This window comes from Giraffa tippelskirchi, chromosome 3 (genome assembly GCF_054371585.1).
Source record: "Giraffa tippelskirchi isolate mGirTip1 chromosome 3, T2T-mGirTip1v1.2.pri, whole genome shotgun sequence".
Classification (NCBI taxonomy): Eukaryota; Metazoa; Chordata; class Mammalia; order Artiodactyla; family Giraffidae; genus Giraffa; species Giraffa tippelskirchi.
In genome coordinates this window covers 22,985,130-23,210,339 of record NC_137277.1, presented here as the reverse complement: position 1 = coordinate 23,210,339, position 225,210 = coordinate 22,985,130, and the positions used below count along the sequence as shown (strand labels likewise).

The 225,210-nt window shown below is 44.1% G+C and overlaps 7 protein-coding genes, 2 long non-coding RNA genes, 6 other non-coding genes and 1 pseudogene across 29 annotated transcripts; 4 read left to right on the top strand and 12 right to left on the bottom strand.

The window, feature by feature from the left end:
• Positions 1-891: 891 nt before the first annotated feature.
• Positions 892-965, bottom strand: TRNAN-GUU (transfer RNA asparagine (anticodon GUU)). Its single transcript has one exon. It is a non-coding gene; the product is annotated as a tRNA-Asn (tRNA).
• Positions 966-1,806: 841 nt separating this feature from the next.
• PSMB3 (proteasome 20S subunit beta 3) lies at positions 1,807-11,530 on the top strand. The gene is made up of 6 exons (XM_081582284.1): positions 1,807-1,894; positions 2,225-2,409; positions 5,147-5,254; positions 8,610-8,787; positions 10,422-10,516; positions 11,425-11,530. Exons 1-6 carry the CDS (start codon positions 1,892-1,894, stop codon positions 11,471-11,473), a joined length of 618 nt encoding a protein of 205 aa, XP_081438410.1. The 5' UTR covers positions 1,807-1,891; the 3' UTR covers positions 11,474-11,530.
• Positions 11,531-12,942: 1,412 nt separating this feature from the next.
• PIP4K2B (phosphatidylinositol-5-phosphate 4-kinase type 2 beta) lies at positions 12,943-41,860 on the bottom strand. Of its 8 annotated transcripts, none has more exons than XM_081582280.1 (10): positions 41,446-41,860; positions 29,562-29,659; positions 26,424-26,520; positions 23,860-24,012; positions 22,784-22,930; positions 21,694-21,732; positions 21,027-21,140; positions 18,175-18,433; positions 17,585-17,688; positions 12,943-17,063 (listed from the first exon to the last, which is right to left on the bottom strand). In XM_081582280.1, exons 2-10 carry the CDS (start codon positions 29,624-29,626, stop codon positions 16,983-16,985), a joined length of 1,059 nt encoding a protein of 352 aa, XP_081438406.1. In that variant the 5' UTR covers positions 29,627-29,659; positions 41,446-41,860; the 3' UTR covers positions 12,943-16,982. The 8 variants fall into 8 exon arrangements, with proteins under 8 accessions (XP_081438406.1, XP_081438405.1, XP_081438400.1 ...); XM_081582279.1 differs by lacking the exon at positions 41,446-41,860 and adding an exon at positions 39,943-39,987; XM_081582274.1 differs by lacking the exon at positions 41,446-41,860 and adding an exon at positions 39,294-39,558 and having other exon boundaries at positions 23,860-24,005; positions 26,417-26,520.
• Positions 41,774-82,843, bottom strand: CWC25 (CWC25 spliceosome associated protein). 4 transcript variants are annotated; one of them, XM_081582272.1, is made up of 12 exons: positions 82,727-82,843; positions 65,870-66,162; positions 62,506-62,554; positions 59,440-59,612; positions 51,800-52,036; positions 49,573-49,642; positions 48,629-48,756; positions 47,771-47,834; positions 46,485-46,696; positions 46,010-46,108; positions 42,447-42,608; positions 41,774-41,965 (listed from the first exon to the last, which is right to left on the bottom strand). In XM_081582272.1, the coding sequence occupies exons 3-12, from the start codon at positions 62,521-62,523 to the stop codon at positions 41,851-41,853; spliced, it is 1,278 nt and encodes a 425-aa protein (XP_081438398.1). In that variant the 5' UTR covers positions 62,524-62,554; positions 65,870-66,162; positions 82,727-82,843; the 3' UTR covers positions 41,774-41,850. The 4 variants fall into 4 exon arrangements, with proteins under 4 accessions (XP_081438398.1, XP_081438397.1, XP_081438395.1 ...); XM_081582271.1 differs by lacking the exon at positions 82,727-82,843 and adding an exon at positions 76,433-76,507; XM_081582269.1 differs by lacking the exons at positions 65,870-66,162; positions 82,727-82,843 and adding an exon at positions 62,819-64,434.
• A 2,523-nt stretch (positions 82,844-85,366) lies between these two features.
• TRNAC-GCA (transfer RNA cysteine (anticodon GCA)) lies at positions 85,367-85,438 on the bottom strand. The gene has a single exon. It is a non-coding gene; the product is annotated as a tRNA-Cys (tRNA).
• A 688-nt stretch (positions 85,439-86,126) lies between these two features.
• Positions 86,127-89,292, bottom strand: SPMAP1 (sperm microtubule associated protein 1). 2 transcript variants are annotated; one of them, XM_081582288.1, is made up of 3 exons: positions 89,055-89,292; positions 87,319-87,552; positions 86,127-86,384 (listed from the first exon to the last, which is right to left on the bottom strand). In XM_081582288.1, the coding sequence occupies exons 1-3, from the start codon at positions 89,259-89,261 to the stop codon at positions 86,364-86,366; spliced, it is 462 nt and encodes a 153-aa protein (XP_081438414.1). In that variant the 5' UTR covers positions 89,262-89,292; the 3' UTR covers positions 86,127-86,363. The 2 variants fall into 2 exon arrangements, with proteins under 2 accessions (XP_081438414.1, XP_081438413.1); XM_081582287.1 differs by having other exon boundaries at positions 87,453-87,552.
• A 73-nt stretch (positions 89,293-89,365) lies between these two features.
• Positions 89,366-97,098, top strand: LOC145542769 (uncharacterized). The gene is made up of 3 exons (XR_014080121.1): positions 89,366-89,686; positions 92,451-92,563; positions 94,069-97,098. It is a non-coding gene; the product is annotated as an uncharacterized LOC145542769 (long non-coding RNA).
• RPL23 (ribosomal protein L23) lies at positions 91,486-95,731 on the bottom strand. Its single transcript, XM_081582286.1, has 5 exons — positions 95,699-95,731; positions 95,028-95,111; positions 94,609-94,737; positions 91,724-91,837; positions 91,486-91,612 (listed from the first exon to the last, which is right to left on the bottom strand). Exons 1-5 carry the CDS (start codon positions 95,709-95,711, stop codon positions 91,530-91,532), a joined length of 423 nt encoding a protein of 140 aa, XP_081438412.1. The 5' UTR covers positions 95,712-95,731; the 3' UTR covers positions 91,486-91,529.
• Positions 94,861-94,996, bottom strand: LOC145543999 (small nucleolar RNA SNORA21). Its single transcript, XR_014081225.1, has one exon. It is a non-coding gene; the product is annotated as a small nucleolar RNA SNORA21 (small nucleolar RNA).
• A 3,898-nt stretch (positions 97,099-100,996) lies between the features above and the next one.
• On the bottom strand, positions 100,997-101,068 carry TRNAC-GCA (transfer RNA cysteine (anticodon GCA)). The gene has a single exon. It is a non-coding gene; the product is annotated as a tRNA-Cys (tRNA).
• A 3,622-nt stretch (positions 101,069-104,690) lies between these two features.
• Positions 104,691-104,762, top strand: TRNAC-GCA (transfer RNA cysteine (anticodon GCA)). Its single transcript has one exon. It is a non-coding gene; the product is annotated as a tRNA-Cys (tRNA).
• A 1,844-nt stretch (positions 104,763-106,606) lies between these two features.
• On the bottom strand, positions 106,607-106,678 carry TRNAC-GCA (transfer RNA cysteine (anticodon GCA)). The gene has a single exon. It is a non-coding gene; the product is annotated as a tRNA-Cys (tRNA).
• A 739-nt stretch (positions 106,679-107,417) lies between these two features.
• Positions 107,418-147,701, top strand: LASP1 (LIM and SH3 protein 1). Of its 2 annotated transcripts, none has more exons than XM_081582282.1 (7): positions 107,418-107,620; positions 114,464-114,558; positions 123,744-123,828; positions 130,915-131,022; positions 140,992-141,139; positions 141,792-141,895; positions 144,634-147,701. In XM_081582282.1, exons 1-7 carry the CDS (start codon positions 107,552-107,554, stop codon positions 144,805-144,807), a joined length of 783 nt encoding a protein of 260 aa, XP_081438408.1. In that variant the 5' UTR covers positions 107,418-107,551; the 3' UTR covers positions 144,808-147,701. The 2 variants fall into 2 exon arrangements, with proteins under 2 accessions (XP_081438408.1, XP_081438409.1); XM_081582283.1 differs by lacking the exon at positions 107,418-107,620 and adding an exon at positions 111,214-111,572.
• LOC145542770 (uncharacterized) lies at positions 112,029-121,506 on the bottom strand. Of its 2 annotated transcripts, XR_014080123.1 has the most exons (4): positions 121,432-121,506; positions 121,045-121,313; positions 120,374-120,476; positions 112,029-112,863 (listed from the first exon to the last, which is right to left on the bottom strand). It is a non-coding gene; the product is annotated as an uncharacterized LOC145542770 (long non-coding RNA). The 2 variants fall into 2 exon arrangements; XR_014080122.1 differs by lacking the exon at positions 112,029-112,863 and having other exon boundaries at positions 119,098-120,476.
• An 8,223-nt stretch (positions 147,702-155,924) lies between the features above and the next one.
• Positions 155,925-183,823, bottom strand: FBXO47 (F-box protein 47). Of its 2 annotated transcripts, none has more exons than XM_081582266.1 (11): positions 183,630-183,823; positions 180,917-181,123; positions 180,226-180,393; positions 174,947-175,023; positions 173,603-173,680; positions 170,520-170,628; positions 164,570-164,746; positions 163,268-163,414; positions 162,451-162,593; positions 160,070-160,229; positions 155,925-159,411 (listed from the first exon to the last, which is right to left on the bottom strand). In XM_081582266.1, the coding sequence occupies exons 2-11, from the start codon at positions 181,095-181,097 to the stop codon at positions 159,299-159,301; spliced, it is 1,353 nt and encodes a 450-aa protein (XP_081438392.1). In that variant the 5' UTR covers positions 181,098-181,123; positions 183,630-183,823; the 3' UTR covers positions 155,925-159,298. The 2 variants fall into 2 exon arrangements, with proteins under 2 accessions (XP_081438392.1, XP_081438394.1); XM_081582268.1 differs by having other exon boundaries at positions 180,226-180,315.
• LOC145542762 (cytochrome c oxidase subunit 7A2, mitochondrial pseudogene) lies at positions 176,963-177,369 on the bottom strand (annotated as a pseudogene).
• Positions 183,824-225,210: the final 41,387 nt, after the last annotated feature.

Here is a 225,210-nt window from a genome sequence, read left to right as displayed (position 1 = left end):
ATTGTAGTATCTCAGGAGGTCACCTAGCTGACAGACTCTTCATCAGAAGAGTAGCTGTCTGTCATAGACCAAAAGCTTCCAGAGGGCAGGAACTCGGGAATCTAGGTAATTATTTCCAGCACATATACTAAGAGATACTGTGAGGATAAGATCTCCTGGAAGAGGATGACAATGTTAGGAGAGAGCAGCTCCTCTAGAAGTTTTATGACTATCTTTACCTCTGTGCTCTTTAACTCCTCTCTCCCGAAAACAATGTCCTTAGATTCTTCTATTTCCCCATCTTCTTCCCCACATCTGTATTTCTAGAAAAAGAACCTGTTTTGTTGTTGTCCATCTCCTTTTTCTCATGCTTCTCATTTTAAGAGTCTCTTTTTCCTCTTTCCATTTTCTCCAGGTCTTCCTTCCACAACACCTATTTGTTATGTCTCCTCTTTCTCTCTCCGTATATCACAGCTGTGTTCTCCCTTTCTCACCTTTCTCTTCATCCCTCAATTTGTCGCTGCCTTTGTCTCTCGCGCTATTTTCTTCCTTTCTAAATGTAACATTTCGAGATCGTAACATCAGTAGAGGCAGACAGTGGAAAACTGACCGATCTCTACTGCAAATTCATTCTTAATCTTACGAAAAATGCAACCTGAAACGTATTGCACGGTGAGACAAAAACCTGTCTTTTCCGGCAATCCAATTTGGGGGCGGGGTTGGAGGTAGGTGGCGGAGGGAAGTGCTGGAGAAATCCTGTCATTAAACAACAACGAATTTTCAATCACAATGACCCTCTGATTACCTATAGAAAAAGCGTTGTCTCTGCTATTTCAATACAAAATCTGGCTTTACAGCGATTGAGTGAATAATGCCTTTAGATTTTCCCTTTTTATCGTGGGAAAAAGCAAACGTCCCTGGGTGGGCTCGAACCACCAACCTTTCGGTTAACAGCCGAACGCGCTAACCGATTGCGCCACAGAGACTATGACAACTACTGCGGTGGCGGTGAGCCGAGTCAATGGGAGTGAGCCTGCGACAGCGGAAGACTCAGAATAAATTCCATAACGGGACGAAAGAAGTCAGACCCAAGGGAGAAAGGGAAGAGTCTCGATCTAGGGATGGGAGCAGGCGGGACGTGCAAGCCTCCCTTGCATTGGCTCGGGGGTGGCTGGGGCTGGCGAAATTGTCTCCTGCTTCCTCTGGATCTTAGACTTGGGGAAGTCCGGAACGTTCTTCTTTAGGGTGATCTGATACTGAGGCTACGTGAAGTCGACCTGCAGCTTCCAAATGTCCCCTTTCCAGCCCAACCCCTGCAGCCGTAGAATAACTGCGACGCCCTCCCAGCGCCCCTCTCCCTCTTAACAGTAAATGGGCACTTTACGGGCGCCTCCCAAATGCCGGACGCTGTTCTAGTCCAGTGCATGTCCAGAGCCTAACATGGTGCCTGGCATACAACAGATGTAAGGATTTCTGGAATGAATAAATGAAACAAGCTTCATGAGTAGTATCCCCGACCGCACAGCGTGCCCTTAACCAACCCGGTGGCCCTTCACTGGAGCCAAAGCCCTTTATTTCGGGTTTCACTAGCCCACGTGGACGGAGGTTCCGGCCGGCGTCTCTGGCTTCCAGAGACTGAGTCCACCGCTATCCCAGCTTGCACCGCGACGCCGAGCTCTTCCGCACTCACAGTGACTTTTCACTTTGCGCTTTCCTTACCTAGGTTTTGGCTTCTCAACCAAACTCCTGTACTAATGACTGACAAAGATGCAGAGCCAATAGAAAATCAAAATGTTCCGGAAGGGTCGGCCTCTCAGCCAATAGAGAGAAAGCAGCGAGGGTGGTTGCGTAGTGAGGCCCTTAGCAGGTTTGCTGGAATTGTGGCGATTGGAGGTCCTAACACACCGCAATCATGGTGAGACACGGAGCAAAGAAAAGGGACGTGGGGTAGGGATAGAGGAATCGGGAGGGGAGGTCATGGGAAGTTTGGGAGGTCGAGAGGCCTGGTGGTCGATTGAAGGAAGCCACTTCAGTTTGAAGGGGGAGCGAACCTTGGTGAGGACCGCGGCGGGGAATGGGGCTCCTCTCAGCCGCACAGCGCTAATCTCAGAGCTGGAGTTCAGGGTATCCAGACGCCTCCAGAGTGGAGGACGGTGCGTACAGGAGCCTGCGAATCAGGGGCTGGGCCGAGTGCTATGGCCTCCTTTGCCCCTCGCCCTGAGCCCCTCCGCTCTGTTTGCTTCAGTCTATTATGTCCTATAACGGAGGGGCCGTCATGGCCATGAAGGGGAAGAACTGTGTGGCCATCGCTGCTGACAGGCGCTTCGGGATCCAGGCCCAGATGGTGACCACGGACTTCCAGAAGATCTTTCCCATGGGCGACCGACTGTACATCGGCCTGGCGGGTCTTGCCACCGACGTCCAGACAGTGTAAGTGTCGGGGGTCCCCACCCACACCCACGCTTCTTGGACCAGCCTTGCCTAGCGGGATGAGTAGCCTGGGTATCAGTCTTCTACTGAACAACACCAGTGAATCTGAGACTTGGTCGAACACTGTAAACGATAGAGTGGATCCTAACCAGCTTAGCATATACTCTGAGCCAGATACTGTGGGCGGAGAAGGCAATGGCAACCCACTCCAGTACTCTTGCCTGGAAAATCCCATGGACGGAGGAGCCTTGTAGGCTGCAGTCCATGGGGTCGCTAGGAGTTGCACACAACTGAGCGACTTCACTTTCACTTTTCACTCTCATGTATTGGAGAAGGAAATGGCAACCCACTCCAGTATTCTTGCCTGGAGAATCCCAGGGATGGGGGAGCCTGGTGGCCTGCCGACTATGGGGTCGCACCGAGTCGGACACGACTGAAGCGACTTAGCAGCAGCAGCAGCAGATACTGTGGGAAAGCACCTTATCTTCATGGACTTTGATCCTCTTAAGCACATCATCATGTTGCTCTCCCATTTTGCAGATGAGGAAACAGGATATCAGAGAGTCTTACTGCTCAAGTTGTAAGCTAATGAATGACTCCCAGGATCCCAATCTCTGAGGCCAAAGCTCATGCTCAGTCCCTAAAGAACTACAAGTGGTGTAGTTGGGAGACAAGGCAGGAACATAGATAACTAATCCATAATAAGCTGGTGCATATTAGCTGCTAGAGTAGCTATTTAGTTGACAGTGGTTTTGTGAGAGAAGGGAGAATTGGGGAGATGAATTAAGTGATTCTGTGAGGTGTGAGGGTTGTGGTCATAATGGGGTGGTGTGGCGCGAAAGGAAAAGAAGGCATTTCTGAGAGTTGTTGCTGACTTACCTCAGTGTCTACTTGGATATTGTGAGGCCAAAGAATTGTGTGTTGAGGTTGGGGTTCATGTATTTTTTATCTGTTATTAGTGTCTATTTTAGTACTTGACATGTAGGCAGTTCAGAAATGTTTTAAGGATGATTTCTGTTTCGAGCATGTTGACTGAAATTGAGAAGACTAGTTTTAGGGGAAAGGTGATGACTTTGAATTTGATACCAATAGAAACATTCTGTGAGCACTTGAGGTCTTGAGATTGTATCTCAGGGCTGGATAGGCATTGGTGATCTGTTAAATCTATGGGAACAGATTACAGAGAGATAAAAGGAATAGAGGGATAAGTGACAACTCAAAAGCTGAACTGTGTATTCAGTAGTGGGGTAAGAAGAGAGACAAGAGGAAAAGAGTCAGGGTCAACGTTTCAAAAGGGAAGATGTGGTTACAGGTGGCCTAAGAAGCAGCACTTCTTGGACATAGTTCTTAGAAGACTGATAGTTCCTTATGTCATATTTTTGAGTTGTGGTGCTAGAGAAGAGTCTTTAGAGTTCCTTGGACTTCAAGGAGATCAAACCAGTCGATCCTAAAGGAAATCAACCCTGAATATTCATTGGAAGGATTGATACTAAAGCTGAAGCTCCAGTACTTTGGCCACCTGATGCGAAGGGCTGACTCATTAGAGAAGACCGTGATGCTGGGAAAGATTGAAGGCAAAAGGAGAGGAGGGCAGCAGAGGATGAGATGGTTAGATAGCATCACTGACTCTACAGACATGAATCTGAGCAAACTCCAGGGGATAGTGAAGGACAGGGAAGCCTGGCGTGCTGCAGTCCATGGGGTCACAAAGAGTTGAACACAACTTAGCGACTGAACAACAACAACTAATGTGGATGGGAGCTTGTCAGGAATTTTTTTCTCTCATTTCCTTTAAACCTTCCTAAAGTCTCAAGAATATATATAACTTGGATATTCTTCCTGAGATCTGCACCAAGCAGCCCTTTTATCCCAGTGCTGGTGGAATCAGAGAATGACGGCTTAGTGTTCCTGTTACTGTGAAGGCCCCCAGTAGTCTTCCTGTCTCCAATCACAGCTGTTCCCCTCACACTATTTTCTTTTCTTCATGAGGCTCCTCTTACCAAGTTTGCATGTTTGTGGGCAGTCATTGCTAATTTTGCTGGGCCTCATTTTCCTCACTGTGTGATAAAGCTTAGGGCTGTGTCTTTCTTCTGGTGTCCTGTGACTCGGTGCTCCACTTCCAGCAGTCTTGTCACTGGTCTGCTCCCTGCAGGGCCGTCCCTGGGCTCTGAGAGGGCACTGGAGGAGGCATGGCCTATTTTCTTAGGTGTCTTTCAGTCCATTAGTGCGGCTGCTGCTGTTTATTAACATACATTATCTCACTGCCAAATGACTTATTTTGTCCCCATCTTAGGAATGGAAAAATTAAGCAGGAAGAGGAAGACTTAGCCCAAGTCAGCTCTCTCAGTTTACTGCTCTTTCTACTATTAGCTGCCATCACATGTCTGCATTCAGGCTCCTGTCCAGAGTGTGCTGTATAAACTATTCCTCAAAAAAGTGTGTGTGTGGGAGGGGGGGCGGGGTGGGAATCCACTTCTTTACTCCCCTTTTCTCACCTCAAAAAAAATATGAGGAAAAAGGTTAGCAGAGTGGCATGTTTACAGGTAGAAGTGTTGGACAAAACCTCAAAGTGGGCATGAGGCTGGACTTCTGGTAAGAAAATCACTGGGAGATGAGGAGGAGTCTCTTGGCAGGTTTGGGATTGTGTGTCTCCTTAGGCACCTCCTGACCTCCGTGAGGTGGACACCAGGGGACATTCAGTAATTACTTGCTAACACACTTTCTCCTTCTACCACAGTGCCCAGCGCCTCAAGTTCCGGCTGAACCTGTATGAGCTGAAGGAAGGCCGGCAGATCAAACCTTACACCCTCATGAGCATGGTGGCCAACCTCTTGTACGAGAAACGGTGAGTAGAAATGTAGCCTGGGACTTGGGGACCGTACCTAGGAAGGAGATTCCCCCTGGCTGACTCATGTCTTATTTGTAGGCCAGTATCATTATTTTGGGGGGTATGTTTTCTCTGGGCCTAACAATCAAATAAGAAAGAAAAAGGGCTACTTCAGAAGACAGGGAATGCAAACAGCAAATAAACTTGCTCCCAGGCAACAAAATTAATGCTACCAAAGTGTGCCCAGGAGTCTCCCAGCCAGGAGCCACCCTTACGCCAGAGTTCATTCTGTCATGATCATTAGATTCTCTGGAATACATGGAATCTGGGAGTTGGGTATGTTGATTTTTGACATTTGAGAACTTTATGGTGAGACAAGAAGGGGCCCCTAATTGTAGAATTCAGTCCAGAAGTTGTGATGAAATCGAAGGGAGAAGCCTGTAGATACTTTCCCCATCCATCTCTGGGCAAAACTGGGTGGTAAGAAGACGAGTTGAGCTCTTTTTTCTTTCCTTATTTATTTTTTTAAACTTTTTATTTTGAAATAATTTTTGACTTTATAGAAAAGTTACAAAAGTACTCTTGAGCTTTAAAACTAAATGTTTGCCGTTTCCATATGTGGAGCAATATTGTTGCTTTTTTACTATTGAAAAATAAAGAGTTACTGTTTTTTGGTTTATGTTAATATTCTTAGCTATAAATTGTCTGACATATGTAATAACCATGTTTATCAAAATCCCAAATTGAGAAAGGCTTAACAAAAGATTTTTTAAAAAACTATTTTATGGGGGTAGGGGGGGAGAGGTGTTTCTTTTGTTTTGTTTTTTAAATTTAATTGAGGTGTAATTGATTTACAATGTTGTGTTAGTTTCAGATATGGGGGGAAATCTTACAGAGTTGTACGGATTACCTCACATTTAGGTATATGTTTAATGGCTCATGTTTACTCATAATAAAAATACAAGACATTGAGGCTGACCTGGAAAATTCTAGATTCTTAGCTACTGTAACCAGGCTTTCTGTACAAGTCCAACTGAAGTCATTGATTCTTCAGCAGGATAAGCAAATGCAATGATTTGCAAAATTGAGCCATGTACAGACCCTTTTTAAAGTAAAAAACTTCTCATGGATCCCAGAGAATCCATTCAGGCACCTCTGTGAAACACTGCCAGTAAAAAGTAAACACTAACCTTCAGGTGGTACTTTGGCATCAACATGACAGAAAGTATAAACACAGGCCCTGAGTTGTTGTGTTGTATTTAGTTTTAAGGTTGTTCCCCAGATAATACAGGACATTCTTATTTAACTTTATTTTCAGTTTATTGAGAGGAAAATACAAAATTAATTTCTTAGAAAAATTTGATATCTAGGGATCTGTTTGAGAAATACCAGATCAAAGTGCGCTACTCCAACCTCTTCCTCTACCCTACAATTATTTTTCATTTAGAATTATTTTTTACAAAGTTGTACCTTAAGATCATGCCCGTGGATATTACTGAGAACTGATATAAGACATGAATAATGTCTGTTTACTTACTGTTTCTATTGAGGATAGTGGCCATTACTTTCTGAGTATTTCCTATATAAAGATCCCTATGATGACCCAGGACCCTATGACATCCCTGTTCAGTCTAAAGAAGCTGGAGCGGTCATCACCCCTTTCCCCAGTGACCTGAGTCCCCGTGGCCTGAGATGGGGATAGATAGTCAGTTAGTCACAAGCAGGGTGTTAAGGGGATTGTGGAGCCCTATACCAAGGTCATCTCTGGAACTGATTAAGCCCCATAAAAGCTGTTGCCTTGAGACCCCCTGACCTAAACTAGCCAACTCCCTGACTCCATATTAGGTAAAATACCCACTCTATAGCACCCTAACCAATCATCTAATGCCACCCTTCTGGCAGGAAGTTTCTTTGTCTTTGAGACTATAAAAATTGGCTACTAGCCCACGAAAGGGGTCAGCTCTCCCTTGAGCTGGCCCGGTGTTCTAACAGCGTCTCCTGCCTAATCAACTGTTTTCCTCTCAAAATAAATAAATAAATGAAGATCTCTTAAGATTGATTCTTCTCAGATCTCAAGGTCTAGAACAAGTTTCTGATGAGCTGTTATTTCCTGGTGGCAGAAAATGACAATAACCCACCTCACTGAGTATCTTTTTTTGCTTTGCCTGCTGGGAGACTCAGAACAAAACTTTGTGTTTAGTTTGAGTGTCTTGTATTCTGTTTGGAGGGCCTTTTTTTGGTTGGTGGTGGTGCATAGGAAGACCTTTTTTTAATGAACTGATTTACAATGTTGTGTTAGTTTCTAGTAGCACAAAGTGATTTAGTTTTTTATATATATATATGCATATTCTTTTCCAATATGTTTTGTTTTTTTTTTATAAGGGCTACCCTGATAGCTCAGTTGGTAAAGAATCCGTCTGCAATGCAGGAGACCCCGGTTTGATTCCTGGGTCGGAAAGATCTGCTGGAGAAGGGATAGGCTACCCACTCCAGTATTCTTGGGCTTCCCTTGTGTCTCAGCTGGTAAAGAATCCACCTACAATGCAGGAGACCTAGGTTCGATCCCTGGGTTGGGAAAATCCCCTGGAGAAGGGAAAGGCTACCCACTCCAGTATTCTGGCCTGGAGAAGTCCATGGACTGTGTAGTGCATGGGGTCACAAAGAGTCGGAGACGACTAAACAACTTTCACTTCACTTCACGTGTTTTACAGGATATTGAATAACCATAAGATATTGAATGTAATGCTGTACAGTAGGACCGTGTTTAACTATTTCATATATAGTAGTTTGTATCTGCTAATCCCAAACTCTTAATTTATCCCTCCCCACTCCCTTTCCCCTTTGGTAACTGTAAGTTTGTTTTCTGTCTATGAGTCTGTTTCTGTTTAATAAATAAGTTTGTGTCATATTTTAGATTCCACATAAGTGATACCATATAGTATTTCTTACTTCACTTAGTATGATAATCTCTAGGTCCATCCATGTTATTTCAAATGGCTTATGTTTTAGTGGCTCAGTTTTATTTTCAGTGTTTTTCTACAAACTGCTTGAAGTCTTTTTTTGAAAGGAGTAAAAGTATAGGTGTATAAATAGAAGATTGAATGGTGATAGGACCTGGATGAGGATAGGGAAGAGTAGGTAAAAACCAACAAAACAGAATTCCCAAAGAAAGAAAGAGGAAGAGAGGGTCAGTGGTGAAGGAATATAAAGGTAAGAGTCAGAGAAAAAAAGAAAAAGTCTTAGAGCATTTATAGATGCCAGGAGAGGAAGGGAAAGGGGATTTGGATCTGGGCCAGGGCCTTGTCTAGATAGACTCAACAGGAAAGGAAATGTTCTTGAGTGCCACTTTCTCTCTCTGCTCCTGGTCCCACAGGTTTGGGCCCTACTACACGGAGCCGGTCATTGCTGGATTGGACCCGAAGACCTTTAAGCCTTTCATTTGCTCTCTAGACCTTATTGGCTGCCCCATGGTGACCGATGACTTTGTAGTCAGTGGTACCTGCACTGAACAAATGTACGGGATGTGCGAGTCCCTCTGGGAGCCCAACATGGTGAGTTGTTGGCATGGAGTGGGCCTGAGTTCTGAGGTGCCCACTCCTTGACCATCAGGGGAAAATGTGTTTACCTGGCTGGTAATGAGGAGAGTCCCTGGAGAAGGAAATGGTAACCCACTCTAGTATTCTTGCCTTTGAAATCCCCTGGACAGATAAGCCTGACAGGCTACAGTCCATGGGGTCACAAAAGAGTCAGACATGACTTAGCAAGTAAACAGCAACTATGGGGAGAATGGTGTGGGTAGGAGAGAAAGCCACAGCTATTGAGCCTTGGAAGAATGTCCAGAAACTTTATCTGCCAGAGCCTTGGCTCCTAGAGAGAGCACCTTCTGTGAGGAGACCTCAGTCAGATATTTGCTACAGTGACAAATAATTCCTCATGTGGGGTTTACGGGGTTCTCACATCCATTCATTGAATAAACATTTAACAGGGTGTAGGATTATTTAGAGGCAGCTCAGCAGAATGGGCTGTGGAGCCAGGTTGTCTGGCTCCAGATCCACCTACCATCTAAATTAGTCATGTTCTTGGGTAAGTCCCTTTACTTCTCTATGCCTCCACTTCCTCAGCTGTAAAGCAGGGATAATAGAACCTGTCTTACGAGTGGTGATGAGAGGAAATGGCCTGGAAAGATTGGAACAGTGCCTGACAGGGAGGCTTAACTGGTGTGCCAGTTCTGCCAGGCTCCAGGGAAACCAGGTAGTCCATCCTCAAGGGCCCATTGCAGCCAGTGAAGCCAGTCAGACACCCAGTTATCTGTTAAAATGAAGTTGACTGGGAAGAGGAGGAAAGAAAGGGCCTGGTTGGCAAAAGGAACAGCCTGTGCAAAGGTCAGAGGTTCAGGAGGGGCCTGAGGAGTTGAGTGACTGGAGAGAGCTTGCTGGAGTGTGGGCAGAATGTGGGCTAGAGAAAGGCAGAGCCTGAGGTCAGAATGAGACTTGCAAATGCCTTGGATGCCATGCCAAGGAATTGGCACTTTTTTCTTTTGACATGGTGTCTAAGGTAGTAAGAGACCCTAGGAACCGGAGGCCTGCAAGTTGGTGCGGTGGGCTGTTGTCACCTGCAGGAGGTGCTGAGGTCCTGAGCAAAGAAAGTGGCATTGCGGGAGCAGGGCAGCCAGACTCTAGAGGACTTGGTCCCTTAAAACAGAAGTGAGACTAGTGGAGATGCTGAGGATACTTGAGTTTTCTGGCTAAGCCAACCAAGATAGAGGATGTAGAGGATGGAAGAGGTTTGGTGCAAGTGGTTCCACGGTTGGACAGGCTAGGTTCTGCGACACTTCTGAGCCATGTGGGAGGAGAGATCATCAGACAGCTGGTGAGGCACAGAGGAGTGGCGGGGACTGTTCTCCCCATTTTACAGAAGAGGGATTGAGGCTTTGTGAAGGGACAGACTTGCTCAAGGTCATACTGCTGGTTAACGGAGGAGGTTCAGGGCCTCAACTTTATCTTACATAACCCTGGCTTCCTTCTGGAAGGAGCTGAGGGGGCTTTTCGCACCCAGGGAACTATCCCTCCAGACACAGGAGGTGCCAGAGCTGGGCACCTTGAGCCTAGAGAAAAGAGAATTAAGGAGCCAGACCAAGTGAAGGTCTGAGGTTCTGGGGATTGAAAGGCTGCTACTCTGTTGGCAGGATCCAGAACACCTGTTTGAAACCATCTCACAAGCGATGCTGAATGCTGTGGACAGGGATGCAGTGTCAGGCATGGGAGTCATTGTCCACATCATGTGAGTATGCGTTGGGAGAAGTCTAGGAGCTTTGCAGACACGTGCCTCTCCCCTCCTGCACAAATAGCCCATCTTCCCAGCCCCCAAGTCAGGTGTGAAATAAGAAAGGTTCTTGCAGCAGGCACCAGATAGCAGAAATCCATGCTTCCTAAGGGTGGCAGCTGGGAGCCTACCTGGATTCCCCCAACCTCTGTCCAGTGAGGCTTCCTGGCCCCAAGTCGCCTCCTCTTGCTCACAGTAGACGTTTCTTTCCTTCCTGAACAATGTTCCCAAAATCTCAGGGATCTGTGCAGAGCTCCTGCAGATTGATCAGAATAAATCCTGGGTCCCTCCTCTCCTCTCCCAGGTCACACCAGCATGGAAGCCACACCTGTGTGGTGTACTGAGCTCTGTGAACACCTTCCAACCCCCTAGCAAGATTCCTGACTGCCACCCTTTCCCTCTTGTTTGGGGCTGTCACCAGGAATCTGACTGGCTAAAGTCAAAGGTACCCTCTAGACAGCTTTCCTTGGAAACTGTCCCAGAATAAGGGTCCCATTTGGACCCTTTTGTTACAGGATGACCTGCTTAATTACCGTGAAAAAACAGACTGGGGCTGATACTGAGAATTTAGTCACTGAAGTGAAACACCTCATACCCCTTTCCTCAATTCCTTGTTCTCTAGGCCTGGGCGGCTCTCGCCCTGCTCTGGAGTGCTTCACACTCCAGCCTTGAGTCATCCCAGCTCTTGATGGCTTCACCTATAGAAACTTCTCCATTTTTCCCTTCCTCACCACAGGCCAGGGAAACAAGCTGACATTAGTGTAACATGGGCAAAACAGTTAACCCCAGAGCTAGGACAGCTGTTTATTGTAGTTTGTTCTGCAGTCTCATGGATTTAGATGTTCTATGATTTTCTCCCCCTGTAGCGAGAAGGACAAAATCACCACGAGGACACTGAAGGCCCGCATGGACTAACTCTGTTCTCAGAGCCCACTTTTTTTTTTTTTTTTTTTAATAAAAGATTTTCTTTCACTCCTGCTTCTTTGAGCGTTTTACCACAGATCTCTGTCCCCAGCTGGACAGTTACAAATAGCTACTTGGGGTACAGCTCAGCCCTCACGTTTTCTTGACTTGCAGCGTGCTCTACTGGTCCACCAGTGGGAATGGTATCTACAGATCACTTGTGGGGCACCTGCTATGTGCTGGACCCTGCACAAGGTGCTTTATATGTTCTAGAATTTAATCATATTGATTCAAGGTAATATACGTTTTTTTCCTTGTTTAATGACAGTTAAGTAACTTGCCCAAGGCCACTTTGTGGTGGAGCAAAGGTGTAAGCCCATGTTCCACTTGATTCCAAAGCCTAGAGTCTTCTATACTCAACTCTTGGAAAACCCTTAAATATTCTTTGTTTCAGGTAGAAATTTGGCCAAGTATCCATAAATAATATCCTTACACATTAGTGTTTCTTAATCTTGGCTACACTTTAGTCACCTAGGGTGCTTCCAAAACACAGGTATTTTGATCCCTGATTTATTTGGCCTCTTAAAGGGGCCTGGACACCTCTTTTTCCCAAAAGTTCCCCAAATGATTCCAGCTTGCAACCTGTTGCAGATCCCCTAATAAGCAAGTAGTTCCTAAACTCTAGTGTTAGTCACTCAGTCGTGCCCGACTCTGCGACCCCATAGACTACAGCCCACCAGGCTCCTCTGTCCGTCAGATTTTCCAGGCAAGGATACTAAACTCTAGCCTCCATTATAATCATTGGGAGGGCTTGATAAAGCAGTTTCTAGTCCTAAGCTGCAGAGGGCCCTGAAGATTTATAAGTTCCTAGGTGTGGTCCTGGACCACACTCTTGAGAACCACTAGATTTTAAGCTGAAAGTCTAGGTGGAGAACTAGAGGCACGTAGAAGTGACTTGTTAAAAGTCAACAACATAGTTAGTCAAGGGAGAGCTGGGACAGATGTGTGGCTTCCATCAAGTGCTGGTTCTACGCACTGGGGAAGTGTGGGCACTTTGTCCATTCCTCTGAGAGGGCAAGGGTGAGGGTAAAGGTGGTTGACAGGTGGACCCTCCGAGGTCTGTGCCCCCTGCATGTGTACATGCTAAGTCGCTTCAGTCATGTCTGACTCTTTGTGACCCTATGGACCGTAGCCCGCCTGGAAGCTCTGTCCATGGGATTCTCCAGGCAAGGATACTGAAGTGTTGCCATTACCACCTCCAGGGGATCTTGCAAACCAACAGACTGAACCCATGTCTCTTAAGCACCACCTTAGCCATTGCTTATTAACTGCATCTGAAAGCGAGTGACCAAAGGACCTGACTCTTACTCAAACTCAAGCCCAGATTTAGCCCAAGCAGCCCCTGAAACTGAGACCAAAACCTTCCAATTAGGAAAAAGATAAAAGGCTTATTTCCAAAGGACTCACATATAACAGCTGTGTACACAAAGCTTTTTTGAGTTTTATTTTTTTCCTCGGGTTGGAGATTCATCTTTTAACATGCATGCATCTTAAAACAGTAACAGGGTCTCGAATTGTTCCGAGCAGACATTAGACAAGCACAGGGGTTTGAAAATTCCTATTTAAAAAAAAGGAAATTGCAATGGGAAATTGAGAAGTCACACACATGTGGTGGGGTGGTAGTTTATCCTGCTCCCCCAAAAGCTGAATCTAAACTTCACATTTTTTTACTACAATGACCTGACCTGATACTTGGGTGTGCTGAGTGGCACCAGGCCTTACCCCCAAAGGCTGTTGGTTCCCACTTCCTCCCAAAATGGCTCTGAGCAAGAAGGGACTCCTCCAGAAGTTTCCTCCCCCAGCCTCCAAAGGATCGCCAGGGACAGCCAAATCTCCTCTTCCCTTTGGAGACACTCTTCATAAGTGTCACATTTCAGAAGAAAGCCAGGGCTGTGTCACAGAGCCCCTGGAGATGGCTGGTAGATTTGGGGGCAGTTTGAATGTGTTTTCCCTTTGATTCCTGTGCTCAGGTTCGAGCCCCCTCCCCACATTTCTGCCAGAAAGAAGTGGGGTCCCTGGAACTAAGGGAGCCACAGGTCTAAGGCCAGAGCCTTCTAAAGGTGGTTTTAAACACACCGTCCCTTCTGGCCCCTAACATTTGAGTAGCTCAAATGCTGGGGATTGCTGAAATTTTCTCTCTTCAACTTGATAAAAAGACAATTAGAGGAGGGTGGGATTGGCTACTGAGAAAAGTCCTGGGTTTTTGGTCCACCTCTCTGGGCAGACCCGGGCAGACTGTGAAGAGAAGAAAGTCAGTAGGGCAGGAGCATGTAGTCCCAAGCCCTGAGCACTACCAGGGATCCTGTGTGAGGCCTAAAACCCAGGCAAGAGAAACAGAAGTAGGAAGAGGGAGCAGGGAGGATAAGCTGCCTGTAGTGGGGACCTAGGGAGTGCCACTCAGCCACAGGGGCAACTTGTAGCACATGCCACAGACCAGTAACCCCTGAGCTAAATAAGGAGACATCGAGCACTGCCTCGGGCTGTGCCCCTGGAACTGCTGGCTTCCTAGCCTGCCCCGTAGCCCCCACGCTGGAAGGCACAGGGAAGGAGCTCGTACTGGGGGATGAAGACTCAGTGGTTCATTAACAGGAACAAGAGGGCTTCTTCTAGTGGTTGAGGTGGAGTTTTCAGGGGAACTCTCGCTTTGGTGGGGAGACCTGGGAGATGAGAGTTTTCTCAGCACAGACTTTCAGAACAAGAGGGGCAGGATGGGAAGGGCTGTGACTGGTTAAGTGGTAGAGGGAGAGAATGGAGAGGAATCCTCCCTTATCCCCATCCAGGCCTCATCCAGTCAGCCGTGTCCTATTCTTATGGCTGTGTTCTTGGGAGACCCCAAATTATTCTGGGATGCCATAAGACCATTCAGCTTTTCTTCTTGGCTCCAGAGTGATAGTGAGGGTAGTCACTTGCCCCTGGACGCCTTCTACTGCCCAGATAAGGCATGGTGGGACTGCGAGAAAAGCGGGGACAGACAAAAATTTGGGGATCACTTCACTTTCTCTACATTCAAACTTCAAACCAAATTTAACATCTTCATCCTTACAAAAAGAAGAGAAAAACCTTGTATAAACCAAGATAAATAGCTTTTAAACATTTGAATGCCAAAGGAATTAAAGGACCAAACCCAAGGTTTTGAAGATAGCACAGAGAATGACCTTTAAAAAAAAATTTAAAATCCACCAAACCACAGCTTAAATGTTTTGACCCAGTCAACAATACTGTCAGAAAAACAAACAAAGCATTTAAAACAGAATGCTACCTCTCAAAATGTAAACAATATACAAAAAAAAAAAAAAAACCACACTCCACAAAAACTCAATGTTAAAGAAGTTAGATATCTGGTAGCTCACCTTTAACTGGGAACAATTGGTTACACTTTTCATACACATTACGGGGGACATGATCAGCAGACCAAATGGCAGGAAGCTGGAAAGAGCCCAGGGCTGTGGAGGCCCCAAGAGGACAGCCTGCCAAGCTCGGGAGTTGCTAGGCCCAACCAGGAGAAGATTCAAATTTTCATTCTTGATTAGAAGGTGGGGAAATCAAGTCCAAACATTATTCCTACTAATCCCTCCCTAAGAAGTCAAATCTGTTTTCTCCATGAGCCACTTGGTATAAATTCTTCCCCAAGTCACTTCGCGGTCTTGCTGCTGACATCCAAAGATACCTACAGTCCCTTTCGGGGCCCAGGGCAGTTGTCTGGCCCCCGTTTGCCTCTCCTGAAGGGTTCCGACAGCACAGTAGAGTCCAAGAATGTGGTCTCCATTCCTCCCTGACCTAAATGCTGTGCTTCGGGCACAGAGATGTTGCTGGTTCCTGCCTCAGAAGCTGAGCTTGGCCAGGTTGAAGAAAGCCAAAGAAACCAATCCATTTGTTCAAAATGGTTCCACAAACTTTCTTTCCATTTGCAGAGCTATCTACAAGTTTTACCACATCTCATCCCAAGTCCCCAGTTCCTGGTGAGGAGGTGAGAAGACTCAGGAATGTACCTCCCCCAGCACAGGGTTGTTTTCTCTCCTGACCAGGCCAGACTCCTCTGATGGCCTCACAAAAGGACGCAGTTCTGAGGCCTCAGTTGCAGGCTCAGAAGGTGGTAGAGATCCTGAAGGAAGCAGCCAGATGCCACTCCTGAGGAGGCCTGTGGTGGCAGATATGCAAAAAGTCTAGAGGGTGCATCAAGGAAAAACAGCTCCAAGGTTGGGCCAGGCTGAACTGCACATCAGGCCTCCAAATTGCATATCCCAGGTCAGATCCTCAACTGACTCAGAAGCAACCTCAGGCTTGGGTGGCACACTCCAAAGGGGAGGGCGGGGTACACCATTCCTGCTGGCCACAACCATCCAGGTGACACATTACTGCATGGAAGCCCTGGGGCTTGAAGAGGTATCTCTGTAAGGAGCGCCCCAGGCACGTGGAGATCTGCCCCCAGCTAAAAGCTCACCTACAAACAAGAATGCCTGGGAGAAGATCTGAAGGAAGTAAATGGATGGTGGGCACAAGACCTCATTTGATACTCATCAGCTTTTCTGGAGTTTTCTCAAGGGGAAATAACCCTGTAAGCATGAGGGTCCTGTTATATCCAGAGGTGCTTTCTAGTTCCTCTTGACTCAGTGGGAGACAGGCTTCATTCACAGAGATGATGTTTGCACTCCAGGGGCTGCGAAAAGCCCAGGGCTTGGGTGATGATCATGGGGTTCTCTGAGAACCAGTGGTCCCCCACCCCTGACCATCCCGTGAGGATGAACTCATTCCCCTCTGAGATCTTTGATTCTGCTCCAAGATGCCTGATGTTCACCTGGGGCATGCCTTTGGGAGGGACAGCATTTAGATGGAGGAACTATGTAACATTTCACTTGGAGCCGAGGCCAAAAAGGTAGAGGAAGCTGTGCACAATACTCCATGAAATTAAAAGTTAACCAGACAAGATCAAACGCAGCAGGGCCGAGGTGTCTAACCTCTTCTCCGGCACCAGAGCATTTTGCTCTGAGAGGACCCTTCGCTGGGTCTGTGGGTGCTTCTTTAATTGAGGGAACTGAGAGCAGAGCAGGGACGGGGATGGTAGATAGGGTGATGACAGAAATCATTATAAACAGCAAATATGGAGCAATGAAATTTCAGAAACAAAACCCAAATAAACCCAGAAAATCATCTCTAGCCCCAAGGTATCTTAAAACGTTACAAGGTAACAAAAAGGAAACACCTTTTTAACCTAGGTCAAATCGGGGGAAATCAAGGGTGAGCAGATGAGGCTACATCCTGTGAGCACGCGCACGCGTGGCACATCCCCTCCCCTCCTGCTAGAGCCTCTCTCAGTGTCACAGGCTGCAGTCAAGTTGCTAAAGCCCTCCCCGACCCCCACTCTGCTCCCCGCCCTCCCATCTAGCCCAGATAACACCTTCTCTCTCTTCCAATCCCCGACCCCACATCCAGCACTCTGGCTCTGGCTGAAGGTAGAAGATAACTACGTCAGGATGTTGGACATGAACTCGTTGAAGCGCTTGGAGTACTGCTCAGGGTTCACAGTCGAGATCTCGGCCCCTGCCTGTAATACACAGAGGCCCTAATCAGGAGGTGGCACTGCCCCACCCCTAGCTGGGCAGGACACCTGGAGAAATCATCCCCATGTTTCAGAAGTGCCTTGGCCCTGCTTCGCTGATTCACAATCCCAGGGCTGCACCCACTGAAGCAGGAACAAGGCAGTGGGGAGGTGGCAGAGAGGCTCCAGAGCTCTGTCGGGGCCGGTTTGGAGAACAGTAGCTTGAAGCCCATGGGGAAACAGGCCTCTGGGGAGCAGCATGGCATGTAAACAAAGCTATTACTGGCAGTCAACAAGATGCACGGCATGCCCAGCAGCCCTGGGGAAGGGAGCCAGAGAACTTGGGGAAAAACAAGTTGGGCATTTCAGCCAGCTGCAGTGGGGGGACGGGGTGTAGATGGCAAAGAGAGAACACAAGGCAACTGGGCAGGGACAAGGGGGCAAGGAGAGTGTCTCCTCTGAGCAGGAGCCCCCCTGGGGCTCTGAGGGAGACCCCCTGGGCCTAGATGGAGACAGGGAGAACTCACCCCATGTTTCACTGTTTTGGCAGCGTGTGCAGCTTTCTTCTTAGCATCATATGGCGTGAGGATATCAATGATGGCCATGAAATACACCTCCTTCTTGGGGGCACCTGAAGGGGAAGAGGAAGCAGGAAAGGAGGAAGAGGCAGGGACAAGGGCAAAAAGCAGCTGGGTCTTAACCCTTCAGATATGACATCCAGATTCATCCCTGTCATTTTGAATCTGAGAAAAGAAATGACCCATGGAGTCCTTCTTAGAAGCTTTCATAGCTCTTATTTGATCCTCACAGCTACCCTGTGGGGTTGATGTGACACTATTTAGGAGGTTCTGTCCCTCCCATGAACCTAAGCCAAACCAGGCCTCAGCTATCCAGGACATACAAAGAGGTAAAGAAAGGCCTGACAGAGAAGGACCCCAGGGCCCCAGAAGACAGTTACTGGTGATGACCCTGGATGGCAGCCTAAGGCAAAAAGAGGCCAGAGTCAGCAGTTAATAAGGTGGAGGCCCAGGTACCCCCAGGGCATCTAAACAACAGGCCTGAAGCGGGGGGTGGGATGGGGGCTGGAGGGGGCTGGCAGGCACAGGCTCCTACTTACTTTCATGGCTCTTCATGGCATAGACATCAACAGAGGGGTCAAATTCCCCAGGTCCAAAGAACCGGGGAAAGCTGAGGAGGTTGCCCGGGCTGTCTGGAGGTGTGCCGTAGGAGCAGAGCAGGCTGCCGCCCATCCCATCGTTCTCACACTCCTCATCCTCGGCCCGCTCCTCCACCTCCATCTCCTCCTGCTCTGCCCGGTCCACATCGTGGATGCCCACCAGCAGGCTGTAGTCCATGATCTTCAGCTGGGCCAGGAACTAGGGAGGTGGGGGAAGGAAAGACAGAAGACAGAGGTTAACATGGCAGACTGGCATCTGGAAAGGGGAGAAAAGGCATTCCTTCAACTTAATTCTCCCACTCTGAAACACAGCAGAGAATAAGCCATCAGAGTCTCTGCCCTGGACAAATCCGATGTCTAATGGTGAAGACAGTCACTCCACCAGGGCGAGGAGCTGTGCGAGTCCAGCAGTGCGAAGAGGGCATCCCTGAGGAAAGGAGTTGAGGCTGATCCTAGTGAATGAAGAGAAGTCAGGCCGGCAGAGGCTGCGGGAGTAAAAGCAGAAGGAGCCCTGCACGAGGAGGGAAGAGTCAATTCCATCTGGGACGGAGAGGCAACGGTGAGCTGGAGGAAAGAAACAATGGAATGCTGCACTGCACATTCCTCATCCATACAACAAGTGTTGGGAGCAGCACTGTGCTTACGTCTCCTGAGCTAGGACTCCATAACCTGGAGAAGAACAAAGAGCATGAGGACGACAAGGATGGGAATGGTCAGCCGGCATTCCAGTTTAACTAACTTGAGGCCAGTCACTGGCCCAAATCCTCTGTGAGCAAGCCAGCAGCCACCATCAGCCATGTGCCAGGCGTTCTGCTGTGGTCACACAGCAGGAAACTGTCCAAATGACCATATGACTAGAACTAGATGGAGAATCACAACAAGACCAGAGTGGCTCTATCTAGAGGCCCACAGAGTAACCAAAAGCACAAGAAGCCCCGATGGTAGATCAGCAGAATCCTCTGAGAAGGGTGAAGGGCACCACTACAAGAACCTCTGGACAAAGCCCTCTCAAGGCCAAGGGAGAAGTGGCTAGGGTCCCAGAAGAGAGACATTGTGTGAGCCACACCCTCTCCTATCCACCTGCAAACATTTATAAAGCAACATGCCAGCGAAAACAAATGAATGTGTCAACTGTCTTAAATCCTCCTTGGAGGCAGAGTAGGGAGAAAAGTAGGAAAAGGAGGAGAAAGACTCTAGACAAACAATGTCAGAATAAAGGTATAAACACAGTAGGGGGTGGTTAAGATAAAGCTTTCTAACAAAAAGAAGTTTGTAAAACCCATATTCACAGCAGCATTATTCACAATGATGAAGTGAAGGTTAATTTTATGTGTCACTACTGGGTGCCCAGAAATGTGGTCAAATGTTATTCCGGATGTGTCTGGGATGGTGCTCATGGATGAGATTAACATCTGAATTGGTAAACTGATACACCCTTAATTAGGTGGGCCTCATTCAGTCAGTTGAAGGGCGAAAAGAACAAAAAGGCTGACTCTCCTATGAGTAAAAGGGAACTCCTCCTGCCTAACTGCCTCTGAGCTGGGCCATCAGTTTTTTTCCTGTCTTCAGACACAGACTGAAGAAACGTCAGTTCTTCCTGCGTCTCGAGCCTGTTGGCCTCTGGACTAAAACTACACCATCAGCTCTCTTGGGTCTCCAGCTGGCCAACTGCAGACAGGTCTTGGGACTTTTGTCAGCCTCCATAATCCTGTGAGCCAATTCCTTATAGTAAATATCTATCTATCTACATCCTCCTCTGCTTCTCTGGAGATTTCTAACTAGATTAACTAGTTAACCTTAACTAGAGACCAAGTGTCCATCAATGGATGAATGGGTAAATAAAATGTGGTACATACATTCAACAGAATATTATTCAGCCTCAGAAAAAAGGAAGGACATTCTGACAAAAAGCAAAAAATGGCTGATCTTTGAAGACATTATGACAAGTGAAATACGCCAAACACAAAGGACAAACACTGTATGATCCACTTACGAGAGATTCCTAGAGTAGTCAACTTCATAAACACCAAGTAGAATGGGGGCTGCCAGGGGCAAGGAAGAAGAGGGAATGGGTACAGAATTTTCACTTGGGAAGATGAAAAAGCTCTGGAGATGGATGGTGGCAACGGTTGCACAACCATGTGAATGCACTGAATGCCACTCAGAAACCGTTTAAGAGAGTAAATTTTATGTTATGCATATTTTACCACAATAAAAAAAAACATTTTCTAAAGTTTATGCAGTTTGGTTGTAATGCACAGGCTCCTGATTTATTAAAACAGGAGGCACCAAGTTATCAAGCGGTGCAGATATCACATTCATTATTTAGCACGTGTCCTCTCCAAAGAACTTCTCCACAGGAAGTCCCCTGCCAACCAGAAAGTTGCAAGGCAAGTGGAGAATCTGAGCCAGAGAAAGGCGCGGTTGGTGGGTCTTAATAGTTGGTTTCCTGTCACTCTGACACCTGGATGCCTCCTCCACTATGGGGATAACACCAGAAAGGAAGCTTGAAGAGGAGTTTGAAAAGGGGGTTATAACAGAAAAGAGAAGAAGCGAGGGAAAGCGCTTCAAACTGAGTTACACAGATTCGACCAGCACAAACTGTGTCCTCCCAAACGGAATGTATACTGGCACTCGCTTTAGATGCAAGTAACTACCCACATGGCTCAAATCACCCCTTTCCTCTTGGCCACACTCCTGGAAGTGGTGAATTCAATTTTCCTTAAGGTTAAGGAGGCTTCTGTTCTGGGGACAAGAGCTCAACCAAAGTAAAATCAAGGGTAAGTACATACCTCTACATCCCGTTTCAGTTTTTCTAGGAAGTTCTTTTTACTCTCTTCTCCTACGTGCAGCTTCTGCCCTTCGTTGAGGAAGTCATTGTCTTTGAAGGTTGGCAAGTCCTTGGCCTGGGAGAGCAATAGCAGTGTTAGGCTGGCGGCCTGCTTTGTTCACCTCCAAGGAGTCCTCTGCTGTGGGTTAATGATACAGGAGAGGAAAGGGTCCTTGGCACGAAGACGGCCAACCTGCTGATCAACAGCTCTGTCCAGGACTCTACAGTCCCAGCTTCGGACAGGCAGAGATGGCAAGTATGTGGCAGGAGTCGGACAATGAGGACTGATCAAAGGACTTCCTTCTGAGCCTGGACTACCAGGCTTGAGCTACTTTGAGCTCAGGGCTCAAGCAGCCACTCACTGATTCAGGCTCGACTGAGATGGAAGCTGCCAGCCCTCTAGGACTATGAAGAACCCAGCAAGGGCAAAGGTGAAAGGCTGGTGACCAAGGCCTAGGCTAAGGATGAGGACAGGCAGGAGCTTAGTGACAAAGTATTTCACATCCATAGACAGCATGTCTAGGAACTAGGCTGGATGGCATCTGAGGAAGGGACAACACGGCTGGGAGAAGGTGTTTCTGATTCCAAGTGACCCATTCCACAAGTGATCAGCACAGAGCCCAGCATACCTTCTCCTTGTCACTCGCTTCTCTGGCAACAGTAGAACCCTGAAAGGATAAGAGCTGTCAGGAGAAGTCCAAGCTGAGGCAAATTCCATTGAGCGAGAAAAACATGTACCAGTCTTTAGGCAGAGGCAGCAGGTGAACTCAAGTAGACTGGTTAGACTCCTAAAGGGGCCAGGAGGCAGCAACTTGTTCACTTCCTCTGTCACAGACTGTACAGAGCTCTGACTATAACCAGACCCATGCTCAGGAAATAGGGCTGACCTGAGAGACCCAGTCCCTGCCCTTAAGGAGCTCTCCTCCTAATAGGGGAGACAGGCAGTAAGCAGGAGATACACAGTTAATTAACCCATTAATTACAATAGTGTGAAGTGGTACAGGTGAGAAGGCAGGACTCTCTGAGAGCATGTAGTACGGGACCAGGGTCTAGACTAGATAGGGGTTTGGCCAAAGCCTGCTTCCTGGAATTAATGATATTTGAGCTGAGCTTGAAAGGCTAAGTAGGAAGGGATTAGGTGGAGGAAGGTAGAGGTGGAGAAGAGGGCAGGGAGGGAAACAATGGCAGGCAGCCTCTATGAAATGCTGGGGGTGTGGAGAGCATGGGCACCATGGGAGCAAAAAGGAGGCCAGTGCAGCTGTAGCAGAGAGAAGGAGAGGGGTATGAGGGACCGGGGTCAGGAAGCCAGGTTCGGGAACAACGGAGCACTGCGGTTCACAGGAAAAAGTGTGCTTTTTTACTGTGTCTAGAAATGTGCCTGTGCTGTCAGTCCGCAAGGCCTGGGCAGCTGCCAGGTATGTGTGTCAGCACAGCCTGTCCCCTCACTGCTGCCCTCGGTGTGCACATCCCCCTGACAGGAACTGAAGAACATTCACTGTACATAAATATGGGACATTTGGGGCTTGAATAACCTCCTGTCACTGTCACCTGGGCATGAGATAGCCTTTGGCTCAAGTGAGTTAGGAGTATCAACTCTAGAGCTACTTGTCCCCACCAAGACCTATGCCCTGGCTTTCCCAGCATGTGGAAGTTGGAGTTGCAGCCCCTCCAAGGCTTAGGGAGAGAGGGCCACAGAGCTGGGAAACACAGAGCCCTTACCTTGAGGTCGTACTTGCGATGTACAGTGAGCCGATGGCTGAACACGTTCCTGGTGACCACCATGTAAGTTTCCACACCATCCACGGTCAGGCGGTACATGCCCAGGAACTGTGGCAAAAGGGTATTGCCGTGACACTCCACTATGAACTAGAAAGGAAGGGAGGAAAGGAACAGGTGAAGGTGCCAGGACAGACAGGGCTCTTCCCAGGCTAACATGCCCCCTGGGATTCTAGCCTTTAGACTGGAGGTGGTTTAGTAGCTAAGTCGTGTCCGACTCTTGCGACCCCATGGACTGTAGCCTGCCAGGCTCCTCTGTCCGTGGGATTCTCCAGGCAAGAATACTGGAGTGGGTTGCCATTTCCTCCTCCAGGGAATCTTTCCAACCTAGGAATCAAACCCAGGTCTCTTGCATTGCAGGCAGATTCTTTACCGACTGAGCTACGAGGGAAGTCCAGCCTCTAGACTAGTGGCTTCCAAACCATATTCTATGAAGTCATGGGTTTCCTCAGACCTGCAAAAGGCAACAGCCACCCCTGCCCCCAATTAGCAAGGCAGACTGAGAGGCTGAGCAGGCTGTGCAGAGCCCCTTTGGTTCCATATGGTTGGAATTCCACAGGAAAATCACCGATCCAGGCTTTGCATCCTCTCCGCCAGCCTGATATGGGAAGCCAGAGGGGAGAGAGAGGCTGCAGGGGCAGGGCTGTGATGCGGCCGTGTGAGAAAACAGAATGGCTTTGTACTCACCACTCTCACTCGTGCCAGACCCCAGGGTTTTCTGCTCTAACTCCCAAAACACCAAAGGGCCCCTGCACCACCTCTCAGGTGCCCACAGAGAAGCCAGTTTTCCCAGAAGACTCAGGCAGGCTTCAGACAGGCACCCCCTGCTGTTCCCATGGACAGGTTCCAGAAGAGAGGCGAGAGGCAACAGGAAAAGCAGCAGCCCTGCTGAGCCGACAGGACCTCTTTCAGAAGAAATGAGGCAGGTGCCAGAGTGTGAAAACTCCCCAACTCTGACGAGAAACAGCTGGTCAACTGGGACTGCGTCCATAACACATCTTCATTTCGACTCACCATACCTGGTGGTATTTCTTTAAGATGTTGTGCATCTCAGCCACATCCTCACTTGAGACAGTCTTGATCACAAAGCGCCGGTCATAGGTAGTGAGGAAACGTGTGCCACACCGGCCCTGGCTGTCACTGTTGATGGGGGCGCTGCGTGTCACTGAATTCTGATGGACCAAGACAAAAGCCGGTCTTGGGAGGAGAAACAAGGACTCTGACTTTTACTCTGAGTCTTCTCTTACGGGCCAGACTGCTCTGAAGCCAACAGTACTGAGGCAGATGCCCCCTTTCTCTTGGGAAATTTACATCTCTCCCAAGTCTTCCTTAAGAGAGACATGAGTTGTTCCGCACCACCTGCTCCTAATCCTTGACTGTGATGAGAAGAGGACCGACTGTGAAATATTTCTTTTCATTCTGATCCTAGAGAGCTGCTCTAGAACCTAAAACTCAGCCTCAGATGTTAGGGGCCTGGGTTCTAACCCTGACACTCACATGTAACGTGACCGTGGGTGAGCCACTGCACTTCTCTACTCCTGAGTTTCCTCACCTGGAACACAAGGAAGCAGACTGAGATGATTTTCCCAGTCTCTTGGGGGTGATGAAGACAAAGCTTAGGAAATATTCAAGAAGTCATGCATAAAGAAGGAGTGGATAGAGTTGTCTTTATTTCCTGTTACGTACCCTCATGCTGGAAATCTCTTCCTAAGGCAGGAAGCTGGTCCTCACTGCTCTGCCCAACACCTCTCCCCTCACCTCAAACTCCTGCTTGTCTCCGCAGAGCTGGGAGGCAGATCTGGGGAGCTTTTCTGGCTTTGTCCCTGCTCCTCCCAAGGCCCCATTCCTATCAGAATCCGAAGGCAGGAGAACCCTCGAGCAGGGAGGGAGTAGGGGAAGGTGTGTATCAACCAAAGGAATGTGTTCACCAACCAGATGCCAGGAAAAGACCTCTGGTAGGTCAAAAGACAGAGGATGGACAAAAGCAGCTCTACCCGTGCCTCATTTTCAGGTGGCATCTCCTGCCTCTCTCAGTCATTAGTAGTCTCAGAGCAGAGTCCCCTCCCTGAACACCATCCTCCCTGCTCCTCTCCCAGCCTTGAGCACAATTATTTGCCCACAAGACTATTAGAGAAATAAACAGGATGTGGCTAGATGGCCAAAGGGAAGGGAAAGAGCCACTGTGGAAGGAGATACCCCAACAACCTGCTGCTGCTAAGTCGCTTCAGTCGTGTCCGACTCTGTGCGACCCCATAGACGGCAGCCCACCAAGCTCCGCCATCCCTGGGATTCTCCAGGCAAGAATACTGGAGTGGGTTGCCATTTCCTTCTCCAGTGCATGAAAGGGAAAAGTGAAAGTGAAGTCACTCAGTCGTGTCCGACTCTCAGCGACCCCATGGACTGTAGCCTACCAGGCTCCTCCGTCCATGGGATTTTCCAGGCAAGAGTACTGGAGTGGGGTGCCATTGCCTTCTCCGCCCCAACAACCTAGGGTTGCAGTAATGGCAAGAAGTTTCCAGAAAACCTCATGCTCTGATCAGGGCATGACATTTCAGGGTTTGGTCCCAACGGGAGGGGCTGGAGGGCGGCCCACCACCTCTTGGACATGACCGTTCCTGATTGCTCAAGGCCCTGGCATCCCTTCCTCCTCTCACGTCCCCTCCCCCTCCCCCTCAGGAGGCCCCCTGGAGCTGGTGGAGAGGGGAGGGGACTCTGCTTCTTGTGATCTACTCTGTGAAAGACTTCCCAAGAGCGGGGTGGGAGGAATGACAGTATTGTACAAGATGCAGGCATCCATGTTATATTTCACTAGGCTGTACATTCCTCTTTCCCCCCAACAGACAACTGAAAATCAGCTATATTTTTTTACTGCTACACAAGTGAAGTGGAAAATTCTCCCACCTTCATCGCCAGCTGTCTGCCAGGGTAAGAAGTCCAAGGAAGGTGCTAGGTGGAGAAGTAACAGAAGCCACAGATGGTGAGTCACACTAGAATGTCCCTGATACTGGGACTGATTTCTTCCAATAGGTCAAAGGCCTCTGTGACATGATCACCCCCGAAGGGGGCAGCTTCCTGCATGCCTAGCCCCCTCCCAAAGTCAGGGCAGGGGACAAGTTTAGGAGGTGGCACTCATACCTGGCAAGAAGTTACACTACCCTTAAAGTCTTCCTTTTCTAAGCTGTCTTATCTGTTTTAAGAGGCCTCATCTCCTGCTGGCAACAATTCTTTCTCTTTTAAGTCAAACTACGGAGGAGAAGGGTTCTTCAGCCTAGACTGGGAATGTCAGACTAAAATGAAGCAGCTTCCACAGACCCCTCTCCCTCCCCCTGCGCTCCCTCCGAGGGAGAGGAACCTGAACCTAGGAGGCACCATGAGAAGTACTTCTAAGGCCCTCATTCCTCCAAGAGCCCACCAGCACTGGACAAAGACTGCCCGGGTGGAATGAGACCTGACAGGAAGACACAGCAAGAGAACAGTACACACGTTTTTTTCCTCTACTTGTCTTGTGGCTTCCTGACACACACACCCCACTCCCCCGCCGCCCCCTCCCTAACTCTCCTGATTTTGCAAAGACACTCCATACCTGGTAATCCTGATCGTCAATCCCAAACCTCTCCCGGAGATTTCGGAACACCATGGGGCAGTACTCCTTAAACTTGAAGCGGCTGGGGAGGTTCTCTCTGGGGAAAAGCAGAGACATGTTTCTGTGAACTCCTTGCTCCTCTAATTCATACACCAGGGCTTCTCAAGCTGTGGTCCACGCGTCACCTGGATCGGAACAATCTGCAGTGCTTAACATGTAGCCCCCAACATTCTGGAGGTAAGCCTGGAAAACTGCATTTTAAACACACACTCCAGGTGATTCTGAGCATGTGAAAGTTTAAAAACTTCACATTCCTTGTGCACATTCCTTAATTCCTTGTAAAAATTAATCTAGCTGTATTTTTATGATTTGTGTACTTTTTCTGAGTATATGCTATCTTTCCATAAAACTTACATTGAAGTGGAAAAAAACCCTTACCTGCAGAGAAGTGGGACTGAGCGTGGGCCCTCCTTCATAAGTGCTGAACTTGCTACAGAAAGGTGGCTGCATGTGAACAGCTGCTGTGAGGTAAATGTCAGTTTGATTGCTAAAGGGAAAGGCTTTTCTCATCAAAGGACCCCTCTCCTCTGGGGAGGCTCCTATCAATGTATCCTGAAAACGGTTACACCCACGAGGTCCTGCCCTTGGCTTCCACTGGGATGGAAGGGGTGGGTGCTTTCCTAAGTCGACTGACTGGGATCCCATTTTTTTATGAAGCTTTGTTTGCTGGCTGCTGGCACCAATCTACGTCCTCCCCACTCCTCAGTCAATCCATAGACTTTCAGGAGGGAAGAGAATTACCTGAAGTGATGCCTCCTCCAAACCCTCCATCTTGACAATAGTCACCCTGCTTGGGAACTCCCTTTCAGAAATGTGTCCCTCTATTCTCACCACAAGGAAAAAAATTTTTTTCCTTTTTCCTTAATTCTATATCTATATGAGATAATGGATATTCACTGAATTTATTGTGACAATCACTTCATGAATTATATAAGCCAAATTATCATGCTGGACGCCTCAAACTTAAGACAGTGCTGTATATCAACTATATCTCAATAAAACTGAGGGGGGGGGATATGTCCCTCTGATTACTCCAGGACAGGAGACTTCAAGGAAATAAAAAGTAGTAGCTTCTCATGAAGGCGGGTCCTTGTCTCATAGTAAACAGCACTGTAGTCTAATAAACTAGCACATAAACAGCTGTTGAAAACACAAAAGGAATCAGTGAAAAGAAAAAAAAAAACAAAGATATTGGAAGTTCACTTTAGGCCAAAATGTCAATGCGGTGGTGGACACCACGGACTCCTGGTACAATGTGGTACACAGTCCACACCTGAGCCCTGACCTCTGGCACAGAACAACCCCTTTTTCTGCCTCAGAGGTTAGGGCTGCCTCTCCTTCCTTACGTGGTGTGATATTGAATATAATAACAAATACATATTTAGTCTTTGTCCCTGTTTCTGGCACAGAGTTCCTAAAATCTTTGGAATTTCCTAAGTGGTAAGCAATAAAGGTGTATTTTGTTCTTTGTAACAAACCCCCTCCAATCACACCTGAATTTATGTTGATGAGATGACTTCTGTTATCCCTCTAAGGATGGGTGCTCATGGCCAGGGGAACCAACCAGGATTAGAGGGTTGGAACTTTCAATCCCAGGCCCCTGACTTCTAGGAAGCGGAGAGGCGCTGCAAGCAGAATCAATTGCCAATGGCCAATGACTTCCTCAATCATGCTGTTATAAAAAAGTCTCCATCAAAATCCAAAATGACAGGGTTGGGGAGCTTCCAGGTTGGTGAACACATCAAGGTTTGGGGCAGGTGGTGTGCCTGGAGAGGGCCTGGAAGCTCCCTGCCCCTTCCCACATACCTTTACCCATGCCTCTCTTCCCCTGACTGTTCCAGAGTTGCATCCTTTTATAATAAGCCAGTAACCTAGTATGTAAACTGTTTTCTCGAGTTCTGTGAGCCACTCAAGCAAAGTAATCCAACCCAATGGGGAGGGTTGTGGGAACCTCCAACCTATACAGCAAATAGGTCAGAACACAAGTGACAAGCTGGACTTGAGACTGGCATCTGAAGGGGGCGGGGGGGTAGTTTACAGGACTCAGTCCTTAACCTGTGAGATTGATGCTAACTTCAGGTCTATAAGAGTCAGAACTGAACTGAATTGCAGGACACCTTGTTAGTGTCCTACAGAATTGCTTGATGTGGGGGAAACCCACACATCTGGTGTTAGAAATAAGCAGCTGTGTGAGAACAGAGGAGAAACATAGTTTTTTCTTCTATACAGGTGGCCACTTAGCAAGTAACAGCTATGAAGACAGACAGCTTCTAGAATATGATGTTATTACTTACTATGGCAGAGAGAGGCCACTAATAGATGTTTTCAAATCAAGCTTCTCTTCCGGGCTAACAGTCTGGGAATGGTGGGGTGACAGAATTCAGCTGGTGAGGTGGTGGGGACTGTGGGACAATGGAGAGTGGAACCAAGATTCAAATGCAGAAAGGAAGAGAGTGTGAACAACACATATTTCTTGGGTGACCCACAGAAGGATGAAAGAGCCTCTACAAGGCTTAGAGGAGGCCCCAAACTGTGCCAAGGGAAATGGTTGCTCCATCAAAGTCTGAGACACCAGTGTTAATCCAAGAAGCCACAATGAGCAAAATTGGGAAGAACGATTTTAGATAGCACCCCTGGGCACCACGCTCAGCCTGTTGTTCACACACTAGTTGGAAAGAAAGGCGCTTGGCTGCATCCCAGGTCAGGAACATGCCTGGCAGTTTCTTGCCTCAGACTAAGATCAAGATAAGGCCACTGCTGTCAGCCTTGTACTAGACACCTCAGCTCCTGAGCAGCTCACTGTTACCTAAACTGGCCCTAGGTGAATCACCCTGTGCCGAGCCACAAGTCCTGAGGGACACTGGACGTAGGCTGATGGAGGACCGAGATGACAGGACAGCACAAGGGGGAGAGGCACATAATGAACACGTTTTCCCAGCCAGTTTTTCAGCTCTGTGATCCAGGTGTTGCTTTCACACCATGCTAGGTGCTTGCTTGCCCCATGACGGTGAGGTTTTGGGAAGCTCTCTGCCTTGAGGGAAAGAACTGCCTACAAGACACACTCAGAAGGCCACTTACTTATTGAAGAGATGATTGTCCACCTTGATCTTGCTGTAGGCTTTGAAGTCATCTGGCATTAGCATGACAGGGACAGGGACGTTGCTCAGCTCATTGATCTGCAAAGCAAGGGGAAAATGAGGTTCTCAGCCAGGCCACCTGCCTCAGAGAGATAACATGCTACACCACGGATGCCACCATCTCACCAAAGACATGTCCGCGGATTCCCTTCTTGTCTTTATTTCTGTTCTTCTCTTCAAATATTTAATATGTTCCCAACTTCATCTCTACCTATTGTAACTCTCCCCACCTGATAAGGCCCACCTCCTCTATGAAGCTTTTCATGATTCTCCAGACTATAAATGTTCTTTCCCATCTCAGAATTCCTGAAGCTTTGTTTGTATCCCTCTTCTGGCCATCTCATAGCCTCATCTCACATTGTATTTAATGCTCATAAACCTCACAAGCCTGCTTGACTATAAGTAGGCAAGATCATATCACTGATCCTTTTAAGCAAAGATCATCCACCTGACCCTTGAAGGCTCCACACAAGCTACTTGGCCCCATGATTTGCATCTGGTGGGTACTACCTAAGTATTTATCAAATGCAAAAATAAATGGATCAGTGAATAAATATCACCCAACATACATTGAGTATTCACTGAGGCCTTTGAACATCTTCATACAAATTAAAGGTCACTCAAGAAAGCAGCCTGGGGCAAGAAAAAAGCTGGGTAGGTTTATGTGGGTGTATAACTCTTACCTCCAGAGTAAAGAATTAAATTTAAAGTGAGCAGAAGAGGTAGACATCTGGCTACTGGCTCACTCTTACTCTCCTGATTAACTGCTTTCATCAGGCCAGTTCCTAAAGCCACGTCCTGCCTTGGGTTGAAATGGGGGAGACGTAGGAGGGGTGCCTTGCCCCCACTGCAAACAAACCTTCTCATTGTCTTTCATCCTCCCTTCAGGGAGCCGGAGGCTGCACAGGGAACTGGCCTCCCACTGGTGCAGAGCTGAGAAGGCAGCTCCTGCCCTTCCCCATCCCAGTTTAGCCAATTAGTGGCCTAATTAGCCACAGATGTCCTCTCCCATCACAGCAGAGTATTTGACATTTGACCCTCAACCCAGTTGCCACTAATGCATTCAGGATTTAGAGAGGAAACCTCAGTCCTGACTTAATGGATAGGGGGCAGGGAGAGTAGAGTCTTGGGTCTCCCGGATACTTTCCTTGCAAATCCTATTATCTCAATGAGGCCCCATGCGGCAGTGAGGGAATAGCCTAGTCATTAGGACTCCTCCAGGAGCATAAATGGGGGGAAATACCATTTAATTTGCTGCCCCTTTCATGTTCCAAACCTTTTTTTATTTAGAAATGTCAGAGGATGGAGGAAGTTCACATTAATGCAGTAACTGGGCAGGGGAAACCATTCCTTCCTAGAGCTGGTGAAAAACCCAATTTAGATTTACTCCTGGGGAAACGAAGGATATGTGTATGGGGAGGGGCCATAGGGTAGTAGTGTTAAGTTGGCAGTGGTGCAAGAGCCTCAATACACTGCTGGCAAAACTGACTGGCACAGAATATAAAAGTACATCTTATATGATTCCATTTATATGAAATTCTAGAATCTATAGTGAGAGAATCCAGTAAGACATAGCCTGGGTTGGACAGTCGTGTGGTTGACTGTAAAGGGACATATGAGGTGCAAATTCTAGGTTGTTAGAAATGTTCTATGTGTTGTTTAGGGTGATGATTCCATGGGTATATACATTTGTCAAAATTGATCAAATTGTATACTTAAAATTTCCAGCATCCAGGTCTGAGACGTCCACCACTGGCTAAAACACCACAGACATACACAAAACAACTCTGCGGTTACCTTTCCAGGGAGTGCTCACAAGACAACCTGCTTGTTTAAGCGTATGCCTACAGAGGAAACCATTCCACTTCTTGTCTCCCTGCCAACAGAAACAATTCATGGTAGCTGTGCCACTTCCTTTTTCCTGGCATATTAAGTCTGGCTCTGAAATTTAAAGAAGTTCATGGCTCTTACGCAATTCTTACTTTTCTAGCTTATACCGCCATCCTAGAAAGAACTTACCACTGGCCCAAAGAGTATGATTTTATACTAAAAGGCTCCGGTATCTGCTACAGATTGAATCTGAGTTAGGTTAAAATCCAGACTCTATGCCATGGTCAGGGCTAGTTACTGGGAGAACTAGGAAAGACTAAAACACCCACTTGCGAGGGGTCAACTGCGTCTTAGCCAGGATGAATTATTCTAACAAGAGCTGTTCATTATTAATTTTCTGTGTAACTCAAAAGTGTGGCATAGTTTGAACAGTTGTAAGTTGGTCAGTTTTTACTTCTCAATTCATCTCTATTCTCGACTATACAATCCAACAGCAAGAAATTTCTAACAGATATATATTGCTGAATAATCCATACAGCTGAACTATGCAGACTCACCCTCATTTCCATCAGGCCACATGTAAATGATTCACTCTAGGGATTAGCTGTACTATTTTTTTTTTTTTCAGTTGTGCTAAATTTTATATCCCCAGAGAGTTCTATTCAATTTCAATTGAACAAGCACTTGCTGAAATACCTACTACATGCTTCATTTCATGTTAGGGAGAAGAGTGTGTGCAGCCAGGGAGCATTGTGTGCACTGCACACAGGAAAGTGGGAGGCTTATCCTCTTATTGGGGAGATGAGACAAACCCATGATGCAGTAAAACTTGAAGCCAAGGAGCATTTAAGTCAGTCAGAACACAGGGATGGCAAACGGAACAGCAGAGTTTCAGAGGAGGGTGAAAATAGTCAGTCCCAGCCCTCACACATCAGGCTAGAAAGGAACCTAATGCCCCTCCTGGTATTGCCAAGAGCACTTGACACTGGAAGAACCTACAACAAGATCACGTTACACCCTGCTTAAAAATCTTCCATGGCTCCTCACCAACCTCAGGGTAAAGTTTTAACTCCTTAGCCTGGCATTGAAGGTCTTTCTGGATCTGGCTCAGACTCAGCTAAATTTGTCTTCAGTTTACTTCTCTCAATGTAGCCTTACTATGTGCCATTACTGTCCCAGAAGCTGCAGATGCAAAAACGAAAAGATACGGTCTCTGCTTAGCTGGGAAGACAGACAACAAATAACAAATAAAATGTGATGAGTGCTATAGAGTTATGAACAAAGGGAGACGAAAAAGCAGACTAAGAAAAGATTGATTCTGGGAGTTCCCTGGTGGCCTAGTGGTTGGAATTCCGGGCTTTCATTGCCATGGCCCAGGTTCAGTTCCTGGTCAGGGAACTGAGATCCTGCAAGCAGTGTAGCATGGCCAATAAATAAATAAAATTAAAAAAAAAAAAAAAAGACTGAGTATGCCTGGGAGTGGGAGAGCTGGTTGCTAGAAGAAGCTATAGAGAAATACAAGTGAGAAAGGCCTAAGAGGTAGTTTGCCAAAAAAAAACAACAAAGCACAAAACCCGTGGAAGGGAATCCCAGATGTGGGAACTATACGCCTCAGAGGTTTAAAAGTATATTGCCCATTTTTGGTAGGGGGGAGGGCAAGGGGAAGAGTGGCAGGATAGAACAGAGATACTAAGAAGTGGAGGGAAATAGTACAGGAAAGACAGGTGAAGAGCCTCGGATATTATCAATATTAGTAAATAACAGCTGCTTCTATTTATGGCATGTCTGTAAGTGATCAGTTCTCTATATTATTATGTATCATATATCTCACATATATATATATTCTATTCTGTATTTCTAATACCTAATAGTCACATGAAATATTATTAATCTGATTTTGCCTTTTGGAAAAGACTCAAGGTACCTCGCTCAAGGTCACACAGACAATATGTGCAGAGTCAGGATTTGCTCCTAAGTCTGCTGGTGCCAAAACCTGTGCTGCTGACACTGTGCAGTGCAATCCTTTCTATGGGCAGCTACCTGGACTAAGGGAGTGTTTTCCTTTCCTTCCCTCTGTCCTAATAATTTTCAAGGTAAGTGTTATGCTCATTTTATAGAAAAGGAAAATGAAGCTCAGAGAGAAAAGTACTACTCCAAAGCTATACTAAGGCACACAGCCTGAGTTTGAACTTAGTTTGTCCACTATATAACTCGAACTTAACTGTGTAGGCAATGGGAAGACCTCTCAGGTTTAAGTCCGGGAATTCACATGATCAGATGGGTGATATAGAAAGGTAATTCTGGAATCAAGTAAGCTTTGGCAAAGGCAAAAATAAGAAACAGCAAGACCATTTATAAGGCTATTAGAATAGTTCCCAGGTGGCGCTAGTGAATCTGCCTGCAAACGCAGGAAACACAAGAGACACAAGTTTGATCCCTGGGAAGAGACGATCCCCTGGAATAGGAAATGGCAACCCACTCCAGTAATACTGCCTGGAATATCCCACGGACAGAGGAGCCTGGTGGGCTGCAGTCCATAGGGTTGCAGAGTCAGACATGACTGAACACATATATACATAGACGTAATAGTTCAGGTAATAGACTATAGCAGCAAAAACAGAAGAAGGAATCTAGCTAAGAGAATCATCCAAGATATAGCTAAATAACACTTCTTCTGTGAAAGCTTCCCTGTCTTTCCCAGGTTGAACTACTCACTTGTTCCTCTGTTCAACTTTATATCCTAACTATCACATTCACTTGGGTAATGACTTGTTTACATGTTTGATTTCTCCCACTAGAGTCTGAGCCCTGACAAAGAAGAGACTATCTTACCCATTTTTATGTCCCTAGCACAATGGCTGGCACATAGCAGTTACACAATAAATGCTGGATAGAAGGACAGATGGCTAGAAAAAAGGGGACTGAAAGATGACTAACACTAGGAAAAAGAGATGGCAAAGCTGGTGTGACCATGCCAAAGGTTCATGGTCTGGAGGATGGAAAAGAAGATTAAGGTTAGCTATTGAGGTTATGACCAGAATGTAAAGAATCTTAAAAGCCCAGGAGGGAAGAATAAACTTCACTTGGTAGACAAAGGAGAATGACAAAAAGCTTTGAAGTGTGAAAGGCTATGACTGAAGCAATATTTCAGGAAGATCTGCCTTTCTTTACTATCTAGCACACTTCTGGGCCAACCTCCTTCACCTTCAGCAGAAGTGCGCTTGCAGAATGCAAACTCGTTTGAGTAGTATGATAAAAAGAACATATTAGGGTGGTAAGTCTGTTGTATCTCACACCATGAAAGCGGTTCTGGGATTATCCACACGATCAACTCTATGAGCCATCAGCATAAATAATAAGGCTAAAACAAGCCCTATGAGAAACAACTTAGGAGCAGTGAGTTCACTCTATGCTGATCTGATTGGACATGAAAATTCAGTCGCTAGTTCTAATCTGGTGAACTTCTGATTCCAGAAGCCTCCAACTTCCCTATGTGACCTTCATAGGAATTGCTACCCAGGGAGGTTCCTGACATGTGCCAGGGTTCTGTGGGTGGCTCAGCAATGGGCTGGCCACCACTGGCAATCATTTGTTACCTGCCACCATCAGAAAACCTGACAAGTTGGGAAACGCATTCCCGAGACCAAGGAGGTCCAAGTGAGATCGAAACTCCAGGAAAAAAAGAGAAGAACAGAGAGCCACAAAGGCCAACAAATCCACCTCTGGGTTTATTCCTCCTTTTTACACCTTGGTTTTTCTGCTCCTGTTTTTGAGTGTCAGTGTTCTCTGTGAGGTGGGAAGTGTGCTGAAGGACAAATTCATCCAAAGGCTTCATAGAGCCGAAATATTTACTGAAGATTTTTAAAGTATCAGGAGAAAAGGAAAAGGCAAGGCAAGGAGGTTCTGGGTCTGCATTAAGCAAAGAAAATGTGTGGACAGAATGGGGGAAGAATGTGGGGGAGAACCGAGCAGACTTAAGAATAAATCTGTTCCTCACACCATTCACAAAAATTAACTTAAAATGGATTAGAGATCTAAATGTAAGAGTTAGAACTAAAAGAGTTTTTCTTAGAAGACTCTGAGTTTTTCTCAGAAAAAAATATAGGAGTAAATGTTCATGATCCTGGGTTAGGCAAAGCATTCTTAGATATGACACCAAAAGTACAAGTAACCAAAGAAAAATAAATTGGACTTCATCAAAACCAAAGAAAAATAGATAAACTGGACTTCATCAAAATTAAAAACTTGAGCTTCAAAAGATACCATCAAGAAAGTAAAAAAGATAACCCAAAGCATGGTATAAAACATTTGGAAATCATGTATCTGATAAGGGACTTGAATCTACAATATATAAAGAACTCTTACAAGTTACTTATAAAAAAATAAATAGCCCAATTTTAAAATGGGCAAAAAAGTAACTGGCAAAGGATCTTAATAGATATGTCTCCAGTGAAAATATACAACTGGCCAATAAGCACATGAAAAGATATTCAACATCATTAACTATCTAGGAAAGGAAAACAAAATCACAATGAGATATCACTTCAAATCTACTAAGGTGGCTGTAATAAAAAAGACAATAACAAGGGTTGACAGGATTTGGAGAAATTAGAACCCACATACACTACTGGCACAAATGTAAAATAGTACAGTCACTTTGAAGAATCAGTCTGGCAGCTTCCCAAATGGTTAAACATAATTACCATCAACCTCTCCTATTCCTTCTGATCACTGGGGTGAGACTTCATACATACCCAGTTCCTAAAATGGCCAAAAGGTTATCAAGCCATGTCTGCCTCCTCTGGTCTCTACATACTTCTCCCAGGCCATCTCGTCCCTAACCCCAGGCCCCCTGAACTGTATTTCATCCACTAAAACACTGGTTTCTCTCTCTTTACTAGTTTTCCTCTAACAGATTCAAAGTCTTCTGATCTTTTCTTCCTGTTTCCTCCATAAAGTCTAGGGGCTGCATCTCTTGTCCATGACAGGAGGTCCTGTTTCAATACTGAGTTCCAAGACCTCTTTTTCCACCCAGACGTAAATCAACCACCTCATGGGAGAATATGTAACTGACTTGTGCTATAGATAAAGATGTATCCATCCTTCATCTACCATACACCATCAGCCAGAGACCATTAATGCCTAAATGCTTAAATGGGTGAGAAACTAAAGAAACAAAAGGTGATTTCTTTTTCTAAAAACTTGGATTGCAAAAAAGTTGCAGCAGTGGGCTCTGAAGGAAGGTAACCTCCAAGAAAGGCTATCAATCCACCAAAACAAAGTGGTCCTGACTCCCTTGAGAACTGCAAGATTTTACAGTCTTCTGGGGAGATGCTCCATTTCACACGGGGACCCACAAAATCCTAGACCTTACTGCAGGTCAAGAGAAAGAAATAAAACTCTTGACTAACTGATCTTCAAAACTGGGCCTGTCAAGGACAGCAGTGCCCAGTACATTTCCCCTGAGATGCTTGCTCAGTATATCCAGAGGCTTGGGTCTTGCTTAAAGTCAATGCCTTCCCAGATAGCTCTCAAACAAACTTTCTTAAAAGTTAGCAAAGAAAGAGGGTGACTGCCTAGTCAAAGACAATCATAGATACCTCTTCATTAGTAGAGTTTCACTGCCTGCCTATGGGAAACCAAGTACCAAACACACTCAGGGAACTGGCAGGCACAGGCACACACACCTGAGCATACATTCAGGTTCTCTAACAAGACCATAATTCCCATCCTCCCAACTTGGCTGAGAGGCAGGACAAGGAACAGGAGGCAAATAAAACAAGACCTCTCATTCAAGCACATCATCAGCCAACACAGCCCATGGTGTGGACAATGAGCTGCATTTTTTGCTCTGCAAAAGACCACAGGTGAACTAATTCTCCACTCAGGGCTTTCATTTCTTCATGTATAAAATAAGGGACCCAAAGTGCCTTCCAACTAGCAGTAATATTCCTGACTCTCAGACCACTACCAGTTCTCACAGAGACAGGATGCCTTCTAGTGAGAAGCAAGCTCCACAACAAAACCAAGGATTGATTTCCAGGCAAGGACATAGGTTCACATTTTAATGACCCAGTTTCCCTTGCAATATTGTCAGATGATCCCTGAGGCAGCAAGAAGCAGACAGAACAAACTCTGCTGGACTACTGGATCAAAGCAGCTCCCAGAGAAGATCAAATTGGTCAATTCTAAAGGAAATCAACCCTGAATATTCATTGGAAGGACTGATGCTGACGCTGAAGCTCCATGTGAAGAGTTGACTCATTGGAAAAGACCCTGATGCTAGGAAATACTGAAGGCAAAAGGAGAAGGGGGCAGCAGAGGATGAGGTGATTAGATAGCATCACTGACTCAATGGACATGAATCTGAGCAAACTCTGGGAGAGAGTGGAGGACAGAGGAGCCTGGCGGGCTACAGTCTGTGAGATCGCAGAGTTGGCGACTTGGCAACTGAACAACAACAGCTCCCAGAGGTCTAGGAATAAACCTAGACCACAGAGAACCAGTGGTTCTCCCCACCCTAGCCAGGACCTTCACCTCAGTGAGATCTCTGAAAACAGTAACTTGGCCAAGACCAGGAAACCTTGTTGGTTATCTTTGTTAGACCTCACCATACTCCTGCATTTCCGTATTAGAGGTAAAACCCTGGCTGGGACTGTGGTTCATCAATCTCCAACCAGAGGCTCTTCCAGTAAAGCAAAGCAAAAAGTCCTGCTAGCCCTGCATCCCTTTGTCATCACTTGGTCTTGTGGGCAATTTCAAGTGCTCCGAGAAGTCAGGGAGCCTAAAGTACTGATTGATATCCACAGAAAACTCAAGCCATTAGCTTCATTTTCCTCATTCCAAACTTTTAGCTGGTGAAGTGGCATTTCAAGTCTTTATACTTCCTCTCCTCATTTCTGGTGTAGGGATTCAATGAAATGGTCAGAATGCAAGAAGCAAGTAGTTCGAAGAGAAAGAAGAAAGACCCCAAACAAACAGGACACAAAGCCCTCCAGCTCAAACACTGTGCAGGGTTCCAACTTCCTAACAGGAACTATTGGACAATCCCAAAGCTACCCAGGGATCCAAGGAACCTCTTATCCTAATCATCGTTACATATGATAGAAAGCATAAGACCTGAGAAGTCAAGATCTTTGACATGAACCCCACAGAATTTAGGTCCTCTACTATGAATGGTCCTCATAAGCAGGCCTCACCTCCTCTCAGATGGTTACACTCTCCCTTCCCCCTAACCCAGGAAGACCCCAGTGAAGTGTCCATGGTCCAAAGAAGCCTGTGCTTCTCCAGTGGTTACATCTTCAAGAAGAAAAAGAGGAAATCCAGGGAAGATTTCCAGTCGGTGGTAAGGAGGTCTGGAGGATGGGGAAACTCTGAGCAGCCACATCAACCAAACGACCACAAACAGAGGAATACTCAGGCAGACTAATGCCACTTGCCTCTCAACTGGACAGCGAGCTAGGCAGCCCATTACAAGGAACAAGGAGGAAAACAAATGCAACTAACGGGATGAGGTGAGAAGAGAGGAAGAGGGGATGAAAGCCCTTTCATCCCACCCAGGCCTTCTCTCTGCGCTCTGGGGGCTGCCTGAAGCCAGACGCATGAAGCTTGAGGGGCTGGAGGGAAGGGGAGGACGCGACGGCACGCCACCGTCGGTGACACCAGGCCTCGCGTGGCGCGCGGGGAGGCACACTCGGCCGGGACAGCGTGCAAGGGTGGGGTGGGCGTGCAACTGGCTTGGTTAGGGGTTGCAGGCGTCACTGGCTGGGCCTGCCGAGCGAGGGCCCTGGGGCTGCGGGGGGGCGTGAGCACGCGCGGGGCCGCGCTCGGAGGGGCTGGTTACCGTGTGGTTCACCCCCCACATCAGGACGCTGAGGATCGGCTCGCTGGCCCGGAATAGCTTCACTTTCTGGCACACGAAATGCTTCTTCTTGGTCTTGGTCTTGCTGGCGCTGAGTGGCGCCACCGCCACCGCCGTGGTGCTGGTGCAGTTGGACGACATGCCCGGGGCGGCGGCGGCGGCGGCAGCGAAAGGGGGGCGACCGAGACGGCGCACGAGCCAGCGGTCCCAGGCCTCCCCCGGACCGATCCCCACCCCCCGCTCCCTCACCGCTCCATGGTCGCGCCCGTCCCGTTACCTCCCCACCCCACCCCGGTGGTTCCGTCCGCCCCACGCTCCGCCCTTCTCGCCCCGCCCCGCCCCGCCCCGCCCCGCCCCAGGGAGCCGGGCGGCCCGCACTGTACCCCGCCCCGGGCCGTGCCGCAGCCCCTTTCCTCCCTGCCTGGGTGGTACCGCCCGTCCCGGGGAGGTAGCGGGCCGCCCAGCCTGCTCCTCCTCCCCGGGCCCGACAGGAGCCAAGCCGGTTTCCGTGCGCCTCAGAGCCCCGCGCCCTAGCCGGGAGGGGAGGAGGGCTGAGTAGGTCTCGCAGACTACTGCGGGAGCATCTCCCTGACCGGGCCCCCCAAAGCTACGGTTTGGGTCTTTCCTCAACCTGACGTGCCAAGATGGCGGCGGCACCACGGGTCCGGAGGGGAAGTGGGGCGGGAATGCGAGGAGGGTGGGACGTACCATCCCCACCCCGGGGGAGAGAGGAGGAACACAGCGAGGGCAAAAGGAAGTCCTGCCGGGAAAAGCAAGAAACGCCCCCTCGCTCCACCCATGCGTGGATCTTTCCCACTCCCCTGGGACCGGGGGCGCGCTCCACCCGCGGGACACGCCCTCTCCCCCCAGGGCCAATAAGAGGAGCCAGCCGGAAGCCTCGGGTTTTATGAATGGGTCCCGCTCTCACCCACCGGCGGCCGGCCTCCCGCCAAAGCGTCCAGTTCAGGGGCACAGGCCGGCACCTTAAGACACCGATCATACGGCAGGGAATTATAATCGTCTTACTCTCTGGCTCACTCGGTGAAATCTTTGAGTAAACTGCCCATGCTTTCTTCATAATTCCTCTCCAACTAAGGCTCTCCGTTTTGTTGGACACAAATCGTGGATCAACATTGTTCTGTGTGGGTATTCGGTACTCAGCACAGGTGGCTCTTTACACAGTTACAAAAATAAATGTAGTTTTTATTACCAAGTAATAAAATAAAAGACATAATTAACCCTAGTATAGGGAAGCAGGATAAGGTGTTAAATTGAATAACAAGTGTATGCTACTTTCTCTCTGGGGAAAGACTGGGTTTTAAGCATAACAGTGTCTGGCAGCATAAGTGCTCAAAAAATATAAATCCAAATTCGTTTAAGAATTAGGAGTTAGCAGAACAAGGAACTAGCCCAGCTAATGTGTGCATCAAGAGTGCCTAGGACTCCAGAGTCAAATGAGGGCTTCTGGTAGGAGACAGGAAAGGGGTGAAGACAGGAGACTGATCCTATGAGTTTGGATTTTTTTGTTTTTTTAATACCTGACTAAAAAATAATAGCAAACAACTCCTGAACACCTAGACTTGTAATAAGATTACTACATGATAAAAGGGAAGGCATGAAATAAACAGCTTCCACTATACTTTCTTTCAAGAGCCAGGGTGCATACTGATAGTTTGGTCCTGACTCCTAAAATGATTTGACTTCATTTCTACACTGCCCACATCAGAGACTATAAGCAGTGTAAAAAGGACAGATACGCTAGATCCTATCAGTAAACCCTGGGCCCCTCCAAAATTCGCCAGATTTGCAGAGGAAAGAAAAGCTGACCTGCCTTACTGTGTTACTGGATAACAAGATACAATGAGGTTCTATTACATAGTAAAGTCACTTACCAAACAAGATATTCTCACAAAGCTAACTTCTTTTTTTCCAAAAGCATGTAAAAATTATAATTTATACATATATACACACTATATTTTACAGTTTGATAGTCCAAATAGTTCAACAGTTCATTTAGGTTTTTTTGGGGGGGCATTGTTTTCCCTTCCAGATTCTTTGTCACTGCCTTGGCTCTGCCCTAATCTGACATCATTCTGTCACATCATCTACTAAATCAAGTTAAGTATTCATTCACCTTGGTAAGAACAATCTTCCTGGGTGATTCAGAGGAGACAGGTTTCTGAAAGGTCCAGTCTATTCTGAGGTGGTAGAGTTAAGTCTGTTCACATAGTTGGAGGGAAGAGGCATAGGGAGGCTCCCTCCAGAGCAAAATGAGTGCTCACACCTAGATGTTCCAGTGACTACCCATTGAAAAACCTACTCTGCACCCAGCAAAAGTTACCAAGGGTCCCATAGAGCAAGTCACACTGGTTCTCAAAAGAACTGAGCTGTTTCTAGAATCCATGGAGGAAAGTCACTTTGAACAGTGGTGGTTTGACATCTGTGAAAGAAGCCATTTGAACTCTTATAAAGAGAATTTTTAAGGGATCAGCAGCCTCCCTGGAAATTACAGGAAAACCAGCAAGAGAGGGGATGGCTTTCATCTTTTCATAAAGTTCTTCTCCAGAGCTACTGAGGTTCTCTGGAGAGAGTAAATATTCCGCTTCACCCGATCTTCCAAAGAGGAGGTAGATGCACTCTCTAGCTTCATGCGGCTGGAAAGAGAAGACAGGGGAAAGTTAAGCAATAAGCATTTGTCAACTGGTCAACTACCTGGCAGAATTAGAAGAAACATGTTGTTAGCCGTTAAGCAGCTGTACAAACACAAGCTCTCTTTAAGTCCACATAGATAACTTTTGAGTAACTCCATCTGGAGCTCAATTTTTTACAAATTTGTAAGGGAAAATTTATCTGTTCTAGAAACTAAGTCCAAGCCTCACTTGAAAAAGGCTTCCTGAGCCATGAATTCTTAGAAGGCCAAGAATATTCAGTAAAATACCAATTCATTTCTCCTCCCCTCAAATCAAAAACATCCCACCATTTGGCCAGAAGTTGAGAAGAGTAACAAAGGTGTCTGGGGGCTGAGCTCTGCACAGACACAGAAACAGTGGGAACACAGTGAATGAACCAGTTTTCTGACTGCCTCCTTGGGACCACTGCCACGAAAGCTGTTAGGCAGGGAAAAGATGCACTCACTGGATAAACTTCCCATCCCGGGAGTCTAGCTTCTCCAGCCTCTGCTCCCGCTCATCATCCTTGGCATGCCTCTTGAGGATGTTCAGCCTCTCTTCCTCCCGCCACTTGGCGTTTTCCATCATCTCTTGCCTTTTTCGCTCCAGCTCCTCTGATGAGAGCTTTCTGTTGAACACAAAAATCACCCTAAGGCCTACTTCTCTCCCAGCCAAAAAAATAGAAATACCACAGGAAGAGAAACCAGGTAGGACCCAGGTTCTCCAGCCCATAGCTCTCTTCCCTTGGAAATGCCCAACCCAGTGCCATACTCAGCAAGAGTTTCCTTCCTGCCTAACCACTTGATCAGGTGGTTTCACTCAAATTTCAACGACTTTTAGTGAAGGAATCCATACTTGTCATTCAATAATCTCTAGAGTAATTATTCTGAAACAATAAATACATAATAAGAACTAATCAGGAGCCTCCATCTATGGCAATTATATTCCAATTGTTTGTTTAACAACTTACAGAAGAACAGGGAACCAAGTTTATCCATGTGATGGTTGACATCTACCACCTACCCACTGGAGATGCTTAGAAATTCATGGACATAGCTTATGAGTATACCATTCAGGACTAAGCTAGAAGCAAGTTGCCTGAAGAATTTAACTTAGCCTCAGACAGTAATAGATAGGTCTTCTTTCCTAGCGTTCACTGCAAATGAAGAGTGAGAAGAGGAGGTGATGAACGAGCTCGATCATTATTTACCAATGTAAGACATCCAAATCCATTGTTTCTCAAATTGGTATGATATACAGATCCCCCTTTAAAAGGAAAAATAATTATCAGAGTCCCATAAGGGAGTGGGAGCCCAATTTTGGGAAATAAACTTAAGATACTAAAACTCTGACATTTAGTTATCTATAACGAAATGAAGGCTCCCCTTCAAAAACCCAACTAAAAAGAAAATGGAAGAGGAAATAACTCTAGATAAGACATATGTGAACAAACTGTCAGAAGATACAAGAGGATGAAGGAGTGGTAACCACTTTAACAGATTAGAGGAAACTGAATCCTAAGTGCCTGATACTGATCAGAAGCAATTCACACTGTGAAACCCAGGAGAGCTTCAGGTACTGTAGGCTCTAATACTTTGGAGTGTGGTGCACAAGGATGAAAACAAAGGGACTAATTTAAAGTCTGTATAAAGAACAATTAAGATATCCTGGGATCCTCATGCCTCACTCAGGGGAAGTCAGTGGCTGCTCTCCCAAACATCTACAGGAGACCCTCTAGAGGGTACACTCTGGTAGTTTCTAGAGAAACTGAACCACATAGGAGAACCACACCAGACAGCTACATGTAAAAGAATAAAATCAGAACATTTTCTCACATCACATACAAAAATAAACTCAAAATGGATTAAAGACCCAAATATAAAACCAGAAACCATAAAACTCCTAGAAGAAACAGGCAGAACATTCTTTGACATAAGTCATAGCAATTTTTTTTTTAATCTGTCTGCTCAGGCAAAGGAAACAAAAGCCAAAATAAACAAATGGGACCAGATTAAACTTGAAAGCTTTTGAACAGCAAAAGAAACTATCAACAAAACAAAAATTACTGAATGGGAAAAAATATATTTGCAAATAACATGACTGACAAAGAGTTAATATCCAAATTATATAAACAGCTCAAAGAACTCAATAGCAGAACACACAACCCAACTAAAAAATGAGTAGAAGACCTGAAAAGACATTTTTCCAAAGAAGATACACAGATGGTTAACATGCACATGAAAAGATGCTCAACACTGCTAAACATCAGAGAAAAACAGATCAAAACCACAACGTGATATCACCTCACACCTGAAGAATGGCTAGCATCAAAAAGACCACAAATAACAAAGGTTGGTGAAGATGTGGAGAAAAAGAAGAAGCTTCATCTTTTCAGTTGACAAGAAGGTATTTCAGATCACTAATTAAAACAAAACATTCAAAAGAGAACTCAAAAAATGTTAAATTCTTGCAGAACTCTCAGACCCTTGAAGAAATATCCAATGACTCTCAATCTGAGAAACAACATAAATACCGCTAAGAAAGGTTTTTACAGCCATAATCTTTCTTTTTCAGTACCCAAATCTTGGTTACATCTTTGGTGTTCAACTACCTGGAACACCAAACCAAAACAAAGAGATCACAAAATCCATCTTTTCAAGTTTCTGTGTTTCCATTCCTGGAAGACTGAGATCTTGAGGGCTCTAACTCACTTCTTTTTAAATTTTATTGAAATATCGGTCTATTGGTCCTATACAGTAGGAACCTGTTTATTCTAACTCGTTCTAAATCACAAAATTCAACAAAAACTCTAACAGCACTAAGAAAAGGTTGACAAAGTGAGACAAATTCAAGTGATGGCAGATGGCAAGAGACAGAAAAACAAAGCAGGATCTGAAAAAGCAGACCTTGAACTGACCAAGGGTCTTAAAATATATTAAAAAAAAAAATACACATAGTCATGAGCATCCACCCCTAAGAGGAGCATGGATTACAGCACAGCTGAAGAACTGACCCAGCGACACCAACACGAGATTAAACAACATGCAGTATACCGTCCCCCTCTGGAAGGCAGGGAAATATGTGATATTTTGGAAAGTTGTCGGTCAAAATTAAACCTTTAACTTAGGGAATCAGGCAATTAAGAGTTAAAAGGGACCTTAGAGTCTGCATCTCTTCTAACACCATAGTGATTGAAAGAGGTTGTTATGAACTCAGTGATTTTTCAGTGCTGGTTGTGTACTGAAATTACTGAGGTAATTCATGTCCATTGAGTCGCTGATCCTAACTAACCATCTCATCCAGAAATTATGTCATAGGAGCCGCCAGGGAATGGGATTTTGGGTTTTCTTTAAGCTTTTCAGGTGATTCTATATGCAGCCAACTGGGGAGGCAGTTAAAGGAAGTACACAAAAGTTGCCCAACTCTTTTTTTTTTTCTTTGCCAAATCTTAGTTCCTCCACCAGGAATTGAACCCAAGCCCTCAGCAGTGAAAGTGCAGAGTCCTAACCACTGGACCACTAGGGAAATCCCCTCATCTAATAACTTCTAAGAGCAATTGAAACCCTTTGGGACAGCCTCTCAAGGGCACAGCCAGCTCCACTCAGGTCCCGAGACTGTACATCCATGTTCTGTCAGACTCAAGCCATATCTAATTCAAATGCAGAGTTGATCTTAGGGCGTTTGCCCTCAAGGAGACCCTGCTTCCCTTTCAGCTGATGCCTCAAGAAAGAGCACTCTTAAGAAAAGCTTCCTGTGGAAATCTCTGTGAGAATAACCGTGATTTACAGATGTTGACAGAGAGTCACTTAGTGAATCGGTCATTAGTTCAATAGTTCAAAACTATTTACTTTGTCCTTTCAATGTGACTCACATGGAGTAGGGGGTAGGGTGGATGGTTAAAAGTTAACAAGTGGAATAAGAAAGGGGTAAACAAAAAAGGTGATACAGGTTATCCTCTTGCCCTGGTCTGAGCCACTCCTAGACTCAGGCCTAGGAGTCTGAAGTGAACCTCCTGGGCTCTGGACTCACCTGGTGTACCCAGGAGCATGCCGCCTTTGGTAAACTTCCTTTTTAGGAGACAGGCTCTTACTTCGGCCTCTGTCTTTTCTATTTACCTTAGAGTTGTGCCTGTAACAGATACCGAGGGCAGAGAGGAGAAAAGCTTTTTCAATATAGGGGCTTCTATCATGTCCTTCAAAAGATGGAAGAAAAGCTAACAGCTTCAGAATCATAACCCAAATTGAAGAAAATAGAGGGAAGAACTGGATGAAAAACAGTGGCATAAGGATACATAAGATTTGATATTACTCTCACTCCAGAGATTCCACACATACAAATATGTAGTTCTAGAAATTTGAGCTTTACATTAAAAACAAAAAGTAACAATAATAACAAAGCAAAGACATTTGGAAGAGTTGATGAACAGATAAGGCCAAAAGCAAACCCCAGCTGTGACCAGGCCCCCACATTCACAGGTTATTGCCCACTGAATACCCACACTCACGGTTTGCTTGGCCTTGGGGACCGAGACCTTCCGCCAGGGGATCGGGACCTCCTATCCCGGGACCCTGCTTCCCTGGTGCTCTTCTTGCTGGTATGTCTGGGAGGTGAGGAAGAGGAGCTCCTGGACCTGGAATAATTCTTCAACCCATGTGCTCCCTTTTGTTCAGCCATCAGAGAACCCTGCAGTCCCTGGCTATGGTCGGAGTTCCTGACCTGTGTCATCAAGGAAAGGAAGAAAAACTGTATGTAGGAAGATAAAGCAGCTCAGGAGAAGATGCAATGAAACAAGAAAATGAATAAACACTGAGGTCCTATAAGGGACCAACTGGGTATACCAATCCCATCATATGGTTGTCACTGAGAGCTACATACACTAAGGAAAGTCATCTTCAGAATGCTCTAAAAGGATATACCACCCAAGCACTTAAATTGGGCTGGCTCTTCTCTACAGCCTGAGGGGGAGTAGGAGGCAGAACATGGAGGACAGGACCTGAGGGGAAAAAAGGAGTCCAGAGGGATGTACATTTATCAAAAAGTCATCAACCTGTACACTTAAAATGTATGCATTTCATGTAAATTATCTGCAGGAGGAAGGGGGGAATTCCTAAATGCCCATTGGTGGTTTAGCCCCTCTACTCAGAGGGACTTCAGCTTAGTGAGAGGCTCAGGCGTAAGGAAGGGGCCTGTTCCCCAGCAATCCCAGCCTCTGCTGCCCAAACTCTCTTCTTTCTGTGTGTCTGACTGGCTGCTAAAAATGCTCTATGTCCATGCAGCAACATGGATGGACTTAGAGACTGTCATATTGAGTGCAATAAAAGTCAGACAAAGAAGGAGAAATACCATATGACATCCCTGATATGCAGAGAATCTAAAAATGATAGAAATGAAACTGTTTACAAAATAGAAACAGACTCAACAGACTTAGAGAACGAACTTATGGTTGCCAGGGGGATAGGTTTGGAGAAGGAATAGTTAGGGAGTTTGGGATGGACAGGTACACACTGCTATATTTAAAATGGATAACCAATAAGGGCCTACTGAATATAGCACTGGGAACTCTGCTCAATGTTATGTGGCAGCTTGGATGGGGGGGGAGTTTGGAGGAGAATGGACACATGTATATATATGGCTGAGTCCTTCTGCTGTATACCTGAAACTATCATAATATCAGCTATACTCCAAAATAAAATAAAAAGTTAAAAAAAAATGCTCTATATCCAAAAAGGCTGCCAGGTTGGCACATTCCATGGTCCCACAGTCACTCCCTTTGAGAAGCCATATCCTTACCTGTAAGCCATATCCAGGGACTTTGGACAAAACAGGGGGAGAATTTGCCATCTTCTTTTGAGATCTAAGAGATTAAACACATACTCGTTGAAAAAGAAGACGCCTAAGGTCCAGTTTACAGCTCTGTGTTGAAATGTGCTTCCTGTTTCAAACGTGACCTCTCCCACCTCCTGGCTCTCACGTGGGAGTGTGTTTCTCTATCTTTGCTGGAAGATGCATCAGCACAGTCATGTTTTTCCTGTGAAAAACCGTGGGCCTCACTTTTCAGCCCCAGTGCCCGAGCACATTCTCCTCTCACCTCGTGCTGCTATTCTAGGGACTCTGAGTCAGCAGCGACAGCGCTGGTGGCTCCCGCAGAGAAGACACAGAACAGGCCCAGATGGGCCCATTAATGCATTAAAAAAAAGAAAAAGCCTCCATAGAACCCACTTCAGTCTTGGTGGAATCAAGAGCTGAAATGAGGGACTGCCCTGGCAGTCCAGTGGTTAAGATTCCGAGCTTTCAATGCAAGAAGAGCAGGTCCCATCCCTCATCGAGGAACTAAGATCCCACATGCCATGCAGTGCAGCCAAAAAATCAATCAATAAATAAAAATAAAAAGAGCTGAAAGTCACATCCAGGACATCTGATTTAGGACTGACGCGGCTGCAGCCAGCCCTGCTGGGGATCTTGCCAGCACCTCTAGGAACTCTAATGCTAGCTGGCAACTCCATGGGCAGAGAGCCAGAGTATGCAAGTGCCCTCCACTAAGCCCCCAGAACCTAGCGGTTCTCGGCCCAGAGCAGGCACTCGTCCACGTCTGTGGAATGAATGAGAGTGAGTGAATCAATGGTGCAGGAGGCCGCTCAGTGCGCTCACCTCCCCCGGCTGCGCTCCTCCTCGCTGCTGCAACGATCGCTGCCTGAGCTTCTGTGCTTATGTTTCTTGTGCTTCTTTTTCTTCTCCTTCTTTTTCTTCTTCTCCTTTTTTTCCAGACTCATTTGCAACTAGAATATACCCAGAACATAACCGCATAAGATGATCCAGACCTGTCAGTCTCTCTGAGGGTCATGCGCAAACTGCCTGACTCCAGGTCTCTGGGTCTACAGAGGTTCGGGGACGTGATCAATCAGACACCCCCTGTTGACAACAGTGGAGGGTCTTGACCCTGGTTGTGCAGAAACACCCACTAGACTACTGAATGGACCTTCTGGTGGGTGGGGCTGGGAATCTGTGTTTTGAAACAGTCCTCAGAACCACTGCCTAAGAATTTTTATTATGTCAAAAGAATCCAACTCCACTGAAAGTAATTAGGGACTGCAAGATCAATTTTTAAACTTTTCTTACCAACTGATCCAAGAAACATGCACACAAAGGGAGTTTAGGGGAGAAGGGACACGTGTGTGTGTAAGGCTGAGTCCTGGTCCGCCTGACACTCTCACAACAATCACTACACTCCAAAAAAAAGCTAAAAAAAAAAAAAAGAAACAGCCACATAATATGTGAATGATGAATGGGCCCTAATGATGAATGGGATACCACCTGATCTCCTGAACACAGTGTACAATCATGCTTTCCACAGGCATATCCCAACACCCCTCTTTTTCTGGAAGAATGACATCACATGCTGCATTTCCAACCAAAAGACATAAAAGAGAAAATCAAGCATAACTAAGTTTGATATAAGATTGCATAAAATCACCAGGAGACAGTCTCTAAAAGACAAAGACATTTAAAGCCATTCTGTTTCCCTCTCACAAGAATAAATGGAGAGGAGTTCTCATGTTAAGTAGTTCTTAATGCTTACATAATGCACTACTTACCAATTCTTTGATTTTCTTCATTTTCACAGGATTATTCAATACTTCTCTTTTTTTCTCCTCCTCTTTCTTCCTAAAGAAAGAGAAGAAGTTTTAAAAATTATGATTATTTCTTCAGAAAGGGAATTATAAGTCATTCATTCTACTCTCCATAACTCTATGCAGCAATCTTTTTTCTAAATGCAGGCAGACAAGCCATATGCTGCAATCTGCATGATGGTGCAAAAGCCAGAAATCTTCCCCAAGTCTGCATGAGGGATTGTGTATTGGGTGGTAAAGTCCACACTGGCTCCCTGTTGTGCAAGAAAGTGAGTTTGGTCTGTTGCTTGTTAAGCTTCATGCTCAGGGCTTCCCAACTGGTCAAGTAAACGTATGTCACCTTGTGTATCAAACATATGCAGCATTTCAATACTACCTCCACTGTTTAGCGTGATAACACATTGAAAAGTAAAAAGAATGGATTCCTCTTTCAAGAAGTTTTATTCTCATATATTCATAGGAGGATGAACAGGTCAATTTTCCTGGAGGACAATTTGGCAACATTTATCACAGCCTGTATATATTCACAAACTCTTGAATCTTACAAATGCTTCCTCAACAATTTATTACTGAAGGGATATAATCAAGGAAGGTCACTAAAAAGTTGTTCATATTAGAACAATGAAAACCTGGAAACAAGTTAGGGATTCAATAGGAGAATATTAATAAAATAAATTATGGTATATCCGTACAATATAGATACTAAAAATGATGTTATAAAAGTGTGGTCAGCAATAAAAAAAGATGCCCCATATATGATTAGGTGGAAAAAAGGAGTTTATAAAATAATATGCATATTTGTACACCAATGTTCATAGCCACAATAGCTAAAAGGGGGAAGTAATCCAAATGAGCATGAGAGATGAATGGATTAAAAAATGTGGTATAAACATGTAACTGACTATTATTCAGCCTTAGAAAAGAAGGAAATTCTGATACAACCTGGGTGAACCTTGAAGCCGTTATACGAAGTGAAATAAGCCACTCACAAAAAAGCAAATACTGAACGATTTCACATCTATGAGGCTCAGAATAGTCCAACAATAGGAATGGAAAATACAATAGTGGTTCCCAAGGACTGCGGGGGAGGGGAAATGGAGAGTTTAATGTGGATAGATTTTCAGTTTTGTAAGATGAGGACTTTCCTGGTGGCCTAGAGGTTAGATTCCGGGCTTTCACTTCGGTGGCCTGGGCTCAACCCCTGGTCAGAGAAGACCCAGTAAGCCTTGCAAACAAAAAAAAAACAAAGAGATGAAAAACTTCTGGAGATTTTACTGCACAATAATTCAAATGCCTTACTACTGAACTGTACACATAGAGTGGTTTAAATGGGAAATTGTACATCATGTGCATTTTACCACAATTTTTAAAACAGAAATTCTGACGCATGCTATATAACATGGATAAACCTTGATGACATTATGCTGACTGAAATAGGCCAGTCACAAAAACATAAATACCATGATTCCACTTATACGAGTAATTAGAGTATACTCATAGAGACAGAAAGTAGAAGTGATTGCCAGAAACTGGGAAGAGGAGGGAATGGGGACTTATTGTTTAATGAGTATAAGGTTTCAGTTGCAAAGATGAAAAAGCTCTGGAGAAGGGTGGGTGCAGGTGATGGTTACACAACAATGTGAATGTACCTACTGCCACTGAATTGTACACTTAAAAACAGTTAAGATGGTAAATTTTATGTTATGCATATTTTACTACAAAATGGGAGAAAATATGTACATATAAAGATATATAAATAAGAAATAAACATTTTTCAATGTTCAATCTTACATCCTTGAAATAAAATGATGCAAATTAAAAAAAAACACACACACTACATGATTTCATTTAACACCCAAAATTCAGCTTTACTTTCATCTGTTATGTATTAAGATTTCAAGTAAGATTCTAAAGTTTCTTTTTAAAGGGTTCTGCTATGAAAACAAACAAACAAAGGGAGGGGGAGAGGGGAGGGGAAAAGAACTCTATACATATCCCCAAATTTCTAAGAAGCTACCAGTCTTTCTCACCTTGCTTCTACCTCTTGTTATTTAACGGCTAAGGGTAAATGGATAAATCTGGTCTGGTCTGGTACATTTACCAATCTCTTCCCAACTGTAAAGCAAGAGGCGAGATAACATCTCGGCTGAGCATCTCTAACAAAACCCCCTTCCCAGACCCTCATCAGTACCTGATGATGAAAAGAGGGTCCTCTCGGATTTTGCTGGCCATGTCCAGAAGGGAATTGGCACCTGATGGGGCAAAGATAGAGCCTGGGAGAAGTCCTGTCTCCGAAGAACAGCCTGCCTCCTTCTCCTCCATCTTTTCAAAAACGTATTTGTCAATAGGACGCCCCAGCAAGTACTCATCACGGTTCACCATCCCACCAGGACCCTGGTACATCCAGTCCAATTTTTCCTCCTTTTTCCTAGTTCAAGGGAAGAAAAAAGAAATAGTCAAAGAAAATGTAGACTCCTACAAACTAAACACAAAACCTGAACACAGTGATAGATAAGCACAGCTAGGGGAATTCCCTGGCGGTCCAGTGGTTAGGACTCCATGCTCTTACTGTCAAGGTTGTGGGTTCGATCCCTAGTCAGGGAATTAGGATCCCACAGGTTGCAAGGCACGGCCAAACATTAAAGAAAAAAAAACGTGTGGCTGGTCAGAATAGGACTCATTCTACAGGCTCTTCAGCAAAGGCTAAACACCACACTCCATGAAGCACTTGGGAAGAAATGGTACTTGCTGTCATGGAGTTTACATTTTAGCAGAGAGATCATTTCCACACAACTAAAGCAACTTGTGAGGAAAGAATGTTCCTCAGCCTGGGGCGTGGATCTTTGCTCAGGGCTTCTCAAGTCTCCTTTACGAAGTCTTTGTGTTGTGTCTTCATGTCGAGGATAATTTGAAACAGCTCATGTGAACATTCTGGATCAGCTCATCACCAAGAACAATTCCAGTGACCACATATGCAGTGGTGTTTATCACATGTTTTGGAGTTTACTGGCACATTGGCACCAGCGGTAATACTACATTCAAGGGGATAATGAGAAAAGATCAGCCACAACAAGTTATGTTTTCAAGCCAAAAGAGGGAAGCCAAATTATGTCACAGTTCAGTTCAGTCGCTCAGTCATGTCTGACTCTTTGCGACCCCATGAACCGCAGCACGCCAGGCCTCCCTGTCCATCACCAACTCCCGGAGTTTACCCAAACTCATGTCCATTGAGTCACTGATGCCATCCAACCATCTCATCCTCTGTTGTCCCCTTCTCCTCCTGCCTTCAATCTTTCCCAACATCAAGGTCTTTTCAAATGAGTCAGCTCTTCGCATCAGGTGGCCAAAATATTAAGAGTTTCAGCTTCAACATCAGTCCTTCCAATGAACACCCAGGACTGATTTTCTTTAGGATGGACTGGTTAGATCTCCTTGCAATCAAGAGACTCTCAAGAGTCTTCTCCAACACCACAGTTCAAAAGCATCAATTCTTCGGCGCCCAGCTTTCTTCACCATCCAACTCTCACATCCATACATGACTACTGGAAAAATCATAGCCGTGACTAGACGGACCTTTGTTGACAAAGTAATGTCTCTGCTTTTTAGTATGCTATCTAGGTTGGTCATAACTTTCCTTCCAAGGAGTAAGTGTCTTTTAATTTCATGGCTGCAATCACCATCTGCAGTGATTTTGGAGCCCCAAAAAATAAAGTCAGCCACTGTTTCCCCATCTATTTGCCATGAAGTGATGGGACTGGATCGCATGATCTTAGTTTTCTGAATGTTGAGCTTTAAGCCAACTTTTTCACTCTCCTCTTTCACTTTCACCAAGAGGCTCTTTAGTTCTTCTTTACTTTCTGCCATAAAGGTGGTGTCATCTGCATATCTGAGGTTATTGATATTTCTCCTGGCAATCTTGATTCCAGCTTGTGCTTCACCCAGCCCAGCGTTTCTCATGATGTACTCTGCATATAAGTTAAGTAAGCAGGTTGACAATATACAGCCTTGACGTACTCCTTTTCCTATCTGGAACCAGTCTGTTGTTCCATGTCTCATTCTAACTGTTGCTTCCTGACCTGCATATAGGTTTCTCAAGAGGCGGGTCACAGTATCATGCCAAATATTTCCCTGTGGTTCTAAGAGGAAAAGTGGTGAGAAAATTGGGTCTCCATGCAACATAAAGGTGCACTGAACTCATAAGAGTATGTATTGGGGCAACCAATATCACATTCCAATTGCAAGCAGCAAAGTAGTTTCATCAAAATAGTACTCTCTATAACATTAGTTTCAATGATTTTTGAATATGACATTTTTTGTATATTGATTTTTAAGATTATGTAACAACTATGAGCATAAATAATGTCTTTCTAGTTATATCTTTGCACATTTTTAAAAAATGTTTTGAATATATATTTTTACTTATTTTGCTGTGCCAGGTCTTAGTTGCCACACGTGGGATCTAGTTCTCTGACCAAGGAATGAACCTGGGCCCCCTGCATGGAAAGCTCGGAATCTTAGCCACTGAACCACCAGGGAAGTCCCATGTTTGCACATTTTAATAAAAATAATTTAAACCAATAATAGAGGGTCTAACCCTTTAGATACCTCTTTTCTTATTAAAATGACTGGTTTGATGGACTTCCCTGGTGGTCCAGTGGTTAAGAATCCCCCATGCAACACAGTGGGGACGTGGATTTGATCCCTGGTTGGGGAACTAAGATCCCACATCCTCGTAGCAATGAAGTCCTCGTGCCACAACTACTGAGCCCGTGAGCTCTGGAGCCCCTTGTAGCACAACTAGAGAGAAGCCTGTATACCTGCAGCAAAAGATCCTATGTGCCACAACTAAGACCTGATGCAGCCAAATGAAACAAGCATATCTTAAAATAAATAAATAAAATGAGAGGACATGTCAAAGATGACTCAAAGGATCATGCCTATACATGCCTGACATGAACATGGACTGGGAAGCGAAGACTAAAGATTCATTTTTACTCATTTGTAAACACTGACTCAGCATACTTCCTGTGTGCCAGGCAGAGGAGTAACATCGGAAAGATGACAAAGATTCAGGCAGCTGAGCTGCTGACAGGCTACCCGATAAGGCACAGAGATCAACAAATTACCAAACGGTGCTGCTGAGAGCTAAGTATGTGACGAGGTAACTGTGGGGCACTTGAAGCAGAACCACCTGAATATGCAGAGATACAAGTCTGTGTGGGATACATGTGGGAGTCATCAGCATGAAGCTGACACTGGTACCAGACGAATGAAGGCACTCTTTTTGAAAAAAAAAAAAAAAAATTATTTTATGTATTTATTTATTGGCTGTGCTGAGTCTTCACTGTGGCTTGAGGGCCTCTCTACTTGTAGCGCACGGGCTTAGTTGCCCAGTGGTATGTGGGATCTTAGTTCCCTGACCAGGGCTCGAACCCACGTCCCCCACATTGGAAGGCAGGTTCTCTACCAGTGGAAGTCTCTGAAGGCACTCTTAAGAGAATAAAGGGAGAAGAGCAGTGAGCCTTGGGGAGCAGAAGCAGTTATGATTATGAGATGAGGGAAAAGAGACTAAGTGAAAGAAAGAGAAGAGATGATATGAAAAGGTAGGAGGGCTGGGAACCTGCAGGCAAAACAGCAAAACGTATCCAGAAGAAATAAAGAAAAATGAAGACAGATACTTCTATGAAGTAGTATTTTCAGGGCTCCAGCTTGTCTTAAAAGGACTCAACTAGGGCTTCCCTGGTGGCTCAGTGGTAAAGAATCCGCCTGCCAATGCAGGAGGCATAGGTTCAATCCCTGATCTGGGAAGATTCCACATGTCACGAAGCCACCAAGCTCATGTGCCACAGCTGTTGAACCTGTGCTCTAGAGCCAGGGAGCGGTAATTACTGAGCCCTCGTGCTGCAACTACTGAAGCCTGAGCTCTAGAGACCGTGCTCAGCAATGAGAAGCCACCACAATGAGAAGCCCAAGCATCACAACTAGAGAGTAGCCCCCGCTCCCCACAACTAGAGAAAAGTCCATGGAGCAACAAATGACCCAGCACAGTTCAGTTCAGTCGCTCAGTCGTGTCTGACTCTTTGCGACCCCATGAATTGCAGCACGCCAGGCCTCCCTGTCCATCACCAACTCCCGGAGTTTACCCAAACCCATATCCATCAAGTCAGTGATGCCATCCAACCATCTCATCCTCTGTCGTCCCCTTCTCCTCCTGCCCCCAATCCTTCCCAGCATTAGGGTCTTTTCCAATGAGTCAACTCTTCGCATGAAGTGGCCAAAGTATTGGAGTTTCAGCTTCAACATCAGTCCTTCCAATGAACACCCAGGACTGATCTCCTTTAGGATGGACTGGTTGGATCTTCTTGCAGTCCAAGGGACTCTCAAGAGTCTTCTCCAACACCACAGTTCAAAAGCATCAATTCTTCAGCGCTCAGCTTTCTTCACTGTCCAACTCTCACATCCATACATGACCACTGGAAAAACCATAGCCTTGACTAGACAGACCTTTGTTGGCAAAATAATGTCTCTGCTTTTAAATATGGTATCTAGGTTGATCATAACCTTCCTTCCAAGGAGTAAGCGTTTTTTAATTTCATGGCTGCAATCACCATCAGCAGTGATTTTGAAGCCCCCAAAAATAAAGTCTGACACTGTTTCCACTGTTTTCCCATCTATTTCCCATGAAGTGATGAGACCAGACGCCATGATCTTAGTTTTCTGAATGTTGAGCTTTAAGCCAACTTTTTCACTCTCTTTCACTTTCATCAAGAGGCTCTTTAGTTCTTCTTCACTTTCTGCCATAAGGGTGCTGTCATCTGCATATCTGAGGTTATTGATATTTCTCCCAGCAATCTTGATTCCAGCTTGTGTTTCTTCCAGCCCAGTGTTTCTCATGATGTACTCTGCATATAAGTTAAATAAGCAGGGTGACAATATACAGCCTTGACGTACTCCTTTTCCTATTTGGAACCAGTCTGTTGTTCCATGTCCAGTTCTAACTGTTGCTTCCTGATCTGCATACAGGTTTCTCAAGAGACAGGTCAGATGACCCAGCACAGCCAACAATAAATCAATTAATTAATTAAATTTTTTTTTAAAAAGGACTCAACTAATATGAGTCCTCCTCAGGCCCTCTGGTAAGAAACCATGTTGTAATCACAGAGATCCAATGCCACTGGACTTGGCCTGGTTCCACCACTAACCAGCCTGGTAACCATGCAAGTTATTTCTTCACACTTCCACATCCTCACATCTAAAATGGAGCTAGTTTCCCAATACAGGGGACATGAGTTAGATCCCTGGTCCGGGCACTGAGACCCCACATGTCACGTGGCAACTAAGCCCGTGTACCACTACTACTAAGCCCACGTGCCTAGAGCCTGTGCTCCCCAACAAGAGAAGCCACTGCAATGAGAAGCCCACGCACGGCAATGACAGAAAGCCCCTGGGCAGCAATGAAGACCTAACCAAAAATAAACAGATAAATAAAATGTTTAAATAAAACGGAGCTAGTAACTGCCAACTCTCATTGTTTTTAAATGAGATCCTCTCTCTGAGTTTTTAAATGAGAAAAGATATAGGGTAAAAGTCATATAAAAATGAAATAATCTACAGATTTTTGCTGTTGCTATCACTAAGGATATAGAATAGGTTCTTGAGGCTGCCCACGAGGCTCACCCAGGGAGATTATTGTTTTTGCCATCCAAGTGGCTTGTGAGATTTTAGTTCCCTAACCAGAGACCAAACCCGAGCCCTCAGCAGTGAAAGCGAGAAGTGAAAGGTGTCCTAACCACTGGGCAGCCAGGGAATTCCCAGGGAGCTCTTAAAATTTACAGATGCCCTTGCCCCAGACAACCCCTGCTATTCTTAGGAAGTTGGCCTGAGTGGGAATCACTCCCATCTTCATTTATCTAATCTCCCAAGGACACGCTGAAGTGCAAGGGTTGAGAAATGCTGGTGTAGACCCGTGCATGGAAAACACAATTTTCTAATATCAGAGAATACTAAAGCAACACTCTACTGCAAAGAGGAATTTGGATGAAGATCAAGGATAATGTAGATATTAAGGGTTTTTTCTTTGTTCTAGGAGAGAAGCATAATAAACATATATCATCTGAACCATAGAAGTGAGCTGTTGAACAGTCAAGGGTTTTTATTGGATACATGAAAAGCACGACACTGTGCAAAGAACTACACAAGCCAGTCCGCTGGACAAGCAGATCGTCTAACTACATCTGCAAGTAAAAACCAAGAAAAGGGACCGACATGTTGACCTTTGAGTTTCACAATATTGGAGGATATGCGTGAGGGGGTTGGGGCAAAAAATCAAAAGAATATAAAATCACCTTCCTCCCATTCACAGCAGACAAGACGGCATGAGGGTCAGCAACATGGTAAACACTGGACTCCCAGCTCTGAAGCTGCTCATCTATACTCTGACCTCCTTAGACTCTGCAAAGCTCAAAATTTCTGACATATCAGGTGCATAATCTGTAACACTTGTCTGAATAAAAATTTCAAAATAATTTTTTACTTTTGGTTAGTTGGGAAGTAAACTCTTCTGACTAACAGATATTCTGTCTAAAGTTGACATTTGTTTTAAAATCAAGGGTTCACAAAATCTAAAAGGTCACATATAAGAATGTCTTATAATATGCCCAGGAATTAGTCCAAATGTGTGAAACTGGCTTACTTTAAATTATAAAGGATATAATTTATACAAAGTATGAAAAGTAAAATAATTTAATGTGTGCCTATGGTTAAAAAAAAAAGTACAGAATTTGATTCTCTTAGCTCATTTTATATATTAATGCCCTAAATATATTGTGTTGTACTTTAAAAATTCCAAAACTCCTTTTATTTTAAAATATTCCAAATATTTTAAACTCATACTTAAGTCAGAATGGCATTCTCTCAATCTATTTTTCTGAAAGAATGTAATTGTTATTCTGCCTAAATTCCATAATACCATTTCCATGAACTGAAACTAAATCTCTCTCTTGGTCTGTGTCTCCTCTCACACACACACACACACTCACACACACACAAATGTCACTAATCCTCCTGTCATGAAATTACTAAGGAAAAGCCCTATATATCCAATACAGGGGAAAGTATGTCATATGTCACCCTGGAGACTTGTCCACAAGGATACGACCAAGGAACAGTACAGACTACTCAATTTTAGTCTAGAGTTTTTACTCAATTCTGATTTAGGAATGCACTGTACATTTTATGCTTTTTATTCTTCTCAGAACACATTGACTCCCATCCCCTTTTATGGAGGCTGGTAGGGTGTATCATCTGTTACTTCTATCCGATATTATACAAGAGGAAACTGAATGAGACTGTCCACAGTCACAAAGCTTTCACTGACAGACACAATATCTATCTCCTTCCATGGGACCTCATCGGCTCCCTAAATTGAGCCTGCGGTACGTACATCAACAAAAGCAGGAATGTGGCCTCGACACACTAAGAGCAGGGTAGAGGCAGTCATCCTCAGTCACAGTTACTTGTCAATTGTCTACCATGAAGTTGGCCTACACTAAGGCCTTTTCATGTCATCTCATCTGATCCTCTAAAAGCCTTAGGAGTTGGGTACTTTCACCCCTTCTGGTTCTGCTGAGGTCACTGAGGCTCCCAAACTTGCTCCCAGTTACATAGCTGGGCTAGTCCATACAAAGTCAGCCTTAGAACCCAGTTCAGACTGACTCCAAACTCATTCTTTTATCCAGCTATTATGCAACAACTGGACGATGCACCCACAGGCCTGCAATTCCCCACACATCAAGACACCCCCAGCCCAAATGGCCCCAGCGCCTTGCTTACTTGACTGCCCCGACATCCTCCGCGTAGCGCTGCATCTCCTCCCGGGCCCTCTCCTCCCGCAGCTCACGCTGAAGCTCCTCAATCTTCTTCCGCTCAGCCTCATGCTTCTGCTCAGCCTTCCACACTTTCTCCACATTGCGGAGGGTCTGCGGGTGCCAGCTCTTCTTCAGATTCTGTGGCAAATGAAAGGAGGGAGAAAACAAGGCAGGGAGTAGGTGTGTGGTGAGTATAACTGGCCCTACTGCCTCACCCCACCCCATTCACGCCAAGGCAGCCGTGTAAGGGCAAGATGTCTCTAACAATGGCAACGTTGGCACCCAACAATCTCTCACATGTGGGGGGTGGAGGAGAGGTTGTTCAAGTACATAAAATTTCAGGATAGAACAGGCCCCTCCGAGATTCCCTTCAATTACTTCTATCTTGAAATATATGAGTCTAACTTCCACAGGCCATGCCTGAAGTGAGGGTTGGTGATGACAATAGCAGAATGAGGCAGAGAGGTGGGAAGGTATAGACTGTGAAAGGTGACAGAACTCAGGTGCCTTTGGCATTGGACACATTCTTAAGAATACAATCTTCTTTTCCTTGAGTCCACTGAATTTGCCCTGAACTTGCATGGTTTACAACCACACCTAGTACCTCTTTCAACCTTCCTTCCCAAGAATCTCCCCCTGATTCTGATCTTCCCTTTCACCCTCAAGGAGTGCTTCACTTCTCCCTTTCTCCCCATGAGTCACTGCATTGGTTCAGCTTCCCAACCAGGGAAGATTTTCTGCAGGAAGTGACATCTAAGGACAATTATAAATTATCCCAGTGATGTAGGAAGCAGGGACGAGTGAAGTAGATTTCCAAAGAGAGGTAACAGCACACACAACTGCAGGCCCGGTGGTGAGAAAGAACAGAATACAAATAATTCAGCATGGCTGGAGATAGGAGAGCAACCTGATGGGAAGGGGACTCAAGATGAAGCCAATAAAGAAAGCAACAGGTTAAGGGCCTTATAAGCCATGTTAAGGGACTGAATTTTATCCTGTTGGCAGTAGAAAATATTAAACATTCATATGCAGCTGAAATGCATGACCAGCTTAGCAAGTAAAGAATGAACTGGAGAGGATCAGGATTGGAAAGGCCTGGTGAAATTCCCTCAGTCTTGAGGTATCTCTCTTATCTGATTAAAAGCTTTCTAACAGACATAAAACACCTTGCTAAAAACTAGCAAGGGGGCACTCTGTCCCCTCCTGATGTCTATGTCAGAAGCTTTCCCTATCTCCGTTATACTTTAATAAAACTTCGGTACACAAAAAGCTCCAAGTACTCAAGCCTCATCTCTGACCCCAGTTCGAAATCCTCTCCTCCAGAGGTCACAAATTTTGGTGTAACACAAGGCTCATAGCAGCAATATTTCACTTTCCCCTCATCAGGTTATTCAACCCTTCCTCCCCCACCCTCCACCTTGTCCTAATGGTCCTTCTCTCTTGCCTTCAATACAGGTGATTTTGCGTCTCAGAGAACACTTGGGAATGTCTGTAGACACTTTTGGTTGTCACAACTCGGGGAGAAAGGTGCTACTAGCCAGAGGTCAGGGATGTTGCTAAACATCCTACATGCACAGGACTACACATACAACAAAGAATTATCCAGCCCAAAATGTCAATAGTGCTGAGGCTGAGAAACTTGGGATTTGAACTTTCCTGTCCCTAAATGCAGCTACTTGAAGACACTAAATTGGACTAACCATGATAGTATCTTGGAAGTCATTCTAATTGATAACATCTGACAAACTCTAATATAGCTACTAGACAAATGGCTAAATCGATCTATTTGCTGATTCAATTAGCTACACTTTCAGGAGATTAGCATTTTTCTGATCTTGCATCATGTTCTTATGAGTACATTTTCCCATTTGGTGGCTATACAGGTTATGAGAACTAGCCACATAACTTATAATCACTGAGGACAGTGACTGCAGCCATGAAATTAAAAGACACTTTCCCTTTGGAAGAAAAGCTATGACAAACCTAGACAACATATTAAAAAGCAGAGACATCACTTTGCTGACAAAGGTCCATATAGTCAAAGCTATGGTTTTTCCAATAGTCATGTACGGATGTGAGAGGTGGACTATAAAGAAGGTTGAACACCAAAGAACGGATGCTTTCGAGCTGTGGTGTTGGAGAAGACTCTTGAGAGTCACTTGGACTGCAAGGAGAGCAAACCAGTCAATCCTAAAGGAAATCAATCCTTTTGATTGATTGAATATTTTTGAATATTCATTGGAAGGACTGATGTTGAAGCTGAAGCTCCAATACTTTGGCCACCTGATGCAAAGAGCCGACTCACTGGGAAAGACCCTGATGCTGGGAAAGCTTGAAGGCTGGAGAAGAGGATTACAGAGGATGAGATGGTTGGATGGCATCACTGACTCAGTGGACCTGAGTTTGAGCAAACTCCGGAGACGGCGAAGGACAGCAGCCTGGCGTGCTGCAGTCCATGGGGTCACAAAGAATTGGACACGACTAAGTGACTGAACAACAATGAATTCAGAAGAAAGCTCTGCCACTACAGATCAGAATGCTGCACTAAAGGTGTGAAAGTCAGAAAGGCGAACATGAGGAAGATCTTCTGTGATACCAGAACACGGCTCAGGGATGAGAATGGGGCACAAATCACAATTACAGCGCTGAACAAGACTGAATTCCTAGTTGAGGAAAGGCGAGGTACCCCAAGACAAAATATACAAAACAAAATCTGCGTAACACGTCCTCCATACCTGCCTCCTTTCCTAGCCACGGTTCCAACCATTCCGAAGCTCCCCAGAATTTCCAGCCAGAAGGGCTTCCTGCCAACAAACACCACCTGCCATCCTTGGCGACCCACCTCACACACCTTTCCAAGTCTCCGCCCCGTCCCTCCATGGCCTCAGTGATCCGCCCCCTGTCCAGGGCTACAGCTCCCTCTCCCCGAAAGCACAGCCGCGTTATCAAGAATACTCACTGCCACACCCGTCCCCAGCCCCAGTTGGTCTCGGGCCTCAGTTCTCCTCCAGCCCTGGGCTCTCTCACTTACCAGGTCTCCGCCTCCCATGATGGTGGAGATGTTTCCTGACTCCGCGGATCTAGAAGACGCAGGAAGGATAGGAGAGAAACTTGGAGAAACAGTTCAACAAAGACCTCCCGAGATCTCGTCCCGGGGACAACCGGCTACCACTTTCACTGCCCGATCCAGAGCCCACTTCCGGGAGGGCGTCCTATTACAGAGACAGCGTCGCAGGACAGTGACGTTTAATACTAGCTGTCGCGTTGCGTGGCGGTAGCTTCGTGAGCAGTCTCACGGAGTACGGCCCATGATATCGCGGGATCTGTGATTTCCTTTCGGTCACCTTGAGTTCGCTCTTCTTCCTAGCTTTCCAAATGGTGTGTTAATAAGCTGAAGTTCTGTGGGGTTGTGCTTCCAAGGTGGCGCTAGTGGTAAAGAACACAACTGGCCAGTGAAGGAGACGTGGAGACGCGCATTCCATTTCTGAGTCAGGAAGATTCCCCTGGAAGAGGGCATGGCAACCCACTCCAGTATTCTTTCCTGTAGAATCCCATAGGCAGAGGAGCCCCGGTACTGAAGCGACTTAGAACGCACGCGCTGTTTGGGGGTTCTAATTGAGCCTGGGCCTCACCGGCGGTTCTGTTGCCATGGCAGTGCACTGTGGCGTCTTTGGGAACCCCCCTCCAGATCTCACTCCCGAGCCCCAGCGTGGACCAGCCTAGGCCACCCAGAGTGTGTAAAACGGCTTTTCAAATCAGCACTCTACAATTAAGATATATTTTCCATATATCTTAATTGTAAAGGTTATGTTATTTCTCATAAATTGTTTCATTATATAAAGAGAACTCTTTGTGCACAGTAAAAAAAAAAAATCAGCACTCTCGTCAAACCTCGACTCACAGCCACCTCCCTTTCCCCAAGCTTATTTTACGAAGTTAAACAGAATCCAGCCAACCGAAATTCCATCAGCTTCCCTGCATCAAACCTTTAGAATCTGCCAGCTTCTCCCTTATCTTTCGTTTATGGTGGAAGAGGCATCCCTCCTAATCTAAGGCATGGAGGTTCATCTGCTGGGATCCCACCCTTCACATCTGGTATTGATAAAGTAGTTGATTAAATAGTTAATGCCACTAGGGGATTGTAAGTAGAAAAAATATGGGAGACCCTTCCAAGTTAAAAGCAGGCTTCCCTTGTGGCTCAGCTGGTAAAGAATCTGCCCGCAACACAGGAGACCTGGGTTCGATCCCTGGGTTGGGAAGAACCCCTGAAGGCGGGAAAGGCTACCCACTCCAGTGTTCTGGCCTGGAGAGTTCCATGGAGTGTATAGTCCATGGGGTCGCAAAGAGTCGGAGACGACTGAGCGACTTGAAGAAAGCAGGCTTGCTTAAGCAATAAACCATGCAACAGAAGCAGGAGACATGCCCCCAAAACATAAAACAATGAATGGTGGCATGATATCCACATCCTGCCCAGTGAGCTGAATAAGCTAATGATTGCTAGGTCAGGACTCTCTGCTCATGTAAAAAATAATAATTTGTGGACCTAGCTTGATCGTATAGGAACAAGAAAACTCCCCTGCCCACCTTGGAGCAGGAACTGATGATAGAATCATGATGTCTACTGAAGAAAGACAAAGAAGGTCTTCTAGCTCTCCCCACTTTTCCTTTGATTATAAAACTGTAGCCTGGACACAGCACCACCTTGCCCTCCTGCTTGTAAGCCTCACAAGCTCCTATTCTAATAAATCACTTCTTGTGTATCAGTTTGCCTCTGGCTGAATTCTTTCTGTACTGAGACATAAAGGACTATGGTTACGAGCTCTTTGGAAAGAGACACCTGAAAGCTACACCAAACAGTTTAAGTATTACTCAATTTCTCACTCTCTCCTCTAACTCCCTACGTATTGGCTTATTATCATCATCATCATTTTAGATATACTTAGTTGATCCCTTAAAAAGAAAAAAGTTCGTGTCTTTCCCTTAGCTGCTGCAATCTCCTCTCTGTCTTTAGCAAACTTAAAACAAGTTGCCTCCACTATGGAGGCAAGATGCTTCCGCTTCAACTTTGGCTTAACCTGAACTCTCCACTCAACTATTCTTCCCATGACCTTCAATAATACGGCCCTCCTTGAATTTAAATTGAAAACCACATTTCACCCTCATCTGGACTACCTCTAACCTTTGGAATTTACTCTCTCCTTACTGAAACACTTTTCACTTAATTTCTTCCCATCACTGTCCAAATTTTCATTCTCTAGATCTTTCTCAGGGAACATTTTTGTTTCTTCCTCTTTCTGCCTCTGAAGTTCTGTCTTAAGCCTTTTCACAGTGTTCTCCTTTTGTGATCTCATCTACTCACAGGGCTTCAGTTACCATCTATTAATATATGCTAATGATCCCAAATTCATTATCTCCAGTCATAGCTCCCTTCAAGCTCCAGGGTTTTAAGCCTGGCTATTAGGCATGGCGGAGAAGGCAATGGCACCCCACTCGAGTACTCTTGCCTGGAAAATCCCATGGATGGAGGAGCCCGGTAGGCTGCAGACCAGGGGGTCGCTAAGAGTTGGAAACCACTGAGCAACTTGACTTTCACTTTTCACTTTCATGCATTGGAGAAGGAAATGGCAACCCACTCCAGTACTCTTGCCTGGAGAATCCCAGGGACGGTGGAGCCTGGTGGGCTGCCGTCTATGGGGTCGCAGAGTCGGACACGACTGAAGCGACTTAGCAGCAGCAGCATTAGGCATGGGGTCGCTAAGAGTCGGACATGACTGAGCGACTTCACTTTTACTTTTCCCTTTCATGCACTGGAGAAGGAAATGGCAACCCACTCCAGTGTTCTTGCCTGGAGAATCCCAGGGACGGCAGAGCCTGGTGGGCGGCCGTCTATGGGGTCGCACAGAGTCGGACACGACTGAAGCGACTTAGCAGCAGCAGCAGCAGCATTAGGCATTTCCAACTGGACATGTCAAAATCGAGATACTTTGCTATCTATGTGGGTGCAGGCTGTGTCTCTCTAAAACACATATAATTTTATCAATCCACTGCTTTAAAAAGTTTCACAGTTCCCCATTATTCATACTATAAAACCCACATTTTTAAAATGTCAAGTCCTGGGAATTCCCTGGTTGTCTGGTGGTTGGGACTCCACACTTTCACTGCCGAGAGCCTGGGTTCAGTTCCTGGTTGGGGAACTAAGATCTCAAAAGCCACAATGCACAGTTCTTTCATGACTTGACTCTTCTGACTTCTCCAGCCTCACAAGACTTCCTACCTCTCACTTACTACGCTAGAGCTAAACTTTTATTTCCCTAGCCAAATACTCTTAACAAAAACATTTTTTAACGAGTAATACATTGTAAATATTTTTTTTTAAGATTTATTTATTTACTTACTTTTGGCTGTGCTGGGTCTTTGTTGCTGTGTGGGCTACTCTCTAATTGTGGTGTCTGGACTTTCCATTACAATAGCTTCTCTTGTTGTGGAGCACGGGCTCTAAGGTGTATGGGCTTCAGTAGTTGTGGTACAACAGGCTCAGTAGTTGTGACTCCCAGGCTCTAGAGCAGAGTAGTTGTGGCCCATGGGCTTAGTTGCTCCAAGGCATGTGGTATCTTCTTGGCCCAGGGATCAAACCCATGTCTCCTGCATTGGTGGGAAGAGTCTTTACCACTGAGCCACCAAGGAGGCCCTGTAAATATGTTTTAAGAGATATAAAAGTCAACATGGTACAGACTTCCCTGGTGGTCCAGTGGCTAAGAATCTGTGCTCCCACTCCAGGGCCATGGGTTCTATCCCTTGTGAGGAAACTAAGATACCACATGACATATGGTGCTGTCAAAAAAAAAATCAATGCAATAAAAGTCCCCCACCATCCTTATATCCTCCTCAATCAGCATTTCATTTATCTCAAGTTTCCTTTATGTATCATTATAGTTTTGTATTAAATGTTTTAGCCTTTGGAATTTTTTAAATTGTCTTTCTGGTTGGCTACACATTCATCTCAACATCTCTACAGAATAATCTTATATTTTCCCCACTGGTGTGAAATACATGCGTATACACATATACTATATTCCCATTTGTATCTGAGTCTGTTTCTGAATTCTCTATTCCACTCCATTAATCCATCTATTCATGTGTTCTTATCAAACTGCCCTGACAGCTTTGTTTTAATGATATAGGCCCATTGCACCCTCGCTACTCTTCTTTTCCTAGAGTTTCAGGTTCTTCTTACAATTTTATTCTTCTAAATGAACTTTCAGGTCAACTTGTCCAGTTCCAGAAATGATGTTTTTAATGTTATTATTGAGAAATATATTAAATTTATAGATCACTTACTCTTACTAAAATTGCCTATATATATGTCTGCATCCATGCAAGTTCCATAATGCTAAAGACCTTTACCTTTGTATCCCTTATGCATGACACACTTTCTGGCACATAGTAGTTGCTTGCGTGTGTGTGTGTGTGTGTGTGTGCGCGCGCGCACCCAGTCGTGTCCAACTCTTTGCACGTCCCTGGACTGTAGCCCACCAGCCTCCTCTGTCCATGGAATTTTCCAGGCAAGAATAATGAAATGTGTTGCCATTTCCTGCTCCAGGGGATCTTCTCAACTCAGGGATCGAACCCAAGTCTCTTGCATCTCCTATATTGACAGGCAGATTCTTTACACTGCACCACATGGGAAGTCCTGTTTAATATTGTTAAATGAATACATGAATGGATGGATGATCCTTAAAGGCCTTGTGTTCTGAAATCACAATAGACTAAGGTGTTTTGCATAGGGCATGAATTCATAGAAATAATCGTTAATATTAACAGTTTCATGTAATAATAAGGGAGTTATATGCTTTAAAAGTTAAAAAATAATGGGGTTATATGTTTACCTCCCTCCTGAGAAACCTGTATACAGGTCAAGAGGCAACAACTAGAACCAGACATGGAACAACAGGCTGGTTCCAAATTGGGAAAAGAGTATATCAAGGCTGTATATTGTCACCTTGCGTATTTTACTTATATGCAGAGTATATCATGTGAAATGCTGGGCTGGATGGGCGGGGAGAAAAATCAATAACTTCAAATATGCAGATGACACCACACTAATGGCAGAAAGCAAAGAAAAGCTAAAGAGGCTCTTGATGAAAGTGAAAGGGGAGAGTGAAAAAACTGGCTTAAAACTCAACATTTAAGAAACTAAGATCATGGCATCTGGTCCCATCACTTCGTGGCAAATAGATGGGGAAACAATGGAAACAGTAAGAGACTTTATTTTCTTGGGCTTCAGAATCACTGTGGACAGTGACTGCAGCCATTTAAAAGACACTTGCTCCTTAGAAGAAAAGCTGTGATCAACCTAGACAGCATATTCAAAAGCATAGACATTACTTTGCCAACAAAAGTCTGTCTAGTCAAAGCTACGGTTTTTCCATAGTCAGGTATGGATGTGAGAGTTGGACCACAGAGAAGACTGAGTGCTGAAGAACTGATGCTTTTGAACTATGGTGTTGGAGAATACTCTTGAGAGTCCCTTGGGCTGCAAGGAGATCAAACCAGTCAATCCCGAATATTCACTGGAGGGGCTGATGCTGAAACTGAAGCTCCAACACTTTGGCCACCTGATGCAAAGAGCCGACTCATTGGAAGAGACCCTGATGCTGGGAAAGATAGAAGGCAGGAGAGGGGTATGACAGAGGATGAGATGGTTGGATGGCATCACTGACTCGTGGGACATGAGTTTGAGCAAACTCGGGAGTTGGTGAAGAACAGGGAAGCCTGGCGTGCTGCATGGGGTCGCCAAGAGTTGGACATGAATGAGCAACTGAACAACAACATGCTTTAAAAAGCTATGGCTTTGACTTAAATTTCAATCTCAAGTCTGTCAGGTATGTTATATAACCTTGGACAAGTTACACAACCTCTCTGAGGATTTTTCCTCATCTGTAAAATAAGAGTGATACCACCTACCCTGCAAAGTTGTAAGAATTAGAAGCAATAAAATTTGTAAAACATTTTCCATGTTATCTGTTAGGTAGTAGGTGTTTAATAAACAATTCTACTGACAAAGTTACCAATGTCCATAGTAACTTATCTTCTAGGGGGCTTATCTTCTAGGGCTGATTGATAGCAAACATTAGCAGGAAGAAAATACTTCTAAAAGACGAGGGTGCCACAGTTTTGTGGTGGAAAGTATTTGAAAACAAGACAGGGCTATTTTTGAAGTAGAAATAACTGAAATTGCAGAAACTACATGAGCCAATTTCTTTTCACCAGTGTTTCTCAAAGTGTGACCTGAGACTACCTGTAACAGAATACATAGAAGGTCTTCTTAAACATGACAGATTCCTGGACTTTACCCTTCAACCACTGAATCAGACTTTCCAGGGGTGAGATCCTCAGATTCTAGAAAGTTCTTCCTGTGATTCATGTGCACACTAGAGTTAGAAAACCACTGCTTTAGAATAAAGTTATTTTTCAAAGATAAATAAATAAATGAAGTGATCTTGTCTTAAGCCAAGAAACATAAAGGTTATGCACAAACGCTGTAATACAGCTGTTTTCTCAAGTGAGGAGAGGGGAGATATCAGAGGTGAATTAAGAAATTAATTGCCAGGACTGATCTGTGTTGTCTTTCATCTAGCTACTCATTGTTTATGAAATCATTCATTTTTCCATTCAGTGGATGTCGGACACTGGACAAATTGTACTATAGCCATAGTCTGCAAACTGATAAGTGCTCTTCCCAAGATAGAGTCAGATCTTTGCTACTCCTCAGCTACTCCAGAGATAGATACCCAAATGATGCTCCTTTGGATCTTGTGCCAGTCAGTTCTACAGTCAAATAACCACAAATAGCCCCACAGCTACTAAATCAGGTTAACAAGTATAGGCCCTGATCAAATGGTCTGCTTAGACATGAATTCTTGCAGAAAGTGGTGGAAGAGGGATCTATTGAGGTAGGGTTAAGTCAAAAAGCTTCATCCAAATTAGGGAGCATTCCTTTCTTCCTTCCTTCCTTCCTCCGCTCAGAAACTTAAGGGAAGATTATTATGGGCTAGTTCAGTTCAGTTCAGTCGCTCAGTCATGTCCGACTCTTTGCAACCCCACGCACTACAGCACGTCAGGCTTCCCTGTCCATCACCAACTCCCGGAGCTTACTCAAACTCATGTCCCTCGAGTCGGTGATGCCATCCAACCATCTCATCCTCTGTCATTCCCTTCTCCTCCCACCTTCAATCTTTCCCAGCATCAGGGTCTTTCCCAATGAGTCAGTTCTTCTCATCAGGTGGCCAAAGTATTAGAGTTTCAGCTTCAACATCAGTCCCTCCAGTGAATATTCAGGACTGATCTCCTTTAGGATGGACTGGTTGGATCTCCTTGCAGTCCAAGGGACTCTCAAGAGTCTTCTCCGGCACCACAGTTCATAAGCATCAATTCTTCAGCGCTCAGCTTTCTTTATGGTCCAACTCTCACATCCATACCTGACTACTGGAAAAACCATAGCCTTGACTAGATGGACCTTTGTTGGCAAACTAATGTCTATGCTTTTGAATATGCTGTCTAGGTTGACCACAGCTTTTCTTTCAAGGAGCAAGTGTCTTTTAATTTCATGGGTGCAGTCACCATCTGCAGTGATTCTGAAGCTCAAGAAAATAAAATCTGTCACTGTTTCCATTGTTTCCCCATCTATTTGCCATGAAGTGATAGGACCGGATGCCATGATCTTAGTTTTCTGAATGTTGAGTTTTAAGCCAATTTTTTCACTCTCCTCTTTCACTTTCATCAAGAGACTCTTTAGTTTTTCTTCACTTTCTGCCATTAGTGTGGTGACATCTGTATATCTGAGGTTATTGATATTTTTCCCCACAATCTTGATTTCGGCTTGTGCTTCATCCAGCCTGGCATTTCACTTGATGTACTCTACATATAAGTTAAATAAGCAGGGTGACAATATATAGCCTTGATGTACTCCTTTCCCAATTTGGAAACAGTCTGTTGTTCCATGTCCAGTTCTAACTGTTGCTTCTTGACCTGTATACAGATTTCTCAGGAGGCAGGTCAGGTGGTCTGATATTCCCATCTCTTTAAGAATTTTCCACAGCTTGTTGTGATCCACACATTTATTATTAATAAATTTATTTATATTTGGCTGCACTGGGTCTTCGTTGCTGCACTCTAGTGGCAGGACTTTCTAGGGCTTTCTCTAGTTGTGGTAAGTGGGGTCTACTCTTTAGCTGTGATGTGCAGGCTTCTCACCGCAGTGGCTTCTCATTGCAGAGCACAGGCTATCGGGCGTGCCAGCTTCAGTACTTGTGGTGCACAGTCATAGGTGCCCCAGAAATCTTCCTGGAGCAGGGATTCAATCTGTGTCTCCTGCATTGGGAGGTAGATTCTTAACCACTGGACCACTAGAAAAGTCCTGAATTTTGTTTTTTAACAGGAATCACAGAGCATAAAGGCCTTCGCTGATGGCTTAGCAGGTAAAGAATCCACCTGTAATGCAGGAGACATAGAAGATGTGGATTCTATTTCTGAGCTGAGAAGATCTCCTGGAGTAGGAAATGGCAACCCGGTCCAGTATTCTTGCCTGGAAAATTCCATTCCATGGATAGAGGGGCCTGACAGGCTACAGTCCAAAAGGTTGTAAAGAGTTGGACATAACCGAGTGACTAAGCTGCGGCAGCAGCACAGAACATAATAATAGTCTCCAATTCACCAATCTGCATTTTCTGTGGTGGGCCATTAGCCCATAGCATTTGGCTGGTTCTATGGTTATTAAGGAGTATTCCTGTATTTTAGAGAGACTTGAATAGTACATACTACTGGATATCACTGAAGTCATAGTCAACTCTAGGCTTAACTGGCTCATATCACTCCATTTTGGGTCTACCCTAGGTAGTAATGAGCCATCTCTGGAAATTATTTTTGTGTATGGTATGAGATTCGTCTTCTTCCATATGGATATCCAGTTATTCTGGCACCTATTTGTGAAAAGACTTTTTCTCCCCATTGAATTATTTTGGTGCCTTGGTAAAAAATCAAATGATCAAATAAGTGGGATCTATTTCTAGCCTCTCGATTCTCCACCATTGATCTATTTGTCAGTCCTTATGCCAGTACCATCTGTCTTGATTACCATGGCTTTTTATAGAGTATGGGAAGCAGGCCATATTAAGTCATTCAATTTTGCTCCTTTCTTTGAAGATAGCTTTGGCTATTCTAGGACTTTTATGTTTCCTTATAAATTTTAGAATCAGCTTGACAAATTAAAAGTGCTGCGATTTGAGTAAGATTGTGCTGAATTTATGGATTTGGAGAATTGATACCCCCTATCACTACTGAGTCTTCAACATGTGAACATGGTATATTCTTTGTTTTTTTTAACATGGTATATTCTTTTATTTATATGAGTGTTCTTTAATTTCAGCAGTACTTTGTAATTTTCAGAATAGAGATCTTACATATCTTTTGTTAAATTTATTCCTAAATTTTTATTTTTTGTGATGCTATTTTATTTTTTGGTTGTCTGGGATGTTTTTATTTCACTTATATTCTCTTTTTTTTAGAAAAAAAATATTAAAAGAATAATGAAGGAATTTCCTGGGAGCCCAGAAGTTACGAGTTGACATTGCTGGACAAACGGAAAAAAAAAAGAATCCCTTTTATCTGAATGTATAAGATGAACATGAAATTTCTCACTTTACTGCCTCAAATGTGGAGTGTAAGAGCTGGACTTCCCTGCTGTACAGGAGATGAGAATCCACCTGCTAATGCAGGGGCCATGGATTCAATCCCTGGTCCAGGAGGATTCCACGTGCCTTGGAGCAACTGGGCCCATGTGCCACATCTATTGAGCCCACATGCTGCAAACACTGAAGCTCATGCATCCTGGAACCTGTGCTCCAATACAAGAAAAGCCACCGCAGTGGGAAGCCCACACATCACATCTAGAGAGTGGTCCTGCTCTCTGCAACTGGAGAAAGCCCATGCACAGCAACAAAGACCCAGTGCAACCAGAAAAATTAATGATTTATTAAAAAAAAAAAATAGTGGGAGACTTACAGATATTGAAAGCAGACTTATGGTTACCAAAGGGGAAACATGGGGTAGGGGGAGGGATAAATCAGGAGCTTGGGAGGAACACACACACACTACCATATCTAAGACAGACAGCCAACTCTATAGCATAGGGAACTCTACTCAGTATTCGGATAACCTATATTGAGAAAAGAATCTAAAAACGAATGAATATATGTGTATGTCTGAGTCATTTTGCTGTACCCCTGAAATTAACACAACATTGTAAATCAACTATATTCCCTAAATTCCAATAAATATTTTTATAAAAAGAATAGTGGAAATGATTCATTTGTCCATTAATAGAACGGGTAAATAAACTGTGACACAGTCAGACAATAAAAGATGACCAAAAAAAAAACCAATACTGATGGAGACAACGACTTGACTATATCTCACAGATGTAATAATGAGTAAAAGAACCAGAACGTATGTACTGCTCATGTGCTGTATATTCCCATTATATATAAAGTTCATAAACATGCAAAACAAATCTATAGTGTTTGTGTCAGAACACTAGTAAGCATTAGCAGCAGAGGGACCACAAGGGTACCTGGGGAGGAATGCTGCAGGCTAGTTACCCAGGTGTGCTCAGGGTGGGACGTTCATTGAGCTGCACACTTTTAATATGTGCTGTCTTCTCTACATGTGCTTCAGTGAAAGTCACACAGAAAGAAACCATCACAATATCCACTCAGTGGGGCAAAATGTCCCACTGTGCTGGAAAAGCAGGTTTGGGGTTGTAGGTCCAAGCATGCTTCCCAAACCCAGCAAAGAACTTGAATGAGCACATTCCTGCTGCTGTCACTGAGTACTAAATGAAGTTGTTTGCCTGGGGACGCCTCTGCCTGGGTTATGCCCTGTATCATGACCTGATATTGGATTATTTATGCATTTATTTATTTTCTGTCTTTTCAACTAAGGTGTGATCTCACTGCTGGCACATAGTAAATTCACAACAAATATTTATAGGATGTATTTACCTCTATATCCTTCATTAACTGAGCAGAATTTGCCTTTTTCATGAATGCATTTTTTCACCTTTATTCTTTTTTTGCCAACATCTATCATCTGATATAGAAGCAAAATAAAAGAAAGAGGAAAATTTTCCCTGTAATGAGAACTCTAATTTACTCTCCTAAGAAGTTTCATATATAACATCTAACAGTGTTAATTATATTAATCGTGTTAAACTATCACCAGTTATGCTCACTTCACATGCCAGCAAGATTATGCTCAAAATCCTTCAAGCTAGGCTTCAACAATATATAAACCCAGAACTTTCAGATGTACAAGCTAAGTTTAGAAAAGGCAGAGAAACCAGAGATCAAATTGCTAACATTCGTTGGATCATGGAAAAAGCAAAGGAATTCCAGAAAAACATCTACTTCTGTTTCATTGACTACACTAAAGCCTTTTTGTGGATCACAACAAATTGTAGAAAATTCTTAAAGAGATGGGAGTATCAGACCACCTTACCTGTCTCCTGAGAAACCTATGCCAATCAAGAAGCAATGGTTAAAAATGGACAGGGAACAACTGACTGGTTCAAAATTTGGAAATAAGTATGACAAGGTTATATATTGTCACCCTGCTTGTTTAATTTATATGCAGAATGTGTGTGTGTGTGTGAGTCACTCAGTCACCTCTGATTCTTTACGACCCCATGGACTGTAGTTTGCCAGGCTTTTCTGTCCATGGAATTCTCCAGGCAAAAATACTGGAGTGGGTTGCCATTCTCTTCTCCAGGGGATGGTCCCAACCCAGGGATCGAACCCAGGTCTCCTGCATTGCAGGCAGATTCTTTACCATCTGAGCCAACAGGGAAGCCCTATATGCAGAATATATCATGCAAAATGCTGGGCTGGAAGAATCACAAGCTGGAATCAAGATTGTGGGGAGACATACCAACAACTTCAAATACACAGCTGATACCACTCTAATGGCAGAAAATGAAGAGGAACTAAAGAGCTTCTTGATGAAGGTGAAAGAGGAGAGTGAAAAAACTGGCTTGAAACTCATCGTTAAAAAAACGAAGATCATGGCATCCAGTCCCATCATGTCATGGCAAATAGAAGAGGAGTAAATGGAATCAGGCACAGATTTTATTTTCTTGGGCTCCACAATCACTGCAGATGGTGACTACAGGCATGAAATTAAAAAAATGCTGCTCCTGGGAAGGAAAGCTATGGCAAAACTAGACAGCATATTAAAAAGTAGAGACATCAGTTTGCCAACAAAGGTGAAGTTCGCTCAGTCATGTCCAACTCTTTATAACCCATGAACTGTAGCCTACCAGGCTCCCCTGTCCATTCCCCAGAAAAGAATGCTGGAGTGGGCAGCCATCCCCTTTTCCAGGGGATCTTCCTGACCCAGGGATCAAACTCCTGCATTGCAGGCAGATTCTTGACCATCTGAGCCACCAGGGAAGCTGATAAAGGTGCATATAGTCAACGCTAGGATTTTCCCAGTAGTCATGTATGGATGTAAGAGTTGGACCATAAAGAAGGCTGAGCACCAAAGAATCAATGCTTTTGAATTATGATGCTGGAGAAGACTCTTGAGAATCCCTTGGATGGCAAGACAATCAAACCAGCTAATTCTAAAGGAAATCAGCCCTGAATATTTATTGGAAGGACTGATGCTGAGGCTGAAACTGCAGTACACTGGCCACTTGATGCGAAGAGCCAACCCACTGGAAAAGAACCCTGATGTTGGGAAAGACTGAAGGAAAAGGAGAGTGGGGTGACAGAGGATAAGATGTTTAGATGGCATCACTGACTCAATGGACATGAATTTGAGAAAACTCCTGGCAATGGTGAGGGACAGAAGAGCCTCGTGTGCTACAGTCCATGGGGTCGGAAAGAGTCGGACATGACTAAGTGATTGAACAACCACATTACATCCCTGGTACTTGTTTATTTTATAACTGGAAGTTCATACCTTTTGATGACCTTCATCCAGTTCCCCCACCATACCTGCCACAGGCTACTTCCGGTAACCACAAATTTGATCTCTTTTTTATTAGTCTGTTTATTTGTTTGTTTTTGAAGTATAATTGACCTGTAACACTATTTAAGTTGCTGGTGCACAACATAGTGATTCAGTGGGTGGGTGTGTGCTAAGTCGCTGCAGTCGTGTCCAACTCTTTGTGACCCTATGGACTGTAGCCACCAGGCTCCTCTTTCCATGGGATTCTCCAGGCAAGAATACTGGAGTGGGTTGCCGTGCCCTCCTTCAGGGTATCTTCCTGACACAGAGATAAAACCCTTGTCTCTTACCACTAACCTGCATTGGCAGGCAAGTTCTTTACCACTAGTGCCACCTGGGAAGCCCAATATTGGTATACATTTGTGAAGGGCAGGGTGAAGATGGTGAAGGGCAGGGAAGCCTGGAGCACTGCAGTCTACGGATGGGGTCACAAAGAGTCAGACAAGACTGAGCGACTGAACAACAACAAAATTGTGATATTGTGATGTAATAAGAAATACAAATATTTGGTATTCATCTCTTGGCAGGAGCTCTTAATCCACTTCTAATTGCCTAAGGGATAAGAGCAATAAAGATGAAAGGTGCATCTTTTGTTATTCATAACAAGCCTCTTTCAATCCGCCTATTACTACAGGATAGCTGGTTGCCAGGGGAAACGACCTTGAGACTAGAGGGTTGGATATTTGAGCCCACCCACTGACTGCAGGGGAGAGGAAAAAGACTGGAGTTTTGAGTTAATCAACAGTGGACAGACCTATATAATGAAGTGTACATTTAAAATAAACTCTTAACTAAAAGGATTCCAGAGCTTCCTGGTTGGTGAGCACGTGGAGATGCTGGGAGGGCAGCCCATCAAGAAAGGTCATGGAAGCCTCGTGCTCCTTCCCACATACCTTCCTTATGCTTCTCTTCCATTTGGCTGTTTCTCAGTTGTGTCCTTTTATGTGCTTAGTTGCTCAATCATGTCTGACTCTTTGTGACACCATGGACTGTAGTCTACCAGGCTCCTCTGTCTGTGGGGATTCTCCAGGCAAGAATACTGGAGTGAGTTGCCATGCCTTCCTCCAGGGAATCTTCCCAACCCAGGGATTGAACTCAGGTCTCCCATGTTGCAGGTGTATTCTTCACCATCTGAGCCAATAATAAACTGGTAATTTAGTAAGTAAGAGGCTCCGCTGCTGGTTTAGATGATAAAAAATCTGGCTGCAATGCAGGAGACCCTGGTTCGATGTCTGGGTCAGGAAGATCCCCTGGAGAAGGGAATGGTTACCCACTCCAGTATTCTTGCCTGGAGAATCCCATGGACAGAGGAGCCTGGCGGACTACAGTCCATGGGGTCTCAAGGAACTGGACGTAAGTAAGTGACTAACACTTAGTAAGTAAACTGTTTTCCTGAGTTCTGTGAGCTGTTCTAGCAAACTGTGGTACTGAAGAAGTATGGGAGCCAATGATATATAGCTGATTGGTCCGAAGTACAGGTGACAACCTGGACTTGCATTTGGTATCTGAAGTTTCGGGAGCGGGGGGACACTCTAATGAGACTGAGTCCTTCATCCTGTGGGTTGGATGCTGACTCTAGGTAGAAAGTATCAGAACTGAACTAAATTGAATGTTGGGGACTTCCCTGGTGGTCCAGTGGTTAAGACTCCATGCTCCCAATGCAGGGGATGTGGGTTTGATCCCTGGCTACAAAACTAAAGTCCCACATGCTGTGTGGAGATATCAAAAAATAAAATAAAATAAACTACAGGGAGAAACCATGTCAGCCCCACTAGAATGGTTACAGTAAAAAAAAAGAAAAAAAATTGAATGTTGGACACCCAGTTGAGATCCACAGAGAACCAGAGAATTATTTGATGTGAGAAAAACTCTCACGGATTTGGTGGTTAGAACTGAGTCTCTGAGTAGGAGAAACTTTTTTTTCATATATAAAGACATAATTTTTGTATATTAACCTTATATTTTACAACCTTGCTAAATTCACTTATTAGTTCTCATAGCTGTAAAGGAAAATCAACCCTTTGGAAAACAGTCTAGAAGTTCCTCAAAAGGTTAAACATAGTTACCATATGACACAGCATTACACTCTTCAATATATACACATAGGTTAAATGAACACATATATCCATACAAAAAGTTATATATGAATATTCATAGCAGTGAAATAAAACTCATATTTTATAACAAGACAAGAAAAATTGGGGGACTTCTCTGGCAGTCCACTGGTTAAGACTCTGCTTGCACTGCAGGAGGTACAGCTTTGATCCTTAGTTGGGGAACTAAGATCTCACATATATATGCTGCATGCAGTGTGGCCAACAAACAACAAAGCAAGAAGACAAGAAAAATTTAAACATAAAAATTTTCTTTGTCCAGTTGGTCCTCCTCCCTCCCCTTTAGTGGGTATTGTGCATCTGCATTAACTAGACCTCCTTAGAGATAATATTCCTTCTTAATCTTATCAAGGGTCATAACTCCTCAGGAGATAACCTTCCTTCTTAATCCTATGACTCATGACTCACCCACTGCTTGCATTGTACCTGTAGACCTGGATTGTGTAAACTGTCAATAATGTTACATCCCTCAGTCTCAAAACCATATATAACTGTGCTTTGACCTCTAATAGGCAGAAGAGCCTGGAGGAGGGCATGTCAACACACTCCAGTATTCTTGCCTGGAGAATCCCATGGGCAGAGGAGCCTGGTGGGCTACAGTCCATGGTGGTGGTGGTTTAGTCGCTGTGTCTGACTCTTGTGACCCCATGGACAGTCCGTAGGGTCGCAAAGTTAGTCGGACACGACTGAAGCAACTTAGCATGTATGCACACATGTAGACAAAAAGTGGATCTGTGGTTACCTACAGATGGATAGATTGGAGGAAATGGGGAGTGATTCCTAATGGATATGGGGTTTATTTTGGGGATGAGATTGTGGTGAGGGTTGCACAACTCTGTGAATATACTAAAACCATTGAATTGTGTATGTTTGATAGGTATATTGTATCATATATGAATTATATCAATAAGACTGTCATTAAAAAAAAGAAAATCAGTACCACTTGCAATAAACAGAATGAAAAGCCAAATGCAATATTATTAAACACTAGCTAGTTATTTACATCTACTCTCATTGATTAAAAAAAGAAAGGATTCAGAAGTGACGTTTCTTTTAGGTCTCTCATTAGAGAGATGATCTCAAATACAATTTTTCACTTAAGTTACTCAGGAATGAAAAAGAATTGAAAAAAGGGATAATTTTTTCATTCTGTGGTTCAGTGGTTTTTGTGACATGTCGACTAGTTACTGTCAAACTGCCTATACCTGTAGTACCCATCCCACCCTTGGGGCAAACTGAGGGGCAAGATTCAAAGTCGAAGTACAGCACTGAGTGTGGCACCTGCTCCATCCACTGAAGCAATACTTACTAAGTGGCACAGGAAGGGACATTTAAGCATTTCGGTTATCACTCTACAAACAACCTTGTAAAAGTGATGTCAGGTGGGTTTAAGGTGTCTCTTAGAAATGGAGAGGTTTCTGTGGAAGAAAACTGAATTGAAATAGGAACCAGCTGCCTTGTGCTGAAATACTCCATCACGGAGTTCTGACCCCACCAGCATGTGGCCATCGGATAGCCAGTAAAAGGAGAGCACAAGGAGGGAAGAAGTCCCTTCTTCCACACTTGATGTTTAATTAATTAAGTCTTGTTTCAGCTGAACTTTCTCAAAAACTTCCTCAGCAACACTGGGTAGAATTGGACTCAAAGCTACCGGATTTCTTGGAAACTATTAAGAGACAAAAAAAAAGTGTAGTGATTGCATAGGGAACAGGAGGACTTGAAGCTAGACTCCTGCTGGGCAATGAAAGATTCTACTCTTGCTATAATAAGTCCAAATTCTGTTTAGTGTTGAAACACTTAATTAAAAGGGTGGCCTTTTAATTGCTAGAGTTAAAAGTTGGAGGTGGCTAGGTGTGTTGAAAGCAACTTTGATTATAGTCCTAGCATGTGTCTGTCAAAACAGAGACACAACAAAAAGGGCAGGAAACTGAAGACAGCTTTCATTCGACCCAATGTGTATGTTGGTAGAGTTATGTCTGTTGTTTGCCCAACAGTCGCCATCCTATAAGGAGCATCCATTGTGTATCTAGCATGCAGTAGGCATTCTGTATTGTGATTACATGAGCAAATGAGTGAATGTGAGAATGGAAGAGGACTCCTGGCCACTACAGGGAGCAAGCACAGTAAAGCTGTTGCTCTTAAGAAATTCCGACTCAAGAGATGGGCCACATTTATACACATTTAAAAATCAATATAGGGCTTCCCTGGTGGCTCAGTGTAAAAGAATCCACCTGCCAGTGCAGGGTTCGATCCCTGATCCAGGAAGATCCCATATGCTGCAAATCAGCTAAGCCCATGAGCCACAACTACTGAAGCCCTCACACCCTAGAGCCCATGCTTTGCAACAAGAGTAGTTCCCACTAGCCACAACTACAGAAAATCCCACGCAACAAGAGGACCCAGCACAGCCAAAAATAAATAAATAAAATCCATATAAATATAATTATTGGGATTTCCCTGGTGGTCCAGTGGTTAAGACTCCATGCTTCTGTTACAGGTGGTATGAGTTCAATCCCTGGTTAGAGAAGTAAGATCCCACTTGCCATGCAGCACAGCACCCCTCTCCAAAAACAGAATTTATCATACAGAAACAAACACGGAACATGTGTATTTAGTTTCATTCCCTCCCGAAACTCTGCCAAAACAATAGCATAAATAGCTTGACATGGAAAAAAGAGAACTGGAAAGGGAAGAGAAAAGCTGGGTCAGTTTTTGAACATGGAAAGTGGTGATGGTGGGGGCTATGATTTAGCAGAGAAGAGGAAGCTGAAACCTAAGTGTTGACTCTGGCAGTACACTACATTTTGAAAGCAAATTAAAATGACCTAAATAGTTAAAAAATATCTCTGGGTATATGGCAGTTCCTCAAAAAATTATATATAGAATTATCATATGACCCAGCAATTCCACCTCTGAGTATATACTCCAGAGAAACCAATGTAGGCACTCGAACAAATTTTTGTATATTCTGTTCATATTGTTCATAGTAGTATTATACACAGTAGCCAATAGATGAAAGCAATGCAATGCAAGTGTCCACTGATGGATGGATAAGCAAAATATATATATATATATATATATAATATAAATACACACATATATATGAATTGTATATATTGCAGGCAGACTGTTTACCATCTGAGCTACCAGGGAAGCCCCTGGACCATATCATATGTGTGTGTGTGTGTGTACACTCAGTCTCCTCAAACTCTTTGCAACCCCATGGACTGTAGCCCACTAGGCTCCTCTGTCCATAGGATTTCCAGGCAAGAATACTGTTGTGGGTTGCCATTTCATCCTCCAGGGGATCATCCTGACCCAATGATAGAACTCATGTCTCCTGCGTCTCCTGCATTGACAAGTGGGTTCTTTACTACTGAGCCACCTGGGAAGCCATATATATATATATATTTATTTATTTATTTGTTTGTATTTATATATATGTACATAGAAATTTAGCCTTAGAAAGAAATGAAATTCTTGTTGCAGGAAGGAGGACCCCTTCTAGTCTCAAAAGTGGGCTGTTGTCTAACACTCAGAAATGAACTGACCACAGAGGCACACTTGCTGACAAAGCAAGAGACTTTACTGGGATGGGATGCCCAGGCAGAGAGCAGGAGGGTAAGGGAACCCAGGAAATTGCTCTGCCGTGTGGCTCTCAGTCTCAGGTTTATGGCTAGCGGGTAAGTTTCCAGGTTGTCTCTGGCCAATCATTCTGACTCAGGGTCCTTCCATCCTGATGGCACACACATTGCTCAGCCAAGACAGATTCCAACAAGGAGGATTCTGGGAGGTTGGTAGGACATGTGGCATCTTCTTTTGACCTTTCCCAAATTTTTTCGGTTGGTGGTGGCTTGTTAGTTTCGTGTTCCTTACCGAAGTCTCCTGTTGTAGAATAACTCATGCAAATGGTTACTATGGTGCCTGACGAGGGTAGATGGTTTCAGTCAGTGTTTCTCCTAACATTATGACACCTGCTACAACATGGAGGAATCTTGAATCTTCACTTTATGCTAAGTGAAATAAGTCAGACACAAAAGACAAATATTGTTTGATTCCACTTGTATGAGGCACTAGAGTAGTCAAATCCATACAGACCGAAAGTGGAATGTGGGTTCCAAGAGGGAGAACTGTGGAGAGGAACAGAAAAGAGAACTAACTGATAGTTGAGGAACCCTGGAAAAACTAGGAACTTGGCACCACCAGGTGGGCTGCAAATACGGAATTTTGGTGAAAGTCTGTATAAGGAGCAGTTAAGATTTTCAGTCTCTGTATTTCCAGTCCCACAGGTGAAAGATTTGTTGAAGAGACTGAACCTGAGAGACTCCTCTACTTCCAGTTAGATGGCCAAGGGCTTTCAGAATCTGCGGTGGGGATTAACTGAAAGGCTGCTTATTAAAAAACAGGATCACTAATTCCCTTCCTCCTCCCTGTCCTACTCCCAAAATGATAGCATCAATGTGTTTATTCTAGGCAGGAGATCTCAGAATTTTTCTATGGAGAAACTAAATGACCTGAGGAATGTAGGGGATAGTGATCCACAGATACAGACATTTGGAAGTTCCCAAATGAAAAAGCTGGCTCAGCATTGGATTTCCCACAAGGAAGTTCACCAGTCAGCAAGCCCTAACCAAGAACACAGAGCTTCCAATGGCCTGTATCCTACGGAGTTAATTGGTGAATGCTCTCAACACAAGAACCCCAAACCAAAAGAAACAGCAGCAGAAAGGACTTTGAGGGAAAAATACACTCTTCTTGGAGAAGAAGAATACTTCAGAAACAACCATAATTTTAAAGAAACAAGAGATGAACCATATCCATAAAACTAGAACAGGATGTAATAACAAAGGACCAATTGGAACCACGAGAAAACTAAAATCAAAGAGCTAACATTGTGAGATAACATGAGTAAATCTCCTAGAAAGTATGACAAAAAGACAAATGAGTTGGGTGGGGGGCGGGGCGGGGCGGGGCGAGGGGGTGGCAAGACAAAGGAACAGTAAGAGAGAAAAGATAATTTCCCCAGTGAACAAATGAAAGAGAACAAAGTATCAAAGAAATAAAATTTGGTACTTCCCTGGTGGTCCAGCGGTTAAGACTCCAGACTCACAATGCAGGAGACCCAGGTCAGGGAACTGGATCCCACATGATGCAACTACTGTATCTTGCAATGAAGATTGAAGATCAGACCTGGCACAGCCAAATAAATGAACAAATAAAAAGAAATATTAAAAAATAAAAAATTAAAAAAATAATAATAAAATTTAAGATTAAATCTCTAGATTGAAAGGAATCACCAAGTACATTATTGAAAAACTTCAGAACATCAGGAACAAAGATTCTAAGATTTTATAGAGAGAAAGAGTTCACATATAGAAATAAGAATGCCATCAAATATACCAAGAGACGCTAGAAGACAGTGATTTGCAAACTTCTGAAAAAAAATTCTCAACAATAATTTTATTCTCAAACTATCTCTCAAGTGTTTAGGTAAAATAAAAATATTTTCAGACACACCAGGACTCGAGCTTTTTGCCTCCCATATATTCTCAGGAATATTCTTTCTCCTGGGGGTTATTTTTGACCATACAAAGAAGGAAACTAAGAAAAGAAGAACATTACCCAGGAGACAAAGAATCCAACCTAGAGGAGAAGGATTAGGAATTTCCAAGGCACCCCAAGCTGGATGGCAGATCTAAACAGCCTGAAACAGAAGGACGCAGGCTGTCAGAACTGCCTTGAAAAATTAATTTGGTAGGTTTGGCCAGGCAAGTAATTGCACCCTGAGGCTGTTGAAGTTCAAATTGTCAACAGGCACAAAGAAAAATACACAAGTGAGAAAATGAGGTAATTTTCTTCAGAAAAGTTTTCAAGAAATAAAATGCTATCACAGTATGTATAACTAATAGTCAATAGTATTTACACAATCATGATAAAATGTGAACACAATTTAATATAAAATTTTTATTTAATTAATTTTAGCAAATAGGAAATGAAGGGGTATGAGAAAGCAAACCCTCAGCTGCCAGGACTGAAATTTATAATTTTATCATGCTCTCTTCTTACAATGGTTTCTTCATGGAGGAAAAAAAAAAAGTATGGTCATGATACATTCACTTTTATACCCAAACACCCCTCCAATTCTGGGGTAATAACTCGTGTTGTCAGACTTAGTGAGACAAGACCATCTTCTCTCCTTCATTGGAGAAGGAAATGGCAACCCACTCCAATGTTCTTGCCTGGAGAATCCCACGGACAGAGGAGCCTGGTGGATCGCAAGGAGTTGGACACGACTGAACGATTAACACACACTTCTCCCATTCGTGGAGGAAAGCGACAAACCACGACAGACCACGGCTCAGCCAATCAAATGCTTCCACTTGGCATTTCAAACTTGAGGAACTGTCCTGGAGATGTAGGTGCAACTGGAACAATATCTGCAGCACAGTGATGAATGTCTAGGGTTGGTGGCACGAGGAGCAGACACTTCTAGGTACAGGACTGAGCTGGATTTCTAAATTGTATCTAGAAAAAGTGGGTAGGTCTTTTTTTATTTTATTGGAGTATAGTTGAGTTACAATGTTGTGTTAATTTCTGCTGTACAGCAAAGTGAATCAGTTGTACATTCTTTTCCCATATAGATTATTACAGAGTACTGAATAAGTTCCCTTTGTAGTGGGTCTTTTTAAAAGCTATCTCTTTCTTGAGCAATAAAGTGCTCTTGCTCTAAATGGCTATGTGCAAATGTGTGAACTTCCATTAGACTGAAAGTGAAACCACTTACCATAGATTGGGACTGGAACTCAGCCAAAATCCTGCTTGGGACTGGAACCCAGACAAAATCCCTGGTATCTGGTTTCAGGGCCTAATAAAGCTTAGGTTCTTGATGTCTCATCACAGAAAGAATTCAGTGAGAGACAAAGTGATAGGTAAGAAATGAATTTATTCAGATTCAGAGAGAAACACACTCCACTGACAGAGTGTGGGCCATCGCAGAAGGCAAGTGTGGCCATGAAATGTGGTGTAGTTGGTTTTTATAGGCTGGGTAATTTCATATGCTAATAAGTGGGAGGATTATTCCAACTATTTTTGGGAAGGTTCCAGGATTTGGGCCACTGTCCATTCCTTGGTCTTTTAACAGTGTCTTGGAACTGTCGTGGCACCTCTGGGTGTATCATTTCACTTCTGATTGAGGATCAGGGACTTGACTTGTCTGCCATCTTGGTCCCATTCGATTCTAATCAGTTTATGTTGTGTCCTTAGGCTATGTCATTCTCTCAAAAGTTGTGTCCTTCCTCCTGTTAGAAAAGTTCAGGAAAGTTGTTTGTAAAAGCTGTTATAAAAGTCCTGTTTCCCTCCTGTTACAAAAGTTCCCTGAGGACAGCCGCCCTCTTTCATCCTGTAATTCACCGCAGCCTTGTGTGTAGTAAGCCCTCAACTATATATGTTATACCAACATCTTTATCTTTATTCTGTCACACATCATATCGATAAATTGTAATCACAGCTCTCAGATCTAAGAATTTCCTCAGGGACTTTGTCTTAATTGAAGACCAGTGGAATCCTCCAGGGATTTATCCTCAGTAGTTGTTTGGAATATGGGAGTAATTAGTATATCTGGACAAGAATCCCTTGGGAATTCTTGTCTTCCTCCTCTAGTCATCCTGGGGCTGGGAGTGAAGTATTTAATGGAAGTAAAATGGTAAAGAAGGAAGGGGGCACCCGGATTTGAACCGGGGACCTCTTGATCTGCAGTCAAATGCTCTACCCCTGAGCTATACCCCCACAGCCTATTGGAAGTAACTTCCTTGTCCACTTATGGTGACTCAATACAAACAGTTTCCACCCACTGTAGAATTCCTGCAAGCTTTGTATTCTAAAGCTCCACCCCTTTGTATCTGTAATCTGCTTTGGCTTTTTTCTTGGCCACCAATAAAAGGGGTGGGGGCACTTGAAAACTGACATGCTGGAAACTAGCTGAAAAGGAAACTGACATAGCATTAGTAGAGAAAGCTTCCACAAACACCATATTACTGTGTCATGATCCTCAGCTCCAGATATCACCCTGTTCGTCCCCTGCCTTGTGATGAGTTGAGGGTGGGAAGGAGGAGGAAGAAATCAGTTCTTTTGGATGGGATGATCCAGAAAAATCAGAAACTCCTCAGGACAACCAACAATCCCTGTGGCCACGTTGCCTGCTCTGTTCTTGATGGAAACAGTAGGTAGCTTCTGACCTGGGCCCTCCTGATGCCTGGGGAAGAGTTTCTGAGGGCTTAAGTAGTGTGCTTCCTCCTTATTCAGGGGAGACTAGAGGCTTCTCCTTTCAAATCTGGCACTCTATTTGCATGGAGTTTAAGGGCACAGCCTGAGACACCCTTTCCCCTCCCACCTCCTCCACAGAACAGAGAAGCTGAGGGTGGAGAAACTAGCTTTCCCCCTCCCCCAGCCTCAGGGAAGAAACAGCACACTCAGAGGCACTTACACAAAAGTTTTAATATAAAATAACACTGAGAGTTCATATATACATCTGTCTTAGAAATTCAGGTGGAGGAGCATGAAGAGAAGAGCTGCTGTTAAGAGAGAGGGAACTGAGTGATCTCTCCAAAGACAGATGGGCAGTGGCGAAGGGCTGGGGTGTTCCGGCGATAGCCAAACCGACCATTGAACCCTTGGATTGCTTTCAGATTGGTATTATAGTGGTCATGCCCGGTCACTTGCTGGAGAGAATGCCCTTGGGGGACAAAGAGAGAGGCCTGAGCCTGTATTTAGCCCCTTCTTGTTTTCCCTCCTCCCACTGGGCTGGTATAGGAGGCTCACTCAGTTATAGTCACTGTGCTCCCATGTCCCTGCTGAACCCCAAGTCCTGAAGAGCCAAGGGTGGATGAAGTGGAGGAGACAGATGGCCTCCTGGAAACCAATCCTCATACTAGGGGATTGGTGAGCAGAGGGAGCGTGAATGATATGTGCTGGGAGAAGAAGGGCCAGAAACTTCTGGGCTTGGCTGAACTTGCCTTGCACCCTGGAGAACTGAGAAGATTTCACCCTTGTATCTGACCCATCTGGAGAAAACAGATGAGTTCAATTTGGCCAATGGTGCGAGGGATCATGTGACTAGGTGGGGTAGAAGGAGGGCTTACCCTGCCAGAAAAACAGCTCTCAACTCGCCCTTTTCATACTGCTGCTAAATTGGGCCTGGAGAGTGAGCAGGACATGGTCTGCGCTGGGAGCAATGAGAACACAGGCTTTCCTTGGAAACAGTGTAATTTCAATCTCAGCTCAGCCCTTCTTGGTGATGGTGGTGGCTTAGTTGCTAAGTCATGTCTGACTCTTGTGACCCCATAGACTATAGCCTGCCAGGCTCCTCTGTCCATGGGATTTTCCAGGCAAAAATACTGGAGTGGGTTGCCATTTCCTCCTCCAGGGGATCTTCCCAACGCAGGGATTGAACCCATGTCTCCTGTATTAGGCAAGCAGATTCTCTACCACTGAGCCACCAGGGAACTCCAACCCTTCTTAACAAATCATTTTAACTCTCTAAAACTCAATTTCCCTGGCTGTAACTTGAGGATATTTTGAGAATAAAAAGCACCTGACATACAGTGGGTGCTCAATAACTAACTATCAGGGAGCACTGTAACACCATCTGCTTATGCATGAGAAGAAACCTGGAGGATGCAGTCAGTCGCTGGGTCTCTTTCCATTCCAGGTCTCTTTAGGACCCAGTTTCTCTCACTGTGGAAGGCACACCACTCTTCCCAGGTGAGATCATGATGAGATTGGAAAGGGAGGTGGCACTTGCCTGCCCCTGCCCAGTTTCTCCTGTTGAGGTATCTTTGTCCTTGCCCAAAGATGTGGAAATAATCCACTATCCAGCCATCCCTTCCTGTACCGCCGTGATCCTGAGAGTGAGACAGAAAATGCAGAAGACTGTCAGCCATGATGCTAAAAAAAGCACAGTCCAACCCCTTCCTCCTGGCTTGTTGGGGGAGGGAGAGGTCACAGCCCAGGGGTAAAAGGGCCAGACAGATTGAATATACTTAGTGACCTATTGCCTTTCAGCGAGATGCATTGTAGCATAGTAGTTACAGGCTCAGGGTCTAATGCCAGAGAAAGTGAAAGTGTTAGTCGCTCAGTCCTATCCAACTCTTTGGGACCCCATAGCCTGTAGCCTGCCAGGCTCCTCTACTCATGAAATTCTCCAGGAAAGAGTACTGGAGGCGGGTATCCATTCCCTTTCTCCAGGGGTCTTCCCAACCCAGAGATTGAACCCTGGTCTCCCACATCACAGACAGATTCTTTACTGTCTAAACTATCAGGGAAGACTGGTTCTAATTCCAGTTCTGCCCCTAACAAGATCTTAGGTCAAAGACACGGCTTTTTTGGGGCTCAGTTTCCTCAACAGTACTTTGAGGTTGAAGTGAGACATAAACGGGCCTCAAATAAAGGGTCTGGCAAATTTCAGTTAACACGATCTTCATTTAAATGAAAATAATACCTACCACAAATGGTGGTTGTGACGATTAAAGAAAACTTACAAAATGGAACATAGAAAAGTTTCAAAAATGTGTACATCATATTATTTTTTGAGCTTTTAAGTTCTGGAGTTTCCCCCCAGATTCTGTTTTATTTATTTATTCCTTCTGTTATAAATATTACATGAGTAGCTAGCGAACACCCAAATATGGCACACACCGATGTGGGTCCGTATCCCTGTACTGAACACACATGCGCACAATCACCTGGGACCACAAAAACTCCAAGATGTGTTCACAGAATAACCCGCATTCAGTCCTCCTCTCCGCGTATCACTGATATGTATTAATAGTCACAAATACTGGACGCAAAGGTGTTGAAAAAAATTGGAGCCGTCAGCCTGTAATAACCTCAGAATCTTTGATCCCCGTAAGGGGGATGTGCAACACCCAAAAGGGAAGAGGTCTGGGTAGAAGCGAGGGCTAGGGAAGTTGGGAGGCTTCTTTCCAGGCTGTTCAAAGGTCGCATTACGTCATCGGACCGAGGGCACCTAGCCTGGCGGGCCTCTGCAATTCTCTTTGTCTTGTTCTCTGAGGGTCGGGCTTTGGGAATTTGCGGCGGGAGACCACCCCAAAGGGTGAATCCGTGACGCCAAAAAGGACAACGAACCCGATTTCTTTGGCAGAGGCTTGCAGAGATCTGAAATGAGATCATTCTCAAATTCAGGCATGGAAGGTGAGCTCAGTAAGTTCGCTCTCAACACCGATCTCCTGCCTCCAGCAACTCTGGAGTTTCATCCAGAAAGCTGAGAGGGTGCAAATCGGGCAGCCTCCGTGGTGATGAGGGCGCTAGCATGAGACGCCCGGATCTGGGAAGTCAGCCAGCCACCTGGGCCAAGCTCTGCGGACGCAGATAGCCGGGTCCTAACCTGATCAGTCTTCCGCAGGATGGGCGGAACCACGTGGCTCCGGAAGTACCGGCGGGAGTGGTAGTCCTGCTGCGCGTTGTAGGGCGGAATCGCCGACCAGAGCTTGGGCCTCAGGTGCTCGTAGGAGCGGGCCATGGTGCTCACGGCCACCCCATCCAGAATGAAGCCCTTCTCCCGCCGCAGAGGACACGGGCAAAGGTGCGCCATCCAGACCACCGCAGCCTCCGCGGGCTTTTCTGGCAGAAGCGGAGTGTCCTAGGTGGAGGCTTCCCGGCACATTGTGACGTAGAATTAAACATCACGTAGGCGTCACAGTAGGGGACACAAACCCTATTGTCCCCATCCTACGGGGTAGCCTCGCAGGGATGTGGGGGTAGTTGTTTGCATGGTCCCGAGGTGAGGGATGTCTAGGAGGGAACTATGCAAGAGGAAACAGAGATTGAAGAGAAGGGGGACGACTGAATGTGGCTGTGAGCGCAGTCGGCCCCAACTCTCCGTGCTCCTTTTAAGAGCAAGGTTCTCTGCTCCCACGTGGTTATATACATTTCCCAGACCCAGTTCCTTTGAAAAGCCTGAACCCTGAAAGGGTCAGTTCAGACAGCATCTACTTCCAACTCGCAATTTACAGAATAGTAAGTTGAAGCTCCGAAATTAGGATATTTCTTAATTCATTTAGTGGCAGATCCAGAACCAGAACTTACCTCCTGACTTCAGTATATCCACTTAAATCACTTCTCCCCTCCCTACCCACTTCTTTTCATCAGCTAATGTAACTCCTCCTGATAAATTTAAAAACCCAACAAACAGTAGGTTGACACATATTACCATACTTTTTCCCTCTGGTTAATTTTGTGTATATAATAGCATACAGCAAAACATGAACAATCATTTTCTCTAATTAAAGTGATCTTTCTTTCTAGTTTACTTCCCCAATTTCCCTTTATATAGATGATTTACAAAGGGCCTTATACAAATTCCTCTGCTCCTCATACAAACTGAGGTGCTATCATTTCACAAATGAGGAAACAAATTCAGTAATTCTTTTATGTTACTAGTTTATTGTGGTAGTTGTTTTGTCACTAAGTCATACCTGTTTTAACCCCATGATCTGTATCTTGCCAGGCTCCTCTGTCCATGGGATGCTCCAGGCAAGAATATTGGAGTGGGTTGCCATTTCCTTCTCCAGGGATCTTCCCAACCCAGGCTGGAACCTGGGTCTCCTGCATTGCAGGCAGATTTTTACCCAGTGAGCTATGAGGGAAGCCTGTTTATTTTACAAAAGCACGTGTATTAATGAGAAAAAGGTTGCATTATGACTGCTTCCCTGGTAGCTGAGTTGGTAAAAAATCAGCCTGCAGTGAAGGAAACCAGGGTTTGATCCCTGGGTCAGGAAGATCCCTTGGAGAAGGAAATGGCAACCCTCTCAAGTATTCTTGCCTGGAGAATCCCATGTAAAGGGCCTGGCAGGATACAGTCAATGGGGTCACAAGATTCGGACACGACTTCCCAACTAAACCATCATACTAGTACGTAATCACTGGTCCTGATGTATCAACTTAGCATGCTTAATCTTTTTATACCATGATAGGCAAGTCTTCTGTTAATAAATCAAATTTGAAATCACAGGAAATCTATCGTTTCTGACACTGGCATGTCTTCGCTCTTTGCAACCCCATGGACTGTAGCCCGCCAGGCTCCTCTGTCCATGTAATTTTCCAAGCAAGAATATTGGAGTAGGTTGCCATTTCCTCCTCCAAGGGCGTCTTCCTCACCCAGGTATCAAATAGATCTCCTGTATTGGCAGGCAGTTTCTTGGGAGTACCTGGGGGCTTCATGTCACATTAAAGACTTGAAATTCACCAGTCTAGAGGATGGGGTAGGGGAGAGACAGATCTATTGTATAAAATTTACTTGATACATGAACACAAATTAGTGTAAAAATCCTCTTCCAACATCTTTAGGCCAGGCTACTGATCCAAACCAGCTGAGTGCTCATTTCCCAAGCCCTGAATGTCACCTAAATCAACTCTCATGTGTATGCCGTCACAATAGTTTTGATAGCAAAAAAAAAAAAACTTGTAGATATTAACAACTTAGTCATCTTTCATGAGAACAATTACCATGTGTTAGGTTTTACAAATGTAAATGCATTCATGCACCAACTTACCCAAAGAAAACCTGTAACTGCAAAGTGCACATTATACACATTTGTACCTTGTCCCTATTCACATCATTCCTTGAAGCCCACGAGTGTCCAGGATCTGACCATATATTTTACCTTATCTCAAATACTTTTCTAATTGCAGGGCAGTTACCTGGGGTAACCTATAACCAAACAGTATATATCATCTGTAATTTAAGAACTAAAAAACTCAGATAACGATTAGGTGATATCAAGAGTAACATGTAGGAACAAACAGGAGGGCAAGCATTGGGAGCAAATAATTTTTATTTTTTTACAAATACACCAAAGAATCATGCAATGCTGCCAGCATTGGATGCAATCCTGGGCCACAAGTCTGCACATTCCTTTGCAACTGGTCCTGTGATGGCAGAACCTGCATAAAAGAATGAATGACACATAAGCTCACAGAGTCTTTTCCTTGCACATTTCTTGAGTTGAATCATTAAATCTCAAAAGCTGAACAAAGATGTGGATTCTTTCTTACCTTTCATCTCGCCTTTATTGTTTACTATGACCCCTGCATTATCTTCAAAATAAAGAAACACACCGTCTTTTCTCCGGTATGACTTTCGTTGTCGAATTACCACCGCTGGGTGTACTGAGAGGGAAAAAAAAAGAAGAAGAAAAAAAACAGCTGTCTTTAAACCTGTCAAGTACCAATGTCACCATGAGAAAGCGGTTTACACCTTGTCTAGCTTCCCAACATTCCGCATTTGGACAGAATGCATCCTCATTAGATTTTTCATTTCCTAAAATCAAGTGTGAGAGATAGAATAAATATCCATCACCCCTTAAGGAAAAACCTTACTTCTAAGTTCAAACTATAAGCATTTCCTTACAAGCATGAATCTGTACTCTGACAGATTAGCAACAAACCAACAGGAAACTGTTAAGCACTTTCTATACATTTCCCCACTTCACCCAAGAGGTAGGTACTGTTAAGATCCCAATGTCATAGAATTGGGAAACGGACCTTCCTCATACTGGAGAGGCCAAGCTAGTAACTCATTACACAATAAATATTCCATCCTCATTTCTATCAAGACCTCCAAGTATAAACTTTGATATAAAATTAGCATTTTATGCCATTCTAACTGCAAGGTACATGTTTTAATAGGCAAACTTGGAATTAACCTAAATATCTCATGGCACATGCACAGAACACAATCACTTTAAATGATTATACATTTCTGTGATTTTTTATATCCAAGATAATCATCTGTGAAGCAAGAATGAGTTATGGGAAGGAAATGGTCTTACAATGGAAAATAGGACATACAACAAAATACTGAAAATGATCATCTCTTGGAGGCCTAACAGTCAGGTAACAGAAATTTAACTTGTTATTTCTTATTGAATTAACTCTAGGTTTAACTTCTTGAGAAACTGCTTTCAAGGGTCATAAGGAACTTTTTAAAACCTACCTGCTCTCAAGTGAATACTTCTCCATATATTCAAAGCATCGACTACACTTGATAGAACTAGAGTGAGACAGACCTGAATTCAAATCTTGACTGACAGTAGTTTGGAGACCTTGAACAGGTTATGCAATCTTATGACGTTTAAGCTTTCCTCTTGCAAACTAGGGATAATAGTTAAAATTTCTATCTTTAAGATGTGGTGGTTTAGTCGCTAAGTTGTGTTCAACTCATGCGACCCTGACTGTAGCCAAACAGATTCCTCTGTCCATAGGACTTTCCAGGCAAGAATACTGGAGTGGGTTGCCATTTCCTTCTCCAAGGAATCTTCCTGACCCAGGGATCAAACCAGGGTCTCCTGCCCTGCAGGCAGATTCTTTACTGACTGAGCTACCAGGGAAGCCCTGTATTTTAAGATGAGACTGGAAATACAGGATTTTTTAAGGACAGGGATCCTGGCTATCCTTGAAGCAAGTACTGTGTTCACAGACAGTCTTTTGAGTTTTTAACAATGGGATAAACAGAATGACAGGTAATGCTGACTGAGACTCTCCTCCATTGGACCCTCATGTAGTTAACAATTCTCACAAATGAATCTAACAAATAAATAGGGTCATATGAATTCAGGATTCTGGATTTCCAGTCCTGTCCTTTCCCACATTTCTGCATGTTATAATGTGCAGTCTAAAACCGATCTGTAATTTTTAGTTGACCCTCTGTATCTGCTGATTCAACCAACCTCAAGTTGTGTGGTACAAGTAATATACATTTACTGGGAAAAAAATGTGTGTTTAAGTGCACCCGTGCAGTTCAAACCCATGCTGTTCAAGGGCTAACAGTATCATTTAGAAGAAACAAGGCCCAAAGAATAAAGTAACCGAGTTGGAAAGTCAGACCTAGTTTGACACGAAGTGTTCTCTGGTCTGTCCCACGACTGATTGAGACAGACAGCATGCCCTGCTGCCATCTCACCCACAGTGATGGACAACTGCTCTGCCCTTCCCTGACAGCTTCCCAGGCCACAGACCAGACCCAGCAAGTGTTCTAGGAGGACAGCCTGTCCAGTTGCATGCTGACCCTGATCAACACACTGTTTTATCAGTACTTAACTGCAATGGTTATTCCTTGCCTACCAAGTCCCCAAGTGCATACTGGAGGTCAACAGAGCTGGAAAGTCAAGGGCATTGATTATCAGAAGCTGTAAAGCCAGACAATTCAGCACTGTCTCAGCCCCAACCCCTAATCCATACATGCAGTGGGGAAACTTTTGGGGGTGGTCCACAATTAGGCAATGAGCAGCCTCCGGTTTCAGTTCTATCAGAAGAGATTTAGAGGTAAGCATACTCAACTTTTGTTCAGTCACAACACTGAGTTAATCTCATCTATGTATCATTACTCCCTTTCAAATTAGTTCCTGAAAAGAAACCTGCCTGGGGTGATTCAGGTCTTAAGACTGTGCTCTCACCTGGTCTGTAGCCAAGGAATCAGCAACTAACTAAAGACAATTATCTGCTCTCACAGAAGAGACAACCCTAAATGTCACATACAAAAATTACCATCTGGATTCAAGGTTATTTGGGCAAGGGGAGAGAATGGGGTAAGGAGAGGTGTCAAGAAGGAAATGAGCAAAAGACGACTAGAATTAGAATATTCCAGATAGGGAACACAGCAAGAATCTGAGGCACAAAGAAAGGAATATAAGTTGGAACAAAAAACCAAGAACTAAAAGGAGACAGCTTGGGAAGGAATCATATGGATGGACTGTAAATCCCAGGACAGGGCTCTTGTTTCTACTTAAGGTGTAGGTATGTGAGACAAGTCTGTTAATTTAACTAGATCAAGCTTTTAAGAGGCCCTGAGAATGGCAAAATTACCGTTCCATTTTTCCAATAATGAGAGAAATCTTTCAACTGCCCACAGACTAAAAGGAGAATTCGATCTCTCTACTCACCCTTCTTTCTGAGCTCTGGTTTGCCTTTCTTGACAGTGGCCATCACCATGTCACCCACACCAGCAGCAGGAAGTCTATTCAATCGTCCCTTGATCCCCTTCACAGAGATGATATACAGATTTTTGGCTCCTATAAAAGAACATAAACAAAAATGGAGACTTGTTTTGAGGGCCAATCAGGCAGTGCTGCGTTTTTCCAACACCACCTCCTCCACTCACACTCCCAAGCAGTTAGTCTCCACTAGGTGGAATACCTTGTCACACCACCGATTGAAGCAAAACAACACAACATGCTGCCGCTTCACCCAAAAGCGGTGTTTTCACTCTGCCCTTTCTTGACGGCTCAGCGGGTCATTAGCAAAAGGCCCACTGAGTGCTTTTAAAAGGGTGAGTATGGCAGGGGGCTGCCGAAGGTCTCACCTGTGTTGTCAGCACAGTTGATCACGGCTCCAACCGGAAGACCCAAGGAAATCCGGAATTTCGCACCAGAGGACCCGCCACGTCCTGTAAGTAGGAAGGGAGACAGGAGAGATCACTGCCCAGTCATGGTTCGGAGTCCCTTTCACAAGCTTAAAGTAGGAGTTCACTCGCGTACGCTTTGGGAAATGATACACTGTAGATTCGTTCTCTCTAGGAATCCGCACACTCCCTGCCCCATGTGCCACCCAGTTCTCAAGACAAATAGCCAAGTCCTCACTACCACCACATGAGATTGAGATTAACTGGCCTGGAAGACTCAATTCTCGATCCAACTTTTGCACCACGCAATTCTTCCTGCAGGGTGGGAGACTGCACAAGCCGCCCACACTGGGGCTTAAGTCAGTCCAACTCCAATCCCGTTACTGCAGCGGTGGCGCGGAGTGAACCCGCAGAGTTCGATCTAGAGTCACGACTGGGTCCTACCAACTCAACCTTCCAGCCGGCCCCGTCCCTTTCAGGGGCTCGCCCAGTGCTCTCCCAATGAGCCCCCCAAGCCCTCTCGGGCGTGGAGCAGAGGAAATCGCCCCAGCTGCCCATGGCCGCCGCTGCCGGCAAGGCCAGCAGCCACAGCGCAACAGATGGCGAAGGATCTTCCAAAGTCAAAACCTCACCTCGCTTCGACATCTTGAAGGCCGGAAAAGGACAAAAAGGAAGTAGGTACAAAGGACACTGGGATATGAACTCCGACGCCCCGCCCAATCTGGGCACGTGAACCGGAGTGTGCGCCATCCGCCTCTTTCCCCAGGGCGCTGTCTTATTACGTCATAAATGCGGGACGTCGCCTAGAGCTCGCGTTACAAAGCGAGCGGTGTAGGGGTTGAGGGCTGCAGAATGAATGATACCCAGACTACACTCAATAGGAGCTCGGAGGTAGTTGTTTGGGACACAGAAACATTGGTTTAATTGATCGGACAACCTCTTCTGAACACTATGTGCCAGGAACTTAGATGGACACTAGAGATTCAGAAATGATTAAATGGCCCCCAGAGAACGCACGGGCGCTGAGGGCGAGGGTTAAAGAGCTGGAAATGGATTCATTAGGATGTGATACAACTGAGAGGTTAGGGCTATAGGGCTGTAGGGCTACAGACAATTCCATATTGTGTGTGCTTGGTCCCAAACCCACTTGTATTTTCTATATCTTGCTATATTCATCATTCTTTTCACTGCCTCAGGCTTTCCCATTCTTCAGGTTTCTTCCTGTCGATGCATTCATTCAAATATTAAAAGACTACTGATTCCAGATTCTGTCCTGGGCATAGGCTAGACTGCATCAGAACAAAACAGATCATTCTTGCCTTTATGAAAGTTACATCCAGTCAGGTTGGTGATGAAGGTGGATATTAGATACTGAACCATAGACGTAATAATGGCAGCATATAGTATGTTAGATGGTGATAAGTACTATGAAAACAAAAGTAGAAAAAAAGAGGATCTGGAAGTGGGAAGAGGGGCAAATTGCAGTTCAAAATAGAATGGTCAGTGTGAGCTTTTGGAAGAAGTTGACATTAGGGCAAAGATTTTGAGATGAGAGAGTTAGCAATTTGATTGTCTAAGAAGAGCAGTCCAGACAGAGTCATCGACCGATGAAAGACTCTAAGGTGGAATTGTGCCTGAACAATGTGAGGACCAGCAAGGAAGCCAGGAATGACTGGACAGAGTAAGTGAAGGGAAAAGCAATAGCATGAAGGTCAGAAGTAATGGAACTGGATCATGTAGGGCTCTGTAGATCACTATGGACTTTGACATTTACAGACTGAATTGGAAATCTTAAGTCATAAGCAGAGGAGGGACAAGATCTGACTAATATGTCAGAAGGATCACTCTAATTGAGACTAGACTGTGGGAGGGAACACAAAGATGCAAGTAAGAAGACCTATTTGGGACACTCTTGAAGTAACTCAGAAGAGACATGGTGGTGGTTTGGACCAGAGTGGTAGCAGTAGAAGTACTGTGATGTGATCAGATTCTGGATATGTTTGGAGATAGAGCCAACAAAATGTGGGATGAAGAGAAAGAGAAGAAAATGTTTCCAAAACTTTAGATCTGAGCAAATTGCCATCAACTGAGATAGGGAAAGCTGTGAGAGGAACAGCTTTGGGGGTAAGAATAGCAGTTCAGTTTTGGAGATGTTGAGTTAGATGTGTGTTAGACCAAAAAAAAAAAGAGAGAGAGAGATTTCAATAGCAGGTTGGACGTATTAGCCTGGAGTTCCAGAAAGAGGGAGATAGAAATTTGGGAGTTGTCAGCTTATAAGTAAAGCCACGATAGTGGATGAGTTCAGAAAGAAGAAAGGGTAAATAAAAGAGACCATGGGCTAACCTCTGGAGCACTTCAACATTAAGAGGTCTCAAAATCGATACATTTATAAATCGTCCTTCTCACTCTTAAATCCTTCACTTGCTCCTGCCAGTTTCTCTAGCTACCAATTGTTCTCTCTCCACTTAGCCGAATTCTATGTGTTTCTGAATATATGATTTCATTATCATTTTTGCCTCTCTTGATAAATGGAACCACCATCCATCTAGATGTGCCTCTGAGATTCCTGCCCAAGTTCTTTTCAGTCTGCCTTCTCAGTGTCTCTCAAATCTATCCACTTCTCTCTATCTCCTCTACTAACACTCTGGTCCAAGCCACCTCTATCTCTTGCCTAAACTACTTCTGAAGCTCTGTAATAGGTCTCTTGGCCTCTATTTCTCCCTCGTCCATTCACTCAGTCTTCACAAAATAGCCAGAAATAATTTTTCAGAAATGTAAATATTACTATGTTACTCTCCTGAAAATCCTCTAATGGTTTCTATACTCTTAGAATCAAAGTTAAAATCCATATCGTGGCCTACTGGGCCCTGATCTAGCGTTGTCCTACCTCTTAACCTCATCTTGCACCATGCTCTCTCTTGCTCTGCAGAGTTGGCCTTTTTGACCCAGATACCATATATGCTCCTGAATAGCCGTAGGCCTCACACATGCTTGGCATACTCTACCCTGTCTACCATCATTGTGTATTTTTACACAATGTAAAGTGCTACATTTTTACATCTATTGATTTTTACAGATCTCAGCTTAAATATCTTTTTCTTAGAGAAATTTTACTCTGACTTCTCTTAAGAGGTATTTTTCCATCAAACTATTTATTTCCATTCTTAAATATGTATTTCATGACATTGCTGAATGACTTCCCACCCCCCACAGTTAGTCTATATGTTCCAGTAAAAGCTGAGTTCATTTTTTTGCTGTTGTTGTTCAGCAGTATATCCTCAGCATTCAGCATAAGGCCTGGCTCAATAAATATGTGGCAAATGATTGCTGAACAAATGAAGTCTACCTCAATGGTTTCCATATGTCAGCATCCTGGCATGAAGGAATTTTCATTCTTTTATGACAAAATTAGAAATATTTGGAAAATACTGTGTTTCTCATAAAGCTACATTTGCTCAATTTAAAGGATTATCTTCCTTCATCTTTTTTGTTGTTAAAAATGTTCCTTTAAATCCTACATCAACTTTTCACCATCTCAACACTGCCATCTCTGGGGTAGTTTCATTGGTCCATAAAAATCAGAGTTGCAAAATGATCTGTCTCTACTTCTATACTTCCTGGGTGCACACATTCCTTGAACTCCTGTAATCTAGTTTATATTTCCTCACTATATGACTGAAATTATACTAGAAAATATGTATACTGATAAATTATACTAGAAAGTTCACCGTGACCTACTCTTTCTGCAATCCAAGAACACTCCTCAGTCTTTATCTTACTTGACCTCACATTGTTGCACACTGGGACCAGTAGCATCTTCTCAACACTCTTCACTTACCGTTCATTTCCAAGATGCTAGCAATAATAGAAGCTACTATTTATGCTGCTGCTGCTGCTAAGTCACTTCAGTCGTGTCCGACTGTGCGACCCTATAGGTGGCAGCCCACCAGGCTCCTCCAACCCTGGGATTCTCCAGGCAAGAATACTGGAGTGGGTTGCCGTTTCCTTCTCCAATGCACAAAAGTGAAAAGTGAAAGTGAAGTGGCTCAATCGTGTCTGACTCTTCGAGACCCCATGGACTGCAGCCTACCAGGCTCCTCTGCCCATGGGATTTTCCAGGCAAAAGTACTAATCATTGAGTTAAGCATTTTATAGGAATTTGACTTCTTGAATCCTCCCCACAACCCTGTGACTTAGATATTATTAAACTCATTTTACAGATGAGGAAACTAGGAAATAGAAAGGTTAAGTGTTTTTGTCCAAGATCAAACAAATCATGAAAAGTAGAGATGGAATGGTATCCTGAATCTGACTGATTTCAAAGTACAGTCTCTAAGCCACTATGCTATATTGCTCTCTCCTTACTCATTGTCCCTTCTCAGTATATTTCTCTGAGTGATCACACCACCCAATACCTTCCATTACTATCAATAAGCTGATAACTCCCAATTCTGTATCTCAGCCTAAGACATTTCTGCTTAGCTCTAGCTAATATATGGAAACAGTGATAGGGACACCTCCACAGGCACTTCAGACTGACACATCCAAAATCAAAATCAATTTTTCCAGAAATTTTGCTTTTCTCCCTCTATTAGTTGTCTTGGTTGATTACTTAGAGCATTGGTTCTAAAATATTTTCATCTGAATATCCTTTACATTCTTAAATTATTGAGGACTCCAAAAAGGTTTTGTTTGTATAGTTATATCTATACACTGACAGTCACCAGATTAGAAATTTAAATTGTGAAATATTTGAGATGATCCATTACCTGTTAAAATCAGTTAAGTTCAGTCGTTCAGTCATGTCCGATTCTTTGCGGTCCCATGGACTGCAGCATGCCAGGCTTCCCTGTCCATCACCAACTCCCGGAGCCTACTCAAACTCATGTCCATTGTGTCCGTGATACCATCCAACCATCTCATCCTCTGTCATCCCCTTCTCCTCCTGCCTTCAATCTTTCCCAGCATCAGGGTCTTTTCCAATGAGTCAGGTGGCCAAAATATTTGTAGCTTCAGCTTCAGCATCAGTTCTTCCAACGAATATTCAGGACTGATTTCCTTTAGGACTGCCTGGTTGGATCTCCTTGCAGTCCAAGGGACTCTCAAGAGCCTTCTCCAACACCACAGTTCAAAAGCATCAATTCTTCAGTGCTCAGCTTTCACTGTAGTCCAACTCTCACATCCATGCATGACTACTGGAAAACCATGGCTTTGACTAGACAGACCTTTGTTGGAAAAGTAATGTGTCTGCTTTTGAATATGCTGTCTAGGTTTGTCATAGCTTTTCTTCCAAGGAGCAAGCGTCTTTTAATTTCATGGCTGCAGTCACCATCTGCAGTGATTTTGGATCCCAAGAAAATAAAGTCTGTCACTGTTTCCATTGTTTCCCCATCTATATGCCATGAAGTGGTGGGACCGGATGCCATGCTTTTCATTTTTTGAATGTTGAGAAAATACATATGCTTAAAAAGAATTATACTTAAATTTTAAAAATAATGAGAAGAACGGCTTGGTTTTACATTCTTTTAGAAATTTCTTTGATATCTGGCTAAATGAAAGACATCTGGATTTTCATTTAGATGTCTGTGACATGTGTTTCCACATTTAGTCTGTTGTGACATCATGTAGCCTCTGGAAAGCTGTATGCATGAATGGTCAAGAATGAAACAAGTAAGGAAGTGCAAAGTAAATTCTTTTTCCCTATGTGGAAAGGGTCTCACAGGCAGACATGGAAGAATTCAACTCCCAAACACAGATTGGAACTCATTGGGTGGACCAGAAATTCCTTTATTTGGAATTTCTTTTTAGAATGTGAAATCCACAGATGCCTGTAGTTGATCAATTTCTGTATTCCCAGAAAACACTGACAAATGATCAAATATTTGCTACCTATCATGTTGAGGTGGATCAGGGTTAAAAGTGAGGACTTGAGGGGGCACCCGGATTTGAACCGGGGACCTCTTGATCTGCAGTCAAATGCTCTACCCCTGAGCTATACCCCCTCTGCTGGTGAGAGGAAGATTACAGTTTATTTGTAGTGTTTATGGGACCAGATGTTGCCTTGGTGATTAACAGTAGTTTGGCATGTATGACTAACTCATTCTGGTTTCCCAGGTTGATGCTTAAGGACCAAGGGAAAAGGCAATTCGGACCCAAACGGACTCAAATGGTAGGCGGGAAGGACGGAAGAACGAAGTCCAGTCCGGCCAGGCACACTGTGCGATGGGATTTCTCTCCTCCAACAATTACAACCTCTTATACCTCTGACATCTGGGAATTCTTTAAGTCTAATTTCCATCCTCCCTGCCTGCATCCCGAGTGGTACTGAATCCCCAGCCTATGCTTTGCACACGAAAGGAAGTGCTTCCCTTGTCTTTCCCAGGGTATCTCCAGCCTTGAGTCTCTCCACTCGCTTTGCTCCTTCAAACATCAATAGGTTTCCCCTAGGTTGGAAAATCCTCCCTTTAGCTATGATCACCTGTCCAGTTTTTCTTTTTCACTACCAAATATTAAGAAAGTCTTTGACTTCATTTCTCTCATTATCAACAAGCTTTCCTCACAGTTCTGTTACTCTCTACATTTACTTTCTCGACTGTCAGGAATTTTTCCCCCTTGGCGTTTGTATCTTGTTTCCCCAATGGACTAAGCTCCTGGAGGGTAGGATCACGTTGCTTTCCTTTATGTATTCCTCACAGTAGTTGGCAGAGTGCCTGATTTTACTACAAACCCTGGTGGTACCTATCGGCCAAACCTCATTAAACTCAACTCATTCAACTCAAACTCATTCAGCTCAACTATGGCATTATACCAAGCTTGCACCCAAGTAGTACAATGTTGTTAGAGGTACGCTCAGAAGTCTGAGCCACTCCACCAACCTGAAACAGGCTCCGTGTCTATTACTCCTCCACCACTGACTGACTAGATTCACTTTCTCACTCTCTGAAATGATTATTTCACACACATTCTCCATTCTCAAACCTTCTACATCTTATCTTTCCTCCTCAGAGAATGCTGGCCTCTTCCTTTTTGGAGAACATCAGAACCAGTCAGAAGCAAGGTTGTGCTGATAAAAGGCTAATAACTGGCTCCCCAGGACCTGATTTGTAGGATTTGCCAATTCTCATAGTGTAAATATGTCCATCTGCTAATTTCTTTCTTTTTTTTAAGTATTCGTAAATTTATTGTGTTATATAATATTCTGACACCAAAAATATTTTTTGCAATTTGTACATTTATGTTGTTAATCATTGTGGTAGACAGATTAATGTCCCTCCAACTCCATCCCGAAAACATCCAAGTCCTGATCCCCAGAAACCTGTGGTTATGTTACCTTACTTGGTAAAAAACACTTTGTAGTTGAGATTAAATCAAAGATCTTGTGATGGGGAAATTATGTTGGATTATCCAGGTGGGTCCAATGCAATTATAACAGTCTTTATAAGAGAAAGAGGGAGGAAGGAGAGTCAGAGAAGGAGATGTGATGAGGGAAGCAGAGATGAGGAATAATAGACAGGGCAGGAAAAGCAAGAAAGAGATTGGAAGATGCTCTGCTGCTGGCTTTGATAATGGAGGAAGGGGCCACAAACCAAGGGATGCTGGTAGTTGCTGAAAAGGCAAGAAATGAATTTCCTTCCGCAGTGGAGCCTGCAGGAGGAATGCAGCCCTGCTGATGTCTTGAATATAGGACTTCTGAGCTCCAGAACTGGGAGATAATACATTTGTGTTGCTCTGAGCTACTAAATTTGTGCTAATTTGTTACAGCAGTTGTTGAGTTGCTCAGTCATGTCTCCATCTGCTAACTTCAAGTGAAATCAACTGGCTTTAAAACTTACGGAAAATTTAACAATTGGTTCTCACAAGCTGGTGTGAGTTGAATCTAGCACACGTCTGGGACTGATTTTTCACCACCTACCAGCTATATACTGACAACTCTTCAAATCGCATTTCCAATCCAGACATGTTTCTGAACTTCAGAAATAACTGGATCTCCAGCTGCATACTTAAAATCTCCTCTTAAATGTCTACTGGGCACCTCAGACTTAGCATATTGACCTTATACTAGAATGTGAAGTCTATGAGGCTAGGGGGCTGTACTTTATTACCTTTGTTTCAGAGTTTTAAAAAGAAACTCCTGAGGATTTTGTGTGTGTGTGTGTGTGTAAATTTACTCCTTTCTCAGTGTTCTTATCTCAGGAAATCACATGCACCCAGATAGTGAAGTCAAAAAAGAAGAGTCATTCTTTCTAAAAAATTTTTTTATTAAATTCCATGGACAGAGAAGCCTGGTCGGCTACAGTCCGTGGGGTTGCAGAGTTGGACACCACTGAGTGACTAACATGCACAAAATGCATAGTTAATTTACAATGTTGTGTTAGTTTCAGGTATACAGGAAAGTGATTCAGTTATATATATTTATATATATATTTTATAGTTTTCCATTATGGTTTATTACAGGATACTGAATATAGTTCCCTGTGCTATACAGTAGGGCTTTATTCTTTATTCATTCTATATATAATAGTCTGCATCTGCTAATCCCAAACTCACAAGCCATCCCTCCCCAGCCCCTTGGCAACCACAAGACTGTTCTCTATGTCTGTGAGTCTGTTTCTGTTTCCTGGATATATTCATTTGTGTCATATTTTAGATTCCACAAATAAGTAATATTATATGGTATTTGTCTTTCTCTTTCTGACCTTTCTTAGTATGCTAATATCTAGGTCCAGCCACAGTGTTGCAAATGGCATTATTTCATTCTTTTTTATGACTGCATAGTATTCCACTGTATATATGTACCACATCTTCTTTATCCAGTCAATGGACATTTAGGTTGTTCCCATGTCTTGGCTATTGTGAATAGTGCTGCTATGAATATAGGGGTGTGTGTATCTTTTAGAATTATAGTTTCATCCCTAAGACCAATGCAGCAGCCAATTCCTTTAACTGGAATGCCCACTCCCAACAGATGGGTAAATGGCTGTCTCTTTAATGTCTTCCACGTTTTAACTCCAAAATCACCTGTGAAGAAAACTTTTCCCTGACTATGCCTCTTGAAATACCTGCTCGTACCTCCCTAACACATATCTTGTCTTTTATTTTAGTCATTTTCCTTATTCGTTTATTCATTCATGCACTTGTTTCTATTCTGCCTCCATTTGATTTTAAAGTCAGTGAGAATGAGAACCTTTGTGTCTCTCTAATTGAAAGTATGCTCTGCACTTACAATGGGGCACATAGTAGTTGTTTCCTAAAAATAGAGAGGGACCACTAGAGAACATAGCCAGGGAAAGTCTCTCAGTGGACATATCTGTTCAGCTGGTGCTTGCATTCTTCTTAGAGAGATCAGGAGAAAGGATTCCTTACTCAGCTTTGCAAGAAGCTCTTCTCTGACTTCTTAGGGTGAAGAGATGAGTGGGATCGTGGATAAAGAATTGAACTTGGAAAAGACAAAAGTTCACATATTTTCAAAATTCCATGTTTTTACTAGGTCTTTTAATGTTGTTCCTTGTTATTACTACTCAATATCTTGTAGCAAGAAGAAACTGATTTTGGAAAAATAATTTTCAGAAAAAAAAAAAGTGTGGAATGGATGTAAAAAGAATTTACCAGAACATTGCCAGCAGAGGGGGTATAGCTCAGTGGTAGAGCATTTGACTGCAGATCAAGAGGTCCCCGGTTCAAATCCGGGTGCCCCCTTCCCTGACTTTCCATTTTTCACAGCCGCAGGTTAACACAAAGTCAGAGGTGTGTTCTGAATCCAAAACTCTCTGGAGATTCTCAGAAAATACTCTTAACCCTGAGAAGTAGAGAGAGATGCCCTAGAAGTCGCACAGGGATGACTCCACCACTTTCCCGGTGAGCGTTTTCGACTCAGTGGCAAGAAGCCCACCCCCCTGTATTCTCAGTAGGTAGAAAGAAGGCTGAGACCTTTCCAGTTTGAGATCCAAGTCGCACAGGGATGACTCCACCACTTTTCCGGTGAACGTTTTCGACTCAGTGGCAAGAAGCCCACCCCCCTGTATTCTCAGTAGGTAGAAAGAAGGCTGAGACCTTTCCAGTTTGAGATCCTTCAAGACTTACTGGTTTAACGTTAATCATAGTTTCTTTGAAGGGGAAGAAATGGAATGCCTGGGCGGGGCAATATTATTTTGCCTGGTTCAGTAATAGTGGTGAAGTCACAGCACAGATTTAAGATGAAAAGCAGACGGTTTTAGCCTTCTTTATATTAGCTCAAAGGCAGGGTTTTGGCCTGATAAACCTACAGGTGGAGTTTGAGGCCTGGTGTTCAGGAACGAGGTGAAAAATTAGCTATTTCTCACCTCTGGGCTTTGAACAGCGCAGCAGCTCTGCTTAATTGCCATGTCCAGCTTCACGACTTGTCTCACAGTAATGTACGCTCAGTTGCTCAGTCATGTCCCACTGTTTGCCACCCCAAGGATTGCTCCTCAGCCCATGGGATTTCCCAGGCAAGAAGACTGGAGTGGATTGCCACTTCCTTCTCCAGACAGTAATGGGAGCCATGGGGAAAAATATTCAAGTAGTATTCCCCTGGGGCCCTGAGGGATGACACAACCAAATTCCGAGTTTAAAATACCACAAATTCCCCCTGACTCAAGAAGCATGCCTCTCCCACTATCCTTTCTTTTTCCTTTTTTTGGGCAAAACCTAGTCGAGAGGGTCGCTCTTGCTCCCTGATCTTTTTCCTTGGACCCAACGGTGATAACTGCTAGTCACGCAGTGGACAGCTATCTGTCCCCATCTTTAGGTTATGAAACTCAATGGCCTTGTATTATTTGCTCAGTGGTTCTCAAAGTGTGGTCCAGCAGCATCAACACCCCCTGGGAATTTGTTAAGAATGCAAATTCTTGGGTCCCACTCCAGGCCAAGAGTATCAGAGACTGTTAGTTGAGGGGGTAGTGTTTTAAGGAGCTCTCTATTTAATTCTGACTCACACTCAAGTTTGAGAACCACTACATTAGTTTATATCAGTTTATATCAGGATGTAACTTTATTTTTGTAAATTAAAATGAGCTTTTGAGTCGGCATTGACCATTTCTACATTCTCAAACTGCTTCCACTGTGCTGGTGTTATGAGCAATAAGGAAAGGTGCTTAGGGCACGCGCTTGTCACCGGTAATAAAGAAAGTTGAAGTTGGAGAAAATCTGTGTCTGTGGGTTTTCTTCTCTTGACCCACCCCTACCCAAAATTAAACACCATGTTGGAGGAGTCTTGCTTCCTGAACCAGCGCCTGGAACCGCCTTACACGACTGAGGCTGCCGCCGGTGACCGCAGAAATCCCGGTACCTCCGGCGTGGGTCGTGGTGACCTGAAGTTTTTGTACCGGATTAGTGCCTGTACCCACCCCCTCCTGCTGCTGAGTACGAAGTAAAACCGAAAGCCTTCCGTTACGGTTGGAGAATGAGGAAGGAATTTTTAAATAGCTTTTCTCTATTTTCTCTAACTTAGGACCCGAGGTTAAAATATGCATCAAGAAGGAAAGAATTATACTAGACAAAAATTAGGGAAAAAAAATCTGTAGAGGGGGCACCCGGATTTGAACCAGGGACCTCTTGATCTGCAGTCAAATGCTCTACCACTGAGCTATACCCCCACGCCGCGCCGTGGCTTGGATGCGGCTCTTTTGGGTGTTAAGACACTACTACACTAAAGGTGAACAGTAAGGGTAAGTAAGGAGAAAGAAACTCAAGAGGAAAAGGGATCAAGCGCAAAGCAGAAGCTCGCTGGATTCGGAGAACTACGGGAAAGCTGCAGAGGAGCGGGGACGGAAGAACTAACCCGGTCTGCGAGGGACTGAGTCCTGGAGGGAGGGACAGGTTCCGCCCTACAAATTGTGGGAGAGGATGTTGCAGGGCATGGCTAACATCCTAGGGGCGGGGCAGGGGGGGTTCCCGTTGATCCGCAGATTTCTCGCCAGGTACCGACGAGTACAAAGGAAGTCCCCAAACCTGGCGAATATGGTTGGGTGTTCGAGTGGGTTCGAACCCCACCCTGGACGGTTGCGAGGGGCTCGCCCGCCCTGCAGCCCAGGTGCCCAGATGTGCAACCGGATCGCCCCCGCCCCGCCTCCAGCGGCGGAAGGGCCCTGGGCAAGGTCGCCTGTCCGCGCCTGGCCTCCGGGCGCATTCCAGGGCCCTTTCTGCTTGCGAGCTCACCTAGGCGCGTACCGCTGGGCCCGCAGTCTTCCCTGGAACCCGCCCCCGCGCAGTCCCACGTCGCCGGGAGAGCGCGCCTCGCCGCGCGCGCCCCTGCCCGCGCCCGCGGCGCGTCCCCGCCCCGGTACAGCCCCTCCTCCCCGCTGTGTTTATTAGGGGAAGGAGGGCGGGGGCGGAGGCCAGTTCCCTAGCTCTAGCCGCCGTCGCTGTCGCCTGTGCAGTTGCAGCCGCGGCCGTCTCCCGCCAGCTCGCTCCGGGGAAAGAGAACGCGCGCGAGCTCGGGCGTCCTCGCCCCAGCCTTTCCCGGAACCATGAATCCTAACTGCGCTCGGTGCAGCAAGATCGTGTACCCCACGGAGAAGGTGAACTGTCTGGATAAGGTGAGACTCGGGACTGGAAGACGCGTCTTTGCAATCTCCGAGCTCCAGATCGGAGGAGGAGAGCGGGGCTGGGTCTCTGCCACCCCGTTACCGCGATCCCGGGAGGAGGGAAGGAGGGTGGTGTCATGGGGTGTGAGGGACGGACTCCAGTCTGGAAACCAGGAGATCCGGGGCGAGGAAAGGAGTCCACGCGTGGCGGGCAGCCACTCCTGGAGAGGAGTGGGCTCGGTGCCCCGGGGTGGGGAAGCCGGGCCCCGGAGTGGGGGTGGGGGGAGTGAGGGAAGGTTGGGGTGCAGTCCCGCCCCCTAGGGCCGGGAGAGTGAGAGCAGACGGCCGCTCCCTCTCCCCGCCTCGCCGAGCGCCAAGTAGGCGGAAGCGCTGGGCGCTGGGGGAGGGGGCGGCCGGGGGGGGCGGGGCAGAGGTTGGGGGCCCCTGCTAAGCACTCCGCTCCGGCGGCTACTGGCCCGGCTTCCTGGCCTGGAGACTGGAGGGTGGGGGCCGTCAGCGGGCAAGTGTTGCCTCTGGTGAACTGGCGTTCAGATTAGGACCCGAGCCCCATTGCGAGAGCCCGTTTTTTGGATGACCTGCAGCCCTCTTGGTGGTTCAGCGGTTAATGGGCTAGCGGGCGTCCTCCATAGCTTCCCAGCCCCCACCTCAAATTAGAAGCCAACTCCCAGCGTTGGTCCGCCCAGCGGGACCCGGGCGGGGTCGCTTGCTGGAGTAGGGTGGGTGGGGGTTGCTTCACTGAGATCTCCTGAAATTGTGTTCAGAGGCTGAGTCCACCCTGTAGAACAAAGAGCTAACTTTTCAGAGCAGGTTTCCCCAATGGAGGGTGGGGTTGGCTGAGTTCAGGGGGAGCCAAGAAAAGGGGGGAGGTGTTGGGGGGAAGGGAAGGTGGCCTTCTGGAAATTCACTGTCCCCTGGGGGCCCTTAGGCGTCTCCCCCCCCCATCATGCTGGACTCGTTCATCTGGTTGCCATTATACTTTTTGAAGGGGGGGCGGAGAGTGGAACTGGGTATTTCCTGCAGTTTGGGGTAGGATCCGGACCTCTTTTAATCTCACTAAGATCCTAAGGCAGTCCACCTCCCCTCTCATCCCCTCCTCGGTCTGGAGGAGAGGCCTCTAGGATTTTGTCCCCTTCCTCATTGTGCCTTTCATTCACCTAAAGCTGGCCCCCTGTCCACAGATTCCCTCCTTCCTGTCGGGACTGGCCAGGGGTTGGGGCATGGGATGGAAGAGGGTGCAGGGCCGGCCCACCTGGAGTCAGGTCTTTTTTGTGGGAGGGGGGAAGGGTTGTTCCTTGGATTCTTTTGTCGTTCCTCTCCTCCTTAGGGTTGGAGTTTCCTCAGTAACCTTTGGCCTCTGAGTCAGGGTGAGGGGGTGGGGTTCCATGGTTCTGAGATCATTTTGATACTGCTCTTGGAGGAAGGGGTCATGTGGGGCTGCTGCTGTTTCAGTCTTCTCTCCTGGGCCTGGCTGGGCAGGAGGAGAGAAAGGCCGTGTTATGATGCAATGAATGTGGGTGCTGACCTTCCCAAAGACCATGCGGGAGGGCAGGACTTGAGCCTGGGGGCAGGAGCTGAAAGCTCTCCGGCCTTGCACACTGGTGTTTCTGCTCTTCCCTGGTGGGAGGGATTTTGGCCTCTGCGTCTTAAGTTCCTTGTGCTCCCCTTCTGCACAGTCATGAATTGGGAAGAGGCAATGGCCACTTTCCACCCCCATAAGGCAGAAGCAGTGTCTGACGGAAGGACTGCTAGCCTAGGTGTTGGAAGACCTGGTCCTAGTTCCAGGTCTGCTCACCACCAGCTCTAGGAATGGCTCTAGGCCTCAGTGTTCACAGTCTATCAGATGGGTATGATGATGTCATTTCCTTGAAGGTGGGGAAGTGCACTAAAGTGCCTGTCACAGCCCCTGGAAGGGGATGTGGTATAGGCTGTGCGCCCTCTCCTTTTCTGGGGTACTCTGTCCAGCCCCATACCTGGCTTTCCCTGTAAAGACCTTTGGTGTCTGAGGGGAGGGTGCAGACCCTTTAAGGCGCCCTCCCCAGCTGTTTTCTTCCCCTCTCAGGAAGAAGACTTTCAGGTGGAGGGCGCCCTGGGAAGTGAGAGTTCGCGGTTCCTCTCTCTTCTTATTAGATCTGTCCCTACAGGAGGTTTCCCTGGGGAGATGTCACCCCTGCACTGAGCAGGAGGCCTGGAGTATCCAGGTATCAAACTGGTTCCTCCCAATGCCCTCCAGGCAGTAAGGGCAGGCACTTGGAATGGGGACCTGACACCTGAGGAGGGGCGTTCAGTCCCGTAGACACAGTTGCTAACCAGCTTCCCAAGACAACCCATTTACAACAGGAGAGAGTCAAATTAGACTCACCTGTTTCACTGCAGTTTCCCTAGGACCCGACATGACCCAGAGCACAAGCTATGTCCTTGATGTTAGCCTTTCCTCCTCCCTGAGCGTTATCTCCCAAAGCTTTAGGTGAGTAAAGGCCGCATCACCTCTGATGGCCACCCTACCGTCAACCTGCATTATCCAGCGTGTCCTCGTGCTGAATAAATGTGTATGGCTGGCCACGGTGTTTGAGGTCGAGATTTGTTTCCCCAACTTATGGGATTAGAGATGGGGAAGAAACAGGGTGATGTCGCTCATTCATTCAATGAATATTGAGCACCTACTTGGTGTGGGGCCCTCTTGGGGTGCTGCAGGGCCTCTGCGGAGGGAGAGAGGCTGTGTCTCACAGTGTCCTTTGCCTTTTGAGAGACGGACTTTGGTCCTAGATCACATTGGGAGGCATTAACATGGGGACTCGCTGTGTCCCCCTGGCCTGGCTTGCTTTTGTTGAGCTCCTGAATACAGATAGGGGTATTGAGGAGGGTAGAGGATTAGTGGGCTGAATCCCCTGGACTCCCCCATTGGGAGGGCTCTCTGCCTCTGGTTGTCTGAAGTACCCTCCCCTCTCCCCCTCATCCCCCAGGTGGCAGCAAGGTAGAAGGAAACGGGGCTGGACACAGAAGAGGGGAAAAGGCCTGTAGCCCTGTTGCCTCGTTTCCTAGCTAAGAGCACCCCACAGTTGTCCCATGACCGTCCCTGCATAGACTCCTTGGAATGTGCCAGGCTCAGTCTTCCTGGGAGCCTCACAGAGCAGATGCGATGGCTCCTGTAAATTATGACCCCCGTAAGCAGAGGCCCAGACAGGTCATGCGGTTCCCTCCCCGCAGCCTGAGCTGGAATTCAGCTCTAAAGTTCTTGGTGCTCAGCTCTTCTGCCTGTTGTGTTTGCAAAAAAGTACTTTAATTTACACTCTCTCTCTAATGTTTGTAGTAGGCCCTCCCCTTCCTGACCCTGGCCTGTGGAGTGCTCGGGACCTGAGCTCTTGAACCAGGCATAATACTCCCTGGGAATCTGGGGAGGTGCAGCCATGGTCTCTGCCTTTAAGCCAGCCTCCCAGGTGGCCAGCTGAGCTAGGCTGGTGATCGGGCCAGGGTGGGGCTACTGTTGGCCCCTGGAGGAGTGAGAAATTGTAACCCTGGGTGACAGGAAGGGAGGGAGAGGTCTCATACTCTAGCCCTGAGTCATAGGGTCCCCGGGTGGAGAGGGTGGAGTGGGCAAGATCCTGGGCTGCAGGCATAGCGGCCTGAAGTTCACTGCACACCCCCACCCCCAGAGCTGTCAGCAGCTGCTCCCCCCACCTCTACCAGTGACTCCAGAGAGAGAAGACTGACCCCAGCCTCACCCAGGTGTGGGGGATCTTATTTCTGCCCCCAGCAGCCTCAGTTTGCCTTTCTGTGGAAATGGTTGCAGCTTTGGAGCTTCAGGCCAGGGAGAGTGGAGGCTGATGCTGGAGCCTGGGACATGGGCTGAGAGGCTCCTAACGGGCACCAGAGAACTGGGTTTTGGTGAACAGGGAAGCCTTGGACTTCCAGGGCAGTGGGGAGGATTCAAGTTGCATGTTTAGCGGTAAGTGCTCCCTGAGTCCCGGGAATGCTTCTCTGAAACTTTACCTGTGGCCTGTAAGAAAGAAGGGACTGCTGCTCTGCAGCAGGGCTTGTGGGGCAGGGAAAAGAGGCAGACAGAGGATCACTGTGGGGTGTTACTGGCTTGTTTCCCTGACTGTGTCCGTCAGACCTGACTGAGACAGGGATGGGTGTCTTTCTATTTGGGGTCTCCTTGGGTCTGCCTGGCCCACAGGGGCTATTGAATGACTTGCCGTTTTCTGCCCTCCATTCCCCTCGCTCTCCTGTCTCCAAAAGGACACAGTGGTGGAAGCTGCTGGATTTTCTTGAACCTTTCTTGGCGCGCTCCTCCAGAGAGGGGAGGGAAGTGAGGCTGTGTCACCTCCTCCCAGCACCTCTGTGGGACCGGGGTTTTAGTTCCACTTTACAGATGCACAGATCCGTAGTTACCCTGAAGGTGTTCAGTCCCCTCGTTTTCATTATTCTGTTCCTGGACCCCCATAAGAGAACAGATGACCACTCCCTAGCCTCTAATATGTCTAGCTAAGAGCAGGGGATGTCTGGAGGTGAGGTGGGGAAGAGCTATAGATAGAAATGGGCACTGTTCCCTTGTATGGGGCTCCCCTTCCTTCCAGTGGTAGCTGGCGGTAGGGGGTGTCTTGTAGAACCCCTGGATTGGCTGCTGGCCCTGTACCCCAGACTGGTCAGTATACTCTGAGCCCTTCCCAAGGGGCTTGGCTCCAGGGTGGGGACCTGGCTGCGAGCTAGGGTGGACGTGTCTGTGTCTCTCCCTTTGTCTCCCCCAAGTCAATCAGGGGGCACCTTTGGAGGTCCCCAGGCCCAGGACAGTGCGGATTCCTGCCTATGTGTGCGTGAAAGTGGGTCATGGTCTGGATTCCTGAGAATGTTTTTCCTGGCAGGCCCCTGCGGGGGTTGGGGGAGGCGGGGGCCCAGGCAGGGGCATGTGCGGCTAAGCAGGCAGAGGCCAGCAGACTGGGTGGTGACAGAGCTGGGGCACTCTGCCAGCGCCTCCCAGGCATTGCAGGACGGAGAGGGGCTTTCACTTTGGGGGCTGGTGGGGGGCAGGGACCACTCTGTTGTAGGTTTCCAGTGGGCTGTCTGTTTCACACTGAGAGGTGTCCGAGCTGAGCTGTGGGATCGGCCCAGGTTGGGTTGGGAGCCCAGCTTACACCAGCCTCCTCTTTGCTTCCAGACTTCCCCTGGCCTTCTTCCCAAAGAGCGGTTCTCCTGTTCCTTTGGTCACTATTCCACTCCTGAAGAGGCCTTTGGGTCTCCTTGATAGGAAAAGTACCCTATTAGAAGGTGATTACCCTCTCCCCCCTCCACACACAATTACCCTGTGGGCTCAGGTCAACATGGGCCAGGGTGAGGGAGGTGGTATCGCAACTTCTTAACCTTTTTTCCTCTCCCTTTCTCCCAAGTGGCCCAGAAGCATCTCTTGGCTGGGAAATACATTTGAAAAGCACTGCCTTGGGGGAATTTCTTGATAGATGGCCAAAAACCAGGCATTTGCTGGGTACCTAGAAAGTCTCACTGTGCCCTTCCCTGGCTTCTGGCCTCTTTCTCTGAGGAATCAGGAGGATGTCCCTTGGCTACTGGGAAAGGGGGCAGGGAAAGGCCAGCTGGGTCACCCCGGCAGTCTGGATTCTGGGGCCCTGGAAGCTGGGCTCCTGGTAGGTGCTAATCCCGGGGCCTCATACTGGGCTGCCAGGTGCCAGGGGCAAGTCTCTCATCTGCCTGGGTTTTCTTGAGCATCAACGTTTCTTGGGATGGGGTCACCTCTGTTACATCAGTTCCCCTGCCCTCGTGGTTTTTGACTCTGTTCCCCTCGCTTGGCAGCCCTGGATTGATCCTCGCTCTGTTCTGGGTCCCTGGCCTTTGCTGGGGTGTTCCTGGTCACTCAGTCTCACTCACAGGTCTTATAGCTGTGGTTGGGCACAGTAGAGCCCTGCCTGCACCCCAGCACTCACACACCTCCTGCCCAGCCCCCTCAGCTGAGGGTCACCCCTGCCGCACCCAGCACCTGACATTTGAGTACTTAGAGGTGCCAGGTGCTGTGCTGAGGGTTTTATAGGTGATTTTTCATTTAAACCTCAACAGTCCCAAGAGAGATGGGTATTAAGGTTTCCATTCTGCAGACACAGAAGTGGCTCAGAGGTATGGGTCCTGACCGAGGTCACCCAGCTAGCCAGGGTGGGGCTGTGATGCCCACTATGCAGGTGGGGGATCCACCTCCAAGCAAAGCTCTATTGCCTCTGAGGGAGACCAGCTGAGGGGTGGGAGACGGGTGAGGGGAGGGAGGGAAGTGGTGTGGGTGTGCTGGCTAGAGCCTGGGGCACTCACCCACACTCGGGGCAGGGCTCCCTCAGGAAGAGGAGGCATTGGGACTGGGGCCTTGCCCAGGCCCAGATGTGTCTGGTGTGGGATCTAGGAAGGCCTGGGTGCATGGGGGCTGGGCCCTCCTGTCGCCCTAGGCCTTGTCTAGGCTGAGGCGCTGCCCCTCAACGTTCAGCAGCAGCGGCTTCTTAGCAACGCCTGGTGCAGCTTTGCATAAGCAATGAGGCTTCTTCTGCTCAGGCAGGCAGGCCACGGGAGTGGTCTGGGGGAGGTGGAGCCAATCTTTGGGGGAGCCGGGGTGGGGGGGCTTTTCTCCACTCACTGTGGGGTCTGCCCTTCTCTCCCTGCTGACAGCACCAGTGGGACAGGGGAAGGTGTCATCAGCTGTTGGGGCCCGTGACCTGAGATGTCCTTGGCTCACTTCTGCGTGGGGGTGTCTGTTCCAGTCCAGGGAATGGAGCGCTCCTTCCTGGGGCCTGAGCCCCCTTCCTGAATCCTGCTCATCTGACGGTGTCCTCCCTCTGCCTCTGCCCCCAGTTCTGGCATAAAGCATGCTTCCACTGCGAGACCTGCAAGATGACTCTCAACATGAAGAACTACAAGGGCTACGAGAAGAAGCCCTACTGCAACGCGTGAGTCTGCCTCGGGCAGGGGCTGTTGGGCGGGCACTTAGGGCTTCCCTGGTGGCTCAGATGGTAAAGCGACTGTCTGCAATGCAGGAGACCAGGGTTCCATCCCTGGGTTGGGAAGATCCCCTGGAGAAGGAAATGGCAGCCCACTCCAGTAGTCTTGCCTGGAAAATCCCATGGACGGAGGAGCCTGGCAGGCTACAGTCCGTGGGGTCGCAAAGAGTCAGAAACGACTGAGCAACTCCACTTTCACTTTCAGAGCTTCCTTCTGTTCTAATACCCACAAGGTGGCAGGGCCCAGCACTTCCACACTCTGCTCCATACATTTAAACCATGTTGAGTCCTCCTCACCACAGCTGGATGATAGCCAGGACTGTTAATATGCCCAGTTTACAGAGCAGGAAACGTGAGGTTTGAGGAAGGGAAGGGGCTTTCCCAAGATGAATGACTAGTGAGAGGCTGGTTCAGTCCCTGTATAGCAAGCTTATTCTCTCCACTGCACCCTGCTGCAAGAGAGGGATCCACGTGGTGTTTCAAGAAAAAGTCCTGTTTCTGGCTGGTTGTGTTCTCTGCGCCACCTTCCACATTTCTCTCCATGACGGCAGCTGACTTGTCGCCTCTCCCCTGCCCTGTCTCTGCCAGAGAATCTAGGCCCTGGGCCTGGGGGTCCCCCTGATTGTCATTTCTTGAGACTGGGGAGCAGCATGAAGGGCGTGGCCTGACCCTAGGCAGAGCTCTTCCCTGCCTGCTGAGGGAGGCAGAGAACTTCGTGTCTTTTCCAGTGGAGTTTGCTCTGGCCTGCTGTGGGGAGGTGGGTTGAGGTGGGGTCTCCCATCCCAGGGAGACACCCTATCCCATCCCATGCAGTTTCAGAAAATGCAGCGCCTTCGGGTTGATCACGTGCAGGTCCGGGCTCATGTAGGACCTCACAACCTCTGCTCTGTGGGGGGCTTTGGAAGGTCAAGTCACTTAAGTAGGCCGCAAGGTCAGCACTCAAAAAAATTTAGGATCTGACTTGAGTCCCTTTATAAAAGAACTATTTATTAGTTATTTAGTTGGCTATGCTGGGTCTTAGTTGTGGCATGTAGAATCTTTGGTTGTAACATATGGGATCTAATTCCCTGGGATTGAACCCCGGGACCCCTGCATTGGGAGCACAGAGTCTTAGCCACTGGACCACCAGGGAAGTCTGAGTCCTTTTCTTTGTTTTTTTTTACCTTTTAAAATTCTCAGCCTGGAGGCTTCCATAGCTGAAGTTCACATAGGAGGGGAACTTTGGGATTTGTCTAAAAGGAGTTGGGGTCTTAAACCCCTTTGAATGGCTGTCTCCCCCTTTCAGGAGATAGTGAAGGACAAGGAAGCGGACATGACTTAGCAAGTGAACAACAACTCCCCCTTCCTGTCTTCCCCTCCCTGCTAAGCACTAGAGCCTCATCTCCTTGGCTGGAGCCTGCATCAGGCACTTACTGCCTGCTGGCTGGTAGATGCCAACCTGTGCCAGGTGCTGGGAAAACCGATAAAATCTCAAGCCCAAGAAGCACCGTGAACCTCCTCCCTTCTGGGAGGGGCTGGGACGCTGGGGAGACTGCCTGGGCTAGAGAGAGGGTCACAGCTAGGTCCTGGCTCCTCCAGCAGCTGCCCCTTCTCTATTAGCTCTCCTAGCCCTCTTTCCCCTGCCGACCCCTCCCATCCTCCCCCCAAGGGAAATGGGACATTCTTCAAATTCTTAAAGGCTAACACAAGCCCTGATTCTCTGCCACTTCCTCCCTCTGTTGGGGAGTGGGGTGGGGTGCAGCAAAGCCAGAGGCTGGGGCAGTTAACCCCTTGATTGCTGGCCCACTTCAGGCTAGTTTTTGGGCACAAGACTCCTTTGGGGGCAGCTTCTGAGCCTCTGCTCCTCAAGGCAGGAGTCTGGCTGAGCCCAGAACCCAGTGGGCAGCAGGGACTGAGGCGTCTTCCTGTCTCTTCCTAAGACTCTGGTAGCCTAGAATTCAGCGAGCTCTGGGAGTTGGAGAAAGAAATCAGAGGCTTGTCCTTGTTTTCTCTGTGTTCTCAGCCTAGTGCCAAAAAGTCCCAGCTTCCTTTTTTCACCCTCTTCTAGGATGCTGTAGTCAGTAGGGGTGGGGAGCTCCTGTAGGGCTTGGGGGGGCTCCAGGGAAGGTGGAAGATGACACACCCCTCCCAGATGCTGCTTCCCACCTGCCCAGGGTGAGATTCCCCTGCCTCTCCTGGCCTCCAGCCAGAGCAGCAGGTTGACCCCTCTCTGTTCCTCCAGCCTTTATAGCTCTTATTCTTCCCTGCCCAGCTGACCTTTGACCCAGCTGGGATGTTACCTGGGAAGGACCTGGGATGAGGGGGCCAAAGACTTGGGGAATTTGTGACCCAGCTGTGTTTTGTGAGAGCTGTAGCAGCACCTTGCCTGAGGCAGCCACACTCCCTAAGCCAGAGTCCGCTGAGCGGCTGGTCTGTGGCAGTGAGTCAGACATGGGATTCTGGGATATCTCAGATGTAGGCCCAGCTTGTTTGGGGCGCACTCTGGACTAGTCTGGGCCTCGGTTATCCCATGGTTCAAAATTCCCACCCAGGGACGCTGGAGCCTAGACCAGTTTTATTGAACAACTGTGCTGTGCCAGGCACTGTGCTGAGTGTTCACTCTCATCCCTTCCTGTTTTCTTCCTGCCTCTGACCCCATCCACCAGTGACATTCAGGTTCCCCAGTCTCGGGGTTTCTAGGCTGTAGCTGTGCCCCAATTCCCAGCCTAGCCTTGCTGGGTGACGCTCAGGCCTGGCTTTTCAGCACTTCCTGCTCAAGACCCAGAGGGGCAAGTGATCGCTCCTGGCCCGGGCCCTTTGCCAGGGAGTTGAGCCCACCCAGGGAGGGTGTATGTGAGTTGGTGTGCAGGGGGGGCCTCTGCGTTCTCTGGTTAGTCCCTGAGCCAGGATCTTGCAGGAGGGTGGGCAAGAGAAAGAACACAGTCTGTTTCTCCCTGGTGAGTTCTGAAGACTGAGATTTAAGTTCTGGAAAGTGACTGAAAGCAGCAGAAAGGCCTCTTGTATTTTGTCTTTGCACCAGACTTGTCTGGGGTGAGGCTGGGAAGAGAACACAGGCCAGACCCACAGCCGGCCTTCTGGGTGGTAGTGGACCCCCAAGGCCGTGCATTCACACACGTGCCTCTGGATATCCAGACACACGCTGCCGGCTGTGGGGCCAGGGATAAGCGCCAGGGAATCGGACTGAATAGGCCGCGTTTGTGTTCACACTTCCCAGGCCATTGGCATCCAGCACTGCTATGGCAAGGTAGAGGGAAGCATGCCTGCATTTGTATAATTCTTTCTCGAAGCATCTAGGTAGGTGGAGTGAGCCTGTTCCATTGGTTAGAGGAATATATACGCCCTCAATTTATGCCCTCGATGATTTGTTTTGTAAACTACTTTTTCTGAAAGTGGGGCAGATCTGGTCACAATTACTAACCTGGTCCTTTGTCTTGTCTCCAGGCAAATAATTGAGGAGCCTGGAGGTCGGGGTGGGGCTGGGTGGAGTGGGGCTGGGCGGGGGTGGGGAGGAATGTTCCTGTTCTTCCTCCTTGGAGCCCATGAATCAGTGGAAGCTGCCGACCTAAGGCAATTGCAGGCCTAGGGGACCAGCTTCTGGGATGTTAAGTGGGGGGGTGGACAGGGGCTGGGGAAGAAAGGGGGAATGCTCAGCTGTATCTTTCTGGGACTGTCCTTCTGTTGCCTTGAGCTGTGGGGTGAGGGGCTGAGGAGGGTGGAGGTGTCCCTGCTTCTAGGGAACAAGAGACTGTGGTCTTGCTCCTTTCCCCAGGCCTCAGGGGGTGAGGTGGGACCTGAGCTGGTGGGGCTTGAAGTATCTCTGGGGTTTAGTTAACTGGGGATGGGGCAGTGGCAGGCACATCCAGGACTGGGGCCTGGGGCTTTCCTGCCTCCCCAGAATTCTCTGCCTCTTAACTGGGAAAAGTGAGATCAGGAGAAGGGAGTAGGAAGGGGTGTGTGTGCTATGTCTGGGTGGGGGGGAGTCCAAAGGGGCACACATAGTAACCTCTAGGCAGCCCCCACCTCACTCTCACCTTCCAGCTCCTTACATTCAGATGTCAGGGCCTCAGGAAACCTCGGGGATCACTTTGTTTCCTAATAGTCCATTTTATAGATGAGGAAACTGAGACCCAGTGTTTCCATGCCTTTCCTGACTTGACATAATCATTTCTCTTTGTGTATTGCCATCCATTTTGATTTTTTTGTTTTATCTACAACCCCTGAGGGCTGGTCAGTTCTCCTTCTTGTCTAGCCTTGATCTTTTCGGCTGCTCATTGTTTTCCTCTGGTCAGACAATGCCTCCTTGTTGTTTCCTATCCCCACCATTTTGGCCCCTTAGGCCTGGGGGACTGGTGAAAAACAGGGTTAGAGGGGAGTCCTCCCTGACCATGGGCAGTGTTCCCAGCAGGGGGATCAGCAGCTCCTTCCAGAGGGAGGATGTCAGGGCTGTGGGTTTGTTTTTTTTCCCCTTTTGGCGAAACCAAAGGCTCCTTGTTGCTTTTGTTGCTGTATTTTTGTTCCTCCTTGAACAAAAAGCTGTGGTTTTTTGAAGGGATCCAAGGCTGAAAGGGGCAAGGCTGCCTGTCGAAAGTGGGTACTGGGCTTCCAGGATACTGGTCTATTCTTGTTCTGTGTCTGGAACACAGCTGATAGTGGGACTAGGGACGGGGCTTTGCCCTCCAAGCGATCCCTGTCACCAGTAAGCCCATTGCAGGAGCCCTGCAGTCCCTTCAAGCAGGAAGGTGACTCAGAGGTCCTCTGGGAGGAGCTCTGACTTCTCCAGCACCTGCGGGCCCCCCCCCCCCCCGTTACTGTCTGGACCTGCTTTAGAAATGTCAGGAGTAGGTGGCTTCAGGCTGGGGGTGGCTGAGAGACCCCAGACGGTTCTCTTAGAATAGCCACACTTGGAAACTGGTTGGCTTTAAAAGAGGAAGTTCTCCACCCACCCAACCAAGCATTTCTTTCCCCAGAACTAGGAGTAGGCTGGTGTTCACCTGGGGGAGGGAAGTCTGTCTGCCCTTAGCTGTCCGGACATGTGTGGAATGGGGGAGAGTGCATTGGGCCAGAGCTCTGTCCTTGACACTGAGTCTCAGTTTCTTTATCTGTCAAATGGGCACAGTGATAATGCCTGCCTTTTGTAGCCCAAAGCCTTGTGGCAGGTTTCAGGAGAGAATGTGCATAGGATACAATGTATCCTGAAGTAACTTTATGTGACTCTAACTTCTCCCAGAGGCCTGGGCTGCTGCCAGGTGCCTGTTTATCTTGCTCAACTCTGTTCTTGCCCTCATGAATGCTAGATCCCTTTCCCTGCACACCCCCCCCCCCCCCCCCCCCCCCGCCTTCCTGTCCTAGTGGGCTCTCTCCATGCCTCTCTTTCCCAGAGCAGCTGATACTGCCATCAGGGGTGGGGAGGGGCATCAGCAGAGGGCCTGCCACTGGGAATGATTAACAAGGGGCTGGGTGCAGGCTGGCCCACAGAAGGGACAAAGAACAGCTGTGCTCTGGACCCAGCTCCAGGCCAAGGTTGGGAGGCCCGGTTCTCCCCACCCTGGCCCCTCGTTCCCTCACTGTGGGCCCAGTCTGTTGTTGAGGCTGCGGTACCAGTGGGGTCAGTAGCTGGGGTGGGGGACCTCTCTTCTGCCCTAGTGCCTACACTGGGATACACATATATCCATTCATCTCGACTGGGATCTGAGGGTAGTAATGAGGGAGGGTGGGGGAGCTTCAATCTGAAGATAGAGAGGGAGGGAAAAGGTAGAATCCCCACCAATTAATTGTTTCTGGGAGGAGGTCACATCGGTTGTAGTCCTCTTGGAAGACAGTCGTGCTGGTGGGGGAGGGGCATAGCCCTGGCCTTCTTGTGTCCTGCCCTGAAAACAAACCCGAGGCTCATGTCTTCCTCGTCTTAACTGTCTACAAGTATCCTGCAGATGCAGCCTCCTGGTTTTGCCCTCATGGGTTCCTCTGCAGTTGAGGATACCCTGGCTGTCTGTGTCTCTTCCCCCACCCCCACAGACTCGCTCTGTCTGCCTGCTCTCAGCCTCTCTGCTGCCTGGAGCTGAGGATGAGGTTGCCATGGGAACCTGAAGCGCAGTGAGCAGGGTACTAAAGGCAGAGTTGTCTCGCCAGGGTTGAGGGCTGTGGGGAGGGATAGGGTTGACCCAGCAAGAGGAATATAGCCCGTGCTTATGTCTGTCTGCCTTTTTCTGACCTGGGGTTGGGGTTTAGGAGGCAGGGGTAAGAGATCGGCAGCTCCAGAGCCCCCCTTTAATCCATCTTAATCTGATGCTAAAAATCCCCCTCCTCCTTCCAGACTGAGCTGAGTTGACGACATCTAAGCTGGTCTCCCCTTTCCTTCTGACAGGATTAGTGTTCTGGCCCCGGGTGGGGGCACTGAGATCTTGGGGTCATGATGGCTCCCGAGAGAGAATGAAATACCTGCCAGCCCCATCCATGCAGGCACCCGCTGCATGGTTGGGGGTCTCCTGAGATCCTCCTGGTGGATTGTAGATGTGTGAACGTGGACCCGCTGGCCTTGGTGTCTGGAAGATGAGCATTGCAGAGGCCTGTCTATATATTCACCGCATGTGAGGAACAACAGAGTTGTTCTGCAGGAGCCACAGAATTGCAGAGTGGGGGCACGTCAGGTCTATGTGTCTGGCTGACCTTGGACCACTGGATCAGGCACTCCCATTTTAACCCTGTACCTTCAGGCAAATGGGAAACTGCAGGTTGGCAGACTGGCTCCTGTGCATATGTGTTTTCTGAGCCTGCCAGACACCCTTTCCCATCAAATGCTAATTACACCATCTTCTCTGAACTGACCCTTCAAGTTCTGGGCCAGAGCCACCCTGAAGGTCTTCTCCAGCCCCCTGCTTCTGGACCCGACCTCCCTCCTATGCTCATGATCCTCCACTTATAGACACTCTCCTCACGACACCACCAGCCCTTGATGCTATCATAATGGCTCTGATTTGGTGGGAGGGTCTTCTCCAAAGCCTCCCTCAGGCGACCTCAGGGCAGCCAGTCCTGCTAGAGATCTTACTTAGATCCCTTCTGCTGTTCTCCTACTGTGCTCTGGGAAGACTCCCAGTTGATCCTCCCTTCCCCTGGAACTCAGGAATTTTGAATGGAGCTTCTCCGCTGTGGGTGGCCCTGCCTTCATGGAGCGGGGCCAAACCCGGGACTGGGTCTACAGCCTTAGCCCCACCTTCATCCATGGAAGACTTCTGCTGCCGGCTGCAGGCACCTGTATTTGCTTTTTTTAGTCTCTTCTCTCACTCTTCCTTTGCTCAGGGAGCCATGGGCTGGGCTGATCTGGGAGGCAGGACTCAGGTGGGCAGTGGAAGCTAAGAGTTGGGGCATTTTACCTGGATCTGCCTGGTAAAATGGGGCACAGGTGAAATCACTTTGCTGTGATTCTAGGTCCAAGATGGTGAAACTAGCTCACAGGGGAAAAAAGATTTGCTAGAGTCACCCTGCAAGGCAGTAGCAGGGCTGGGCTCCTTCTAGCCACTGCTCCTCTCCCATTTAGTCGAGTTCTCTAGCACCCAAGTCCTGCCCTTGATGTGGGGAAGTTGTGTAATTACTGACAGCTTTGGCTCAGGATTGGGGTGGGCAGCTGGAGAACATGCCAGGCTTGGCGAAACACACGGGTATGAGGGCTGCTGGTGACCAGTTCCACAGCACATCAGCCAACCTGGGTGGCTGGAAGTGGGCGATCCATCTCTTACCTGGGGACAGCCAGTGGTCACAGTTGAGGTGAGGTGTGGTCAGCCAGGGCTGAGAATGGCCCGCCCTTGGCTACTGCTCAGAGAAGCCACCCACCAGTCCCTGACATCACTGGGGCCTCTGTGGACCCCCAGCCCTTTCGTATACCGACACCTGCACACAGACCACAGTGACTCAGGGCTGCCCCTCTAGCTAGTTTTCTAGGGGACCCAGGGGGATGGGGGATGGAGGAGACCTGAGTTCTAATCCTGGCCCAGCTTCAACAGCTAGTGTAGGACATTTGTTTATTCAACAGATATTTATTTACTGAACACCAGATTCTGTTTGGGGAGTTTGGGATAAGTCAGTGAAGAAAAAACACTGAGAACCCTCTCACCTCAGAAAACTAGTGGAGAAAAGACAGTCAACTGATGTGATAAATAATCATGAAGTCAGCTAAGTGCCCGGCACCCGCACACGATCTTTTTCTCGAGGAAATGAGGGGGTTGGACTGGATGGCCCTGGAGGTCCTGGCAGGCTTGGCTCTGAGGGCTGCCTTGGCTACAGCCACCTCCAAGCTAGGCCTCCTTCTGGGGGACAGGACCCTGGCCTGGCCTGTGTCTGGAGATTGGAGGGTTGGGTTCAGGGTGCTGGGTCCTGAGACATGGTTTGGGAACAAATCTGGATGCCCCCACTTACTAGCCCTGTGCCTTGGCCACACTGTTTAACCTTTCCAAGCTGCTGTCTTCCATCTGTCAAAGGGAGACAGTAGGGTGGTTTTAAGAATTTGGTGAACTAAGGCATGGACACCCTTAGCACAGGGAACATCAACCGTTGTTACAGTGTTGTTGTCTATCACATGGTGACTTCTCTGGTCTCAAGCTGATCTTTCATCTGCTCTCTGGTTAAGTTGGACCTTGTTTGCCTTTTGAAACACTGGTGCCTTTTTTCTCTCTCACTGCCTTTCCCAGAAAGCCCCCCTGCATATGCATGTCCCTTTCCCCTTCTGTCTCTGTCTCCCTCCCACCCTTCGTCTGCTTCATTGGTCTCCATTTCTGGTCTCAGCTGAAAGCCTTGTCCTGACCCCGTGAGCACCTTCTCCCCTCCTGAGTGCCTGGACCCCTTGACCTCCCTGTGTAGTAGACATGGGTTATTTGGGTGATTTGAAACTCTTGGAGAGTAAACTCATGGAGAGTATCTCCATGGCCTCCCGTGGAGTTCTTGGTGGCCATCATTCAGACCTGATGTACCTTCCCAGTTCAGCCCAGGCTGAGTGAGAAACACTTGCCTCCCTGCAGCCATGGGTGGTGGGCACTGTGGGCCTGATGCTGGGGCAGGGACCAGCCAAGAACAAGGGGGTGAAAAGCCCAGAAGTTCCCAGCCTCTCGCCTAGAATGAACCCTACTGTGTTGTTTTCTGTCCTGCAGACACTACCCCAAGCAGTCCTTCACCATGGTGGCTGACACCCCGGAAAACCTCCGCCTCAAGCAACAGAGTGAGCTGCAGAGTCAGGTGAGGGAGTGGGGCTAGTGCTGGGGCCTGGCCTGGGGGGCGGGGCCACCCCTGGATTTGGCAAGAGCACCTTCCTTCTGTGGTTACTCAGCAAGGTGCTGAAATCCAAGCATTTGCCTAGTCTCCCTGCCCCCACCCCTAGTTACTAAACATTTCCTGACTTGATCAGCGAAGTGGGCAAGAGTGTGCCCGGCCACCCCCTATCTAAAGTGGGTTGGAGGGGTGTGGGTTTCAGATTCTTTCTGCATCAGGAATTTTGTGAGGGGCCGCTAAAGCCCACCTCCTCCAGGAAGCTGGTCCCCTCTCCCTCCTGTCCTTTCACACCCACCCTCAAAGGAAGGTTCTTGGGATAGTGGTCCAGTGGTTAAGACTCAGCCTGTCCACTGCAGGGGATACATGTTTGATCTCTGGTCAGGGAATGACCAGGGAGAGTGAAGTTACAGAGTCTATCCTCTAGCCATGTCCCCAACCCTCTTCTACCTGTCCCAGGGCAGGCTGCTAAGGGAGCCTTGCCCCAGGGGCCTGTCCTGCCCACGTCTCCTTGGCCTGATTTTCCTGAGCCCCTCCTCAGGGGGAGCCCTGCTTGCCACTGCTATAGGGGAGGAGATGGGGTTCCTGCACCAGGGGGAGAGAGCTGGGGCTTTAGGGGTCACTGAGGAATAAGCAAAAGGCCCAGAACCTTTCGATCAGAACGACTTACCCTGACTGGGGGTCTGAGAGGGCTTCTAGGACAAGCCTGGCCCGGACTGTAGGGTGGGACAGGGCAGGGCTTTAGCAAAGACCTCTTGGGGAATGTAACCAGTGGGCAGGGTGCCCAGGGCCAGGAAAATGTCTTGGAGGATCCACCTGGGCCTCAGGGGGAATCCCTCCTGATCCCTGCAGGTGGGGCTCCTGCTGCCTAATCTTGATGTGAATTCTCTGGCTCCCTTTCTCCCAGTTGGTCACATGAAGGAGAACTAGCCCTGGAGTGGCAAAGGCTTTACACACATTCTCTCATTTAATCCTCCCAGCAACCTGCAAGGAAGGTGCTGTTTTCCCATTGTACAGATGGGGAAACTGAGGCTCAGAGACAGTAAGGGGCTTGCTGAAATCATACAAGTAGTAGTAGCAGTGATAACTGTATTAATAGCTAATGTATGGAGTGCTTGGTGTTCTGGGCGTGGTAGCGTTCACGCCTCACAATAGTTCTGTGCAGTTGGCAGGATCCCTCTCGCTTTACGGAAGAGGAAATAGGTGCTAATGACTTTGAATGCCAGTTTGTCTGAGACTTGTATTCTTTCCAGTTTTCCACCCAACTCCCTAAGGAGAACTATCTCTACTTTGATAATAAACACAATAGTTCCTCCTGTTGGTGAGAACTTTTATAGGTTAGCAAACACTTCAGTTACTTCACCTCATTTATGCTTGACTTGACTCCAGGCGTCAGAGACAGGGAACCAAGGCTCTGAGAGGCACCGGACTTTGCCTGTTGACACGCACTCTCAGTGAGCTTTCAGGATCCAGGCTCTGTTTTTTTTCCACTCCCGAGTACAGTGACCTTGACCTCGTGCAGCCCTGTGAGGCCAGGCGTTCAGGCCTCCTGTGTATCCCACCGTGATGGGGGAGCAGGTGCACGCGTGCTAAGTTGTGTCTGACTCTTTGCGACCCCATGGACTGTAGCCTGCCAGGCTCCTCTGTCCGTGGGATTTCCTAGGCAAGAATGCCAGAGTGAGTTGCCATTTCCTTCTCCAAGGGATTTTCCTGACCCCTGGGATGGAATCCACGTCTCCTGCATCTCCTGCATTGGCAGTCAGATTCTCTACCGCTGAGCCACCTGGGCGCAGGTAGGGGAAGCTAATTTGGCCCTTAGCACAGCTCACATCTACCAGCCCAGGCTTTGCCCCTGCTGTGATGTGAAAGCCGCAGTCACTGTGGGGGCTAATGTGGGTACCAGAGCCCAGCTGACTGAGGAGGGCTGGGTGGCTCAGCTGGCAGGAAGAGGGCTTGAGATGGCACTCGGGCCTGGGCCTGATTTGCACAGGGAATCCCCTGGCCAGGCCCTGACAACTGCCTTGGAAACTCCCCATCCTGTCGCAGGTAGAAGGGGCTTCATAGGGAGAGCAGGTCAGAGCATTGTGGGGTGACCTGTACTCACCCCACAGCATGAGAGGAGTGTGGGAGTGTGTGTACACACTCAGGCAGAAGCAAGGGACACACATACACCCCCACACACACACCTACTCTCAGGAGGAGAAATTCAAACCCTGCTAATTTCCTCAGCCTTTGTCAATCCCACAAAAGCTGGGCTGCAGCTCTTTTTGCCTGTGGAACTCAATCCCTGAGGGGCGGGGTCTGTAGGAGGAAGCAGCCCCTGTCCACCTCCAGACCCACCCTGTCTCCCAGGGGCCTGGCCCACTGCCTGTCCCCGGGGTTCCTGATTCTTGGGAGGGTGGGGAGGTCATGAGAAGGCCAGTCACTCTTCGTGGGTCATCACTGGGGGCCGGGCCTGACCTCATTTAGTCCTCATAACCACCTGATGACGGAGGGACTCTTGTCCCTGTGCTACAGACGGGGACACAGGTTAGAGGCCATGCAGAGCCAGCTCCCTGACAGAAGTCAGGCCCTTTGCTCTCAGCCCCTCTGCAGCCTGCTGTGGCGCCCGGCTGTGTGCACTAATGCCCAGGATGCATCGGCCACCAGGGGGGATGGTGCAGGGGATGAGGGTGGTGTTCAGAATGCAGAGTCCTCAGCCCCACCCAAGGGGGTTTTGGTTGCCACTTCTGGGCCGGGCCCAGGGAGTTGCATTTGGGCAGCCCTGGTGATTCTGATGAGGGCTTTTGGTCCTGCAGACCTGCTCTGAGCGGCTTAGAGCCAGGCTGTAGGGTAGAGAGGGAGGTGAGGAGCTGCTGTGAGGGGCCTGAGCTGAGGCTTTGCATTGAGGCCACTGCTCTAATCTCCTGCAGTTGGGCTCTTGAGGGCTGGGGCTCGGGGTTGGGATAGGCAGAGTGTGAAGAGGGGTCCTGTCCTCTTTGCAAGTCTGGTTCTGTCTCCTGCTTCCCTGGGCTGTGTGGCCTCAGTCTCACCCCTTTGCCTCTCAGTGCTCTTTTCTTTCCTGGTAAAATGGGGACAGAAAGCCCAGTTGCCTAGATGTTGAGGGCTGGGTCTGAGGCTCTGAGGCTTGGAAGGGCTGAGTGGGCCTGGCTGGGGGCGGTGGGCCGTGACAGTTCTGGTTCCTGTGGTCGCTGTGGGGACAGGGCGGGCCGGCGTGGTGGGAAGGGAAGTGGGAGCCTCCTTACCTAGCCCGCCCCACCCGCCAGGGGGTCAGCCCCCCGTCTCCTTCCAGGTCCCTTCCTGGGCCTGCGTTGGTGTCTCTGTCTCTTCTGTCTCTGGGAAGTTGCCTGTGCTATTTCAACTTTGTTTTCCTATTTCTAGATTGGTTCCCAAAATGGTACTTTCCGTGTCTGGGACACCTGGAGCCTCCCTTGTGGGGGCGGGTAACCACAGGGCTGACCAGAAATGACCCTCTGGGTGGGCCTGTCCAGGCCTGGCTGAGGCAGAGCCCTGGTGGCGAGGGCCTAGCAGCCCTCCACCCCCCTACCCTCAAAGGGCAGCTCTCCCACCCCCAGCCCCAGGACTAGTAGAGGCAGCAGCTTTGGGGTGGGGCTGAGCTGGGGCTGTCTGTGTGGCCCTCTGAGCTCAGACAAAAGTGAAAGGAAAAGGTCTCTTTAATTTTACCCTCATCATCCTTGGTGCTGTGCTTGGGAAATGCCACGGGGCACATGCCGCAGGGGACAGGAGATTGTAGCAAAGTCCTGTGCCCTGCCCTGCTGTGTGCAAAGTTCCCACTTTCTTACCTTGACTCTTATAACCTGCAGGGTAGGCAGCATCCTGTGTCACTCATACCTGAGCCAGTTGAAGGCCAAATCCTGGATCTGCCCTTAGTAGCTCAGTGACCTTGGACCAGTTATTTAACCTCTCTGAGCCTTACTGCCTTTATCTGTAAAGTACGAATTACCTCTCTCCAAAGGTTATTGTGAGGATGTTATTATATATTAGGTATTTAGAACAGTTCCTGGCATACAGTCAGCACTCAGTAAATGTTCACTATTACTATTCTCCTGGAAAGGAGTGGAGATGGAGCTTGGATATGATAAAGCTGAGGGAGTATTAGACCTTTTGATGACTGCTTCCAGAATTGACCTTTCTCATTAGCTCTTCTCCCCATCTGTGTGTGTTTACTCTTAAAACAATTTCTTTTTTTGTTAGAAGTGGGTGGGTTACATAGTATGCGGGTCTAGCACATGGTAGGTACATAATAAGTAGAAAATGTTGGTATCATATTTTTTTCAATATATATATTTTTAAGTCATGATCTTTCCTCTTACATCGGGTCAGCAAGGCAGTTGTTTTTCAACTTATGCTGCCTGTTTGGAGATTTTATTTCTGCATTCAATTCATTCATTATTTACCCAACAAACCTTTGTTTGTACCTACTATTTGCTATGGTAAGTGATGAACAAGCTAGAATCTGGGGGGAGAATTAATAAATCTATATATGAAAAGTAGAATTTCCTAGGCTCTGGTTGTTCAGGCCTGAGGGGCCTCAGGCATCGCTCCCCTCTCTACCTTGGGAGTGTCCAGGGTGGGAGGCCCAGGCAGGCAGCATTCAGACAGGACTCCTGAATTGAACCGACAAGGCAGGTTGAGTGACCTTGGACAGGTCACTCCCCTGCTCAGAGCCCCCTGTCACATCCCGGTGAGCCATCCCAGAGGAGGGCAAGGACTCCAGCTTGGATGATGAGGGAGGTTCCACGTGGGGCCCTCCCCAGACTTCTGGTTCCTTGACTTTTATCTCTTCCACCTATTCCAGATGGCCAGAGAATCTTCCCCACGTTGATTCTCCATAGTCAGGGGCAGGTGCTTAAATATGGTCAGAAACTCCAGAACCACAAGGACTTTTATTGATCAGCTGGCTGGCCACTCTCAGGAGACCCAGAAAGGGGGACCGACTTGCCCAGGCATACACAGCAAAGTAGTGCTGAGCATAGGCTTCCATCCTTTCTTGCCCCCTGCTCCTTCCAGCCCCGCCTTCTCTGGGCTGCCTGTGCCAGGAGTGAAATGAATTATCCTTCCCCAGCAGGGAGGGAGAGGCAGTTCCTGAGCCTGGGAACCAGCTGATGTCATTGTAGTGTTGCCATGACAATTATTCCCCTGGATTAGGGGCCTGACCTTCCAGAGGGCCAGGAAGTGGAGGAAGGAGTTAGGGACTGGCGTTGGTTCAGCACTTGACAAAGCACCTTTACACTTAACCCTTATCCTTGCACATTGAACCCTGCCGTGTGCTTCATATGTGTTTGTTGCTTTAAAGAAAGCCACCTGTATCTTTGATTAGAATGGGTGTGTCATGATACCCATTTCAGATGTGGACACTGAGGCCCAAGAGGTTAAATCAGTTGCCCAAGATCACTCAGCAAGTGGGAGACAGCCTGTGTTCATACCAACTCCCTCGGGCTCTTTGCTCTTGCTTGGTGGTAGGAAGCCCCCTCTCCATTATGGACAGTCCTCTTACAGGTGAGGAAATCAAGGCCAGAGGTCTTGGATCTGCGGCCTCTGGATCTGGAGCTATGCATTTTTGACTCTCAGTGCTTTACCTTTCTTGATACCCGCTTCCAGAAGGGTCTCCCCTGCCAACCCATGCCCACCACTAAGAGTTGCTGTGCTGGCCCAGGCCTTCTTGGAAGAGCTGCTGTGGGGCAGTTTTAAGCCCTTGGGGTGGATTGGTACCTGGACCCACTGTGTTAACTTCCAGTCTGAGGGGATCTAGCACATCCAGGCCTTTATTTCAGTCTGGGCCAGAACAAAGGAGGTTCTGGAACCTTTTAGGAACAAGAAACCCTTGTTGGATGGGTGAGCTGGGGCTCTGGAGACAGACAGGGACCCCGACTCCTGGAGGATGCAGAGGAACCGACAGGTGTGGGTTGTCAGTCCGGTCTCGGTGCAGCTCAGCCCTGAGGCCAGATGACTCCAAGCCTGGGAGCGGCCTGGAAATTCCCAAGCTCCTAGGCCTTGTGTCCTGGGCTGACCTGCCTCCAGGACAGTGCAGCCTGCATGGAAGAAATCCAAGCAGCTGGTGGGCTTTGGAACAGCTGCTGCCGAGGTGGACAGTAAAGACTCTGAAAACCAGAGGAATAGGTCCCTGTCCCAGGGCCATTTCCAGCCTCCATTCTGCTCTTCAAAACCCCCAGGGGAGGACAGTTTTCATATTTCAGTTCCTTTAGTGCTTGGGAAGTCCTTTCTGAATGTCTGACTTAAGTCCCTCTAGTACTCAGGTTTCCATGGAATACTCAGAAGAGAGGGGCATTGGAGGGGGTGGTAGGGGTCTTTCTTGGCACTTGGAAGCCTGAAGTGCTGTCTGTCCCCCACCCATTTCATCCCCTCCTCTGGTGCTGACCTCAAAAGCCAACCTGGCAGGCTCTGGGCAGCTGCTGGGGCCTGTCAAAGGCTCATTGATTGAGTCTTCCAAGTGGCTGTCTTACCGCCCTCCTTTCTGGGCACCAACTTTGTCCCTTGGCACAGCCCTCACTCAGAAACTCCCCCGGGCTCTCAGCGGGTAGGGCCACATCCTGGCCAGGGTGAGGGCTGGGGCAGTCCTTGGAGCTCTGGAAAGAACCTTCTTCCTCTCGCCATTAGGCAGGATGGACCATGGTGAAGGTTCAGGAGTCAGGCAGATGAAAGTTTCATCCTGTTGGCTCTGAACTTGTGCTGCTAAGCTGTGTGAGCTTGGGCAGGTGACTTTCCCTCTCTGTGGCTCAAGTTTCCTTGTCTGTAAAATGGAACTAATGATAGTCTATAGCAAGACTTAAATGACAGTTCATGTAAAGCTCTTGGCACTCAGGATACACCAAATATGAATACATATTAATATTTTATTATCATTGGTCTGATACTTTTTGGCCAAGATTTCTGTCTTGAGGTGGGAGGTGGGAGTTGATGTCACTGCAGGGGGGTTTCTGGTCAGGGTCTCTCCTGGCTGGTTGCTGCAGGCTGGAGCCCTCCCTGCTCCCCCTGCCTCGACTCTAATCCCTCTCCACCACCTTGGTCCTCCAGGTACGCTACAAGGAGGAGTTTGAGAAGAACAAGGGCAAAGGCTTCAGCGTGGTGGCAGACACGCCTGAGCTCCAGAGAATCAAGAAGACCCAGGACCAAATCAGTAACGTAAGGTCCCCTGCTCCCCGGGTACTACCCTGACCCTGGCGCTCCCTTCTCGTCTCCTCCCCACCTGCCTGGCAGTCCTGCCTGAGGCCAGTTCTATGCCGCCCCTGCTTTCCTCAGCAGGCTTGGCTGGTGCCTGCATGAGCTGAGGGAAGGGAACAGTTTGGGGTTCCCAAGATACCTTTCCTCTGTGCACCCCCAGATTGCCCCTTTGATACCCTCTGCCCACATAATATTTCCACCTTGAAAGAACTGGACTTTTTTGGGGGGTGTACAGGGAGGGCCTTTGTGCCCCATCACTCCCCTCACCCCCCACTCTCTCTGAAATTCCCCTCCTCCCTGCTGGCTATGGTGAGGGCCAGGGTCCAGACTGGCTGTTTTGTCTGAGCACAAAGGTCAGAACTGGGTGGCAGGGGTGGGGAGGGGCCGGGCTCCCCATCGACCGCCTCTGGGTGCTGACATTGCAGTCATTTCCGCCCTCCTTCAGCCTCCTCCCCCACCTCGGCTTGCTCTTCCTTCCTGTGTAAAAACCCCAGCCGGGTTTTGCTCGCTGGCTCTGCACCCCTTGGCCTGGCCCTCCCAGGTCCAGGGTAGTCACCAGTGTTTAGCCATGGCAGGGCTGGGTGTGCAGAGGGGGCAGTGGATCCACACCCCTTATGGCACCTGTGGCTCAGTTTCCTGCTTGGCGGAGCCACAGACTAGCAGCCTCTGTGGCTCTGGGCTTGTGGGGAGGCTGCTTAGGGGGCTTTGGGCAATGCGGGGGCACTGCTGTGAGCCACAAGCATGGGCATGGGCTGCAAGCCTATGTTGCACAGAGTCCTATAAAGGACTGGGCAAGCAGGTGTCTTTAGGTCTGGTTCAGGAGGGGTTGGCAGGTTGCCTGGTGTCACTCTGGGCTGAAGGACTGGGGACAGAGGCTGCAGGGGGCCTGAGTTTTGGGTGGTCTATCTGGCATCCAGCCCTCAGACCTCCTTGATCAGGCACTCCTGGAAGTGAGTTGGACCGTTGTTAGGGTCTACTTGCTGTGACTCCGGTGGATGTCAGAAGCCAGGGCCCAAGCCATCAGAAGTGGCCATGCCTGAGACCTTGGCTCTTAAACTTTGATCAGCAGCCTGCAGTATGAAATACATTTCACGTCGTGGCCCACTGAACAGGCTTGCTGATTTATTTAAGAGAAACAGAACCAAAACTTTCAGGAAAGAGTGCTCTACCACTTAAAGGGCATTTGGATATTTTCTGTTCTACTTTAGTTTGTTAAAGATGCTGGGTTTCGCAATTAGATTGTTGACCCGCAGCTTGAAATTTGTGGCTTGAGGAAATGGAGTGCTTCCCTTGGGCTAAGATGCCTCTGACAGCTGTAATTCCCCCTTCCCCTCAAACAAGCTTGTCTCAATTGCTTCTTTATAAGCCAGAGCCTGGCCTCAACCTGAGAGCTTCCCTGCAGGTTGTGCCCAGAAGAAGGTGGAAAGGTGTGGGTCTCAGCTGTCCTCACGGAAAACAGGAGGGAGGGGAAGCCTCGGGTAACAGGGAAGGAAGATACAGAAAACTGGACTCTTGGGTCTTTAGCCTCTGGCCTTTCATTGTGAAGACTGTTATCTTTCATTGTGAAGACTGTTATCTTGGACACCTGCTCCCTTCCTACAACCCCAACCCCCTAGCACATTCACTCATTGTTTCCAGCCTGTGGCTTTTAGAAGGGAGAGGCAAGCCCAGTCATCCTTGCCTGCTTTTCTGGAAGGCTTCCAGAATACTCCACACCCAGCATATTGCACCTGTACTCCCCAACCTCTCCCCCTCAGCTAGTTATTAGACGTGTTAACGTCTGAGGAGCCCTGGTAACAACTCACTCTGGCCAAGACACCCACACCTGGGCAGATACCATCTTATCAGTAGCCACAGGGCTGCAATGAGCTGATTCTCCTCTATCTGAGGTGGGGAGGTGACTGAAGCCTGACCTGGTTCTGCTTTTGCAGCTTTAGCTGGGACCTGTGACACATGAACACAAAGCTGGAAGACTCTTGGTTTTAGCAAATGCAGTTAGTCTGTCAGCTGTGGGCTTCCAAACAGCTGTACTTCAATCACTTGAAAAGGTTGATTGAAGATACAGGCTAAAAAAAAGAAAATGCAGCCTCAGAGGACTCCTCCTGGAACTGCTTGGGAGCAGAGCCCAGAAACTAGCATTAATTTTATCCCATTTTTAGGAACTAACATTTTTTTTTTTAATGTTTATTTATTTATTTGGCTATGCTTGGTCTTAGTTGTGGCATGTGGGATCTAGTTCCCTGACCAGGAATTGAACCTGAGTCCTCCGCATTGGGAATATGGTGTCTTTGCCACTGGAACACCAAGGGTCTCAGGAACTAGCATTTTATTTTTTAAATTATTCTTGTTGTTTTTTATCTTTTCTTCCATTTTTATTGAGCTATACTTGACATACTGCACTGTATACATTTAAGCCGTCCAGCATAATGATTTGATTTACCTCCATCATGAAATGATTATCACAATAAGTTGACTGAATAGCCATCACCTCATATAGATACAAAATTAAAAGTGATAGAAAATAAAATTTCTTTTTCAAGAACCAACATTTTTAATACATTCCCTGAGTTCTCTGCAGTTTGAGAATCATCACCAAGAATCTGAAAAGAGCTTCACCAAAGGTGCCAGTCCTGGCTACATCCCAGAACCCCCAGGGAACTTTAAACCACGTTATTAAATTGTCCTTCCTCCAGAGGAGTTTTGGGAAAGATGATGTCTGGAGCCACACCTTCTATTTTGTATCCAAAATAGTGTTCCTGTATGAGCTTGTCACTCACTTCCCAGGTTATCGTCAGATGCCTCATTTGTGAGGAAAATGTCAAGCACTTAATCTGAGATAAATATTGTCCATTGCTATTAATTTAAAGGTAGACTTTGCTTTCTACATTGTGGTGAAAGAAGAGACATGGACTAAAGTTTGGCTGAAAAGTTGGGCCTTTGTCTAGTACTGAAAATGCGTGGAAACTTGGCAGGCAAGGTGCTAGTCAGTTAGACCTTGTGTTGTGTAATTGACTTTTTTTTAGTTGAAGTATAGTTGGTTTACTATGTTGTGCTCGTTACTGCTGTATAGCAAAGTGATTCAGTTAGAGTGGGTTGACCAAAAAGTTCATTCGGGGTTTTCCATAGGATGTTATGGACAGAATCAAACGAACTTTTTGGCCAACCCAATATTAATCTGGCCTTTGGTCACCAGCTCTGATGGCTGTAATGGATGGGAGTCTCTTTTTTTTTTTTTGGCTGTGCTGGGTCTTAGTTGCTGCTCATGGGCTTTCTCCAGCTGCGGTGCACTGCTCTCCGGTTGCCCTGCATGGGCTTCTCGTTGCAGTGGCTTCTCCTGTTGTGGAGCAGGACCTCTAGGCATGGACTTAGTTGCCCCACAGCACTTGGGATCTTCCCAGACCAGAGATCAAACCTGTGTCCCCTGCATTGGCAGGCAGATTCTTACACTGGACCAACAAGGAAGTCCTAGATGGAAGTTTTTAATTGCTGAGTCCCTTTTACCAGGAGCCCCTGCGTTCAAGTAGGCAAGTTTTCATTTACCTACATATTTCCTCATATATAGATTTCCTGTATACAGTTTTGGGTCTTTTTAACTTTTCCTTTTTCTGTAAAGCGTAACACATAAACACCTGTGTGTGTGTTCACCATGCGAGGCAGGAAGCAGAGCATGACAGCCCCCTGTCAAAATAGAGCTTTCAAAGTGTTCAGAAAAAAGACATAATTCTCATGTAGTGAGTACCTATCATATAATTAACTTAATTATGAGGAACCAGCTGGGAGCATCTGACAGGCAGAGGTGAGGCCTAGTCTGTGAAAGAAAGCACTGGATATAATTAGATATAGAACTGGTTAGTGTTCTGCCATTAGCTGCAGAACTAGTTAATGTCCTACAGGACTGTAAAACCATAAGCTTTGGAGATATCCTTGCTACAGGCTGAAATCTTTTGCATTTCTTACAGTCAGAAATAATTAGCAGCTCATATTTCTTAAATTAGCTTCAGTCCTTATGCATGCATGCATGCATACATACATGCTAAGTCGCTTTAGTCGTGTCTGACTCTTTGTGACCCTATGGACTGTAGCCCACCAGGCTCCTCTGTCCATGGTATTCTGTAGGCAAGAATACTGAGTGGGTTGCCATGCCCTCCTCCAGGGGATCTTCCTGACCTAGGGATTGAATCCGTGTCTCTTATGTCTCCTGCATTGGTAGGTGGGTTCTTTGCCACCAGCACCACCTGGGAAACCCTTCGGTCCTTATAGTTTGGGCCCAATCAGTAGTAAATAGTAAAGTTAAAGAAAATTCTAGCCCCAGTCAGATGGCTGGAGATGGGCTTGTTGGACAACCCTGTGTGCTTTTTTTTTTAAGTATGTAATATTTTTTCTTTTTTTAAAACTGAAATATAGTTGGTTTACAATGTTGTGTTAGTTTCAGGTGTACAGAAAAGTTATTTGGTTAACTTTTTCCAGATTCTTTTCCCTTAGAGTTTATTATAAGATATTGAGTATAGTGACCTGTGCTGTAACAGTAGGTCCTTGTGGTTATCTATTTTATATTTAGTAGTGTGTATATGTATCCCAAACTCCTCTAATTTATCCCCCCTCCATAACTATGCATTTCTGAATACTATAGTTTTGTTTTCCCCAATTTTGAACATGCAGTATCTATTCTTTTGTGTCATATCCTTGGGGCAACACTGGGTTTAAAGCATCATGAAGCTGTAGTTTATTCTTTTCTGTTGTCTTGTATTCTGCTTAAACTGCTTATCCCACATTTTGTTGATTCTGGGGTTGGTGGCATTTGGATTGCTTCCGTGGCTGTGGACAGCTTCATACATGTTTCCTAGCGTTAACGTGGAGGGCAATTGTTGGAGGTTATGTTCCCTCAGCCTTGCTATTCAAGCAGTGGTATTGATTTACCCTCTCGCCAGCACTGATGAGAGTTTCCACTGCTCTGCATCCTTAGGCTTGTTTATTTTAGCCATTCTGATTGTGCGTAGTAGTATCTCATGGTTTTAACTTGGATTTCTCTGATTAGTAATGAAGTCGAGCACAGATTTACATTTGTTTTAAAAACGAAATAGTGTTAGTCTCTCATAGGGAGCACAGCATTACTTGGTGGTTGAGAACTAAGGAGCTGATGGTAAGACTCATTTATGCACCTCTTACCTACCTCCTGAGCCTTGGTTACCCTGTCTGAAAAATGGGGATGATCGTAATACATTGTTCTTGGGCTGGCTGAGAAAAGGAAATGAGTAATGCATATAAGGGCACCACAGAGGCCCACAACAAATGGAAACATTGTTAGAAAAACCAGACCTTGGCTGGTGAGTTGATTATTCCATCCAGAGCCTGATATTCCCTTCTTGGCTGTGATGTGGAATCATGTGGGAGCAAGTGTGGAGTCAGACCTTGGTTTTCCACCACAATCAGGAAGGAGAACACGGGTTCAGAAAACAGACCATCAGCTGGCAGAGAAAATGCGTTTTCCATAGCTTTGGAATGGACCCTCAATGAGTCATCCTGGAGTCCTGGCTGGCAGGGCCCTGGGTGAGTGGGGAGTGTCCTCCGGGGCCTGGACCCCTCCACCTCAGTGCACTTGGATCTCCGGGCGTCCTTCCGTGGGGTCCCAGGACAGTTTTTGGCTGGGCCTCTGCTGACATTTCTGAGCTTATGGTGACCCCTTTTCAGGGCACTTAGACGACTGGAACTTTGCTGAGCCTGGGACTGAGATCAACCAGGGCCTTGGCCTCTGATAAGTGTTTATTTCCCCTTTGGATGTGCTCACACCCTTTAAGGTGCCTCTTTGCTTCTCAAGCTATTAGGTCGATCAGCAAAGTAATAATAGTTTCCTTGTTTCCTGCGCAGGGGAGGGAGAGGAAGTTTATAGTACTGAAATTTTATCAGGTGGCCCCTGGGGCAGAAGGGAGCTGCAGCCTCACTTTTCTCAGTCCACTTCCGTTTTGTGCTGCCACTCCTGACTTCAGTGGCTGGCGCCCCTTCTCTCGAAGTTAGGGTGACCTTGTGATTATCATCCCTTTTGAAAGCGAAAGGGAGTGCTATTCATATTTATTCTAGAAGACATGAACTGGGACCAGGGGCAGACTTGGGCATGTGGTCACCCTGTCCCAGGAAAGGACCCGTCCAGCTGTGGCTTTGTCCTTGTATCACCAGCTTCAGCCCTGACTAATGAAAGTCACTTCACTTCTGTAAAATGGAAATTAAAGTGTACCTATGGGACTTTTTTTTAAGGGTTATTATTGTCAAGGCCAAGGGAGATTATATGCAGAGAACTCAATGTGAAGAGCTGAGTCAAGGTTATTACAGTGAGCAGGTGGTTCCTGTATCGGTGGTGGGAAGGGTTCTCCTGTGTTGAGGCTGCCCCTGCTCTGTCCATCTGGATCAGCTGGCCCTGTGTGGAGTGGCTTTTTAAGGAGCAAGATGGAGCCCATCAGCCACTTACGGAAACGAACACACGTCCAGACTTGCTTTCAGTTCTAGGATTTGGCTAGGTTCCTAGAGATGGTTGGAAGCCTTAGGACCACATGGGAGCAGATGGTGCCATGGCCTCTTTTTAAGATGAGGAAATTCAGGCCCAGAGGGGATAGGACTCTTCCAAGTTCACATGAGCAAGTGAATGGCTCGTGAGTCTAGGGGTGAGGTGTGGGAGGGATGTGCAGTCCTCGATGAAGGACTGAGTCTACAACATGATGGGGGATGGGACCCAGATGTGCTTCTTCCTCCAAGAGTCACCCCTTCACTAATCTAGACAGAGCCACATCCTGAGAAGTGGACTGTCAACCAGGGTAGCGTGGGCCTGCCCCATAGCCCACGTCCTGGCTCCCGCAGGGCCCCGGGCAGGCCTCTGTCCGCCTCCACATGGTCACCGGCCCCCCGGGTCAGGCCTCTTTTCATTAACAGAAAGTAAACACGGGAAGCTAACCTTTCCTACCCCCAGGACAGAAGTCAGAAGGGCAGTTGCCTTGAGAGCCTAGAGGCCTCTCCTTGCCCCCACTCCACCCCCACTCCTTGCCAGAGGAGAGGGGCTCACTGAGTGGGCTCAAGAGAGACTCTCACCTTTTGCCCTTGTCTTAGGGATCTGAGAGCAGGACACTGGCCCTTGACCTTCACCCCTGGGTGCTCTACTTCATGGGAGTTTGGGGATCTGATGGGTTTTCAGTCTGACCAGGGCCAGCTGTCCCCCCTTCAGGTACTGGCTCAGTCTATTTTGCTCTTTGGGTATGGGTCCCTGCTTGGGCATGAAGGAAAGGGGCAAGAGGAGGAGGGGGGCTCATCCTGACCCAAACCCCTAAGCAAGGCACTCCCTGCCTCCCCACCAGCCCATCCCAGGCTGTGCTGCTGCCCCACCTGTTCTCCCAGCCTGGGCTGCAGTAAGTCACCATCATTCAACAGCAGAAGAGCAGAAGGGAGATGCGGGTGGGCCCAGTCGACCACCCCTGCCGACCTGTAGCCCAGCTACTCCTGGCTGAGTGTTAGCTCTTGCCCTCCTTACAAAGTGGATGCGAGAAAGCAGCAAAGAAAGTGAGAAGAGGTGGACCACGGGAGCACCTGGGCTGGACAGCTGGATCAGCCAGGGGCTTCCAGGGCACAGAATTGCTGGTTCCTTCTGCTCCTGGAGGCAGGGCAGACTTTGCCCCCTTCTTGCCCTGTCCTCCTCACCCCACCCCCTTTTCCACTGGGAGCAGCACAGGGCAGGATCCTGGTGAACAGGAAGTGAGAACCAGCCTCCAGGCCGGTGGTGGGTCTGAGGCCTGGAGAGAATTCAGGCCTGGGTCTGCTCAGGACCAGACCAGTTTTCTGTGTCCCCGCTTCTGAGTTTCCTTGGGACGGGGTGCTCTTCTGTCACTGTCCCACTTCCTCCACCAGTCCCAGCCCAGCGCTCCCAGAGCACTAACCGTGGACCTTCCACCTCTGCTCCGTTGCTTGCTTCCTTCCCCCTACAGTTTCCTCTCTGAAAAGTCAGTAGGTCCTCAAGGTGGGGTGTGGGCGTGTTGCCACTGGGAATGCAGGCAGAAAATCCCAGAACTCCTGACTCTGGTTCTTTTTCATCCTTTGTTTTATTCATATTTGTATGTTTTACACACAAATGTGTGTAGACATTCCATGAGTGTAAAGTGGTACTTGTGTGTAATTTATACAATAGGTGCAATTCGGGAGGATTGTGCTGAAACAGATATTACCAACAGGAATATTTGGGCAAATAGGGGACAGCGGACTTTTTCTGTAGAGCTCCAGAGAGTCAATGTTTTAGGCTTTGTGGGCCGAAGGGCCTGTCAAAGCTACTCAGCTCTGTAGTGACGGCGTGAGAGCAGCCAGAGATAATACAGAGATGAATGGGTGTGACAGTTCTAGCAGAACTGTATTTCTGGACACTGAACTTTGAATTTCATAGAAATTTCAGTGTTACCAATCTTATTCCTTTTAGCTCTCCCCACAGGCTCCAAACATTACTAAACGTAGTACCTGTTCTTAGCTCACATGCAGACCATGAGCAAATGGGCTGCAGGCTCATGGACCAGAGAGTTTGCCAACCTCTGCTCCAGATCACTGGTTCTCAAACTTGAGCCTTCAAGACTCAGACTCACCTCGGGGAGCTTTTAGAAGTGCACATGTCTGTGCCTGCTAAGTTGCTTCAGTCATGTCTGACTCTTTGTGCTATGGACCGTATACCTACCCTATGGACTGTAGGCCCGCCAGGCTCCTCTGTCCATGGGATTTCTCCAGGCAAGAATACTGGAGTGAGTTGCCATGCCATCCTCCAGGGGATCTTCCCAACCCAGGGATTGAACCCATGTCTCCTGCGTTAGCAGGTGGGTTCTTTACCACTAGCGCCACCTGGGAAGCCCCTTAGAAGTGCATATTCCCTCCAAAAAAAAAAAAGAAAGAAAAAAAGAGTAAAGGTGCATATTCCAAAACCCCAGCCCTGATTTTGTAGATTCTATGGAAGGTCCTGGAACCTGCATTTAGCAGATAGTCTGAAGACCAGACTTTAAGAACACAATTCTGGGTCCTGGTGGTCCTTGGTGAAGACCTGGGGTGTGTGGCTTCTTCAGGTCTCTTTCTGCCCATTTTTTAACCCAAGGAGAGAAGGAACTCATCTTCCAGATAGTGACATACCCTCGGAGAGGGCCGGGCATTTCTTGTCCTGCAAACTGTGGTCCTCAGCGGAGCTTTATGAGGTCATGCCCACAAGAGGTAGAATTGCCTGCTGGTTAAGAGCACAGGCTCTGAAATCTCCGTGAGCATGGGTAACTCATGTTGCTTGTCAGTGCTTTAGTCTCCTTCTTGTCTGTTATGTGGGGACGATACTGTACCCCTGTATAGGTGCTGACATGGTAAAATGCGCCTGTGATGCAGAACACCTGGCATAGTGCCTGGCACCTAGCAGATGCTCTGTAAACCAGAGTCACTGCTATGGGCCAGGGTGGAAGCGGGGCAGCTCCAGCCCTGCCACAGGGACATAAAACTGACTGCTTACATTTGTCTGGTGCTTTCACTTACATTCATTCCCTTCTGAGGGGAATGGCAACCCACTCCAGTATTCTTGCTGGGAAAATCCCATGGACAGAGGAGCCTGGCAGGCTAGTCCATGGGGTTGCGAAGAGTCAGACACAATTGAGGCACTAACACTTTAGCTTACACGGCCCTTTAACATCCATCATCTCATCGCGTCCTCCAGCAACCCCTGAGGGGAGATCCTGATGCTCACCTCTGTGAGGTCGAAACGAGGCTTGGCGAGGTTAAGTGCTTGTTTGAGGGCACATCACGGTACACCCCAGATGAGACCCTGGCTCTCTTTGCCTGGAGTCCTGCAGGAGTCTCTCCCATCCCAGGATCTTGAATGGCAACGGAAAAGGGGAGCTTTGGTTGGTTTGCTGTGGGTCCTTCACCTATTGCTTTCTGTCCCTGCAGATAAAATACCATGAGGAGTTTGAGAAGAGTCGCATGGGCCCCAGTGGGGGTGAGGGTCTGGAGCCCGAGCGCCGAGATCCCCAGGAGAGCAGCTACCGGCGGCCCCAGGAGCAGCAGCAGCCTCACCACATCCCCGCCAGCGCCCCAGGTGAGTGGGAGGGCTGTGGGGACCGAGGACCTGAGGCAAGGTGGGGAGGAGGTGAGAGGGAAGCCTCAAGTACACACATACACATACACACACACACACACACAACCACCAGGTCCTACCCCTACCCAGGGCATGAACACACACACACACACACACACACACACACACACACAACCACCAGGTCCCACCCCTACCCAGGGCATGAACACACACACACACACACACACACACACACACACACACACACACACACACACACACACACACACAACCACCAGGTCCCACCCCTACCCAGGGCATGAACACACACACACACACACACAACCACCAGGTCCCACCCCTACCCAGGGCATGAACACACACACACACACACACACACACACACACACACACACACCCCAGGTCCTATCCCTACCCAGGGCATGAACACCAGGGTCAGGGCTGTGCTGGTCTCCCGCTCTGATGGGGAGGATGCAGCTGGGATGTGACAGCAGCTTGTGTGCACACAGACAGAAGCCCTTGAGAAGTGGGGGTTGAGTAAGCTTGTGGGGTTGGAAATACATGACAAGGTCTCATGGAGGAGGGGAGAGGGTTCTGGGAGGGTCTGGGTTTGGCAGGACAGGTCCTGAGCCTGTCTCCTGCTGGGTTCCAGTGTACCAGCAGCCCCAGCAGCAGCCGGCAGCCCAGTCCTATGGTGCCTACAAGGAGCCTGCAGCCCCAGTGTCCATACAGCGCAGCGCCCCAGGCGGGGGCGGGGTGAGTGGCCCTGGCAGAGGGAGAGGTGGGAGGTGGGGTGAGCCTAGGGAAAGCTTCCTGGACATCTCTGTAGAAAAGACGTCCCTTCTTGGACACCCTTTTTTTGTTTTATTGGACAACCTTTAGAAAAGAAAACTCAGGCAGGACAATTCTCAGAGAAATAAAGTAGCCTGAGATAAGAGAACTGCTGGGGCCTCAGGCTCCAGATGCACAAGTGAGGGAAGGTCAGTGGGTCTGAGAGGTCATCTGAAGGCTAAGGTTCCAGATAGACCAGCCAGTGCTTCAAATACTTACTGAGCATGTTCTGGACAGAAGGGATTTGGTCTAAGTGAAAGTTCACCTTTCTGCCCCCTCGGAACTTACATTCCAGTCAGGGAGACAAACATGAATAGATAAGTAGGTATGTGGCAAAAGATTATAGATAAGCCCTGAAGAAAAAGACTGCAGGGTGAGAAGGGGAGGGGGCAGCAAAGGGCTCAGTAAAGGAATGAGTAGTGGAGGGAGAACAGCAAGTGTGAAGGCCCTGAGGCAGGAGTATTCTAGGAGAGTTCAAAGATCAGCAGGAAAGCCAAGGTGACTGGAGAGGGATGAGGTCTGATCATACAGGGACTTGTAGGCTTCGGGCTTCCTTGGTGGCTCAGACAGTAAAGAATCTGCCTGCAATGCAGGAGACCTGGGTTCAATCCCTGGGTTGGAAAAATCCCCTGGAAGGGAATGGCTACCCACTCCAGTATTCTTGCCTGGAGAATTCCATGAACAGAGGAGCCTGGCATGCTATAGTCCATGAGGTCACAAAGAGTCGGACATGACTGAGCAACTAACACTTTGCCTTTCAGGCTGCCGGGAGGCCATCATGATTGGCAAGCTGTGCAGAGTAAGGGCTTTGACTTATGTTTTAAAAGCTGGCTTCAGCAGCTGTGTTGAGAAGCAGCAATAAAAAGTTGAGGGTGGAAGCAGGGAGATGAGTTGGGTGGTTGTTGCAGGATGCGGGCGTAGATGGTGGTGACTTGGCCCAAGAGATTAAAGGCACAGTTGGTGATAAGGACCAAGGTCACTTCAGTCATTCCATGAGGGTTGTGACCTCTTTTTTTTTGGTGGTTTCTAATATTTATGTTTCTGGTTATAAAAGTAGTACGTGAAGAGCACTGGGTTGGGAGAGGTTTTGAATCAATCCTGCAGGAATTAGACAGGTGACTTTCTCAGAACCTGTATTGCCTCATCTGGAAAGCAGGATAAGAAGCCTGGAGGGTTGTGATCTCTTATTCCATAGTCTTCAGGGCTGATGAAGCTGGTTTCTGCTCTGGGGGTAGGGGGTGGGGGGTGGGATTTGAAGTTTTGTGCTAAATAGGATAGGGGGCCTCTGAAGGGTTTAAAGCCAAGAAGTAACTTCATCAGGTTTGAATTTTGGAAAGTTCCCCCTGAGATCACAATAGATGAACAGTAGGAGGAGGCAGTGGAGAAGGCAATAGCAACCCACTCCAGTACTCTCGCCTGGAAAACCCCGTGGACGGAGGAGCCTGGTAGGCTGCAGTCCATGGGGTCGGACACAACTGACCGACTTCACTTTCACTTTTCCTTTCATGCATTGGAGAAGGAAATGGCAACTCACTCCAGTGTTCTTGCTTGGAGAATCCCAGGGATGGGGGAGCCTGGTGGGCTGCCGTCTATGGGGTTGCAGAGTCGGACACAACTGAAGTGACTTAGCAGCAGCAGCAGCAGGAGGAGGCAGACTAGGGGAATGGAAACAGAAGGTCTGAACAGGGTCTTGGAGGTGGGGTGGGGTGGTGGGGCAGATTCTGGAGATTTCTAATGGATTCATCCAGCCTTGGACCCACACGGATCCCAGAACCTGGCCTGGGGGACCCTAAAGGCTAAGCTGACTTCCAGAGACAAGTCAGTGTCAAGGGCGTTGATGGTCAGAGGACATTAGAATCTTGCCTGCTTCCAAGATCACAGTTGGATTTCATGTGTTTTTACTGGACATTTCCTAGCTGCTGCTGCTGCTAAGTTGCTTCAGTCGTGTCCGACTCTGTGCGACCCCACAGATGGCAGCCCACCAGGCTCCCCTGTCTCTGGGATTCTCCAGGCAAGAACACTGGAGTGGGTTGCCATTTCCTTCTCCAATGCATGAAAGTGAAGTTGCTCAGTCGTGTCCAACTCCTAGCAACCCCATGGACTGCAGCCTACCATGCTCCCCCATCCCTGGGATTCTCCAGGCAAGAACACTGGAGTGGGTTGCCATCGCCTTCTCTGGACATTTCCTAGAGCTGGGGTTTAAACACGAGACTGGCTGAGGTTGGAAGGGGGGACCTGACAGGTACTTTCTGGAGTTTTTTCTCCCAGGAGTTGGTCTTTATCCTGAACTTAAGAACCAGATTCATCAACAGCTTCAAAAAAAAAACAAGAAAGACTGGTGTTTTTAATAATACAGATAATAGCACACAGGGCAAGTCATATTTTTAAACTCAACCCAGCGTGGTGTCCACTGGACAGTACTGTATTCCTGTTCCAAGAGACGGGGTGGAGGTATTGTAATCTCTGTCCCTGTTTGTATCTGGCCCCTTAGGAGGTGCCAGATACAGTGTTAATAAGGTGATAACTCTCAGAAAGTGTGACACAGAGGTGAGAAAACTTGAGGCAGAGCCTAGCCTGTCCTTGTCTCCCAGCTCCAGGTCCCCTCTGCTCTGGGGTCCCAGAGAGGTAGGCACCCCTGACTGACCATGCCCCCAACCCTGCAGAAGCGGTACCGTGCTGTGTACGACTACAGTGCTGCCGACGAGGACGAGGTCTCCTTCCAAGATGGGGACACCATCGTCAACGTGCAGCAGATCGACGACGGCTGGATGTACGGGACCGTGGAGCGCACTGGTGACACGGGGATGCTGCCAGCCAACTACGTGGAGGCCATCTGAGCCCGCCGGGCACCGCCCGCCCCATCCGTCTTCAGTGCATTCCACAGCGTCGCGTCTGTCCTGGGCGTGACCTGTCCACCCGTCGGTGTCTCTGTTTTTTAAAATCTGCGACAGCTTGTTTATCCTCCCCCTCTTCCAGCTTCTTTTGCCAACCGAAGCCTTGTTCTGCCACTTTCGCGGCTCCCCTGCTGGCAGGTTTTCCCCTTGACCAACTTCTTGGTTTTCTCTCTGGATGGAACACGTGTGAACCGCTCTGTGGGAGGCCAAGGCCTGTGGGGATGGTCTGGGTGGGTGACCCGTTGGCTCCCAGGCCTCTGCCTTCTCTCTTTTCTGCCCCCTCAGCCCCTCCTACCCACCTCCTCATACATCCAAACATTCCAGGACTGTGGTGAGCCCAGACCCCCAGGACTTCCAAAGGAGACGCTCCACACATTCCCAGGAGTGGGGCCCTGCTGCCCTTGCCCTGGGATGGGGATGGGGGTGGAGAGGGTGCTGCTGTTGTGCCAGTGAGGTGGGCTCCGCCTCTGCTTCTCAGAGATGGGGCTGCCAGCCCTCCAAGAGGTCCCCTCACCACCCTCTTCCCGCTCAAGGTTGACAGAGGCGGATAAACTTCCTGCTTTGGTATTCATTAATCCTTCCCCACATGGTTCCTTTTCACACTGTGATTTCTCTCTCCTGCTCAACCGGGCCTGGTGTGGGCAAGGAGCTGGAAGCTCGGCTTGGGTCCGGATCTCACCTTTCTGCTTTAGGGACAGCTGCAGGAAAGAGGGGAATGGGGTGTTCTCTTTGCAGCCCTTTTCTCTCCCTCCCACTGAGTCTCCAGGGTCTCTGGCTTGCCTCCACCTGAAAGATGGGGCAAGGAAGCCTCAGGCCTCTCGGCCGAGGGCCCAGCCCCTGAGACCTGGTTAGACGGGCCGCTCCTCTTGGGAAGGCAGCTTGGGGCCTTCCATGGCCTCCCCGCATCCCACACCACCTGACCTGACCCCAGGGGGACTGGACTGTGCGAAGCCACAGCCCGCTCTGTATCTCTACTACTTCCTTGAGGGAGAAGGAGTGGGTTCTGCAGGTGTCTGTGACAGGCGAGTGTGAGTGTGGGAGAAGCAGGCAGGGTACAGGAGGGTGCACAGAGGGGAGGTCCTTGAGGGAGAGAAGTTCCTTATGTTTTCTTTGGAATGAGAATCCCTCCTTTCCTTCTATCCCTGAATGGAGGAAGCCCACCACCCCCCTTTCCAAAGTGCAGAAGTGAGGAGGGGGTGTGTACTTGGTGGGGGCTGATGTTGGGGGCTGTAGCTTGCTGGAGGAGGGGGGAGAGGAAAGACTTCATGATTCCAGGCAGATACTTTTCCCCCATCTCTGTGTCCTGGGCTGTAGAATAGGGAGCCAGGGGACCCTGTGCCACCTAAACTGTGTTCTACCCTCTTCCTGCTCACCGCCACCCACCCTCCCCTCCCCCAGCTCGCTCATTTACCTAAAGCCTCCTTGAAGTAAAGGGAGAGGGTCCCAGGGCTACAAAACTGGAAGCGCAGACCTGGGTTGAGGAAGGGAAAGATGGTGCTATCTCCAAGTCCCTTCTCTCACTCGTGGGTGGCTGTGACCACCCTTGCCTGATTTTACTCATCTCTGGGCTTTCCTGTCACCCTTCTGGGTCTCCCCCACCCATCTTTACCCCAAGTCCACTGACTCAGGCCCTATGGTTGACATCGTTGCATCCTTGTGCCCTGCAGGAGAAGGAGGGGTCTGCAGGCATGTTTAACATCTAGTCCTCACTGCTTGTGAGTTGATTTGGGAATATTTACCCCAGATCAGAGGCTTGAGCCCCTGCCTGACCAGTCCCTTTCCCTCCTTGGCCACAGCCACGGTGAGGGCGGGTGGAGAGTCTTATATTGGGCAGCGTGGGGGATGAGGGAGGCAGAGAAGGAACAATTTTGGGAGCCGTGGGCAGACGCTAGTCCATTCTATTTCCTCTTGATCTCAAAGCACAATGTGGATTCTGGGACCAAAGGTCAGAGAGACATATCCTGTTGGAGAACCTGTGGCTGGCAGGGAAGTGAGAGGTTGGGAGGAGGGCCTGGGGAGCAAGAAGTAGCCTGTTGTCGCTCAGCTTCATTTTTCTTCCAAAACAAGGCAAGCCAGCCACTGGAATCTTGCTGCCAGCCCTTGGTTCCTCCCATCCTAAAAATAGGGGACCTTTTCTTACACACCCCCAGAGAGAGGAGGGACTATCACACTGGTGCTGAGGGACCTAGGGGCTGCTGAGAGTCCTTATTCCTTTCCAGAATCATCCATCCCTAGCAGAGCACAGAACCTGAGGGCTGGGCTGAGTCCCTGGTCTTTTCTTACAGTTCCAGAGGGTTGTTGTTGTTTTTTTTTTAGCCAATCTAATCCCAGGAAAGAACATGCAACAAAGCTAGAATGTGAATATAACTTTAGTGGACCAATAATAAAATGCAAGAAGCCCAATGGTGAGAAACGTGAATTCTCTCAATATTGCTTCCTGTTTTCTTCCTCATGTCCCTCCAGGGAAAACTATTGCTTAATTTCTGCCTTTTCCCCCTCACATATGCACTTTTGGGCCTTTTTTTTTTTTTAAATAGCTGGAAAAAAAAAATAACCACCCCACAAACCTGTATTTAAAAAGAAATAGAAATGATCACGTGAAATTTGCCTCTGTCCAAACATTTCATCTGTGTGTGCGTGTGTGTGTGTGTGTGAAGCCGTCCATTCATCTTTTTATATGGGGTGGTTGTCTTTTCTTGGTCTGTTTTGGTCCCCTCCCTCGTGGGCTTGTGCTTGGGATCAAATCTTTCTGGCCTGTTATGATTCTGAACATTTGACTTGGACCACAAGTGAATCTTTCTCCTGGTGACTCAAATAAAAGTATAATTTTTACCTGCGGACTTGGCTTGCTCTCTCTGGTCCTGAGGTGGTGTGTGTGTGTGTGTCCTATCTCCTTGGAGGCAGTTTAAACAGACTTTTTTTTCCCCTTTGACTTTATGAACAGTCCTGTGAAAAAAGTAACTGCTTGATATCCATCTTATAGACGGGGTTCCCTGAAGCCCAGAAAGGCAGTGGTTTGGTGGGAGTCACACCAGCTAGTGGCAGGGCTGGAGGAGGTCTTAGGACCCCAATGTGATGCTTCTGGCCTCCTGCCATGACCTTGCCAGGAACCCTGCACCCACACGCTTTGCCCCTCACCTTGCAGTATCTCCCAGGCTCAGTTCTTCGCTCCAGGTGCATTGGGTCTGAACTTTGACCAGGTCAGGCAGCCCTCCTCCCCTCTTCTGCTGGATTGGGAAAAGCAGGTGGCAGAGAAGGAATCCAGATCCTTTGTCTGCATCTTGGGGCCACCAATCAGCCTTGTGGAGAGGGGTGTTCTTCACTCAGGGCACAGAATTCAGGCTTCCCCTGGCTTCAGGATAGCAGCAGGGTGGAGAGGAAAAGGGCTTTCCCCAAAGTGAGAGCCTTTGTGATCAGGAGATGACATGGCTGCTCCGAGCAGCTGAGGCAGCGCTGGGTGGGATAATTACAGACGGTACTGACATCTGCTCCCCCTCTGACACCACGGGCAGCCTAATGTGTCCCCAGTAGCAGGCAATGAGTTGGCAAATCTTGCCTCCATTGGCCTGCCCCCTGTTTGGTGCAGAGCTGTAGCCCCTTCTCCCCAGGAGGCTTCATTCATTCTAGAAGGGAACCAGTGCCAAGTCTCCACTTCCAACTCACAGGAAGCTCTTGCCCTGCCTCCCTGTGCAAACCCAGGCAAGCAGTTTCTAGACCTCCTTCTAAAGCAGCCTAAGTTCCTGAGGCTTAGCATGACGAAGGGGCTGCTGCTGCCCGATGGCTGTGCTTCTCAAAGGAGCTAGTTAGGGTGGAGCCAAGGACACTAGGCCTCAGAGGTGTCACAGGGAATTTGCTTTTTTTTTTTAATTTAATAGGAAATAAAGCAAAAGGCATAATAAAAACAACACAAGGCATAACTGACTACCCACCACCCAGCTTTAACTATGAAACATCAATTCTCCTTTCCCCTCAGAAAAAGCCTCTTGAAAAATATGAAAAAAATATATATGTACAACTGAATCACTTTGCTGTACAGCAGAAATTAACACAAAATTGTGAATCAACTCGATTTCAATTAAAAAAAAAAGTCACCTGAGTTGCATTTCTAGACAATTGCGCAAGGATGGGCCTGACGGAGAGTTCTTGAGTGCCCTCTCTGGGTATAACGCTGCAATGAGCTCTGAAGAGGATATAAGAGAGGATAAGGATGTGGGAAATGACCGCAAAGAGATAAGGAATGGTTGGAGGAGAGGCCTCTGATGCTCACATCGTAATAGGAAGGCAAGCTGAGAAGCGCGGGTGGGCCTGAGGGGATTGCAGATTAACAGGGTGGGCCGGTCCGGGGCAAGAGAAGAATGTGGATTCCGGAGTGGACAAGCCTAGTTTTGAATTGGTCTCTGGCCTTTCCAATGAAACATTAGGCAAGTTACTGATCATCTCTGAGCCTCATCTATAAAAGACCTGCAGGGAGGTTGAAATTACACCACGAGTGCAATATCTGATACAATATAGGGATCCCGTAAGTCTCAGCTCCATCCCCCTGAGATGCCGTCTGAAACTCACGTGAGACCTGTGTCCTTGTCCCTCCATAACCTGACTCTACAACGTGCCAATGGCCCACCCAGCCCCCAACCATCATTTTGAGTTCCTTTGCCAAGGATTCATGAGAGGAAAAAGGGAGAAGAAAAGCACTCAGGAGATATCATTCCTTGGGCACCTGGATACAGGTCAGATCTCTTCCCTACTTCCATAATATACAGACTCCATTTAGATACAAAGGGTAGGATTGGGTTCCTGGGGAGAAATTGAGCCTCTTCATTTATGCCTGGTCTAAATCGAGCAGTGCCTTGGTTACCCGCTCCCGAGCTTTCTGATTGGTTGGCAAAGGAGGGGGGCGCGGGGGTAGTAAGCTGCCGGTGGAGCCGCAGTATCCCTTGGTCTCAGGCACTGGGAGGGGGAGGGGGAAAGGAGGGCTAAGCTGTCGAGGGAAGGGGGAGCCATTTCTCTCCACTGGCTGCAGTCTCCGTGCTCACATTTCCCCGGAACCCAGAGGCGTCCTCGGCCAAGGACTCCACAATGCTGGATATTTTCATCCTGATGTTCTTTGCCATCATAGGCCTGGTCATTCTGTCCTACATTATCTATCTGCTCTAGGGACCCGAAACGGCGGCGTGGAGCCCACAGCTCAGGGGGGAAGGATGAAGCTGACTGGCCGAGCATCCTGCTTGCTGACGCACCGGTAGATTTTTGCTTCTGGTCATTATTTCGGGTATTGATTCAAAACAAAATTACAAGGGATCTTGTTTTCCTGTTTTTTTTTCCTCAGATGCATTGATGTAGCATTTTCCAGACCACTCTGAAAAGAATAAGAAATGCCAACTTCTTTCTTTGAGACCTAATTTAAAATAATGATTTTTAAAATGAAAATAAAGCCCGCAATCAAAGGATTTTTAGGTAGAATGGGTGGGGAGTGGTGTGCATGGTGGGAGGGACTATTATTTCCTAGTTTTTTCTTCAAGTTAGGTGCTCAAACTCCACTTTGTCCATTTTCTCCTGATAATTAAAGGTTAAAAACATCTTTATATGTCAGTAGAGTGGCTTACAATTATGCTTGCATAATTGCATTAATTAATTAACTAGTAACTCATTCTAACTTGAGGATGAGATAGCAAATGAAACTTACTTGGGAGTGGGATTTGGGGGAGATGTCAATTCTTCCCCAACTGTGGGGTTTGGCGGAGAGAGGAACTCCCAATGTCAGGAGCTGATACCTTTGTATTCCCATCTGAGCCTTGCTTTTTCTGGGTTTCCCACAGCTCCTGGATTCCAGTCCATCAAGAGGCCTCTTATCAACAGAAATCCTGCTGCCCGGCAGACCTCTTCTAAAACTTTCCGGATATGGTTAACCCCTGTCAAGCAAGGGGCTTTTTAGAGTTCAGAGGCAGAAGCACTTGGCTGGGACATCAGGAATTCATGGGCATGGCTGGCAACTGCTGCGTGCATTTAAGCTGTAGATGGAGGGTGTTTAGAAAGAGCTAAAATGTAGACTTATTAAAGTTACTGTGGAGAACTCCTCAAAAATTTATTTTGATAGCCCTCCCTTAGGTCTTAATTGCAACTTCATATTAAGCTAAATTATGTTCTTTTCTTGCTCACATGAAGGGTGTTCCCTTGTAAGTCCAAGAGCATGTTGTCTATCTTCATCTATAAAGTAGTCGCTTTATCACTCACTGTCTTTAAAGATTGCACAATCTGGGTTTGTGTGGTTTTGTGTCTCACTCTGTAGAAGGAACTTGTCATTTGAGTTTTTAAGATTTATCTTCCCCACTCCATGCCCCTTGGGCTCCGGCTTCTAATTTAAAGAGAGCAACAGTTATAGGGTCCTCATTCTTTCTGCATACCTGAATTATAAATTATTGAAACAAAATGGCTACACTTGTTATTTGGGAAAAACTTCTCTCTTACCCTCAAATAAATGTGGGTTTTTTTTGTTTGTTTGTTTCTTTTTTGTATTGCCAAATGTTCTTTTCTAAAAAAACAAAAGCAAAAAACTTTCAACATTTCTCTGTCCAAGTAGGGTTGAAGAAACCATATATTTGAGGGTCTAGAGTCGAGTTGGGTTCCAAATCTGTGGTATCTAGTTCTTTGAAAAGTCTGTCATGATTGTTCTACATTTGATTTTTTTTTTCTGGCTTATAAATAAACAAGGAGAGAGATTAGCCTAATAGTTTTATTTATAACATCATGTTCAATTTCTATGTTTTAAAAAGAAAGAAAATTGAGGAAGTACATCACAACATCTGGCCAAGAAAAAACACTGTTCTAGGAACTTGTCTAGGCAACAAATTATGTGATCTTCAGTAAGTCACTTAACCTTTGAAAGTCAAAGTCGCTCAGTGTCTGACTCTTTGCAACCCGTTGGAGTATACAGCCCAGGCCAGAATACTGGAGTGGGTAGCCGTTCCCTACTGCAGAGGATCTTCCCAACCCAGGGATTGAACCCAGGTCTCCCGAATTGCAGGCAGACTCTTTACCAGCTGAGCCACCAGGGAAGCCCATGTAACCTTTGGGCTTCAGATTATTCTGATAAAAGAAACGGTTGGACTGGAAAATTGTTTATGAGCTTTTCCATTTCAAAGTTCTATAATTCTAGGATGGAAATTCCATCTTTGTTTGAGAATAGAATTCCCACAAAACACTTTTTTTTTTAAATTTTTTTAAATTTATTTTTTACTTTACAATATTGCATTGGTTTTGCCATACATTGACATGAATCCGCCATAGGTGTACATGTGTTCCCCTTCCAGAACCCCCCTGCCACCTCCCTCCCCATCCCATCCCTCTGGGTCATCCCGGTGCACCAGCCCCGAGCACCCTGTATCATGCATCGAAACTGGACTGGCGATTCATTTCACATATGATAATTTACATGCTTCAATGCCATTCTCCCATATCCTCCCTCCCTCGCCCTCTCCCATAGAGTCCAAAATACAGTTCTATACATCTGTGTCTCTTTTGCTGTCTTGCATACAGGGTTATCTTTACCGATTTACTAAATTCCATATATATGTGTTAGTATACTGTATTGGTGTTTTTCTTTCTGGCTTACTTCACTCTGTATAATAGGCTCCAGTTTCATCCACCTCATTAGAATATTACTCAGCCATTAAAAAGAATACATTCAAAAACAAATTCTTTTATAGTTTACCAGGAGTCCGCTTTTCTGCTCTCCCCAAATGACATTTTATAATGAAAACTCACCTGCAAAACTCTTTTTGGGTACCAACAGCCACATTGTGAGGAGAAAATGAAAATATGTGTTTACCCCAAACATATCAGTGATAATTTGCCTAAGCTGTTTAAGGAATATTAACAAGTACAATATGGGGTGGTATGTACCAAAACGAGGTAAAGCTGAGAGATATACTAATGGGGGAAGCATAGCTCTGAGCATTAATATATTCAGGGATGATCTTCAGTTATCTGTGGAGTCCCTGATATAACATTTCCCACTAAAACGTTCCTCTAACTCTGGCATAACCTGTATTTCAAACTAAACTTTGTACTTCAAGAGAGCAGCTCTAGGTCCTTTCCTAGGTAAGTAGGGCAAGTGTCAATATTTTGGAGTGGTCCAAGTTACACAGTTAATTATGGTAATGTAGATCTTCATAGTATATAGTCTCTAACCAGGCTCCCTCTTAAGTCTTTTATGAGGTCAAGGCTCTTCAGTCTGTATCCATATTGTTTCAGTTGTGTCAGAATCCTTGCGACCCTATGGGCTGTAACCTGTCTTGTGGGGAATCTCCAGGCAAGAATACTGGAGTAGGTTGCCACGCCCTTCTCCAGGGGTCTTCCCAACTCAGGGATCAAACCCGCGTCTCTTATGTCTCCTGCATTGGAAGGCAGGTTCTTTATCACTAGGGCCACTTGGGAAGGCCATTCAAAGTTGATATGACTAATCAATTCAGTGAAAACAGCCAATTTCAGTTATACACCAGTGATATTGGGCACAATATAAAGACAGATCATAGTTTCAATAACTTGCAAAATATTATGGTTTTTTAAAATAAATAATTACATTTTGGAAGAAATTTTATGACTTTGTGCCCATACCCATGCTGTGTCAGTTTATAATTTGAGTTTTCCTGTGCTCATTTCGGTAAAAGTTTTCTAAATTTCACATTTAAATTATCTGTGTATTGCCATCCTAAAATAATAAAACACTGCAAAAATTACTTTTGTAATATAAAGTTTTGTTTAGATCTTATAAATCTGTGCCATAGGGCAATTATGTCCTATAAAAATGGGGTTGAAATTTTACTACATATCAATGTAATAAAAACATCTCTAAATAATGCAGGCTACTTAAAAAATTAATTGGTATAAAATTGGCATAAAATTAATTGGCTAAAAATCATTATATTAATACTTGCTTTCTTGATTAAAAAAATAGGGGTTTAGGTGGAAAATAATGTATTGTATGTTAGGAGAAAGAGAAACAGTTAAACAATGGGAAGATATTAGTAAATGTTACTAAGTTGGAACCACCTAAAACTCATTGGGTATTTTTTATAAGAAATCCAATCCAAACTTTCTGAGTTTGAAACTTGGCATGACATGATTTATTAAATCTCAGAAAATTTGTTTTCTTTTAAAAGGCTTAAAATTAGCATTGTTCAAACTTTAAAATCCCTTAAAAGTTTCACTTTAGGGGTTCCCTGGGGGCTCAGAGGTAAAGAATCTGCCTGCCAGTGCAAGAGACGTGGGTTTGATCCCTGGTCCGAGAAGATCCCACATGCCAAGGAGCAACTGGGCTTATGTGCCACAACTATTGAGCCTCTGCTCTGGAGCGTGGGAACAACAGCTACTGAGCCCACGCACTGCAACTACTGAAGCCCTTAAACAGCATAGAGCCCGTGCTCTACAACAGAGAAGCCACTGCAGTGAGAAGCCTATGCACTGCAACCAAGTGTGGCCCCTTGCTCGCTGCAACTAGAGAAAAAGCCCACTTAGGAACCAAGACCCAGCACAGCCAAAAATAAATAAATGAATTGAATTTTCAAAAAGCATCATTTTAACTTTACATTATCTTTTAGAAATGAGAATTTCCCTTAATAAAGTACTGAAGTATAAAGTGGGAAAATTGTCTTTGTAAACTATATGCTATGGCTTTATCACAGACCAAATGTTTAAGCCTAGAATGGCCTTTTCTAAGTTAGCTTTGCTTCCATCTATTTTAAGTAAAAATAAAATCAAAGTCATATATAAAGGGAGAGACAGAAAAAAAATCATTGACACAATTTCCATTATAAACTAAAAAGCAACTGCTAAGGCAGACACATTTTTTAGAAATATTTAAGAACTTCTCTGTTTTAAAAAACACTGTAAGAGTTTATCATAGGAAATTGCAGGTAATGCACAATAATCACATATTTTGTTGTTTGAAACTGGTGTTAAACTATGCAACTGCAATTGTAGTATTTTAGCAGTAATTGGAATATCAATTGCTTGGGAGTGAATTAAACAGCAAACAGTATAGAATACTGTTCTGCTTATAGATTTATTGTTCAATTTAAGTGTTGTTGCTAGTAAATGAATTTATATACTAAAATATTAAGCATAAAACACATAAATAAATATATAGTATATAGCTAATTGAAGCATTATTTTGTATTAAGACATTTAGTTTTTTGATCATGGTAGAGTTATAATTAACAGCTTAAATAAAAATAAGTTCTTCCACATGAAATAATTTAAAGGAATTACATAACAAATATTTTATAATAACTATAAATGGAGTATAGTCTTTAAAATTTGTGAATCATTATATTGTACACCTGTAATTTATATAATGTTATACATCAACTTAAAACATTTAATTTTTAAAATACAAAAAAAATTTTAAAGGCAATACATGCTCAGTGGTTTGCATAAAGACAAACTCTGAACAAGTTAGAAATGTTTCTAATTGTATTTTATTAACATTAATAAATAACAAATTAAATAGTTTAGCAAATATGTATCAAAGACAGTTCACCATAAATAAAATACTTTAACAATGAATATTTTTCAGTTTTGTGCACTTTTAAGAAAGCAGTGATCTTAGAAAATCTACAGTTATTAATGTTTTTAAATTAAAAAAATTTTCAAGGGATAAACTAAGTTTTTTTTTTAAAGTCTAGTGACTTGAGGAATTTTCTGGAGTTGTATTTGCTTTCTTGATGAAAAAAATGTGTTCTTAATCCTTTGGCACTTTTTTTTAACCTAGAAAAAATTGTCCAATACAGCTGTCTTTCAGGTCATCTTTCCTATGTTAGTGATGTCTCAGTAAGCCAAGGAGCATATGTCCATCACCTGATTTCTTACAGGTTTCAGAGCTACCTGCTAGTGGAATTGGTAAAGGAGTCATATTGCTAATATGGTATCCAATAATGAAAGAAGTTTTTGTGGGAGCATTGTGTTTTTATCCTTTACAATATTGACATGCAAATCTGTAATCATATGATTGAGTATTATTCACTTAGGCAATTAACTCTTGAGTAATCATCACACAAAGAGGCTCATGTTTGCTTTTTATTGACATAATGTGGTTTTTCCAGTTACACCTTTTACTGGGCACCTCATGCTTGCTCTAATCTCCAAAGGTAAATAATTATTCTGGCAATAAAATATTTTGTTATTAATAGAAGAACTGGAAGCACCAACTAAGCCATGAAGGGATGGATAAAGTGTAAAATCAGGTGCCAATTGTTCATGTTACGGAGAGCCACCTGATAAACAATTGCTTGAGCTTCCTGAACAGCTTCCCAAGTACAGGATGTACTACATTGTGAAGATGATAAAGTTGAGGGGTCAGCACAGCATGAGAAGGAATTATTTAAAAAAGTATTAATGATAGAAGTTCTATAGTTTCATAAGGCACAGAGTATTTCTCACAAGATATAAACTTTAGTTTCTAAGAAAATGAGTGTCATTAGATTGTCATTAGTGCTACTGTGGTGTGATGTGTGTGTTTAGAAACAATAGTAAAGATAAATATGATGATGTGTTGTTGAGTTTGTCTTCTAGTGGAAACAAAAACCATCCTATAAATCAAGCTCAAAAGAGACTGAGGAAATCATTACTAAAAGAAGGAAAAAGCTAGAAACCCAGGTTAATCTCCTAGTTTAGAAAGAGGTACAGGATAAATTATCTGACCTGTTGACAATTTACATCATTATTTTATCATGACTATTTTAGAGTGGGTTAGAAGTGGACAGTCGTCCACTGTTTTTAGGCTATTCATTTTGCAAATGCTCCCTTTTTGTGGTGATATGACTGCCTCTACCATCACTTAAGCATCAGTACTATCGGTAATAATATATACTTTTGAAAGTTAATTTCCCACCTTAAAATTTGATATCACAGTTCATTCCTGATGACAAATGTATTCAGCAAAAAAACTGCCAAGTTGAGGAAACTGCAATTTGGTCTCAAAGATTATCTATATCTATTAATAATCAAATGATGAATTTATCAGTTTACTTTTTATTAGTAACAAGATGGTATCATTTATTTACTGTACCCAAAGAATGAATCAGACTTTCTTATGTTCTAAATTTCTGGAGAGAATGAGATAATAATCTCACAATTATTAAGAATAAGGAAATAGGGCTTCCCTAGTGGCTCAGTGGTAAAGAATCCGCCTGCCAATGCAGGAGACCCGGGTTCGATCCCTGGTCTGGGAAGATCCCACATGCCACAGAGCAACTAAGCCTGTGCACCACAACTACTGAGTCCGAGTTCTAGAGCCCAGGAACCACAACTACTGAAGCCTGCACGCCCTAGAGTGCTCAGCCACAAGAGAAGTGACCGCAATGAGAGGCCCTGGCACCGCAACTCCGCTCACAACTAGAGAGAAGCCTGTGCACAACAATGAAGACTGAGTATAGCCAATAAATAAATAAATACATAGAAAAAAAAAACAAAAAGAATAAGGAAATAATGTAAGCTAAAAAAAATTTGCTGCAGCAATCATGTCAGGTGAAGTGTGTAACGCAATTCACAATCCAGATAAAAAAATGTTTTAAATTAAACCGCTATTCTTTTGTAAACATGCTGAAAATAACTGGTGTGAAGACTTGGATAATTCAAGGAATCAAAGCAATTTCACAATATTAAATTTCTTTCTCTAAGGCAATGAACTTAACATCCATTTAGGAAAACATTTAAAATATTCACTATTTATATGAAAATTTTTACTTTAAAAATTTTTTCTTTTCTCCCCCATATAATCTAATATTCTCAATTTGGAATCACCAGTGTTTTGATTAAGAAATGGATTAGGCTTTCCAAAGCATGTAGGGAAAAAAGAGTGAGAGAAGGAGGAAAAAAAGCTAATTAAAGTGTTATTTTTGTATTATGGTATCTGACAACTTTTAATCCTTATAATTTAGTTGTGGGTGAATCCTTACATTGAAAAGAAGAAAATGAAATCAGGATAAAAGAAAGAACTTTGTGCATAAATATACAAATACTAGACTCTAAAGAAAAAAATTCCTGCTACTGATGGAATTAGTTGGACAATCCATCAAAGAAAGGCAGTTAATTTCTGACCCCTCAAAATAAAGGTAAGTCTTTTTGCTATTAAAGTGTAGTAAAATCTTGTTACAATTCATATTTTCTCCACAATTTTCACTCATTCTCCACCCTATTAAATCTCTTAACCCTCTTGTCGAACTTGAGAATTTCCCACAATTTCTATCCCAATTCTGTGGGTAATTTCCATATCTTCTAGTTTTTCTTTCCTTCATCAGCTCCAGAGATGATTTAAAACATCAAGGGCTCAGGAAAAGAAAGTCAGCTTCTGAGAAGTCCATTGGGAAAGGGTGTATCTTCAGCAGAAGTAAAGTGATCAAACCCAAGGAGAAGAAAATGGGAGACCCAGGAGGGCTCCAGCATTATTTCAGCTCACTGGGCACTATTTTTTCTATTTTAATAGTAACAGTGATGGTTGCAGATACTAGTCAAACTGAAATAGTCCTGGAGCTTCTTGGAACCCATTTACTTGAGTGAAAATAAACCTCACTCTCTCATGGATTGCTGGAACCATTCATGCTTCCAGTTTCAAGTCTTATTATTTAAAATAAGGAGAAAAGCTTTAGGAGCAGAATAGCTACTTTCTCTCATTTTATATTTTACCTTACTTGAAACATTTTACTCAAATCCCCAGGAAAGAATAAAAGATGATTTGATTGTGTTAAGATAATATACACCTTCCTCTATTTATAGACTTTTTAGATTATTTGTCTTAAAGAAGGACATATATGTGTGTTTGCACATGTGTGTGTTATGTGGTATATACACACACACACACACATATGTATATATACACATACATGTATGGATCTGTATGTACACAAAAACATACTTCCTTTGGTTTTTGATCCATAAAAACATGAACCAAACACAATGTTCTCTGTAATCATATGCAAAAAGGTAGTAAAAAAAATATGATTTATATCTGAACAACCCAAAACATCATACTGTAAATCTTCACAAAACATTCTAGGCTATGACTATACAATCTAAGCAAAGTGAACATAGACACACTATTTGGGTCTGCTCTAATTATGTAACAGAATTTTCTCTTGCTTTGAGAATCCACACATACGGATTAGCTGGCCCTGGATTTTTTAACACTAATGTTCCATTTAGTTTGAGAGGCACAGCTTGTTTTCTAGAGAAATCTCAATACATTCTTGGGTTTGCCTGTAATTTTTATATTAATAATGATTTAAGCAGTTGCTTCTAGAGTTTTATGCAGCTTTTAAATTCTTAGGTTACTGAGGTGATAAAAAGTCCCATGGATGCTATTCTTTGAGTGTGGAAAAGTAACACTCTTTTAATCATTAGTTCAGTGAGGTATTCTCTAAATGCAAAGATTTCTGAGTATTTAGGAAGAGAGAACATTCATGGTCAAATACAGGACCTCTTTATGGAAGCTAGCCTGAGCCTGCACAAGATGGAACAAATTCATAAAGCTTCTGTCGTCGTCATCACCATCTCCTACGCCATACACAGGAACAGACAAAGAGAAAAGAAAATGACAGTTAAGTTTCTAAATATATGATTTATTCAAAACATACACATTATCCCTAATACTGTGTAACAGAAGACTAGTTTGTGATTTTCATTAAGTTAGATGTTAACAACTGAAATCATGGAATTATATTAAGAGCACTGAATTATAAATCAGAAAAAAATATGCTGGTCCATACTTTATTGCTCTTAACTTCATGACCTTGGGCAAGTCAGGTAATTTCTCTATGCCTTAGTTTTCTCCTTGGCAAATTAGGGTTAATTATCATGTTTGCCACCTAATAAAACTGTGAAATAATATAATGTGCAAACTATACAAATAAAGGATATTATTATGATGGTTTGAATAGGTGGTCAAGTAAGCAGGTTAAGATTTTTTGCTGTGCAGAATTATATTGGTTCCTTTCAGAGCAGACTCTTCAACTTTATGTTTTCCATTAAAACCAATAACAGATTTTAAAAGTGACAATACTAGAAACTAAATATATCTCATGAAAAAACTAACAATGACTGATTTTTCTATTCTTTGCTTAGAAATAAAAGTCTATACAGAATTATATTTGTCTTAAGGGAAGACTAGCATGCATTTTACTCACACTTGTGTACCATCTACATGTATACTCACCAGACGTAACTGACTGTAGCATTTCCATTATAGCACATGCAAATGCATTTGCCACACTCTGCAGGAAGTTACTTCTTTCCACTGGAGTGCTAAAGACTTTACAGACTTTTTGCATCATTTTAACTGCCCAATCCATGCAGTATAGTTCTTTCTCACACACCTGGTTTAGACATACAAAGCATTGTGGTAAATTTTCATGTGAAGAAAGTTGTAGAATTTGAAAATAGTATTAACAATTATTGTTTATAAATTTAACATAATTTAATAACATAATATGTTGAGTGTATAAATGGCAAATGCTCTTATATCTAATACTCCTTTGCTTTCAAATGGTACAAATTTTGTGGGGAAAAAAGCATGAAGTAAATAAAAGCCTGGTTCAAGATTATTATAGGATACTATTAATGCAAAAAAATAATATTGAAAACAATTACTGGGAATTCCCTGGTGGTCCAGTGGTTAAGACTCTGTGCTTCCACTACGGGGGGTATGAGTTCTATCCCTGGCTGGGAAACTAAGATCCCACATGCCACACGGCCAAACAAACACCAATTATTAAAGATATGAAAAAAAAAGGCTCCTGCTCATTTATTCATTCATTCAGTAAATATTTATTGAGCACATGCTAAGAGTTGGGACACTTGTGGCAAGCCATAAACACAAGGCCTCTATATTCAAGGGATCCAATGAGAGTGACAAACAAACAGGCAATTTCAATAGGCAAGAGAGCTCTATGATAATATTAACTTTCCATCTTGAGAGCTGTAAGGAATATTTCTCTCTCTTATTATTTAAAAAATAAATAAAATGAGGATTACATGTTTTTAGCTAAAACTGACTGAAAGGAAAAAGGTTGATTTACTAACATTCTAAATGGCAAATTGTTCACATAGCCAAATAACATACAGCATGAAAATAAACTATATAGCAATATAACCAAATAATGTTAATCTGACAGGAAAGATTTATTGCTACTTATTATGTATAAATCACTGTACAAGACATTGTGAAAGAAGTAAGTGACATAGTTCTGGATTTCAAAGAGTTTTCCTATTTAGGGAGACAATTACCCCACAAAGATAGTGGCTTAAGAACACCAGTGATAAGTGAAGATAAATAGAAGACAAATCTGAGGCGATTTAGAGAAAATTAATGATCAGAGTTGAGATGTTAATCAGAGAAGGCTTCTCCACCCCTAATGGCTTCCTCTCCATTCCTTTTGCTAGAGTGAGGCCAAAGTCATCTTCCAAAAAGTAAAACTGAGAGTGTCTCCCTGTTTCCTAAAACTTGTCAGCAATGTGGCTACTGTGGTTCAAGCTCCACAGAATGGTCTACAAGGTCCCTCCTTACCTGGCCTCTCCCTTCTTATCTAAACTCACCACCTCCTCCTCTTCTGCACATTTTTCCCTTCAGAAATAATACCGAACTGCTTATAGTTCCCTGAGATAGCCATGCAATTCCAATTCTCTTTTTCTGTTTTTTTTTTTTTTAGGACATTTTCTTATTAAAATAAATATTTACATTAAGAATACAGTTAATTTGGTAGCTTTCTTCACATTTTCACATCTTTTAAAAAATACTTATTTACTTATTTAGTTGTGCCAGAGCTTTGTTGCGGCACCTGGGATCTTTAGTTGCGGCATGCGAACTCTTAGTTGTGGCATGTGGGACCTAGTTCCCTGACCAGGGATTGAACCCAGGCCGTGGCAGTGACAATACTAAGTCCTAACTACTGGACTGCCAGGAAATTCCCACACTGAATTTATTTATACATACTTTGATATCTCTTAAAACACTGTAAGCAGCTTTGGTCAGGAGTTGTTCTACTAATTTCCACAGTCCTAAAATCTCACACAGTGTATGGCCCATAGTAAACACTCAATTTGTGTTAAATGAATGGACATTAAATATATTTTTAAATGTTTTATTTCTAAAAACATTTAAACTATATAAAAGTAAAGAGAGTAGTATTATGAACCCTTAGTATCCATTCTCCAGCTTCAGCAATTACAAATCTTGTTTCACTTCTACCACCACTCACTTCCACATTCTCTCCCTGATGCCCAGGAAATACCTTGGAGTAAATTATATAGGGTGCTTTATTTTTTTTAATGGAATCTAAGGGGAAAAAAAGAATATAACTTGGCAGAGCTGTATAATGACAATCCAGATATGAAGTGGGGAGAGGTTAATATAAAGAATGTCTCCAAATATGAATGTTTATTATATAAATTAAAAAATTTTAAGTATATATAGAAATATACTTAAATACTTATTCTTTCAAAATGTTTTGTACATATTTCAGTTCCTTCATGGCAGCTCCTTGGTAGGTCAGCTATAATGTTAAACAACTTGCTAGAAAAAACTTATTTTTTACTTACCAAAGCCAAAAAGACTATCAGCTTTGCCAGTTCAATGGTGCGTCCGTTCACAGCTTTACTAGCCATGAAAGTGAAACAGATGTTGTTCCCACTTAGGATTAGGAGACGTGCATTATTCTCCAGAAGCCACTCACGAGGAACCACTTTTATTAAAGGAAAAACAGTATTTAATGAGATATTACATAATAGCTATAGTAAAGATCATTAAATACATGTAATATTATATCACTTTATTGGAAATACAATTAGTGTCAAAGGAGAATCTTGGAGAAAATGCTTTAGTTTTCCAGTTACAGCCTTTACTCGGCAAAAGAGATTATTGCCAAGTCACAGTGACTCTCACAAATGTACTAGTAATATAGTCAAAGCATTTCTCCCACAAAGGTCAACAGACAAAGTGGTCTAATCCTGGGAAAAGAAAGAAATCTTGAGAACTTTAAAGGATTATGCAGGAATGGGAAACATTGTTTCATCTCTCCTGTACCAATAAGAGGGCTTTCCTCTTATTCAACATTAGGAGGTGTTTCTGAGAACTTGCAAAATGGGAATAACTAAGCTAATAAAATTATGAAACTTTCAAATAATAATAACAATGAATAATATCTATAAAATTGACAAGGAAAACTGAAGGAAAGTAAATTGATTATATGCATTCTCTTCAAAAATCAAAAAGTGATTTCAGATAAGTCATTTGTTTCCTATAGAGTTGTATGTATAGCATTAAAAATTTTTTTTAATTGCTTTATGTCCTTACAATTTTATAACTGTATTCTAATAATACATTTTTATTACTCTATGTGGTAAATGTTTTTTTTACCTGACAGTTCATCTACAAGACTGATAACATCATCTGCTGTCCATTCGTTGGTGCCTGTGTCATATAGTAATTTAATGGCATCAGCCAAACCTTTCAGACAGGATTCATCTGTAGGTCCTTCTATCATTTTCTGCCAAACCACCTGTCCTGAATGATAAATGAAACAAAAACTAGGCTATGACAGAATAGTTGCTTCTCTGATAAAGAGTACATGGATTATTTAAAAAGGAAATTGGATTGCATAATGAAATCCATTACTTATACATGCTACTTTCATAATGAAAGGTCAATTCTGATAACAGTATAAATTTTAATGTCTCTGACTGATGCAATGAAGCACAGCAACAATAGCTAAATAAAGTAAAGAAAAGGTAGTTTCACCAAGCAAAACACTTTATGGTTCAAAGATAATGTTATCCCATAACAGAAATTAAAATAAACAATTGACAAAATCTTACTAAAATGAAATAAAACCTAGTGATAACCTTCCAAAAAGAGAGCATGCTGTATTTCAGAATCTTCCAGACATTTATATCAAAATTGAGTAATCCAGTCAATTTTTATTGTTTACCTATGACCAATTCTTTTTCTGAATTATACACACAAACAAAATTTGATTGCAGATTGGCTTCCTGCTGCTACTCAACACACTTTAAACTGGTTAAGTCCTGACATAATGCCGTGTGAACGAAAGAAATATATTCATCCAAGCAAATGTAGTGTAATGTAGTATACAGTTGTATCCACTTTAGTTATTAAGAATGATAAGAGGTCTCTCCTTGTGGCTGCAGCGTGAGAGAAGAGTATGAACTGTGGCAGCTGGAGTCATGTATTAGTTGAAAGAAGTGCAGCTGAAATTGTAACCAAAGGAGGCATTATGCTTCCAGAAAAATCACAAGGAAAAGTATTGCAAGCAATGGTGGTAGCTGTTGCATCCGGCTCTAAAGGAAAGGGCGGACAGATTCAACCAGTTAGCATGAAAGTTGGAGATAAAAGTTCTCCTAGAATATGGAGGCACCAAAGTAGTTCCAGACAACAATGACTATTTCTTATTTAGAGTGGTGACATTCTTGGGAAATATGTTGACTGAAATTGAAATGGCATCATGTGAAGCTGCCCATTCCACTGAATTTCTGAAGTCTTTCATCATGTAAATAATTTCCATGGTTCTCTTTTATAATAACTAACCATATCCAAAAAAAAAAAAGAATGATGAAACTAAGCAGGTACAAAATGATGTTTCCTAAAGTAAAAGTAATTAACCAGCTTTGTAACATACACCCCTAAGAAATAGATGCTCACCATCTTGAGAAGATATAGGTCCGAAGATGATATACAGTAATCTTGCCTGATTCACCATTGGCCACGGTTTCAATATACATGTCAACCAAAATGCAGAATCACTTTGATGGGTCCAGTGATCAAGCAGTACGTTCCTACAGAATAGCCTGATCCTTAACTCCAGTTTTCGGGCGCTTCCTACGAAGACAAAAGAATTGTAAAGCATTCTTCTTAGATTGATATGCATAATTGGATAGATCAAAGACATACATCATTAATATGCTTTGTACTGAGAGTGTTACTTCATTTACTCTGTAAAAATTTTAGATTATCAAGGAACTACTTTTTAAAACAACTTTACTGGGATACAATTTACATACCATAAAACTTACCAATTTAAAGGATATACAATTCAACTTTTTTTCAGTATATTCATAGATATATGCAGCTATCACCAAGTTAATTTTAGAACATCGTCATCACCTCAAAAAGAAGCTCTGCTCTTTTAACTATACCTCTCCCATCCCTCTGTCCTTTATCACCCACAGCACTAACCACTACTTTCTGTCTCTATAGATTTCCCTATTCTGAACTTTGATATGAATGAAGTTGTAGACAGATGGTCCTTTGTGTCTGGCTTCTTTCCAAAGCATGTTTTCAAGGTTCATCCATGTTATAGCATGTATCAATACTTCATGCTTTCTTATAGCCAAATAACATTCCATTGTATAGATACGCCACATTTTGTTTATTCACCCATTGATGGTTGTCTCTACCTTTTGGCTATTATGAATAATGTTGCTATTAACATTCATTTACAAGTTTCTATATGAATATGTTTCTCTAGAGGATATACCTAGGAATAAGATTGCTTGGTCATATGGTAACTCTATATTTAATCATTTGAAGACCTGCCAGGTTGTTTTCCAAAATGGTTGTACCATTTTGCATTCTGGCCAGCAGGGTATGAGGGCTCCAACTGCCCCACATACTCACCAACAATTGCTATCTGATGTTTTGATTCTAGCCATCCAAGTGGGTATAAAATGGTGTCTCATGTATTTTTAAAAACGACTTTATTGGAATATATATATAATTTACATACCATACAACTTTAATGTATATAATTTAATTTAATGTATATAATTCAACAGTTTTTGATATATTACATTGTTTTCTTAAATTGTGGTAAAATATATATAATCTAAAATTTGCAATTTTAACCATTTTTAAAGTATAAAATTCAGTGGCATCAATTACAATCATAATGTTGGTCAACTGTTATCACTCTTACCCTATCTAAAACTTTTTCTCACCTCAAACAGAAACTTTGTGACCATTAAGCAATCACTCTCCATTTCCCTCTCCCCCCAGTTCTTGGTAACCTCTAATCTACTTTCTGTTTTTATGAATTTGCCTGTTCTAGGTGCCTCACAGAAGTGGAACCATACAATATTTGTCCTTTTGTGTCTGACTTACTTCACTTAGCATATGTTTTCAAAGGTCATCCATGTTGTGGCCTATATCAAAACTTCACTTCTGTGAATTCCCTGGTGGTCCAATGGTTAGGATTCTGTGCTTCCACTGCTGGGGCCCAGGTTCAATCTCTGCTAAGGGAACCAAGATCCTGCAAGCCACATGGTGTGGCCAGAAAGTTCACTCCTTTTTATGACTGAATAATATTCCACTGTATATATATGCCACATTTTATCTATCCATTCATCTATTGATGAACACTTGGGTTGTTTCCGTTTTGGGCCATTGAAAATAATGTTTCAGTGAATTCTGTTGTACAAGTATTTGTTCGAGTTCCTGCTCTCAATTTCCTTAGTTAGGTGCCTAGGAGTGGAATTACTGGGTCATATGTAACTCTACATTTAGTTTTTTGAGTAATAAACTGTTTTCCATGGTGGTGACACCATTTTACATTTTATATTCTTATAGTACTTATGATCTACTTACTTGTACATAAGTGTAAGTGGAAAGTCTACCAACACACCAAGGCCATATGTAAATAAGTATTTCTTGATGTGTTAAGTCAAGTAACACAGTTTAGAGGAGAGAGATTATTGCAGGTCTAGGGAGATCAGGATAGATCAAGTAAACTGGGTCTTAAAGGATGAAAAGGAGACATGGCATTTCAGGAAAAAGAGAATGAATGAAAGGTATGAGGTAGAAATGTGTAAGAGGAATCTGTGATACAGAGCAATATCCCTGTGTCAAACTGATACAGAGAGTAATAGGCAGTAAGTTTGGAAAAGTAGGTTGGGGTTAGTATATGAAGAACAGTATAGTTTGGACTTTATTTTGAAGATATCAGTTGCTTAGTGTGCTTAGTCCTTCAGTTGTGTCCGATTCTTTGAAACCCCTTGGACTGCAGCCCACCATGCTCCTCTGTCCATGGGGATTCTCCAGGTAAGAATACTGGAGTGGGTTGCCATGCCCTCCTCCAAAGGATCTTCCCAACCTACGGATTAAACTCAGGTCTCCCACATTGCAGGAGGATTCTTTACCAACTGAGCCACCAGGGAAACCCAAGAATACTGGAGTGGGTAGCCTATGCCTTCTCCAGGGGATCTTCCTGACCCAGGAATCAAACCAAAGTCTCCTGCAGATTCTTTACCTGCTGAACTACCAGGGAAGATATCAGGGAACTAATAAAACTTTCTGATCAAGAGAAGGACATGATAAATTAATTTTGCTATTGTTTCACTGGGCTTCTATATCTGCCTTAAAAAATTCTGCCATGATTTGTTTCATAATGAAATATTTCAAGCTGACAGAAAAACAGAGATACTATAACAAATACTGTATACTGATCATCTAGTTTTGTCAAATCTTTTTGTTATATTTGCTTCAGAATTAAAAAGAAATAAAACATTATTCATACAGTTAAAACTTCTTGTTTATCAGCCCCAATTCCCTTCTTCCCTAGAGATAATCACCATCTTAATTGGGGTTTGTTCCTGCTGTATTAATCAGTGCTATCTAGAGAAACAAAAGTAGCAGGATGTGTATATATACATAGGATTTGTTTTGCTTATGCAGATTACAGAAGCTTGGCAAGTCCATTACCTACAAGGTAGGTTGGCAGGCTCCAACAAGGCGAGGACTTCTAATTCAAGTCCAAAGACAGTCTGCTGGCAGAATTCTTTCTTGTTTGGGGAGAAGAGTCATTTTCTATTAAAGCCTTCAAGTGACTGGATGAGGCCCACCCACATTATGGAGGGTAATCTGCTTTACTCAAAGTCTACTGAGTTAAATGTCAATCTTATCTAAAGAATAATTTCAAACATCTAGAATAATGTTTGATTAAATATCTGGGTACCATGGACTACCAAAGTTGACACACAAAATTAACTATCATACCTCCCAACTATGTTCTTGTATTTTTTTACATATGTATATAACCATAAAGAATATATAGAATTATTTAACATGTTTTAAATATGTATATAAATGGTATCATATTAAAACTATTGTTTGGTAGCCTTTTCTAGACCATCCCCATGGAAAAGAAATGCAAAAAAGCAAAATGGCTGTGTGAGGAGGCCTTACAAATAGCTGGGAAAAGAAGAGAAGCGAAAAGCAAAGGAGAAAAGGAAAGATATTCCCATCTGAATGCAGAGTTCCGAAGAATAGCAAGGAGAGATAACAAAGCCTTCCTCAGTGATCAATGCAAAGAAATAGAGGAAAACAACAGAATGGGAAAGACTAGAGATCTCTTCAAGAAAATTAGAGATACCAAGGGAACAGTTCATGCAAAGATGGGCTCGATAAAGGACATAAATGGTATGGACCTAACAGAAGCAGAAGATATTAAGAAGACGTGGCAAGAATACACAGAAGAACTATACAAAAAAGATCTTCACGACCCAGATAATCATGATGGTGTGATCACTCACCTAGAGACAGACATCTTGGAATGTGAAGTCAAGTGGGCCTTAGAAAGCATCACTACAAACAAAGCTAGTGGAGGTGATGGAATTCCAGTTGAGCTATTTCAAACCCTGAAAGATGATGCTGTGAAAGTGCTGCACTCGATATGCCAGCAAATCTGGAAAACTCAGCAGTGGCCACAGGACTGGAAAAGGTCAGTTTTCATTCCAATCCCAAAGAAAGGCAATGCCAAAGAATGCTCAAACTACCGCACAATTGCACTCATCTCACACACTAGTAAAGTAATGCTCAAAATTCTCCAAGCCAGGCTTCAGCAATATGTGAACCATGAACTTCCAGATGTTCAAGGTGGTTTTAGAAAAGGCAGAGGAACCAGAGATCAAATCGCCAACATCCTCTGGATCATCGAAAAAGCAAGAGAGTTCCAGAAAAACATCTATTTCTGCTTTATTGACTATGCCAAAGCCTTTGACTGTGTGGATCACAATAAACTGTGGAAAATTCTGAAAGAGATGGGAATATCAGACCATCTGACCTGTCTCTTGAGAAACCTGTATGCAGGTCAGGAAGCAACAGTTAGAACTGGACATGGAACAACAGACTGCTTCCAAATAGGAAAAGGAGTACATCAAGGCTGTATATTGTCACCCTGCTTATTTAACTTATATGCAGAGTACATCATGAGAAACGCTGGGCTGGAAGAAGCACAAGCTGGAATCAAGATTGCTGGGAGAAATACCAATAACCTCAGACATGCAGATGACACCACCCTTATGGCAGAAAGTGAAGAAGAACTAAAGAGCCTCTTGATGAAAGTGAAAGAGGAAAGTGAAAAAGTTGGCTTAAAGCTCAACGTTCAGAAAACTAAGATCATGGCATCCGGTCCCATCACTTCATGGGAAATAGATGGGGAAACAGTGTCAGACTTTATTTTTTGGGGCTTCAAAATCACTGCTGATGGTGACTGCAGCCATGGAATTAAAAGATGCTTACCCCTTGGAAGGAAGGTTATGACCAACCTAGATAGCATATTTAAAAGCAGAGACATTACTTTGCCAACAAAGGTCCGTCTAGTCAAGGCTATGGTTTTTCCAGTGGTCATGTATGGATGTGAGAGTTGGACGGTGAAGAAAGCTGAGCGCTGAAGAATTGATGCTTTTGAACTGTGGTGTTGGAGAAGACTCTTGAGAGTCCCTTGGACTGCAAGGAGATCCAGCCAGTCCATCCTAAAGGAGATCAGTCCTGGGTGTTCATTGGAAGGACTGATGTTGAAGCTGAAACTCCAATACTTTGACCACCTCATGTGAAGAGTTGACTCATTGGAAAAGACGCTAATGCTGGGAAGGATTGGGGGCAGGAAGAGAAGGGGACGACAGAGGATGAGATGGTTGGATAGCATCACCAACTCGATGGACATGGGTTTGGGTAAACTCTGGGAGTTGGTGATGGACAGGGAGGCCTGGCGTGCTGTGAATCATGGGGTCGCAAAGAGTAGGACACGACTGAGCGACTGAACTGAACTGAACTCTCTCAAATTATATTTTGAGATTTATCCATATTAAAAATACACATGGCTCCAGTTAACTCATTTTAACTATTAATGGTTTTTAATTGTATAAATATGCCACAATTCATTTACCCATTCTCTTGACAATAGGCATTAGATTATTGGCAGTTTCCCCTGCAATGCTCATTCTTATACATATCCCCTTGTACACACTGTGGGAATTTCTCAGAGTGACATTGCTAAATTATAGATTTAATTTTTAAAATATATTTCAGGTATATATAAACGTTTAAAGAATATTATAATGAACACCTTGTATCCTCTACCAGTTTAAGGAATAAAATATTATTAATATGGTTGAAGCCCCTCTGAGCACATCTCTTTCTGTAATTACAGGCCACTTCTGCTTCACTATCTGATTTAGTGTTTATCATTCCCTTACATCTCTTTGTCCTCTTTCTAGAAATAAACACTGCAGTTTATTTTAAAATATACTTTAGAACTATATTATTTTTTTCTATTTTAATCTCTGTATAATGTTATCTCTGAAGTTTAGTTCTTTACCTGGTTTGCTGCAGACAACTGTCTGCATCTTGCGGGACAGATTAGTCAGCTCACATAAGAAATTATAAACACGATGGCACTCGAGTTCATCCCAACCTGCTGTTAAGGTCTGAGAATGATAAAATAAAGGAAACATTGCAGATATTCAAACCATCAAATCAAAACATAAGTCACTATTGCCTTATGACCATCAACTGTTGCAGCACAAAATCAGGGTGATGTGCAACTTTATCCAGTATGGGACTGTTAAAATTCATAGGGAATTTTATATTAAACAAAACCTAGAAATGCTCCAAAATCCAATTTCTTTGTGGATGCATTGAGAGTCTCTTTTCAGAGAACTAAATGGTATTGAATCCTGACCTCTGACAGATAAGAGGAAAATAACATAGTAAGGCCCAAACCCTAGAACACAACTTTAGATACCTGACTCACAACCATACTGTGGCTTAGTTTCAGACTACAGTAGAATTTAAATCAATCCCTTACGACTATACAGTGGAGGTGATGAATAGATTCAAGGGATTACATCTGGTAGACAGACTTCCTGAAGAACTATGGATGGAGGTTTGTAACATTGTACAGGAGGTGGTGACCAAAACCATCCCAAAGAAAAAGAAATGCAAGAAGGCAAAGTGATTGAGGTGGCTTTACAAATAGCTGAGAAAAGAAGAGAAGTGAAAGGCATGGGACAAGGGGAAAGATATACCTAAATGAATGCAGAGTTCCAGAGAATAGCCAGGAGAGACAAGAAAGTCTTCTTAAGTGAACAGTACAAAGTAATAAAGGACAACAGTAGAACTGGAAAGACTAGAAATCTCTTCAAGAAAATTGTAGATATCAAGGAACATTTCATGCAAGGATGGGCACAATAAAGGACAGAAACAGTAAGGACCGAAGAAAAGCAGAAGAGATTAAGAAGAGGTGGCAAGAATACAAAGAACTAAACAAAAAAGGTGTAAATGACTCAGATAACCAGATGGTGTGGTCACTTACCTAGAGCTAGACATCCTGAAGTGTGAAGTCAAGTGGGCCTTAGGAAGCATTACTACAAAACTAGTGGAGGTGATGGAATTCCAGTTGAGCTATTTCAAATCTTAAAAGATAATGCTGTTAAAGTGCTGCACTCAAAATTCCAGCAAATTTGGAAAACTGAGCAGTGGCCACAGGACTGGAAAAGGCCAGTTTCCATTCAAGTCCCAAAGAAGGGCAATGCCAAAGAATGTTCAAACTACCTAACAATCACACTCATTTCACATGCTAGCAAGGTTATGCTTAAAATCCTTCAAGCTAGGCTTCAGCAGTATGTGAACCGAGAAATTTCAGGTATACAGGCTGGGTTTAGAAAAGGCAGAGGAACCAGAGACCAAATTGCCAACATTTGCTGGATGATAGAGAAAACAAGGGAATTCCAGGAAAACATCTACTTCTGCTTCACTAACTACACTAGAGCCTTTGACTGTGTGGATCACAACAAACTGGAAAATTCTGAAAGAAATGGGAATACCAGACCACCTTACCTGTCTCCTGAGAAAACTGTATGCAGGTCAAGGAGCAACAGTTAGAACCAGACATGAAACAACGGACTGGTTCAAAATTGGGAAAGGAGTATGACTGTATATTGTATATACAGCCTGTATATATATATAAAGACTGTATATCGTTATCTTGCTTATTTAACTTCTATGCAGAGTACATCATGTGAAATACCAGGCTGGATAAATCCCAATCTGGAATCAAGAATGCTGGGAGAAATATCAACATCCTCAGATACGCAGATGATACCACTCTAATGGCAGAAAGTGAAGAGGAACTAAAGAGCCTCTTGATGAGGGCGAAAGAGGAGAGTGAAAAAGCTGGCTTGAAACTCAACACTGTAAAAAAAGAAGATCATGGCATCCAGTTCCATTACTTCATGGAAAATACATGGGGAAAAGTGGAAATAGTGACAGATTTTCTTTTCTTGGGCTCCAAAGTCACTGCGGACAATGACTGCAACTGTGAAATTAAAAGATGCTTGCTCCTTGGAAGTAAAACTATGACAAACCTAGACAGCGTATGAAAAAGCAGCAACATCACTTTGCTGACAAAGATCCACATAGTCAAAGCTATGGTGTTTCCAGGAGTCATGTATGGATGTGAGCTGGACCGTAAAGAAGGCTGAGCGTCAAAGAATTGATGCTTTCAGTTGTGATGCTGGCAAAGACTCGAGAGTCCCTTGGACTTCAAGGAGACCAAACCAATAAATCCTGAAGGAAATCAACCCTGAATATTCATCAGAAGGACTGATGCTGAAGCTCCAATACTTTGGCTACTTGATGCGAAGAGCCGACTCATTGGAAAAGATTCTGATGCTGAGAAAGCAAAAGGAGAAGGGGGAGGCAGAGGATGAGATGGTTAGATAGCATCACTGTCTTAATGGACATGAATTTGAGCAAACTCTGGGAGATAGTGAAGGACAACGATGCCTGATGTGTTGCACTCCATATCCGACTCTGAAACCCCATGGACTATAGCCTGCCAAGCACCTCTATCCATGGTATTCTACACACAAGAATACTGGAGCGGGTTATCATGCCCTTCTCCAGGGGAACTTCCCAACCCAGGGATTGAACCTGGGTCTTTTTTGTCTCCTGCTTCAGCAGGCAGGTTCTTTACCACAAGCACCACTTGGGAAGTCCCATAATAAAAGCAGTTGTATCTATCATTTCCCATAGTCACAATTTTTAAAATACAGTTGATTTCTAAAATCACATCTTCAATAACTAGCCCAAGACTTAAAACTCATTACACATCCACACTCTGTACCCCACAATATTTCCAGTCATTACAATTGGCTGGAAACTTTAAGGACATTGGTATAGAGCATATAAATGTTAAACATATCTTACTAGTGAGAAATCCAAGAAGAAAATCTGAGGTGGCAAACATATTAACACATTCTCAAACCTTTACAATGTTATTTTGTTTTCTTTTTAGATTATTATCACTTTTATTATTTTATAGAAAGACAGATTACATACTCTACTTATTAACAGTTCAAAAAGAATTCCTTTTCTTCTTTCAGTAAATAAAAAATGTACCTGTAAAAATATGCCATAACATAGTAATCCTACACATTGCAAAGGAGCTGCACATCCACTGAATTTAAAACAGGAAACCTATAAAGAGAACAACTATTAATTCCTTCTTTTCAGTGGAACTGTACAATGATTTGATTAAATTAAGTGGAAATATGCAATGACCTTTTTCAGTCTTAACTGAAAATAACTAAAACACTATATAACTGATTAGCATCATGTTATATAGGTGGAGGATTATGAAAGAAGTATAAAACAAAGTCTCTGCCTCAAGGAGCTCACAATTTATTTAGGACAATATACACACCTGAAGTTATTTTTACATTTCAGGTTAGAATATGTATAAGTGCTACAATGACCAAATAAACATATCAGACATGATGAAATCAGGGAAAGGATCATTCTGAGAATGATTTAAAAAGCTTATGAAGGATGTAAAAAAAGTAATGTCTTTAAGTGGGATTCAAATATAATGAATAGATAGTATTGGTGGGGAAACAATAAAGGGACAATTGTATAGAGGTAAAAATAAAAAAGGTTCATTTGGAAAGAAAGATATGAGCAGCTTAGTCAGGCTCAAGATAGTAGGAATTAAGCTTGCACTGTCAAGGGGAACCTAAATACCACCTGTGGACTTTGGACCTTATTGTGATGAAATTGAGTAACCACTGAAAGATTTTTAAGCAAGAAAATTAAATTGATGAAAGTGATTCAGCATATAGAATGTCTTGAGGAATGAAGAAATGAATGTCAGGAAGATCATCTTGAAAGTTGCTGCAATAACATAGAGGCTGAAGTTAATGCAAACACTGACATGAAAAAAGCCAGTGGAAACAGTTTGCATACTATTGAGTGTAAAACTGAATCAGCAATAGTAGATATATATTTGGACTTATATAATAAAACTCAATGTCTAACAGGGATTATGCCCTAACACATTAATACACATTTCCACGTCATAAATTATCATAAAAGGTTTGTCATTTTATATATTAAAAATGCTTTTAATATTTAAACAGTAAAATGTTAACACTTGGAAACTATTTTCATTTTAATAAAATATCTACATCATCACTTTAAAACATCTTCAGAACTCCCATGAGGTAAAAATACTTTTACTACTTTGATAAACCTAATAAACTTGAGTGAAAATACTCCTATACTACATTTTGGTGTTTTATAATCTGAGTACTTGGTAAAGTATTAATTATCATCAATCAATTTTTAGTACTAATTCATGAAATTCCATGAAAATAAATACAGATTTAAAATGAGTATAAGACATTAATAATAAAATATCTTTACTGGAAATCAAGATTGTGAACTAATTTAGAAGTATGATCTTACATCTGCAAGAATCTTGTGAATGTACTTTAGTCTTTCCTTTGTGGGTAGCAGCAATGTACATCTTTTAAATAGTAGACCTGAGAAAGTAAAGAGACACATGTAAAAAACGACAATAATGTAATTAACTTAAGAATATTTATAACTCACAGCATAATGTTTCCTGAAAGTGAAACGTACCATAGTGGACTGTGAGCTGATATCAGTGTTTTTAAGGGGAAGTTTGGGAGGATGGGTGCACAATACTTGTAATACATGGTGTTTACCAAGGATGACTCTGGTATTCACCCAAGAGGATATGACATGAAATCTTACAAAAAATTGTGAAATTGGTGCTATAGAATAGATTTAAGAAAGTATTTCAATTTAAAAAGATAACAATGGTGGACTCCAGGGACTGTAGCCTGCCAGACTCCTCTGTCCATGGTATTCTCCAGGTAAGAATACTGGAGTGGGTTGCCATTTCCTTCTCCAAGGGATCTTCCTGACCCAGGCATCGAACCTGGGTCTCTTGCATTGCAGGCAGATTCTTTACCCACTGAGCTACAAGGGAAGCCCCCCAAAAGACAACAATAACCAAATACAAAACACAATTGGGAAACTCTACTGTCTTTATTCCATAGAAATCATATTCCAGTATCTTTTTTTTTCCTGGTATCTCTTAAAATTAACCTCATGTTCACAAGGGAAAATGTTTTAAGAGTTGCTAATGGAAAGAGTGAGAGAATAGATTTTGTATTCCTTTCTCCAAATACTGTACAAAAACTTAGTCATAAGTGTGTGAAATTTCAGAGATTAGAAGGCTTTTTTCCCCTCATAGAAAGTATCCAGTTTGGATGAAATATTTATCTCTTTCTTTAAAGATATCCTTTTATGGGGCTTGCACGTTAAGAATGTATAGAATTTTGTGTTTACATATTTTTTTAAAAAGCTTTTAATTTCCCAGTGAGCTATGTAACTTGAACTACAGTGACAGGAAGTGTATGATTTGTTTTCTCTAACTTTAAGTGTTCTGTTCTCCTAAAATGGCAATATATTGTTAGCATTCCTATAAGGGCAAATATCCTCAACTAAAAATAAGATATATGGTAAGAAAACGCATACCTGAATATCATGACTTTCTTTAGTCTTCATCTTCTCTGCATTTACTTTTTTACATAATATAATAAACTTTATATAATTCTGTAGAATCTATGGGAATTGAACTTATTTTTAGAAGTTTCTATGTTTGGGTAACACTTTACCAGGATTGCATTTTAAAGATAAACCCTTCTTATTTTTGTACATAAAAAGACATTTTCAGCGTTTGGTTTTCAGGCTGAGTTCTTTTCCTTTCATGTTCTGGCATCTAGTCCCAAGGCATATCATAGCTGGGGAATTGTAAACTCTAATTGCATGCTGGTTACTTTTTTAAATGTAGAATGCCTATTTTTAAGGGTTGCAATTTCCCATAAAAACCAATGCCGGTTGACGTATTTATTTTTTAACACAGGTGCTCCGTTATACTCTTTAGAGACCAACTTCTTTAAATTCTTCTCACTAAAGTAAATCAGATGTACTGTTCTTTTCACACTGGCCATCTGCTCTGTTTTGTATGAAGCAGCAAATTAAAATGTATAAACCTCAGAATGCAGAATTCTGAAAATGTTAATGTCGAAAAACAAGAACAGAGGAACGGCAATGTGAGGAAATGGTAAGTACATCAAACATTTATCTAAAGAATCAGTCATAAGCTAGCTGTCTGCACCAAATTTAAATGGAAGGTTGAAATCATTACACAAATAAAACCATGTTTAAAAGCTACCTTTACAGATCAACACATATCTGTATTTTTAACTGAATTATCCACATAATTGTCTTAATGCTTTTTTTGTTTGTTTATGCAATTGAGCCTGATCAGGGAGAAAAAATTCTAATTAAACTAAAGAATAAGCTTTTCCCAAGTACCACTTCTTCTTCCACAACTGATGATGTTTGAAAAAAGATATTTACAATAAGTGGCAAAAAGTAATTGATGTATTTTTTTTTTTCATGGTCAAGACTGCTTTATTGGTGGCAGCTAGTACAAGTCAATATTGATCCCCGAAGAACTCAGTTATGTATCAGATTACTGGTCCACAGAGAACTGAATGAACTGAACCAACTGATGGCTGGAGGGTAAACTGAAGTCAATCCTGCTTCTTGGAAAATGAAGCCACAGCCAGTTCATACATGGCATATGCCGTTCCACCAACTGTAAGAATCACGGTGGCTCTATACAGGAGGGCATCAGCTATCCCACCCTTCAGATGCACTGGAATTCCATTATCCTCCTGAAACAGCTTTTGTTTCTCTGGAACCTTATTTTCACTCTGCCTGCGTAAAGCAGTACTTATGGTCCTCTTAGTAATCTGACAGAGAGCCAGAAGATTCCATAGCATCTTGGCTCAGTTACTGCCCACCAAAGGTGATAACTGACCACCAGCAATGAGAAGTCCACACGCCAACTGATGTATACTTTTGCAAGCTTTATAAGTACTGAAAGCAATAACATTGTAACTAGATCACATACTTTTCATTTAGTCTTATTAAGTATACTTATCAAATACAGTTTGATGTATTTCACATCTATACAGTCTTATTTATTTGAAAACTAGGCATCCTTGGGCTACTAAAAGGTAACATTCACTTAACTTACTCTCAACATCAGATATTTAGTTTTATTGCCATGTTTTGATTAACTACAGGTAACTTCATAATTAAACTGGTGTCATTAAGTCAAGTCAAAATTAGAATTTTATTTGAGCACTCAGGGAGAATGAAATCAATGAATGGGATGAAAGATATAAATGATTACAAATCCAGGGAAGAAACCATCCACAACTTCCTTTGCTAAAGTTAATTTAATAATAGCATAATGATTTATTAGTAAATGCATAGCATCCTTAAGAAAGGAAACCATTGTTTCTGATAACAGAATAAGTGATTTTCCACAATAATACATTTAAATTTATTTTATATTTTAAGAACTAGATTATGGTTGAAAAGGAAAAGAAATACAGAGATAAAATTCATCATATCCACACAAAGAAAAGCATAGAAATACATCAATTTCCTAAACTGGTAAGCCACCAGACGATAAGCTTCAATGACACTGTATCCACATGAAGTCACAAGGACGGACACTTTAAAGTGCATTCTCAACAACAAAAAAATAAAATAAAAAATAAAGTGCATTCTCATCTTTGAAGATAATGTAAGGGACTGTTGTCTGAGGAGGCCTTACAAATAGCTGAAAAAAGAAGAGAAGAGAAAGGCAAAGGAGAAGAGGAAAGATACACCCATCTGAATGCAAAGAATAGCAAGGAGAGATAAGAAAGTCTTCTTAAATGAACAATGTACAGAAATAGAGGAAAGCAATAGAATGGGAAAGACTAGAGATCTCTTCAAGCAAACTAGAGATACCAAGGGAACATTTCATGCAGAGAAGGCACAATAAAGGACAGAAATAGTATGGACCTAAGAGAAGCAGAAGAGATTAAGAAGAGGTGGCAAGCATACACAGAAGAACTGTACAAAAAAGGTCTTAAAGACCCGGATGACCACAATGGTGTGACCATTCACCTAGAGCCAGACATCCTGAAGTGTGAAGTCAAATGGGCCTTAGGAAGCATTACTACAAACAAAGCTAGTGGAGGTGATGGAATTCCAGTTGAACTATTTCAAATCCTAAAAGATAATGTTGTTAAAGTGCTGCACTCAATATGCCAGCAAATTTGGAAACTCAGCAGTAGCCAATGGACTGGAAAAGGTCAGTGTTTATTCCAGTCCTAAAGAAGGGCAATGCCAAAGAATGTTCAAACTACCTAACAATCGTACTCATTTCACATGCTAGCAAGGTTATGCTCAAAATCCTTCAAGCTAGGCTTCAGCAGTATGTGAACCAAGAAATTCCAGGTATACAGGCTGGGTTTAAAAAAGGCAGAGGCACCAGAAACGAAACTGCCAACATTTGCTGGATGATAGAGAAAACAAGGGAATTCCAGGAAAACATCTGCTTCTGCTTCATTGACTGCACTAGAGCCTTTGACTGTGTGGATCACAACAAACTGTGGAAAATTCTGAAAGAGATGGGAATACGAGACCACCTTACCCATTTCCTGAGAAACCTGTATGCAGGAAAAGAAGCAACAGTTAGAACTGGACATGAAACAATGGAATGGTTCAAAATTCGAAAAGGAGTACATCAAGGCTGTATACTATAACCCTGCTTATTTAACTTATATGCAACATGTGAAATGCTGGGCTGGATGAACCCCAAGCTGGAATCACGACTGCTGGGAGAAATATCAATAATCTCAGATATGCAGATGACACCACCCCAATGGCAGAAAGTGAAGAGGAACTGATCAAGTTTCTTGATTAGGGTGAAAAAGGAAAGTGAAAAAGCTGACTTAAAACTCAACATCCAAAAAATGAAGATCACGGCATCCAGTCCCATCACGTCATGGCAAATAGATGGGGAAAAAGTGGAAACAGTGACAGACTTTCTTTTCTTGTGCTCCAAAATCACTGTGGATGATGACTGCAATCATGAAATTAAAAGACGATTGCTCCTTGGAAGGAAAGTTATAACAAACCTAGACAGTTTATTAAAAAAAAGAGACATCACTTTGCTGACAATGATCTGTATAGTCAAAACTATGGTTTCTCCAGTAGTCACGCAGGGATGTGAGACTGGACCATAAAGAAGTCTGAGAACCAAAGAAATGAGGCTTTGGAATTGTGGTGCTGGAGAAGACTCCTGAGAGTTCCTTGGACAGCAAGATCAAACCAGTCAATCCTAAAGGAAATCAACCCAGAATATTCACTGGAAGGACTGACGCTGAAGCTGAAGCTCCAATCTTTTGGCCACCTAATGCGAACAGCCGACTCACTGGAAAAGACCCTGAGGCTGGGAAAGACTTAGGGCAGCAGGAGAAGAGGGTGACAGAGGATGAGATGGTTGGATGGCATCACCAACAAGACTCTGAGCAAACTCCAGGAGATTCTGAAAGACAGGGAACCCTGGTGTCCACAGGGTTGCAAAGAGTTGGCCACAACTGAGCAACTAAACATTAAACAAAAGGATTGTTGTTAAGGGAAGTTCCTTAAGGGAAGGTCCTCACACTGGAAGAGTAAAAGTGTCATGGAAATAGGAAGTATTCCATTTCCCACACGCTTTATAGAATTGCATAATAAAACCCCCTTAATTAAGTATAGTTCTTTACCTGTTACAATTCTCATCATATTACATAATTTACCTAGAGATCTGTAGTGTTCCAATATAGTGGTGTCTTCTCTGTCAGGCAGCTCAAGGTCATGAAAATCCTGTAGTAAAAGTCTTTTGCTTCCTGATGAGGTTGAGATATAATTAATAATGTGCTGGCTGACTGTTTTGGACACCATGCTTAGCATGCTGATATCCTTCACTAACAAAAGAAATATACATATATACATATATGTGAATGGCTTAAATACAAGAACATCACTATCAGCAGTCTATAAACTTACAGGTTAGCTCATTAATACTACTACTAAATAATACTATTAATAATACTACTAAAAATAAATAATAAAAGTGGGGAAAAGGGAAAAATCTTAAAATTGTTTGAAATCTAGTTCTCAATGAATTAGAAACATTTGGGGATGTAACAGTCAGATTATTATAATTAGAACCATGCTTTAAGGAGTCTGAGTATCATATTTTCTCTGAGTATCACTTACCTAACAATTATGACATTTTAAAAAATAAACTAAATGTGAACACAGACAGGGAGGCCTGGTGTGCTGCAGTCCATGGGGTCACAAAGAGTCGGACATGACTGAGAGACTGAACTGAACTGAACTGAACACCATTAACATTCTAGCGGGGTCTAAGATGACAAACTGCTTCTTGGGGAAAATAAAATATTCCAGTGTCCATGTTGCCTACTTAGAGTCGCCAAACCTCACCTGACAAATATTTTAGAATTATTTGGAATATTTCCAATGGCAAGGCTTTAAAATTTCCAAGTGTTGATAAGGGCTGAGAATCTGAGTCAAAGGTGTTGGAAAACTGGCTGGATCGACGATTACTACGTCTATATTTCTGGTTAGGAATCAAAGTGAAACTGATATTTATTCTAGACGCCATCCTCTTCCTTATCTCATGAATTTATCCTGGTTAGAAAAAAAAAGCACAAGAGACAAAGACAAAAGGAAATTATATTGATGAAGTGATGTTGTTTTTTAAATGGAAAGATTCATATTTTGATGCGTAATAGTTATCTCTCTATATTTACAGAACTTTTAACGTGATGTCCAATATATGGCATTCCAACCAATAGAGTCTATTTATTCATTCCAGCATGATATGAAATACTTAAAAATCTTTTCCTTCTTAGCCAGATATTTTAGACAGAGTTTTAGTAGAAAATGAGGTATGTATTTAGATGAAATGTATTCTAAGAAAAGAAATGTGACATTTTCAAAAAGCAAAAGATTTAACACAAAAAATTATAATTTCAATCCATTCAATATTTGTCAATTAGTATGTTGTTTTTACTTTAATTCTTAAAAATTCAAAGTATTAATGTAGAATTAAAACTTTTCTATTTTTTAAAAACTTAATACTGACATGTTCTTTCGTTGGAAACAATAAAGACAAGAGATTAAAAAACAGACTTTAGTTTGCAGCTTTTTAAAACTGACTAGCTCTAATAAAGATGGTTTCATTATGATTCACTACGTGTGGTGAAATCAAAGTTTTGTAAAATTAATAAGACTAGAATAAATTAATGAATAATTTTCCCTCAATTCCACTTTTGTTTCATAACAGTTAATAATGAAACTCCAACACTTTGGCCACCTGATGCGAAGAACTGACTCATTGGAAAAGACCCTGATGCTGGGAAAGATTGAAGGTGGGAGGAGAAGGGGACAACAGAAGGTGAGATGGTTGGATAGCATCACTGACTCGATGGACATAAGTTTGAGTAAGCTCTGGGAGTTTGGTGATGGACAGGGAAGCTTGGCGTGCTGCAGTCCATGGCGTTGCAAAGACTGGACACAACTGAGTGACTGACCTGACTGAACTGACAAGTGTTAGGAAGGGTCTACATAACTTATTTCAAACTAAACATTTCCTAGAAAGAATTTTATTGAAGTTATTAGTAATTCACTTACACTAAATGATAATTCTTTAAAAAAAATGTTATTTATCACACACAGTGACTTTGTGTCATTCCTTTTCCTATTCCTAAAACACTGTCTTTTGTAAATATACATGCATATGTACACATGCATAACTGTAACTCCAATCTGGGGCTCCTTATTTCTGAAGAAACAACTAAGACATTTCATCAAAGAGTTACAAATACATCTGACCAAAATGCATTTTCTCCTTTTGGCACAAAATTGCTAAAAATCACATTGCTACTTATTCATCTAAAAGGTTATGTGTCAATTTACATCAATTTAAAATCAGCTGTATAATTGAAAATGTGGCCAAGAAATTTAGTGCTTAGTGAAAAGCATATTGTAAATTTCCTTTAAAACTATACCCTACATAGTGCTTTGCTAGTAGATATTTTTAAATAATCATTAAAATTACACAAGTAACATGCGCTGTCAAAAATTTTTACAAAATACAGCCAAACAAAAAGAAGAAAATTAAATTCATTTGATTTTTAGCACAAAATCAAGCCCTTTGGCTTATATCATTCTAGAGTTTTCCATATATGTTTTTTTTTTACAAAAATAGAGGAAATCACTGTTCACACTATTTTGTAATCCTTTTCAGTTGTAATTAAAATTGTAATTTCTTTCCATACCAATAGATATATTTCTACAAGTATATATTTTTAAAAGGACTGCATGGGATTTCATCAAATGAGAGAATATTAATTTATTCAATCCATAAGATTGTTTTTAACTTCTCACAGTAGGCATTTAAGACCATTTTTCATTATAATAAAATATACACCCGGCCTAGGTTTTGTTCTGTTTCTCTGAGCACTGTGTAACCTGGGACTTGGGTGGGAGCCTGTGGGCTCTTCAGAAACTCACTGACGACACCTAAAACCTGGGGGGCTTTAGTGTGTCAACCACACACTGTATATATTTTTAAACCTCTGAGAGGAGTAAAACACAGCGATCTAAATTCTTCTAAAACTGAAGTCTCCTCTTACAATTCTTTCTTTTTCTCAGTCAGATCTGAACGTTCCAGGGGAGATAACAAGACTTTCTGAGGATCCTAAAGGTATAATCCCAAATTATTTTCTGGTTTCCTCTCAGCCCTCTAGAGAATGAGACTCACGAACCCAAATAATCGTAACACGATGACATTTCAATGCCCTGTTACATCTCACTACTTTTGCCCACGTTTGAAAGACTTTAAGTACCTCTTGGATGAACTTTTCTCCCTCTCCTCAGAGAAAACCTTCCAACAGCAATTCACTAGAATTTCTATTTTGTTTTAACATAAGAAAACCCTTTGAAGAGACCCATCCCCCTCTGCTCCGGAATAAGCTCAAAATATCTTCAAAGAGGTAAACTAGGGAGGCCATAAAAGAAAAACTGCCCAATTTAAGAGTCAAACCACACTGGGATGCATTTTTGACTGTCTCCAGTCCATGGAAAGATGAAACTATCTCCAGAAATTATTGGGGAAAAAAAAAATTTTTACCACAGATTTTGACAGTTTTCCGGCTAAAGGATCACAGGAAAATGGGACTTAGTCGTTCTGCCCCACCTCCTCAAATTTCTTAATATTTAGAAAAGAAAGTATTTCCTCAAGGTTCTGCGGCCAGGCAGACGGAAGGTCCGGCTCCCGTCGGCTCCGAAGCTGCGTTCCAGTCTCTCAGGCGCCCCCTTGGCCTCGAGAATATTTTAGAATCCTCCCAGGAGCCCCAGCGGGAAGAAGGCCCCGCCCCCGGATCCCATAGTGCAGTCCTCCCTGAGGAATATCTTAGAACCCTCCCTGAGCTCCCTCAGGAAGGAGACCCCGCCCCTTATAAATATTAAAAGATTACCTCACAGACCCACCCACTTCATGAATAATCAACGAGGACCAAGTAGGTCTTTGGTGCCAGAACCTAAGCCAAAGCCACTCGTTGCTTCAGGCTGGTAACAGGAAGGGGTGGAGCCATTAGAAATGGGAGTGCGTGCGTGCTAAGTCGCGTCAGACTCGGCGACCCCATGCGCTGTGGCTTGCCAGGCTCCTCTGTTCTTGGAATTCTCCAGGCAAGAATACTGGAGTGGGTTGCCATTCACCTTTCCAGGGGATCTTCCCGACCCAGGGTTCGAACCGATGTCTCTCAAGTCTCCTGCATTGGCATTCGGGTTCTTTACCACTAGCGCCATCTGGGAAGCCCAGAAACGGGAGGGGAGGATGCAAAATGAAGATCACCAATCTGGTGAACCGCACATCTGTTCCAAACAATTTCCTTTCCCTTTAACCTAGTTTTAAGCGGGGTTTTAAATCCACGCCCCCCACCCCCTGGTGGCTCAGACGGCTGCAATGCAGGAGACTTGGGTTTGATCCCTGGCTTGGGAAGATACCCTGGAGAAGTGAACGGTTACACACTCCTGTATTCTGGCCCGGAGAATTCCATAGACAGAGGGACCTGGCAGGCTAGTCCATGGGATCACAAAGAGTCGGACTCGACTGAGCCACTTTCACTCCCCCCCCCCCCCCGCCCTCTCAGCCAAGAGGGTAAGTTACTAAGTTACAAGAGCTTTCATGAAAACTTCTTTTGGGGAAAACCCCCAGTGTTCCTTTTTAAACCTATCTGGGTGCCTAGAACAAAGAAGGATGAGTGCCTCTGGCATCTCAAGATGGAGTCCAAGACAAATCTTCCTTGCTTGGTCCTCCTCCTCCCTTGAAGAATAAGTTCTCATTCATTTATTCATTCATTGGCAATTTATTGAAACCTGCTTTGGGCCAGTCACAGGATCAGGTCCTAGAGGTACAACAGAGAACAAGTCATATGTGTTCTGCCTTACTGGAGCTCATTAGTCTAATGGGAAATATAGAATGAACAGACAAAATAAACTACAGATGGAGAGCAGTGTTAACGGAGGAAATAAGGCAAACAGAAAATATGCAAGTTGGAGGCATATGAAAGTTGGAGGCAGGGAGCGTGTACTTATGTTAGATGGACTGGTCTGAAAGGTCCCTTTGGAGAGGTTACATTTAATTTGAGAACTAATGGAGGAGAAGGAGCCAGTCAGGAGAGGGGCTAGGGGAAAAGGGAACAGCAGTATAGATTTTGGTATGTTCTGGGTATTTGCAAGTCTGGCTGGCAGAGTTTAGCAAGCAACTAGGAGTGACCCTATGGAGACCCTGGAGAGGCAGCACAGATGCGGATGTGCAGGACCTCATATAAAGCCCCTAAATGAGAGCCAACTTAGAATCACAATAGGCTCTTCCTGGTAGCTCAGCTTGTAAAAGAATCTGCCTGCAATGCAGGAGACAGCTGGTCTGATTCCTGGGTCAGAAGATCCCCTGGAGAAGGGATAGGCTACCCACTCCAGTATTCTTTTCTGAAGCTAAGAGTCAGACACAGCACAAACCCCTCCCTGTCTTTGCGGACCCACTCCACATTATATGCAAGAAATTAAGATGTACCCACATTCCTCAGTAAAATAAAATATATAAGTAACTTCATAAAGGTTGAGATGAAATTTAGGATTAATTGACATATATCATGTAGTCACAGACATTCATTAATTTTGACTTACAAAGTTTTTTGTGGAGAAGGAAATGGCAACCCACTCCAGTATCCTTGCCTAGGAAATCCCATGGACAGAGGAGCCTGCCGGCTTACAGTCCTTGGGGTTGCAAAGAGTCGGACAGAACTCAGCGACTGAGCATGAAGTGTTTCCTCAAATTTGAGCTCTTTGGAGTGCCCCCTGGTTCTTGGTTCTGCAGTCTTCTCTGGAGCCCTTCATGGAGCTGACCGGGACCAAGTCAACTCATGCAGCTGCATTTCTTTCAAGAGCATCTAGCCCTTTAGATTGCTGGCTCTGAGAAACAAGTACTGTGTGAACTGTGCTGGCAGGGGTCTGTTAGGAGGACCACACAAGAGAAGGTGGCCGTGGGCTCACACAGTGTCCACTGTAAGCCAGGTAGCAAGACATGTGTTTGTTTTGCAACGTGATGAACACACTGCCAAATCTCCAGACAGTCCAGAGGGTCAGTTGTCAAGCAAATGAGCACTTTTGAAAAGTAGTTTTGTAAGATCCATCAAGAACCACAAAAATATTCATACCTATTTACCCAATAATCCCACTTCTAGAAACCTTTTATACGAAAAATCAGAGATGCTATAAAAGGTTTATACATGAGAATGGTAACCCCAAGACTCAGCAAAAACTCTGCAAACGTTCATCATATGAGAATGACTAAATTATGCCTCTTCACACTACAACTTTGTCCGTTATTAAAAACATCCTTTCAAAGATTTTTTAATGACATAGGGTATAAAGTTAAGTTTTAAGAAAGTTATGATATGATTCAAAATTTAAATATTCTGTTTGTATATATATACACACTTACATTTTAAATGTATAAGTGAATTAAAAGACTAGACAGAAAAAAAAAAAGTTTTTTGGAGCTACTTCTTTTTTTCCTCTTTTCCCAAACGTTTTTTATTAGGTCCACGACAAGATCTCAACCTCTAGGCGGTGGGCCATGAGTGCCTAATGGATACAAAGATACAGAGTGATAAAAAAAAACTTAGATTTTATTCAATGTCATGGAAAGTCATGGAGGTCTTTTAAGCAGAGAGTGATATAATCTGACTTACATCACTTAAAGATTGTGCTGGCTTTTATGTGGAGAATGAATGAGGCTGGTGAGAGTAGAAGAGGTAAGATCTGTTAGAATTGTTGTGCAGGGTTGGAGTGATTGCCTTGGAGAGACAGATCTGAGATGTTTTGGGGGGATAAAAGTAACTGAATTTGTTGATGGATTGGATATGGGAGGGAGGTAAAAGGAGATAGGGATGATTCTTAGCCTTCTGACTTCCATAAGTAGATAGGTGTTAATTTCATTGACTGAGATACTCAAGGCTGGAGTTGTTCTAGCAGAAAATAAAAAGTTTAATTTTGTAGATGTAAGTTTGGTGTGTCTATGCGATATCAAGGGAGAAGTCAAGAAGGCAGTTGAATTACGTGGGGGGCTCTAGGAAAAAAATCTGGGCTGGATATATAAATTTAAGAGTTTTCTGCAATGGAAGAACAGAATCTCTTCAGAGATTGGGAAAAGGGAGACAGTGAAGCTCCAGACCACCTACTGAATCAGAATCTGCTTTTTTCTTTTTCTTTTTATCACACCTGAAGGCATGTGGGATTTTAGTTCCCGATTCGAGCTCAAACCCTTGTCCTCTGCATTGGAAGGGCAGAATCTTAACCATTGAACCACCAGGGAAGTCCGCAGAATCGGCATTTTAACAAAATCCACAGTCAAGTTTGAGATATGCTGATTTAGGCCATTTTACAGGCCATCTCCCCCTTTTTAACACTTTGAAATTCCTAAATGAGAGATATTTTTCCTCTTTTGAAACTTCTTCATTCTTTGCTTGTACTGAAACTGTGCAACTCAGATTGGGACTTGAACCTATGGTCTTTTAATTGAGATCACACCTGGTCTTAGAACCTAATGAAGCTCAGGTTCTCGAAGTCTCCTGGCAGAATGAATTCAATGAGAGACAAAATGATAGGTAAGAAGTGGATTTATTTAGGATGGCCTCCACAGTGTGTGGAGAGTCTTCCCCGGTAGCTCAGACAGTAAACAATCTGCCTGTAATGCGGGAGACTTGGGTTTGATCCCTGGGTTGGGAAGATCCCCTGGAGAAGGGAATGGCAACCCACTCCAGTATTCTTGCCTGGAAAATCCCATGGACAGAGGAACCTGGTGGGCTACAGTCCATGGGGTCACAAAGAGTCTCGCACAACTGGCTACTTTCACTCACTCACTCCAGAGTGTGGGCCATCTCAGAAGGTGAGAGGCCCTGAAATAGGGGCTGGACTATTTCATACGTTAATGAGTGGGAGGATTATTCCAGCTATTTGTGGGGAGGAGGGGCATGGGAGAGGGTGGGCATTTCCAGAAATTGAGCCACTGCCCACTTTTTGGATTTTTATGGTTAAGCTCTGAACTGTCATGACGCTGGTGGGTGTGTCATTTAGCTAACATATTACAATGAACGTATAATGAGGCTCAGGTCTACTGAAGCTAGTTAGCTCTAATCAGTTTTTGTCATATCCTATAACTAAAGAACCTCTTGATGAGGGTGAAAGAGGAAAGTGAAAAACCTGGCTTAAAACTCAGCATTCAAAAAACGATATCATGGTATCCAATCTCATCACTTCATGGCAAATAAATGGGGTGAAAGTGGAAACAGAGACAGATTTTATTTTCTTGGGCTCCAAAATCACTACAGATGGTGATTGCAGCCACAGAATTAAAAGATGCTTGCTCCTTGGAAGAAAAGCTATGACAAACCTAGACAGTATATTAAAAAGCAGGGACATCACTTTGCTGACAAATGTCCATATAGTCAAAGGTATGGTTTTCCAGTAGTTGTATACGGATGTGAAAGTTGAACCATAAAGAAGTCTGAGCACTAAAGAATTGATGCTTTTGAATTATGGTGCTGAAGAAGACTCTTGAGAGTTCCTTGGACAGCAAGGAGATCAAACCAGTCAATCCTAAAGGAAATCAACCCTGAATCTTCATTAGAAGGACTGAAGCTGAAGCTCCAATCCTTTGGCCACCTGATGCAAAGACCTGACTCATTGGAAAAGACCCTGGTGCTGGGAAAGATTGAGGGCAGGAGGAGAAGGAGGTGACAGAGGATTAGATGATTGGACAACATCATCGACACAATGGACATGAGTTTGAGCAAACTCTGGGAGATAATGAAGGACAGGGAAGCCTGGTGTGCTGCAGTTCATGGGGTTGCAAAGAGTTGGACATGACTTAGTGACTGAACAACAATAATAATACCTATGTGATTTTTTTAAAGATTGTGCCCTGCTCCTTTCCCTCCTGTTTCAGTACTTCTCAATGGTCACTTCATTTGGCCTTGAATCATAATTAATTATGTACAGGTCTTAGTTATCCTGTTAGATTGTGAGCTCTTTGAAGAATGTAACAGTGAAATCTCAATTTAAAGTTAGTAGACTTGGTATTTTGCTTGATGCTCTGCTACTTCCCCATATACACATGTAAACCAACCCAAACCTAAGTGGTGCTGGTGCTAGTGTTGTTGTAATTGATGCTCAGAATTTGCCAGGATCCATATGTAAATTGACTCTCATAAGTGCCATGTGTGGGAGGAACTATTTGTTGCAATTATTATTATTTTTTAAAGTTGGAAGATAATTGCTTTACAATGTTGTATTAGTTTCTGCCATCACTTCAGTTCAGTCGCTCAGTCATGTCCCACCCTTTGCAACCCCATGGACTGCAGCACTCCAGCCTTCCTGTCCATCACCAACTCCCGGAACTTGCTCACACTTATGTCCATCGAGTCTGTGATGCCATCCAACCATCTCATCCTCTTGTCCCCTTCTCCTCCTGCCTTTAATCTTTCCCAGCATCAGGGTCTTTCCCAGTGAGTCACTTCTTTGCATCAGGTGGCCCAAGTATTGGAGTTTTAGCTTCAGCATTGGTCCTTCCAATGAATATTCAGGACTGATTTCCTTTAGGATGAACTGGTTGGATCTCCTTGCAGTCCAAGGGACTCTCAAGAGTCTTCTCCAACACCACAGTTCAAAAGCATCAATTCTTTGGCGCTCAGCTTTCCTTATAGTCCAACTCTCACATCCATACACGACTACTGGAAAAACCATAGCTTTGACTAGACAGACCTTTGTTGGTAGAGTAATGTCTCTGCTTTTTAATATGCTATCTAGGTTGGTCATAGGTTTTCTTCTGTCTAAGTTGGTCATAGGTTTTCTTCCAAGGAGCAAGTGTCTTTTAATTTCATGGTTATAATTACCATCTGCAGTGATTTTGGAGCCCCCCAAAATAAAGTCTCTCACTGTTTCCATTGTTTCCCCATCTATTTGCCATGAAGTGGTGGGACTGGATGCTATGATCTTAGTTTTCTGAAAGTTGTGTTCTAAGCCAACTTTTTCACACTCCTCTTTCACTTTCATCAAGAGACTCTTTAGTTCTTCTCCACTTTCTGCCATAAGGGTGGTGTCATCTGCGTGTCTGAGGTTATTGATATTTCTCCCTGCAATCTTGATTCCAGCTTGTGCTTCATCTAGCCTGGCATTTCACATGATGTACTCTGCATATAAGTTAAATAAGCAGGATGACAATATACAGCCTTGATGTACTCCTTTCTCGATTTGGAACTAGTCTGTTGTTCCATGTCCAGTTCTAACTGTTGCTTCTTGACCTGCATATACAGGTTTCTCAAAAGGGAGGTCAGGTGGTTTGGTATGCCCATCTCTTTAAGAATTTTCCACAGTTTATTGTGATCCACACAGTCAAAGGCTTTGGCGTAGTCAATAAAGCAAACGTAGCTGTTTTTCTGGAACTCTCTTGCTTTTTCGATGATCCAACGGATGTTGGCCATTTGATCTCTGGTTCCTTTGCCTTTTCTAAATCTAGCTTGAACATCTGGAAGTTCTCAGTTCACATACTGTTGAAGCTTGGCTTGGAGAATTTTGAGCATTACTTTGCTAGCATGTGAGATGAGTGCCATTGTGCAGTAGTTTGAACATCCTTTGGCATTGCCTCTCTTTGGGATTGGAATGAAAACTGACCTTTTCCTGTCCTCTGGCCACTGCTGAGTTTGCCAGATTTGCTGGCATATTGAGTGTAGCACTTTCACAGCATCTTCTTTTAGGATTTGAAATAGCTCAACTGGAATTCCATCACCTCCACTAGCTTTGTTTGTAGGGATGCTTCCTAAGGCCCACTTGACTTTGCATTCCAGGATGTTTTTCTCTAGTGAGTGATCACACCATTGTGGTTATCTGGGTCATGATCTTTTTTGCGTAGTTCTTCTGTATATTCTTGCCACCTCTTCTTAATATCTTCTGCTTCTGTGAGGTCCATACCATTTCTGTCCTTTATTGTGCCCATCTTTGCCTGAAATGTTCCCTTGGTATCTCTAATTTTCTTGAAGAGATCTCTAGTCTTTCCCACTCCATTGTTTTCCTCTATTTCTTTGCAGTGATCACAGAGGAAGGCTTTCTTATCTCTCCTTGCTATTCTTTGGAACTCTGCATTCAAATGGGTATATCTCTCCTTTTCTCCTTTGCCTTTATCTTCTCTTCTTTTCTCAGCTATTTTTAAGGCCTTGTCAGACAACCATTTTGCCTTTTTGCATTTCTTTTTTTTGGTGATGGTCTTGATCACTGCCTCATGTAAAATGTCATGAATCTCCGTTCATAGTTCTTCAGGCACTCTGTGTATCAGATCTAATCCCTTGAATCTATTTGTCACTTCCACTGTATAATTGTAAGGGATTTGATTTAAGTCATACCTGAATGGTCTAGTGGTTTTCCCTACTTTCTTTAGTTTTCAGGGCATAGAGTTGGATTACTGTGATATTGAATGGTTTGCCTTGGAAAAGAACAGAGATCTTTCTGTCGTTTTTGAGATTGCATCCAAGTACTGCGTTTTGGACTCTTTTGTTGACTGTGATGGCTACTCCATTTCCTCTAAGGGATTCTTGCCCACAATAGTAGATATAATGGTCATCTGAGTTAAGTTCACCCATTCCAGTCCATTTTAGTTCACTGATTCGTAAAATATTTATGTTCACACTTGCCATCTCCTGTTTGACCACTTTCAATTTGCCTTGTTGCATGGACCTAACATTCCAGGTTCCTATGCATTATTGCTCTTTATAGCATCAGACGTTACTTCTATCACCCATCACATCCACAACTGGGTGTTGTTTTTGCTTTGGCTCCATCCTTCATTCTTTCCGGAGTTATTTCTCCATCTTCTCCAGTAGCATATTGGGCACCTACCAACCTGGGGAGTTCATCTTTCAGTGTCATACCTTTTTGCCTTTTCATACTGTTCATGGGGTTCTCAAGGCAAGAATACTGAAGTGGTTTGCCATTCCCTTCTCCAGTGGACCACATTTTGTCAGAACTCTCCACCATGACCTGTCTGTCTTGGGTGGCCCTACACAGCAAGGCTCATAGTTTCATTGAGCTAGCTGTGGTCCATGTGATCAGTTTGGTTAGTTTTCTGTGATTGTGGTTTTCACTCTGTCTGCCCTCTGAGGGATAGGGTTACGAGGCTTATGGAAGCTTCCTGATGGGAGAGGCTGACTGAGGGGGAAACTGGTCTTGTTCTGATGGGTGGGGCCATGTTCAGTAAATCTTTAATCCAATTTTCTGTTGATGGGCAGGGCTGTGTTCCCTCCCTGTTACTTGACCTGAAGCCAAACTATGGTGGAGGTAATGAAGATAATGGCGACCTCTTTCAAAAGGTCCCAGGCATTCACTGCTGGATTCAGTGCCTCCGACCCTGAAGCGGGCCACCACTGACCCACGCCTCTGCTGGAGACTCCTGGACACTCACGGGCATGTCTGGGTCAGTTTCTTGCACACTGTCACAGGTGAGCCATGTATCGTAATCACCTCCCTGGTCCCGGCCACTTGGTTTCCCAGCTGTGCTATGAGAGCACCATCTCAGGTGTGCCGAATGTCTCCTCTGGAGAGCTGATCTCAGGCTGTGACCCTCCTGGCAGATGTCAACCATCCAGGATCTCAGGAAGAGGTGGTTAGCAGTTGGGAGCCTGCTCACAGTTTGGTGAAAGATGCCGTCTCTAGGGCTAAGAGTGTAGCAGCCCCTTGCCTTCCGAGCCTGCCTCTCTGCCTCCTGGTGGGGAGGGCCCGATAGGCAGCCAGCTAGCTTTCTTTTTGTATTTGCTCAATCCTTTGTTCTGAGAGCAGGCCAGGCTGCATCTTAAGCTGTTAGGTTAGAGCCTTTTGCAGGAAAGTTCTCTTTTGCACAGTTGTGGTTAGGTGTGTATTCTGTGGGTTGGTTTTTTTCTTTCCTCCCAGTTATGTTGCCTTCTGAGATTCCAAAACTCCCCACAGACCCGCCTGTGAGAGGGTTTCCTACTGTGTAGAAACTTCTCCTCCTTCACGACTCCCTCCCCAGGACAGGTCTCCATCCCTAACTCGTTTGTCCCTCTTTTTGTCTTTTCTATTTTGTCCTACCTCCTTTCAAAGAGAATGGGTTGCCTTTCTGGGTTCCTGGTGTCCTCCGCCAGTGTTCAGAAGTTTCTGCCATACAGCAATGCAAATCAGCCACAAGTATACATATATCCCCTGTTGCCATTATTTTTTATTTAATAAAATGAGCATTTAACTATTACTTTATGTTATGAAAGCCTAGAATATCATTCCTTTTACCTTCAACTGCGGCTAAGTGATCAAATTAGGTCTTCATTCGTGAATTCCAGAGTAAGTAGAGAGCTGATGTAAAGTATTCAAAAATAGCTGGTTACTTGTAACATCACACAAAAATTTTAGGAAAGGAAATTTCACAGATTTCTTTGATTAAACCAATACATAAGTTTTTTCTTTAAAAATATTAATTTAAAATTCCTATAAGAAATCATTGTTTACTGCATAAAAAAGAAAAAATATACACAAGTCTTCTTTCCCTCCATCCCTTAAAAATCAACTTAATCTTTCTACTTGAAGATAACCAATAATAATACTTTGGTACACCGCCTTCCTGATGGAATCTTTCCTGGTCAGTAAATATAGATCTGTATCATCTTTTTCACTAGTTATATGGTATTTCACTGTAAAGATACATCAGACATTCATTTAACTGGTTCAGCATCACTAATTTTTTTCCAGTTTTTTTATATTAAACAATCCTGCAAAGAGCACTTTGTATGTTCATCTTAGAATAAACTTTTTAAAATTTTGGTTGTACGAGGATATCGCTTAAAATTAGGAAAAGCTTCAAATGATAGAAAACTCCAAAATATAGTAGCTTAAACAAGATAGAAGTTTATTTTTCTCATATAAACAAAGTTTAGAGATAAGTAATTGGGACTGGTGTGGCAGCTCCACAAACATTTGGAACCCAGGCCCCTTCTATCTAGTTGCTCTACATCCTCAACCTGTGGCTTCCACCTCATGGCCCAAGAAGGCTTCTTGAGCTCAAGTATCATGTTCACATTCCAGTCAGCAAGAAGAAGGAAAGGAAAGAAGGGACTTCTCCCTGACAGTTCAAAGACACTTCCCTTTTGGATTTGGCCAGAATTTAGTAACATCGTCAGTCTCAACTGAGAAATATCTTGGAAGACCCTGTGTCCAGCTTAAAAATAGGGGATACTATTACTATATAAGAAGGGAAGAGCAGCTATCAGAGTACAACAATAGTCCCTGTACAAATAGTAAGCACATTTTCCACTTTTGGTACATTTTATCATCTGGTTTCCCAACCCTTAGTAAATAGTTTTTTAATGTCCAAATTAATGTAATAGCTTAAATCAATTTCCTGTTGGTTCTTGATAGAGAAGACCACATAGTTGGCTTATATCTTTTATATCATTGAAAATAATTAAAGCTACTTCTAAATTCCCTTCTTTAGACAAAGTGATTTCCTTTCTAGTTTGATTTCCTTGGCATTTCCAGATCCTATTCCATCCTTCTGGTGTATTTCTCATCTTCTCTAATGTTGCTTTATTTGGACCCTAAGTCTGTTACCTTTTCTTTTGACTAAAGCCTAACTGGTTGAATTGAATTGAAACATAGTGATTTATGTCCTTTACTTTTGAGCATTTATTTCTTTAAATACTAAACATAAAGCCCACTGACTGATTTTTTAAAAAATTTGTCCACGCCCCATGGCGTGTGGGGAGTTCCCCAACCAGGGATCGAACCTATGGCCCCTGCACTGGAAGCATAAGTCCTAACCACTAGACCACCAGAGAAGTCCCCCAACTGATGGTTTTTTATCATTTCTTTGGTCCTCATTTCTTTTTTATTTTTTGCAGAAAAGATGGATATTTTCTTTATGTTTATTTTATTTAAAAATTTTTCTTTTTATATTTAAAGACTAGTCAACTGAATCAGAAAGATTGCCAGCAAAAATAATAAGGCAAATTCATGTGCCTTGGGCACTTGAATTGGGCAGTCAGAAAAAAATATACTGATAAGAATAAAACCATGTAAGGGTATATGGAAGCAGAGACTATTACATAAAGTCCTTAGAATGTAACATGGTGACAAGATTTCATCCAAAAATAGGCACTGACAACAGAATGGCAAGAAATTCCTCACTTTTCAGGCAGGGACAACAAGGTCCAAAAAATGTGTCTTTCCTAAGATTTTCAACTCCAGCATCCTTCTTGTTATGAAGCCAGTTTGAGTAATTACATTTGGGTCATGTCAAATTTTGCCTGGAAAATTGAGGGCAGGAGAATAAGCAGGAGACAGGGGATGAGATGGTTGGATGGTATCACTGACTCAATGGACATGAGTTGAGAAAACTCTGGGAGATAGTGAAGGGCAGGGAAGCCTGGTATGCTGCAGTCCACCAGGATGCAAAGAGTTGGACGTGCCTAACAACAACATCAAAAAGTCTACTATATAAAAAGAAGGGGGGAAAGAGGCAAAAAAAGTCTACTATAATGTACATAGTGTTATACTATTTTAAAATGAAAAAAATGTATACACGAGTATATAAAATGCTGAGAGTGTAAGCTGATAGGGTAGGGGCTCCCTGGAGAAAGAGAACCAGACATAGCTTTTTGACATAAGAGAAGCCATTTTTGGCCTAAGCCATTTTGTAATCTAAGCCTGGTCTCAGTGCTCACCTTTGAACAGGTCTCAGTAATAATGAACTTAAAGAAACGAAAGAACAATCTGTTAGCAGGCAAGAGAAGTAGCAGCAGCAAAGATAATAAATCAGTTGTACATATTTCAGGTCCTCTTTCAAAGGTAGAGATCAACCTGAAGCACTTTCTTGAGCTATTTTGTAGAATTCAAACTCCTTCAAGCACCAAAGCAACTGGAATCTAAGCGATGATTGTATTGACCCCTTTTGACCTCCATGGCTTTAATCAACTAAAACTTGGATTCTGTTGACCTTTACCCCAATTCTATGTTGACTTCTCTTTTCAAGTCCCTTCAAGAATATGTATGTACGCTTGGCTTTTGGACGTTGATTTATTTGGAGCGGAGGCATTGTTTTTGAGAAAACGTGTCATGTAGGTTGTCTAAAAATAAAACGCATTTAAACTCATTGGAAAAAAAAAAAACCTTACCCAGTTTTGCTGTTTGGGGAGATACTGCTTTGGGAAAGATCCTCTGTGGTGGTCTTACTTTCTGCAAGTAATAACTCCCTCCTTCCTCCAAATTTTGGCTTGGGTGTCTCTTTTGGCTCAGTACCCGCTAAGAGGTGAACCCAGTTTCCAGGTAACAGAAGAAATGCCACTAGTAATATGTCATGTGTCATGCATGCATGCTCAGTCATGTCCGACTCTTTGAGACCTGATAGACTATAGCCCTCCAGGATCCTCTGTTCATGGGATTCTTCAGGCAAGAATACTGGAGTGGGTTGCCATTTTCTTCTCCAGGGGATCTTCCCAACCCAGGGATCGAACCCACGTCTCCTGAGTCTCATGCATTGGCAGGCAGATCCTTTACTACTGCGCTACCTGGGAAGCCCTACCAAGTAATATAGTAGTTATTTTTGCATGGAAATATTAAGGGAGATTTAAGTAAGTTCTTTTTTCTTTTGTCCATTTCTGGGTTTTCCAAGCTCTTTGTATTGAGTATGTATTATTTGTGCTATTAAAAACATTATTTAAAATATACACTGTTGCATATTACTGTAGGACAAATAGAAGAGATGGAAGAGGGTTGAAAAGTCATTTTGGATATTTTTTAATTAGGAGCATCATCAACTGAAAGACATCAATAAATAAATATACTCAAATATTTAAGCCAGTTGATAGCTCTGTCTGGGAAATCTTGAGGCAGAGGAACAAATAGCACAGAAGTTAGTGGGCACTACCCCCCTTTCCCAAAATCTTTTCCCAATCTCCTTTCAAAAAGAGCCCTCCTCCAAGATTAGTTTTTAAAAAGGTGTTGGATTCTGATTTTTTTTTTTGACTTTGCGACTTGTGGGATTTTAGTGTTGGCAGGGAGAACAGAGTCCTAACCACTGGACTGCCAAGGAATTCCCCAAGATTCTGATTTTATTACCTCTTAGGTTGCATCAAGGTCCAGGCAGCTGTACCAAGAAACCCCTAGATACTGTGGATTCAGATATGAAGGGACTGGCTGTTGGCTCCTACCCTTGGAAGTCAACTCAATCCCAACTGGTAATAAATTTTTAAAAACTGAAGTATAGTTGATTTACAATATTGTGTAGTTTCAGGTATATAGCTAAGTGAATTAGTTATTTTTTTCAGATTATTTTCCATTATAGGTTATTACAAGATATTGAATATAACTCACTGTGCAATACAGTAAATAAATCCTTGTTGCTTATCTATTTTATATATATTGTAGTATATCTGTTAACCCCATACTCCCAATTTATCCCTTCCTCCCCTCCCTTTTGGTAACCTTAAGTTTGTTTTCTATGTCTGTGAGTCTGTTTCTGTTTTGTAAACAACTTCATCTGTATTATTTTTGATTTCACGTGTAAGTGATATCATGTAATATTTGTTTTTCTCTGACTTATTTCCACTTAGTATGATAATCTCTAGGCTCATCCATTTTGCTGCAAATGATGTTATTTCATTCTCTTTTTTGGGGTAAGTAATATTCTATTGTATATATGTACCACATCTTCTTATCTATTTATTTATCAATTGTTACTTAGGTTGCTTTCATATTTTGACTATTGTAAATAGTGCTACTATGAATATTGGGTGCATGTATCTTTTTGAATTAGTTTTTTTTTGGAGGGTAGCAAACCACATGGCTTGCAAGATTTTAGTTCCCCAACCAGGGATGGAAACCACACCCTCTGCAGTGGAAGTATGAAGTCCTAACCACTGGACTGCCAGGGAATTCCTTGAATTAGAGTTTTCATCTTTTCTGAATACATGCTTGGAAGAAGGATCACTGGATCATATGGTAGCTATATTTTTAGTATTTTGAGGAGCCTCTATACTATTCTCCATATTGGCTGTACGAATTTACATTTCCACCAACAGTATAGGAGGGTTCCCTTTTTCCCACACCCCCTCCAACATTTATTATTTGTAGTCTTTTTGAGGATAGACATTCCGACCTGTCTGAGGTGATAACTCAATGTGATTTGTTTTGCATTTCTCTAATAATTATCATTGTTGGGCACTTTTTCATGTCCAACTAGCAATACATTTAGTCCTTTATTTTATATTTCACAATTGAATTATTTAGGCTGTACTTTTAGCATTGTGTTGAGAATTCTGGAAAATGGTTTTAATTACTTTAATAATTAAGGCCAGTGAGCCGTAAATTGGGAGCAAATACTTGCAAAAGACATGTCTGATGAAGGAAATTTACCCAAAATATACTATAATCTCTTAAAATTGTAAGAAAATGAACAACCCAATTAAATGATGAGCAAAAGACCTGAACAGATAGATATACCTCACTGAAGAAGATATACAGGGACTTCTTGGCGGTCCAGTGATTAAGACTCTGTGCTTCCACTGCAAGGAGCACAGGTTCGATCTGATCATTGGTCCCGCATGCCATGCAGTGTGGCCAAAAAATAAAAGTATTAAAAGAGGAATACATTCAAATGGAAAATGAGTATATGAAAGATGCCATGCATCATGCATCTTCAGGGAATTGCAAATTTTAAACAACAGTGAGATCCCATTACATACCTATTGGAATGGCCAAATTCCAAAATACTGACAACACCAAATGCTGGTGAGGATGTGGAACTGTTATTTATTGTTGGCAGAAAAACAAAATGGTACAGCCACTTTGGGAGACAGTTTGGCAATTTGTTACAAAACTGAACATGTTCTTACCATATGATCCAGCAGTCATACTCCTTGGTATTTATCCAAAGGAACTGAAAACTTATATCCACACAAAAACCTGCACATGGATGTTTATAGCAGTTTTGTTCATAACTGACAAAACATGGAACCAACCATGTCCTTCAGTAGGTGATAGATAAATAAACTGTGGCATACCCAGACAACGAAATATTCAGTGCTAAAAAGAAGTGAGCTATCGAGCTACTGAAAGACATGGAGGAAACTAAAACACATATTATTAAGTGAGAGAAGCCAATCTGAAAAGGCTACATACTGTATAATTCCAACTATATGACATGTGGAAAAGGTGAAACTATGAAGAGAATAAAAAGATCAATGGTTGCCAGGGGCTATGGAGGAGGAGGGAATGAACAGGCAGAGCACAGAGGATTTTTAGGGCAGGGAAACTATTTATGATCCCATAATATAGACAGAGGCAGTGACCAAAACCGTACCAAAGGAGAAGAAATCCAAGAAGACAAAGTGATTATCTGAGGAAGCTTTACAAATAGTTGAGGAAAGAAGAGACACAAAGGCAAAGAAGAAGGAAAAAGATATGCCCAACTGAATGCACAGTTCCAGAAAATAGCAAGGAGAGATAAGAAAACCTTAAGTGAACAATGAAAAGAAAAAGAGGAAAACAATAGAATGGGAGACTAGAAATCTCTTCAAGAAAATTGGAGGTATCGAGGGAACATTTCATACAAGGATGGGCACGATAAAGGACAGAAATGATATGGACCTAAAAGAAGCAGGAGAGATTAAAAAGAGGTGGCAAGCTTACACAGAAGAAGAACTATACAAAAAGGACTTAATGACCCGGATAACCATGATGGTGTGATCACTCATCTAGAGCCAGACATCCTGGGATGTGAAGTCGAGTGGGCTTTAGGAAGCATTACTACGAACAAAGCTAGTGGAGGTGATGGAATTCCAGCAGACCTATTTCAGATCCTAAAAGATAATGCTGTTAAAGTGCTGCACTCAATGTGCCAGCAAGTTTGGAAAATTCAGCATTGGCCACAGGACTGGAAAAGGTTGTTTTCATTCTGATCCCGAAGAAAGGCAATGCCAAAGAGTGTTCAAACTACTGAACAATTGCACTGATTTCACATGCTAGCAAGGTTCAGTTCAGTCGCTCAGTCATGTCCAATTTTGCGACCCCATGAACTGCAGCACGCCAGGCCTCCCTGTCCATCACCAACTCTCAGAGTTTACCCAAACCCATGTCCATCGAGTTAGTGATGCCATCCAACCATCTCATCCTCTGTCGTCCTCTTCTCCTCCTGCCCCCAATCCTTCCCAGCATTAGGGTCTTTCCCAATGAGTCAACTCTTCGCATGAGGTGGCCAAAGTATTAGAGTTTCAGCTTCAACATCAGTCCTTCCAATGAACACCCAGGACTGATCTCCTTTAGGATGGACTGGCTGGATCTCCTTGCAGTCCAAGGGACTCTCAAGAGTCTTCTCCAACACCACAGATCAGAGGCATCAATTCTTTGGTGCTCAGCTTTCTTCATCCTCCAACTCTCACATCCATACATGACCACTGGAAAAACCATAGCCTTGACTAGACGGACCTTTGTTGGCAAAGTAATGTCTCTGCTTTTAAATATGCTATCTAGGTTGGTCATAACCTTCCTTCCAAGGAGTAAGCGTCTTTTGATTTCATGGCTGCAATCACCATCAGCAGTGATTTTGGAGCCCCCAAAAATAAAGTCTGACACTGTTTCCACTGTTTCCCCATCTATTTCCCATGAAGTGATGGGACCGGATGCCATGATCTTAGTTTTCTGAACGTTGAGCTTTAAGCCAACTTTTTCACTCCTCATTCACCTTCATCAAGAGGCTCTTTAGTTCTTCTTCACCTTCTGCCATAAAGGTGGTGTCATCTGCATGTCTGAGGTTATTGATATTTCTCCCAGCAATCTTGATTCCAGCTTGTGCTTCTCCCAGCCCAGCGTTTCTCATGATGTACTCTGCATATAAGTTAAATAAGCAGGGTGACAATATACAGCCTTGATGTACTCCTTTTCCTATTTGGAAGCAGTCTGTTGTTCCATGTCCAGTTCTAACTGTTGCTTCCTGACCTGCATACAGGTTTCTCAAGAGACAGATCAGATGGTCTGGTATTCCCATCTCTTTCAGAATTTTCCACAGTTTATTGTGATCCACACAGTCAAAGGCTTTGGCATAGTCAATGTAGCAGAAATAGATGTTTTTCTGGAACTCTCTTGCTTTTTCGATGATCCAGCGGATGTTGGCAATTTGATCTCTGGTTCCTCTGCCTTTTCTAAAACCACCTTGAACATCTGGAAGTTCATGGTTCACGTATTGCTGAAGCCTGGCTTGGAGAATTTTGAGCATTACTTTACTAGTGTGTGAGATGAGTGCAATTGTGCGATAGTTTGAGCATTCTTTGGCATTGCCTTTCTTTGGGATTGGAATGAAAACTGACCTTTTCCAGTCCTGTGGCCACTGCTGAGTTTTCCAGATTTGCTGGCATATCGAGTGCAGCACTTTCACAGCATCATCTTTCAGGATTTGAAATAGCTCAACTGGAATTCCATCACCTCCACTAGCTTTGTTCGTAGTGATGCTTTCTAAGGCCCACTTGACTTCACATTCCAGGATGTCTGTCTCTAGATGAGTGATCACACCATCGTGATTATCTGGGTCGTGAAGATCTTTTTTGTATAGTTCTTCTGTGTATTCTTGCCACGTCTTCTTAATATCTTCTGTTTCTGTTAGGTCCATACCATTTCTGTCCTTTATCGAGCCCATCTTTGCATGAAATGTTGCCTTGGTATCTCTAATTTCTTGAAGAGATCTCTAGTCTTTCCCAATCTGTTGTTTTCCTCTATTTCTTTGTATTGATCGCTGAGGAAGGCTTTGTTATCTCTCCTTGCTATTCTTTGGAACTCTGCATTCAGATGGGAATATCTTTCCTTTTCTCCTTTGCTTTTCGCTTCTCTTCTTTTCCCAGCTATTTGTAAGGCCTCCTCAGACAGCCATTTTGCTTTTTTGCATTTCTTTTCCATGAGGATGGTCTTGATCCTTGTCTCCTGTACAATGTCACGAACCTCTGTCCACAGTTCACCAGGCACTCTGTCTATCAGATCTAGCCCCTTAAATCTATATGTCACTTCCACTGTATAATCATAAGGGATTTGATTTAGGTCATACCTGAATGGTCTAGTGGTTTTCCCTACTTTCTTCAATTTAAGTCTGAATTTGGCAATAAGGAGTTCGTGATCTGAGCCACAGTCTGCTCCCAGTCTTGTTTTTGCTGACTGTATAGAGCTTCTCCATCTTTGGCTGCCAGGAATATAGTCAATCTGATTTCGATGTTGACCATCTGGTGATGTCCATGTGTAGAGTCTTCTCTTGTGTTGTTGGAAGAGGGTGTTTGCTATGACCAGTGCATTCTCTTAGCAAAACTCTATTAGCCTTTGCCCTGCTTCATTCTGTACTCCAAGGCCAAATTTGCCTGTTACGCTAGGTGTTTCCTGAATTCCTACTTTTGCATTCCAGTCCCCTATAATGAAAAGGACATCTTTTTTGGGTGTTAGTTCTAAAAGGTCTTCTAGGTCTTCATAGAAACGTTCAAGTTCAGCTTCTTGAGCGTTACTGGTCGGGGACAGAATGTGGTCCACTGGAGAAGGGCATGGCAAACCACTTCAGTATTCTTGCCTTGAGAACCCCATGAACAGTATGAAAAGGCAAAAAGATAGGACACTGAAAGATGAACTCTCCAGGTCGGTAGGTGCCCAATATGCTACTGGAAATCAGTGGAGAAATAACTCCAGAAAGAATGATGGGATGGAGACAAAGCAAAAACGATACCCAGCTGTGGATGTGACTGGTGATAGAAGCAAAGTCCGATGCTGTAAAGAACAATATTGCATAGGAACCTGGAATGTTAGGTCCATGAATCAAGGCAAATTGGAAGTGGTCAAACAGGAGATGGCAAGAATGAACGTCGACATTCTAGGAATCAGCGAACTAAGATGGACTGGAATGGGTGAATTTAACTCAGATGACCATTACATCTACTACTGTGGGCAGGAATCCCTTAGAAGAAATGGAGTAGCCATCATGGTCAACAAAAGAGTCCGAAATGCAGTACTTGGATGCAATCTCAAAAACGATAGAATGATCTCTGTTGGTTTCCAAGGCAAACCATTCAATATCATGGTAATCCAAGTCTATGCCCCGACCAGTAACGCTGAAGAAGCTAGCAAGGTTACGCTCAAAAATCTTTTGGGCTAGGTTTCAACAATATGTGAACCAAGAACTTCCAGATGTACGAGGTGAGTTTAGAAAAGGCTGAGGAACCAGAGATCAAATTGCCAGTCTTCACTGGATCATAGAGAAAGCAAGGGAATTCCAGAAAAACATCTACTTCTGCTTCATTGACTGTGCTAAAACCTTGGGCTATGTGGATCAAAACAAGCTGTGGAAAATTCTGAAGGAGATGGGAATACCAGACCACCTTACCTGTCTCCTGAGAAACCTGCATGTGGGTTAAGAAGTAACATTTAAAACCAGAGATGGAACAACAGACTGGTTCAAAATTGGGAAAGGAATACAGCAAGGATGTATCTTATCACCCTGCTTATTTAACTTCTATGCAGAGTACATTATGCTAAATGCCAGGCTGGATGAATCCCAAGCTGGAATCAAGATTGCTGGGAGAAATATCAACAATCTCAGATATGCAGATGATACCACTCTATTAGCAGAAAGTGAAGAGGAACTAAAGAGTCTCTTGATGAGGGTGAAAGAGGAGAGTGAAAAAGCTGGCTTAAAATTCAATATTAAAAAAAAAAAAAGAAGATCATGGCATCCAGTCCCATCACTTCATGGCAAATAGAAGGGGAAAAGTGAAAACAGTGACAGATTTTCTTTTCTTGGGCTCCAAAATCACTGCGGACAATGACTGCAGCCTTAAAATTAAAGGATGCTTGCTCTCTGGAAGGAAAGCTATGACAAACTTAGCGTATTAAAAAAAAGCAGAGGCATCACTTTGCTGACAAAAGCCTGTATAGTCAAAGCTATGATTTTTCCAGTAGTCATGTATGGATGTGACAGTTGGACCATAAGTAAGCCTGAGCGCCAAAGAATTGATACTTTCAAATTGTGGTGCTGAAAAAGACTCTTGAGAGCCCCTTGAACTGCAAAGTGATCAAACCAGTTGATCCTAAAGGAAATCAGCCCTGAATATTCTTTGGAAGGACTGAAGCTGAAGCTCCAATCCTTTGGCCACCTGATGCAAAGACCCGACTCATTGGAAAAGACCTTGGTGCTGGGAGAGATTGAAGGCAAAAGGAGAAGGGAGCAGCAGAGGATGAGATGGTTAGATAGCATAACCGACTCAGTGGACATGAATTTGAGCAAACTCCAGAAGGTAGTGGAGGACATGGGAGCCTGGCATGCTGTAGTCCATGGGGTCACAAAGAGTCAGACACAACTTAGCAAATGAACAACAACAATACTGGATACATGTCATTATATGTTGTCAAAACTCTTAGAATGTTCAACACCGAAAGTGAAACCTAATGTACTTTGGACTTTGAGTGACAATGATGTGTCTGTCAAGTTTAACAAATGTTACATTCTGGTGGGAAATGATGCTGAGGGACGTTTTGTGAGCAGAGGGTCTCAGGCGAGGGGCAGGAAGTGTATTGAAAATCTCTGTACCTTCCTTTCAATTTTACTGTGTACCTAAAACTGCTCTAAAAAAAAACCAAACTCTATATGTAAGAAAGTTAAGGCCAACAATTAGTCTTTAATTCAGGAACATTTTTCCAGTTATAATAAAAAAAAAAAACCTAGACTTTGCAGATATAAAGCAGATTTTAAAAAATAGGTACATGTATTCCAGATTGTGTGTGAGTGTGTGAAAGTAGTTGAATATTTGTAGAAGACAAAAATTAAATATTCCAAAAATCTTTATAAGATACTTTAAGAAAAACATTTGTACTGTTCTATTGAGTACTTCTTATCAGATCTCATAAATGCAGCAGTAACAGTAATTAATAAAGCTAATTTTATTTGAGTAGATTTGGGAGGACAGTCATTGCAAAACACTGGGTGTTATGGAAAAAACTGCTAAAGACTAATTTTTTAAAATTCGTTTAACTGGAGGATAATTGCTTTACAATATTGTGTTGGTTTCTGCCATACATCAGCATGAATCAGCCATATGTCCCCTCCCTCTTGAACCTCCCTCCCACCTCCCACACCATCCCACCCCTCTAAGTTGTTACAGAGCCAGGTTTGAGTTCCCTGAGTCATACAGCAAATTTCCGTTGGCTATCTATTTTATATATGGTAGTGTATATGTTTGGAGAAGGAAAGTGTATATGTTTCCACATTACTCTCTCCATTAGTCTGACTCTCTCCTTCCTCCCCCCAGCTCCCATGTCGATAAGTCTGTTCTCTATGTCTGTGTCTCCATTGCTACCCTGCAAACAGGCTTATCAGTACTATCTTTCTAGATTCCATATATATGCATTTTTATGTGACATTTGTTTTTATCTAGGTCTACTTCACTCTATATAATAGGCTCTAGTTTCACCCACCTCATTAGTACTGACTTAAATGTGTTCCTTTTTATGGCTGAGTAACATTCCATTGCATATATGTACCACAGCTTCTTTATCCATTCATCTGTTGATGGACATCTAGGTTGCTTCTATGTCTTAGGTATTGGAAACTGATTTTTAGATGGTCAACTCAGATGGTTTGATTCATTTGGAATGTTTTAAAAATGGAAAACAGGGCTTCCTTGGTGGCTCAGATGGTAAAGACTCTGCCTACAATAAGATCTCTGGATTGAGAAGATCCCCTGGAGACGGGAATGGCTACCCACTCCAGTATTCTTGCTTGGAAAATTCCGTGGGCAGAGGAGCCTGGCGGGCTGCAGTCTGTGGGGTCGCAAAGAATCAGACACGACTGAGCGACTTTCACTTTCACTTTTTTTTCCCCAAGAAATGCAAAATGCTAGAACTGGAAAAACTTGGAAATTTATAATTCTCATTAATTGACTGAAATTACTAAGTAAACAAGCCATAGGATCTAGAGAGTTCAATGGCTACTGAAAAAGAGTGGATTTCAAGCAGAAACAGGTTCTGTAATTTTTCCAGCAGGTGACAGCAGAGAGCTGTGTAAAATTTAATATGTTTTTCTCAAATGAGTGGAATCCTGATGATGGGGAACTGGAAAGAGCTTTAGCACCGAACACTCTCAGTTTATAGATAAAGAAATTGAGCTGCAAGAGATTATCTGACCTTCTTAAGGCAAAACTCTTCACTAGGCTCTGCAAATTTTACTTATAACTACTTTATACTCAAAGCAAACAAATTAATTTGATATGAAAAATATATTTCATGTGAAGTATTAAGTTATGATAGGAAAGCCTTTGGAGTATTTCCAGAACGCTTTCCTTTTTTGGTTAAAACTTAAAAGAAAAAAAGGAAGGTCATCTGAAAGCTTTCTAAAATGGGAAGTGCACTGAGGGAAAAAGTACACATTTGGGAAGCAAGCCTGAGTTTAATGCTTCATCCATCTCATTTCTGTTGTCTCATCTTGAATAACTTATTCAAGCTTTGTGTTCACTTAAAATTTTTTTCTTTTTATCTTTCAAAATTATTTTATATATTTAAACAAATTTTTAAGTGAAATATAATTAATTTACAATGTTGTGTTAGTTTCAGGTGTACAGCAAAGTGATTTAGTTATATATATATATATATATACACATACATATATCTTTTTTTCAAATTCTTTTCCCTTCTAGGTTATATATAGCTCCCTGTGCTATACTGTTCGCTTTTAAATGGGATGGTAATATGTATCCTCTGGGGTTGTTGTAAAGTTTAAATGAGATCACACTTATAATGTCCTGGACTCATACATAGCAAACACTCAACAAACATTTCTTTCTTTTTCTACCCACTCTGGGGCACACAGAGGTAGAGAAGCTAGGTATGTACGTTAATGGGGGCTGCCAGATAAAATATAGGACACCCAGTTGAATTTTATGATTTCAGATAAATGGCAAGTAGTTTTTTAGTATGAGTCCATCTCATGAAAAATTTGGGACATGGTTACACTGAAAAGGAGTTCATTTTTGCATGGGACATACTCATACTAAAAATTACTTGGTTATCTGAAATTAAAATTTAACTGGGTTCTGGGAGAATAGCATTGAAACATGTATATTATCATATGTGAAACAGAACACCATTCCATGTTCGATGCATGAGACAAGGGCTCAGGGCCGGGGCAATGGGATGACCCAGAGGGATGGGATGGGGAGGGAGGTGGGTGGGGGGTCCAGGAAGAGGAACACATGTAAACCCATGGCTGATTCATGTCAATGTATGGCAAAAACTATTACAATATTGTAAAGTAATTAGCCCCCAACTAAAATAAATAAATTTATAAAAACTAAAAAAAAAAAAAAAAAAAAAAATTAACTGGGTTTCCTGTATTTTTCTTTGCTAAACCTGTAATCATAAATTTTAAAGGCTCCTGATTTATTACAAAATGAAGAAACACCAAAGCGGTGTTATACAATTAATTGTAAATTTTAACAACTTTACATTTAATAAATTAGAATGCTGAATCAAGAAATAAATAAATTCTCATCAAAAGATAACAGTGGGACTTGGCCTGATATTGGGACATACACTTCAAGTTACATAACAAATGTCTTTTAAAACTCTTGTTTGTGTGCCTTTGTGACTGTGTTATAATCTTATTTGGAGATGAGGTCAAAAATCTAAATTTTGGGTTCCTTGAGACTGTATGGGCTCTGCTAAACAGCCCTCTGGCCCCCCATAATAAGCCCACTTACTTTCTAATATAATAGTAGAGGTATTTGGTACTTTATCCTGGAAAAAGGTTTCCTTTGTCAAATATGACAGGATCTTTTATATGGTTGTATTTTGTGTATTATTCCTTCTTTGATGTTGGGAAAAATGCAGAGAAAGCTAATGGAATGAATGCAGCCAAGGGACATAGTGGCCCAGTTTCTACCCTGTAAGGAACTGAAGGAGCCACAGAAAAACTTTAATACCCCAGAGGAGGGCACGTTCTCCTTTTAACCACTTGCATAAAGGAGAGTTATGGTTTATTATGTACTAAAGCTGCCTGTTCATCACATCACAAGTACTTCTTCAGACGGCTGTGGTCGTCTCATGGCACCACAAAGATAGTAGGATAGCAGTAGCCTAGACCAGTCTAATGAAGTAGTTGGCCTCAGTGCTTGACGCTGTGCCAGATTTACAAATAAAGCCAAACCTCTAAAATATATAGTGTTAGGGATCTTTTTGAAAATTGCATTTATTAAATACAGAATAAATTAAAAAGAATATTTGAAAAATATGTGTAAGAAAAAAGAATCATGAGATAATAGACTCCTGTGTATATCTCACCACTCCAATTTTAGGGAAAAAAACCAAAAACAAAAACCATCATGACCAGTGACATCCCCTAGGGTCCCCCCTTCCAGATCCTTTTCCTTCCTTCGCCTCCCTTCCACTCTTCCCTCTCACCATTATTTTGAATTTGTGTTTATAAATTCCCCTGTTTTTCATGATAGGTTTGCCACATACATTTATATTCCTAATATTTATATGTATACATGTGCTTAAAATTTTAAGAGAAATATGGCATGCATACAATAACAGGCATGAAAATACAGTCTTTTAGTTTAAAAAACAGCAATGAATAACCTATGAATCTATTACCAGGCCAAAAGGGAACATTGTCAAGACTCTACTTCTCTTCAGTTGTATCTCTTTTCTTCATCCCAGAGATGAATATTAATCTGGAGCTTTGAATTAATATTAACCACTTTTTGTTGTCAAGGCTATGGTCTCCCTGGTAGTCATGTACAATTGTGGGAGCTGGACAATAAAGAAGGCAGAGCGTCAAAGAATTGAACTTTCCGAACTGTGGTGCTGGATAAGATTCTTAAGAATCCCTTGGAAAGCAAGGAGATGAAACCAGTCAATCTTAAAGGCAATCAGTTCTGAATTCTCTTTGCAAGGACTGATGCTAAAGCTCCAATACTTTGGTCACCTGATGCGAACAGCTGAATCATTGGAAAAGACATTGATGCTGTGAAAGATTGAAGGCAGAAGGAGAAGAGGGTGACAGAGGATGAGATAGTTGGATCACATTACCGATTTAATGGACATGAACTTGAGCAAACTCCGGGAGCTGGTGAGGGATAGGGAAGCCTGGCATGCTGCAGTCCACGGTGTCTCAAAGAGTAGGACACGACATGGCGATTGAACAACTTTTATTGTGGTAAAATATACATGATATTTACCATTTTAACTATGTTTAATATACAAGTGCAGTGACCTTGAGTACCTTCATGTTGTTTTGCCACCATCACCACCATCCATCTCCAGCATTTTTTTTCAATTTTCCCAACTGAAACTCTGTACTCATTAATACTAACCCTTCATTCCCTCCTCCCCACAGATCCTGGCAGCCATGAATTTACGAATTGCACTACTTTAGTTCCTTATATACATGGAATCATATCAATACATTATTAGTCCTTTATTTAACCTGAAGTCTTGGAGCATCATCCATGTTGTAACATGTGTCAGAATATCCTTCCTTTTAAACAGAGGCTTAAATTTGAGATAGGCCTAGAACCTGGGACCATTTACTGCAATACTGCAGTGCTTGCACCTGGACACACCTCTTCTCAAGCAATAAAATACAAAGAAACTCAATGGGACTAAAAATGACTGCATGCTTGCGCAGTTGGGACAAATTCTGGACAAAAAATACAAGAGACTAAAAGACCCAACTGCCAGTTTTGAGGAGCCTGGAGCAAAATCAGGGGGTCTGGAACAAAAATGGGGTACTGAGTATGTCCTCTGCACACAACACCACCTAAGGGGTGGACAAAACACCTAAGCCACCCTTTCAGCCTGACTCCTGGACACATCCTTACCCTCACCCTATATAAGGAACAAGCTTGCCCACTCCCCCACCCCCACCCCCGCCGTCCACCAGGGAGCAGGCAAAGGAAACTGTTGTTTGTTCTCACCGAGGTCCCAATAAAGCCTTGCCTGAATTTCTTGTTGGGTCTCTAGTCAATTTCTATTTTTCTACTGAATGGGGAAGGCCAAGAAGTCTGGTCAGTAATAAATTCATCTGTGGAATGGGACTGCCATGAATCTGAAAGTTTCATTTGAGGACGCCTGACGCTTTTATTAATGCAAATCTTGCAGTCTATGAACATAATAAAGCCCTCTGTTTATTTTAGTATTCTTTAGTATCTCTTAACAAAGATTTATAATTTTTCCCCATAGAGATTTGGCACATCTTTTGTTAGATTTATTCCTAGGTACTTCATTATTTTTAATCTTATTATAAATGATATCTCTTTAAAAGTACAATTTCTTTTAGAGTCTGGTATATAGAAGTGCTCTTGATATTCATTTATTGGTTTTGTTTCTAATACAATTTCTTGCTAAATTCTCTTATTAAGTCTACAAATATACATGTACATCCTTTAAGATTTTCATTGTAAATACTCATATCATTTGCAAATAATGACAGGTTTGTTTCTTTAAGTCCAATTTTTGTATGTGCTGCTACTCTGATGGTCTTTGAATACAGTATTGAAAATCAGCCATTCTTGTTTCCAGTCTTAAAAAGGATATGTTTATATATCACCATTATGTTTGCTAATAGTTTTTCTTTTTTAAAATCATTAATGTATGTTCAATTTTGTCAAAAACTTTTTTCCCTTATTCAGTTAACGTGGTACATTTCATTACTTGGTTTTCCTTTTCCATTACTTTGCATTATGAAAAATTTCCAATGTACATAAAAGTTGGAAGGATGGTACAGTGAACATACGTATACCTATGATTTAGGCATAAAAATAGTGAAAATTTTACTATTTTTGCTTTATCTCTGTATCATCTGGGCTTCCCTTGTGGCTCAGATGGTAAAGAACCTGCTTACAATGCAGGAAACCTGGGTTCGATTCCTGGGTGGAGAAGATCCCCTGGAGAAGGAAATGGTAACCCACTCCAGTATTCTTGCCTGGAGAATCCCATGGACAGAGAAGCCTGGTGGGCTACAGTCCATGGGATTGCACAGAGTCAGACATGACTGAGCAACCAACACATGTATCATATAAGTAATATACATGTCCATATGCATTTTTTTGGAATAGGCTGTATTTATTTTTTAACTTTTATAACTTCGAGTCCACACATTTTATTATCTATTTATTTATTTTTGGTTTCACCTCTCAGTTTGTGGGATCTTAGTTCCCCAGTCAGAGATCAAACCCAGGTCCTGGGCAATGAGAGTACAGAGTCCTAAACACTGGACTGCCAGGGAATTCCCTGTATCCTTTTTTCTTAACTATTTAAAGATAATCTGCAAATATCATGACACACCACCCACAAAATATAAAGCTCCTAAATATAAAGGACATTTTCCTATTAAAACACAATAAATGATCACACCTAGGAAAATGAATAATTAATTGACTTCTTAATATTCAGTCTACAAGATATTCCTGGGGTAAATCCAATTTGAGAAAAGTGTATTATTCTTTTAAACTCTGATGAATTCAATTTGCTAATAGTTTACTTATGGTATTTGCATCTATGTTCGTGAATGAACTTGGCACATAATTGTCTTTTCTGTGTTATTCTTATAATGTTTTACAATGTTGCTTTGACATTGTTTTTAATTTAATTTAATCAATTAAATTTAAATTAATTTAATGTGTCCATTAAATTGAGCTCAGTAATTGTTCTATTCAAATTTCATAAATCCTTACTGAGTTTGTTTTGTTTGGTTATCTGCCTGGTTTCTTGATCACTTGAGGATATTACTGTCTCTTGTTATGATGATTTTTCGGTCCCATCTTTTAGTCTGCCAGTTTTTGTAGTATATTTTTCATCATTATGTAGTGAACTTTTCATATCTAATAATATTTTTGGCTTTCAAGTACATTTTGTCTGTCACTTATATAGTTTTGTCGACTTTCTTTAACTTAGTACTTGCTTAGTGTGTCTTTTCCATTCTTTTGATTTCAGCCTGTCTGTATCCTTATATTCTAGATGGGTCCTTTAAAAAGTATATAAAGCTGGATTTTTTACTGCTCTGACAAGCTTTTAACTGAAGCATCTATTATATTATACTTACTGCAATTACTGATATAATTTTTTTTTAGTTGTCTGTTTGGTTCCTCTTTTCATGATTATTTTTTCTCTTCTCTCTTAAGTTTGTTTTGATTGCTAACTTGTTATCACTACATTTCTATTAGCTTAGAAGCTAAATATTTTATTCCTAGACTTTAAGTGGTTGATCTAAAAATTTATTATGAGTACTTAACTCATCAAAGTCCAAAGTAAATCATTACTCTTTTGCCTTTTCCAAACACTGTGAGAACCTTAAAACACTTTAATTCCAATCACCCACCTTCTGACTTATATGTTACTGGGCTGTGTATTTTGGCTCTACCTTAGTTGAGTTTTTTTTCTCCTGTAAAGTTTTTATTATGCACAGAGCAGGGAGGGGACTCAGTCTCTTGGCAACTGCTTCCCTCATGGTGGCCAGGACATTGCTCAGTTCTCTTGCTTTCCTCTTGGCGCAGATATGTGTCCCTAACATTTTCTGGATGAACTTGAGGGCCTGCTTGTCCTTGGAGACCTTGAATCGTTTTGTGGCATGTTGCTCATTTAGCACAAAGCTGCACACTTCTTGGATCACGTCCTGAGAGAACTTGGTAGTGTGCTTGATGAGGTGCCCAAGGCCACAGCTGTGTCTTGGTTGGGTCATGACCTTGGTCCCCTTCTGGCCCTTGTTAAGCCCATGGTGACACAGGGTAGCACGGAGCCGTGGCTGGACCTATACTGCAGGCCCTGGGGCCAGATGACCACAGATATCCTCTTTTTGGTTTTTTTATGCCTTAGAAAATTACTATAGTTTTATGTAGTCAATTGCTTAGATAAAATAGATGGTCAATATTTGATTAATTATTTTACCATTTACCACTCTACATTCCTTTTTATTTGTTTAATATTCCTTCTTTTCTAGCCTTTGTTCTTTATAGATTTTCAGTGCATATGGAATTCTAGGTTGATTGTAATTTCCTCTCAACACATTGAAGATGTTTTTCCATTATCTTCTTACCTTTATTGCTGTGGTTAAGAAGCTGGCTATCAGTCTAATGTTGCAGCTTTGAAGTTATCTGACTTTTCTCTCTGCTTTTATGATCTGATCTGTCTTTGGTGTTCTGCAATTTATTATGATGTGCTGGATTGCAAATCTCCTTTCTTTCTTTCTTTGGCTACCCTGGTCTTAGTTGTGTCACGCGGGATCTATTTCCCTGACCAGGATTTGAACCCAGGCCCCCTGCACTGGGAGCATGGAGTCTTAACCACTGGACCACCAGAGAAGTCCCTGCAAACCTCCTTTTATTTCTATCAGAAATTCACTGGAGGGATGTCTCTGGTGGTCCAGTAGCTAAGACTCCAGGCTCCCAATGCAAGGAGCCCAGGTTTCATCACTCGGGGAGCTAGATCCCACATGCCATAAATAAGAGTTCGCGTGCTGTAACTAAGAGAAAATGCAACCAAATAAATAAATAAATACAAATATTTTAAAAAGGAAATTCACTGGGCTTCTTGAATCTTGAGTATTCTTTCATATTTCATTTCTTTGTCTCACTGAATTTCTTCAGGTGTTTTCTAGTTCAATAATTCTCTCTTCAGTGTGTCTAATCTGCTATTCTGTCCACTGTTTTAAATTTTAATTATTACATTTTTTCATTTCCAGAATTTAGTTGTTTAAAACTGCTTAATCATTTCTATAGCTCTTCTTATTTAGTTGTACTATTTCTTTTTTTTCTTAAAAGCTCTTAAATAGGCTTTTAATATTATGTTTCTGACCATTCTTATAGCTAAAGTTTTTACAAATCTGATTCTGCTGCCTGTATTACTGTGTCTCATCTCTCATCTCTGGTGATAATTTCCTTGGGTTTTGTGATTTTTTAAATTATTTTTTAAAAATTTTATTGAAGTATAGTTGATTTACAATGTTGTGTTAATTTCTGCTATACAGCCAAGTGACTCAGTTATTTATGTATCTATATATATTCTTTTTCATATTCTTTTCCATTATAGTTTATCACAGGATGTTGAATATAATGTTGAATATAGTTTCCTGTGCTATACAGTAGGACCTTATTGTTTGTGGGTTTTATGATTTTTGACTGTGATTTAATATTTCTTAAAATTTTATCTGTGCGAATTTTGTAGGGCCAAGGATAAAGGTAGGTTCACCTAAGAGGATTTGTATTTGCTCTTTCAGCACTTAGGATCACTTTACATTACATTTTCTGCTAGAGGCTTTTCAGACCATCCAACTAACATGAATCTGTGCTGCAGATTTGTGTTAGGGCTAGCTTTTAGTTATACATTTTCCAGAGTTTGTTTCATTTTCCTGTGGTATCAAGAATCAAGGCAGCTCATTCTGGTTGCAGACCTTCCAGATGGAAAGATTAGATTTATTTCTGGATTAGCCTAACAATGAAAGTGTAGACTTTAAGTGCCTCACCTACTTGAGGGGGTATCAGTTAGAATCTCCACCTTATGCAGACCCCGGGGCTCTCTTTTTCCTTGATCTCCTTGAGGTCTTGAAAACTGAGAGCTACATGGTTTGATAATTTCTCCACTTATCTCTCAGGGTTCCTACCACCACTTGGTTTTGGCTGAATATTCCTTATTTTTATTAATGAATTTAGAAGGTATTTTTAGTATTTTATCCCAAATTTTTAGTTTTCAGCAGGGGAATTAGGATATCTGGGTTTATGATATCATCCTAAAATTAGATTGGGACTTGAACCCAGCCAAAACCCTAATTGGGACTTGGACTATGTTCTTTTAATTAGAATCACTCATCTGGTGTCTGGACTTACTGAGATTTAAATTCTTTGTGTCTCCATGCAGAAGGAAGTCAGCAAGAGGCACAGTAATAGGCAAGAAGTAGATTTATTACTGTAAGATGCTTGTGAGAGATGCAAGTGGGCAGGGGAGAGGATACTGCCCTGAGGATTAAGTGGGCTACAGTTTTATAATCAAAGGAAAGTGGGGGAGGGGGAAAAGACAACCTTCTTCACGTAGATGTCAGGCTGACATCACTAGCTCCTCCTTCATGTTGGGCAGGAGAGTTTCTGACCGTATGAGGTCAAACTAGGATTATCATAGTGCTTATTCAAATCAACAGAAGAGTGGTAACATTTTTCTTACACCTAATGACCTGGGGGACATCTCATTCTTTTATTTATGGCTTTATAGTTAAGTCTGCTTTGTTCCACAGTGTTCCAATAGCTTTCTTGAACAATCATTAACTTACAGTCATCTCCCAGCATTTCCTAGGTTTCTCTATCCACAGTCCCCTACTGGGACCTCTGCAACTACCTGTATAACTATCCCATTCTATCCCTATCAATCTGAAATGGAAGTCTGCATCGTTTATTTTTCAATCATATTCATAAAGTTTCTTTAGAAAATACTTAGGCTTTTAAGTGCATTGCCTTTATGTGCCAAACCTTTTCTCCATCCCTTTATGTTATTCTTTCCTTTCAATACCCTGTCCTTTAAGCATGACACATACTCATTGAATTGTAGCATGTGAAACTGATATCTTTGGCTGATGAAGAATTATGTAACATTAGGCAGAGAAAAAGATTTCAGGGGCAGCTGAGGTCTGCAATGTTCATGCAGTTTTGGATCATTTTTGCCTCTTGTTTTCTCTTATGGTTTAAACTTCAATTTTTAAATACTTCTAAATAGCCCTGTTTATTTTCCTCCTTAACATTTCTGGTAAACAGAACAGCTTAATGTTTATCAAAGGAACATTTTTAAGGACAACATGAGCAATTGGATGGTCTCCATTTTCAGCATGTTTGGTTTTGAAGCACATAATAGAAGCATTTTGAGCATCTGATTCTCCACATTTTATCAAATAACAAGCTTTATTTTCTATGAGTGCTCTGATTATTGCAGCAAGAGCAAGAAAACACAGCAAAGAGGAGAGGAGATGAACTCTCTCTTCTATTTCTCAACTCAAAAGGGCCTTTCTTTTTCTCACTTTCCTTTTATTTGCTAAAACCTCTGACCAGCTTGGAGGAAGCCATCCCACATCCTTCAGCAAGGGAACAAAAATGGTACTTCTCTCACTTTCAGGAGCATCCTCCCAGGGGCTTAGATCACAGTGCTTTCTGGGACATCATTTTCTTCTTTTTTTCTCTCCTGTCTCTCTGGCTTCTCCTTCTCACTTATTTCTCAGCTCTTTTCTTTTACCTAGTCCTTAAATGCCAGTGCTCATCAAGGCTGTGTGAGAGACCATTTTCTCTTTATCCAAACACTCACCCCTACCCCTGGCTCCATCCACTACCCTATGTTGATGATTCACAAAGATAGATCTCCAGGTCAGCCTCCCCAAGAGCTCCAGATCCCCATACCCAACTACCTACTGGACACCCTCTCCTGGATGGCCCGGGGTCTTCTCAACCCAGTATGTCCCAAACTTATTTTTATTTTCTAAAACAATTTCATTTATTTATATTTTTGGCTGTGCTGGGTCTTCATAGCTTTACGTGGGCTTTGTCTAGTTGCAGCAAGCAGGAGCTATTCTTCGTTGCAGTTTGCCAGCTTCTCATTGTGGTGGTTTCTCTTGTTGAGGAGCACAGGGCCTAGAGTTTGCAGGCTTCAGTAGTTGTAGCTCACAGGCTTAATTGCTCCAAGGCATGTGGAATCTTCCGGAACCAGGAACAAACCCATGTCCCCTGCATTGGCAGACAGATTCTTATCCACTGCACCACCAGGGAAGTTCCCAAACTCCTTTTTCTGCTCAGCTGTCCACCTCCACTAGTATCCATTTCTCTTCCTGCTTCTGTTTCAGCCAGAATCTGGTAATAATTCTACATCATTCTGTATCCTTTTTTCCTTATCTCCTTCTTCCTCTAAGGCTGACCAATTCTTTCTTCATATACATAATTGTAGTAGTAGTAGTTTAGTCGCTAAGTCGTGTCCAATTCTTGTGACCCCATGGACAATAGCCTGCCAGGCTCCTCTGTCCATGGGATTCTCCAGGCAAGAATACTGGAGTGGTTTGCCATTTCCTTCTCCAATATACATAATTATATAATTATAATTAATACTATATAATATGATATGATATTATTCATTCTCTATTCCATTACCAATGGAACTGCCCCATTCAGCCTGGCCTTTATCCTTTCTTGCTTAGGCATCTGCCCTCCACTCTTCCTCCAGGGGTCCTCCAGAGTGAAGTTTCTAGAATGCAAATATGAGGATATCCTTCTCTTGCTTAAAATCCTTCACTGGGGCACTTGCCTTCAGGACGCATTAGAATCCCTCAGGGTAGCATGCAAGCTCCCCTACTTCTATCTTGGCACTTGCCTCTCCTGGCCACACCTGCTCTTGTGTGCAGGCAGACTGAATAACTCACAATTCCCAAAGGTCCCAGGCCAGTGTGCTTTGCTGGGAATGCTTTCCTCCTTTTGACACTTCTCAGCCAGCTCATTCCAGCTCAGACTCATCTCAGCATCACCTCCCCTTGAAAACCTCCCTTGACACATAACTCCTCTCCCTTCTGCTGCCTGAATTAGCACCTCTGCTGAACACATTTATGTCTTGGAGCCTCTTTGTCTGTAGCATGGAGCTAACTCTACTGGGTTGTGAGTTTCTTGTGGGTAGGAGCTATTTCCTACTCTGTTTGGGATCTTTGGCACCTACAAGGTGCTGGGCATTTTAATCAGTGAGTGTTTCTTGATTGACTTCTTGTTCCCAAGTTCTTCTGTGTATTATCTGTGTGACTTTGAATGAGTCTTTTTTTTTTTTTTTTTTTTTAAGTATTTATTTATTTGGCTACACCAGGTCTTAGTTGCAGCATGTGGGATCCATTTCCCTGACGAGGGATTGAACCTGGGCCCCCTGCATTAGGAGCACAGAGTCTTAGCCACTGGGCCACCAGGGGAGTTCCCTGAATGAGTCTTTTAACTGCCTTATATTTTAGTAGAAATAATAATAATATGACTATCACAAGGATTAAATGAGATAAAGCATATTAAAATGCTTTGTAGATTGCATCTCACTGCTTTTTAAATGTAGGACTTATTATCACCACTTATGTGTTGCTTTGATTTGTAGGCTTTTTAAAAAATATGCTCTCTTAGGACCTTTCTGGTGATCCAGTGGTTAAGAATATACCTACCAATGCAAGGACACAGGTTTGATCCCTGGTCCAGGAAGATTTCACATGCCGCTGGGCTGCTAAGTCCATGTGCCACAGCTACTGAGCCTGCGATCTAGAGCCTGTGAGCCACAACTACTGAAGCCCACGTGTCTAGAGCTCATGTTCCACCAGGAAAGCCATTGCAATGAGAAACCCATGCACTACAACAAAGAGTAGCCCCTGCTCTCTGCAACTAGAAAAAGCTTATTTTTGTGTATAGTGTGACCGAGTGTTTTAACTTCAATGATTTATGTATGACTGTCTAGCTTTCGCAGCACAACTTGATGAAGAGACTGCCTTTTTTCTCCATTGTATTATATATTCTTGCCTCCTTTGTTGAAGATTAATTGACCATCTATGTGTGGCTTTATTTCTGGGCTCTCTATTCTGTTCCATTGATTCATATGTCTGTTTCTGTGCCAATACCATGCTTGTTTGATTACTGTAGGTTTGTAGTGTCATGTGAAGTTTGGGAGGGTGATGCCTCTAGCTTTCTTTTTTTTTCCTCAGGATTGCATTGGCAATTCTGGGTCTTTTATGGTTCCATACACATTTTAGGATTATTTTTTCTAGTTCTGTGAAAAATATCATAGGTAATTTGATAGGAATCACATTAAGTCTGTAGATTGCTTTGGGTAGTATGGCCATTTTAACGATATCGATTCTTCCAATCCAAGAGCATGGTATATATTTCCATTTCTGTAAATCATCTTCAGTTTCCTTTATCAGTGTTTACAGTTCTCAGCATATGTCTTTCACCTCCTCAGTCAGGCTTATTTCTAAGTATTTTATTTTTTTTTGATGTGATTTAAAAAGGAATATTTTCTTTACTTTCCCTTTCTGATATTTCATTTTTAGTGTAAATAAATGCAACAGATTTCTGTATGTTAATCTTGTATACTACTACCTGGCTGAATTTGTTTATCAGTTCTACTAGTTTTTGTGTGGAGGCAGGCTCACATTGTATTCTATGGGACAATGCTGGTTTCAAATAATGATCAGTTGTCACGTTTTAGATGCCTGACTAAATGCTAAGCACTTTATGTGCATTCCCTTATTTGATCTTTCCATCATCTCCACAATTTTATTGTTATTCTGTTTTACAGATGAGGAAGCCATAGCTTAAAGGAGCTATATATAACCATGATAAAAGGGTCAGTTAAAAATAAATGTATCACAATGGAAAGTGTCCACAATAAATTGGTTTTTTGATCGTACTGGATCTTAGCTCACCAACCAAGGATTGAACCTGTGCCTCTTGCATTGGAAGTGCAAAGTCTTAACCACTGGACTTCCAGGGAAGTCTCTAAATTGTTGGTTTTTTAAAAAAAGCAATGATCATCCATTATCAGAAAAATAAAATATGCCTATATCACTTATTTTAAATTAAGACATTAAGTGACTTGCTTGCAGCTGTTCTACTAACCACAGGGCCAACACTTGAATCCTGGGCCTGTGATGACTCCAACTTCATGCTCTTATCCCCATGAGGAGCCATAGAGATAAAAAGGCTTTGGAGGGCATAGGAGCTAAACTACCACACATGACAGGTCTTCTTTCTGTAATATTCTTGGAAAGTGGCCAGCTAGCCCCTGCTTGAATACCTATAGTAACGGAGAGTTCATTACCTTCCTAGGCAGCATGCACCATTGTTGACTACTGAGAAATCTGTTCATCCTAAATTCTGTCCTCAAGTTTGGAATGCTCTTTGTGGAGGTGGCCCCCTTGAGCTAGACTGAAAGGATAGGCTGGTGTGCACTGGTCTCTAAGGAGAGTCCAGCACCTTCCCCACTGCTTCACGGGGATGGGAGCCCTAATCTGCCTCCACCCCTCCTCCCACCTCCCAGACCCAGCACTTCCTGTGGACTGACCCAGGTACACCTTACCAACTCAGCATAGGCTGCCTCCCTCCTGTGGCTGTGGGGCCACAGCTGCTGCAAATGCCTGAATTTCCATTCATGGTAAAGCCTCCCTCTGCTGAAAGGATAATCAACTCCCCACTCCCCTGACAGGTTCTCATTGGGTGAGGGCTGAATGCTGGGTCTTTGGAAAAGACACCAGAAAGGGCAAGAGAAGTAACAATAACAAAGATGATATATCATATCTCTGTATTTAATTATCTTAAGTGGACAAAAGAATGCAGGAACTCTACCTGTTATCAGGCAAGAGAAGTAACAATAGCAAAGATGATATATCAGTTGTAAAGACTCCCAGTCCCTTTTCCAATGGTAAAGATTAGCCTGAAGTGCTCAACAATTGAAACTAGATCAACTGGAAACTAGGGAAGGATGCGACCTTTTCTGACCTATGTAACTTCAATCAACTAAAGCTTAGACACTACCTACAGCCCAAGGACCTTCATGAATAGGCATATATCCTTCAGTCAGTTCAGTTCAGTCGCTCAGTCGTGTCAACTCTTTGGGACCCCATGGACTGCAGCATGCCAGGCTTCCCTGTCCATCACCAACTCCCGGAGCTTGCTCAAACTCATGTCCATCAAGTCGGTGATGCCACCCAACCATTTCATCCTCTGTCATCCCATTCTCCTTCCACCTTCAGTCTTTCCCAGCATCAAGGTCTTTTCCAATGAGTTAGCTCCTCTCATCAGGTGGCCAAAGTATTGGAGTTTCAGCTTCAGTATCAGTCCTTCCAATGAATATTCAGGACTGATTTCCTTTAGGATTGACTAATTTGATCTTGCTGTCCAAGGGACTCTCAAGAGTCTTCTCCAACACCACAGTTCAAAAGCATGAATTCTTCAGCACTCAACTTTCTCATCCAACATCCAACTCTCACATCCATACATGACTATTGGAAAAACCAAAGCTTTGACTATATGGACCTTTGTCCGTAAAGCAATATCTCTGCTTTTTTAATATGCTGTCAATGTTGGTCATAGCTTTTCTTCCAAGGAGTAAGCGTCTTTTAATTTCATAGCTTCAGTCACCATCTGCAGTGATTTTGGAGCCCAAGAAAATAAAGTCTGTCACTGTTTCCATTGTTTCCCCACCTATTCACCATGAAGTAATGGGAGCAGATGCCATGATCTTAGTTTTTTGAATGTTGAGTTTTAAGTGAGCTCTTTCACTCTCCTCTTTCACTTTCATCAAGAGGCTCTTTAGTTCCTCACTTTCTGCCATAAGGGTGGTGTAATCTGCATATCTGAGGTTACTGATATTTCTCTTGGCAATCTCGATTCCAGCTTGGGATTCATCCAGCCTGGCATTTCACATGATATACTCTGCATATAAGTTAAATAAGCAAGGTGACAATATATAGCCTTGACATACTCCTTTCCCAATTTGGAACCAGTCTGCTGTTCCATGTCTGGTTCTAACTGTTGCTTCTTGACCTGCACATACAGATTTCTTAGGAGGCAGGTAAGATGGTCTGGTATTCCCATCTCTTTAAGAATTTTCCACAGTTTGCTGTGATCCACACAGTCAAAGTCCTTAGCATAGTCAATGAAGCAGATGTAGATGTTTTTTCTGGAATTCTCTCGTTTTTTTCTATGATCCAACAGTTGTTGGCCATTTGATCTCTGGTTCCTCTGTCTTTTCTAAACCCACCTTGAACATCTGGAAGTTCTCGGTTCATGTACTATTGAAGTCTAGCTTGGAGAACTTTGAGCATTACTTTGCTAGCATGTGAGATGAGTGCCATTGTGCTGTAGTTTGAACATTCTTTGGCATTGCCTCTCTTTGGGATTGGAATGAAAACTGACCTTTTCCAGTCCTGTGGCCACTGCTGAGTTTTCCAGATTTGCTGGCATATTGAATGCAGCACTTTCATAGCATCATCTTTTAGGATTTGAAATAGCTCAACTGGAATTCCATCACCTCCACTAGCTTTGTTTGTAGGGATGCTTCCTAAGGCCCACTTAACTTCGCATTCTAGGATGTCTGTCTCTAGGTGAGTGATCACACCATTGTGGTTATCTGGGTCATTAAGATGTTTTTTGTATAGTTCTTCTGTGTATTCTTGCCACGTCTTCTTAATATCTTCTGCTTCTGTTAGATCCATACCATTTCTGTCCTTTATTGTGCCCATCTTTGCCTGAAATGTTCCCTTGGTATCTCTAATTTTCTTGAAGAGATCTCTAGTCTTTCCCATTCTATTGTTTTCCTCTGTTTCTTTGCATTGATCGCTGAGGAAGGCTTTGTTATCTCTCCTTGCTATTCTTTCGAACTCTGCATTCAGATGGGAATATCTTTCCTTTTCTCCTTTGCTTTTCACTTCTCTTCTTTTCTCAGCTATTTGTATCCTTAGCTCAAAACTTCTCTAATCTTGCTGTTCAGAGAGACACTGCTTTGGGAAAGATCCTTGGTGTTCTTACTTTCTGCAAGTAATAAATCCCTCCTCCTGTTCTTTGGCTTGCTTGTGTCTTTTGGCTTGACACCCACCCGAAGTGAACCCAGATTTCAGGTAACATCCCTGCCTTTTCCCACTGACAGGCTTCTCCCTTGTTATCTTATTTCTACCAGTGGTCTTCCCATTTTCTCCACCATCCTAGAGTCCTTGCTCTTGCTTTCCTCCCACATCCAGTCACTTGCCAAGTTTTTTAGATGCTCCTGCTGAAATATTGTGGCTCCCCCACCTAAGCATTTCTACTACAGCCACCCCTTCAGAAAGGTCTCAGTACTTGAGCCCTAAACTGTCTTCATAGCTTATCACAAGTGTGACTTTTTCCTTTCTTCCTTCCCTTCTTCCCTCTCTTCCTCTTTTTTCTTTCTTGTAACAATATTTGTTGAGCACCTACCATGTGCCAGGCGCTAATAATTTTATTGAATACCTACTAATGTCAGGCACTAGGGAAACAAAAAACTAACACAGTGCAGACCCATTCCTCAAGATGTTGAGAGCAAGTGATAGAGAAAACACTGATTGAAACTGCCCGTTCCGGCCAGGCATCGTGGTAACCATTTGCATGAGTTATTCTATGACAGGAGGTCCCAGTAAAGAACCAACAAGCCATTACCAACCGGAAGAATTTGGGAAAGGTCAAAAGGAGACACCAGTCTCTATATCCTACCTACCTCCCAGAATCCTTCTGGCTGGAATCCATCTTAGTTGAGCCATGGGCATATCACCAGGAAGGACCCTGAGTCAGAATGATTGGCCAGACAACCCGGAAACTAACACCATTACCATAAAATCTGAGACTGTGACATGTGGCAGAGCAGTCCTCCTGGGTTCCCTTACCCTGCTGCTCTTTGCCCGGGCACCCCTTCTCAATAAATTCTCTTGCTTTGTCAGCTCATGTGTTTCCTCAGACAATTCATTTCCGAATGTTGAACAAGAGCCCACTCTCAGGCCCTGGAAAGTGTCCTCCTTCCTGCAATACAAGTAGAAGGCTTATTTTAAGAGGACTACTTCCCAGTGGGGGTAAGTAAGCAGATAATTACAAAGAGGCTAGACCCTGGGCCTTCTTTCTAACTGGTCTCCTGGCTTCCATTTATTTCCCCCATTCCAATCCATGTCCCTTGCTCTGCCCGATTGACATTCTTAAGGTACAGTGACAGTTCTGCCAGGTCCCTTCATTAGCTCTTCATTGCTAATCTAAGTCCTCAACATGTTCTTATGGTGTTCACAAAATGCCCCAGCCTGCTCCTCCAGATACACCTCCATGGTTCGCCCCATCTTGACCTTCACTGCAGCTCATCCACCAGTTGGAATATCCTGCCTCTGCCTTTCTTCTTATAGTTTCCTCTCCCATCACCTCTATCTGTAAAAACCTTAACAATGGGTGTATTTGCACTCTCAACCCTAGAAGGTATAACTCTTTCCTCCAATAGAGCTTCAAACTGCCTTATCATCTTCATGATACCGAGAAAATGGATGGTTTGATGAGCAAACACATCTGTTGGAGATGTAGAGAGCTGCAGCGTCACTCTGCCTTCTGGGGTTAACAAGCAAACCCTGAGAGCCAGCTGCAGCAGCAACTAGGGTTCCAGGGGAGAGGCAGCAGCCCAGAGCAGTCAGGGCCACCTTGGAGTCACGGAATAAGAATGCAGATGGAACCAAAGCCAGCTACACTCAGTAAGGGCCATCGCCAGTGTCATGATGAGGAGAACACAGTGTGTGGCCTCCAGAGTCTATGGCATGGGGCATGTACAGCGAACTACACCAAGTCCTGGGAAGCAAGCTGTTTGCCCCTCCCCCACCAAAGTTTTCCGGTTTCCCTCAGTCGCACATAAGTGCTATCGCCTTTCAACTCCCTGGACATGTTATTTTTACATCTGCTGTGCCAGTTGGTATGTTCTGCTTTGTAGATCTTTTTATTTGTATATTTTGTCTTATTACTAAGTAATTTGCAGACTTGAATATAGAGAAATGTCTTGCATTGTAGTATAAGGCAGGAACTATATTCTATTCTTGGTACCCTCTATGGTGACTCATAGGGTGACTTCTGTGAATGTGTAAATTCTCAAGAAATGCTGCTGATTGATGGATTCAGCCCCTGAAGGGATTATATAGACTCCTGTCTATAATATTCCAGTGCAGGATGGAATTCTGAACCAAATGGAAATTTGTTCTTAAAAAATTTGTATTTACGTATTTGGCTATGCCAGGTTTTAGTGGCGGCATGCTGGATCTAGTTTCCTGACCAGGGATCGAACCTGGGTCCCCTGCATTAGGAGAGCAGAGTCTTAGCTACTGGATCACCAAGGAAGTCTCCAAATGGAAGTTTGAACAGAAAAAATCAGATTGAAATTTTTAAAAATCACGCATTTGGTTCCAGACACATAAGGAAGGAAGCCCCTAGCTCAGTGTCTGACATACGGTAGGTGTGCCAAGTTGATGTTAACGTTATTCCATGGGCACGTGACGGCCAACAAGGTAACAAGTTGTGAGACAGTGCAGCTGGAGAGAACTGGTTAGGTAATGTTTTCCAGCAGATAAATGTTACTCAGGGGTAACT

What these genes read in the sequence shown, in the direction of transcription:
- PSMB3 (XM_081582284.1), top strand. An exon ending in GCCACCGACGTCCAGACAGT is followed by an intron (nt 2,410 to 5,146) that starts GTAAGTGTCGGG and finishes CTTCTACCACAG; the next exon opens with TGCCCAGCGCCTCAAGTTCC. An exon ending in GGAGTCATTGTCCACATCAT is followed by an intron (nt 10,517 to 11,424) that starts GTGAGTATGCGT and finishes CTCCCCCTGTAG; the next exon opens with CGAGAAGGACAAAATCACCA.
- PIP4K2B (XM_081582274.1), bottom strand. Translation starts at nt 39,452, where the DNA reads ATGTCGTCCAACTGCACCAGCACCACGGCGGTGGCGGTGGCGCCACTC. An exon ending in TGTGGGGGGTGAACCACACG is followed by an intron (nt 29,660 to 39,293) that starts GTAACCAGCCCC and finishes CTTGCTTTGCAG; the next exon opens with ATCAATGAGCTGAGCAACGT. An exon ending in CCAAAACAGTGAAACATGGG is followed by an intron (nt 17,064 to 17,584) that starts GTGAGTTCTCCC and finishes TGTGTATTACAG; the next exon opens with GCAGGGGCCGAGATCTCGAC.
- CWC25 (XM_081582269.1), bottom strand. Translation starts at nt 62,991, where the DNA reads ATGCCCTCTTCCAGGGGAATCTTCCTGACTCAGAAATGGAATGCGCGT. An exon ending in GGAAGAAGAGCGAACTCAAG is followed by an intron (nt 62,555 to 62,818) that starts GTGACCGAAAGG and finishes TGCGTCTTCTAG; the next exon opens with ATCCGCGGAGTCAGGAAACA. An exon ending in CGGGATGGGAAGTTTATCCA is followed by an intron (nt 41,966 to 42,446) that starts GTGAGTGCATCT and finishes TTCTCTTTCCAG; the next exon opens with CCGCATGAAGCTAGAGAGTG.
- SPMAP1 (XM_081582287.1), bottom strand. Translation starts at nt 89,261, where the DNA reads ATGGCGCACCTTTGCCCGTGTCCTCTGCGGCGGGAGAAGGGCTTCATT. An exon ending in TCCTGCGGAAGACTGATCAG is followed by an intron (nt 87,553 to 89,054) that starts GTTAGGACCCGG and finishes TCTCACTCTCAG; the next exon opens with GATCACGGCGGTACAGGAAG. An exon ending in GAGAAACTGGGCAGGGGCAG is followed by an intron (nt 86,385 to 87,452) that starts GCAAGTGCCACC and finishes TTGTCCCCCAAG; the next exon opens with GGCATTCTCTCCAGCAAGTG.
- RPL23 (XM_081582286.1), bottom strand. An exon ending in CAACTGTGCTGACAACACAG is followed by an intron (nt 94,738 to 95,027) that starts GTGAGACCTTCG and finishes GTTCTTTTATAG; the next exon opens with GAGCCAAAAATCTGTATATC. An exon ending in ACCAGAGCTCAGAAAGAAGG is followed by an intron (nt 91,838 to 94,608) that starts GTGAGTAGAGAG and finishes TTTCCCTCTCAG; the next exon opens with TACACCCAGCGGTGGTAATT.
- LASP1 (XM_081582282.1), top strand. Translation starts at nt 107,552, where the DNA reads ATGAATCCTAACTGCGCTCGGTGCAGCAAGATCGTGTACCCCACGGAG. An exon ending in AGAGTGAGCTGCAGAGTCAG is followed by an intron (nt 123,829 to 130,914) that starts GTGAGGGAGTGG and finishes TTGGTCCTCCAG; the next exon opens with GTACGCTACAAGGAGGAGTT. An exon ending in CATCCCCGCCAGCGCCCCAG is followed by an intron (nt 141,140 to 141,791) that starts GTGAGTGGGAGG and finishes GCTGGGTTCCAG; the next exon opens with TGTACCAGCAGCCCCAGCAG.
- FBXO47 (XM_081582266.1), bottom strand. Translation starts at nt 181,097, where the DNA reads ATGGCGTCTAGAATAAATATCAGTTTCACTTTGATTCCTAACCAGAAA. An exon ending in AGTTGTCTGCAGCAAACCAG is followed by an intron (nt 164,747 to 170,519) that starts GTAAAGAACTAA and finishes TTGTCTTCGTAG; the next exon opens with GAAGCGCCCGAAAACTGGAG. An exon ending in ACCTATATCTTCTCAAGATG is followed by an intron (nt 163,415 to 164,569) that starts GTGAGCATCTAT and finishes TTTATCATTCAG; the next exon opens with GACAGGTGGTTTGGCAGAAA.